The sequence below is a fragment of the Diadema setosum genome, chromosome 14 (assembly GCF_964275005.1).
Source record: "Diadema setosum chromosome 14, eeDiaSeto1, whole genome shotgun sequence".
NCBI classification, from domain to species: Eukaryota; Metazoa; Echinodermata; class Echinoidea; order Diadematoida; family Diadematidae; genus Diadema; species Diadema setosum.
This window is the reverse complement of record NC_092698.1, coordinates 23,392,818-23,627,589: the sequence shown is the minus strand read 5'-3', so window position 1 is coordinate 23,627,589 and position 234,772 is coordinate 23,392,818. Positions and strand designations below refer to the sequence as shown.

Genomic DNA, 234,772 nt, shown 5'->3' with positions numbered 1-234,772 from the left:
ACGAGACCGACACCCACGAGTCATAAAGCCCACGAGTCATACAGCCCATGAGTCATGCAGTTCACGAGTTATACAGCCCGCGAGTCATACAGCCCATGAGTTCGGCACTAAGCATACAAGGCCCACGAGATCGACACAGTTAAAGCTCCGTGTGGTATCTGTCGAACTCGTGGGTTGTTTTTACCTAGTGTCGAACTCATGGGCTGTATGACTCGTGGGCTGTATGACTCATGGACCTTTTTTTCGATGTCGAACTCATCGGCTGTATAACTCGTTGGTGTCGGTCTCTTCGGATGACCCCAGTGAATCCACTGGTTCGGAAGTAATCTTAACGTTACGTTTATCGTACAATTCCACATCTCGTAGTATTTGATATCGCTATCCTGGAATAGAGTTCCCGGATAAAGTTAGTTATATGAGTTATTTTAAGTAACCATAATTTCATATTATGCATGTGTGGTCAGCCATTGGCATTCCTCATAGTCCTTCGATGAAACGTATCCGCCTTCTACTTCTCTGATCTGATCAAGGATGTCAAAAGGACGTAAACCTTCATTAACTCGGTCTGCTTCCTTCTTACCCAACGAAAGTCTACCTGAATGCAAATGTATATTCAACTCACCAGGGATAACAGGAATTTATTCAAATTTTGTCTTTTGAAAGGAAAATTACTCACCGAGATATTGGCCTATGAAAATTACTAGCACAAACAAACTGAAAAGAACGTTATGGTTCGGGCGTTGCGTTTTCAACCAAAATTATGGAAGTGACATACTCTTTGTAGATCAGCGAATTGTCGATCAATAGATGTGACTTATGAGCGGTGAATGAAATCATTGATGACGAAGCTGCTAAAGGGGAATTCCGGTGCAGATGAAAGTTAGTGTAAAAAAAAAAGAGTACGCCCTTCTGGCACAACATTGATAAAAATCGGATGAAAATTAAGGAATTTATGAAATTGTGAAGTTTCGCTAATTTCTTCATTAAACAATTCTTGAATAGTCAATAATCGTCTCTCTCTCTCTCTCTCTCTCTCTCTCTCTCTATATATATATATATATATATATATATATATATGTATGACGGAGGAATGACTCGCAGATGTTGCAGTAATGTTCACTATGGCCTTTTATTCTCCCAAGCTTTCGACTGTGTTACCAGCCTTTTTCAAGGGCTTGATGAGACATAAACATAAAAGCAGAAAAGCAACCAATTTGCATGCATTTGAACAGATATATATATATATATATATGTGTGTGTGTGTGTGTGTGTATGTATAAAGACATCATTGGCATTCATCGGCAGCAACAAGATGGCCAGATATCTTCTATGCAGTTCAAGATCAGAGAGGAAAATGTGACGATATAAAGCGCTTCGTTCTGAACCTTGCACGTCACCTCTTCCAGCGGGTAAACATTTTCTTAATATTCAGAGATGTAGGTCAAAATCATATCTTCAAACACCAAGGCGGCCTTGGAGACAGGAATGACCTTTAGGCGTGGAAACCGCACAGGAAAAGAAAGGAGCCGTTTCGTGCCTTCTGCCCCATGAGCGAAACTTGCGAAATCTCGATTCTGCGAATGATCGCGGCTTACCCAGCATGGAGTATCCCATATCAGGATGTCCGAGTTCATGGCGGACGTGAGCGACTAGCCCGGGGACACCGCTTAGAATATGACAAGATGACTGGCTCTGTCGGCATCTGATGGATTTTGGATCAAAATTGTCTAGCACCACCGCCAGAGAATTTGTTCACATAACACTAGCGAGAAAGGACCTTCAGCCCTTCCTTTGATTTTGTAGTTTGTTGTTTCATTAATTCACTATTCATTTTTAACTATTTTCTGATAGCCCCATATTGTACAAGCTTTCCTTTTTAGTGGGACCCTCGATTTCCATTTCCATCCTTATTTAATTTGTACTATGCATATGTATATCCAAAAAATACAATTATGTTTTCTTAATTTCACATGTATTTTTGTTAATTTACGTTTTTAGCAATCATTACAAATATGTTCTGCTTATACATTGTATATGATTCTCTCTGTTTATTTGATGGAAATGAAAATAAATTCGAATTGAATTGAATTGAATCTGAAGAAAATAAAAACAGGATTGTCAATGTTCATTTTTCATATCAAGTCGACCGTCATTAATCATAACTCATTATAATATAACAACATCGAAGCTTCCTTAAGAATGGTTTATTTACAAATCAAACAATTCTTGTACTTGTATTCAGGTGTGCTTCTGATTCGTGTTAAAGTCCTACTTCACAATTCTGTATTAACGCTCCGTAATTGCAGCACTGTCTTGAATAGGACACTCCTCGAATATGGCTATATGAAAGATTATGCTGTGGAAAAGAAAATGACTCATTAATAAATGAAAACAAAAGGGATCATTAATATTCTCTTTCATATAACCGTTTTGTCCAGTTGGGAGGGATGACATTGCCATTCTATTTCTATAATTGGATTAATGAAAACGGTAGGGGCAGGGTTGACAATGAAATGGACGCGTCAATCTGTAGCTTCGAATTCATATTCATTTTTTTTTCTTTTTTACTTCTCTCCCTCTCCTTTAGCACCTTATCTTTTTTAGAAAATTTTGCACCTTGTCATGGGCTCTAGGCAAGTGAATTGGTAAGAATAAGTGTGCTGTCATGCTATTTTATACGTTCTGAAGTCCTGCCTGGTTCCGTGGACATGCATGATGAGCATCCACATGCTAGCTGGAACGTCATTACACATAATAAATCACCACCCCTCCCCTTCCTGGAAATTTCCATGGCAGTATTTCCCCTTAATCAGTCTTTGAGTGAACCATGATTTTCCAGATCTAACTACATTACAGATATAGGTAAAATATGTCTACATTCTTGATTCCTTCTCCTAATCGAATATGTCTTAGATCCTTCTTTTGAAGGCTGACAAAAAACAAAACAAAACAAAAACAAGACTGATACCAAGTTGCGTGCCAGAGTGACTAACATGACTAGAAGTCTGACGCGTGGAAATCCTTATGAAATTCAAAGAGGAAGGCATTAAATTGGCAAGGCATGGTGGAGTTGCGTCGCTTGACTAGAAGAGGAGATGCCTGTGGTCGACGACGCATGTATTACGTAATCAACATAATCCATATGTCTTTCCTTTGACATACTAGTAACTAAGTCTCTGCGTGACAAGGTGAGAAACCTGAACACAGACTCCACTGCAGGTGATCGATGCTTAGTTCATCAGGCTTCACAGCAAAGCGTACTATTTATTATTTAAGTGATGTCATGTATGTGAAACACGATTATAATTATCATTAGCGCCTAAGGTTCTATGTTCATATTCAATATACATTATCATTATGTATGTATGTATATATATATATATATATATATATATATATATATATATATATATATATCAGGGCTTTTTAGCATGACCCGTAGCCACTAAATATTGATGTCGGGTCACCGAATCGGGTGGCCCTATATGAATTGAAAATGAATGTTAATATTTCCTTTTCCACTAAACTTTCAAATTCAAAGATTTCAGTGGCCCAAATAGGCCATCAGAAAAAAAAAGTTAATGTCAAGCCCTGATATAAATGTAAATACGCGCGCACACACACACACGCACACACACACACACACACACACACACACATATCCACAGAACGAATCAAAACAGAAGCGTAATTACTCTCATTTCTTAACAATTTATTATTCCAGATTTGTACAAATCCTCATAGAAAACACAAATAAATGGTACTCTAAACACGACAGTGACACCAAATTTACTGACAGCAACCACAAAAACAACTATCAAAAACGTACCTCAGGCTACACAAAGCTATAATGTATTTTGTAAAACGCCAAACGAAGGAAGCCTAGAAATTTCTACGCTCCTGTATTGATGGAACTGGATTCCTTACATATGCTTGTAAGAATTCATACTACTCATTGCATTAGCTGTAGCATATGAAAGGAAAGACGAAGAACTATTTTCCTAGTCATTCAATTTCTCGCAGATTTCTGTCAGGAAGTATGAAGCAGGCCTGTCTTTAAGATCTCATTGCAGTGAATTACCAGTTAAGCTATCGTGAAACAGAATCGATCTGCAAGGGTAGACAACAGAAAAAAAAAATGCAATTCTGATTATGATCACTTATGCAAATGTGGTTTCATATCCCATACTCAAACAGAATTCTTTTCAGCTTACGCCATTTAGAAACGACAGTCTCGTAGAAAGATTGATTCGGCTAAAGATTATAACAGCTTTTGATAACATTATGAAAACCAGAAATAAAGAAAGACGATAAAATATTCAATTTTCCAATGAACACCGTCTCTTGGAAACACGGGTATAATTGGTTTCTGTAAAAAAATCTATTCTGACTAAAAGATAATTCTTTAACACTCCCATAAAAACTAAAATACTAATTTGCGATATTGGCCATAAGCTTGACATAATTTTATTCATAACTTTTACAGTAACCTCAGCAGTGTAATCATATCTTCAGCTATGGAATAAATATGAGTCAATACACTCCAATTTATTTTGTACAAAATATATCATATATTTACACAAAATACAAAGGTATATACAATTCTTTTTACATCAATAGAATCTTTTTTTTTAAATATTCACAAGAAGAGACATACTAATTCGTCAAATGTTGACTTTCTGTAAATAACCTCAATTTTTTGAAAGAGTACCTTTCAATCGTAAACGACACTAGATCACCCATTTTCCAGTGACAGTGATGTAATTATAATAGTGTCAAATACGAATATATCAAACTGTATTCTAAAGACAACCAAGGAGTGACGACTTTATAAAGTTTGAATGGTGATAAAAGTAAGACACTTCGTGAGAATCGGAACTACCAGTGTGTTTTCCCCCTTCTTCATCCCTAATTTTCTCTTTTCTGTGGGAATTAAGACCACCGACTTCGTTGGGATTTTACAGGCGATGAACATTATTTTCATTTGTCATCGTCAAAATTGACAAACGATAAATCGATGCCGGAATGGCCTATGAATAAGCAAGTGTTCATGTTCATTTTGGATATGAACTTTCATCAATATCTTGGCAATCTTTGTATATCTATTCCACAAGCTTTATATTTTAACCATAAAGGGTACTTTCGAAAAAAAAAAAAATCGGTCTGCATTGAAAAAAAAAACCACCACAAACAAACAACACATCATTGTCCGACGCCTTACATGAGTTATCACCACCGCATGTTCACGATTGTCACCTACTTACTGCCTTTAGGTGGCGCACATATAAAAAAGCTAAGCTTGAAGTTCATGTTAGGAAGTGTCTCCGAGTTTCACGTCTCTCAACTGAGGGTTACAGGCGGGAGCTTGAATTTTCTATTATAGCGGATGACTTTAAACTTGTTTAAACTTTGTTTCCTTATATTTCTGGACTCCATTTACAAGTGTCAGCCTCTGTATCATGCACAATTTGAACAGTTTTGTGAAGATTCCACCACGAAGCGGTGAAATTATCTTGTCTACTCCTGATTTATAATTCTTCTCTAGGACTCTCTCTTTTCAATTTGCTATAATGCAGAAGTAAAGGGAGTATTTTTTGTTATTATCAAACGCAACAATTCGTTAGTTGACTAACATCCGCCAATTCGGAAGTATAAATCAGCACTTGGTATTAATCATGTTAGTATTATTATGTCTTTAAGAAAAGACATGTAAACACTACTTCAAATCTTAAGCAAAAACAGCATAGTGAATTCGTGCTAAATTGTATTTCTGCTATGGTTGACTGCGGCCTCTTCAGTGTAAAAGATACCCAATCATGCACATCTGATGGTCGAATTCAAGATGTATTCAAAGGCAGATATCACAGCGCTCTTATGCCTCTAAAATCTGAATAAATACTACAATTCCTATTGTTTGGTCCATACTTGTGAAGCAAACCAAGGGTAGTGGGTCTACTGCACAGGTTGTTTCTTCAGGTTGCTGGAATATCATACAGAGAGACGGCAAGTAATAGGTGGTTACAAATGGCGTCTGTAAAACGCTTAAAATTTGGTCGTGCTTCGATTCCTCGGGCAAACAGGCACTGGCATGCCAAGATTCCGACTCGTGCTACATACGCACACCACACACATACAAACACTCACGCACGCAAGCACGCGCGCACACACGCGCACACACAAACAAACAAGAAACGCACACTCGGACACACACAAACATGCATACACACATAATTCATACTCACACGGATGATGCTGATGATAAGCATGCAACACGATTGTTTTGTTCATGCTGTCGTATTGATAGATAGTTATTTTGATGAACAAAATAGATCTGCTATTCTCTTTCTTAATTTCTGCTCCATTTTTATGAAAAATGCAAACAATGGAAGGCATAAAGATGGAATAGAAAAAAAAAAAGTTCAAAATATCAAATGAAGGCATAATGCGTGCATGGTGTCAGACAGGAAAGGGAAGGGCAGTGCACTTTCTTTTCTTTCATTCCTCTTAATTGAAAATGCATGCATAGTTGTGTTTTGGCACAAACGTATGGCCCGTCATGCACGTGAAAAGATTCCCAAAGCATGCAGAATTAGATGCTGACCGATCGGGCGTATGGAGGTCAGTCATGGTAGTTTGAGGGGTGTCGGTGAATTATAAAGGGTGATACTTTTTCACACTCTCGTGCCATGCATTTCACTACGTGCAGCAAGCTCTGTGTTTCGGCTGTACCTTACTACAACAGCGATGATGAAGATGATAAACAAGATAAGGATTATCATCAACAAGAGAAAGATGTACCAGCGCTGTAACGGCCAAGGCTACAATATAGATTGCAAAAAGCACATGGAACAAAACGGAAAGGGTGATTAGGCAGGATAAGGTCCAACATTGATGGATACATTAATATGTATATAGAAAGATAACAAAAATGCCTAATCGTCTGCGGATTGTCACTGTGTTATCTGCTCGCTACGTATCCAATGGCAACGAGTAACCCGACAATGATGAGGAGCAAGATGACCAGAACGATCCAATTTAATAATGGCCAGCCGGGCTAAAGACAAACGGAAAGAAAAAACATCAGAGTACTTAATGTCGGCACGCATCAGTAGACATAATCAGAATATGGAGAAACTTATCAATTAACCCGTCGAGGACTAGTCCAGAGTATATACACGGGCAGGTGTCTATGGAAAATGCGTCTTATAGCAAAATCAGCTATACAGTAGTCCTTTAACGGGTTAAGATTTCAACAGCAAAGGACATAATATGAAGAATATATGCGTAAAGAGGTTGGGGAAATTAAGGGAAACAAAAAGGGCATAGCAAAATTAGAATTCGGAAATTATAGCGGATGTTTTACAAGAATCTATTTGATAATTTGAGAAAACCGTGGTCTGAACCATTGATACGCAAACAATTGCAAAATTCAAAATCTTTTGAAAGAAAAGCGTATACCTTTAACAAATAAAAACCAAAAACAAACAAACAACAATACGAAGAAGAAATATAACTGATTAAAATGTCTTGATTTCAAGATAAAAGCTTGAGCTCTGACCACAAAATGTAAGTTGAACATGATTATTTTTGGAGCTCTGTGACTAGAGGGCGCTACTGCTCGACAAATGACGGTGCATCATTGGCTCGTTTAGGTTTCTCCAATACTACTTTCAGGCAGGCCTTGCGTGACTCATGCCATCTAATAGTTTTAACCACATTACACTTACAGCTATCATGAAATCAAGATCAAAATCTTGATTAGTAAAATGTGTTTCTATTATTAAGATTAAGAGTTTTATGTGTAGATGTATAATTGGTGTTGTATTATATTTGTATACATATACATATATAAAGTATAGATAGGGCCTCATCCACATCAAGCTCTGCTTATGATAACGGTCCCCTGTATTGATTTCTCCTTTGTTCATATATAAATACAGTATGCGTTAATATGTTGATTTGATTCATATATCATTGCAGACTGGTGCTGTTATGAAATTAATATTTCTTATATTGATTTGTATGTTAAACTCTCTCTCTCTCTTTTTTTTTTTGCATACTCTGTATTACATTGTTTTCATTTGTTATTGTATTTGGAGAAAGAAAATGCAGAAATAAACCAAACCAAACCAACCAACTGTGCTTGCATTCTTCACTCAACTTATAATTTTCTTCTCGATTTAAAAAGGATAAGGAATATTTTGCCACACGTAATTACAAGGTCATTCTGTACGCGCCATAATCATGTCTTGCTTTATCTGTTTGCACTGATTATGTGGAACGGAGCGGAATGATGTTCCGCGTTGAATGTGGAAAAACGTCGGGGGAAAAACACAAAAAGATGATTTCCCGCACTTGATCAAAAGAACAGTACCATGAGGCATTAACACGACAACAGACTCGGCAGATGATAGAAATTTTGATGATTATTTTTTTATGACGCTCATTTATTATGACATGTAATGAAATGCTAGTCACATTACGGTAAGTGCGAGTTATCCCAACAGAAACATTTGATTATTTGAGTTCCAGGAAGCTTTAATTGATTTTATACATTCATTAAAAAAACATCCTTGACAAACGCAATTTTACTTTTTAATTGATTTATTGATTGACTACCATGTTCTATGTTTTCAACATTTTTTTCTTCATCCTATCCGGATAATAAGTATCAGTTCACTTTGCTATATTTGATGTATTTTTTTTTTCATTGAGAAATAAAAAAAAAAGTAATTGAAATTGAAACTGAAATTGAATTTTCACAAATGCCACTCTATATGGACGCGTTTCATAAGGATGTCTTACCTTGCGACCCGTTTCTTCTGGTTGGATGGGAGCCTCGTCATATATCTCATACGGATCCATGATGGCGTCCTTCTCCTCGTTTGGTATAGAGTCGAATAATTTTTCCTGCTCTTCTTGGCTCAATACCTCGTCGTTCACCATGGTGTAAAAAGTCGTATTTGTGTATTTACTCCTGGAGGGCAAAATACGAAGAGATATAAGGGTCAATACTTGTGAAACTCACAATGCTTAAACTATCTCTTACCAGTCAGCAAAAGACAATTAGAAATTGTTTGCTTTATAGGTCATCATTGAATCTTGTAGCAATGAAATAAAAACCAAACAAACGACGATAGGCAGATAGTTGTCAACCACTTCTATCCAAATAGGGTTAAGAGCAAACAATGGCTGTTATGTATCAGGGCTCGATAAAAGCGATGGCCCAGTGGCCAATAAAATCTATGTCGGACCACCAGATTTCCAAAAAGGCTACATGTATCTTTTGATGACCCGATCGGGCACTTACAGTTCAAAATGAATTGTCACACTTCCTTTTATTTCGGGCAATCAAAATGCCAGTTTCAAAGATTTCGGTGGCCCAAACGGGCCACCAGATAATAAAGTTAGTGTCGAGAACTGCATATAGATACATTCTACCTCTATTTTCATTTGGCTGTTTTGAAAAATTGGAACCAGTGTTATGAAGAAAAGTGTAACAGGGCTACATTGTATATACACTACAACTTTTTGCAGACACATTGCTTTTGGATTACTAGTACCTTAGTTTGTAAGAAAGCTCATTGACAAAATCCAATTGTCTTCCCACAAAGTGAGTCTCAAAGTTAATTTTGCAATAACTATGAACATTGATATAATATAGACTTTAATGACAATAATAGGTCAAATGACTGTTTTTAATAACAGATGAGATCAGGCCTTACCCGCTGATTTGCGAACTTTCGTTGCTCGCCGAGACAATGATGACTTTGATATTCTTGGGCTCCTTGAGGTTGGCACCTAGGGACATCTTGAAGACCTTGCTCAGCTTCGCAGCTATCGTTTCCATGTCGGTCTTGGGTTGATGGTTGTTCAAGAGGACATTAGCCGAAACAGAGTTGATATCTGTCAAAGGGCACATTATTACAAGGCGAAATTTAGACAGAGTTTCTCTGCAAGTAATGGTATAAACGTATAAACCATACAACATTCACAAAGTGATGATTACTAGAGTAAGATTATTAGAATAGAATGAATTACTTGAATGCTGGAGACACCAAAACGATCATTGAACTGATATGTTTACGTACAGCGGCATGCCCTGTTAATAATATCACTAAAGTTTTATCGCGATGTAAATACTTCAAACTCCAAGTCCAAACTATTTTCCCGCTGGCTGAATTAAATTGAGCAGAAGAACGCTGACAGACTTGTAGCTTTGTTATCAAAATTTAAATGAAATAATTAGAGTTGAAGGATCTATGATAGTTTAAGGTGGTTTTACAAGTCATGTACTCCTGGTCAAACAGTTCATATATTCACTAACCAGTATCGCATGCACTCCCAACAAAGCCGGTGTTACAAATGCACGAATAGATGATGTTTTCATCGGGCGAGCGAGACACAGCACACTTTCCCGAGATGCAGGAATCGCCACAAACGCCGAAGTCGTACTCCTCACAGAACTCTCCCGCGTAGCCGAATGCACAATCACACCTGCAAACATTGATATGATTGTCTTCTTGTTACTGGGAATGGTAATACAAGAAAAATTACTTAACTTAACACATAAGTCAGAACACACATTCAGCAAGTAGCATTCACGTTATTCCCTACTGATGCGACAAACCAAAAGACGGCTTTGAAAATATGGCAAGAAAATAGCAATTATGCCAGAAATATTTATTTCAACAGTGCGAAGTAAAAAAAAAAATAAATGAAAACCATACCTTGTTCCATTTATTGTATTCTGGCACGTTGCGTTGTTTGCACACGGCTGGCTGATGCAATAATCAGCGATAGTCTCGCATCTCTTTCCAGACATTCCTGTAGGACAAGTGCATTCGAACCCATCCACAAGATCTATACACGTTCCGCCCTGCCCACAAGGACTCGATGTACACTCGTCCGTCTCCGTTTCGCAAGTTTTTCCTTCGAATCCTGGAAGGCACATACAGTGATATCCATTAATATCGTCGAAACATGTGCCATTCCCGCCGCATGGTGACGAATTGCATTCGTTAATATCCACTCCACAGTTAGCACCTTCAAAACCAGGGAGGCAGCTACACGTGTACATTGCGACGCCGTCCGCGCAAGCGCCACCATTATGGCATGGGTTCGATTGGCATTCATTGATGTCAATCTCACACACGGTACCATCAAATCCCTCCGAACAGTTACACTGATAGGCATTTATGAGATCATCGCATGTCCCGTTATGAAGGCAGGGAGAGCTCGCGCACTCGTCAACGTTAATTTCACAGTGAATTCCTTCGAATCCCGGCTGACAATCACACGAGTATCCGTTAACTTCATCTGCGCATGCTCCTCCATTCAAGCACGGTTGACTTTCACACTCGTCAACGTTATGTTCACAAGTCCTCCCTTCGAAACCTTCACGACACTCGCACATGTAATCATTGACCAGGTCGACGCAAGTCGCGTTGTTGAGACATGGCATTTTGAGGCAATCATCGATGTCGACTTCGCAGTCTGTTCCTTCGTAACCAGTTGTGCATACACAAACATAGTGACCGACAAGATCGACACAAGTAGCATTGTTCCTGCAAGGCCTGTTCGCGCAGTCGTCTATGTTCTCCTCACATCTGGTGCCAGTAAATCCTGGATGACATTGACAGAGGTATCCATTCACCTTGTCTTCGCAGGTACCATTGTTCAGACACGGTTCTAGAGCACAGTCATTCGTATCGGTCTCGCAGTTGTCACCTTCATAACCTGGAGCACAGGAGCATAGATATCCATTGATGTAGTCCCTGCAAGTGCCACCATTTAGACAGGGGTTACTCGAGCACTCGTCAGTATTGGTTTCACAGTATATTCCTTCGTAGCCAGGTAAGCATGTACACTTGTACCCATTTATGAGATCCACACAAGCAGCCCCATTTAGACAAGGCGTGCTGATGCACTCATTCTCTTCTATTTCACAGTGTGTTCCTACATACCCGTCCATACAGGCACATGTGTATCCGTTTACCTCATCCCTACATGTTGAGTTATGTTGGCATGGTGTGCTGAAACATTCGTCCACGTCAATCTCGCAGTGACTTCCATTGTAACCAGGAGGACACACGCACGCATAATGGTTGATGCCATCACGGCATGTAGCATTATTCAAACATGGGTTGCTGGCACATTCATTTATATTATTGCTACACGTAGGACCATCGAAACCATCAGCACACGTGCACGTAAATCCGTTCACACCATCCTCACAAACCCCATTGTTTTCACAAGGGTTACTGGAGCATTCATTGACGTTTTCTGTGCAATGAGTGCCTGTAAAGCCATCAGCACACTTGCACTCATATCCATTCACCATGTCGCTGCAGCTTGCCTCGTTTGAGCACGGCATGCTGACACATTCGTCGATTTCTATTTCACAGTAGAAGCCGCTGTATCCCGGTGTGCAGACACACTCGATAGAATTAATGCGGTCAAGACATGTTGACTGGTGTCGGCAAAGATTGACGGCACAATCATCGGTGTTACTCTCACAGAGTGCTCCGTGGAATCCAGGTTGGCAATGACAAGCAAAACTGTTGACACCGTCTTCACAAGTGCCATTGTTCATGCATGGTTCGCTGGCGCACTCGTCCACATTAACTTCACAGGACAGTCCGGTAAAACCTCGGGCACATACGCATGAGAAACCATTGTCCTCGTCTACGCAGGTTCCTGCGTTTTCACACGGACTACTCATGCATTCATCAATGTTAATACCACATGTCTCTCCTTCAAACCCATTGACACAGCTGCAGATGAAGCCGTTGATCATATCCTCACAAGTTCCTCCGTTTTCGCAGGACTGGCTGACGCATTCATTGATATCAATCTCGCACCGGTCTCCTTCAAAACCCTCTGCGCAGCTACATTTGAAGGAATTCACACCATCATGGCACGTTGCAGAGTTTTGACAGGGATTACTCTCGCATTCATCACGATTAACCTCACACAGAGGTCCTTCGTAGCCTTGGACACAGTCACAAGCAAAACTGTCGACAAGGTCTCGACATGTTGCTCCATTTTTACACGGATATCCGATGCATTCATCAACTTCTGTCTCACAAAGGCTACCTTCGTAGCCTCCTAGGCAAATGCAAGCAAAGGAGTCTACCCCTTCTGAGCAAGTAGCGTTATTTTGACACGGGCTACTGGCACACTCGTCAATGTCAGTCTCGCAGTGCAGTCCTTCAAAGCCAGAAAGACAGTGGCAAGAGTATCTTGCTATGCTATCATTGCAGGTAGCGTTGTTCCTACAAGGTGACGACAGGCATTCGTCAATGTTTTGTTCACAGTGAGTGCCATCAAAACCTGGAAAGCACTGACAGGTAAATCCCCCAACAAGATCATTACAGGTCGCCCCATTCATGCAGGGGTTCTCCGCACAATCATCAATGTTAATCTCGCAGAGGGCGCCCTCAAAACCCTCTGAGCAATTGCATTGGAAGGCATTCACACCGTCGAGGCACGTTGCATTGTTTTGGCAAGGATTGCTCGCACATTCGTCGATATTAGTTTCACAATGCACACCCACGAAGCCTACTGCGCATTGGCAGATGTATCTGTCGATTAAGTCATTGCAGATGCCTCCATTCAGACAAGGATCCCCAACACATTCGTCTACATCATTTTCGCAAAGTGTTCCGTGATACCCTCCCGGGCAGATGCACATGAAAGAAGCAACTCCGTCCAAGCATGTGGCGTTGTTTCTGCAAGGACTACTCCCGCATTCATCAATGTCTATTTCACACAATGCTCCTGTATACCCTACAGCACATTTGCACTCAAAACTATTGATATGGTCTTGACAGGTCCCCCCATTCTGACATGGATCTTCAACACATTCATCAATGTTATTCTCGCAGAGCGCTCCATCAAACCCATCAAGGCACGAGCATGTGAATGAATTTAGTCTATCCAAACATGTGGCGTTGTTTCGACATGGACTGCTAGCGCACTCGTTGATGTCCGTTTCACAAATGACACCCTCATACCCTTTTGCACATTCGCAGACGTAGCCATTGATTCTATCTTGACATGTTCCCTGATTTAGACACGGCTTCCCGGCGCAGTCGTCAATATCCATTTCGCAAAGAACGCCTTCAAAGCCAGTAAGACACCGGCATTCAAATGCATTGACCATATCTGAGCACGTTGCATTGTTTTGGCATGGACTGCTGGCACATTCGTCAGTGTCAATTTCACAATGCACACCCTCGAATCCAGAGACGCACCGACATGTGTATTCCGCTACGGAATCGATGCAAGTTCCGTTGTTCTGGCAAGGAGAAGAAGAACATTCATCCACGTTCTCCTCACAGTCTGTTCCCGCAAAACCTTCCGGGCAAACACAGTCGTATCCGTTGATTTGATCGGTGCATGTACCACCATTGGTGCATGGATCACTGGCGCACTCGTTGATGTTTACGTCACAAAGAAACCCATTAAAACCTGGGGCACACTGACATGTGAAGCTATCGATGGCATCTTGACACGTACCATCGTTTTGACAAGGGAAACTTTCGCATTCATCAATTTCCACTTCGCAGTTCTCTCCTTGATACCCTGGAGAACAAAGGCACGTGTAGGTATCTGCCCCATTGACGCATGTTGCTCCATTCCTACATGGTTCACCCAAACATCTATTGGTATTAATCTCGCAATAGCTCCCGGTGTAATCTTCGGGACAGTCACAGCGGAAGGCGTTGAGAAGGTCAACACAGGTGCCGTTGTTCTGACACGTGACGTCGGCGCAGTCATCGACGTTGTGTTCACAGTGCACCCCTAATAATCAGTAACAAATGGAAATGAAAAAAAAAAAAAAACAAACGTTAGTTTGCGTCAGAAATGCCAGAATAATTCTCATCTCATGTTAATTCAACTGTCGTTTCATTCTATCTTATTTTCTTTATGCCACGAAATGGAAGGAAGAACTACTCGTATCGCGGAAGGAATGGAAGTGTAAAGTGGTAGGCGTCACCCTACCCCCATCAGTATAACAGAATATACAATGACAGAGATACTGTATAAGATTACCATAGGTTCCTCGCTTGCACTTGCAGATGTAGCCGTTCACCCTGTCCCTACATCGGGCACGTTGTTGACACGGAGATGAAGCACACTCATCTATATTCTTGAATGAAAAATACAAACGAAAATTCATAGAAACTGGTGAACAACCATATTGTGAAAAAAAAATCAAAGTTCGATGATAACAGAACACCGTGTTTCGTCATTTTTTGACAAGTTTGGACGAACGCCAACAAGGATTTTTTTTTTACATCGTACCCTTCATGCCACATCACTCAAATTGTACGTGAGTCGGGTGCATGAAATGATTGTAGTGGAAAGACAATTACACATCACTCTTGTCAAGATAACGTTGCATCTATAGCGATGAAAACAAAGCCCTTTCACTAGATCGTATAGGTAAGCATGTCGATGCATTTCCGATGTTTAGAATACCATTTATACACACTACTCTGGGGAGGTCTTCCCTACCTCTCTGAAGATTGAAGAATGTGCAATAACATAAACCAGCGTGAACGTGTGTGATCAATTCGTAACGCTGCCCCTATCTGCTCGGATTTTTTTCTTTTCCTAGTCTTTTCCCTCCTATATTTTCCCTTTTATAGCTTCTTTCTTTCATCCTTCGTCATCACTTTCTTTTCCTTCTCATTCTTTATCTAAGTATATCCATTATGTGGGATGTGGCACGACAGCATTTAATTTGTGTTATCGGAAAACATGTGCGGACACATACCGATTCCTTTCACATTCGACTACATATCTAAACTACAAAGTGATGCTTTATGTCTGAAACGAATCCTAATGTAAGATTAATCTATATCCCCGGAAAAAAAAAGTTATAGTTACACAGTGGTGGAAATCAAGAGTTTGATATCTCTTTTTGGAATTATCCACTAACAATCTCACACAGCAGCGTCCGTCTAAACCATCAGATCATACGCTTGATTTATTCGTAGGAGTTTCGGGGGAAATGGGAAATACGAGTATTTAGCGAAAAATATGTATATATGTTAAATTACCACTTCACATTCGTCGCCGGTAAATCCTGGTTTGCAGATCTTATTGCCTGTGTACTCTTCGCAGGTATAGGCTTTGGATTTGGGCTTGCAGAATACGTAACAGCTCGGCCCGAAGAAGTTCGGTGCGCAGTAAACACGAATTTCCGTCTTCACCCTGGGCAGGGAGAAAGGGATAGGGAAAAAACACAAGCTGACTCAGCAAGACTATGCGTACCTGTTTACTGAAATCATAAATGTGACAACCACTCCCCCTTTAGCTGGAAATGTTCTTAATGTTCTTAAGTACTTAAACAGTGTACGTGGTAGATTTTTCTGTTGCCTTCAAAGTGTAGTAATCATAAGGAAAAAGTAAGATGAGGGATATGAGAGTTCAACATATCTATTAAAACGACAACAACGAAACAAATATGCAGAGTCAGAAAGACAGACAGACAAACGTTCCGACGTTTGGGGTGGCTATTAAGATTCCATTATTTGCAACTCTGGTGTACACAGTCATTGAAAAAGTTCTTACCTCACATTGCAGAAGGACGTACAATAAGCATTAAAGGACAGACTGTGAAGGGTATGCTTTTCAAATAGAACATTAACGTAAATTCTTTATAGACCACGATGTCTGAAATGATAACTGTCATGCCCTTTTACCATTTATTAAAAAAGTGTGAGACTGCGGATGCATAATTATATTTTGCTCTATCTTTTGCAGTACGTAAAGTTCGTGCTGAACATATATCCCATCATCTAGATTTGCCATCATCCTTACGATTGGTAAAGTACTTTTAAATCTGCTGGGGGGGGGGGGGGAGGGGGTTATGACAACGTGATTATTGATGAAATACTAAAAATGGTAATTTTCACTGGTTTTCAGAATCCATTCACACCTTGCTTCTCCCGAACCCTCGAGAGTCGCTTTCCACTGCACAGTGGATTGCAGATTGGCATCCGGGTAGTAGCTTGCATCTCTTACAAGGATGTCGACCTCGTCTTCACCGTCGGGGTCGACGTCGAGTACGCGTAGTTTGATTCGAATACCTCTCTGCACAAGAGAAGTCATGTCAGGAGAAAATGAAAAAAAAAGAAAAGAAAAGAGAACGTCAATTTTACCTTCCGTTTTAAAATGATTCCTATATACCCCATGTACACTATGTTTGGGTGGGGGTATAACAAGATTAATAGTATCTACCATAATTTTCATTTATGCCGGTTTGCTTTAGAGAGGTGCATCATGTCATATGGACAAGTTAAATGATTCTATGTCATTAGGTAACGCGTGTCTCTTGCTCTTTTAGAATACTAGTAGCTCATTAATGCATTATTAGGTAGCGGCTCACATTACATTTCGTCATATTATTTTACATGGATATGTGTGATGGATTTGAGTGTGCATTACTGATATCTTTGACATCAGTGGAGAGTTGCTTTGATTTGAGTACTGTTTTGTTGTGATTTTCTATTTGTATTTGTGCTTTAATTGCTTTTATGTTTGTTTCTTTCTGTCTTGTCTGTCCTGTAATGTCTGTCCTGCGTAGAATGGCTTAATATTTTTCTTTTGTAAGTTCTTGAGTCGATTATACGAGTTGTCCACATTATACAAGCTTTACTTTTTAGTCGACTCCTCGATTCTACATTAATTTTCCTCAAAGCATGGATGATGTAACATTATACATAACTGGTTGAAAGCTATGCATTATATGCTTTTAATTTGTTGATTACTCTAGTTTCATCGTACAGTCAACTGTTATGTATTAAAGGTCAATTTGTAATTTTTGCATGTTATGTTTTGTTCTGTGGAAAAAGAAAAACGTAATAGATTAAAATTGAAATGACGCGTGCGCATCTTAAATGGATTGTATAGTATTGGTGGAGATGAGAATTGGGCTTGTAACCTTTTGTGAGATACTAAGAAACTACTTATGAAATAGTAAAGAGCATACCAGTTTAAGAGGAATTCAAAGTTTGTTAGATGAAAATCGTTTTGGAATCACTGAGACATCCCCCCCAAAAAAAAATAAAACAAGGCGATCCTAATAAAAGGTGGGTCCCACTTTTTATTTGGAATGCTCGTGTTTGATATCTCAGCCATTTTAAAACCAATTTTCATCAAATAAACGCTGAATCCCTCTTGAAATTACATGCTCTTTCATATTTCATGAGAGGTTTCTCATTATCTCACAAAAAAAAAATAGAAACCTGAAGTTAGGTCTCGACCAAAACTATACGCTCCCCTTCAGCAATACATGTATGAAATACTTAAAGCAACTCAACAAATAAGTGTATCAGAAACGCCCACGTCTTTCATGTCTTTCCACAGCAATGTGGTCTGTTTGTTTGTTTGTTTGTTTTTCTTGTCCGTCACCAACATTATTATATCTGGATCTCTATTCCATCTACTCCTGATATATTAGGCTCGAAATCAGCATGGCGACTCGATCCGCTTCATAGTCTGTTTCATGTGAAGTGGTGGATGACAAAACCACAAAAATAAGTTAAGACAGGAAGAAAAATGAAATAAAAAGGCAATTATGGTTTGTCAAGTATTACGCAACGACGACGTATTATACTTTGGTAAAAGGAGAAAAAGGACAAATATTAACCCAATTTTAGAGCCATTAGCATTGTTGCACTAGACGTAGCGTATCCCATATTTGGATACCGTGTTTTGAGCTAAAGCATGCATCGTACTGAGTGATACCGTGAGTGGTGATGCATATATCTAAGTTAAGACGTCACAACATCGTTATGTTTTCGATGTAAGTGATGGTTCTATTTTCCAGAGAAATGGCAATTGTGCCACTTGCTTCTTTTTGCTAGGATAAGCCAGAAGTTATTTTTCCTGAGAAATGAAACTGTTGTAGCTTGCTACTATAGAATAAGCCAGAAGTATCATATCATCTGCTTTCCAAGTACTGAAGCCTAATTACACAATCTGCAAAAACAATTGTCTCGCCTTTGCATTGACATTTGATGAGGGGAGGGGAAGCTAAATATTATGGCGGGAATGGATATCGCGGTAAAAATCGACATCCCACGCACCGATGTGGTGTTGATGGTTATCGTGCTGCCAGCTTTTAATTTCTGGACGAGAGAACGAGTCGATCTTGCCTATCGACTGGAAATGATATACGAAATGAAATAAGGGACAAGACTGGAACCACATAAGTTCCTTGTGGTTCTGCTATTAAAGTCGAATGTTGAATGTCGTATCATTCGAAGATCCATGATTGCCAGAACTACATGTATGTGCGTCTTTCCGGTGTATGCAAATGACGTCATGGACATACACTTGTATTATGTGACACAAATCTGCATCCATTCATATTATATGTGACCTTGCTTCAGTTTTCATATATCTCTGTGACGCATTGTGTGTCGAGCTTAGTAAATTTCTCGTTGGAACTGAAAAAATATCTATGTACTCGGTTTGCCAAAATAATGGCGATGATGATGATATTGTAATAATGATATACAGTTATTGTATTTTTATTATCATCATTTTCATTACCACTTTTATTATTATCATTATCATCATCATTATTACTATCATCATCATTATTATTATTATTACTACTACTACTACTACTACTACGACTACTACTACTACTACTACTTATACTACTAGTAGTAGTAATAGTAGTAGTAGTAGGAATAGTTAATACATTATATCACATAATTACACTATCTTCTTTCTCTACCTGTCTGTCTCTTACTCTCTATCTATGTATATTATTGATACATATGAAGAGCTTGCTTCCAAAAGGCGCTAAATCCATTGAAAATTATGGATTTAGCACCTCTTGGAAGCAAGCTCTTCATATACACTCATGTGTGTGTGTGTGTTCTCCTGACACTCATATGATGATGTGGGTGTATGTTTTCTTCGCATGGTCACGAAACAGATAAGTTATTTCCCAGATCTCAATCTGAACTCTCTGTAACATGGAATTAAGTCACGAGTACACAATGCTCCCGTGTTTCGATAGAGTGTCCATAATATTCCATTTGGGGGAGTATGATGTTTAACTTGAATGAAAGTCGTTCTCATTGTCGAGTTACACTGCCTCTTTTCTATCACATTCACCCTCTCAGAAACTTCATGTGAACCTTCCCCCCCCCCCCAAAAAAAAAGTCAGTTTCTGAGACTTTATTTTTTTATTTATTTATTTATTTTTTTTTTACAAACAGCTGTGTTTTGTTTCCTCCACATTGGCCGTGATGAATAATCCTCTTTCTGAAATATGGCGAACTCATGTGCCTCGAAGGTCTTTGACATCGATTGTCCCTTCAAATGCAATTTCCTTAAATCTCCTCTGACTAATGAGGATGAGAAGTCCTTTGTGACGTCATCCTCTCTTGTCTTTTTTTCCCTGATATATTGCCAGGGGAGCAAGCGCTCGGAAGGACTTGCCACCGTGTGAGATGGTGATTATTCCAACACCAGGTCTCCTCTTTGACGGAACGTCAATGGTAAATTGATCAGTCGCCAATTCATCAAAACGAGCGCTGCATGAAGCTGCTTGATTTACGCTGCACAGTCAAGTTTATGCAGGGAATTTTCATTTGATGCCAACTCTCTTGTCTGCTTGTGAACCGGATAACATCTTTCTTTACGCAGATTAAGAAAAGAAAGAAATAAAAACAGGAAAAAACAAGGAAGAAGTAACGGCACACTTATTGAATCAAACTGTAGCTCCTTTAGTTCATGCGTGAGAATTCTGCATAGCCACTGAATCTGTTTCATCTTTTATCCACAAAAAGCTGCAGTTTACATTATACTTGAATTATCTGATTTCCCTAAGAAATAGGTTAATATGATGTGTGTGTGTGTGTGTGTGTGTGTGTGTGCGTGTGTGTGTGTGTGCGCGTGTGTGTGTGGTGTATGTGATTAGTTTTTGTTCTTTGAATTGTATTGTATTGCATGTCTTTTTTTTTCATGTTATAGGCAGAATGGGAAAATCTATGACTGATTTATTGAATAAAGGAAAAACAACAAAGAGTGTATTATATTCTTAGTCATTTCCTCTTTATCAATATCAACACATACATTTATTTTATGTTGGTACATTATTATCATGTGCTCTTGTGATTGTTTTTGTCCTCAATCTTTGAATAAAATATCTACTGTGACGCTACCATTCTCGACGTTTGAACAGATACCCCTATCGGTAAATCCTGACATTTTATACCACCATTATGGTTTCAGAGTAAGACAATTTCTTATTATTGCCTTTGAGAATGATGTGAAAAAAATCAATGTTGATTGATTTAAACAAACATGCAAACAAACAAGCAAGAATCCAAAACAATATATTACATTTATTAACAAGAACGCTACACTATTATGTGTAAAGTTCAGGGAACGAAAACTTCAAAATGCAAAATGTAACAAAGGCGAATGTCAATGCGAGATGAGAGAATTCGCCGAAACAAGATCGGAACATTTTGATTAAACAATCGAGGTGCGTTAAAATGCCTTTGACGTATTGCACTGCAACGTGCAAATAAAAATGGCACCAGGGCCCTGTTTCATAAAGCTGTTCGTAAAGTTACGAACAACGTACGAGCGACTGGTGATCAATTCTGATGTGCTATATACTTATCAGAATTTCCATAATTCAGCACAAGAACTGATCACCAGTCGCTCGTAAGTCGTTCGTAACTTTACGAACAGCTTTATGAAACACCCCCAGGACTGTCGCGTAAACATGGCCATATAAACAGAAGGACAAACTTCTGTCATACGAGACGTTATGCTGCGGGGAAACCCGCGAGGATCGTACCCAGGATATCATAATCCGCTAGATTTTTCATTCGTGACTTTGAAAATAAAAATCATACTCATAACGATATATGCCCCGATAAGGAAAAAGGATGTACCAGCAACAACGCGGTCGAGCCAAGGTCGGTGGGATTTGGTTCGAGAATGTGTTAAAACTATACAGCCTTTTGATTCTTTCCTCTTTGTTACATCTTGCAACATGTCATGTTCCCTGCGATAGCCTGTAAACTTGAATACATAATATGGTTTCATAGGCCTATAGACCCATATTGTGAGTGGTTTCTTCGCGATGATTATTACGGCATCGAAACAAAAGTCCTCACTGGTTATGAGAAGTCATAGTACAGTTATATTTTTAATCAGAATCACCGCGAAAAATGTTGACACATTATATTTTGAAGGATTCTAAAGAACCTATAATTGATAGCTTTTATGATATTCAACTAGAATAGTACAAAACAGTATAGTATACATACTATAGTATAGTCTGTTGTAGTATAGTATGTGGAGTTTACACATTATTTCATTCATACAATTTATCACCATTTAATGTGACGCACACTAGTACTATCAACAGATGACTCTTGTGAATCAATATCTAGTGGGTAGGTGTTATGGTTCTACGGCAAGCAACCTTGAACGCAGTCATGCAAAGTTTTGCCCCGGTCTTTAAAAGAAGACGTGTACCGAGATCGACATGATATGATTCAAAGTTCTTGACTACAATGTGAAATTATTCATCTAAAATGTATAAATGTATCACAGAGTAACTACGTCACGTTTATCAACTGGAGAGGTTTGTGTAGTACTTCATAGATTATCATCAAAGGTTTCAGAAGCATTTTCAATGTATTATTTTTCAAAGTCTGCATTTTCGTTGTTAACAAAAGGGAATTTACTTCAATTATTATATGAACATTCTACGTATTATGAGTACAGGACATCTTCTCACCACTGTCTACTTACCCAGGGTCCTGGAATGAAGAAAGTGAAAGGATTTTCCAGTGCACCGCCCTCTACGGTCGGCAATGTTGCTGGAAAGGTCACGCTGTCACTGTCGTCCACCAGTTTGGAAATGTTCGCTGTGAAGAACTCACAGGGAGACATGTCGACGTTACTGCATGAGGAAGAGGGTAAAAAAAAAAAATATATGACATTGAGGGTTTTCATGTTCCAATGGGGCTCTAGCCTAGATTGTATGGGAAGACTTGACGAAAATTAGATGCACTCGTAGCTGAAATTCGGGAAATTCAATTCCGTTCAGTTCAGTTCAGTTTTATTTCTGTATTCCGTTTTCAATAGCACAGTCAGGATAGCAAGATTTATCAGTGTCGGCATAATTTGATACATTGTATCATTATCATAAATCGCGTCCCAAAATCATAATCATATGCATTTAATCCGAACTAATAAGATGTTTTTGTTTGGGGTATTTCTGCACGAAACAGAAATGAATGATTAAAACAAGAAGTACAATAAATGATGACAGTCGAACATTATTTTGGTTTTGTCTTTTAAGATCTGTCAGATTTAACGCAAATTTCAAGGACAACCTTTGTGCCCTAGTACTTCGTTGCATACCGACCTTCTTTCTGAGGTAAACCATTCAAGGGAACAGAGTCACGAAAACAAGATGCATATAGACACAGGAGCAAATCTCGCAGTATTTTCTTCTTTTTTTTGTCCACCAAAAATAACCGTGTGACCGATTTTCCGCAGTGCCGTTTGCATTACTTACTGTTGATTTCGTCACATGTATGAGCCCCTTTTATTTCCTTTATTATATAATAACTTCTGTGGTTTTATTCCCTTAAAACATAATCACATGGATGCTCGAAAGAGAATAATCACTGTTTAATGATACCTTACTTTTGTTCGAGATTTAGGCAAACATGATAGTGCTATGCTCACGTTCATGCTAAATCAGGGCTATAGAGTGTAAACGATGGAACGATGAGTGATGTTCAATCATGTCAATGGAGAGGTGGAATCAATGCGATAATACACGCCACTTTGCCAAGTTGAAACATTCCAACTGTCCTGGCAATTTCCGTTCAAGAGATTTCCTGTGCAAATCTATACGGGAATGTGACAGTTAGCATTATGGAAATCTTGAATTATGGAATGATTGGCACGCATTAATAGACACAACAACTGTCTCCTGGCGAAAAACAGAAATGACGAGACATTTCTTTATTCTATATCATTATTCTCAACATTCTTAACACGATCTCTAGCCTCATGATCAACTTTGTTTGATCTTTTTTTCTCTTTTATAGGAAATTGCACATTGAGTACGGTCACTTCAGTTTTGCCGTATTTCTACGTTTATAGATATACCCAGATACACAGGGCACTGTGACGTACTGGATAAGACTCTTGATTTTCAAGCGGAAGTCCGTAGTTCGAATCCCGGCAAGTGTCTACGTCCTTGGACAAGATGTTTCACTCAAACATGTCCTATTGACCAAGGTATATTAATGGGTACGTGGTTATGACGGGGTCCTCTGGTATAGAGCAGCGCAACACCGAGAAGGCTACTTTAGATGAAGAAGACAGTAATATCATAAAGATCATCCTCGTGTTTATCTCTTTTTTTTGCCTCCATCTGTCAAAGGAAAACAAAAACAAAACAAACCAACCCGCCAGTCTATGAAGTGTGTTACTGAAGGTATCTCAGATCATTATTCACGTGCCCGGACCAGCTGCATGCTGACAAACATTCGAAAACAAACCAACAAATAAACAAACAAACAAAGAAACAAACAGATGCACAAACAAACAAACAAATTAACAAAGACACACCCTGGATACTTACGAATTCATTTGGTCGACGCAGAGCTGGTATCGGTTGTCGCATCTGTCTCGGCATGTTTCCCCTCCTTGGCTTTGGTCACAGCACCCACCGGACTGAAGGCGACTGGACGGGTTGGTGTAAGTCAACAGCGTAACCTGGACCACAGTGTCCCCACTCGCCAGTGGAACAACCTGTGAATTGCAGCAGAAATTCCAGAACTGTCACGTTATCAAACAATCACCGAGAATGGATGCTATGATGTGACATTCAACAGGATCATGTGGAATATTTGACGTAAGGCTGCAACCACATAATCATAAGCTCCACACAATTATTACTTGAATTGGAACTAGGCGAAGAATTAACCTCTGAATCAATCAGTCATATCACTGTCTCGTAAGCTTTGCATGCTGTAGAGAGCTATTTTCAAACATACACAAAACACCAATTCCAAGTCCTTGAACTGCATTTGAAAAGTTTGGAAACTTCAATCATGAACAAGTATGCACAGGCACAATCGTTAAGTCTGCAAAATCATCGGTAGTTCGGTATAATTTATTATGAGATGATAAGTTCAGGGAAAACTTTTGGTCAATTATTGATAGCGTCCATAACTGTAAAACCTTATCTGAGGGATCGATGCCGGATATTGCAGAGGAATTCTGGTGAGCAGGAAAAGTCAATATGTGTGACGTCCGTATACGAGATATATTATTTAGCTATGTTGTTTGATCACTAACATTCAAAATAATACTTGCTTTATCTAATCTAAAGATACAATCCACATTCGAGTACCTTTATTATGTTTTTGGTGCATACAGAAAAAAAAAGGACTAGACCGTGCATTTTTTCCGTTTCTCGTGCCACTTCCGGGTTTCATCGGCTGACAAGGAAAAAAAGGGGGCTTCAGCGCCCTGACAAAGATGGTTTCCTCAAAAAATATTAAAGGGTAATGGGAAGGGGTGGGGGGTCACGGGCCCTTTTCAATTTTTTCTTTTATCTTTTTATTTTCCAAAAATTAAACGGTGCGCCCCCCCCCCATCGATCCGCCACTGCAACCCATTTTCTTCGCGATTCTCAACTATTGGAGGATTTAGTCACGACTGACGGTGAACCACGTTGGATGATTGGACTCTACATTTGACACGACTGCAGCCAGAGTAATGCCAGTGGTTTTTGAGGTATGTGTCGAAATGGGAAGCATCATAATGTGAGGGCAAGTGCCGCGGGCAATATAGCAAGCACATCTTTAAAGCTCCTTGAAGCCATCCGTGAACAAAGATGGGGAAGCAGGGGGCGACGCTTGTGACATGATTCACACACTGTTGGAAATGTTTATCTCCATGGTAACGCGTAAGTCATGCTCTGAATCAAGAACCCTGAGCTCCATAACAGCGATTTGATGTTTGTGAGAGCCATCTAAATATAATACTAATGCAGATATAACCCGATATGAATTAAGGTTTTGCATTTTTTGAAAATTCTCTGTTCTTCTTTGATTTTCTCTCCACAGTCATTAAGGCAAGAAGGCCTAATGCTACGAATAACATAAGTCATAAGATTTAGATACTATAGTGATTATGTTAACGACTCTGGCAAGGGACAATGTGCAGGCATTTATGTTGATCTAATAAAATTTTGATATGATTTTTAGGCTTGCTTTTGTCGGCGAGCTTTACTGACGTTATTTAAGTCAAAATGATTTTAACAAATGCTGACAGCAACCATTCATATGCCATGCACCTTATGAGAATAACAGCGAGTTCATTCCTCTTAATCTCACACGAAGAATACACACATCGTAACGAGATTCAATGGCATGTAATTATGTTTCCTAAAAGCCGCTGAATGCCCCGAAAGTTGGAGAGAGAAAGTGAACTGAATGTGAAGGTTATGTTGACCTGTGCATCAGCAACTTTTTTTTTTTTTTTGGGGGGGGGGGGGGCAGGTTTCAAATTGGTGCACCTGTGAGATTTTGGCTGAACCGGTATCACGTATACAATAGTCACAATTATTGTGACGACAGATTTAGCTATCTATGTAAGCGGTCAGTAGATTATTGTATATCTGCCAGAACAGTATACGTTAATGCGTTTACAGTTGTGCAAGAGATTTTCGCTTCCTCGTAATTTGATACTTCCTCATTGTTCATGTATCAATTGGTATGGTTCCCTTAGAGACAAAAGCCTGGGTATCCACGTGCTTTCGAGTTGCTATGGTGATATAATACCACGCTTTAGCCTTACATTTGTTGGAAATTTACAGTTCAGGGTATAAAACCCTTTTATACACACAACAAAATATGATGCAAATAGTCGGACGCTCAAACAATTACAAACTTGTATACGTTGCTCTTTAGAATTATTTCGCTCTACTTTCCCCTGTGTGTTATCATTCCCTCCGTATAATCTATATTATTGTTCATCCAACTGATACACTGAAACATCGACATATGGGAGTTCCCCTTGATCAGAAAATGCACATAAGGTCAAAAACCATTGCAACCTATTATGATATAATCCCGAATATACACTGTGGTTACTAAACAAAATGTTTGCATAACCTTATAACTGAATACATCAAAAGAAATTTAATTTGCATGAGAGTGGTAGGCGTCTTTATTTTTTGATTGCGTGATTTTAACCATGAATTGTTTCAAGGCAACATATGAACTTCAATATTCTACATTATTTTGTGCCTTTAAGTGACAACGAAAGTTTAGAATTCATTATCTTTTATTAATTTTGTCTGATTGTAATAAAGTTTACTGAGTTATTTTTGTTGTAACCGTACTCCAGCTATTACAGTTCAACAACTAAACGTGGAGAAAAGTTCCGGGGGAAACATGCCGGAAACAGAGATAGTAGCCATGCAGAGAGGAAGAAACTTTCGATGTTTTGTCGCTTTTTTGAAAGAAGAAGGCTACCGGATCTATAGCGTGTTTTTATGAGTGTTTTGCCCCGGGGTTGGGTCTTTACACGTACAATGTTGTCTCCTTGTAAATTGTCTGTATACTTTCCGCTTCCAAAATCATCTTGAAATAGCTTTCAAGTGCAACTCCAAATCATGTTTCAGATGATCATAGTTAAGAGAGTAAAAGTAGACAAACATCAGAATGCTAGATGTGTCATCATAATCTTACTTGGGAATAAGAAGGTTATTAAATCTAAACTTTCCCCTTGGTTTTGGCGTACATTCACATTGTCCAAGTTGTCAGGAATGATATCATCAATTCATAAGTTTATCATTTTGTTTGCAAGCATAACCATATATATATATATATATATATATATATATATATATATATATATATATATATATATATATATATATATATATATATATATATATATATATATATATATATATATATATATATATATATGTATGTATCGTTAAAATCATGCCGATGGTCGATGATGTAGTAAATCCAATCTGTTTACCCATAAAATAATCGTTGTTAAGTTATCACAAGGTTGCAGTTATATGACTCCATTGAAATAACATTAAATTCTTGATTTTACTGCACGAAAGGAAAACCTGTTGGAGAGTTGCTTGACACTTCAACTGCCTATATATTTGAGCAGGTGGTTGCGACTGATATCATCGAATCGTGAATTTGTGCGAACATTTTAAAGTTCACATTAATTCTTGGGACCGATTTTGATCACATTGAAATCAATCTGTTTCTCTGATTTTACTGTATTTTATTCAAGACAATTTTAACAGTGCGTGGAATTGCACCTATGTGAAGGTATCGGGGAAAAGACGACATGAGAAAACAAAAATCATATAGACGCATATAGATGTACGAGAACTTAGATTTCAAATGCAATGCCATTCCATTTTCGTCCCAACCACCTGTGTGCTATATACACCGTGTATGATTAAAATGAGGTGATGATTTCGTCGCCTCATTGCTAATCCATTGTTTACACCATGTTTACACACAGACTTATCATAATTGTTTTTTTAAGAGTATATAACCGAAACTTCTTTCCCCTGAAAGCCATCATTTCTGTCAACTATCAATACGCATATGCAGTTTTTAACTGTGCTATTTATCTTACAAATTCCAGCTTGTCAAAACATTTTTCATCCGTCTTCTGGTCTCATCTACATCCGAACCAGAATGTCTTTAACTCAACAAAGAATAGGCGTATACGGACCATGTTGCCTGAAGACATTATCTATCATTCCAGTAATCATGTTCTTGAGCTGGTCCTTGGGGACAGCCAAACCATTTCCTTGAACTCTCTAAGGCCCTGGGGTGATAAGACAAGAGTTCTTTGACATCGTTTCCTTTCAATAGATGTATTTCCTTTCACTCTCCATTCTAACACCAATCTACAAACATGCATGTGCTATTGTTTCTTTCTCCTATACTCTGCATTTGATCAGGTTTATGTAGCATTGAGGCTTGTCCAGTAAGTTTTTTAATAATGTCATTATTCCGTTTGATTTTCAGCATTCGTCTTCATCACGCCATACTTTTCCAGCCTTCATGATGTCGATCTTCTATACGACCAAGAAATGCATGCATACAAAAGTCAAATTCGATCGTGTATTTCATTGACGTCTTCGTCAGTACTCCTTCCTTTCCACTATTCTTCGCGATATCATTTTTTTTTTTTGCATGATTGTATCTCTTTCAAGCTTTTTCCATCTTTTTGCTCGAAAAACACGATTTCCAGGTCCTGAATTAGTTGACATGTTCTCTCTCCTCTCTCCTTTCTTTCAAAACCATATAAAGTAATGCAGCTTACTTACATTGTGCTATATGACACGGAGCTATCACTTCAGCCAATATTCGCTAGCATCGAAAAGGACACTTACACACATGCACACGCACACACATACATTACCCTTGTAATAAACTACCCAAGTGCCTGCCTGCGAAAGAAAGTGCAGCATACACATGCAGCATCCCACGATGATCATACCCTTGTCGGGGTGATCCCGGTCTAAATATGCCTAGCAAGATGACTCCTTCATCCGCCGTCTGTGCCTTAATGACTCTGGCATATGTAGGCTACATACGATCTTGATCTTCCCTATTGGAAACATTCAGCTCTTTACCATATACTAGAGTATTTGAACCAAATTTCCCGACGGGTTCATGTGTTTTGTTAAATTAACTTAATTTTTGACGTTTTTAAAGTTTCTTTTCGTGGCTGTTAATTCTGTGTTTAAGTGAGTTACTGATTATGCACACGTATTTGTCTACGTTTATAATAAACACACATATCGAGGGTTCCTGTTCCTTGTCTAGAAATCTTACACCTTTACCCAGCACTTCGCAAAGGTAGGAGATGTGAGGAAGAAACCGCCAGACTATACTTGTAATTGACCCATGTTTGTCTATCCAAATACACTGAGTGTCGCCGTTACATGGCTTATACCAGGCACGCCAGGACTGATAGATCTACTATATGTTTTGAACCAATATCAGTTACCACTTAACCGGGTTGTCAATGGCTCGCACTCTGCCAGCAAAACGGAGAGAGGGAAATACCATCTTCACAATGCCTGGGGAATGTTACTTTACTGTCACTTTACTTGGAGATTTTATGAGTCATGAGGGTGAAAATTAATCCTATAGCCTGAGCTCCTTTGTCTGCGAGAAGTAGTAATTATTGTCCACATAGTACCGCTTTGAGTGGAACAGCATGCACTATAGCAAAAGATCTGAAGTGTATTCTATACTCTGCGCCACGCTCGAGTTGACTTGGCTGAAATGAGTTGACTGAAAAGAACAGATTGGTACACTGTTCATGAAAATCGCACCTCGAAATACGAAAGTTATGGAACTGAAAGTGTATTTTCCCATGTCTTTCTGAAACTCAGAACTGTATTAGTATATCACCGTTCCTACATTTTCATTAGCGAAGTGCAGGTACTTCTGAAGAAGAAGCTTAGTTTTTAGCTACTTGATCATGATTTATATCTCATTTTCCTTCTTTTCCGCACATTTTTCAGAATAAAAACAGATAGAAAGGGAAGAGGATATGTCTGTCTTACTATTAGACAAAGTCATATGTGTGAGCGCTAGCGAGCGAATCGGTGATTCTCAATCCAATGAAACGAGAACAATCATGCTCTGAGGTTTACTGCTTCTCTGGCGTTTATTCGAAGACGTTTCAGTCTGATAAGGCGCATCAGACAAAAAAGACCGAAATTAGAAAAACAATTCTTTTGTCAGTGATAATGCATCATTATGTAATCATCATTTTCGAGACACCTGTATATACTCATTGAGATGCGCATAGTCAGGTGGCGGCGGATCTCGTACTTCAAAGTGGTAGGTTTAAGTCCATTCGTAGGTCCGTGCCTCGCTGTTGGAAAAGAAACATCCATGAATTATAATACATTACAGAAACACTCTATTCAGAAGAGGTGATCGATGAGGCCATGGCCTTATAAGGTCATCCTCCTGTAACACTTGAGCTGAACAATAGACACAGTTATGTGCCTTTCCATTCATGGCTATTTACCACCTGCACTTACTCACAACAGCGTCACGTGTTCTTTTTTATGCAAATATTTCTGACAATTTTTTGACATAGCAAGAATGGTAAGGCACGTAGCTGTGTCTATTGTTCAGCTCAAGGTGTTACAGGATATCCCAGCTGGAATATGAACAAAAATGTTCTGGGGATATTTAGACCGGGGGCCCAGAAGATTTATTCAGCTGAAAAGGGTCACACTTTTTAGTGGTCTCATCATATAGGGATGTGTCCAAGGGTCAATAAAATGCATTGCTGGCAAGTCACATCCTGTACCGTAAGCCTAGGGACCACAAAAAGGGACCCCGAAAAATGGATTTATTCAGCCGAAGGGGGTCACGGACAAAAGTTGGTGGATATTGTTCCTTTGGGTGTACTTATCATGAAAACAGCAATGCCAGCTATTTTATCCTGTACGGGGCCCCAGACAGTAGCCCCAAAGGGCCCCAGAAATATGGTGTTATTCAGCTGAAAAGGGTCACGGCTAATTTCTTTTGCAATGGAAGTAGTTCCCATCAGAGACATCCAAAACACCAATGCCAGCTATTTTATCCTGTACGGGGCCCTAGACAGTAGCCCCAAAGGGCCCCACCCCCCATAGGCCTACGTACAAACACACACAAACATTGATTTTATTCAGTTGAAAAGAGTCATGGCTAATTTCTTTTGCAATTGAAGTAGTTCCCATCAGAGATATTCAAAACACCAATACCAGCTATTTTATCCTGTACGGGGCCCTAGACAGTAGCCCCAAATTGCCCCACCCCCCATAGGCCATACGTACAAACACACACAAACATTGATTTCATTCGTGCAGCTGAGAAGTGTCACGGCTAATTTCATTTGCAATGGAAGGAGTACCCATCAGAGATATCAAAAACACCAAAGTCAGCTATGTTATCCAGTACGGGGCCCCGGACAGTAGCCCCAAAGGAGCTCCCCCCCCCCCCCCCCCGACACACCCACCCACACTAGTTTCATTCAGCTGAAAAAAGTCACGGCTAATTTCTTTTGCAATGGAAGTATACCCATCAAAGATATCCAAAGCACCAAAGCCAGTTATTTTATCCTGAACGGGGCCCCAGACAGTAGCCCCAAAGTGCCCCCCCCCCTCCACACACACACACATACACACACACACACACACTAGTTTCATTCAGCTGAAAAGGGTCACGGCTAATTTCTTTTGCAATGGAAGTAGTACCCATCACAGATATTCAAAATACCAAAGCCAGTTATTTTATCCTGTATGGGGCCCTAGACAGTAGCTCCACAGTGTCCCATCTGGTACTGTGAATCAGCTGAAAATGGTCTTACAAATTCTTTTGTAACGTTGATATCAGGGCCTACTGAACAGAGATATCACAAACACTGAAGCAAGTCATCTTATCCTGTATACGGGGTCCCATAGGTTACAGTAGCAAAACACTCAACAAATTTGCAAAGGAAGCATACTTCTGTATAGTGCACAACCAAGATGACCATATTACGAAAACCAGTCATTTCATCTTGTACTGGGCCCAGGTTACAGTAGCCATAAATTGCCCCTCCCCCACATAATTATTATGACATCATTTAGCTGAAAAGAGTCATAGTTGTTTTTCTTTTACAATCGAAGTATAGGCCTTAGTTTACATCATAGATACCCAAAACATCAAAGCCAGTTAGGTTTTCCCAGCCAATTTCGCACTTTTGTTGGTTCATTAATTTTGATAGAAGGTTCGAATTCGTAAAATGGGTATTCAAATTGGCTGGTACCCTTCGTTCATTCAAATTCGCCTTGACTTGCCGAAAAGTGTATTTCAGTCATTAAATTTCGGGATAGACAGTCAAATTCCAAACGTGTTCATTCAAATTCAAATCATGCTATTTCTTTGTTTCAGATCTTTTTAAGATGTCTTTCTATGTGTGTTTTCGTTTCATCTATAAATTACTGTTATAAAGCAGTAAAAGTGTCATATTTCTTATCTAGTATAACTGGATTTGGTTGTTCTGTAACCAGACTGGTAACGCTCCTTCTCTTTCATATACATGTCATTATAGGCCTATACGTGTACCAGTAATGCAGCTTAACTTCATTTTTTATAGTCATGACAGCACAATATATACAGACGTATATCTCTAGAAGACATAGAAAGAATTATAAAAAAAAAAAAAAAAAAAAAAAACATTTGAGGATCATAACCTTGACTTCTTGGAACTGGCCGACCGCTCATAATTAAGCGCTCGTAACGGCCAGATAATTTGTGGCTTCTTACTTCTTTGGATTCAAAAAGCACGTTAAAAAATGGTGTCAAAGTCTCTTAAACGAATACGAAAACATGAAATGCTATGATGCTTACAAAACAATAACTACGACGAAAGAAAATAAGGAAAGAGGCCAAGCATGAACATATCTGTTTAATTGACTGCAGAACATGTTAAATTAGATGGCCAGAAATCAATTTGAATGAACGAGCGCGGCATGTAATCACGTGACTATATCATTATGAATTTATGAATGAACGGATAGTGGAATGTTACTTGTCTTATATATGGATTTCAGTTGAAAAAGTGTTATTTAGAATAAGGTTAGAGGTAATGTGAATGTTTCAAAATAAATTTGAATGAAGTGATTAATATGACATTGAACTACCATGTCAATTAGGCGAAATTTTTGCTAAATTTAATTCAACATTAAAGAATTCGATTAAAAGAGGTGCGATATTGGCCCGGATGCAGGGCCATTGACAGGTAGAGCCCCAAGGTATTCCCACCCCATATGAATTAATTGTTTTTAGGTGAAAACAGTCATGTATGCCTATTTTCCTTGGCAGTGGAATTAACAGCTGAGATACGTAAAACACAAATCCATCCAGTTAAGGGGCCCCCAGCCAGTAGCTGGAAAGTGCTCCCGTATTATTTTATTCTAAGTGAAAAGAATCATTGCTATAATTTCTTTTGCAATGGAAGTAGTACTCAAGGAGGTATCAAAAACACCGAAACCAGTTATATAGCTGTACGGGGCCCCACGGAGTGTTCCTAAAGTGTCCCCACATGTAATTCCACTATCAAGATCTGCATCCCGATCTATTCAATCAGTCAGATCGGGAGAGAGCGGCAAAAGTGTACGGGGACCGGGAGCATCGTAGCAGCAGCGTTTGGGTGATGGGGTTGGATCTGGCAATTTTACAGATCGGGAAGAAATTTTGAACTGGTTCAAAATTTCTTCCTCATCTCCCCATCAAGATTGACCTATTTTGAATCGTAGCTCAAACGGGGAGAGAGCAGTGACAGTGTAAATACCGCGGGATGAGCGTAACAATTCCAGGTTTTTCTGACCGTAGTAACAGCGGCACAAGAACGGGAATAGTCTAAACTAGACACCGACGACATGGTCCCGCTGCTGCGCCGCTTTCTTGATCAAAGCACGACCTTCCCCCTTTAACGACGCTCTAACTAAGTTCTCTACTCTCGTATAAAATCAAGGCCTGTTCCTACGACGCTTCATTCCTGCTTCGATAACGCTGTTGGCCGCTTTAGCTACGCTGTTCCTACGCTTTCCCAGACTTAATTATGCATGTCTTCCGCTCTCGCCGCTCTAAAATCGAACGTAGCCGATACGCTGGAAAATGTTTGTCAGAACAGCAAAACTGATGATGATGAGGAGGGCGCGTTGTCGTTGTCGCGAAAATGAAGACGAAGGAGCGCATATTTAAGAAGAAGAGATGCACACAATAAAGAGAATAAAGCAAAACACGAGCTACTGTACGGGACCCCGTGCAGGATAAGATATCTGACTTTGGTATTTTGATATCCGATGGATACTACTTCCATTGCAAAAGAAATTAGCCGTGACTCTTTTCGGCTGAATGAAACCAACATATATGTGTGTGTGTGTGTGTGTGTGTGTGTGTGTGTGTGTGTGTGTGTGTAGGGGGCACTTTGGGGCTACTGTCTGGGGCCCCGTACAGGATGAAATAACTGGCTTTAGTGCTTTGGATATCTCTGATGAGTACTACTTCCGATTGCAGAAGCAAGTAGCCGTGACCCTTTTCAGCTGAATAAAATCAATGTGTGTGTGTGTGTGGGGGGGGGGGGAAGGGGGAGGGGGTAAGGGGGCAATTTGGGGCCACTGTCTGGGGCTACTGTCTGGGGCCCCATGCAGGATAAAATAACTGGCTTTGGTATTTTGGATTTCTCTGATGGGTACTAATTCCATTGCAAAAGAAATTAGCCGTGACCCTTTTTCAAGTGAATGAAACTATTGTGTGAGTATGTGTGTTGGGGGGGGGGGGGCACTTTGGGGCTACTGTCTAGGGTCCCGTACAGGACAAAATAACTGGCTTTGGTGTTTTGTATGTCTCTGATGGGTACTACTTCCATTGCAAATGAAATTAGCCGTTACTCTTATCAGCTGAATAAAGTCAATGTGTGCGTGTGTGTGTTGGTACGTAGGGCTTATAGGGGGTGGGGCACTTTGGGGCTACTGTCTGGGGCCCCGTGCAGGATAAAATAGCTGGCTTTGGTGTTTTGGATATATCTGATTGGTACTCCTTCCATTGCAAAAGAAATTAGCCCTGAATCTTTTTAATTGATTAAAATCAATGTTTGTGTGTGTTTATACGTAGGCCTATGGGGGTGGGGCCCTTTGGGGCTACTGTCTAGGGCCCCGTACAGGATAAAATAGCTGGCATTGGTGTTTTGGATATCTCTGATGGGAACTACTTCCATTGCAAAAGAAATTAGCCGCGACCCTTTTCAGCTGAATAACACCATATTTCTGGGGGCCCTTTGGGGCTACTGTCTGGGGCCCCGTACAGGATAAAATAGCTGGCATTGCTGTTTTCATGATAAGTACACCCAAAGGAACAATATCCACCAACTTTTGTCCGTGACCCCCTTCGGCTGAATAAATCCATTTTTCGGGGTCCCTTTTTGTGGTCCCTAGGCTTACGGTACAGGATGTGACTTGCCAGCAATTCATTTTATTGACCCTTGGACACATCCCTATATGATGAGACCATCAAAAAGTGTGACCCTTTTCAGCTGAATAAATGCTCTGGGCCCCCGGTCTAATTTGAGAGGTGGGCCTGAACAGAGTGCAGGCAAAATAATTTTAAAAAGTGTTTAAGAATTCTATACTTTTTATGAAGTGTTTAGTGATTTCGTTATGAACAGACCAAAAAGGCATCAATAGAGTTCAACATACTTTTTTTTTTTGACTGCAGGGATCTTTAAAATCTCCCACACATAAAAAATGCACTAATTTTCCCTTGTGACAATGTTATTACATGAAAGTCTAGGAACTAAAATAGACACTATACTAGTTCAATTTTGTGTTGTAATTGCTTTTTATTTATTTATTTATTTTTTACGGGAAACGGGTCGTAGTTGCTAAAATCGTCGACCAAGAACATGATTACACAATATTTGCGCTTAAACAAGAGAGTGCTAAATTAATGACGTATTATGTGATTACAAAACATATCACCATTACTAGGAGGAAACGTAAACTACATGTAAATATACATAACTTTCTTGCTCCGTATCTGATTTTCATGAATCTTCCACAACTTTGTTCATCTTGGATTAACTCAAGCATTGTGTGGTGTTATTGACTTTAATAACTAAACGTAACACATCACTAGATTTAACGAAAAAAAAAAGAAGAAGAATGCCCACCTTATATTATCGTTCTAGTGTGATTAGTTGGGGTCTTTTTGTCATTACACAGGAAAGAGTGTAATGGGAAAGGATTTTTCTACCTAAAAGCTAAGAAGCAGTTACAGTTACATCCATTGGGGTAAACGTGACGTTGTACATCTTCGATATCATCCGTCGACAGCTGACAAATTAAATGTCACCAATCAGACCACTGTGAAAACTGCAATTACAAGCTGCTTGTTATTCAGCGTGACAAATTGCGCTTTCGTGTTCACCGTATCTGTACTGTTCGAGGGTGTTCATGCGATCTCGAGTTTTCGTCATCGTACACTAGAGAAACATCCGTTACCAGGCAAGTGGAAGTTATGACAAATCCCCGTCATATTTTGTCTAAATACTCTGGGGAGGATTTCACCTCAGAATCCTTTTTTTTTTTTCTGATGAGCGTTAAAAACGAAATCGCCATCGAAGGCTGAGACGGCCAACTGATTTGCAATTGAAAACGGATGATGGAATGTCTACTTCCGCATTTCGAAGCCTCCCAGAGGGACTGGTCCAAATCAAGACAAGACGGATTTACGCCATACCGTCTATGTGACGGTTAATCGTACCAAGATCAAGAGCATACAGTAATTCTTACTGACGTAGCATAATGTACATTCCGATCTTCGGCTACAACCTGCGGTATCTATAATATACCTGCATGAAGTGGTTCTTGAAACAGACAGACAGACAGACAGACAGATAGGCAGAGAGAGGAGGGGGAGAAGAAGGAGGAGGAGAGGTAGGTAAAAGGGGGAGAGGGAAGCTGCTGAATCATTGATGTGGGCGCATGGTGGCCTATGCGGGATATGACTCTGGATTGCACAGGGATTCCGATATCGAATCTTTCTAGGGTTCGCACGACCTTGAAGAAGATGCTGTAACCCACCGACAATTATCCCGCTCGGCTAACATCATGCAAACATGGCTACCTGGCTTTGATACTGCATATGGGGTCATGACGATGCATAATATCCATGGGAAAGCATTGATATCACTTCAGAAGTTGGTAATAATATGACAATACGACTCCTAATATATACTACTACTACTACTACTACAATAATAATGATAATAATAACAATCATCATCATCATCATCATCATGATTATGATAATAATAATGATAATGATAATGATAATAATAATAATAATAATACATTTATACCGCGCATTTGCCATAAACGTTGACAAGGGTGTAAGTATTCTCGTATAAATTTCTTTCTATCTTTTCTGTAAATGGATACGTACATCGTATACTGATGGGACCAACAATCTACAAGCTTCGCTTTTTACTGGGTCCCCATCTCCTTCCTCCAATCTATTTATCACCAACATGCTTATTTCCGCAATCCCCATTTTAAGTGTAGTGTACCCCCTTTTTTATTGACTACTTATGTTGATATTTCTTTACTTTCATGTATGATTGTATGTTAGTGATTTTGTTGAGATGGAGGAAAATAAAACAAACTTGAACTTGAACTTGATCTTGAACTATCATCATTATTTCCCCAACAACCTTTACACCAAGACAGACACTATATATTCCAGCGACCGTGAGTTTATATCGGCAGAAAGTATTCTGCGCTATATATAAATATATGAATATATATATATACATGCTGAGTATCACTTTAAACAAAGGAGCTTGCTTTAAAATTCTAATTTACATATGAATATAGTAATTTGAAAACCAGTAACGACACAGGTTGCAAACGTCACGCTAAAGTAACATAAATTAGTCTATAACAACTATAAAACTATCGAGCTGAAGGTTGCCTAGAAAACGCATTGTTCTCATTAATTTTATTGTAGTATCTTTTATCAATTCGCAAATAGGCCTAGAAAGGGACTGCGTAAAGTAAAAAAAAAAAAAGAAGTCAAATGTTTGCCTGTAATCATATCATTTTGCATTGACTCATTTTCTATATACCCAAATATTCGGTGTATAGTCTCTGTCAATAATATGGTACCAATCGCAAGGGATTTCCCCACAGGAAATCAACAGAGGAAAAGGCAGAAGAATCTAAAGTGTCAGTTTCGTTGTATTGGAATGACATTCGACCATATTTTGTTCTCTCTTCATTATTTCTTTTTCCGCCCAAGACAGTTCAAAATCCCGAAAGCACAACATACTCCACTCTAAGGCCAACATAGGAAGAAGGAAACTGGGCTATACCCACACAACAATACTGGCATGACTAGTGTATTCAGCAAGCATTGCCTGAACATTTTGACTAATGCTAGTAAACGCAGTATACACTCTTTAAAACATCCGAGTCAGAACTGACCCGGAACTGGGTCCGTTGGGGTTACACACCGTTCCGGGTCAAAATGACTTGGAATTTGGTCATGAAGACCCCGAATTGGGTCATCCTGACCTAATTCATGACTCTGAATTGGTCATATCTGACCCCGTTCCTTGTCATTTTTGACCCGGAACAGTTCCGGGTCAGTTCTGACTCGGATGTTTTAAGAGTGTAAGTAAAAGGAGCAAAGTATCAGGTTTTCTATGTAACACGTTTTCATGTAATTCATGTTGCATATTCAAAACAAATCGTCGCCTTTCGTCACATTCATTTTGTTGGAGTAGTAAAACTACAACAACAGGTACTATTCAAATGAAATAGACGTCAATTCCAACGGAACTATAATAGGCACATTATTTGATGGAATGATCGATTCCTATATACTCACGAGAAGGAAGGGGTATATTGTAATCCTTTATTTTTCAATGAGAAGGTGAACAAAATGTTAATAACTTTACAGCAAAATGAAACAATCTACAAATAATGACTACATTACATTCCCTTTCGAGAATTTCTACTTTGTTTTTATGTCTGCCTCTTTCTTCGATACTTTTCATATTTGTTTATTTATTGGCTTATATCTCAGCTGTAAGTTATATGTTACCGTATACAGAAAGTTGAATATCATTAAGCGAAAGCCTTATGAGAGCCGGGTTTAAGATGGATTAGACAGCATGAAGAAATAAGCACACTTTTTTTCAGCTGCAAGTTCGCCCGACGGATTACACGTTTACGCAAGACACTTTGAGCGTCTTCAAGAACATCACTTCTACTGATATTCCGTCCAAAAAAAAATATGCTGCGGTGATCATGTGATTACCGTATTTATCCTGGACTATGAGCCTTCAGCCAGGCTTCAGACTTTAAATCAATAAAAGTAAACAGGCAAGGGAGGTTCGGGCAGAGACGCTGGGGATTGAAGGGGTTAATTCTTCATATCCGCCTCGCGGAGTCAAGAGTTGAAACATTTTTCGACAGAGAACATGATGTTGACATACCCCCTGATGAGTGGACTGGCTGAAGCGCAGCCATCTAGCGCCATATCATCTTTCTTTTTATCCCTCCCTTCGCCCTGTATTTTCTCCCCTCTTCCCCCTCTCTTCCCCCTCTTCTGTCTCTCTAGCTTTTTCTTTCTCTCTCCTATCTTTCTCTCAGAGGGGAATTGTTCGGCTTTCATAAAGGGCAGCCAAGATACGAGGTAGACAAAGGTTCAACGCAGACCTGCTGACACTGTCCGCTGTTGTAGTTGCCATTTAAAGGGATTGTATAGTTTAAGTTGCGAAGGGGATTCAGGTTTTATCTTTTTGCGAGGTAATTTAAACCACTTGTATGAAATATTAGAGAACACACAATTCTAAGAGGAATTTAAAGTTTATTTGACTGAAATCGGTGATGAAATGGCTGAGATACAACAAAAAAAAAAAAACAAACAAAAAAAAAAACAACCCAGAGTAAAACAAAGTGGTCCTAATGAAAGGTTGGTCCCACCTTCTATCAGGACCACTTTGGTTTGGGAGATCCCAGCCATTTTATAACTGATTTGCATCAAATAAACTTGAAATTCCTCTTAGAATTATATGCTCTATAATATTTCATAATGTTTCTACTTATCTTGCAAAAAGCTAAAATCTTAATCCCCATCTAAGCGACTTAGGTCTACATTTATTTGTCGACATATTCAGACGACTATAAAAACATACACGATTAATAATGATTATTAAGCACTTTATAGATACGATATATTATTACTATTAACCATGGCACATCATTATTAGTCCCTATAGAGTAAGGCCTGTTCATGGTGTGGTGCAGTGTTACATCGAATGCATTCACAAAAACGGTGACGGAGCGTGGCGGGCGAAGAGTAAACTTCTTGGGCGTCATTGACAACGCAGGGAATTAGGTTGATGGAAATTGGGGTTCAACTAATGAAATCACTGATCCACGTCATCCACGTTTTCTTGCTTTTTCAACATGCAGAAGGTTAGCTCTTGACAGCAGATGGCACTGATATCTTAATAATGGGCGCAAACGTTGAGAAACTTAACTAAATTATGAACAGTGTATTAAAAATAGCAACTTTCTAGAACGTATAGTGAGTTCAGCTGAACTCCCGCCTTTCCACTTTAAAATTTTCCCCAACATCGTAAACTGCAGGGTTGAGAAAGAAAGACAAAGAAAGAAAGATAGATAGACAGAAAAATGACCCCTGCCTTAATAGCATTTAACGATCACAATGACTTATATAGTTCAAGTTGCCGGTAGAGGATGAAAGATGAGATTATTACAATAATTAGAAATGGTCATGTGTCATGTTTGTATTTTCCATTCCTCATTTGCTTTACCTTTCCTTGTTGCATATGGGACGGTTTAAAAACATTATAACGAAATGGAACTCAATTGTAAGCCTATCCTTCTAGTTTCATATTGACAGTTTATGGCATATTCTAGGTATATATCTTAAACTAGATGAAACGCGATATGATTTCTCAAATGTGGTTATATTTGCTCACTGTCAAGAAATGCGCATTTCTTTCGACTAGGTGTTTTTTGACGAGTAAAATTTTGTTAGCTGATACGATAATGAAACAAGATATGATTTCTCGAATATCATCATATTTGCTTCGAGACAGGAAATGTTCCTTTCTATTGAGAAAGTGGGTTTTTTTTATATAAACACATAAAATTCTGCAAAATTCAGCTGTCAAGAGTTTTTCCAAATAAGAGTTGGTATGAATGAACGAAGCCCCGCGATGAACTATAGTATATGAAAACGAAGTCTGGTTTTCCTATACACCACACTTAGTTCATCTTCTAGTTTGCTTTTCCTGTTCTTTTCTTCTTTCCAATCTACTTCTTTTTGACCCATCTATCTCTTCCCCCTTCCACGTCTTCGTCATTTGCATTATCATCATTATCACCACCGCCCACCACCACCACCATCATCATCATTATCAAAAGCATAATCTTTATCTCCTTTACTTACTTAATTTACCTTCCTAGCCCCCTGTCTTTCCAAATGGAAAGAACATTTCATCTTTTTTTTCTTTGTGATGAGATTTTTCGTAAAATAAACTGAAGACACAAGACTGAACCGGGGACCCTCTGAGTCTATATGACAGATAAGTTGTTGACCGAGCTATCCCAAAACGTTGCCTCATGCCCGTCTTTAATATTTCGATAAAAATTTATCCGGGCAAACCAAAGTCTTATATCAGAGTAAACAACGTTCGATATTAAATCACAAGTTTATCACTTGCCCATGAAATATTAGCTCAACGCATTTATACCGTCGTAAAATCTAGGTTTGTGAGATTTTCCTCGTATAAATAATGAAAATGCTTTCGTGCCGGTATGTATGCAATCCTGGTAAAAGGTATATCGTCTGGAAATACGTGTGACTTGCAGCAAAACTCTATGTCCTCGACCAAACACATAGTAACAGATCCCTTCACTGTTATGACAGTTTTATACAAGGCATGCCAACACGCGATGGATCTCAGTGACGTTTAGAGGGAGAAACATCGCAATCTTGAAAGTACAGTGAACTCCAGACTTGATGTTTTCGTGGTTTTGACATATGGTGTGCATCGATCGTATGATCCTCTTTTACAGAGTTACTTTCGGTGTGCATCTTTAAATGCCCTCATTGAATGCAATCTAGAAAAAAAAATCGCTATATTATGCCAAATGCAATTTAATGTATCCCTATTTGACAAGCTGTTACAAATAAAGCCATGCACCACCGATTAGAGGAATCAATGTCATAAAAAAACAAACAAGCGGAAGAGTCAGCTGTGGATTCACTCTTCTCGGGTTAAGTGATGGAAATGTAAACTATTCTTATGTTCCTTTATAACATGCTCAGAGTGCCTTTAGACTGCCACTGAAAAAAAGAGTCGACTTTTCAGGCTAGCCATTTATGATATCAAAAATTGAATGTGATGATAGCATATCGCATCGTCTATTACGCAATAATGACGATATCAATCGAAAAAAGGTTACGTCTGCAAAAAAAAAAATGATAATAATAATAATAATTTCATTTCATTAACACCCAACTGTTCTGCCACACACGTACCTCCCATACAGCTGTTTCGAAAAGATTGTGTTTTTGAAGTTAATGTTCTTCCGGAAAGTTGTGAAAAACTCCATTGATATAATAATAATAATAATAATAATAATAATAATAATAATAATAATAATAATAATAATAATAATAATAATAATAATAATAATAATAATAATAACAATAGTAATGAAATTAATAATAATAATAATGATGATGATAATAATAATAATAATAATAATAATAATAATAATAATAATAATAATAATAATAATAATAATAATAATAATAATAATGATAATAATAATAAGGTCTTATTTACCCAGGGTAGCCTCTTCAGTGTTGCCACTGCTCTACCAGAGGGCCCTGCTATTTATTATTACCCTAGCGTTGCCAGGTACCCATTTATACACCTGGGTCGAGAGGGACACAGTGCACTCTAAAAACACGAGTGTGGGTAAAAATATCTTGTCTAAGGACGTAAGCACTGGGCGGGATTCGAACTCGGGTCCTCCGATCGGGAGTCGGGAGTCTTATCCACTATGCCACAGCGCCCCCACAAGACATGCCTTGTATATAAGAGCAGTTCACACTAGTAGGATAGAAGTTAAAACAGAAGGTGTCACAATTACATGCAATTCTATTCGAGATTCTAATTACAATTACGGACCGGGGTTGACTGAGGACACTTGAAAGGAAGTACAATTTAATGTACCTTGAAAACTTTTAGCCTTGTTTGTGATTGAATGACAGATGCTCTTGCAGACAGTCAGATTTTAAGGAAATGGTCAGGCTCATACAGCAATTGTGTGGTTAATATTAAAGAGACTAATTTTGAACCGAATTTATCAGTTGTGGGGCTCCGGGTTCGCTCTCATATTCTTAGAGGCAGTACAACTTGGTGGTAGTAAGGACACAGCTGACACAGGTCTTGCTTGGTTGACATCTGCTGGCGAACTCGGAGCCCTACAACTGGTGAATTCGGTTCAAAATTAGTCTCTATACTACTACTGGGATTGAGATCAAACGACAAAGATAGCGAATTAAGCTAAAAGGAAAATGATATGTATTTTCATTTAGATATCGGTATGTTATTTCAATCAGACGGTATCCACTTGTCAATTCGCTCGAGGTAAGCCGCCTTTGATCCCCTCATGTTTTGCCCATGAAATGTTACAATGTCGAATGTCGAATACAAAGTTTAGGAAGCACCATTTTTTAAGATATTGCTAAAAGCCAGCTGCCCTCTTCCTGACCATTCAGAGAAACTCAGTGACGTCTGCATTTATAAATATGTCTCCTCCTGACCATTCAGAGAAACTCAGTGACTTCTGCATTTATAAATGTCTCTTCCTGACCATTCAGAGAAACTCAGTGACTTCTGCATTTATATATGTCAGCAGAGAAGCCAGAACAACACCATCGCGGTTGGTACAGTTAAAATGTTAATCTTGTTCTTGCACACAGTATAAGGTGACACTTGCATTATGGAATGTAACATACCATGTAAGAGTTCATGATTTTTCCCAAATCCCAATCTACACTGATCTATACGCACAAAGGCAGGACGAAATCAGATCTTACACTAAACTTTGTCTACCACATTTTTCCTTTCGGCTTTCCCGACCTTTCTTATTCCAAGTTTACAAATAGCACTCTTTTAACCTCCCAAACTCCTGCGCTCATCACTGTACTCGTTGAAGTTCATTGTTGCGGTTAAGAAATCCCAGGGTAAACTTCTCTCACCCCCTCTCTCTCTTAATAGCCGGATATTTTCATCTCTCCGTTTATTGTTGAGCTTTACGAGGATATTGATCGACCTTAAATGATAATCCTGGAAAGAATTATAGAAAACAACGTAAAGATTACTTCGCATGTTTGTAATTATCCTGGTAGGTCGAGTCGTACATAAGAATGCACTTCATGCGTAATCTTTACAGCTACAGTAAATCGCACTTCGAGGCTTTTGTTAACCACTAACACCGGCTATCTAATCCGGCTGGCTACATCAAAACTTGATAAGGGAACCAATGAGTTAATACATGGAGGAGATCATGTCGTGATCATGCCAGTCGCGAACAACCTTGGTGAGGATAATAAGTATGTCGTCCATGATGTCGCTCCAACCCAACCCTAATGGTGCAGAATGGGCACCTAAAATTAATGTTGGGGTCCTCTTGAATAGCACTGGCATTACGACTACTTATTCAATTCAATTCAATTCAATTCAATTCAATTCAATTCAATTCAATTCAATTCAATTCAGTTCAATTCAATTCAATTCAATTCAATTCAATCCAATTCAATTCAATTCAATTCAGTTCAATTCAATTCAATTCAAATTGTATTTCATTTTTTGACGAGAACATAGACATGTTACCTTCTTTGGAGACACTTTCTTTGGTAACTTATTGTACTTATAATTTTCCATTTTCGTGAATTAGAAATTGCTCTTGACGCTTGATGTCTTCTGTATACAGTCATAAAGGACAACAAATTGTGATGTCCACTTATGTTTCTTTCAACATGACCTTTTAGGCTGTATAGTTACAGTTGGTATTATGGTTCTGTAATTCTCATACTGTTTTGCGATTGAGACTGAGCGTAATTTTTTAGTATGGGAATGAGATATATCGTTTGGTAGTACACACCTGTACCACATAATGGATGATATTTGAAGAAGTTGGCCATCTAACGCATTAGCATAATATAATACAGTACGATGTTTATGTTACAATCTATATGGTCATATCCTTAAGACAATATCCTTAAGACAAGACAAGACGGTGGATCTTGGATTGAATTGCTAAACAATTAGGAACAAATGAACAAATGACATGTTAAGAACAATGCTTATTCACCATTGATCATAAAGACATCTACCCCTTTTAGTTACGGGTGCAAGTCACGAGACCGACACCCACGAGTCATACAGCCCACAAGTTATACAGCTCACAAGTCATACAGCCCACGAGTCATACAGCTCACAAGTCATACAGCCCACCAGTTATACAGCCCACGAGTTCGACACTGAGTAAATAAAGCCCACGAGTTCGACATCGAGTAAAATAAGCCCAGGAGTTATACGGCTCACGAGACCGACACTAAGCAAAGAAGGCCCACGAGACCGACAGGATGAACAGCGCCACCTATAGACCAATAAATTGTATAGGGTGTCCTGATAATAGCATAGGAAGCTATGAGAGATGGAAAAGAAGAGTTGCCCCCCCCCCCCCCCGAAATGATCAGGATCTTTAATTGTGTTTGCATGGGTGTTTGTTTGTGGGAAAAAAATGAACAAAGTACAGTAAAAGTGTGTAACAGATCTTTCCACAGTAAACCTGCGAGGGTGTTGAATTAGTATTAATTAGAAATAAAAAAATAACGTAATCGTCTATCAAAGTAGCGTAAGGGATTCGGAAAAAATTAGATGCATCCATGGAAACACCTATTGTATTTCACGAAAAAAGAAAATGTACTGTTTGGAGGAGAATAACGCAAGCCACAAATTAAGGTGAATCCCTGCGATATAAAACGTTTTAATCAGTAGCATTACATTATTGTTACAGAGAAAATTACAAATAGATCTCACTGCAAAACGTCCAAGCAGGAGGGTAGAATATCTAAAATAGAATAAGTAACTAGTGAATCGGGAAAGAGAAGAGGTAAAAATTATATCCTGTCCATCTTCTAGCTAAAAACTGGGAAAGCCTATTAAAATAGCACGATGGCATTATCAAAGCTCTAAAATTAATCCATACATCGTTCTTGCCCTCTTTTTAATTCATTTGTAGGGTTTTTTTTTTGTGTGTCTCTTTTTTTTTTTGGGGGGGGGGATGAAGAATACTAATTCTTCTATTTTTTTTTTTTGGGGGGGGGGCGGAGGCATGAAGAATACAATTCTATTTTCTACTTGATAACAATGTCGCTCCCTGACACACTTGCCCCCCTCCAAGTAAGTAGAAATAAATGTTTGATGTCGTTCATAATTATGTAGATGGTCACCATCTTTCAATTGATAACGTGACGAAATTACAACCGCCAGTATGTTATTTTTCCGTTTATGGAACACCCTGTACCATGTGTACCCTGTGTTGACATGTAGATGGCGCTGTTTATCCTGTCGGTCTTGTGGGCCTTCTTTGCCTACTGTCGGTCTCGTGGGCTTTCTTTGCTTAGTGTCGGTCTCGTGAGCCTTTTTAACTTAGTGTCGGTCTCGTGGGCCTTTTTTGCTTACTGTCGATCTCGTGGGCTTTCTTTGCTTGTATAGTGTCGGTCTCGTGAGCTTTTATTGCTTAGTGTCGGTCTCGTGGGCTATGTTTGCTTAGTGTCGGTCTCATGAGCCTTTTGTGCGTAGTGTCGAACTCATGGGTTGTATGACTCCTGAGCCGTATAACTCGTGGGCTGTATGGCTCATGGACCTAATATTGATGTCGGTCTCGTGGACCGTATGACTCGTGGGTGTCGGTCTCGTGGGATGCCCCCTTGAGTTACCTCCACCTGCATAGCGCTATGATGGATATGACAAATGGGTAATGATAATGATGTGGTGAGAACAAAATGATATAATACGCTGCGTCGAAAAGCTTCTTAAAAAATCAGGGGCAAACATTGTACACCCTTCAAGCCACTTAAACGGGGGATACTATTTACTGGGTGAGCAATATTAAGCCTGTTGATTAGAAATTATACTACATGATATAGATACATCACGGTCATTGCCAACGAGTTCATGATTAGCCAAACTCAGCGGTTTGGTGGTATAGGATATCATGTCACCATTGTCCTTGTCATATACTTGTTATGCAATTGTCGTAACATGTTTTGTTGATGACAGTTAGCAACGTAATTTTCAGGTACAGTGTATATCGCTATCAGTTGATTGTCTTTACATGCTTTAGCGACTCTCGGACCAACCCCTTAAAAGACTACTCAGGTATGACGGCACTGCATTATTGTCCGTGACCGGAAGTCTATAATAACTATAAGCATTCCCAATTAGCTATTAGTGATAACTAACGATAGCTTGTTGCTTCAAAGATTCTATCTTCCCTCTTTCGCTCTTTGTCCTTCCGTACGTGATACTATCTGACCTACTTATCTAGCCTCTTTCTTTTTTCTTTGTCTGCTGTCAATTTGCTTCACTGAACTACCCAATACCTAACCCACTGATTTCCTGTGGTTCCCATGTCTGTTTAGCTCATTTCCTTTATACTGCTCCGTGAAAGTCGAATTATAAAATTCAGCCTTTGACTTATTATTATCTTCTCTTTTTCTTTTCTTTTCTTTTCTTTCTTTTTTTTTTTTGCTGAAGATAACGTGACATAAACATACGAAATGTCATAGTATACTCTTATAGCAATCACTGATGAATGCTACGAAAGGGTAATGAGAGTATTTGATACATTCTCGAAGTAAAGTAAGATAATGCTCGTTGTATAAAGAGGAAAATAGCGACCCGGTACTGAAGTTCGGAAATGGGTAGATCAGTACAAACAAATCCAAATACACTAACGACACAAAAATAAACACTATATACACATAAGACACACATGCTTGCACACATAGATCGCTAAGTTGAATACCACGCGGAAATGATGTCTGTATACCAGCATTGACGTTTTATACACACAAAAAAAAAAATGTTGGGGAAGGAAAAAGGGAAGGAGCGGCAAGAATGAAATAGCGATACATTAGAAAAGTAAGTGGAGAGAAAGAATAGAACAAAATGAAATCTAAAAAGAAGTGCGTCATAAATGGGGCCAGATTTGTCATATCTGTAGTTATCTAATCCCCGACGACCAAAAAACAAACAAAAACAAAACAAATATGTAATTCGTTTCCATTACATGGTATTCCGTTCCTGCTCAACATATTTCAATACTTCGAAATCTGCTTGGATATGTATGTTAATTATTATTCTGTAGGAAAAGGCTATCGAAAGCTTACTGGTTGTCGGAAACAATGTATGTGATGAAGATATGCATCGTATCAAGATGCAACTGATTGGTAATTGGCCCATTAATTACGTCATCAATAATCATTGCATCGCACATGCATATCTTAGTGAATCTTTAAGAACCAGCATGCCTCTTATCACGAGTGACCCTTTTCTGCTCATGCGCAAAGTGGGACTATACGTACTGGTTTGTTTCCCGGGACTTGATGGGTTAAGCGTATATCCTGCCTACCCATAGGATAGCAAAAGTGGCAAAATATCCTGCTATCGGCCTGATCGCCAGGCAGGGAACACTCTGACCCATGGTTAATTTTCGTGTACATTTTGTTAGAAAAAATATTCTTATGTTAGGAGCGACAAAATCAATTCATATCTAACGTTGTCATTAATATTGATATATCATTGACTATGTCATGACCACGTGTGAACTCTTGACCCCGCACAAGGCACATATTATTGATGGGAATTCTATCAAGCCGCGAACGACACGTGGTATCGATAGAAATGGCGCGGGAGACTAAGTCTTCCCTTATCTTGAGAAAGCAAGCTCGCGTATGGATTTCTTAATAACCGAGCACCGAATTGTTAATCACTGAGCAAGGAGCACTTTCGTGCGCTCGCTTAGTCGACGATGCCGACGCGGACTGAAGGATTCGCCAGACCAGTTTTACTTAATCATGACTTAATGATTACACCATTCACATGGCTAGATTAAAGATTCTCGAGGAAAAAAAAAAAACACCACCACTGACTCATCTATAGATAACTTTGGCACATTTTGTTTTTCTATTGCTTTGAACCAATCCTTTGTTTCCATGACAGCAACGACGGAAGGTGAACGGTGTGCTCTACTCGCGAGGTTGCAGAGTGGAGTTTTTTTTTTTTTCCTTGAAACTTTACACATTCATGTGTACCCTGAATTCCTAATGTAACTTCAAAATGTTTCAAGTAATCATCGGACCGGCATGTAAAATACATCAGCTGATCCCACCACCATACAGTCTTAAGTCATGGAATTGTAATTTACTTATCATCGTCACATAACTTCATTTAGGCCTACTCCCAAGAGCCACACAACTCTGGCTCATTTTCCCACGTTTCAAATAACGACACTTCCAACTGTACATGGCAGTGTGCCGATGCTCTATTTTCCTATTAATGAAAATACTGACTATTTCTCAGTGGAATTTACAATGAAAGTGTCATGCTATATTACGGAATTCTCTTCGTGGATTCATGGTTTCATTGCCCTCTAAAAGCGGTAATACAGGTATTTATAAAGCGCTCAAAAAGTACAAGATGAGCTTTTATTCACCATTATTTGTCAACTCTTGTAATCATGATGATGGCGATCATTACCGGTCTAATTCACTCGACTATCGTAGGCTAAGACATATCGCAAAATATACCCGTAGGATATTCTTGCCTAGAAATTGCAATCAGGAATGCAAGTATTCATGTCTCTAGAGCAAATGATTGCATGCATTTTATAAACTTTTGTTAGATTAACCGAGGGTCATGGTCAGTGACGTACCAAGACAATGCACAAATCTTAATGCAATCAAGCGAAGCGAGGGAAAGAGTCACGCAGTTGATAGTATATACATATCGCAAGATTTATTTTTTCTTTCAACTGAACCAAGGCTTTATGGTGATATTCTTTTGTTGTAAGGAGGAAATTTTTGCTGAATCTGTCCTAGCTCTTATTCACCCGTAGGCCTACGGTTCGGTTCACTTTGTCCTTCAGCTATCATGCCACAGGGATAAAAATAAAGGGAAAAAGAGAGAAAGAGGGCGGAGTCACGCAGAGAAGAGAGAAACAGAAAAATGATGGAGAGAGATCTCGGACTATCACATCGTATGACACAAATTTTCCATGATATAAGCTACTTGGAATGGACTGTCTTTTGATACTATCCACCTTGTTACTTAATCTATCATTTTTTTTTTATGTACATGTGTGTATGAATATATATATATACACCGACACATACAAAAATACAAATTTATGTCAGTTTGTCTTCTCCTCCCACTCTTTCCCCTCCCGTAGGAATTAGGAATTAGGAAAGCCATGAAACATACGTACTAATGAACTAGCTCTCGCGTCGACATGGGAGCTTTTTTTCCCCTTCTAGATCTGGCGTATCATCACTGATTTGAGAAACATCTGTTGGCGCTGATGAGTTTCTGCTCCGGCGATATTTTGTTCGGGTGAAAAAAAGAAAAAAACAAAACAAAACAAAGCTCTCAAAAAAGGGAGGAAAAAAAAAACCTTAAGAAAATTGCATTTGAAGGTGATGAGTAATGAGTCGGAGCGTGATACAGGTAGGGCGATGATTACTGTTTATTTTACATGCTCATCGCCCCGTAATGATATATACGTCTGAGCGCACCATCACTTGTCCAACCCGGTAAACGGGGGAGGAAGAACTAACTTGGAATCCTGGCTGAAAAGGAAATATATATGATATATATATATATATATATATGTATATATATATATATATATATATATATATATATATATATATATATATCCCATCTACATCTGTAGTAATGTATGCATGTACCCATGCATCTGTGTAAGAAAGTCGGTCTGAATATATGTATGTATGTATGTATGTATGTATGTAAACATACTTTATTTTCTTTATCAGTGTATGTATTCATATATGTATATGTTTATATCTAAACTATTATTATCATTATTATTATTATTATTATTATTATTATTATTATTATTATTATTATTGTTATTATTATTATTATTATTGTTATTATTATTATTATTATTATTATTATTATTATTATTATTATTATTATTATTATTATTATTATTATTATTATTATCATTATTATTATTATTATTACTATTATTTATAGTGCGCTTTTCCCACAAGGCCCAAAGCGCTTACAATCAATTCAAAGCATGTACGACAGTAAGTGTAATTGGATAAATGTTACAGCTACGAACTAGTTGCTACTAAAAAGATGTGTTTTCAAGGCTTTTTTGAAATTTTTTTTAAAGGAAATATTGTTCCTTTTGTATGATTTTCATTTGCATTGTGTAGAAAGGAATTGTAAGCGGGCCTCGCGTGTTTACGACCTTTGTTTTATTTGTGCCCACGGAGATTTCTTCGAGTTTCCTTTCTAATGCTTGCCTAAAATAATATGGAAACCTTGAAAGGTAGTTTGGAGAAATATCAGGGGTGCTTGATGTGCATATCAAGTTTTACCGATAAAACCTGCCACCGTCGGCAAACAAATATAACGAGTACTCCTACGCAAACAATGTGTTCTTGCAGAGAGTGAATAATATATACACTATTTATCTAAGTTTCCATGTTATACATCTCGCTACGTTTTACTGACGTGTGTTATCTCTCCTTCGGAGGACGGGAAACATTTTGGCGTCGGCTTATATTTTCTTTTTGCGCAATTATGCAAAACATGAAAATGCATTCATGCAACTAGTTTAGTGGTTTAATATTAGAATTAGTCATGGCTAATGATTTGATAATGAAATTTTATGAATCAATGCGCCGCATGAAAAGAAAAGAAAAAATGGCACCTGTAAGAGACATGCAACGACGTCATCGAAAACGGCCGTGAAAATTCTTTCTAATTTTCTGTTGCTACAATCTTTTATCAAACATTTCCCTCCAATCATTAACAAAGTAATGTGAAACAATGCAATGGAAATTTGTATTGTTATCGACAACCCTCCTCTGAGATTCATACATATGATAAACTGGGAACAACATCCGTCAATGAAATAGCGGGGTAACGCACAGGTGGCGGTAGACGGCAAGTGGCTACCAGTGTGAGAGAGACATAGTGGTATTGATCTCTCGTTGTCATTATCGTCAGGCCACGAGGCCAGCTACACAATAGAGGTTTAAACAAATATTACTGACCACTACGATTTACGCCAATCTAGTCACACACACACACACACACACACACATATATATATATATATATATATATATATATGTACATGGGATGTGATGCACAATATTTACCACATCATAATACGAGTCCACAAAATGTTTAGGCAAATGTTTGTACCTATGCTATATACTGTACACAAATAAATCTAATTCTATTTTCAGATTTCTCATTATGAGACAAGTATTAAAAGCAACATACGATTTTGAAAATTCTGAAAAGAAAAACATAACCATGATGATAAAATTGGGATATGTCAACACAATGTGGTAAAAGAAATATCCTATAAGTCAACATATTTCGTTTAGGGATATTCAGATATGACAAAATTATCTTGTATACCGTAGTCAGTGCTGCGATATTCAAAAGTTGAAGAATATCCTACTCTGTACAACCAGGATCAGACGAAAGCTTGTAATAAAATACCTTCTTCTGTACGAAAAAAAAAAAAACGGTCACAGCGAAATCCTGTCTTGAGTGTTATGTTGTCCTCGTGTGATTCTTCCCCCCCCCCCGTCTATCTTCCCATGATCGAGTATCATCCATCATACCTAATGTGCTACAAGAGTAATGCATGTACCATGGCCCAGACAGGAGTGCTAGTGATTATATTCCAGCGTTTCTGATAATACGAGGAACTTTGATTTGCTTTCGACAGAGGAAAAAGAAATGAGGTTGAATTCGGAAACGAGTACGTAAAACTTGATCAGAATTGTATTTCCTCGTACGCTGGTAGAGAATGATGTTTCCATGTCTGTCCAATGTTGTTGTTCTTGTTCTGATAACTGACACTCTTAACATGACTTATGTCGAATTGTCTGTTTGTTTGTATGTTTGCTTTTTCTTCTCGGTAGGCTGGAAATGGTAACGTAATGTCATGATTGGTGATACATGGAATTGAAGATGTGCAGTACGTATACTTGCCGAAATAGTCGAATCGTGAAGTTGACTTCATTCTCATACAAGAAATTGCATTGATGAGATCGAGTTATGGTGTTCTTTTTGTTATAGCTTGTCACATGACAGTGTTCAAAATAGTGTCCTATATGGACTCTTTCCTACTCCATCTCACCCACTTACTCTCACACACACACTCAAATACACAAGAACATACACACACACACCGAACATACACATAAGGCACATAGTTAACACACAGTCACATACACAGAAACATAGCACACACAAACGCACACACACACACACACACTATCTAACTCAATTCTTGCATCGCTTTATCACACTGCAAACGTAAGTTCGTATGATGCAACACATGTGAGGAAATACAAGAAAATAACTTCTGAAGTTAGCAGTTACATTGCTCTGATAAAGAAGCCTCTCAGGTTTTTTTTTTTTTACATAATTTTGTTGTAATCTTATTGCTTTTTCTTAGTTTTAATGCCGTAATCAGCAAAATGGAACAGTCACTATACTCTTCACCGTCTGCCTCACTTTCGGATTTTGGTGGATAATGCTTCAGCTTGATGTGACACGCTTGACCCAAATTGTGTGAGAGAAAAACTAAAGCTCCAGTGTGGGCGAGGAAACGGTTGGGCAGAGGTGGATCTCGGAAACGAATCCACATCAATTTTTGGTTGTCCTAATGAGTTTCCATTTTTTTCCGGACATAACGTAGACAGCCACTACATCCCCTCCCCCCAAACAAACACACAAACACACCTTCACGACCGTCTCTCACCCCCAATCTCTCCCTCTCTCCCTCTCTCTCTCTATCATACTCCTTGGCGTGCATAACGCGCATGCGTGCACACACACACACACACACGCACACACACATACACATAGTGCACACACACATCCACATTTTTCTATTACTATTGCCAAATACTAGACTGTAATGAACACTTTGTTGATGTCATGTGGATGTGCTGGCAAGCACAATTTATATGAATTTCATTGAACATTCATTACATCACCGATGTTTATCTCAGTGAATTTCCAGAAACCAACACACCTTTTATCACTAAAAACCTCTTTGGACCTCTTTGTTATTGTCAATTACAGACTACTCAATAATAATAATATTATGGTTGTATTTCTTTCTCCAAGGTAGCCACTTCCGTGTTGACACTGTTTTACCAGACAGTCCTGCCATTATCATTACCATAACATAAGAACCATTTTTGTGAGTGTGTGTGATAAATATTTCTTAACCAAAGGCAAGCTGATATTTTACGAACATTTTGTGCAAGAGAGAAATCTATCAACTACATATTGTTTATTCTGGGGGGGGGGGGGTGAATAGCAGATTGCCAATGTGTTGCGAATTTAACAGACCTGTAGTTTTGAAAGGAGGGAGAAAATTATGATTGGTTGCTGGTTAACGTGACATCTTCCACTGATGATGAGTAAAATCTAATAGATTCTAACTTTTCAGAAAGGTTTAGAAAAAGGTTTTGTGACATTCCATCTAAAAAAAAAATGAACATTTTGTAATAGGTTGACATAAATCGTACTTTCTACAAGTGCGAGAGGTCCACTATAATTTTCAACTCAGCTGTAAGAGTACTCAAGAAATTTAGAGCTTAGAATTTACATATCGGAAGCTTTGTTTGAATCACTTCGTGGAACTGTATACACAAAGATAGTTATATTTCTTCGAGTTTGGCTTGTTTCAGATAATCATTGTTCTTTTTTAGGCAAGGAAGGAATTTTTTTCTTTATTTTGTGATTGTGTCAAGATGAAAGCATTACTGCAGCTAGTTATATTAGTTAGAGTTGATATTAAAGGATATAATTTGGGAAGATATTCATGTAGGCATGCCGGGAAACTCAGAGAAAAGAGAATCAAACACTGTTATTCAAATGTACTCATTGTTAAACGCGTTTCATCAACCAAGGCCAGGAGGAGTTATTCGGTCAGTCGTTTAAGTATATAAAGAGCATTTGGAATGTGGAGAAGAGGAAAACAAAATAGCTATCAAAGATGGTAAAATAAGATTGCATTGATGAAACGGAAGACTTTAAAGGTTATTTGATTTTTTAAACCAGTTTTTTTTTTTTGTTACAAAAAGCAGCGCCAATTAGCACTGAATTGTTCCTTGTATCTAATTTTACATTTAACACTATGAAAAGCTTGTAAAATAAGAATTCTAGCGGGAATATGTTTGGCTGTTTGTGTGTATGTGTGCCGTGGGTGGGTGCGAATGTAAATCTAGTCTGTGTATCATAGGAGTACTGTCCATATATCATTTGAACGGAAATGAATAAATACCATTGGAAAAAAAAATGTATTTGTGTGTGCGTGTGTGTGCTGGGATGCTTTTGTCCTACCGGCGTGTCGCGCACGCAGACGCAGCCGACCTTAGTGGGGGAGTTACAGTGTCGACACGAGGGGATCAATGAGCTCAGTCCCCGACAGATCCCTAGCGTTTTCTTGGCAAAATAGCGCGGGAGATCGCGTCACGTGCCTACTGACGGCATAAGTTGTCGAAATGCCAAAGTGACGAGCATGTAATTGCTATCGAAGGGCAAGTGCCAATACATGCATGTTCCTCTTTCCTTTTCACTATCTTTTTTTTTTTTTTTTTAGGGGGATGGGGAGGGGATGCTTTGGGACGAATGGCATTCTGATCGTGACTTTCCATGGAGAGAAGTTAAGTCCTACTGACAGAAAAGACACCTGCCACCGTGATCCGAGCAAGGCATGGAACAAAGGCGCAAACTCTTCCGTTCAGCCTCTAAACAGGTAAACGCCCATCTTTGCTGCATCATACAAGACGGGAATTAGAGAATGAATTTAAACACTCTCGATAATCACGAAGAAAAAAATACGATAAAATATTCACAATTTACATATGACAGGCGAAACAACGCCTTGTTACAGTAATAGCAACATTCCGCAATGTCGTATAAAAGGGCGCTAGATATCTATTGTCTAGTAGAGGTAATTAGTCGTTTGACTGTGAACGAGTTTGACCTTCGTAATTTACACATAGCTAAACAATGCATTGTTGCAAACATAACGATTTTGTCATTTTGGCTCTTGGCTCACCCACATGACAAATTCTTTTATTATTAGCAACATTTAAATCCTATGCATACCCGAGAGGTCGTTCCCTACAACCTTAAGAAATGCCCTAGCCTATTCAACATAGCAACAAGAATACAAGCATGCAAACTAATTCAGAGTATTAATATTCATACATTGAATAGAGAGATTGTTGTCTACAGGTGGATGAAATGAGTTTCGTAGGTCCACAAAAGAAGAAAATACCCACGAAGTATAGAAAACTTTAGTAAACTGGTCCAAAGGATATTTCGATGACCTTCCAATGCACTCAATAACGAATAACACACTTCCTACTTCTTATGAACCACAAAATGAGGGAAAGGAGGTGTATTATTAGTGTGTGTGTGTGTGTGTGTGTGTGTGTGTGTGTGTGTGTGTAAATGTGTGTTTAGAGGGTACGTGTATCTGCAATTCCAAAGGGTATAGAAATGTATTCATTCATGACAATGACGTTCAAGACTGCCACTCTGTACCTCCTCACCAATGAGCTAACCATGGTCTCACAAGAATAGCGAACAGCTGACTCAGGGGTTCAAAGGGATGGTATAGTTTTGGTTGAGAAGGAAATTCAGGTTTAAACTCTTTGTGAGATGATTAGAAACCAATTATATGAAATATTAAATAGCATGTACAATTCTAAGAGGAATTCAAAATTTATTTGATGAAAATCGGTTTTAAGGTGGCTGAGATGTCCAAAAACAAAAAGGTCCCAATAAAAGGTGGGACCCAACTTTTATTAGGAAAACTTTGTTTTGCTTTTTTTTTTAATATCTCAGCCATTTCATAACCGATTTTTATGAAATAATCTTTGAATTCCTCTTAGAATTGTATGCTCTTTAATATTTCATATAAGTGGGTTTCTAATCATCTCACAAAGAGTTTTCAACCTAAATCCCCATCTCAACCAAAACTATACCATCCCTTTAACTATAGATTATGATAGACCTTTCCGTTGACAATGGTCCAAGAGGTTGACCATGCCATCGCACCACCACAGAAGGAGCCCGACATATCGATTTCCTTTTCGCTATCATGACCGCGTCTATCCTCTCCGACCTTGAAAGGTGCGTCGGATTCGCGGTCGACTTGTAGTAGTGGGTGGTATCAGAAACAGTCTCAAAATCTTCTGCCAACCAATCCCGCCAAGTTCACTATGAACTCTCCAGGCACAATACTGGCCCGAAGTCCCATTGCTACTGTATTTCACTTGCAAATGTTCCCCTGTGAGGACTAAGGTATGAAGTATGACTTACTTGGAAGCGATTTAGCTGGTAGGTACACGGACGCGTATTATTGCCCACGATGCAAAACAACACCAAAACAAATAGGATGTGTCGCCATGGAAACAGCTCATTAACATTGTAGCTGATCTAACGGTTTGATTTCAGCAATGAAACAAGAATGATAACAACTATCTGTATATATTCACCAACACATAAACGAAAATAAGCAAAAATAAACATCGATAGAATGTAACGCTTCAGGGTTATGATGAATGGGACAAGCCTTGCAACTCGGACGTATCTTTTGCAACGGGCAGAAATTTGAACTTGACCACAGGTGCAGCTAGTATTCACGCACGCATTCATGTGAATGGGTCGTGTTGGTATTGATTTCTTCAGTCACGGCTGAGTGGCAGATGTTGTAACTGTACAAATGTTTTTGCTGCATCTTGCGATTGGAATGATGATGCATAATGTACTTGGTAACACTTTCTAACTGCATTGTCACCATGCTCGTATATAGCACTACATAAAAGTCTAATACAAGTGTATTTTAAAACGAGCCATTTTTGTTTTGTTTCATATATACGCATTGGTATCTGTATTTGTTTATCTATCATTACATTTTATCTTTACTTTCTCTTGTTTACTTCTCTTTCTCTTTTCATTTTCTTCTTCTTCTTACTGTTACCATTCTTAAAGTAACATCTATCATAATCACTGTTACTTTTACTGCAATCATTGATTGCAGTCAGTGACATTAGTGATCATTTTAATGGTCACAATGTCATCTTATATCGTTATCAATTTTCCTTCTCTTGCTCTGCTAATTCCTTTTCCATCTTTATCTCCACCCCGTGATCAGCATTCTTGTCCTCATTTAGGCATGAAATGTATGTTCCCCTTCCAGTGTTTTATGAAGTTACGACTTATGATTGAGCTGTAATGAGCTCAGGTCACACTCTACAAAGCAATAATGTCATTGCATGATTAAGAATCTCAACGCTAAACTACGCAGGGGAAAACTATGAGTGGCAAAAGTAAGTAGACCTATCAAGTCTATAGATCTGCGTTCTACATGTTCTATGTCGAACAATTACGATATTCAAATTCCCATTACAATGCAGACAAGACATAAATAACGCCCAAACCACACTCATGAACTTGCACTTTAGCAATTCTAGATATTTAACAAGCTCCTGGGGCTTGAAACCAGCCCAGTGATCTGAGTACACACTAGACATGGAAGACTAGACTAGACTAGAAAAGTTGATCTTTTCCAGTGTTTGGCACTACGCATCGTTTGTTTTTGCAAGATCATCATTAATATCAAAGACGTTCCATTACAAACCTTTTCAACATCCCTAAGATGTAAGTTTGAAAATTGACCTTCGGAACTTATTGTGGCTTGTGCTCTGATTTGGTTCAAACAATATTTTCCGAGCAAAATATAGCAATAGACTTAACTTGTAAGCAGAATCCTAACGTTAATTGTGATGTTGTTTTGAATTAACCATTTAGGCCATAGCTCTCGGTGTTTTTTTTTTTGTTTTGTTTTGTTTTTACCTGCTGTTAGGTGATTCAACATTTTTTCACATAACAAAATCATGCCATGTTCATGTTATGATTCGTAGATACAATAGAACTGCAAAAAATTTAAAAAGAAAGAAAAAACGCCCAGTGATACTTAGCTCATAACACTAACAGAGCCAACAACTGGTACATGCCGATTTGAGCAATTACCCTCGAGATGTATCGACATGGGCTGGCCTTACTTGAATAGTTCCAGCGGAAATGACACCTTCACATTCTCTTTGCTTACAAAGAATAACACAATCTCTGCAATAACTGATTTACATAACTTACCATGCAGCACAAAAGAATCCGTAAAATTAACTCTGGAACATCCATTTTCCCTTTCCAAATAAAGTGAGTGTGACGATTTAAAATCCAAACGTCAGTCAATAGCAACGCCGATTTGTTACCATCGCAGCATCGATACATCCAATGATATATAAATAGCGATGGTCAGGATCATCGATTATATTATAACTCCTACTGGAATATCTTCTCCTGTCCAGAGCCACACCATGTATACACGTCGATGTCTTGTCTTCCTTCTTAATTTATTCCGGGGAAGTGTTAGAGTTGAACATAGATATGAGAAGAAAGCGGGTTTCCGTCCCTCACAATGCCCTTCTGAATCGCGTCTGGGACAGTCAAGTTCAGACCTTCTCGTCTGCTCTGCTGGCACTGGTGGCAGCCAGTAGGGGAAAATTGCGCATGCGCATAATATCTAGTACAGCAGGAATGCATGTTCCCTGATGCGCAACATACTAGTAGATGAATTCCCCATCCAGTACGCACTCAGCGGAGTGCGGCTGCAGCTCATGTTACTGCAATAGTGAATGAAAGAGACACGAACTTATGAAATACTAAATCAATGGTGTATATATATATATATATAGGATATGACTCTTGAAAGTTGTAACCATAGAAATATGGAAACAATTCCCCATGTATCAAGGTTTTCACAAGACATTTTAGGAGAATGAATCTCCAAAGGAAAGGCACTCTGAAAGCAGGTTGACGTCACCGGCTGTTAAAGTGAGGTGGGATTGTCTGATAATGACTTCCTCTCTCCATTAAATCATTATCTCTAAACGCACTTGGGGGAAAATTAAACTCTTTGATATTAGCCAAGACTTTAGGAGGCTTTTCACGGCCTGGCCGATAATTTTGCTTGTCACTTAAACTTACATATTTGTTGTAGCCCGTCTGAAAAGACGCACACAATAATTTGCTTTGATTATCATGTCTGTCGAACAAGGCTGAATAAGTTAGGTAGTGCTAAGCCATGTTTTCCATTCACTTGGTCTTAAGCCATAATTTGTGAAGCATTAATTCCTCTATTTATGTTTTTTCTCTACCAAACAACACCGTATTTCCAAAGCATACGACTAGCAATTCCATATACATGTAGCTGTTTTTTTTTACGATGTAGTTAGATGTCTCGAGATTTTTCAAAGTCACATTGAATCACCACACAAAAGACACAGAATCCAAAAATTATGGATTCAAGGAGAGTGTACCCTTCCCTTGCAGAAAGATGTGATCTTACACCACTAAGTGAGTATATTGGTTGACAATTATCTAATCATACACATGGGGTCAGCAATGATGACAAGTAAAAAGGGGTATGAAGACAGACTATTTCGTGGTGGAGGTTGAGGGTTTGTGCACCGTTTTCATTTTTTGACGCCGGGCTTTCAAAGCGTAGCTGCTGCATTTTACCCATGGATGTAGGGAGTTTACAGGAGATCCTCTCAACTGGAAATGTGAAGCTGTGGAATGATTTCACAATCTGTCTTGTTGCCTGGCGGACGTTCATTTTGTTATATTAAAAGCCATACTTATTGCAATATTGCAAATCGATTCTCCTTCTCAAAACCGCACATGTCTTGCAAATACGGCATTTAAGTGACAATTTGTTGTCTAAATTCACTATGAGCTCTAATAATGACATTCTCTCGATTAGAAAGAGTATTTGATAGTAGCCCCTTCAATAATTATTGAGAGCATCGGACCTAATACATGCAATGCAATGGAAATGACTAGTACTCATGGGAGCAAGACACCTAATCAAATCAAATTTGTTTGCAATCGGTAAGACGTACTGTCAAGAGCTGATGATAATCAGTCATCGTATTTTTCAAATGTATCATATAGGGGAGAGATAGTTTCGAAAAGGATAAAAAAAGTGTTTTTTGTGGTGAAGAATCGCTGCTCATTCTTACAGCAAAACTCCATTGTGTGTAGGCTACATTGAGCGACAAGAGTTAAGAGTAAAGTCAAGCAAACATAACAGGTAAAGTAATCCTAATCAGAAGAAGAAAGTTATGAGAAAAGTGAAACTGAGTAATCAGATATAAATACCTGATGAACACAACTTTTGGACCCAGGGACCTGAATTCCATCACTCTTTTTCCTTCTGTCGTTTTTAAAGAGTGCTATTTCAAGCAAAACATTTTATTACGGAATGGAATAAGAATAAAAATGGATCTTATCCACATACAGATAGAAGACACTGACCGGTATACAGGATGTTATCGAGACGTTTTATTATGATAATATCCTTTCCGTCGTGATCTTTTCGTTTAATAGTAGGTCCTACTCTTCTCCGAACCATCGACATTTATAGCGCAGCCAAACTAAACAAAGGAATTTGATAGGTGGCTTTCCACATTCTCTTTTCTTTACCCATATTGATATGAGTAACATATCTTGTGCAGTAAGAAGCTATACCATACTATTGGAAAAAGAAGCAAGTCAGAGTTATTATTGGTCTTAATATGACCCTGTTCATTTGCGTCACAAATGACACATAGCGAGTTGTGTATCATTAGCGGATGATTATGTTCACACTGTGTGAATACACTGCCACACTTTTTTTTTTTTTGGGGGGGGGGATCTTTTTTACTTTTCTTAATGAATTCTTTCGTTTAAAATTCACATCACCATGCCAGAGCAAGAAAATACAAAATGTACAAAGGACCTTTACAACATTGCTAAGCTTTTCTCTATAGCCCCAAGGATATGTCATCAATCGTTACAGTGTTTGGTGAGCTGACGACTGTTAAGTAATGAACAAACAGCATGTAATCACCGCTGATTACATTTATTCTTTTCTATGCTTTAATCTCTCCTGTAACCACTGCTTCTCTTTAAAAACAATAATTTACTTTCGTAATTAATGTTTAGGGAGCTCTGCGTGGCCATGAGGGGTGTCGGTTTTCACGGCTTACACCTGATCATTACCGCATCCTAACAACGCACGTCCTCACACTATTTTTACACACTACACAGTACATGTAACCAGAAAGCGGGGATTTGGAAAATCGGTCGTTCTCTGCAGGGTCCAGATTTGGAAGTGATCTGTGGGTGCATACAACATGATAGCTATAATATGGCTTTATGGCATTGTCATTATTTGACCTCGTCTGGCTGCATGAGATCGTGTGGGAATCCGCGGCTTGGCAACGCGGGACTCGGAGGGGAATGGGTGCAGCGGTAACCAAGGGCTCGCCAGCTTGTTGTCATTATTTGCCAATATTATTATTTATTTTAGGTTTTTGCTTTTATCCAAGGAAACAAGCCTGGTGGATGGTGGGCTGGTACTGCTCGTTCGCAAGCAACTTACACCCCCGCACGCACACACACACACACACACACACACACACACACACACACACACACACACACACACTGTATCCATCCGCCAATGATGAGCAACAGACAGAGAGAAGGGGGGGGGGGAGTCTATAAAACAAGGCAGCCGATTTGAAAACCATTCCAAAACGAATGCGAACTTTGTGGATTTCCTTCCCCGTACGTTTCCGCGATTTTTCTGTTATTTTTTTCAAAGTTCCTCCTTGTGATGCACGCAATGTTTACATCACGATATTATGTTGCAAAGACTAATCGAGGAGGTTAGATGCATAACCTTTGTGCAGATATGGCAAAGGCTGCTGAATGTCTGGCTAGATGACGTAGTGCCCTGATATCATTCCTAAGACCGTAAAAGAACATGCTCTTAACGATTTAAAATAAAACGCAGGGGAAATGTACCCATGTGTTTGAATATTTTGTTTGTTTGTTTGGTGTATGTATGTATGTATGTATGTATGTATGTATGTATGTATGTGAGGGTGTGTGTGTGTATGTGTGTGTGTGTGCGTTTAATGTGTGCGTGTTGGTTGGGTCAGGTTACCTCCAAGCATGGAGCTAGCATACACAGACTCGCTCCATGCTCCAAGCTCCCTCGACCATCTTCATACATTTTCCAGTCTTTATACTAGATCTGATGGCAGTGAGAACAGTTGGCGAAGAGCCAAAGCTGCATTTTATTCTTTCTTTTTCTTCTTTTTTTTTGTGAACGATTATCGCATTCCCTGCGAGAAATGGGTGGAGCACAAGTCGGAAAATTTTGGTTCACGCCCAAGGTGTGTTTCTGGACAGAGATGAAGGCAACACTGAGTCTAAGTGTAATATAAGAGGTCTCCTTGAAATGAAACATGGTCTAAGTCATCCCTGACGGGACCCAACTGCACCATGTTTTGACCCCATGAAGACTACCAACATACAGCACGCAGCGGGTTAACTCGAGATCTCCGCTATCGTCTTCACCGGAGATTGCACGATAAGGCGCGTAATTCTTGTTTACCAATATATACTCATTTAGCGCCGTGTGTGCCTTGCGTATACATGAACCAGGAAGTTAGAATTTGCCTTCTAGACGCTGAACTGTTTAACACAATTACGACGAGGTCATTGTTTTATGTGGCATGTTTCGAAGGTCGTTGACCAGTCAAACAAGAATGATTTACTACTGCACTGCCTATATAACAAAAAACGGAGTTCAGGACATGAAAATTTGCTTGCCCCGAAGTTTGATTATAGTGGCCACGATGATGTTGATGTAGCACATCAAAATATTATATATGTACAACTACTACTATTGCTATAACTGTTACTACTTCTACTGCTGCTGCTGCTACTACTACATACCGTACCAGTAAGCTATTATTAACTCTCATTTCTTTTTACTTCTGCCTCTCCTGCTACTATTGATTTGACTTGATTTGATTTGATTTGATGTATTTCTCTGTATGGCATCATTCACAATTCCTTTTTCTAAGCAATATAATCAAACAGTGTATGTACATAATGTATTGCTGTTATTGCAACATGCCCTATTGCTCAGCCATGTGTAGGATCGCTGACTCAAGTAATCGCTTGTGTGAAAATGACATAAACAAAAACGTTTGTCTTTGAACATTTTTTGTGTGTGTGTGTGTGTGGAGAATATGGCTGTTTATGTTGCTCTATGCTGCCTCCCCCCCCCCTTGTAAAATAAAAGGGAAACTGATTTTTCTTGTATATATTTAGCAGTTTCAATACTCATCGTTAACGACACAGTGATCATGAATTTCATGTTGCGATGCATTACTATTTTAGCTGTCATCATGGATTCATGATAATTGGACCTGCATCTATTTTTACATTTCCTCTTCGGATGCCAGAGTGCAAACAAGGACATTTATTAAAGAGAAGTCATTTTTCACTACAAGTGACAACTTTCTCTCATATCAGTTATGCCAACTTCTCTCTACCCTATTCACATTCACATCCTGAAACCAAGTGGAAACCTTCGAGGAGTTTTACTGAATAGTGTTCTTTATTTTGTTTTATTTAGACCCTTTTCTCTTATTTTCTAAAGCGGTGAAACCGTATATTCGTTTTTGCTTGTACTATGTTCCCCTTGGCCTTGAGTTGTTCAAGTCTTCATGACAACACCAATCTTTCTCTCTTTCTCTCTTTCGATATATTATACCCTCTGTAATAGGAACCCAGCTATGTAACATAGTATCACCTGTTTATATGTTTTTTGTATTGTTTTCTCATGTTCTCTCTCATGTGTTTTATGCTCGATTGTTCGTTAAAGGGGCTGTACAGTACTGTTCGAGGTGCGGATTCATGCTTTGAACATTCCTGAGAACATTTCCATGAGAAACCTCCTATGAAATATGAAAGAGCATGCAATTTTAAGAAGGATTTAACGTTTATTTGATGAATATCGGCTTCCAAATGGCTGAGATATCCAAAAAAGTGATAATAATTAAAGACTACAGGCCACGCCTTTTTATTAGGATGTCTTTGTTTCACCTTGTTTTTGGATATCTCAGCTATTCCAAAACCGATTTTCATCAAATAAAATTTTGATACCCCTTAGAACCGCATGCTCTTTGACATCCCATAGAGTGGTTTCTGAATATCTCGCAAAAACGTTAAAAGCTAAAAGAACTGTAAACACCCTTTAACTGTACCATATTTATGTTCGTTTTGTTTTCGTTTTTGATTTTGCGCACATTGTAATGTATATTGATGCAGGGCTCCCTTGTAAAGCAGGCCTTTGTGGCTCTGAATGGGACTACCCTGCTTTTAAAGAAGACTTGATACATGAATGTAAATTGACAATACATATTCTTACAGTAGTCCTTTCTTTTAGTTTCCAATAAGGTATACATTTCTTTAGAAAGAAGAGAGAACGAAAACGGAACTGTCGAGCGTAGTCAGACTACGTGATAGTTACAGCTGTTCTTTCTTTTTGTTTATATGATTCCTTGATGAAATCTACTAGACCATTCACCATCACTAGAAGTACACGAACTTCAATTTGCAACATACATCGTTTGTATTCCAATCTCCATCAACATTTTTAGTCTAATCGATCGAATCAAGTAACACTGACTATTAAAACGCGAATGACCAGCCCTCCGAAGAGAGAAAAGCGGTTTGTTGGAAGTGATTCATTTATGTTATTTGATGGCTTAATTCGCCATGTCCCACCATATCGCTTTGTTTTTGTCATGCTTTTCTGTTTGTTTTGTTCCCGGTGAGGATGATTTCAGCGTGCCTTGCCTATACGGTCAATACCATCGAGGAAGTAGTGGATGGAGTCGTTGGCCGTAATCATAATCAACTACTTCCGATGGGATCAAGACCGTTCCCGGCATACATTGCGAGCGGAAGTCCTGATGCCCGCCAACAGATTTTAAGAATTTCCGTTTGCCGTTTAGAGTTAAATATTGTTCTCTGTTAAACACAGCTCTCAGCTCTCTGTGATTTGGGAACGATTACGTGCAGGTACAATGATTTGATTGATAGATTGATATTCTTTGTATGAATCATTAATAAAAGGCAATCACTTTAAATAGCGTTCTTCTCCTCTTGCGTTGCGATAATGATTGCAATGCAATTTTTAGGCAATGGTTTATTCAAACAAAAATATTGTTGTAGCAAATGTGTCTCGTGTTTTTTGTTTTTTAATGGCACTGGCGTAGGTTTGGGAGGACTCGATCCTCTGTCGACTAACGAGCCAGTTTTGCAGTGTGGTATATAAATCAATGGTTTACTCTGACAGTATGTTATCATAGCAAATGTGTATTGCCTCTTCCCTTAAAATGACACTGCCATACACATGATACAGCTTTTGGAGGACTCGTATAGTTACCCAGGGGCGTCTCCAGCTTTTTTCAGGGGGAGGGGGTGCGTTTAAATTTCTGGTTCCACTTCCGGGTTTCATAGCTAACAAGCAAAAAGAAAAAAAAAAAGAAAGAAAAAAGGGGCCTTCAGCGGAACTTTATGATTCCACTTCAGGGTTTCATCAGCTAACAAGCAAAAAGAAAGACAGAAAAAGGCCTCTTACCCGCGTGCATGCGAGGCTCCGAGACCATGGAGTAGGGTCTGAAGAGGGATGCGTTCGCACCAACGCACCCCCCCCCCCCCCCGTGACGCCCATAGTTACCTTGTTACCTATAGGATTCCCTCTTTGGAGGCGAAAGCTTTACACTGCTCTCTTAATGGGAGACATGAAACGCTGATACAGCTTTGATTATATATATATATATATATATATGTTCATCTTGGAATTTTCCACGTGTTGGACTTCGAATGTTGTAATTATTAGAAGAAAGAGTCTCAAGTACGCCATGGATCCAACGATTACACAAAAATTTTATTACAAAATTTTCGGTCTGCCTCAGACCTTCGTCAGTGCAAAGACAATGATGGACAATGATAAACATGAATCATAACAACAATGCTATGCGCGTCATGCGCGTAGTGCGTTGCCCTGGAGCTGCGTTGTCAAGGAGAGCGCTGATACGTATAGGGGTATGGTAGAAAGTGAAATCTCAATGAATACTGAACTCAGACTCAACAAAAGTTTCATTGTCTTTGCACTGACGAAGGTCTGAGGCAGACCGAAAATTTTGTAATAAAATTTTTGTGTAATCGTTGGATCCATGGCGTACTTGAGACTCTTTCTTCTTATATATATATATATATATATATATATATATATATATATATATATATATATATACACTGTTTATCAATTATATTTTCGAAATGGGGGAGAGGGAGAGCGAAGAGAGAGGAAGGGGAGATGGAGGGGTGGAGAGAGGGAAGGGAGAGAACGTAGGGTGGGGCATTCTAAGCTCCACACACAGTGAGTAGAAAAAAAAAAGGCTGCTATGTGACGGGTATAGGCCTACTAGCTATATGATTGATTGTAGGAGATATTGTTGGTCAAATGTGTGGTTGCTAACAATGAAAAAGCATGAAATATGATAAGGTGACGAAGAAAAATAAGGAAAACGTAAATTGGTATATCATCTACTTTCGAAAATCCTTTATGATTTAGCTATAGTATCAATTGCTGACATTCATTTGAGAAACTCAACAGAGGAGGCGAACAAGGTATATAAAGCAAGTATCACCGCTCTAAGAAAGGAAATCTTCATTTAAAGCTGTAGTTTGATTCAGCTAAATTTCCTCTCACCTAAACAAAGCCTACTAAGTGGATGAAATTCTGGTAGTCTCCCCATGATAATTGATAACAATTTAAAAAGCGGATTCCCCGTATATGTGCTTGCAAACCTCACGAAACGGAGTCAATAATCAAAAAGAGCACGGCTTCACGTTGCCTTGCAATCATTGCATGACCATAAACCGTCCTTAGTTAATTTTGCATCCTTCCACGGGTGGGCGTGTCCACTTGTATCACATTCATTGCAGGGAAATGAGATATCGACTCCTACATCAGTCATCCTAGCTGTCGGTAGCATACAATATTTTCATCTAATCGCTACGCATCTGTTGTTTTCTTCAAAAATTTTGCTCTCAAGTTCGATTTCCAAGGAAGAACGTGAACGAAGATCTTGGAATTTGACAGTGTTAAAAGATGTAATATCATTAAAAAAACAAGGTTTTGCCAAAAACAAAAAAAAAAAAGAAGAAAGAAAGAAAAGAAAGAAAAATCACTAAGCGTCATAGTTAAGAAGAATGATTATTCGAGAACATCAGGTTTGGGCACTCTGCAAGCCGCAACATAATAAAGCTATATCCACATATCTATATCCATGTAGGCAGTCTGAAACACAATCAGTGTTAAGAATTTTGTTTTTCTCAGTTTGTTTGTTTGTTGTTGTTGTTGTTGTTGTTTTTGCACAGTTTTGCCTTTTGGCGGAAAAATAGATACTCCAGAATACGCAAATAATAAAAGTTGATACCGCCACGTAGATTTCACTTATAGCAAAATCATGCACGGGTCCCTGTCTACGGTTAATTTGAATGATTTTAAGGCACCCTTTTCACATTCGTTTTTAAATATATCTTTCCCTTTTCTTACCATAGATGTTTCAAGTAATGTATCAAGCTTTAATCAACTGGATGGCTTTGAATCCTAATTACCTTCTGGTATAGGGTGACGTGACAAGACCAATGTACTTATATGGTAATCGTTACCGTTGTGACTTCTTGGAATGTTCTTTTAAGAGGACACAATCATACTCGTGTTGAGCTCTGTCAAACAGCGGAACTAGGAGGTAGCCATCTGTGTAAGTGGTACATAATGTATATAGGCCCTGTACTATGTCATGATTTGTTCTGCTTGTGCAAGACTATCGTAGAAGAAACAGTGCAAAGTCATCTGTTCATAGATGGTGTAGAATTTTGCTTTATTCCTCGCGGATGTTGGTAGAAACGTGTAAAGTTTTACTATGTGTGAAACAGGACAGTAAAGAGTCTCGCGTTTATGGTGTTGCAACAATGAGTGAAATAATATACATGCATCAGCTATGTACATGTATGCAGATAACTGTTGGAGTTGTTAAAATGAATTCTAGGGATTAATGTATGGGTATGGATACTAAAAAAAAAAAAAGTAAGAAGTCTTTTCTCTCACGCAAGACGTTTAAGACAATAAGTCAACATTTCCCCTGGAAAGACATACATCATTAGTCGCCCGTGGCAACCGGCGGATCGCATCGCCCCAGCGGCGTAGATGAGACGATCGTGGCCTTGGCATTGTGAACGTGGAGCTATTACAAGCATCTCATCCCTTGCCTTCTCCTTAATTAGGAATGAGAGAGAGATACTCTGCGAAAGTTAGCCCCGCTGATTTGATGACTTGATTGTAGTTCCAATCAAAGAGCAGAGGAGATTGGTAGCGGGGAAACAAACTTCACGATGGGACCGCCAAGTTTTTCGCCAGCAAACTGACTATATGAGCAGATAATGATAAACGTTTGCATGCCTCACGATTCTCCAACAGGATGGTAATTAGTGGTAAACGGAATAGTAGCCTGTAATTATTCTGGGAACAAACTTGCTTGCATGTTGAAGCACACACATGAACACTCAAACAGGGTATAATTTTGTATGGGTATATTATATGTGATTATGATACACATGTGTGTGTGTGTGTGTGTGTGTGTGTGCGTGTGTGTGTGTGTGTCTGTGTGTGTGTCCGTGTGTGTATGTGGGTGTGTGTGTGTGTGTATGTGCGCCTGTGTGCGTATATGGGATATAGCATAATGAGTATGTATTTTTGAGTGTATGCGAGAGAGAGAAAAAATGCTTGTTATTCTTCCTTTGTCTGACTTTATTGGTCTTGATCATCTGCGGAGATCAATAACAGTATACGACAGTAAACACACAGCAGCAAAACTATATATACACATAAAGACAACCATCATAAAATAAAATATAAAATATGAATTGGCACAGTGCTTTGCATCGGTTGGCAAGGTGACAATAAAAAAGAAAAGAAAACAAAGTCACATGAGTTGACACGTGACATGATATTTTCTGGGCAGTGTACAATTCACATCCTCTCAACTTTTTTTTTTTTTTTACTGTTTTGTTTTCATCATTTCCATAGTAGCAAATTGGTATCTTTCTTTTTTTTCGTCACCATAAACACTTAAAATGCATTTTCACCACATACTAGGCCAAGATGTAATTCCACAAATTTCTTCCATACAACATTTCTTGCATAATCCTCAGGACCACTTGAGGTTCTTCGAGTAGAACCGGCTGCTCTCGTTTTACTTTAAACCCTTTGAAGGTCTTCAGCGTACTATTCATATCACACGATATTATGCAGGCAGCCTACGCATTGAAGAAAGACGCTGATTACATAGCGCGCATATTATTATCATTACTTTGTAATTGCCTATTGGCGAGGACGCTCAACACTATACGCACTCTTTCGCGCCGTTTGGAGAGGTAATGCTTACAACAGGCGACCTAATTTGGAATGGGTAAAAACTTGCGTAGGATGGCTGAGAAATCGCCTAACTCTTCTTTGCTGACGAGACTGGGCTTGATCTGCGTCATCACCACCATGAATGGCTGCATGCAAGGGCAATACCCACGCGAAAAACAATGTTTGCGTGTGCGTGTTTGTTTGTTTGAGTGTTTTTAAAGCAAAACGGAGAACCGAAACAAATACACCAAAACAGTGAAAAAAAAATGAATTCACAGGAACATTATATTCTCATGTGGACCTATGATCATTCTATGCTAAAATATTTCGAAACTATACGCTCTCATGACAACTACAACCCCCTATGCACACACGGGCGCGCGCACGCATATACGGATTTTTCTCTTTTTTTGGCAACCATAACAACGATCAAAATGATCAAACAGCATACTTAACAAAAATGATGTTATCAAAACTTAATCCCTAGCCAGACTTTGAAGAAGACAAAATTAAATGGCTTTTTTCAGCTTCCTGTCGCCATCAAACATTTTATCAAACTATTTACACTTAATTTTAGCATTCTGCGAGCTAGTCACTTAAAAACGTGCCAAGTTCGTGCAGTTGGTAGTGATACTCGTCGACAACTGCGTCGATATAAAAAAAACAACAACAAAACAAATAGAACAGAATTTGAGTAATTTTTAAAATGATACCAAAGAACAGTATTATGATGATGTGTGTAGTGCCTAAGTACTGTCCTCCGCTATGTCAACCAAATTACATCCTTAATTCCCTCCGCCAAAGCACGTACGCGATGCGAGTATTCAAAGAACAAAAGAATAAGTCACAGAAACTCCTGCCAAGTTCGTACAGTTGGTACTGCTTCTCAAACTCTGTACTTTGCTGTGACATCTCTCAAAAAAGTACACCCATCTGCACACACACACACACACACACACACACACACACACACACACACGCACACACACACATTTTATGAATAACATATTCAGACTTGGGGAAAATGGGGTCAGATTCATGGAAGAGGGTGAAGGGTCGACCAGATTGACGTGAAAAAAACTGTTGTTGTTGTTGTTTTGTTTTTTTAAGAAAGGAAGCATGCACATACCTTCTACACGACGAAAACCACAATAAGAAACATTTCAAAGAGTGTTTGAGAGAAACATGCAACGCAAGTCATGTCGAAAGTGTATCGACTAGTTGAACATCAGTAAATAATCTAAAATGGCGTCGGGGGGGGGTGTTTCATCAACGTTTGTCAGCGCTAAAAGTTGTCATCGCTGACAATCACCATAGTAACAGTCAGTGACCAGAGCATCTCATCCAATCAAAATCGAGGATTTTGCTGAAATTGTCAGCGCTGACAAACGTTGATGAAACACCCCCCTGTTGTTTAGTAGAAACAAACACACATTGTCGAGATCGTGTTTCCCTATAGTTGGGTAGCTTACGACTCGAGCGTATCATCTCTTTTTTCCTTTTTTTCTTTTTTTTGAGTCAAGAGAACGATCTAAGCTATCATACCACAGTGACCTTAGGTGGACTCCCACCGAAGATCACTGTGGTATGATAGGAGATAGTTCCCCTGTCTCTAATAAAAAAAACCGAGATGATACGCTCGAGTCGTAAGCTACCATGGTGATGGGCACAAAGTTTTCTCGACAAGGTCCATCCAAGGAGGTACTGGGCCTCCTTGCTCCCTCCTGACGCAGGTGTGTAACTGGGAACAGAGCAATACCGACTGGCGGGGGTGATACTATAATACCAAAGCAAAGGGGGGGGGGGGGAGTTATATTCTGCTTCCATACATATACGGCTGGAAAACATTAAGAAAACCCTATAGTAATGTTTTAACCTTTCATGACAGGTGTTTAACCCATGCTGCAGCAGTTTATCAATGTCATAATATAAACGGATCTGAGAGCTGCAACACGTAAGATCTTCACTTCACCAGCTCATTCTCCAGGATATAGAGTCACAGGTGAATACACGTATACGTAGATGGCATTCCACGCCGACTGGGTGGTGTTTGTTTGTGCTCGCTTTGAGAATGTCGATAGACACCTGCGTTTAGTTTTTCATATGGAATGTTTGCTGACCACGCCTAGTTTGCCTCTCTTATCGTGTGGCCATCGAGTCATTTTTTATTACATATCTATTTTCATTGTTTATATGGTTGAAATAACGCAAAAGTATTATGACGTAAAAGTGAACCAGCAGCTAATTCTGTCACAAAGTACATTCAATCTAAGAAAGTCTAAAGCAATACAGGTGCATAATCGCTTATATCTACATAATCGGATCCTTTTAATCTGAATATGCTGAACTATTCTGTTGAAGCTAATGAAAGTTAAATCTCCGGATTTTAACATTTGATTTTACTTTTTTCTCTTCTAACTTTCAAGCGTTTCGCCAGCTCACCATACATGCAAGCACATCACTCACAACCACACTTGTGCGCATCCCATTATAGGCTCTTAGTTTAACTGCACTTGAGTGTGATCCGTATGAATGTAGCATGATTATTGGACTCTTGCGCAGAAGAAGAAGAAGAAGAAGAAGAAGAAGAAGAAGAAGGAACAAAAAAGAAGAAGAAGGAAAAGAAGGAGGAGAACGAGAAGAAAAGGATGATGATGAAGAAGATGAAGATGGAGCAGGAGACGCAGAAAAAGACAACCACAGTCGAAACAAAGTAACCCCGGGCGACCACGCCCGCAACCAGAGATGAGAGCAGTGTAGACATCAGACAGTTCTCTTTTAGAAGACAGAGGTAGAAGGGAGAGGGAGAGAAGGCGAGAGCGACGAGAGCAACAGAGAGAACAAAAGGAAGCCCAATATTGACAGAGAGTTTAAAGAGAAAACGAAAGAAAAGATGACGAGAGAGACAAGCAAGGAGTGAAATGAGAGCAAAGAGAAAAGAAAGGGAGTGTAGAACTGATAAAGAGGGGGGGGGGGGGGCAGGTAGAGGCAGGCTGCGTGAAACTGCGAGAGACATGATTCCTAGTACCCTCCCTGAAGACTTGACGATAGTGGCTCTTTATCGATACGGACGTCACGCCAAATCCATCGGACAGCATCGTGCTTCATACCGAGGCATCAGGCTCGTGATCGACTGAGAGGTCAGTCATGGGCCGGGGTGTCGCCTGCAGAAGGGGGCAGCCGGCACTGACCTCGGGCCGGCACTTGACATTGACTGGTATGGTCGCATTTTGCGGAGATTTAAAGACAAACAGGTGTATTAAGCCTCAAGATAGAAAGAGAAGTAACCCAATCTTGGCAGAAAATATTTTATTATTCATTTCCTCCCGTATCATATAGAGCTGTATTTCTTTAAGCATTCCGTGGACTATTTTTGCATGCATGAACTCTGTATTTCAACTTGTTTTCTGAGGATATGAGTATCTAAAGCTACAAAGGCTAGTTCTAGAGTAGTGCTAAATGAATGAAAATTACTGCTACAAGTGCCATCACAACCAGATAACAGATGAAAATATATCGGCAGCAGACATAAGGATGTTTCCGTTAGAAAAAAAAAACCCACTAAAAAGAACAAATAAAGAATAAAGAATAAAGAATAAACCGATGTGTCACATAACGACTGTTAAAGATTGTTTTACACAATTTGTTTCGTAGATTATGTGTGTGCGTGTCTTTGTCTGTGTGTTTGCGCGTGAAACTCTTTGTATGGATAACCTTTGCAGATTTTCGCACACAAGAGCTGCAGCAGTATCCCTCCAATGCAGTCATTGTTAAGTCAACCATGTTACAACCCTACCAACTCCTCTCTCTTCTAATATCGGACCAGTGGGTTGGTACGGTTATCGTCTGTTAACCATACGGTTCAAGCGGCTTTCATCATCAAACACACTTAATTACACTGTGACCATCAGCCAAATAAAACGTATTTCCCATACACAGACATTCGTTCAAAAATATTCATCAGCCTTTTAAAAAATCAATATCTGTAAGATGTATGCAATTTTTATTGAGTTTCTTAATAAATTGGTTCCTGCGTAAATTTCTATTGTTTTTTTTTACGTTTTCTTTTAAAGACGTAACCCCACACTGTGGCCCTTGCAGCCACAAGAAAATTTGATATCCGCTAAAAATGTGTGTGGATTGGTTGTCGTTGTTGTTTATTTGTTTTGTTTTGTTTTTTCGTCGAGGATGAGAACATTATGTACTCACAAAGTGAAAATGAAGAATAAACGGGCTATTCAATATTGGAGCGATTAACATTTTCCAGGCAAGCACATTTTATAGAAGAATCTACATTCAGTATTGGTTATCATTCTTGCATGCACAATTTTATGCATTTTCTTCCACTTAAAGCAATATATTTGGCACACTTTCATGTTTGGGGTGATTGAAATTCTGTTTGTAGCTACAGGTGCGAAACCCCAGGACTTCCTCTTTCTGGAAAGAGTTAACCCTGCATGAATGTGGCGTTACCATGTGTTTAAACATTGATTGATTTAAGATAGACAATCCCAACGAAGATATAATAGAATTCCGCACGTCGGATCACGTACATCACGCGTAAACACATGTCACCGGGGCAGACTCGACCGACCTCGTCGATGAAAAAGAAGACGAAACAATAATCGGCTTCCATCGAGGTTATGGCAAAGTTCGAGTCCAGACGAATGAAGCCTGTTGCGAACAAAGAAGGGTACGGGCGTGGCGTGACATTAATTTTTTTTTCCCCTCGAATGCTGATCCAGGTACAGATAGAGAGCTGGTCCATTGGACATAGACTAAATAGATGTATTCTGTGAGAGATCAGTTTATGGGCCTCGTCTTTAGGGGGAGAACTTTGTCATCACTTCTGTATATCATCAATCCAACCACCATCATGCCATATCATCATCATAGTGGGCCTCATGTTAATGTTAACAAACATTCCCGGGGCTTCACTATATAGCGAACACTCTGCTTGATGAGGTATTCTATTTTATCATTTTTTTTTTGTTCAGTAGGCTAAACATCTTTTCTGTAACAGATAAAATGAAGTTTCAGAAACAACAAACAAACAAACAAACAAACAAGCCAACAACAAAAACTCGGGGATCCTTATATTCCGGTAACTATTGCCAATCATATGGGTTTTTATGGTTTGCCAGACGACACCACTATCATGATTATCATCATAAGATTCTTAACATAAATGTCATTATCAGGAATATCATAACCATCGTCCTTGTCATCACCATTATCAGCAGCGGCATCAACAATGGATAGAATTCTACCACCATCATCTTAACATCATCATCATCATCATCATCATCACCATCTATCTATGTCGTCACTGGGATGACATCGTCCAAATAATCACCGCCCACCATCCTCGCTTCAGGTGATATAACCAATGACATCATCTTGTATCACACGTTTATTGTTATGGCAGTTACGATTTTTATTACCGGTCTTATTCATAACACAAAACAAAACTCACGTCTAAAGTCTCCTTTAAGGCCTGTATCACTGAATGATACACGCCTTAAAATTAAAATAATAATAACAACAACTAGATGCTGATAAGACTCTACAGCGCTGAATGACGACAAGAGAAGAATACTTGCGCCATCTGTACAAATCTACGATAGATCCCATTTTCTTTTCTTTGTGTGTTGAAGCTTGACATGCCTCCTTAATCATTACGGGTTTGTGTGTGTAGCCATTATGATGGCGTGTTTGACTGTTGTTTGTTTATCGAGTTATCTCGACTGTTCAATACTTGGTGTTAATTTCTGCGTACGATCACATCATTAAGTTGTAACTTTCATTACGTACATTTTGTCGAGAGAAATAATACGAGGAAAAAATGCCTGCGTCTGGTTTTGTGCTCTGTGTTCTGGAAGGCAGTAAGCGGGAACGGCATTGCCACTTGTAATAACGACAGAAATGCATGGCTTATATAAACTGTTTAACAATACAAACAAGGAAAATGATCTTACAGTTGCATTTGCTGGTACAAGTATTTATCATTCCACAGTTTACACGAATTTAGTAATGTGGACTCGAACTTCAGTTAATCTAAAACCTAAAATTGGCAGGCCACAAACTCCTCATTTCAAATTCCTAAGCAGGCCTATACTCAAGGAGCTGTGCAAGCAAGAATGTTTACTTTGTTACTATTTATCTGCATCAAACAAGTCATCACGGCATACAGTAGGCCTATATGCCTTTTGACTTAGAGAAATATGCATGTTTGATGATAATATCCTGACCTGAAACAAACTTTTCCTATACCTCTTTGATTCACACAGCCTAATCAAAAGAACTAGACAATCACCATCAAACTCTCGTTTATCTAACAAACACTAGAATCGAAGAGATGAACGAACGGAGAATGAGACGAACATATGCATTAACTTTGTACCTCGTGAGTGCGAACATACTTATGCTAGAGTCACACACGGCCGGATTTCGTACCGGGTCCATAAGGAATTAAAACCGTATCGACCCGGTTCGAGCCGTAGAGAGCCGCATTGACCCGCATAGTAACCCGTGTCAATTCCTGATGGATTTCGGGGGCTACGATACGGCGGTGAAAACAATTTTGGTCATGTTCAAAATTTTCTTACGGATTTCAATTCCGTATTGATATCCGAATTGACCCGGTTCGAACCGCATTGACTCGCATCGACCCGCTGCAACCCGCAGCGTAAAACTTTATGGACCCTTGCCGTATACTGCATTGCCTTCATGCAACGGATGATGACAAGGCTTACATCCGGGTCGGTACGGGTCGAAGCGGGTTGACACGGGTCGATAGGGGTCGAAAAGGATTCAGTTAAGGATTTAAAAGCGGATTTTTATACCGGTCGATAAGGGTCTCTACGGCTCGAACCGGGACGATACGGTTTTAATTCCTTATGGACCTGGTCCGAAATCCGGCCGTGTGTGACTGTAGCATAAATTGCCCTCCATTCCGGGACTAATCCGGCTCATTTTCACCCGGATCAAATCCGTTTTGTGACGCGGCCGTGTGTGAATCTAGCATAAAATTCCCACTTCATCATGTTCATTGGTCAGTTACAACTCGTCTCTTTCTTTGAACTGCTTTATCACGTTCGGTAACCACTTCACTGCTCCCCACCTGTTTGTCGCGGTTACATGGCTAATCCGGAGGGATTTTGCTTGGTGGGAGCAGCCGATAAAATACACACTCATCGCTCAAATCCCGACGCTCCAGAAAATGACAATACATACTAATGTCTTGATGAAGTGGCCTGTGGCGAGGCGCTTGTGCATATTATTCACTAGCCGCAAAGTCAAAATATCCTCTAAATCATCTGTGCTCTTTTCTGTCTACACGAATGCGAAGTTAGAGGTGTTAACACGAAAAAATGGCAAAAACACAACACATAATTGACTATTTTGACGAAGGCTCTTCACCTTCAGTGTATATTGCACTCAAATCACTTGCAATCAAAGTGCATTTGTAGACCTTGGCAGTGTTATCAAATAATACGAGTGGCAAGGATAAAACACTTGTCAAAAGTGAAACACAATATTATATATCTACATCTTAATTTGTTTCTATCTTGATATCTATCTACCTATCTATCTATCTATCTATCTTTCCATCTCTCTCTATCTATCTATCTATCTATCTATACACACACAAACATACAATATCATATTCTTTTCATTGCACGTAATGTCGGATGTTTAAAAAAACAAACAAACAAACACCCAACTATGCTGTATTGGATTTGTTAAAGGAAAGCACTTTATTCAGATGCAGTCGCGGTATTTTTTGGTCAAATTGAAGGGTCTTTCCATCTACGTCATTTATCTTTCAAAATGTCTACATTAAGGAATATAAGTAACTCCTCGATTCCATGTTCCACGTAAATAAAGACCATTGCGTTTAAGCGTTCAATAAAAAAAATGTAGGTGTAGATGGGTAATTTATAAGTCATTTTTCACCTCACGCGCACACGGCGCCTCGGGACAAATTATGACACATGGCGAACGGTCTTGGGCGTTATAGAATTCGTGATTGCTACGCTCAAATGCGCTAATGGCTGCTTGTACGGGCGCAAAGCCGATTACGCTTGCAACGGCAGAACGGTGGAACACAAACAACCGCCATCATAGACTACGCAGAAATCTTCTCTGCCCCCTCCTCATCCCCTTATCTTCTTCCCCCTCTCGCTTTCTTCTTCAAATAGATTGAGTATTTTATCCATCAGCTCTATATCTCTTTTCCATCTACACGGTATTGATTAAAATGAATGATTGAAAGACATTAAACAGCTAGACATCGGATGCTGCATTCCCAAACAATCCCAAAACGCATTTGCTTTTACATTATGCCTCGAATGTCAAAAAACATTTATTCCCAATCTGTAAAATGTTGTCATTGTGGTTCACAACGATGCAGTGTGAATCACTTGGCTTCATAGTCCCAGAAAAAAAAAGTTATAAAGAAAAAACATAACAAACGGGGGAAATATACCAAGAAATGTTGCCTCCCATATTGCATGTCATATGTCACGCAATCGGGGAAATCAACATAAATGTGATATGAAATAGTACCTGCATCTTTAAAGCGCGGTGCAAAAAAAGCTAAAAACAGATTTTATTTTATGGTACTCTGTTGGAACCTGTTATACCTCGGACAACTTGCGGTGCTCACGACGCGACGAACAAAATGACTCTGAAAACTCTTGAGCACAGACATGAGGATAACTTTTCTATCAGTTCGAGACAGCAAAACAAAAGTCAAGTTTACTAAGGAAGGCAAATACTCACTGACAAAATGAGATCATCGTAGTATCCATTGAACCAACATGACTACGGTGGCCAATGAGGTGTGCATAATTAGAGACGTTATCTATGACAATTGACAGTTACACGCTCACATTTGTGTCTTAACAAATAACACTTATTCGCTAATTTCTTGTTGTTGCTTCGGAACCCACAGTACAGATGGGTTTCTTGTTGAGGCAGGTTTGGTGTCTTTAAATCTTTAAATATCAAATGCCTAAAGTCATGAAAAGACCAGTCGTTACAATTAGCCTTCACTGATATTGCTATTAAATCGATAACACTGCAAAGTGAAGGCTTACAAAATCAAGTTCTAAAACGTAACCATAGTATACTAGTGTAGTATAAAGAATTTTCATGAGCTTGAAAGAAGTGTTACGATCTTGCCTCATGAAAGCGTAGACGAAAACCAATAAATTTGTCCGTGTCTTGGGCATGTAATTCTATGTTGCGGTACGTTTCTAAGGCAACAGTGTCGGGAGTTCAAAGTTACACGCGTGAGGATTATGGTGTCGGCACAAGAGGACGCGGGTCAGCTTGGCTCCGTCGTCACAGCGTTTCGTCAACGGTGATCAGATTTCTCGGAACCGTCGTCGAAGAAGCCTGGGAGAGCAGCCAATATGTAGTCTGTGCCCCCTTGCCCTGGTGACAGATTCGGAGACAATGATATGCCGTTAGCAAGCGATTTATATAAGACAAAAAGATCGCGGATTAAAAACTGTAAGTTATCGCTGATGTTCCTGTAGAAAAACTCAACCCTGGAAGATATTAGTCTTTCCACAAGATTTAAAGAACCACGGGATGTTGTGGAGGTAGATCTTCGTACAGAGGAGTGTTCTATTCAGCTGTGTTTTCTCACGAGCTTGACGAACAATGTGTCATTGCCTAGAAGTCTTACCAATATCCAGTGACTGAGTATGAAATCATGGTTTTTAAGACAATAAATACTTTCGTTGAAAAGAGAATGATTATTTCTCGAAGAACATTATTACATCATGTTCATCGTTGATGATGTAACTTTGGGTTTGTTTGTTTTTTTTTTTTCAAATACCACAGGATGCAACTTTTGAAATCAAGTGCGACTCAGACGCCAAGGGTCTAAACCTGTGAGACTGTAATGGTACATTCTACTATAGGGACTCATACATTCTGGGTCCAAACGACAGAAGGATGTATATCAGGTGAAAACGGTCGTATACGAAGCACAGTCGAGTTACTACTGACATTATTTCACGTTATACAAGATTTACAGGATACAAGCACTGATCATGCTACTGTACTCTTCGCTCATGAATTGCGGGAAAATCGCTCATTTCCCATTGGAGAGGAAAATGATGGCAAGTTATGTATCCTGTTTATCAGACCCCGATTTGATAAACATGACAATCAATCATTCAGTTTATAGAAAACTGTAGGCAAGTTATCAAGTCATGACTGAAAAAATAACCAAAATAAAACAAAGCAGAATAAAATAGAACAGAAGAAAACAGACACATAATAAGAATGGAAATGAGATGAATAATATAGATGAACTGAGATGAGATGAAACTATACATTAGATTTGATTACATAAGAATAAATTAGAACAGAACAGAAGAGAATATACTGACTGACTGTAACAGTTGTTCTTGGTTCTTCCTCACCATCTGTTTGTATGTCAAACCATCCCTGTCATTGCCTGTGGTTTTTACATAATTGTTCATTAATTGTTGTGTTGAATGATACATAATATGGTTGTATGCGCATTGTTCTTGTAATAGCTAGACTCATTATCATTTATTATCATTTCTTTCAAATCTGCCGCACCTTTAGCACAACTTCCCCTCGCTGTTCCACGTTGAAGTTCCCAAACGTCTCGAGGATTGACTTCGTGGCTTGACTTATATGGATCTTCATTGCTTGCAGTTATAAGGGGGAAATAGAAAATATTGATTTCAAAACACATTAAAATGACGAATCTCTGCCTTCACTTCGTTATAGTTGCTGGCTGTAAAGGTTAGATCAAGTAACATCACATGACAAACTTGAGCCGGAGGTTTTTATTGTTTGTTTTATTGATTGCTTCAGCTGATGACATATCTGACAAAGTATAGACGGGTCAGAATGCCAAAAAAGAACTTGTACATTGGCATTATTGGATTTCAATTTAGTTTTCGTACATGAATGAAAAATATGTAATTTTACTGATTATGAAGGTTTGGCCCTCAAAACCAATAAGCATTACTTTCAATCAGCATCTCTCATCTTTGTGGTGTCTTCTTCACTCTATCAAATGGGAAAAGCACAGTGTTCCGACTGAAGTGCTGTTCAGTGGAATAAAGTGTTTGTGTTGCATGGCAAGAAGTCCATGATTATGATAAAAGCGGGCATGATGATAAAGGGATGATGAAAAAGGGATTTGAGTACGGGTCTGGCTTCCTGCCACAAAATGATAGCAGGTGTGCAACCGTGACCCACTTACCATGGCCAGTTGACTCCATTCTCGAAGCAGTGTTTACTGTGTCACCAAAGAGACAATAACGCGGCATCTTCAGGCCAACCACTCCTGCCACAACAGACCCTGATTGGTTTCACCAGAGCAAAACAAAAACAAAAACAAAAACAAAAATCAGAAAGTGGTCATTGCTTTTCATATCTTTTTGACGAATTAAAAAGAGAACGATGATAATATGCTTCGTAGATGTACCAGTAACTTTAATTGATCCCAATAATCTATGATGGATCATAATGCTGAATATTATTTTCATGGAAAATAAAATTGTACACTTGTAATGATAGCTGTAATGCATCTTGTAATAGGTATAATCATTATAATAATGATAATAGCAGTAGTGCTCCTACCACTACAACAACAACAACTACTACAACAAATGATGATCAATGATGATGATAATGATGATAGTGATGACGATAATAGTAATGACAATAAAATAATGAAAATAATGATTATAATGAGAATGAAAATAATGATACTACTACTACTACTACTACTACTACTACTACTACTACTAATACAACTACTACTACTGATGAAAAATAGTAATGACAAGAAGAAGAAGAATTATTACTATCATTTTTTAAGAAGGCGACAAAGAAGAAGAGGAAGAAGAAGACTATTCTTCATTTCGTGCGATACGCTAATACACGTTATCACATACATATTACGACCTCAATATTCAACAACGTATACCACAGCGATTTTGGCCTGTTCCTTCGGGGAGCATTTATCACATAGTTGTATTACGGCCTCAAGATTTAACATCGCATACACCAACAGCGATCTCGGCCTGTTCCTCCGGGGAACGTTCACGTTGGACTGCCATTCTGTTCAGCACAATCTTTGTGCACACATGTTAAATGAAAGAACAACAAAGTTCAGCATTTTTGCGAATTGCTAATTTTATACGTTTTCGAAGAGAAAACTCTTGTGAATAATTGTCCTAACTCAAGGTTATGAGTTGAAAGGTAGAAATCAAATTATGTACTTTCTCATTCAGGGACGTGAAACGTATTATTATTATTATCATTATCATTATCATTATAATTATTATCCAAGATCCAAAAGTAAGTGTGGGGCTGGGTGAGGGTGGCTGCGCACCCCTCCCCGGTTCCGCGGCCCGTGTCATTCAAATGGTAGTGCGCATTTCACAATGGACCATGACGCTTTCCAATACTGTATTGAGACGAGCCTCACTAACCCGAGTGGATGCCGACTCGCAATAGGAGTTTCTCGTCTGGTTTGTGCTTGATCTTGAAATTCGCGACCTTTTCGACCAGCGCCAGGGCCATGGAGGAGATTTCCTTGGCGTGGACCTGGCCGTTCCGGATAGGAAGGCCCGATACCACCATGTAAGCATCTCCGATTGTCTCCACCTGTTGGGGGAAAAACAAATTAGTTCTGTTTAAAGAGCTCAGCAGTTGAGCCATCATATAGGGAGCTTTAGATTTGCGACGCGAACGTTTAAGACGTCGACTGCCTTGTCCATTCTGCTCTCTCTCTCTGCGTCGTGTTACAAAGTAACTTTAGGTTACGCGAGGACGCAGCCTCTAAACAGTAAAATGGCGTCCCCATAGGAAATGATTGAATCATTGCATCAAGTAGCTTTCGGCGGTGTGAATTCGAGCCGACTCAAGAGTAACCTAGATCCGACCGTGCAAACTCAGACGACGCGAGTTCGATTTCCATGAGCAAATTTGGGCATGCGCAGAACAGGTTTTTCCCCTCAGAAAGGCCGCGTCGTGAAAATCTAAAGCTCCCTTATCATGTTCATAGTGCTTCTAGGGTAGTCCATTACGCAGCGGGTCACGATCTCCTTCGAATACTTAACCTTGTAAATTCAAATCGGATCATTCTTTTAAAAGTTATGAATCTTTAAAGTTTTGGTGCTGCCATTGGATGGATAAGAAGACTACAACAGTCCATAACATGAGATGGCTGCAAAACAACGATATATAGAAAATATAAAGATGATACTAGCACCTCGGTATTTTTTTTTTATCTGACACAATGAAAGAGCAATTTTTGACATGGCCCTTTTAGAGAGTAGAGAAAATTAATCCCCCTTAACATAATTGTGTTCGGAACCAGTCAAAGGAATGTGTACTTTTCATAAAAATGACATTTTGTGGAATTCTCTATATCATTTCTATATGTCACTTTCTGCAGTGACGTCACAAACTATTGTAGTCTTCTCAGTCAGCAACGAGGGGGGGGGGGGTCCAAAACTTTAAATTTTCATAACTTTTGAACGGATTGTCCGACATTTCTCCAACGTTAACTCACTGATTGTGTTCTACTCTGTATGTGCATTCAGTCAGGGCACATAATTATTGTATATCAAGGGAAACTTTTCCTTAAACGATTGTTGTTGCAGGGTTTTCATTTCTCATAGGCTCTGACCGAGAGACACACCGAATACTCGTAGCCTCCTGCTCCTGTTCTGTTTATCCTCTTATAAAAATGGATAAGATCGCTATGAAAAGACAAGCCGTGCCAGAGGAGAAGAATGTGATTTTATCGCATCGGGATACACTTTCTTTGATGTCTTTGTCACAAGTGCGATTGTGCGAAAAGTCCGCACAGCACTATAATGGCAAGCAGAGATTCTCTTTTTTGACTGAAGACCTATAGAGTATACTCGGGCGAATCTTCCCTCTAATCATATTCTTGAGTGACAATTTCATGGGGAAGAGGATTAAGACTCATCAGGTGTAGTTCCTGGCTTACCTTGTAAACGTCGAAGTTGTCGATGACTCCATCAAAGCAAGTATAGAGGTCGTTGAGGAGAGTCACAACCTGCCAAGTAGCATAAACCACGCGAAGTTAAAGAGAGATTCCACCTCTCTCGATATTCAGTATTTTGGCTTAATATCTCTAAGATTTATTGTGTTTGTTTTATATTAGTGTTGTCTGGGGCAAATTATATGTTGCATAGGGCCCAATTTTTCTCTTTCTCTTCTTTCTTTAAAACACAACAACAACATATTCAGGGCAAAATATTCATGAATCTTGTCAGTCACTGACAGCTAAGCTTCTGAAATCCTGGCATCTGATTGGCTATCTTTCTTCTTTTTTTTTTTTTTTTGCCAGCGAAAAATCACTGACAAAGCACTTGATGAAATGCCCCTTTGGTTGACATCCACTAAGTCGAACGGAACTCGAGGAATGCCACTTAATTTGGTCCAAATAATTAAATCTTGTCAAGACACACTAATATTGGTTTATACTAACCTGTGAAGAACTGATGATCTGCTAACACCATCTCTTCACAGCTTCGTATAGTTTTCACAATAAGCATTTCCTTGGCATAAAAATATTTCAAACATCATAATAATGATTCAACAGTGGCTAAAATCAATGTAAATTTCTCTCCACGGAAGAATTTAACAGCGCTTGTTTTCCCTTTTTAACGTTAATGTGATAGAATATATGCGGTGACATCATAATTCTCATGTAATTTCAAATTCATTTTTAAGACCGTTGTTTCGGTTTTCTAAGACGTTGTGTTCTCTCGCATGTTCACTTTGTCCGATTTTGATTAAAAGAAAAAAAGTCAGTTTAATGTGGTTGTTTGCATCTACCGTATTTGTCAGAGTAAACTTGAGCATAAGGTAGACTTCGAGTTGAAATTTTCGTCAACTTTCCTATATCGCAGGAGACGTTGTCATTGACTACTCAACAAATTGTAGCAGTATTCAGTTGAACCACAGAACAGTTCTTTGAATGATGGAAAAAAGAGGAAATGCAAGCGAAGTTGCCATGGCAACAACCAGTTGCTGGGCAAACAAGTATGCGCCGAGTCACGGAAACAGCATGGACAAATAAACAAAATACTATGGCGTAGGCTCTAATAAATACACTCCTGCACCAAAAAACAAAGCACTTTAAAAAAGTTACTTTTGCGTTAAAAGAGGGGAAAGATACCTATAAGCCAAATCAGGCTTTTTGAAATAACAGGTGCCTTCTCACGACTACGAGAGAGGCATGTGACACTGTCAATCTTGGCAACTTTCCACAAATGTGTTTCGTTTTCATAACTATATAAAAGTGATTGATTATGAAGCGGTAGTTGCCATGGTAACCAGCAGCAAAACCGAAGCAAGCATTGTAGGCGTCTATGATACCTTTAGCAGAGACCTATTAATCGATGACTTGTTGTTATCATTACAAGGTCCTGTGAATACCATTGGGTCTGAAACACCTATTCCATCAACCGATCGGTTGTTGCCCTGGTATAGGCACCTCTGTATACGTTACGATGGTTATGCTCTGATCTTTTTGGACTTGCCTCTTACGGTTTTAGCTGTCTTTCTTATATTCATTGCTTCTAAAGCAATGAATGTAAGAAAGACAATTATATTTACTGGACCTAGATATTGGAATGATCTCCCTCTAGATATCACTTCTTCCTTATCTTTATTCACCTTCAAACGCAAATTAAAACAGTTATTACTTAGTGGATACACACTACCAAGCTTTTAGCAACCTTTTTATGCTCCCAGTCTTTTGTCCTTGTCCGCAGCACCAAGTTATTCAAGTTGTTTCATGGTACCGATACATCTTTTAAAAATATAGCATTTTTGTTTTTCAAACACTGCGAGATTTGTATGCAGTCTGGTTTGTGCGATATCTATGTGGTTCATTAGTTTATTACTCATCGATTTTTTGTACTGGTGTAATTTTAGTTGGTCAAGACAAACATATCCGTTCTCCGTGTAAAATTATATGCCTATGAACTCGGGAACCTACAGTTTTACAAGCTTTAAAGCTTTTAGTAGGCCCCATCATATTTCTTATACTTACTAGTGACATTTTCACACGATATGACCATGTTCATTTGTGTCAAGTATATTTTCTTTTGCTTTTTCTTCTACAATCAAAAGACATGATTGTATATATATTTTGTATTCTTGTTTTGTTGTCAATAATTTTGTAATCTCATCGTTGAGAAAATGGAAATATGAAATAGATTTGAACTTGAACTTGAACTTAAAGGGAGGGCGAGATTTAGTTAAATTTAGTCTAAACATGGAACTAGCTCCATTGTTTAAAGATATGGGTGGTTGTGGATGACGTCTGTCCTTTAAAGAGGTTTGTGCTTTAAACGCTGAGAGTGTACTGTGAAGGTGGCTCAGAGGCACTGAATACATGGAATACCTGCATCGGATTGCTGTCTGCTGAAATTGCGGTGAAGCCCACGATGTCGCTGAAGTAGATCGTGACGTTGTCGTATGATTCTGGGTTGACTGGTTTTCCCTGCTTCAGTTGCTCGGCCACGGATCTGGAGAATGCGCAAATTCTGCTAATTACAAGCACTCTTACGAAGTTAGTGCAGTACGTGAATATCGTAAAATATTGTAAGCATGGATTCTTAGTCTGCTTACACGTTTGAACGGCATGTGTGACTTTATAGGCTTTCTAAAGTACATCGAAAAATTCAAATGTATATAGATGCATCAGATGTCTCTAACAGTCACAATCCCCCCCCCCCCCCTCTCTCTCTCTCTCAACATCGACTAAACGCAAAAGACATTTCAGTCATTAGGATGTGACTAGACAAAATGTGTCAGTTGATGGGCCAGACGTACAGAGTCTGCTTGGAATATTACGATTCTTATTCTACGCACTAGAAAGATCAATTATGTCTATATGACATTTACAACGACATAGTGTACAGGAAATTAGGTTCTTTTACAAAACACCCAGTCAGCATTCTTGTTTGTCTAATCTATGTAAGATAGCTTTACTTATCTACTTATGAATAATTGCAAATCATAATGCTAAACCTACAAGTAAGTACATACAAAACAAAGTAGAATACGAGAATGATTTTTTCTTTCTATTTTGGAGGTTTGAAATCTGAACTGTGATGACGCTCTAGTCATATTTTATTACACATCGTGTCCACTCGAATTATCTTTCACACTCTGGATACCACGCAAGTTTACAAAGCGTATAGTTGTATCTGTTTTAGTCATTACGTGTACTCCTATTACAGATTAAAACACAAACAAACAAACAAACAAACAAACAAACAACCACACGTGCAGAGAAAAAAAAAATGGTGTGACTGAAGTATGAATCTTAAAAGTTGTGATATTGTGAGAATTTTATGATATGGTTCTGTGCCTTCCCCCCCCCCTCCTCTATTGTTAACCTGTTCCATACAGGAACCTGGTGGCTTGTGTTTTAACTCTATATGGGGATTTCAAAATTCAGTATGGAATGGGTTATTTTCACAATATCGTAACAATCTGTTCTCCTTTCATAAGGATAGTTTGAGTCTCCAGATGCTTTGCACGAATTAACCCTCTGTGTGCCACATCAATACCTGTCCATAGGTTTGTGTGTGAAATTTGCACGCATTTGACTCATCGTGACAGAAAGGGTGAAGATGGCTTCTACCTAGGCAGATGCAGTATCCTTGCAACGAGTAAACTACCTGGGCAGGACCTCATAGAGCAGGGTTTCCGATCGCTTCTTCTCCTCTAGGAAGGCCGCTGTCCTCTCTTCCACCAGCACCTCTAGGTTGGTGGCATACTGCTCCATCCGATTCAGGAGGTTATCGAGGATGTTACCCCCAGCAAGATTCCTGCCAGGGATGCGTATCGCAAGGAACATTGCATGGATACCATGTCTCTTTCAATCAAACTGCTCTCAGAAGGTTGGCGTTACAATGACCATGTAAAAAGATCAGCTCAATTTCACTTCATTTTTTTTTCTCCATCGCAACATAATCAATAACATATATTCACAGTGTACGTGAAAGTTAAGAATTTCAACATATTAAGTAATCAATAAACAGGGAGGTAAGTTATACTTTAGAAGGGGATCACACAAGTAATAAAGTGAGCAATTAATCACAGGATGGAGATGGGGAACCACTTTAAAGCGAAACTTGTAGATTGTGGGCCCCCAGTTGCAATATACAATGTACTTAAGAAAAAGAAAGATATTCGTGGTCACCGAATCCAATTCATATTACTCGAACAATTGACCCGATTAAACATGAACACATACATAAGTTTGTATTCATTCATAGGGCCGATACACTAAATGAAAAGCAAAAATCCAGCAGAGACGAGACTAATAGCACAAACAAGCAAGATACGAGACATTAGTACATGAATCCAGGACACACCGAAGTACGAACAAGAACACTACAAATGCAACAATACAACGAAAAACAAACGTGTATAAAAACACAGTTAATTAAACCTACCATGTATACACATTTTAGAGAAACGGATCTTAATCTTCAGTCATCCTTTGCCATGATTTTCTGTGTTAATTCCGAAATCAGAGTGTTTCATCGGAAGGTAGGGCTGTCTGTCTGGTTTTGCCCTTTGAACACATACAATCCATAATTCTTCACTTTGATACGTCAAATTTACAGGTGAATTAATTCCTTCTTTTTTGTTTTATATTTTAATACGAGCTTACAGACTGAACCGGAAATAACAAAATATTCACAGGTTAAATGCAATCATGTCATCTAATAAGTATACTAGTACTTGTTGATCTTCTTCATAGTTGCGAGGAGAGTGGACGTAGAGGGCCTATCGTCAGGTAGCTCCTTCCAGCACAATTGCATGATGGCGGCAATCTCAGGGCGGCACAGTTCCTCGGGCACCGTGGGTCTGAACGGGGGATTGCACGTCTCACGAAGCTTCTTCAAAATCTCTGCGGAGGGTGATTAAAAGCATTTTAGTGACTTTGAAATGAAACACGTGCAGCTCTCACATGGCCGACATTGTATTTCACATTTTGTACACAAGCTCACAGTATTCTTGTTGCTTCTCTTCCGTGAGTACTAAATATAAGCATGCTTATTCGAGAACAAGCAGAAGACAAGTAGAAAACACGTACAATGTAAGTGGTGTGTGTGTGAAAGTAATACATAAATCACTGTGAGTTGTCGACATTTGATCCGTGCTATGAAAGAGTTCTTCAGTTAGTAGTTTAGATCTAGAGCGGAAGTAGTGTAGATCTTGATGAAAGACCAGCAGCTACTACAATCCGATATCACTGCATTGTTTCTCATGACAGCGAATTGCACCCGTTTCCAATATCTTAGCATCATCGTAGCCGTACCATAATGCACTATTACCATTTTGATCTCATCCACTTACAACACAAGTTTCAAAGCAGTTTCCAAAATTTGTGGAAGATGTTATTTCATTTTATTGTCAGTACCATTTTTTTATACCGTGTTTTCTTTAACCCGTATTGAAATAAATAAAACAAACAAAACAAACCATTGTATGACTGATGGCCTTCTTACCGTCAAATTCCATGTTATTTCTTTCTCCTTCGAAAGGGCGCCCTCTGCTCAGTATCTCCTGCATAATGATACCGACACTGTAAATGTCTCCCTCTCGAGTCGGTGTCATTCCAGGGTGACGAAGTTGTTCCGGAGACTGCCACAACATTTCTGTTCATGATAAAATTAATAACATAGTTGGCAAAATGTTCTCTTTTTTTTTTTCGGATGGGTGGGGTTCGTATCTAGGTGTGCGCGTGCACACACATTAAAGGTTCAGTTTACCTTTGGGAGCAGTGATTTCAAAAATGTTCAAGATATCACATTTGATGCATATGTGTGGGTCTGTTGTATCATAAAACATCCTACCATATGAAATATTTGCAATAAAACCTAAAATATAAGGAGATATCGGGGTTTTTCTCAATAAACCGTAACTGTATACGGTTTAGTCTGGAAACATTTTTATTATAACTATTGTTCACATTTTGTGTATTTAACAACACTTAACATCGATTATACGAACTAAAATTTTGACAGTGGTTGTTTCTATCCCTAACTCACATTTTAGAACTATTTTAAAGCACTAATGCTGGGTTTTTGTTTCATCTGCAAATGGTAAATTATGCCTTTAAGGAGGAGGGGGAGGGAGCTTAAAGATAATTTGAAGTTTTGGTACCTCAAAAGTTTCCCTGAATTTCCTTGTCTTAGTTTGTGTTTCAGGTTAAAGTACGTTGTCTGTGAGACTTACTCGCCCCAAAGTGCTCTCATGTCTTAGTAATCATGCAATAATGGTTTCGTACCAGAGCCGCCGCCGTACGGCGGCGAGGCAGTATTGTACGAAACCATTATTGCATTGACAACTGCGACCAGCAGCGTGCAGCCCCATACGCATAGCTATAACTGCGACCAGCAGCCCCATACGCATTGCGTAATGGGGCTTCGCATTGGTAGCATTCAGGATCATGACAGATTTAGTATCGCGGGTAAATGTCAACTTAAAATCCAAAAATTTCTTCAATTTGAAGAATTACCAATTAGTTGATGTATTGAAAACAGGCTTCGGACAACGTTTGGTTCTGCCAGTAGTCCCTTTCTGTTCAAATTGATGACTGATTGAATGTGACTCGGTCGAGAGGACCTTGGGAGAGCTACATACACTGAATACTACGGCCTGCGCATGCGCACACAAACATCTTATCCGTTCATGGATTTGAAATTTGTGCGCATGTGATGTGTTCGCATGCACTGGCTGTAGTATTCAGTGTATGTAGCTCTCCCAAGGTCCTCTCGACCGAGTCACATTCAGTCATCAATTCGAACAGAAAAGGACTATTGGCAGAACCAAACGTTGCCCGAAGCCTGTTTTCAATACTTTCATGCGTATGGGGCTGCTGGTCGCAGTTAATTGCATGATTACTAAGACATCAGAGAACTTTGGAGCGAGTAAGTCTCACAGTGTTAGTTATATGAAAGGTATTTAACCTGAAACACAAACTAAGACAAGGAAATTCAGGGAAACTTTTGAGGTACCAAAACTTTTTATTATCTTTAACATCTAGGACTCCTGGCAAAAGTCTTAGATCCGTTTCGAAATTTTCCTTTCGTTTGTCTTACGATGGAAAAGATAATGGTGAATTCTGAGTTAATCGAACATGTCAGATCTGTATCAAAAATTACGTGTATTGTTTTCATCCTCGGCGAAGGACCATCCAAAGGGGCAGGTGTTTGTGAAAATGAAATCTTAACATTTTGAAGGACTGTTAACAGTTGAAAGCTAAATATACGAAGAGAAAATTATGACAACACTACCATTGTATTGGACGTTCTCACTTAGTCACTTCCAACTCATAATTGTATTTTAAGTTAAAAAAAACCCAGAGACAAATATGATATGTAAAGCACCATTCACATAGCGAGTATGTTACTATAGTTTTAAAGCCCAGGTTGGGTGAGGAAAACAGTCCCTCAAACTCTAGCAGAATCACATTCGGAGAATGATGTAAAACAACAACAACAACAAAATTGACTTCATAGTATTCTAATCAAAAACATTGTAGTTTTTTTTTCCAGAATATTGCCGTTTCAATCACACACCATCTCCCGCTGATCTTGTCAGAACACTATCAGTATAATTTCGTCACATCGATGACATTAGGACAGTGCAGTATAAAGAGAAATGAATGCATATCTGGCAGAACAGGATTTCCCAGAATGATACATCCGACACAGTCCGTTAACATTTCTACACCAGCAATGTCCGTTTTATTCAGGAAAGAAACTATCATACAAACGCAAGACACTATTCGCGCATGATGAACATGGCGCCATCAACATCAAATCTGAATGGACTTCTGTGGCGAAATAATCTACTAGGTATAGATCGTAGAACGATGCAAAAAGAAAACCTAAAAAGCCAAAACACACACAATCACACACACACACACACACAAGAAACCGTTTCATGTGCGATGAAGCATTTCGTTTGTCATGTTTACCCCTGTTTATCTTTTTTTTAAAAATTATATTGTGGTTGTCGTTGCTGTTCTTAAGCGACCCAGAATTATCTCTTCGTAATCTCACTTCGTCAGTGTCAATTTTGTGTTTATGTATGGGCTTCTGTTTCTTCATACTGACTGTTTCAGGCTCTGGACAAGTTTGTGTGGGAGCGGAGGGAAGACGTAACAATGTGGACTGAGGGCGGTCTTTACTTTGTAAGTGCTTTGAATCAGCTGGGTCGCGGTCACTTTTTTCCAGTTCCCTGAATTCCCGAAGGCCGAAGTCGGTGAGCTTCAGGACGAAGCGGCTGTCGACCACGCAGTTTGATGACGTCAGACGTCCGTGAACTCCGATATCACAATTGTGTAGAAAGTGTAGGCCCTTCGTGATAATAAGGATGAAAATAACGCACATCGTAATATATAGTAGCCAAGATATCCGACATTTTCGTTTTAAGTTGTGAAGTTCTTGTTTCCGAGTGAAAAAAAAAATCAAAGCCAAATGCCAGAAGCACAATGTTGATGCAATTGATTCAATTGTCTATTGATTTCCATAAAGATACATGATACAAATTTGTACGTATTTGTTGTACGTATTTGGGCCCAGAAAGAGTGCAATTCGTATTTATCAAGCATTTGTTATCATACAAAGCGCTTTATGCTACAGTATTACAAATGTCAACTCGTATAATCTTACCCTTATAACATCTGTAATCAACGAGTACTTGAACAAATTGTCTAGCTTCAATGCGTCGTTTTCGAGAATATCCTGTTGGTAATAAAGTGATGACACAAAACTTGATGTTAAAGTCGACTGATAATAGCTGAAGATATCATTCTAAATATCCATACATCTTTGACGTGGTGGTCAGCCAGATGTCTAAAAAAAATAAAATATTGTAATCTACCGTGTGTACCCCCCAAAAAAAATTACAACGGGACCCTCCGCAATGATATCTTTAAAAATATTGAATCAATCTAAATATAAATTCAGGGTATGAAGCTGTAACTCATTACCCACATCTTACAGAAAACCCCATTCGATTTGCTTCAATGGTCAAAGAGAAATGAAGAATTTTGTAGAGGATGTCGGGAATCTCTTCCCTCCAAGTTCTGTCTGTTGTATTCACACACATGATCATCGAAGTGCTAAACTTGGAAGAATCAGACTCATGACATGCTTTTCAACAATCCACATTTCTCTGTGACCGCTTAACCAAATCAAATGGGGATTTCTGCGAAATAGAGCTAAAATGTTATATTTTAAGACCCTGAAGTAGCATTTAGACAATTTAATCATATTGGATGTTATCAATACGAAAATGTGATTGTAATTTTTTGGGGGGACATACTGTACTTCGATAAAGAGACCTACTCTGCAAGGTACTAGTGTATCTCATGTTGTCCTGCAATGAAAAAGTTGATAAGACACATCGTGATAGGGGAAACTGACATATTTTAATCTGAGTTGTTGGTTTTTTTTTTTTTTTTTTTTTTTCAACGCCATGCCATGGGAGTGCATAATATTATCATGTTAAAATGGATTACATTATACCTTCCAATAGTGATCATGTAGGAAAACACTTGCATATAGATACGTAACCAATACATAAATTTGAACAATTAATGCATATTCTACATCAAACGTTATCATGTTTATCAGCGAGGGATATGATTGCCATTCTATGTAATTGTTCTTTCAAATGTACGTCATTTTTTTTTTATGTATCCACGCATTAATTCCCACACCGCTTCCTTGGAAAAAGAGACAGAGAGAGGAAAATATTTTGTAACCTTGTCTTTTTTCTTTTTCACTAGATTACTACATTGAACGTAGAGATGATTCGTTAGAAAGGATCTGTTGCCATGGAAACAGAATGAACTATACCTGAAGACTTCCTTTTGGACAATACTCGGACACGACGCAAACATTTGGAGGCGTGACGCAGGCGCCAACAAAGCGCACCAAATTACTGTGCTCCACCTGGCGCATCTGTGTAGTTATACAACAGAAAGAGATGAATAGACCATGTAGATAGATAGCGACAGATAGATAGATAGATAGATAGATAGATAGATAGATAGATAGATTATAGATAGATAGATAGATTTCTGTTGGAAGGTATAAAACATTTCACGTGCATGTATGTGGGGTTTTTTCCTATTTCACTATTATGCATGAATGTACTTTATGGTGTGACAGACTGCTCTCCAGAATACGTGGCAAATTTAAATTGCTCTACTTTTTACAGGAAGAAATCAATTGAAGAAATCAAATTGAAGAAATCAAATCAACAGGAAGAAATCAATCAAAAAAAAAATCTGACTGTCTGTGTGTGAAGAGCGATAGAGGGAGGAAATGTGTAGCTACGTCTAACTAAATCTATACTGTAATCTCCTTTTTTTTCCGAGGACGGGGGTTAACATCTAATAGCAGCTCAGTTTCTGGTTCACCATGAGTTACTCTATTTTAAAATTACATGGTAAAGGTAAAGGAATATTGCAGATGGATATTATTCTTACCGTGTTTAGCTCTTTGAGCAATTGACGCGTAAGCTCCACTCGTGACGTTTCGAATTTTCTCACAACAACCAACCTTCCCTATGGAAAAATTGACACCACATAAAGCGATAACCCCAGAAAAAAACCCAAACAAACAAACGAACAAACAAACAAACAAACCAATGAACAAATAGAATACTGTCGAAATAACAGAGGCACTCGAGAAGAGCATGTTCAATTCATGAAGGGACGACTTACAATGTGCGTAACTCATTTGTACGTCCTTCCCCTTCTTATCACGCGCCTTGTGTGTGTGTGTGTGTGTGTGTGTGTGTGTGCGAGTATGAAGACTTATTTAGCCTGTCCGTAGTACTCGTTGAGCACAAATAGACTTCCCGGCTTGTTCGTTCGTGTGTTTGTTGAATACCCTGCTAATTTCAGTTATGAGAAAAATGAAATATAAATGAATAAATAAGTATTTACACACACACACACACACACACACACACACATATATATATATATACATATATATCAATATATGCAGGTGTATATATATTGATATATAGTATATATTCATATATATATATATATATATATATATATATATGTATATATTATGTATATATATATATATGTATATATACATATAGAAACGACATGAATACACACAACACACAAAGAAGCACAAATTGAGCGAATAATATGAAGTATTCAAAGCTACATATTCGCAGTAATTCAGCATTGTTGGGTACTGGCGCATACCTTAAAATTTGCCACTGTTGCAAAAACTTGATGATGGTTGGTTGATCCATTTGCAATCGATGAAATCTGAGTTGGGGAAAAAGTTTTTAAGTTACCATTGCAATTAAATATGAATATATAGATTTGTATCTTTATTCTATACATACACAAATAGTACGTTAAGACTTATATTCCAAATCGACTTTATACATGTTATATGCATATCCCAACACCCTGTATCATGACAATACATTACATCAGTGAGCAGAAATAAAGTGTGCTTATATCCTAAAGTTTAAGAGCACATTTCAAATATTTGTCCTATATGTCTGACTGTGTGTAAAGAAAACTAAATCAGAAAGATGGGTGTCACGATACGGAAGGCGGTCTAAAGCTGCTACAAGAATAAACAGCACAAATAGTGCATACACTTCCGTTAACTACTATCTGCCAACAACCACATACCTTGACCATGATTCACGTGATCTATTTTTTTTTTTTTAATGGAAGTTAAGTGCTATATCCAACGGAAATGCAAAGTAAAATGTCTGTTAATCTCTATTATACAAATGCAAGACAAAGAGAGGGCGTGGAAAAAGAGAGGGAGAGAGAAAGAGAGAGAGAGAAGATGTAAATAGAGGCGATATAGAAGGAAACATAGTAGGGGAAAAACGTAAAGAATTTAACACAGGACTGATCATTATCAGAATGACGACATTGGTCATAGCAACAGCAGCGCCGGCAGCAAAACGCGCGAAGCTAATCAATTGCTTTTCCAATGCCGTGTCCACAGACATTGAAGAGCAAGACGCTTTCTCTCAATCCAATTTCAATACCAGCGCCCTCTGATAAAAAGTAGGACTTCATTACCACCCTTTTTTTTTCTTTCTGAAATGGCAAAAGGTGATATTGATTGCGAGGACATGACAAGATGTGGCAAGAATAAAAAACAACAACAAGAAAACAAAAAACGAAACGAGTCACTATCTCTGCACCAGGTGTGGTTTTTCTTTCATTATCATTATCATCATTTGTTGGCAACATCATACAAGGCAAAACATTGTAACTGATGTCAACAATTTCCAGGACTTGCACGAACCTTTAATGATTTTCATCATTTCCTGAGCAAAACAGAGATTGATTTTAAAAGAAAAGAAAAAAAATAGGCGTATACTCACAAATGACCCGGAGAATTTGGAGTGCCCTGATTTAGTTTCTTCGGGAAATAATAACTCCTCCCATGATATTTTCCACGACATTCGCATCATCTCGGAGTCAAGTCGCATTTTCCTTGTTGCAAGGAGCAAAATATTGAAAAATATATAATATATATTCGTAGATAGTGAATCACAAAGATATATCCATTCTCGCGTCTTTCGTAAAGTTTGTCCATGTTTATTTTGAAGTGTATCGTAAAAATATGAATGACAGAAAATTCTTTTTACCACAAATACATGTAATGGAAAAGGAGCATAATATTTAAAAATTCAGTCTTTCTCATGAATGAAATACATGGTTCTATATACATTATTGTAAAATGTCATGATTGTGTGTTTGTAAAATATCTATCTTTCCATATATATATATATATATATATATATATATATATATTTCAAAAAACATGCACTTTTATGCCATTTTAGGTAATTATCACATCTAATATTAGAGTGTACATATTTTGATTTGATCTCTAGCATATGTCTATAGAGACTGTAAACATATTGGCAGCTCACGAAATGTGGGTGTGTGTGTGTTTGTGGGTGTGTGCGCGCGCGCGCGTATGTTGGAGAGTTGATGGTGTCCCTTGAGTGTTTGATAGATCCAATTTCAATATTACGATGAGTTTCCTAAACCTTACCTGTAAACAAGAAAAGCGATCACCGTACCGAACATGACAATAAGCGCACAGGTGATTCCTGCTACAGCAAGAGTAGAGAGCTTACCTTGGAATTCAGAAATAACCGAAATACAAAAACTTTGATTTAATCCTTAGTGAAAATTTTCTGACAAATTCATCTTGAGCTTATTTTAAAACTATATATAAATATATATATATATATACACACAAATATATATATATATATATATATATATATATATATATATATATATATACATAATATATATATATATATATATATATATATATATATATATATATAAAGTTGTGACAGAGAATGCTGCTGGCAGACTTAACAGTGTGTTCACTTTGCCCTTCATTATCCCAAGCTTTCGACCTCGTGACAGGTCTTTCTAAGGGCTTGTTTAAGAACTTGCAGCACCCATCACGTACGAAGCCGAGCCCACTTCACCTTATATATATATATATATATATATATATATATATATATATATATATATATATATATATACAGTGGACTCCCGTTATAACGAAGTCCTCGGACCGGCAGTTTTCTTTCGTTATAACGAAATTTCGTTATAACCGAATGAATAAACAATAAAAATACATAGAGTTGATAATGTTGCGGCCCTAAATTTTATTTCGTTGTAACCGGAATTTCGTTATAACCGTGTTCGTTATAACGGGAGTGCACTGTATATACATATATATATATATATATATATCCATACATATACATATATTAAATATTATAATATAGCATATTGAAAGAAATTCAGCTATGATTTCATTTCATTTGATTATTTGTTTCCATATGCCAATAATACAAAAGTATTGCAAAACAGCAAAACGGTTTGTACAAGAAGGTGAAATGTCATGAAGTAAATACAAATACAAAGAGTAACATTACAAAAAATGTATAATACAATTACGTACAGCTGCACCTATAAAAACACATCTAAATACATTTGATTTACAAAACGTATTTTACATAATTCCACATAATTGCATGACGTAGCCTGAGATTGTATCGGCAGCTTTGAGGGAAACCACTAAAAGTGGATGACGGTGGGAAAGGAGCTGCTCCTAGAACCACTCGAATATCCCGGAGGACAGATATATCAAAGAGAAATCTATGGCCTTCTTGGGAACCGCCCAATGTTTGCCCTTCCGTTGTTTTCAGTTCATTGTAGTGACGTGGACAAACCGGTTATTGACGGGTATCTTTGTCATCGCTTGAATCAATTCAAGCGTGTCTTTGTTATGTCACAATCTTAAATAAAAAAAATAAAAAAAAATAAATAAATCGTAAATTGGACTTGTCCAACACGGCCATCGCAATCATTAATTTTGAACGAGGATGTGTCGTATGTGTTGCAGACACCAGGTGTAAACTTGAAAGGCCACTGGATATTCTCCGCCCTCTCTCTCTTTCTCTCCCTTTTTATTTTGAAAATGTGAAAAACAATATTTTCCATTTAAACAGATGATCACGATGTGGGGATGATTAACTCACCGTTTTCCAGTGTAAGAATTGTAATTGATTGTCTAGATAAAAAGCTAAGTCTACCTCGATTTTCATAGGTTGTTGCATGGCCCGAGCGCTATTTCACCAACACCAACGTACTATTACCAGATTTTTATTATAGGTGGAGTAAAAAGAACAGACTGAAAGACAATGATGCCAATCTTACCACTTGGAGATGCAGGATTTTCGTTGAAAAATCCACAAAACGGTCTATCAGGGGGCGGTCCCGTGGCTCCGGAAGGCCACTTGATCTCCTTCCCTGGCACAGGGGTGTAGCGTAGCCCCCCTGATGTCAGGTAGAAGTTGCCAACAACCTCGGTGATTTAAAGACACACACACATACACACAAACAAAATGATATTCATGAGACATATTTCTATGTACAGTAATAAGGAGAGTCTGCTGATAGTGATAACTGTATCTAAATTCAACAGAATGCCATTCAAACAAATAGGGAAAATGGTCCTGTCTTACTCAAGCGGAATTGCATTTTATTTTCTTTTTTTTTTTTAGAGAGAGAGAGAGAGAGAGAGTGGATGGTAAAATTCTCACTGTAAGTTGAGCACTAACGCCCCTGATACAATGAATATGTCAAATACATTAAAAACATACACATACACAAACTCATTATGTGTGTATGTCTGTGTGTCTTTATATGAGTTTAGGAAGATGGTTGTGCCGACAGGTTGTTAACTTTGTATAGAGTGAACTTATAATATTCCTTGAAATTTAACATTTAGGAATCTACATACAATGCGTCCGTTAATCTTTTAAGAAAGTTACTCATTTTGTAATATTTCCGGGCGGATCCATCGTAGCGTCACATGGCTATTGTTGTCATTTTTGCTATTATTCTATTTAAGAGTTAGTGTTAATGTTAGTGTGTGAGCACATGAGGGAGGTGACTACAACCCAGCCCACCGAAGTATTAGAAGGAAAGGATGCGTCATATATGGCTCACGTAGATGATAAATATCGATACAAATATACATTCTAAGCAAGGAATTGTATGTTTGTGTGTGCCTGTGCGTGGGTGTGTGAAGCTCCTTGGTGTAACGTAAGCTGCTTATCGCGTGAAAGAGGCGATGCCTACCTCAAAAGTACCATTCTCCGTATCAGTCATATCCCACAGAGAGAACTCTGAGTCGCGGTCTCCGTTCTCGTTGATGGTCACCTTCCCATACAATCCTGTGTGGTCGGAGGGTACAATAGATAGACACATACAAACACACACATACATACACACAGACACATCCAAAGTTATTTCGTGCATCTATCTATTGTGAGACAATGTGTGAGTGGGTTTCTTTTTTGTCAAAGTCTTAAAGGGGCATTCCAGACAATTTTCTTAATTTCACATCATGATGGACATAAATCAACAGCTCCCTGTATAGATCTGTGGCATTTATTGTGGTTCTTGAGCAGAGAAACAATACTTTGAAAAACCTTAATAAACAAATTACACTGAGCAAGGATGATGACATAGAGGCTCACACATTTCAGAAATGTAGCAGTGTAATTTCATTACAATACCACTTGCTTGCAAATTCACCTGTGTAAAATCTATGCATGCCTTCTTCTTTTGTTCTGCTTCTTTGAGCCCCAACTCATGCATTCTTATGGTAACCCTGCCATGTCATCATCCTTGTTCATTGCAATTTGTTATAAATTTCAAAATTTTCTTCATTCTTCATCCCAATGATCATAAATTCTGAAACTCTGTCCTCAGTATAACTAATTTATAGTTGTTCAAATGTAAAAATCTGAAAATCATCCGGAGGTCTCCCTTAATGTGTCTAGAATCTTCATGAGATTCCGCTTTACTATATGCCCACTGTGCTCTTTTTTTTTTTTTAAATATAAAGCGCTCGGAGCATCACAACGTGGTGCAGTGGGACTGCTATACCCATACAGCCATCACTGTTATACATATAGCTGCCATATATATAGTCAGGGTGAGCAAAGATGATTAGAAAAAAGAAAGGAAACCAGTATAACCTGCACTTAATTTCATTTCACAAATACGCACCCTTCGAGGACCGTTAGGGCACGAGGAAAACTTCACAATGTATACTTCTTCACCGAAGGTCACTGCTTGTCGAGAAGATAACAAGGAAGACGTACGCGCATAAATGAGTATTTCTAAAGACAGCGCCACTGACAAGAATAACACCACACTCATGTATGTATATAAAGCGAGAAGGAGTTTGTATAACACCACAGATGGATTTTATCGTATGTCCATCTGTGGATGGACGACTGAATAAGACACATTGACAAAATGCATTAGAAATAAAAAGCTTGCCGGCTGCATTGGACAGGTAGAAAGAGAAAATATAGAAAGAAGAGCTGAAAAGCTAGAGGCAGGGGGAAAAAAACATCCAGCTCTTTACTCATGGTGCATCTTTACCCAGTACTCCAATGCTAATAGGGAAAAGATGAATACATGTCATGCGTATGTGTTTGTGCATGCTAAGACGCGCCTATCAATAGGCAACAAAAAAAGAAGAAGAAAGTGTTGTTCTGCGCGTGTGCTTACTCTTAATAGCAGTGCTGTACATCTATTGAACGGTAAATCAAGCGGGCCAACCGTGCAATAGATCTAATAGTCCAGTCACCCTGTGGTATGACCTGGAAAAAATTGCAACAGAATTTTTCTTTCCAGATTCCAGCTCCCATACCTCTTGCAAGAAACATATAAAAAATCTAGAGAAATGGAGGTGGGGGAAAGCTTGCAAATCATAGGAATTATAAAATGGGTGTATTCGCCTATGTTTCAGCTCCTCCGCTGAATACAAGCATGTGCTAAAATGGGATTAGTGGTTTCTTTAATAGGTAACTTGAGGAAATTAGTGTCCCAAACACATTCAAACTATTAATTGATACCTTCTCCGAGAATCGTCGGTATCGCAGTCTATTCAGCACTTCATCAGGACTGCCGCCATACAGACAGACAAGTGCTGCCTCACCAGCGTGCTGTACTTCTTGTCTGGTAGCCTCACTGCTGCAGAGGATTTCTGCTTGCTTCTTGAAGTTGGAGTCTTTCAATTACTTCAGAGGAAGACCCTTTCCAATGCCAAAGATGTGTGAAGTAGTATCGCACCCTGCAATGGCATGCACAAATGGTAGCAAATGACAAATATCTGCAATGTTTTGAAGAGAGGAATCCTCTGAGCAAAAGGGATCTCTTGCCTGCAGATACTCCAAGAGACTTCTGGAATCTTTATCATCTCTTGACTGTCTGGCTGGAGATATATCTTTATGTTGGTCACTTGTCACATGGTCTGTGCCTTTGAATTCCTGCATAGCACCATTCACATTCTGAGCAAGCTGGCATTGACAGCAGCCACTGTGCACGCTGGGCCTCAGACATGCCTCTACCTCGTGTTAGTCCTCCAGTTGTCTTCATAGTTCTCATGAGTACCTGCTCTATCACCAAGTCTGATGATAGTCCAGCCCAGTATCGGCAACATTTCCTGGAGAGTATTTAGATGGAGCTTCCAATTTCCAGTTCTCTCTGCTCTGATGAAGCAGCGGAGAATATTGATCATCTCCATATATTGTATCCACAGACGTGCTGTACGTTGTTTCATTGATTCCATTTCTTCTTGTAGACGTTTGTGAACCTTTCAAGATGGCCATCACTGCACACTTCTTCTGCAGATAGTTCTCCTTCCATGAGCTTGTCATACATTTGTATGGCCTCATAAAGGTCTTCACTCATGCCTGCAACTTCTAATTCAGAATGGTTGTTGGGATCAACGTCATTGGTGACTTCCATCTCCTGAATACTCACTTCAACACCCTCATGCAAGAAAGCAGGCAAATCATCATCATCAGGATCTTCAGCCAGTGTGGCTCCATCTTTTCCAGTCTCTGTGGACTCTTCTGCTGCTTCAGGTTGTCCCACATGATCACTGGTACTTCTCTCCGGTAGGAGTACGTTGAATGTCTTGGCTACCACCATTGCATTGAGAGCAGAGTCTACAAGCATATGTCCTCTCACTGCCCTAGCAATGGCCTTTCCACTTAGCATGTGAGTAACTGCATTCGGTGCATACACAACTTCCAAAAGCTCTCGCAGACCCAATCATGACATGATGTGACCAATGCATCCCAGGAAGCTCATCTCTGCGTGAAGGCCACCAAGGCACAGTACAACTGAGTGCAGCTCACTGTCAGGAGGTTCATTGGTGATTATCATCTGTGCTTTCCACCATAAGGGCTGGTCAAAGGTGATAACTGGTGTTACATGTTGCCGCTTAGCTTCTTTGCAGACAAATTTCAGGGTTGAGTACACACAGCTCATGTCACTTGAACTCATGTCTATCATTGGCAAAAAGGTCACAGATGATTTACCAGGATAGCCTCCCTGACTGATAGTCTGCATCATGCCGGACCATCCAGGCCTTGGGGAGCGCAAAGGCCATGCCACTTTCCAAAGAAGGTCCAACTTGTATGCTTCATCAAAGCAGTCAATGCTTGTTCTCTTGAATACCAAGAGATTCGAAGGCATCTCCAGTGTTCTCACATTGTGGTCAACATTGCCTGCCACATACTGAACAAAATGGTCAGGAGTGAGACCTGGGATATCTGTGCCCTGTGTAGCTGCTGCACATCCTTCAAATTTCTTCACTTCCGAATATGAAGAGCAAAAGCCGTGCTTGTTCAGGGAGTCAATCAAGAACGTTGATGCAAAATGATGATGCAGTTGAACTGCAAGGCCAATCTGAAGGGGAGCAATGATAACTCTTGGTCTGGCTGCCTGCACAATCGCCTGCCCTACTGAGCTATCTTCACCTCTGCGTTCTTTTAGCTAAAAATCCTTCTGAGTAAGAGTCTGAGGGATTCAGGAATAATGGCATTGTTCTTTTCCATGGAGTAAATATCATCTGGTGTTGGGTAGACAGCTTTCGATGTCTCTGTGCGCTTTATGTCATTCTTGATCATTTCTGCTGCTGCTGCTACCATTCTCATCTTTTCAGCCTCAGGATCGGTCATCTCTGGAGTCTCGTAGAACTTGTTCAGTATGGCTGATGCTGTGCTAGTGAATGTCACCAAATTGGCTTTACCATTGATGGAAGTGATGATAATCTGGTCACCAAAATGCTCCTGCAATTTTTGCTTCATGTACTTCACACTGTAAGGCTCATCGCAAAACTCCTACATCTTGTCTGCTAGATCAGTCACGGTTATATGCTCATCATTCTCTATCAAGTATTCAGCAACTTTCAGAAAGGCATGCTCTCTGTGGGACATTACAGGTCGTCCTACTTGTTTCTGCATAGAATCATCAGCTGAACATTGGTACATTAATGGAATCTGCTTTCCAGTTCTGAAATTGATGCTGCCCACTAGACCGCATCTGCTGCATGGAGATCTTGTGCAAACTCAATCCTGCTGTGAACTTTTTCAGCCCAGCTGTCCTGCCGTTCTTTACATATACTTTCTACTGTAGCCTGGAAATCTTCCGTTCTCACAGGAAAGACAACTGTGTCATCGTGGCCTCTCTTTTTCCCGGTAGGCTGTACAGGTAGAGCGCAAAGTAGGCAGTGCTTACTAAATGTGAACACCGGCTCCTGTGAACGCAGAGTGGGACCACTAGTTGAGGTGTTACCCTCTAGCTTTGCTTTCAGATCACGACTGATTATGTTTTTGTTGGTGTAGTCCCTTCTACACTTTTGATGCACAGAATGTCCAGCGCATACATCAATGTTGTCCCCCCCCCGTAATTCAGCTGCTTTGTTGACACCACTGCTCCCCTTTTCTCCCAGTACAACAGTTGACTGTCCATTGGTCAAGGACTCATTGCACAACACACAAAGATCCATGTCTGAAGGTTGTTTAAGACTATGTACTGACAAGGCAATCAGAGAACTGCCAGCTTTCCAAGAAGACCATGCACAACTAGTGTACAGACAGGGAAGCCATCTCACTGGATGCTGATGTAATGATGTAAATGAAGGTTAGATGTTAGCTTAGATACAAAGAGCACCTTTGTGTAACACACACCAAGAAAACAACGCATGTGGTTGTGCTTACAACGTGGCAAAACACACATTCTCTTTGGATCCTATTCTAGACAGGTTCCCCCACCTATATTCCTCTAGATTTTTTGTATGTTGTTTAAGGATATCAGTGGAACATGTGTGTGAAAAAATAAATTCTGTTGCAATTTTTTCCGGGTTTGGCCATTTGGGGGCTAGATTGACTAGTCTATAAGGACACACTGAACTTGTGTATGTTTAAGCATTGATGCATACGCGCACGAGCCAGATCTAGGCCTGGGCCTAACTGTTAGTCCTCCTCCTATAGATAGGATTAACGTTAGATTATGTCGGTGTTGACCAGGCCTATATCGTATGTTATAAAACAAATATTCAATGTTTTATCATTCGTGCGACGGTTCGAATATTACATTCGGTGCACGCTCATGCAATATTCGCAACCATCGCACTCATAAACATTGAATATCTGTATGATAGTGTAGAGCTTACGTTTTCCAGCGCAGGAGGCGCGTCGTAGCGTCAGCGTCGCAGATCTAAAGCTGCCTATCGCCAACTGCGGCATGTGACCATGGTTACGGCAGAAAGTAAAGCTTTACCATCGAAAGTTCTGTTCCACATTCTTCTCGTCAGTGAATGGCCATCGTAGACGTCGCCACCGTCTGCTAGGGTTTCATTTATCGCCAGAGAGTACAGGATCATGACATCGTAGAAGGCCGATGCCAAGAATATATTCTGTTTGGTGAAGAAAAACGAAAGAAGGCTGAAAAAATGAGTCTACCGGTAAAGACACTGTTGAAAAAAAAAAGTTAACAGAAAATGAAATCGAAGCACTAACCAGATCGGTGAGACTTTGCGAGATATCAAGGAAATATTAGGAAGGTATTTTGACAGATTCGATATCGCTATAATTCAGAATCACAAACTGTTCTCTGCTGGATCCTCTGGAAATAGCACGCACGTCGACATGTTGCGAAAATTCAAAACAATTGAACAAATTGATGACGAAAGTTTCGAGAAAGAAAGAGACAGAACGGAACATTTTGTCTGCTTCGACAAAGTCAAAGATGTAATTTTCATCTTATCAGTTGCTCGCCACTTGCAGTTTAATATGAATAAGCTCCACGGTGTATTCTGAAGACTCATTCTTGCCTTCCTCGCCACTCTTTCCCTATTCCTCTTTATCATTATACATTTCTTTTCTCAACAAGACTGTGCACCAACGATGTCGGGCGCGACCCCTTGAGACCGCGGCTTATTGCTTAGTTCATTAGTGAATGATGGTCAATATAATAGTATAATGAACTGTGATGTGAATTGCCGCAAGGGAGGTTTTTCATCCAATAAGGGCAAGTTATTTGCACAACATGACACGCCTCACTGATTCATCATCTCCTGACAAGGGGGACATTAAGCGAGTTAAAGAGATGGTATACTTTCGGTTGAGATGGGGCTTCAGGTTCCTTACTTTTTTTTATAATTACACGTAGACATAATGATTAACATCCATGATATGTGAAATGGCATTTAATTCTAAGAGGAATTCAAAGTTTATTTGATGAAAATGAGTTCGGAAATGGCTGGGAAATTGAAAACAAAGTGATCTTAACAAAAGATGGTGCCAAATTTTTTATTAGTATTGAGTCGTTTTACTTTGCTTTTGGATATCTCAGCCATTCCAAAATCAATTTTTATCTGATAAATATTGGATTCCTCCTGGAATTGTATGCTCTTTAACATTTCATAAAGTGGTTTCTAAGTATCTCGCAAAATGTTAAAAGCTGAATATTCACCTCAACCAATGTTATACCATCCCTTTAAACAAAGGAAGTGCATCATCTTTAAAAAAAAAAAAAGAGTTTTAGGAACACAGACTATGATTATACATGTAATAGTTTTGACAGTAATATCTATTCGGAAGTACACAGCTCCATTGCCAGTACATAGGTACACGTCACAGTAGAAGAGAGATATAACAAATGAGAAAGAATTCCACTAATATTTTCATCTTTTAAGCATGATGCCAAAAAAACTTATGATTTATCGCCTTCAAAATTGACATGGGAGAAAACATTATCCTTGACGTGTGGGCCTTATGTCAGCAGCAGGTTGAGATTTTGTGGAATCGTGTTTGCAATTTCTCTGTACCGTTACCCCCCGTTTATGTGATATTTTGTACTGCCGAAGCCTTTGATCACCCCAGGCCATGGCGATGCATGGATTTAATCAATATGCTTTTAGAATCAATAATTTTTGAACCGATTGTCTGATTTTCCTCAAATTTCATTGAAGTGCATGTTAGCACTGTTCTTCACTGCCCATTGGACCTTGCTATCACTATCAACCCAGCATTGCCAGTTTGACATAATATACATATACACATGTACGTGTAGATGAAAACATACATCACGAATAAATCATTGTGGGGGTCGATGTGAACCCCAGTCACAGAGGCTATGATGACGATTTGACTATGTTACATACTCATCATTAATAAAGACGTCACATTGTCCCAAAATCGAGCAAAGATGAACAAACGATAAAGGGGATGTTCAAATTCGGCTCTGATCGTATAAACATCGGCATTCACGAGGGCATCTTAAGCCATCTTACATTATGATCGTGGAGTGTGTAAGTCTCCAGCAACTTCGTGAGCGGTGTGGCAAAATCATCGTGTAGCCATGGTAGCCATTGTGTTTCCTTCACATGTACTTCGGGTAAACTTCAAGATAAAAATTCAAACCCTCGTGTATCCTTCGTATGTGACCTTTAGCATGTTTAGTAAGCATCGTACTTGCTTCAGCGTTAACTTAGCACGAAAAAAAAAAATCCGTTTTCATATTGTCACATAAGTGTGTCAAATATGGGACAGTGCGACACTACATAATAACGTAAAACAATGTGCTTTATAATGTAAACAACATCTGCGACCAGAATGTCGTGAGATGCGAGATGTCCTTACAGAGCCCATATCTTGGCCTGATATGTTGAAGTCCCGCCTTTGTATCGCCGCGACCTCGCGCTCAAACTGACGATACACCTCCGAAGTTGGCTCGAAAACGCGTATCGTCATCAAGGCTTCGTACGCTCGTTTGGCATCTGCATCCCGTTCATCTCCCTATACGAGGTTAAGGACATAAAGTATAATGAGTAGATCATTAGCTACACTTGTTCACTCGTACAATCATACACAAAGAGAGTACATTATGCCAACATACGCGAAGGCGTGCGGTGGATACGCCCACATAGGTCTATAACGGGTCATTGAATCTAATAGAAAAAAAAAAGAGTACGAATCAACAGTTAATGCGTTAATGTGTCCACTTGTCTCGACGGTTCGTGCAGACATACCTACACAAACAAACAAGCAAGTGACAGAAGCACTGTCTTGAAGTTTCACTTGTATTTCAAATATTAAAGGGATGATTTTGTAATAAGATGTGTGATAAAATGAGCATTAAACTAACACTTTACCCCTGTAAAGAATTTCCCGGTATACCGTTCTATTTTTGCCGTTCATCTCTATAAGTCTACGGTCACTCATTGCCGGGAAATTATCTGCAAAAACATTATTGTGCACTCAAAATATTGTTCTCCATCATACCACCTTCTTCCACCATACATTGCGGGAGGGGAAAATGCGGGAATGCGAAGAAGGGCGTTGTCTCTAATATTAAAAAGAAACTTACATCCATCTGCACGCACGCAAGTTGGAGTTGCTTTGTGCAAAACAAAGGTGCTTTTTTGATATATGAAGCCACGGTGACAGAGGTTTCTGTCACTTACCCTTTCCCAAGAGTCATCGCCGAAGACCTGCTCGTCTCTGAATGGAATGATGTTGATGAAAGCGTAGTCTCCATTCAAGAGGCCCAAATCGAATGCGTGCAACATTATATCTCGCTGAGTGTCCCCGTCAACTGCCATGAAAATAACTGCAGAGAAAAAGATGAAAGCAGAGTGAAACTTTAAAAAAAAAAAGGTCACAGAATAGGTCTTATTCTCTGTATGTGCTAGATGAAACCGTAAAACGTTCTGAAGAAATATAATATTTAAACATATCTCAGTTGAAAAATAAAACTCGTATAATTCTAAACATTTGTATGTTACAGCACCAAGGGCCGTTACCGAAAATCCCAATACTCAACCTTAATACCAAATTTGTTGTATTTCTTATCTAGCAGGCCCTTCAACTTCCAACTGGTACAAAATCTACATAGGTCAAGATCGTCTCCACAGAACACCGGGCGAACTAATACATGGTTTCGAAGGAATGGCCAGAGTACCGTGTGGCGATTGGCACTGATTGGGTTGTTCTCGGCCTAACAATTTGCAATATTGCAGCATTTGATATCAAACAAATCAAGGAAAAAGGGTAAACAAGTGATAACATGTTCTTATAGCTATGTGGGAACTTTTAACTATGAGTGAATAGTAAGTGAGAAGTTTCCACGGCATTTGAAATTACAATTTGTAATGTAAATATTTTGATGTAATATGCTCTTGATCGGCATGTTATAGATGGCATCATTTTCTGCCTATCTGGCCTGTATCAGGTAGGTATATCGGTATGGATGGGAGTAATTTCTAAAAACGACAACAACAACAGCAACAAACAACAACAAAACGTGAGGTACAAAACAAATACAATCACTTCTAACAAAATCCACTTGGCACAATTCACCTTCGACATGAATACACAATCACAACGAAATCAAAGTTCAGAGTTTAACCGAATATAGGAGACAAAGGCTTATAAACGCAACAAATTAAAGACAGCAGCAAAGAAAAAATGAGGAAAAGGCAATCGACGAGGAGTGCCCTAGCGGCAATGCGACAATTAATGATGTGATAAACCTGAAAGAGCGGTAACTTATGCGTGTATAAACGTCGATGAGATACGACAGCATTAAGTCGCGCAGACACAAAAAATACATTGCAATGAAGTAAACATTGTGCCTGGTAACACGGTATCTATTTCATAAAAGACCCAAAAATCAGGAGAGGTTGAAACACAACTGTTTTATTTTCCTGACGTGTTCTGATATATCATAATAAATGGCGTTTCCAAGGAGTGATACATCGAGGTTTATCACGGAGAAACAGAGAATAGGTTTTCTGTTGACGGGAACACAGATGATTAATTGAAAAGATGAAGACAAAAGAAGACTGATGCGGAAAAGTGAAAGGAACATAAAATCAGAGCAACTTCGACTTCAAATAAAAAAAAAATACCAATGTCAATTTCCACTCACAACCGAGAGTCAATCACTGGGAGACCAGATTGCGCCAAGTTATCACGCGTCATATTTGTCATATCTTGTGTTTCTCTCGGAGCTAGCACAAAACTTCAATTTCCTGGCATCTCGGCCTACATAGGTAACAGGTTACTGCTATTCCGCTTGTTAATTAGATTTCTGCGCTTCCATTTGTGATGCACGTTCTTCACAAAGATGCTTCTGTCGTGTCTGTCTTTAAAAAAAAAAAAAAGTTGTGGACGGCATTTGTTTCATCTGAAAGTTTGCTTAACGAGACGAAAGTTCAAAAATAATCGGTGCCAAGTCCGCAGTTGTTGTAAATCAAGTACGATTGGTGAACGGAAGGCAAAGGACTGATGGTAGAGCTTCGGCCTAATAATGAATTCCATATTGGAATGCCGGCATAACAATGAATGAATGAAGAAAGCAATATACAGATAAAACAAAAAGGACATATATTGCACTGATTAATAAATTTGGTAGGCGATAACACTGTACTTACTATTCAATCATCATAATAACAGTTTTAGAAGGTATTGAAGATAGAATCATTGCTCATCGTGATATTCATTCACAGGCAATGCAATTATGTCTGTTGGTTTCAGAGAATATTGATTACAAAATAAACTGATGGTGCCTTTTCTGTGAATTTGTTTGTTTGTTTGTTGCTTTTGTTTTCACTTATTAAGACCCCGTCCCTGTCCGCATCAAAGAGACGCACTATATATATGAAATATGTGCAGACAAGGGCGTCGATATGTTTTCATGTTTGGGGCTGGGGAGGAGGGTGTTGGGCAAAACGAGGTGGGCAAGTGTGTGAGTGAATTAAGCGAATTAATAGGGGGCGCAGCGACCGAGCGGAGAGAGGGTGTGGGAAGGGGGATACCTCCTCCAACACGAGGGGGATTTTGCATTTTCGGGCCTTCAGTTGTCATATCAAAAAATACAAAATTGTCAATCAAAAAAGTGTATTAAATCTATGAAGAGGAACTAAATTAAGGAAGGGCTATAGAGCCGAGTATAAGGAAGAAGACCGATCCCCTCGAGGGAACTTAAGTGCATTTTAGAATTGGAGTGACAGGTCTGGGGCACACTTTTGCTGAAATATTTTAAACATATAGATTAAAAAGTATATAATATATCAAAAATGTATTAAGTCTATGCCAGGGGAGAGTGTGTGAGGGGGTATCCCCCTCCCATTCGAGGGTGATATTTCATTTCAGAATTGAAATTCAGCGATCTGGCGCACATTTTAGATGAAATAATGGGATAATCTCATACAAAAAAAAAAAAAGCAAGAAACTTTCCACATCTCGAAAAATGGGGGGGGGGGGGGCAAACTTACATATTTGCTCCCAACATTTTTTTTTTTTTTTTGGGGGGGGGGGGAGGGCAACTGCACCCTGCCTCTTCCTCCCACCCCCATTCATGTCCCTGTGTGCAGTCTTTCCCTTACGCAATCTAATAAAATTTGCAAATCATCTGTAAGAAGCTTCACATTTTAGCATATCCTTATATCAGATTTGATTTAGGATAAGGGATATTTGCAGACATTGCGAATGCACGAATTCTCGAAATGAAGTAATTGTATATAACTGTATATCGAATTTGGTCGTATTTGTTGACAGATTGATAGGTTCCAATAGGGAGAGGGGCAATTAGGTGTTTTGTGCGTTGTTAAGCGAGAATACTCTTCGTAATCTGTTAATACACGTCAGGTAACTTTCAGTAGATAGCAAGTCACACCACAATAAAAATGAAGTGATAAACAATCTAAGTATAAGTCAACTTATGAATCGCAAAATTGAGAAGAACGAAAGAGCAATTGCCAGTTTGTATTTGTCGTGGATGTCGTCTTTATCGTAGGTAGATATGAAAATGTTATATTTTCCCAATACGATTATGGGTGATAACGAACAAAACTCACCGTGGCACATTAAGTTCTGAAGTGCTAGAGAGAAAAAAAAATAAACGTGGAATATATTTTGTCGGCTTTATCCATGAAGTTGCTCTTGAACTGTGCCGAGCAGTGGTAGTCAAAATCTTAAAGGGATGGTACAGTATTGGTGAAGATGAAATTGGGCTATTATTATTATTTTTTTTTTTGCGAGATACCAAGAAAACACTTATGAAACAGTACAGAGCATACCATTTTAAGAGGAATTCAAAGTTTATTAATGAAAATCGGGTTTGGAATGGCTGAAACATCCAAAAACAAAGTAAAACAAAATGATCATAATACAAATTGGGCCCCACATTTTATTACAATCGCTCTGTTTTGGATATCTCAGCCATTTCAAAACCAATTTTCATAAAATAAACGTTTAATTCCTCATGGAATTACATACTTTTTCATATTTCAGTAGAGGTTTCTCATTGTCTCACCAAAAAATGTTAAAAATGTTCAGATAAGTCTCAACCAAAACTATACAATCCCTTTTAATGGATGCATTAGTGGTCCACGCAATTGTAGCTCTTTGATGAATAAGTGGATGAAAATTATTATTTTTTATTGGAATTTTAGATAATGAAGCTTGGAAATTGTTTTGAACTTTATGAAGACCAGAAAATTCCTCTAGCATTAACATTGGGCATTTGTTTTATTCCCTCGCTTCCTATACGAGGCAGTACAGTATATGCAACTGACCTACACAATTCATGGGCGCTAATATCACTTTGACTGTAACGGAACTACACTTCTCCCTTTGGTCTTTGACTGTATTGAACAATGATGACTAGACATTATTATCTATGAATGCATGTCCATAGGAACGGAGATCATCTTCTCTTTTTATTTTAGTAAAGCATCTGGGAGTGACTACAAAAAGCAGAAATTCAATGGAACACATTTATGTTTAGCAAGATGGTAACGTGTTAACAATTCATTTTCTCTTCGCCTGTTCCTTAAACCTCGAGCATCATTAACGCAGGAAAAAATCCAACATAAATCACAGTCAACGCGGCCAAACGACTGCTTACAGCTAAATGTATATACTTCAAATACCTCGAGCTTGGACAATGGCGTCTAATACAGCTTCCTCAGTAGACTGAAAATTCTCCAGGATAACCTCTCGATATGATATTCCCGCTTCTGCAAAACTCTTCATACCTGCAGTTGCATGAACTGACTGGTAACTCCTTGCTCTCCAAATCCAAGCACTCAGTTTCCAATCAAACAAGCGGGTTAGTGTCTCCGCCGCCAAACCGAAGCCTACGGACAGGAGCGTTGCGGTGCGTGTGAAAGTCGTGTAGTACGTCTTTTGGGATGCCTCGATAGAGTTGGTTAGGCCGGTGAGAACGGGGACACCCCAGTTAGCGCTGAGTTCTGCCACGCTGCTCATGAGTCCGCTGCACGGTGGGCCCACGAAAGCGGCCACCCGGCCGTCGGGTTCGGTGTAATAGAGCTCCGCTGCGAGGAAGCCAGCTTCGCGGAGCCCGTAGTAGCAACTTTTCACGTGGTTGTGAATTTTAAGTGAGAAATTATTGTAGTGTCTCTCCTCCACAAGCTGATGCACTCTCCGAACGGCGAGATCGATCACCGGCCCGATGTTGGCTTGACTCATTTGAGGTATGACGCCGTAAATAACATGGATATCAAGTTCTACGCTTAACGTGTACGACACGAAAAGAAGCTGTGCAAACTTGAGCATCTGACGAGGATTCATTTTGTATTGTAACTTTTAGGTATGTTTTGTTTTATTAAGCACCTACAGACGTTTAAACATCGTCAGCTGAGAATGAGAAGGCATAATGGTAGTTGTGTCGAAACATACAACTGCAAGAGCTTTATCAAGTGCAAAATGTATCAATCGGCGAGAGCCTTAGCAAGCTACCCACCCCTTGAACGCTGCTAATAGCAGGAAACTATGATTGGCTGAAACTCGGCAGGTGTAGCTGAGCGTACTTAGTATACCGCCGTCGCGCCGCACTCGCGCTCTTTTTACAAAAATCCTGAATTATGAATGAATAAAACATAGGTTTATATAGAAGGAGGGAAAGCATTAAAAGCTGTTATTCACAAAATGTGGAATGAAAGTTTTAAAGCATATTCGCCATCGTTTACGTTTCAGCAACTCCAAGGTAGTCTTCACAAAATGTAGTGAAAGCTTGATAAACACCGCTCTAAACGCCAATGGATACTATAAATAGACGCATAAGAAGCAAAAATTCAGAGTGTGGACACAGGACGGAAAGATCATTGTCAAAACAGACAAACAAATAAACAAACAAACAAACAAACAGCGAAAAAGTGACAGTTGCCAAGGAAAAAGGCTTTGGGAGATTGAATCTAAAAATCCAATCTAATTCTTTACTGTTTACAAACTATCCACTTTATTTTCATGGCGATAAGATTATCACATCTCAAAATCCCAAATGGGTTATGTTGATTCGTATCATTTCTTGCATCTTTATTTTGTGTTCGCCTTTATTGCAGATAATATTTAAGTCAGTAGGGTTGTTGAGTAACATGTAACAAATCAGTAAAAAAAAAAAAAGATAGCAACAAAGCCTGTTCATGCACAGACAGTGTGGATACATAGCGTGTGATGCATTATCACACGGTAGTTAACGATATTTTGGGGCGATAAAGAAATAGGTTTTAATTCCATGCAAACGATTGTCAAGATGTACGACTGTAGGCAGTGACTCTATTGTATAGTCAATAACACAAAAACGTTAATGAGCGACAGTTACAACTCGAATTAGCACGGTAGGGGATTGTTTACTGCGCATCGCAACGTCAGAAATTGGCACAGTAAATAAAAGAAAAGATGCTGAAAATTATATACAGTGTACTCTCGTTATAACGACCGGCGGTTTGCTTTTGTTATAAAGAAAGTTCGTTATAACCGAACAGCATAGTGAATAGAGATATACAGATGAAACCTTAAATGGGAAATCCAGTCCAAATGTACGTTAGTCTGATAAGAAAGAGTAAAATATTACGAGTTCAACAGTATAATTTTGATCGAAATCAGATGCAAAATAAGGAAGTTATGACATTTTGAAGTTTCGCTAGTTTGGGGGGAAACAGTTCTTGAACGGTCAATATGAATATGAAAATGGCAAAGTGAGCATGTCATCCCCTCACATCTTACCATATAGTTTGTACATAAAACTTTGAAATTTCCAGTTTTTTTCATTCAAACCCAATTATGCGCGAGGCTCAAATCCTCGAATATCTAACTGATCACTATTCTGAAGTTATTAAACCAGGAATAACATCATGTTTCAGACTTCAATGACAGAAACATTAAATTGTCGTCATTTTTTTTGTACACTCTCAATGGAAAATTGTGAGGTTATGACATATAGTTAGGTCACTCATTTGCATATTCATATTCACTGCACTAGAACTGTTTTGCAGAAATTAGCAAAACTTCAGTACTTCATTCTAATGAGAATTTGTTGATATCCTTGTTCGTTATGATGGGAGTGCACTGTATAATAGAGAAAATCCGTTTATTTGTTTACACTCTCACAAAAACATGGATCGATGAATCTGTTAATTTTAGATGATGTGATATAACGGGTTATGTATTTGCACGGAAAGATAGGGATAATCATGGTGGGGACGTTGGATGTAACATAAGAGAAATATATTATATACATGTATCTCGAAAGACAAGACCTGGCACGCGATTGAATAGATTCTGTTATTTATCAATCTATTATTTGTAATCAGTTTAACTCGATCAATATGAAATAAAAATGAAGGTGACATCTCCTGTAGCCATGTTTCACTGAAGCCGATGACACTTTGTGTGAATAAAGAAGTAGAAAAAATGATTTGGTTTAAACTTCATTTATTTTATATAAAAATGAGAAAAAAATATTTGGGCCAGAATGGGATAGTGAAATGAGATCTATTTCTTAGCCGTAACTTGCAGAAAACGTATATGAGCTGGATTATCATGTGGATTGAAATCAAGTTTTAATTCATTAGGTTCTGGGGTTGAAAAAAAAATTAAACCAGAATTTTCACCAATCCCCTTATTTAGGATAAATACAGAACTATCACCTTTAGAAGGTTTGTCATCTACAACGATTCGTTATGATGAAAGTCTGAGCAGATCATCCTCTTTTAAAGAATATTTTCGTTGACAGATATGAGAGCATATGCAGCAGTACTAGACAAAAAGGCTGCCATTGACCGGATACAAAATTGTAGGTAAATATCTTTGTTTTTGAGACACATAATTTGCACCTGAGCAGTTGTTGCCGATGTTGGAATAACATACTTCTGCAAAAACGAGGGAAAATACTTTAGCACCAATGCATGGATTTCACAAGTGCAAATAGCAGGAGAGCAAATAAAAGGTAATGGGTACTGCAAGTACGAATGGAATGTGAACATCGGTACGATAACGCATGACATAATTTTCCGTAGGTAAATTATTATGTGAGTAGAGATACATATGCTTATATAAATGTTATGACAAGAATGATACTATGGTGCGTTAAATAAGAATTGCAAACATATGGCTTTCCTTATAACAACATGCACACTTGGGGTGTCCAATAAACGCGAGAATTAGACATTCAGACATGAACGCCAAAAAAAAAAAAAGGTGAGAAAAAGTAAGCAAAATAAACAACAGTGGCTCTACTTTAGAGCACATCACTGATAACGAAGTAACAAAGAATTCCAAACTATACATTCCTTTACAGAGTCATGAGATATCGACGGCCAACCCAACCCTGCTCTCCCTCGTACGATTGCAATCGTGGAACTGGGTTTTTGTTCATGAAATAAGATAAATTACAAAATCAAATTGGCTCAGTTAATGTTAAATATTGTAAAATAATACACATCGGCTAAGAAAGAGAAATAGACCGACCCCCTCAAGAAGAGGGACTAATTGAAAGAGTCCCTATATGGAAGCAGGTCTAGATTAGATGTATTCTTTCACACTGTTATTTATCTGGGAGATTTGAAGTGAACCATGTTAAAAAACACACACCCTTTGTCGACTCTAGTGAATACCTTTGTGTTCCATTTTCGACTTCGCCAAGGTAATTCAGGTTACAACAAGAACAACCCCTTATTGCATCTCTTAAAGAGGTATCATCTGTGCATCAGGTTCACTTTCTTTGAACACAGAGAAATCCAAGACACACTAGATAGTGTTTCACTAGTCTATTCAATCCTAATTGGTATCGGAACGGGCATTGGGATCTAGCCCAAAAGTTACAGCCTAATTTGTTTTTCATTTAGATCGTACAGACTTTCTTGGTAGTGTTAACAGGTTAAGAAGATTATGTGAAAGACATATCAAAATGTCCAGTGAGATAGTGTTTTGTTTGTTTTTTTCCACAACGAGATGAGGTAGAACGGGTGTTGGGATAAATTCAAAGACAGTATCTATTATCGCTGCCAAACGTGCCCACGTTATTTCTGTATATACGTGAGAAGCTAAAAAGCTCCCCTTGGATAGAAAGCGAATAAGTTGATATTGCCAGAGATAGTGATTACCATAAGAAAAAGTTCAACGATCTGAAGAGAAAATCTAAGGACAAAGGTCAAACAGGTGGTGGTAAGCTCCATGAAAGTTTGGAGAAATGCAAATATCTCAGAAATCAGGCAAAACAAATTACAAGAAACTCAAGAAGAATATTATCAAAGGAAACTTCAGAATTGCGGGACTGATATGTAGAAATCATGGAAATGAAAGACGTACTGCCTGAGAATACTTGACAAGTTGATTTGAGTATCAAAATAGGCTCTGGTGTGATCTGACAAGCTTGAAGTTGCTAATCCTGTAACTCAAATGTTTGCGAATGCCGGAAATCAAGAAATTGATTAAGAAAGATATCAGATTTCAGTTTCCTACATACATGTACGTTATACTCCAAGCGAAAACAACGTTCAAATTGTTGTATTGCTTCTGTCTTCCTTGTAATATAAGGAAGACATAATTATAGTGTATATATATATATATATATATATATATATATATATATATATAATGTATATATCAAGATATACATTAAGATATTAAGATATACATTACCTTGTAACCCGCACTAACATGATGAAACATGATGTAATTGCTATTCTTTTTCAAAATCAACCAGTTAACTCAATTTAATCAGGAGATACGTACAAATTCCAATTAAGAAAATGTGGGCTGAGAGAGTCCTACCTGATGCTCTGGTATCCACCCTCAAAACCTATATAACATACATAACCTCTTATCATCTTCAATACCGACTCGAGCTGTGGGGCGAAAAATTCAATAGAGGAAGCGGGTAATACTTGGTCCTTGGTGGAGTTGCCTCGGAGCAAAGGATTGGTTCCATCTTTTTCGATAATCGAATCAAAATCTATCACCCATATTTTTGTTTAGGAATCATCCTAGGTTTGGGCGATAGACACCACACTTTTATCGCTTCTATTTGTACACTTTGACACAATTTATGGCGTTTACTCTCAGTGATTCTGACTTTGGTAAGATGTATCAATAGATGTATGTGATGATGAATTTTTTCCCCTTGCAAGGTAAGTGGTTATATATCTGTAAGTGTTGTTAAGACATTGAGAGAAGTATTCTCATTGATGGTGACAGTGACATAGATGAAGATCGAAATAGTATGAGTCTTCATGATTAAATTGGTGTGATGAGCTACATTGGTGTTACTTACTCCTTGCTTCTACCATAGCAGCCTCCAGAGCCATTTCAACTTGTTCGTAATCTGCCGTGAGGAAGAGATCAAAGCTGTAGTCTGAGGCGTCGATGCCTTGGGTAATGGCGCCATAATAGCCGTACACAGATTGAGAAAGCCAGGCGCAGGTTTTCCACTTAAAGTACATCATGATCTCTCTAGCGGCATGGGCGCACTGCTCTGCCAAGAGCGAGGTCCTCGTGAGGGTTGTAAAGCGGTACTTTTCGCCCAGTTCAAAGGCTGGAGAATGTCCACTGAGAACGGGGATGTTCCAGGCTGCACAGAGCTCGGCCACCGCTTCCATAGCCCCCGAGCAAGAAGGTCCGAAGAAGGCGGCCACTTTCCTCGTGCGGTACGCCTCCGCAGCCCATGCTGAGCTCATTCTCGGGTACACGCCCCAGCAGGCGTAGGACTCGTGTTTTTGAAAGATGATGGTGAAATTGCCAAGTAGACCCGCTCGGACATCTTCTTCTATCTTCAGCAAGGCAAGCTCGACGGCGGGCTTGGACTGGGTCTCGTAGAAAGAGCTCAGCAGTCCCACCACCAATATGTCAATACTTTCCACTCCGGAATACACCAAGCACATGGATAACAAAATTGTCATCAACAGCGAACCCCTCATGTTGTTCCGCCAGCACACCCTTCTATGAGCAAAACTGAATAATTTGTGAGTTCCCTTCTCTAGTCATCATCTTGTCCTCAGCAATTCGTGTCTCAAGGGGGGCTTGCATTAGAATTATTACGTATGTCTTATTATTGAAGTTTTGCTCTGCAATATAGTAGACACTGGTCTCTCCGATGCAGTTCGCTATTGGCTGGATTATTTTTTTTTTCCGAGGAAACTACACCAAAGTTAGTCATTGAATTGATGCGTACGAGACCTGCTGTAAGCCGATTGCAATCTATACATAAAGAACAGCTCTATTCTCCAATGCATTAATGCTCTTGACCGTTGAATAATGTCAATCACCGCGCGGACAATTATACGTCTACCCGCGATCAATGCTGAAAATTGAAGAAGTACCCAAGTAAGAAACTGAACAAAACCTGCAACACAGGGCGTAAACATCTTTCCTGTCAGAGAGAAACAGAGAAAACCAAGGTAGATTTCAAGTTTGAAAAAAAACCACCAAACAATCATACTGTCAATGCATTTTTTTTGTTTTATGAAATACTGATGAATGTCAGAAAATGCGGAGCATGAAAATATCATCTTGCAATCCTTGACAAAATGCAAAGGTTGCTGCAGAACATCTTTTTTTTTTTGCCCAAAATCCTTATATTATGCTCCTTGTCTAAAGTTTCCTTTGTTGGCCAACTGAATGTAAGTTTCCGGCAGGATTACATCTTCGGCAATACAGTGTACCTAACAACCGTTGTACTCCTGATGATTCGGTGCAGTGGTCGCAGTATATAAGTGACATCGAACTTATAAACTACACAATTTGAAGAAAAAAAAAGCACCACCCGTCTCAATGAGAAAGACGCGAAACAATTGGCATATTATGACGATTCCTTTATGGCGTTAGCAGCTGGGTGTCCATACTTATTGTCTCGGGTAAGTTTCTTCACATCGCACATTGGAACATGATAAAAGCAAGATACGAAAGCGCGTTTTAATGAGATCTTATCTAGAAAAAAAAATCGAGGCCAGCCAGGTTTACCAGCCTTGTGAAGCAGAAGATGAAAGGCCAAAGTGGCTCTTTACGTAAACCCATCTCCGATCAGCCAATATCTGGTCCCTTATCACTCTCGACGTGCTTATACGCAACAACTGCGGTGCGAATTCTTCATTTGGTCCATTATGATTAATTGTCTTGCAAGTTCTACCTTCTAGTTATGTGTAGTTGCAATAAGACTTGAAAGATGTATCCGGAGAACATGCAGGACAGACACAGAAGAAGAGGAGGGAAAGTAGGAGGGCAAGTGAGTGACCGGTGGTGAAATAAACTCAACTCAACTCAACTCAGCTCAACTCTACTCTACTCAACTTAACTCACTCAACTCAAGTCTACTCTACTCTGTTCAACTTAACTTAACTCCACTCCACTCAACTCTACTCTACTCTACTCTACTCAACTCAATTCTACTCAACTCACCTCTACTCTACTCAACTCTACTCTACTCTATCCAACTTAACTCAACTCAACTCAACTCTACTCTACTCTACTCAACTTAACTCCACTCCACTCCACTCAACTCTACCCTACTCTACTCAACTCAATTCTACTCAACTCACCTCTACTCTACTCAACTCAACTCAACCCAACTCAACTCAACTCAACTCAACTCAAATTCAACTCAAGATGAAGTTTGGAAGGTTAAAGGCATTGTTTACCATTGGGAACAGTGATTTGAAAATGTGTTTAGTTATCACAGTTAATGCATATGTGTAGGTCAGGTGTTTTGTGATACACCTGACCTACACATATTTATACCTTACAAAAGTTTTGCCAGAAAGCCTAAAATATAAAGAGAAATCTCGATTTTTCTGAGTAAACCATAACTGTAGACAGTTAAGTCTAGAAACAATTCTATAATAGCCATTGTTAACATTTTGTATATTTAACAACACTTAACATTAATTATACTGATTAACATTTTTACATTTGTTGTTTCTATTCCTAACTCACATTTTGAATTATTTTGAAGCAGTAAAGCTGGGTTTTTGTTTTATCTGCAAATGGTGAATAATGCCTTTCATGTCACGTGACAGAACCAAAAAAAAAAAAGAAAAAAAGAATGCTTCACTTCACCAGACTCCACATACACTTTAATTCCTTCTTTTTGAGACTTACTATCTCAAGATGATATAACAAAATGAAACCATTCTTCGGCTCAAAGGAAGCCCCATATTCTCATCAAAGTTGAATTCCCTGTCAACATCTCAATTATGGGAAATCAAAGAAAGTTTAAAGACGGTCAGGCATGGAATAAGCCAGTTTGGAGTTCCATTTTGCGCATGAGCAGATAAAAGGGCATTCGTGCCAACAAGCATGTTGGTTTGTAAATTCACTGGGATATACGCATCTGTGATGTAATGACATTTCATGTTATCCTTATAAATGTTGCTTGCTAGCACATCCACCTGACAGCAAAAGTGTTATTTGTCAATATCAGTAGAAAGAGATTGTTAAACATCCAATGTAAAATAATGAAATGGATGCTTTCCCAAGTGTTCATTGACGGATCATTCTGGTCATCTGGTCTACACAAGTTCATTCTTTGTTTGAACAGGAATGACGAGTCCCATAAATTGTGACGTATATTTGACGCTTATGTGTTATGTCGCTCTGAAAACGAGTGAAGTGTCCCTAACCGACTGAGAAAGAAAAATGTCATTCGTACCAGTGTGCCCATGAGCTAACTCCGAACTGTCGTACAGGGAGAGTGCAGCATTCAAAACAGAATTGACATCACTAGAAAGCACTAATCAAATTTATGAAAATTGCGTTCAACTGGCCTGGTGCTCTTTACGTGTATTTGTTTTGTTTTGATTGTTTATTCACTGCTCTTGTTATCAAAATTATCTTTTGTGTGAAGTCGATCTTGAGCGTATGTTCTAAAAATATATATAAAGTTGACCATGGAACCACTTGACTACAGAAAATGGATGTGCTAAATAAAAGAAAAGTTATATCATATACACGACTCTGCAGTAATGGCTATTTAAATCCTTATTCCTTATACGATTTCGCTCAGACTTCCATTCTCTTGATTCACTTTAACCTTTAGAATGAAGGGAACTCGTGATGAAAGGTTTGGTTTCCCCTCAGACATCAATATCGACACATGCTCGATGCCTGGTGGAATATAAGCATGTGGCATATATGGTAAATTTATATCATCATTCAATGTCAAGTTTGGACCCCCCCTCCACTAGTTGTCTTTGAAAGTTTAGATATCTATTAATCATGCGCAAATAGCGGCTGAACATTTGGACGTGTGTTTGTACTCACGAGGCCGTATCGTGATGGACACGAAAAAAAAAAGAGCTAAGGTGTTTAAAGTCGTATCGATTGCGTAGGATGGACCTGTGTGAATTGCGATATTTCGTAATTCTCTGCTGAATTAGACTTGTCATGACAATTTTCAATGTATTTTTTTTCTTACTCGCATTTTGTATTTGACTTCATCAACTCCGTTAATAGACCGATTCTACAATAAAGTGTACGGTACTTTCTGTCACTTACAAGCCGTAAACGTTACTTAGCAACCAAGTGCGTGATCGATGGGGCCATTCTGTCTCTGACAGCGAAGGTAATTTTGTTGTCCCAGTGTATATACACTTATATACACGATAAGTGTATATACACTTATCGATTCAAAGGCGGGTAGCATTAGAAGGCGCAAGAAAGTTCAACTCTTCACCATGTTCATATCGACTGCTGTAGAGGGGTAAATTCCATCATAACAGTGAAGATTCTCGTTTGTTTGTTTGTTTGTTTTGTGTTTTTTGTGTTTTTGTGTTTTTGTGTTTTGTTTTGTTTTGTTTTGTTGTTGTTGTTGTTGTTGTTGTTTTTTTTTTTGGGGGGGGAGGGGGGGGGGAGTTGCCCCGAGGAATATGAGAAGAGGGGATCTTATATGTTCGCCTTCTCGGATCCGAAAAGTCGAGAAGACGAGATTTCACAACTTGCTTTCTCGTCTTCGGCGCACCCGAGGAACAGAGAAGCGGGGCCGAAAAGACGAGGTCTTACATCTCGCTTCCTCGCCTTTTCGGGTCCGAGAAATCGAGAAGACGGGATTTCACAACTTGCTTTCTCGTCTTCGGCGCACCAGAGGAACCGAGAACACTGTGTTTCCATCTGTCCGTCACATAAAAAAGATAATACATGATATACATTATTCATCCATCTATGTTGCAAGAAGTGTCAGTCATAAGGTATACCATGCATGATACGAATAATATACGCACGGATTATCATATAATAATTACAATAAGTGTACACTTTGCAAAGTCAAGAGCACATTCTCATCAAACCCCTCTGTTTAAAAAAGTAAATCTGCCATACATTTCACATGATATCAACAAAAACTCAAGCTGCTTGTTGTTATACGTTACAAGTAATATGATACCATGCTTTCTTAAAATGTAGAATAGAATCCCAACTATTATCAAGCAATGTGCTTCTTTATTTACATACAACATGTACAACAACCAAGAAAAAAAGAAACTCACTTAAAATTTGGGCTATATTCATTTGTTATTCTTGCCTTCCTGTCATAGATCCTTATTATCATTAGTGCGAGTATGATATCAACGGGGCTTTTTGTGTGTTGTTGTTTTGTATTCTTTTATTTTTGCTTCACTTCAGACATATAAAATTACTTTTTCAATCATCATGGAGCATCCTTTTTTTCGTATTTTTTAAGCGCCATGGCCAACGATGACCATCAAAAGTTAGCGCATAAACAATATATGTACCGTGTACTCCCGTTAAAACTAACACGGTTATAACGACATTTCGTCTCAACGAAGCAAAAATCAGGCTCTAAAATAATTGTCTCTATATCTTTAAACACTGTATTCAAATTCATGAAATCCTTCCGTCGAGGTGTTTTTCATTGCAACTGATTGACAAATTGCCCTACATCGACGTAAATAAGCACTGAATTGATTAGTGTTTTAGTAGTAGCCATGATAAAAAAAAAAAAAAATCATAGGCGTACATACTCGAGCACGATTCGAACCTACGACCTCCTGAACACCGGACAGGCGTCATCTCCACTAGACCACCGAGCTTTCGCCCGACAGCAAGTGCTGGTTCTAATCCTTATAGCATGCAGCGGGTACTGCGTAATTATTCAAATTCATGAAATTCTTCCGTCGAGGTGTTTTTCATTGCAACTGATTGACAATCTTTTTTTATCATGGCTACTACTAAAACACTGATCAATTCAGTGCTTATTTACGTCGATGTAGGATAATTTGTCAATCAGTCCCAAAGAAACACTGTATTTGTTTGATTACAACGAAATTTCGATAGTATAACAAAAGAAAACTGCCGGTCCCGCGGACTTTGTTGTGACGGGAGTTGCTTTACTGCTTTGTTTACTACATGCTTTTCATGTTGTTTTGAATGTTATCCTATTTGATATAAACAAATGAAATGGAATGAAATGATATGAAATAAAACCATGTAAATACAGCTGGTAAATAAGAAGAAAAAATTGTTGAAAACATGATTGTCAAGGATCAAAATTATTGTTAGAATAGATTTTTTTCACGCAATTTGAAGATATCTCTTGTGCTATCAGTCACGTCAGTGGCGTAGGGGGGCACGTGCCCCCCCCCCCCCCCATCCGCTGGTGAAAAAAGAAAAAAAAAAAGAAAAAAAAACCTACCAAAATGGTAATTCAAGGGTTAGTAAACTGATTTTGAAATCGACATGAAAGGATGATCAAGAAAAAAGATATTTTTCTAAGATTTCTTTTAACCATATAACTAAAGACGTATTATAGTTAGACTGATGTAAATTCTTCTCATTCATCCAGTCGAAGTACAAGATCACAGATTAGTTGAATCAAGTAACTGGAAATAAACTCACTGTTTGCGACGTTTCGCCAATTATCAATTGGCTTCGAATCCAGGTGGTTTGAGAGGGGCGTCAAGGAAGCCATCTGGGAACGTGTGGAGAGACCTACACTTAACAAGAGAGGAGGTCTCCGCTTCAATTTATCGCACACGTGGGACCGGGCCGTTCGCAAAATCCCAAGCCGTCTTTCGCGCGCTGGACAAGGTCCAGTGCGCTCTGCACAATCTCGCACTATTTAAGGGCCATTCCATCATCGGGAGCTTCATTCGCCCGAAGAAGCCAATTGATAATTGGCGAAACGTCGCAAACAGTGAGTTTATTTCCAGTTACTTGATTCAACTAATCTGTGATCAGGTATTATAGTTATACTGAAACATTGTTCAAAAAGCCCGGAGACGACAAAAGATTGTGATTCAGCGTGATTCCTGGTTGGCATTTTGAATATAAGCAGGATGTGCGCAGTATACTCAGAACATCGGAATGGCAAAAAGAGTCGCTGCAATGTTACGCAATGTGATGTTTGATAGGTTGTGCGCATTTGCTATCAAAGCTTGATCATTGATTTTGCCATGTTGCTTTACATACTAGTCTATATTAAAAATGCCTTGCATTGCCAATAATAAGACTTGACCATGGCTATTTCCTAACTTTTACATCTATATGAAACACACACACTCACAAACGCAAACAAATTAGGGGATGCTCTATATAAAATGCAGATTTTGGACATCCTTTTCCCGCTTGGTCACTTCGACGCCCCCTCGCTGGTCATACTCCCCCAATCATGAACATAAACCAACACCCTTGACTACCAGTGGCTGATCTAGGGGGCGCTACGGGCGCCCCCTCCCTCCAAAGCGAAAAAAAATACATGTAGCTACAAACGACAGTTTTTGGACTGTAAAATGTCAACATTTTTAAGCTCGCTCGCTTCGCTCGCTCGCATTTAACCGTTATATGCCATTCTCCTAATGTTACTGCCAATAATTGCCAGCAGTTGCGCCCGGTGCGCCCCCCCCCCCCCTCCTGAGTTTCCAAAGCGAAAAATATAGCTACAAACGGCAGTTTTGGGACTGTAAATGTCAAAATTTTCAAGCTCGCTCGCTTCGCTCGCTCGCATTTAATCGTTATGTCATTCTCCTGATGTTACTGCCAGCAATTGCCAGCAGTTGCGCCCGGTGCGCCCCTTCTCCTTAATTTCCAAAGCGAAAAATTATAGCTACAAATGGCAGTTTGGGGACTGTAAAATGTCAAAATCTTCAAGCTCGCTCGCTTCGCTCGCTCGCATTTAATCGTTATGCAATTCTCCTGATGTTGCTGTCAGTAATTGCCAGCAGTTGCTCCCGGTGCACGCCCTCCCCTTAATTTCCAAAGCGAAAAGATATAGCTACAAACGGCATTTTGGGGACTGTAAAATGTCAAAAATTTCAAGCTCGCTCGCTTCGCTCGCTCGCATTCAACCGTTATATGTCATTCTCCTGATGTTAAGCCCCAGTCACATATAAACACGGATGCTCAAGGATCTACACGGCAATCCCCGGATCATGCGTGCTATTATCCGGGGAAGTTCACCTTCATAAACATAAGGATTGAGAGAATGCAGCAATATTAGGAGAACACATCAGTGAAAGTTTGAGGAAAATTGGACAATCGATGCAGAAATTATTAATTTCTAAAATTTTTGTGTTGGAACCGCTGGATGAGGAGACTGCTAAGGCTCATGATGTCATATGAGTACAACAGTATAAAGAAAATGTAAGGAAAATTCAACATATTTTCACTTTTTTCGCATAATACAAGAGCACCTGACTTGCCTCTTTCTAAAGGCAATGGGAATAATATTACCCATAACATATGTCAGTAACGAGTCAAGGGAATGTGTACTTTTTTTCAAGAGATGAAATTTTGTGAAATTCTCTTTATATTTTCCTTATATTGTTGTACGCATGTGACATCATACACTGCAGTAGTCTTCTCATCCAGCGGTGACTGCACAAAAACTTCAAAAATTCATAATTTTTGAACGGATTGTCTGATTTTCCTCAAATTTTCACTGATGTGTTCTACTAATTTTGCTACATTCTCTCAACCCTTATCTTAATGAAGGTGAACTTGTCCTTTAATGACTGTACACACGGCATCAACACGGCAGCTACACGGATGAGGCCGGACTAACACGGCATCTACACGGCATCTACACGGCGCTAACACAGACCATGCCGGACAAAGCCGGCATCTACACGGTCCATGCAGGCAGAGCACGGCGTCTACACGGACCAACACGGCAGCAACACGGACCAACACGGCAGTTACACACATGCCACACCTGCAGACGAAAAAGCGAGCAAATGTTGAATTTTCATCCGTCTTCTCGTTCTCGACACGTCAACATCGCCTTTGCTTTTTTAGTAAATCATCAAAAAAAAAAATCACATATTAAACTGATTATGTTTCATCTTTAAAGGAGACGTATGGACCATTCTCCGAAAAAGTGTGTAATTACAGTTGTAGGGCCTACATGTGACCAAAAAAAAATAAACATCACAGATTTCATTCATTTTTAACCAATTCAGAAAATTTAATCCTGTAGGAACACAAAACAATCAATGGGTGATTTTTGAACACTCATTTTTTTTTTCTAGAAACATTTCCAAACGCAGAGTCCTTTTTTTACTAAGTCATGTTAAAACCACATGTCAGATACGTTACCAGAGGTAGCATCTTAGAAAATTGGATCAGAAGACGACCAGTGTGGTAACGTATCTTACGTATTAGAAGTTCCGTTAGCGTGTACGTTTCAGAGCCAACGCCAATCATGCCAATAAATTGATTTGAACTTGTAAGAACATCACAATGTGACTATTTCAGTTAAAACACCGCACTTCTAATCGTAAAGAATGGTCTCGTCATAGATAGAAGATTAGATAAATCTTCAATCATATCAATAAAACTTTGAGATATACATGAAATACGAGAACCAAACAAACATAAATTAACAATAATTTAATATGGTTATAATTTTTTGATATAGTTCAGAAAGTTTGTAATTACACGAAAGACAGTAAAAATGAAATCGGAAAAGATTTCTATGCAAATAATACACATGAATTCAATTTTCCCTTGTACCTGTCTGTAATAAATTAAGCCTCAAGAAACGATAAACGATGGTAACGTATCTGACAAAGCATTTATGTTCACGGACACATTTAAATACCGATTTACATCAAACCCCGATCACTGAAACATGCGATTCAAAAACCTGATTTTTTTTTTTTACCTTTATGGAGATAAAATGCAAAATTATAATGAACACAGATAGACCGTTCATGTAGTCGCGTTTGCTGTGAAGTTGACAACATAAGGCGAGTACCAGACTTTAGCCCTTAAAATATCGGTAAGTTGATTTTTACAGACAAAAAGTTATTGTAATTACAAAACACACAAACACACACACACACACACACACAAACACCACAACAAAGCAGAAATATAATGGATTTGGAACGTATATCTGACTGCAATTTCTGTTTATGCCATAATTCTACGGGATAGTACAGTTCTGGTTTAGATGAGGATTCAGGTTTTAACTTTTTGCAAGATAATCGAAATCCATTTATACGACATACTTCCAAGAGCATACAATTTTAAGAGGAATTAAAAGTTTATTTCATGAAATTCGGTTCAGAAATGGCTGAGATGTACCAGATAAAGTGAAAGAAAGAAGTCCAAATAAAAGTAGATGGGCCATCATATTTTGTTAGGACCGCTTTCTTTTACTTTATTTTGGATATCTCGACCACTTCAAAACCGATATTCATAAAACTTTGAATTCCTCTTAATAGAACTGCATGTTCTCTTGGCAATTCTCAATTTGATTCTTTCGCAATTCAAGTTGTCAGCTCAGCAACTTCGATCTCATCTCGTCATCCATGGATACAGCTCCTGTGGCAGCAGAGAGAAGTGAGATGAAGTTGAAATCTCCCCCAATTTATAGGGAAGTCGAGTGGGTCCGTGTGATCTTGATGTGGAAAAAAAAAAGAGAGATGGACTGGGTAAAGGATACTCCCGGCACCTACACGGTCGTTCCAGGCATCAACACGGACCTTCCCGGCATTTACACGGCAGCCACACGGACCACCCCGGATTGCTCTGCCAACACGGCAATCCCCGGATGACGCCGGATGTTTTTGACATCCAAAAGTTGCCGTGTTGGCATCCCGGACGTCCCCGGATGTCCCCGGACATACACGGATGTCCCCGGCGTCAACACGGATCTCTCCCCGGATCACCCCGGATCAGATCCGGGGTGGTCCGGGGTGGTCCGGGATGTCTATGTGACTGGGGCATTACTGCCAGTAATTGCCAGCAGTTGCGCCCGGTGCGCCCCCTCCCAATAATTTCCAAAGCGAAAATATATAGCTACAAACGGCAGTTTTGGGACTGTAAAATGACAAAATTTTCAAGCTCGCTCGCTTCGCTCGCTCGCATTTAATCGTTATGCCATTCATGTTACTGCCAGCAACTGCCAGCAGTTGCGCCCGGTGCAACGCCCTTAATTTCCAAAGCAAATATATTATTATATATAGCTACAAACAGCAGTTTGGGGACTGTAAAATGTCGAAAATTTCAAGCTCGCTCGCTCTGCTCGCTAGCATTTAATTATACCGTTATGCAATTCTGATGTTGCTGCCATGAGGTGCCCCCCCCCCCCCAATGTCTTGACCCACGGTACGCCACTGTGTGCTATACTACTATTTTGATGACAGACTATCATATAGATGAAGCCCTAGATTACAAGACCAAGGGCACGTAGTTCAATTGAATTCAAAATGAATCTTACAAACGGTGATGCAATTTGATCAAATGATTTGTTCAAAGGTATTTACACATGATTAGTCATTATTGTCGTTATGATTTGAGAATGAACGATAGTCAAGTTTCAATTTTTTCCCGAAGTCAACCTCTTCTATACAGCTAAACCGACACAATAATGCATAGGTGTTAAGAAAGAATCAATTGAAGAAAGTTGAAATAATTTTGCAAAAGAAATTGATATCAAAACGACCATAATAGTTCTGAATAAATGCCGTCAACGGGTTATATTGTGTCAGTGAAATTCTGCGCAATATCAGAGGATTAAATAATTACTAGTATTACTTTAAGACCATACTTACTATATCATGGTATTTTGGATAACACGACAATGACAATGATAATTATATTTGCTTGCTTTGTTTTTTAGTAAACCTAGCTTATTCACCTAAGCACTGGGAATTTGCCGTGCAGTAATAGTGAAGCCAAGCATCGCCTTGCACGGGGTTTTCCACCGCTTGGACAGTAAAGCCGCATTTCTTAAATAGCTTAACGGCTTCCTCCCTCCCCCAGCAGGTTCCCAGCCCCATGCTTCCAGGGAACTGGTATGAGACCGGCAGGCAGTGGAAAAGACTCATGGTGTACAGCGCTGTAGCATGCGGAACTTCGATGTTGTCCGCGTGCTTGGAATGCATGTTAGGGTCGAAGCAGGAGAACATGGCGCCAGGTTTCAGCACGCGTTGAATCTCCGCCAGCATGAGGTCGGGTCGCGGAACGTCGTGCACGACATCGTAGACGAACGCGTAGTCGAAGGTATTGGTCCAATCTTCGGGCATCGAGGAGGCATCGCCGTAGACGTAATCGAGGTTGGTTAAGTTTTTGGCACTGGCGGCTTCCTTCGCGTACTTGAGGGCTTCTTCGCTGATATCAAGTCCAGTCACCTTGCTTTGGGGGAAATTGAGGGCGATATTGCGACTGGCACCGCCTCGACCACAACCTATGTCGAGAACTCGAAAGCCATTTTCTGGGAACAAAAAAGATATGATAATTCGTTGTCGTTTCCATACCAATAATTACTAAAAATGATTGTTCCTATAAGATTTAAGAGAGATCGATCTGGTGAGCGTCATCAAATATCTAGCAGGGCATTGGAAGACCTCGATCCAATGAAAAGAAATGTTTAGATCATTTATATTATTTCTGATATCTGAAAAAACCCCAATGCTTCACATGTTGTCCACACAAGATGGAAAGTCATTCAAGATACACTGTTTATCGTCATAGATACTGTGTCTGCTGTAAAGGACATTTTACCGTCCATAGCACATGTTCCTGGGCCCTGTTTCATAAAGCTGTTCATAAAGTTACTCACGACTTTACGAACGACGTAAATATGGCAAGCCATGTGAGTTTCCGAATCATTGTTAATTTCAATAGCTAAAGTTGAAATCTGCAGATGGTTATGACTATTCTTACATGTTGACACTTGTTTTTTAAATAGTTGAAAGTGTATTTTTGCCCCAATGTAGACGAATATTGGCATACAGTCGTACTTTGTTGAAACGTAAGGGGGAAAAAATGGGCACACATATTGGCACACATATTTCAGTCGTTCGTAACCCTACGTAACTTTACGAACAGTTTTATGAAACAGGGCCCAGATTCGTCTTTTCTTGTCCACGCAAAGTGCACTTGTCTTATTATGAGTTTTGTTGTTTGTTTGGTCACAAGCAAGGCTTGCCCGGAAAGGTATGACACGTAGGGTCAAAATGAGGGGACTGCATACTACAAGCTCAGCTTTTTACCAGTCCCCTCAATTTCCAACAACTTTGTTTCTGAGTTTACAATAATGATATAGCATTTATTTGTATCCCTGTTAATAATTATTTACCTGTGTCTTATTACATGTTATTATGTTCATCTCATTGTTGGACTGATTTTGTGACATTATTTGTATACGCGAACATTTCATTGTTTCCCTAATTTGTTGGAGATGAAATAAAATCAACTTGAACTTGAACTTCAACCTGTTCATGTTGAGTCGCGGGGATTGCCCGCAGAGGTCCACGCAGAAAACTAGTAGGAGGCTAGTAGCGACCGCATCGCTCAGGCAACTCCCATGCAAATATCACGCAGTGCAGTGCCAGTATGTCATCCGTAGTTAGAACGCAAGTAGAATTTATAAGTACCACGCGTCCAGCAGGCAAGACGCACGAGAAACTCCCCCAAATCCTTGACCGCCCGCAGAAATGTCCTGCGTGTTGGGAAATATGTGCAGGCAACAAGGCCTGACCGGAAAGGACTGTGACAGGGCCTTAATGAACTCGAGCAATCTTCATCCAGTGTAGAAATACGTTCTTCGCGCTTACCAAAAGAATGAAAAACTTTGCATTATCTGAGCTGGCTGGCTTTTCTCTCCCTCTCATATGTGTATATATGTAATTTTATGTATGTGTGCGTAGCTTTTTATCTATCTATCTATCTTTAATTTTTCCCTCAATTCAACAGGAAAGAACACTTCCTTACATGATTATGTAGGAGAAGAGATTTTAGATCGTTTCTTACCAAGACCTTCCTTGAGGGTTGGATGAGACAACATGAAAGATTGACACAGGTGATTTGAAATCCAAATATTGCTGTAGTCGGCACTAGTTCTGTAGAAAGATTTGTACTTCGAGTATGGAACACCTGTATAATGTGAAAGAGAAGAAAAACGAAATCAAGTCTTGGTGTGCATGCCGATTCGACATTGGCAGTCTCGGCACTCCGAACAGGAAATGTACTCAAAGAAAGCGTTTTCAAACTGTACGCTTCCAGAAAAAGATTAAGTTTAAATACAGATGTAGTACGATTGCTGTCAGAGCGATAATTCTCAATAACTATCAGAGGATATACAGTAAGCATCAAAAAAGAAGAAGAAGAAAAAAAAAAAGGTAATCCAACTTTGGAGGGATCAATTTTATAATTACCAGCTATGGAGAGCGCAATGTTGGTTGCGGGGAAAGGGAAACTCTTCCCCTTTCTATAAATACCTAATTATGTTGACAAATGTCATGCATAACTGGGCACATGAAGACAACAATGACAAATTGCTCATTTTACAAGTTTGTGTGTTATTGTGAAGGAACAATGCATGTCTCACTGCATGGATGAGATCTGTCATTGAAAGTATTCAGCCACTATCAATGACAGATCTCGTCCATGCAGTGAGACATGTATGTGTTGTTCCTTCACAATGACACGCAAACTTGGAAAAAAGTGCAATTTGTCAGTGTTGTCTTTAAAGTTCATGTGCTCAGTCATGCATGTCAATTGTCAACATAATTAGGTATCTGTGGAAAGAAGAAGAGTTCCCCTTTCCTCACAACTAGATTGTGCTCTCCATAGCTGACAATTATAAAATTGTAGCCCTCCAAAGTTGGATTACCTTTTTTTCACCCTGTAGATCTTGCTGATGGAAAACCGAAAAAGAGAGAAGTATTAAAGGAACGCCAAACTACAGGATGGCATTGTGACAAGGTGTACCCTGTAAAAGATAATCGTGCATCCATTCTTCATCTTGAATTAAAATGGTTGTCACAGGGTGCTGTCATTTTGATGTACCACAGATATGTAAACAACTATTATATAGTGCGTTCTGTGGGCTACATTGTCTACACATACACAAGGCTCGGAGAGGAAAACCAGTTTCATAAGAACTATAATTAGCTGCAGAACATTAGTATTAATTCCACACAAAAAAAACCCCACTGTATCCGAGGCTCAACTTTATAGCTGTACTTCCCTTCTAAGTTTTAAGGAAGTGTACCTGTTTTTGGGTGGATTTATTTATCTATTTCTTTAAAGAAGGAAAAACCTGATAACAATCTAAAACAAGGTATAAGTGAAATTGGCTATGGTTGTGGCAGCCCCACCCCCTTGTTGATTTCATGGGCTTACTGCGAAGCAACAAGCTCTATTTTGGACATCAAATGTGGAACTCCCAGAACCTATGTGTGAGTGTGTGTGTGTGTGTGTGTGTGTGTGTGTGTGTGTGTGTAGCTCATAGATATTTTGTTCACTGACTGGGGATCAAAACTTTTACCGAGAGGGCCGTCCTTCTTGATCACCTCCAACATGACGTCGTACGCATCGCTAATCATTGGTAGGCCCCTACACAAAGTAGCCGTGAGGCTTTCAGTATCTTCCTCGCGGAAGGCGGGCACGCGGTGGGCCGGAAGATAGTACTTCTCCGTGTCCCGATCGACATCGACGATGCCACCACAGACCATTACGCCTAGCCATTCTCGAACGTATCTGTCATTCCAACAAACAATTCTTATAAAAGCAAACAAATTTGCAGTTCGCATCTCGAATCAATTCCCGATCAAACATCTATGAGAGAGAGAGTCGTAATGCATTCTGAATTATAGATACTTCTTTAAGTGATCAAGAACAATTTGTAGGGTAAATTTTGTCATGGTTGTTGTTGTTGTTGAAGCCTAAATCTAATTCTTTTTATTGTTTTGTATGCAGCATAGTAATTCCTCGGTAAGACAAGGTTAGACCAGAGACCAAGACAAGCTTTCTGTTGTCAGGAAAGTCTGCTGTTCATGGGGTGTAGGTGCCTACTTAAGATTTCTATGCATTGTGGCACTCGCTTCTTACAATAATTATGTACTGCACTCTCAAAAGTTTCGGTAAGCATCTTGTGTGGTTCGATCTTTGTGATTAAAACAATCAATGCCCTAAAATTAGACTGCTTTTTTAACCTGTTGATGGATTATAGATGCACCGTGAAAGAATGTTTCATTGTTCATAACACGTGTAAAGTATCACATTTCGACCATACATCTATTGTTTTTTCTTTAATAATAAATCACAATTGCACGTGCAAGTCTTCATTACGGGTAGCTACTCTTAATATTATTGATCAATGCAGGCATCAGTATTATTTGATTGGTTGGAATAAATTGTCTGCATTAATGAACCATTTTGTCATCAGGTATACAGCCTTTCTGAGTAATTGAGTTAATTCTTAGTGTAACTGCAACACTAAAAAATGCTGATCGACTGTTTACTGTACGTGAATTGTTTTCACTTTTCTACGCTGTTGGTCGTAAAGGTGGAATATTTTTTTCTTCTCAAATTTTAACGGCATATCTATTACAATGTGCTTGGAAAATGACATGTTTGATGAATGTCAATCACTTAACTTTGTTATCATGCCGCTTACACACTTTTACAGTGATTTTGAACAAGTACAGCTGTATGTCTAAATCATTATAAACTATGGGCATAAAACAACACTGATAGCATTACAAAGGAAACTATCGATAGAATATTTGTTTTGAATAAAATAATTCAATTTTCCAGATTACTTATTTGTTGGTGATTCTTGAAATTGACAAGTTCACATGAAATTTAAGTTATTGTTCGATTTCACTAACATCGGGTACGTCCACACCGGGTATGTCCACCCCTATAGCACTAATCAGAGCGCGTAGGCGTTGTAGCAGGCTGTTTATCAGGTTGTTGATGACGTCGACAGGTATGGCTTCCCACTCTTCCCTCAACGCAGCTGCCAACTCCTGCAGATTTTGAGGAATGACCTCTCTGCCCTTGATGACTCGGCCTTGGGCATCCCATGCATGTTCTATGGGGTTCATATCTGGCGAACAAGCTGGCCATGACATCTGCTTAACCCCTCTGCCTCTAGGAATTTTCTAACTACAGCTGCCCTGAGCGGTCTAGCGTTGTCATTTTGCAGTCGGAAATTATACCCATACACATGTCTAGTATATGGATGGCAGTGGAACTCCAATTTCTCCCTGTAGACAGCGGCGTTCACTAAATAAGTAAATGCCACTCGTGGTGCCATCCGGCACCACAAGTGGCGTTTCTCCACCGTAATGGACCATCACTGAGCCTCTTCCACCTTGGGTTGTCTCGTGGACACAGTCATCCAGAAGGCTTTCCCCAGCTAACGGACGAACTCGCTGTCTCCCATCTCTACGGTCAAGGATGAACCGGCTCTCGTCCATGAAGATAACGTGTTGCCAATGTCCCAGTTGAAGCGTCCCGTGCTGCCTGGCCTAAAGGAGACGAACTACCCTGTGGTAAACCGTCAGGCGTGGACATCTAACCAATCATCGCAATCGGTAGCCATGTTGTATCAATCTGAGATTGACTGTTGATCTTGAAACGTTGATTCCACGATGTCTCCTCTACAGGCGTTGAAGACGACTCGCGGGTAACTTCCGGTTTCTGCGGATAAGATTCAACAATTGACGATCGTCTCTACATGTTGTCAGTCTGGGACGTCCTGGTGATTTCCGTGGCTGCACATTTCCTCTCTCACGATGACGCTTTAGGATTTTAGTGACTGTGCCCTGTGAAATCCCTAGGATTTCTCCTATACGAGTCTGCATGTAGCCATCATGCCTAAGCGCCACCACTCTCTCGCGCATTGCCGTCAGCATTGGACCAGGCATAGTCTAGGGGGACTCTTTACCGATTTTTAATGAAAACAGTACAGGGAACTTGGAAAAAATAATCTTTCTCTACACGGTGCAAAATCAGCAAAAAAAAAGGGCAATATTTCAAGTGCACATGGCTTTATAGGCGGCACAAGGAAACTTTGTTACGTAATAACACATTCCTCATCTTCAAATATGACCTGAACAGTGGGGTAACATTACGTTATCAATAACATACCAGCTCGTCTACAGACAGTCTTTTAAATGCAAACAAAACGGTCGACTTTTATTCAATACAAAATTATTCCACCTTTTTGACCAACAGTGTATATCCTTTGTCATATGACTGATTTACTCTCTCAATTTTGCTTATGAAAATCAGCATGTATACCATGTGATTGCTCCTTTTTTCTTAGCTAAAAAAAGTGTCATAACGTGTGTTTAGGTAGAAGGTACATAGATTATTCGGTTACAGTTCGTTATTCCGAAGGTTCGTTAATCCGAAAATGAAATAAGGTTCGTTATTCCGAAGGTTCGCTAATCCGAAAATAAAATAAGATTCGTGATTCCGAAGGCTCGTTGTACTCACCGTCTGTTCGTTTTCGGATTTAATGACCCTTATATTCATCATCTGATAAACGAACCTTCGGAATAACGAACATCGCCAGAATATTCTCAGATGTTGTAGGTATCAATTATTCTCGAGTACAGGGAAAGGATTATTGCCACTGGTCACCTCCATTGTTGAAATCAACAACTCTGGAAAGGGTATCCGTGGCCAGAGGAGATGTCGTAAAAGCGACAGTAAAATATGTGTGTGAAAAGCATGTATTTAATGCTAATATTTACTTTTGCGTCGTTGAGACCAGAAAAAAAAAGACAAATAGAATATACCGCCTAACAAAGTGTGAATGGACTACGCTGGCTAAACAGGTATATGTTAAGCAAAATTAGAGAAATATGATATACATTTCAATTGATAACGACGCCGTACCGTTCTTTAAAATTGCCAGCATCTGCTATTTCCTGCGACGTCTTCGGAGTCGGAGAAAGTTCAATCATTGTCTTATAGAGCCCCGTCTCTAAGCCGAATGCAACCGCCAACGCCTTGTAGCCTTCGTTCAGAGTGGTTGCCATGCGACCGAGAAAGTCGTCCGATGTTTCGTCCACATATTTTGACGCCATTTTCACGATGATGCCTTCGAATGTCTACGACGCAAAGTAAAAGAACGTAAGTGATACAAACTCAAATACGAAATAATTTTCATAATGCTGAATCCGTTTCTAAAACATTACATTGATTACATTGGCTGCCTGTAAGGTGATGTGTGCAAGATTTTGTCAATAGCATACAACAATGTTTTGTGTATTTACAGCAACTTCTTCAAAAGTATTAGTCACTGACATGACTGAGGTAACTTCACCTTTAAATAGGCATTTGTCTGCCCCACATGCCCTCATTATTGTGTTGACACAAGATTAAGTGGGGTCGGCGAGCCTATTACTTATGCTAGAGTCACACACGGCCGGATTTCGTACCGGGTCCATAAGGTTCGAAATCCGGCCGTGTGTGACTGTAGCATAAATTACCCTCTATTCCGGGACTATACCGGTTCATTTTCAACCGGATCAAATCCGTTTTGTGACCCGGCCGTGTGTGACTCTAGCAGAGGTTGTATGCGGAATCCGCATCATAAGAGATAACTCCCCGATAGCACGAGACGAAATTCTTATCTTGATCTATCCCAAGGTCTCATTTTAACACATGCTCTATAATTTTTAATCTTAGTACTTTCTGAAAATCTTCGCTTTCATAATTATGTAATGTCCACCCTGCTTTAGAGACTTTATTGTACTTTGCATCTTAATAGCATGATTAAAGTATGTATCTCTCTGGGCTGTGGACTAGTTGGTGACCTGGTGGCAACTCGAATCTCCCTGGTAGCGGAGTGATCGCGCAGACGTCTCTGCGATGTCTCCTGGAACGTAGCCGAGTCTCGATCCGCGGAGTCGCGAGAGAATCGAACACATTCGATTATTTCGGCTCTTTTCAGTCTCCAGCTGGTCGCGAAGACGTCTCCAAGTCACGGTCAAGTCGCGGAGACTAATTTTATCGTGAGGTCTCCGAAACGTCCCCGCGACTTTGCGGAGACCCTTTGGCGACCTACCTGAGACTTCTCCGCGACTTCCGGGCGAATGAATTATCACCTTAATTGGAGACATCTCTGAAACCGCCGCGGAGTCGCCTTCTTGATGAAAGCGTGAGCCATTCTTTTTTTTTTTTTTTAATTGTTTGTTTTGGTCTTTCGAGTCGCGGCAGTCGCAGCGGCGAAGTCTCCTTCGCAGTGAGATACACCCTTAAGTTTTGACAGCCTTGCTTTGTTAAAATATGAAAATATCCGAAATTGCAAATAAAATCCCAAAAGACTGTTTGTTCGCTCTAAAAACACAGTTCAACTATAATCCATTAATTTGATCGTCTAGAGCGATCATACACAGAAGAAGTGCAAAAACTTTTTTTTTTTTCAGCGAGCATTATGTAAACGTTCTTAGATAGCAAGAAATTTATTTGCAGTTGATTTCCTTTTTTTTTTCTCAGACAAGACACGTGACTTCCAAACCACGTCTTCTACTTTGCGCTCTGTGTTGTGACATTGAATTGACTTCACACTGAATTTCTTTCGGAAGGTATCTCTTCTCCTAAAAGACCATCTCAGAACTTATACCATTGATACATTATAAAAGATAGAGGAAAATACATCCTAAAACAACCATAGATTTAATGTATTTTCAGCCCATACATCAATGAAACATGAAACAAGCTTATGGATAGGGATGAGCCCGAAAATTTCTGCTAAGCATGACAAAAGTGATGATGATATCAATGACGATGACATCTATGCTTATGACGACAGTAATAATGATACATGTTTTCTAAGTAGAAGAAAAGGGAAAGAAAGGAAGAAAGAAGCAACTCATGACAAAATAACGACAACTTCAACGATATTAGGGTTTTATTCATTCATAGCGCTTCACAACAGTCCAAGTGGATTCAGATATAATCAGTAGCCTATCTTGAAATACAACCGTTCATACACCAAGGTCAACGGGAGCAAAACATGTTCCCAAAGGGTACATATTATGTGGTACAGGATTCTCACCCTGCGTTCTCAAAGGGGTATTCTTACCTATACTACAAACCAAAATAATCCCACTGCGTCATAATCGATTTTAATTCGTTATTCCGAGGGACCATTATTTTGAAGGTTCATTAATCCAAAAATGAAATAAGGTTCGTTTTTCCGAAGGCTCCTTATTCCAAAGATTCGTTTTCCCGAATGGTCGGTCATCCGAAAACGAAAAAACAAAACAAAAAAAAACAACCAACAAAACAAAACAAAAAACAAAAACAAAAAAACGTTCCGAGGGTTCGTAAGTACGCACCGTTTTGATATTTTCAGATTAACGGATATTATTCTATATTATCGGATTAGCGAAGTTTCATAATAACGAACCTTATTTCATTTTCAGATTGACGAATCTTCGAAACAACCAACTTTCGGAATAACGCCGTAATAGGTATACGTAATTTGTGTGTTTCGGATAAACGAACCATCGGAATAATGAACCTTATATCATTTCCGGATAACGAACCTTCGGAAAAATATACGACACATTGTAGAATCTTTTGTCAGGGGCACACATGCATCTCATTTCATTCGGAGACACGCTAAATCCCGCTGAACGTTTTCGTTCATGTATCCATAATGTGAAAGCAGTATCCCGATTCCTATTTATGTTTTCAGATTTCTGACAACTTCTTACACCCCTTTTACATCTATTTAACTCGGCAAACAACACTCAGGCACTCTTGAACTTTGTTTTCAACTACAAACACGCAAAGTGCATATTTGCATTGTAAGTTCAAATGTCTCAATTTATGTTTATGTTAGGCAAATTGAGAATAAGTGTGTGTTGCATGCATGTTCGTCATTCAGCTTAACACAGTGGATAGGTTTAAATTCAAAATGTCTCTAGTCACGAAAATGAATATCCTGTACAATATATCCTGTTTGGAACTATTTGTGAGCTCGGAGGAGGCGTAATTTAAAACAAAAGGAATGTGAATTTTTGATAATGTTTATATGTCGAGCATTGCCTCATTTTAAGCTATACTGTCAAAGCAATTCCGTAATGGACATTACTGTTTTGCATTGGACATTTTGTGCAAGATTCTTGGGTTTTCTGCGCCAATTGGCAATAATAGTAGTTTGATGCCACTTGTTTCTGAACCAGACTATCCTGCGTGTTTTAAAGAAGTGTGAATCAACAAATGAATATATAGATAATTAAATAATCAAGATGTTTTAAACAACAATTCTATTTTTATAACATAATTTCCAATACCGGTCAGGGCTCTTTTTTTTCTAGTCTCCAAGTAAGATCTATATAATAATCTCCTTACTTTTTTTTTTCACTGCCAGTCATGCATTTGTAAGCTGGGTTATCTGGTTATGGCAAGCTGATATCATTAGAAAGTGCCGTAATTCTATCGTCTAAAGTTATTGTTGTTGGGGTACATCACGAAAGGCAAGAACATTTTATATAATTAAACAGCTGATACATAATCATATCGATCAAACAGTCTGAATATGTGACATTATAAACACAGAAGACCATAACTAGATATAACGAGACCTGTAATGTGATGAGTATATTATATTTCGATTTCAAATCAAAATTTTAGATTTACAACATATAGTGAAGAATTTTCTCATAGAAGCTTCATACAAACCTCTAGTTTTCAGTTCTGTTTTTGAAAAAAGAAACTATTTGAACAAAGCGAGGAAAAAAAATTAATCATTAAGACAGTTTTAAATGCATTCGAGCTACAGCAGGTTAATAATGGAAAAAACAAACATTGATTTTTCGTAGTAATTTTGCAAAAGTGAGATTGTCATTAACCAGGGCTTAATGTAATCTTTGATAGGATGCTGTGAGACACCAGAGCAATTTACGTGGCAAACAACTGATTGGAAACATTATCAGATTCATCCTTGCCCCTCCCCCCCCCCCCCACATGGTGAATACATTGGTTTCATACGCCTGACTTACTAGGACCAGGGAGGTCCACCTCCCTGCTAGGACTACGAAAAGGGAAGTGACAGTGTCGGCCTATGTTACGGTAAACGTTACCTTTTATTTTTCTGCTTTCTTCCTGTGGTATATATTGCTCGCTGCACTGCTCCCTCGACGTGAGAAGTCACTACAGTATCAAAATGCACTGATGGCGCAAACGTTCATCCGTGGGAATCAGAAATTTTGTCTGCATGACGGACGTGATATACGGCCAAAGGGCATATGATTTTGAAAACACATATATCATGATTATAGGCAAGTGAGGTTGAAAGTTGACTCTTTGTTTATTTAGTTTGTGATTGCATGAAGTTGTTTAGTTTATGATTGCATGAAGTTGTCACGGACAGGAAAGAACATTCAGTAATATAACAGGTTGAGATCCCTCAAAACAAAGAATAAGAAAAAAATCCATATTAATTTTTGTTTTGAGAATTAAAGAGCTCCAGGACACCTGATGATGCTATGAAATATACAACCTTTTGTCATACAAAGTATATCCAAGGGGTGAAAAGGGGTATAGGCCCTATATCTAGTCATGTCATACGCGTGCTGCAGGCAGTGCCTATCTCGATGATACTGTGATAAGACATGAGGGTGTAACTCTGTATAGACGTACGTCTTCTCATAAAAGTGAAGCTGCAGCTGTGATACGACAAAATGATGTATTTTTACATAAAACCACCAGACCATACAGTGCCCTGATCGACGATCTGCAGTTCTGGGCCTCGTTTCATAAAAAGTTGATATGAGAGCATCTCCTGCTGAAATGGCAATTGTCATGGTAACGACAAGAATCCAGTTTCCTGATTAGCTGTTAGTGTGGGAAGTTGCCATTCCAGTAAGAGTTGCTATCCTAACATCTTTAATGAAATGGGGCCCTGATATGACAAAAGGGTGTATCTTGACTTGAAAGAACGTACAATGTACTGTATACTGTATTTTACTTCCCTGTGTACGTTGAGCTACTAGACACCTAAAATGCACCGTGAGATAATCGGCACACGAAGTTTCCATTATGGCGTTAACAGCAAGATGTTGTCCTTCCCTACTGTCTCGAGCGAGTTTCTTCCTACCGCACACCGGAGCATAATAAAAAGGAAGAAATCATGTGAGTTTTAACGAGATCTTATCCCATCAAAGCCCCGAGGCCAGCCAGCTTGATCAGCCTTGTGAAGAAGCAGCAGAATGTCTAGAAGTGGCTCTTCACGTCACCCCATCTCCGATCAGCCGATATCTGGTATCTAATCATTCTTGACTTACTTAATACCGAACAACACATTCTCCCCTTTTATTATTCTTTTCATTTTTTTCTTTCTTCTTATTTTTCTTTTCATCTACGTCTCTATGATGAGCTTGGTTCTACCTTATAACTAATCAGGAGTTTTTGAAATAGGGTGTGAAGGATTTCTCCGAAGCTAGGATACGAGGAAGAGAGGAAAAAATACAAAATGGCAAAGAGTGGTTTGGTAAAAAAAAAAAAATAAAAAAAATAAAAATAAAGTGTTACGTGACACAAGACAAATCCAATGGGATATACGTCAAGCATCCGTCTATATTGTTTCTTTACGATTTAAGATCTTAAGATTAACGTTACAATAACAACAACAACGCTTCAATTTTACGGAAACTCCGAGTCATCAGCCCAAGTTGAACATCTCAATTATGAAAAAACAAAACAAAACAAGAATTACGAAAAAAAAAAGTCAGGCAGTAGTCATAGGAAGGTTGCAGCCTTTTATTTTATGAGTACAGTGTACAATACTACATGTTATAGCAGTCATAGTAACATTGACAACAGAAGAGGGCAGCAGTCAAACTTATGAACAGTTGTGATCAATTTGTTTTGTTTTGTTTTGTTCATTCACTGCTCTTGTATTCGAGATTATCTCCCTGTTTGGAGTCCAGCTACAGCGTGCAGAAATGTACTGTTCTTAACAAATTATAGACCATGAAATCACGCGACTAAACATTGGTGCGCTAAATAAAAGACAAGATGTGTGTACGACTATGTAGTGAGCGCTATATCAACAGAACTACACAACTCCTTACTCCTACGATTTCGTCCAGACTTTCATTCTCTTTATCAATATCTTAAATTATAAACTTAACGATGAAGGAAACTCGTAATGAAAGGTTTGATTTGCTTTTGAACATCAATATCGACACATACTCGATGCTTGATGTTGAATGATAGCATGGTAAATGGATTAAATCATTCGACGCTTTCAAGGTTGGGGTTTTCCCCTGCGAAGGTTGTCGTTGAAAGTTTAAATGTCAATAAAAGTAAAAAGCGGCCGAGCACCATGCATGGTTGTGCTTGTGTTATACGTATGAGGCCACATGATGCACAATGTATACGTAACAATAGGCAATATACAGTGCATATATATTATATATATATCTATATATATATAAAGGTAATCCAACTTTGGAGGGCTACCATTTCAAAATTGTCAGCTCTGGAGAGTGTAATGTTGATTGTGAGGAAAGAGGAATTCTTCCTCTTTCCATTGATACCTAATTACTAATATGTTGACAAATGTCATGCATGATTGAGCACATGAACTTTACAGACAATAACAAATTACACTTTTCCAAGTTTGAGTGTTATCCTGCAGGAACAATGCATGTCTCACTCAGTGGTTGGGATCTCTCAGTGAGAGTGGTACATTGTAACATCAGCAGGCCAGCCTGCATGACTGTAGGTTTGTGTTTAGGGCTCCTTCTAACTTTCTGCGGTCAGGAGTCTTCAATATGGCCACATTGTCGCTAACTTGATCACTCCCACAAAGGCTAAACCATTATCCATTTTTCTCTCTTCACATTCAAGACTTGGTTTGGCGCTGCGAGCTATGTGTTGAATATGGACAGGGAAAATGGAATGTGTGGGTTTGCCTTAGCAGGAGTGACCATGTCATCGGACAGGTGGCCATGTAAAAGGTTATGAACCATAAAATGTAAGAAGAAACCCTTAACACTAACCCTAAACACACACTTGCAGTTATGCAGGCTGGCCTGTTAATATTACCACTGTCATTGAGAGATACCATCCATTCAGTGAGACATGCATTGTTCCTTCACAATAACATGCAAACTCTGAAAAAGTACAATTTGTCATTGTTGTCTGTAAAGTTCATAAGCTCAGTCATGTGTGACATTTATCAGCATAATTAGGTACCAATGGAAAGAGGAAGAGTTTCCTCACAACCAACATTGTGCTTTTCATAGCTGACAATTATGAAATGGTAGCCCTCCAAAGTTGGATTACCTTTTTTTTTTTTTTTTTTGATACGCTCTGTATAGGTATTGCTAAGGTGTGTAAAGTGGCATCTATTACAATATAATACCATACAGTATATCATTATTATCGTATTACAGTTCATTGCTATTACTACCAGCCCTTACTCACAACAGCATTGCATGTTCTTGTTTTTTAATGAAAATGCTTCTGACAATATTTGTTGACGTACATGATAAGGAACGAGACTGTATATTGTTCAGCTCAAGTGTTACAGGAGGATGAGTCACGGCTGGAATGTGAACAAAAATGATCTGGGATTTTCCCCCTTTTTTAAGGGGGTAGGGTTAGACAGGGTGCATAATAAATTAGGAAAATTGTTTAAAAACGTCTGAGGCATTTTGTAGTAGTGTTGGACCCATTCTTTCCACGTTTATTTTTTATTCTTTTATATCAAACACAACAACTACAACGTTCACTGATATTGATTACAAAAGAGACTTCTCAATTGATTGTTTATACACGTAACAACTTCATTAACAAAATAACCCACACAACGTGTCTTATCCACACACAATTTATACTTAGCTTCTGAAAGCCAGTTAGCTTCACAAAGTTAATTATTGAAAGTTGAACGAAGAAAATTTGTGTCGTAAGTTACTAAACCTACATGACCTAAATCAAGCGGTATCATCCGCAAAGACAATGGTATGAAGTAACTTCATAATCGCAAACAGTAAAACATTCAAATATGTGAATGAAATAGTAGTAAAGGCCCTAATAACTGATTACCTAGGGGTACCAACACAGCAATAGAAAGACGATAATATTATACTATTAATGAACACATATAGCATTCTATTACATGAATAACTATGAAACAATAGTTTAGGGTCTTGTCTCTACTAGAAACACATACATCTTCTTTGTGAGAATACTGCGTTCAATTCTGATTAATGCTTTAGATAAGTCTTTAAGCAATCCAATCAGAAACTTGTTTATTTTCAAAAGACTCTCTTATTATATTCCGACTTCCAACATAGTCATGTAGGAAGAATATCCCTTCCTCCATAAAACCAACAACACGTACAACAGGCGGATATGACTCTGTGATTTGTTAATGTGTCATTACTACCTCCTTGGTAAATAGGTTTAGCCAATACAGTTCGGAAACACAGTTCGGAAACATCTTTTAGAGATGAGTTAAACATTGAACAAAACATTGCGATATTATAATCTTTAAGATGCGAATTCAACATGGTAATGTCAAGGATTTTTTCTTATTAAGGATTTCAAGAACTGTATCACATACCTGAACAGGCTTTAGAAAAATAGAGTTAGCATGATTATTTTTGGGGTAAGGATTTCGTGAAGTGTGAAGAGATTTCATAGAACATTATTTACAATTTCTGAACTTACGATGCTAAAAATGAATCTGTATAATTTATGAGCAATGGCATATTGGTCTCACAAAATAATATGATTGCTCACTTTATTGTAAATTACAATAGTGCACTACTTCCCTTACCTTCTGAAGAATCTCGTTAATTAATCTTTGGGTTTGAGTAGCTTTGATGTTACGTTCTTTCTCATTGTTATGCTCTTCATTCTTAAATTGAGTACAGTAATAATTTTGTACAAATTAAACATGCATGAATCAGCCCTTCGGGATAAGTTTGGGTCTTTGTGTCAATTAGACACGTTTTGCATCCCACGCGGATTATGCGATGTGTATTTCAATAAACTTGTAGTTCAACAATAGCAGTGACATGTCCCCAATTAGAACTTGACGCGTCAAGTTAAATAATCGGATTGTTACTTCCAGTTCTTTGAATTATGATACTTGCTTGTCAGTTATAAGAGCTATGACCGTGATACTTCTACAGCGTATAACATAGAGAATATCGCATTTTATGCTTAGCGAAATAAAAAATAATCAAAAGCGTGTTATCACAGAGGACGTAGAACTATATATATCAAATCAGAGACGCTCAAAGATCGCCTGTACGAAGGAGATAAGAGTAAGAGAAAAAGAAAGCTACAAGATTTGAAGCTCAAAGTCTATTCAGCGTCGCTCGATTAACTGATTAAGTAAAGGTCCATGCAATCCAAATGTATGTTGACCTCTATTGATGCCTTATGGTCTGTAATAGCAATATCATACATACTTCAGTTAAACATACATAGTACAAATGGCATGAGTGAGACAATGTGATGAAACAATTCGCTAGAAGACAAACCCTCGAAAAGTAATTTTTTGACGTTTCGATTCGAGAATGAAAGGTAGCTAAATTTCATGTTTGATTTTGACTGTTTGCTTGTATGTTTGCCGGTTTTTGGTGGGTTTTTTTTTCGAAAGTCAGCCTCTTTTACACAGCTAAACCGATACTGTAATGTTTGTATATGCTTTTACAAAGAATCAAAGAAGAAAGTTGAAAATGATTTCGGAAGAGAAATAGGTCTTAAAGATACCAGGGATTTGAATAAATGCTGTCAACGGATGTTACACTGCATTGGTGAGAATTCTGCGCAATATCAAGGAAATTAGTACTTAACGAAGTTACGTACTGCCATGAATATTATTCTACGAGTCGCATTAAGTAGAACTTTTCATTTACGCGATAACGACAAAGATGATTTTGTTATTAACCAAGGTCTAAATTACCGACACACTAGGGATTTGCGGTGCAGTGATAGTGAAGCATATCTTCGCTTTGCACGGGGTTTTCCACCGCTTGAACAGTGAAGCCGCATTTCTCAAATAGTTTAACCGCTTCTTCTCTACCGAAGCAAGTTCCCAGCCCCATGCTTCCAGGGAACTGGTATGAGACCGGCAGGCAGTGGAAAAGACTTATGGTGTACAGCGTGACAGCGTGCGGCACTTCGATGTTGTCCGCATGCTTGGAATGCATGTTAGGGTCAAAGCAAGAGAACATGGCGCCAGGTTTCAGCACGCGTCGAATCTCCGCCAGGATGAGGTCGGGTCGCGGAACGTCGTGTACGACATCGTAGATGAACGCGTAGTCGAAGGTATTGGTCCAATCTTCGGGCATCGAGGAGGCGTCGCCGTGGACGTAATTGAGGTTGGTTAAATTTTTGGCACTTGCAGCTTCCTTTGCGTACTTGAGGGCTTCTTCGCTGATGTCAAGTCCAGTCACCTTGCTTTGGGGGAAATGGACGGCGATATTACGACTGGCACCGCCTCGACCGCAACCTACGTCGAGAACTCTGAAGCCATTTTCTGAAAATAAAAGGATGTGATTAGTTGTCGCTGTTTGTCTAACATACAAAAATATATCGGATACAAAATTAATGTTTTCATGAGTCTCAACTTATCTCTGCTGATCAAAATAATCTTGATTTGTAAATGGAAGAGAATATCAAGTATAGATGGGTGAAGGTTGAAGTTTTGAATTCTCTTCCTTTCGTCTCCCTGGTGGTGGTAGAGTCGCTGCCCGGAAAGCCGGAAAGTAGTAGATAACAGGTTCGATTCCGTCGTTCCTTTCCCCCCCCCCCCCACATGTTTGTTAAAGTACAGATCAGCAGTTGCGATCTCACAAATTTAATTTGTTAGAGGGAGACAAACTTGAGGAAAATTTAAACCTCAATCTTGATTTGTATACAAGTTTCTTGATATCAGATTAGGAGTACCTTAGGGTAATAGTTTAGGGCCATAAATTCTTGTTTGTCATAAATAATATAATAATTATGTCTCAATGTCTTCTCACAATGAAATATGTAATGTGGACGATGTAGGTATATGAAGCATTTATGAACAACTAGCAGTCATGCTTACGAACATCTTCAGGTTTATTTTTGCTATCGACCTTAATATTTTGTGTTTTAATACAGGAATAAGCTAAGGAGCAACATAGAAAAAAAAACAAAGAAAATGTCTTTGAGATCGTTGAAATAAAATTTGACTTATTGAAAAATAACAAATAATGCGTCTAGGTACTGAAATCGATGGTAAATTGTTTGTGAATTATCACATGCTACACTTTATGAGGTCACCAAGTTGTAAAGAATATTCACAAGGCCCAAGCTATTTGTTCCAGAGAAGTCATTTTTGTTTAATTGTTTTTAATTGCCGAATGATTTGGCTTTGCTACTGCAAATAAACGCGAGGAAGCTAAAATGTTATATATGAGCAATTAAAACAAAACCAAACCATAAAGTATTTTCAAACAGTGATTCACGAATACATTTTCATGATAACGATATATGGGACTAAAGAAATACATTACATTTTTATGTAATTCCATGTTTTAGTGTAAACGCCTGAACTGGTCTTGTGAAAAGTAGTCTAATGAAGATGTCTCTCACATCATTGTGATTTCCAGTTTGTTAGCCGATGAAATATTCAAATGAGAGATTTGTCAAAATTTGCATATCCCAACGTTATAATTCTTCTTTCTTGTTTATATGATTTATTTTCAAAAACTTTCAAGAGTTCGAATTTACGTTGAAGTTAATCAAAACTGTTGCAACAAGAATTTATCGAATGTGTCAAATTAACAGAATTAATTAATTACATTTGGTAACACTTGGATTTGTGTACACAGCTTTTCATGTCATACATTTTATACCTAAAGTGAGTTTTGCAAACGTTGATATTGTCCTTGTAGTTTTCAGTAAAATTCTTGGTCCACAGAGATTCCTGACATTTTTTTTTTTGTAAGCGTAAAAACTAAAAAGGAAAGTGCACTCTCTTATGCAATGAGACTTCCATCCGTCAATCTTTATGCTGGCCCTAATTTTTTACTATTTTTTTTTTTATGTAAAGCAAAGTTTGATTTCATGATTGCATGATCTGATACTGTATTGGTGAAGTGACTCTGTTATATTAATAAATATTTCGAATATGAAAATAAGTAATTCCTAGCTGCTGCCATTTGCTGCTGTGATTTGACAGGTTTTCAGATTTTTATTGTGACCATTTCATTGTTCCTTTAATTCAAATGGGAAGAAAGTTTTCATCATCAGTGAAGGAAGAATAATACTTTCTTACCAAGTCCTCGCTTGAGAGCCGGATGGGACGAGATGAAAGATTGGCACAGGTGGTTCGAAAACCAGAGAATGCTGCAGTCGGCTTCAAATGCGTGGAAAGATTTGTATTTCGAGTACGGAACGCCTGCATAAATGCCACAGAAAAGAAACGAAATAAGATCTCGTTGTGTCTACACTCATTTACAGTCTCGGTACAATAATAAGAATAGCACTCGGATTAGCCTTTTTTTTTTCAAACTCAGTGCGCCTAGTAAGGATTTGATTAGGTTGATCATTATTAAAGCAACAACACATCAGAGGAGAGTAAGCCTGAAGCCTTGTTTTAACAGATTTTACCACGTCAACGTTGCGATAACGTCCAGAAAACAAAAACTCCTCGCCTAGTACAATAAAACAGCTGGAGATACAAAAGCAACAAGTAAAAGTTACCCCTGCAATGTCCGAGCAACAACCGAACAACAAGCCTGTGGGATTACCAGTCTTGGGGATTAACGAACCTTGATTTTCATTCCGATTCACGAACGTTCAGAATATATAACGAACATAATTTCATTTTCGGATCAACGAACCTTCATAGGACAACGAGCCTTCAAAAAACAATAACAACAACAAAACAATGAACTGTAACCAAAAAAAGAAAAGCATTATACTTCTGCAGGTTCGATATACATATTTAAAGGAGTACTGTGTCACCGTCTGTAAGTTGGGAGTGTTCATGCTGCGGGGATAAAGATTCGAAGAGATTGTTAAGTTTTATGGGGTTAACAACTGATACACTGGACCCCCCCCCCCCCCACCCTCCTTGCCATTTTCAGGACGGCTGTGAAACTTTCTCGAATTGGGATACCAAAGACAGAACCACTAAAACTTTTGTGTATTTCATATTCATTTTGTTAATTTATTTCGTTCTCCATTTAGGGCAAGTTATCTAAAAAAAAAAAAGAAGAAAAAAAGTGGAAACTTTACCTCGTGGACCGTCCTTCTTGATTGCCTCCAACATGACGTCGTACGCCTCACTCATCATCGGCACGCCCTTGCACCAAGCAGCCGTGAGGCTCTCCATGTCGCCCTCGCGGAAGGCGGACACGCGGTGGGCCGGAAGGTGGTACTTCTCCGTGTCCCGATCGATGTCCACGATGCCACCACAGACCATTACTCCTAGCCATTCTCGAACGTATCTGTCATTCAAACATACAACAATCTTTTCTCTTACATGATTTTCATCATTTTTCAGCGTCAGTATCTTAAACATCACGTGCATCACGAAATTAGAAATTGTAATGCCATCCTCGGTAATTTTTTAACTCGTTACAATTCAGATAGCAAGAAGGTAGTGTCACAATGTGTTCTGAATTATATATAGGGCATACTTCTTTCAGGTGACCCGAGAACGATAACTTTCTTTCTTTAATATGGACAGTAAATGATTTTGCTGTTGTTATTGAACTCTGAACCTATTCAAATTGTATTCATTATAGTTGTTGCTGAATTCAGGAAGAGGGCATGCAAGTTTTGTGTTGCCGAGGAAAATTTATGAAGTTCTCCTGGTGTTCATAAAAATTAAATGCATACTGTAATTAATGGCTTGTTGGCTAAGAGATTGTATCGCACTCTGTCCGGATTTTTTGATGAGCAAGATATGTGTTTAAATCTCTCCAGATGGTTACAGTTCGTTTGCTACTCGACAAAAACGGATTAATGACCTTCGGAATAGCGAACCTTCAAAACAACTTCACAGACTACAGACGTCTGGATTAGCGACCATCTTGGTACAGGGAATTGTTTGCTTGAGCAGTATAATCATATATGTTTATTTTTTTTTATTTATTTATTTATTTATCTATTTATCTATTTATTTATTTATTTATTTATTTTACTTCTAACTCAAACGTATGAAGTACTTTATCATATGAATGCCGATTTTCATATGATTATCTCAGTTGATTGCATTATCTTAATGATTAAAAAAAAAATTGGTTTGGAGCCTACGTGGCTCAGGAGAACTAGCTTAAATACCATGACATGTAATTGCTGTTTCTCCGGGGAAAAAATAAAATTAGGATTATTGCATCAAATGGATAATGTTTAATCAATATAAAATATATGATCCAAGGTATATAACAAAACACTCTTAGTTATTGTCCATATCAATAATAAGTATTGCATGGTTTATTGCCATGGGTTACCTCCGTTGCTCAAATCATGGACCTACTACACACCGACGTTAATCGCTCGTTAATTATTGATTCATGCACCTGTTTCTGTAAAAATCGTTACAATAGTATTCGATACATGCTTTCCTGCCATGATCTCATCAGTGTATATATAAAAACAAGCGGCGCTTTGAGAATTCAAAAAACTCGATGCGCAGCAGATAATAACTCTTTAAATCGAGAAAAATGCATGTGCTGTTGTGATGTTTATTGTTAAATCATCTCTCAAACTATTTCATCTGCAAAATACACATACTTTACCGAGAAAGCAAATATTTTGGCAGGTTGATTGTGATATGTGATCTAATTTTTCCCACTTTTCGCACACTTCAGTGTTTGAGAGTAAATATGGACAGTAATGGTAGACGACATAAATTGAGCGACGTTACATGGCATTGCATGTCCATAAGTCCACTTCAGTAATTACCAATTTTGAGACACAATTCGATTTGTCGCGTTTTAAGGTTTGCTGCTCCCGTCATTGGCGTTTATTCAAAGATAGTTGGGCCTGAAAAGACCCCTCAGCCATATAAGACCAAAATGAGGGAAACGGTTCTTTTTGTCAGTGTCGATGCACGATTACACAATCGTCATTATCCAAACATCTGAATATACTCATTAAAATGCATTAAATCAGGTGGCGGTGATGGTGATGATGGGATAAAAAAGACATTCGTTCACAGTTCATGTGTGTAGTAGGTCCATGCTCAAATTAATGAGTCTGTGTGTAGGTACGCGTGGCGGGGTCATCCCACAAGACCGACACCCATGAGTCATACAGCCCACGAGTCATACAGCCAACAAGTTCGACACTAGGCAAATAAAGCTAATATGAGACCGACACTACGTAAAAACAGCCCACGAGTTCGTCGGATACAACACGGGCTTTAATGTGTCGGTCTCGTGGGCCTTGTTTGCTCAGTGTCGAACTCATGGGCTGTATAACAGTTACTTGTGGGCTGAATAACTCGTAAGGCTGTATGACTCGCGGGTGTTGGTCCCGTGACGTGCATCCTGCGTGGCATGAGGAATAGCTATTGCAGTGACCATAACAACAAAACAAAACAAAATAAAGAAAATCTTGCACGCGCCAGGCAAAAAAAGGTTTTGGGGGTTATGAACTTAAACAGACACATAACTCCAAATTTGTGAGAGAAAACTATAGCAAGAAAAGCAAAAAAAAAAAAAAAAACTCTCTGCATTTAGAATTGGTCTTGATGCTAGGAAATCAGTCACTCAATGGAGAGAGAAAAAAGAGCAATTGTGATTTTTATTAGGCAAAAATGATGAACGCACGCACATTTTGACATGGTGATGAAATAAATGTTCTTGGAATTTTATATTCAATGTGACGGAGTGCATAATCCTACCTTCTGTTAATGCGTCGATCGCAAGCGCAAATGCGAAATGCTCCCGGGCGCGCTTGGGCGGTGTTGATCTTTTTGTTTTTTTCACTCCGTTTAGCTCACAAGAAGAAGACCAAGCGAAAAGTTTGATTGGACCACGCTACACAGATACCGAGAAAAGTCAAGCAAAATTAGAGAAAATTGACATACATTTACATTCATTTCATAAAGATATATTGTAAAATAGAGAATTTATTTATGGAGCATTGCTAGACAGATATTCATTGACGTACGACAACATGGATATGGTGACTAAAAAGAATGTCGTTTGAACGTAGAAGCCAGGCAAGATTTCATTTCGTTTCATTTCATTTCATTTCATTTCATTTTATTTCATACAGAATATATTGTAAAATTATATGTATGCAATAGTTCCTTCCTGCAATAGATCCCTTATCATGGATGCTAGTATTGTATACATGCTGTATATAATTATATATATATATATATATATATATATATATATATATATATATATATATATATATATACTGTATATATAATTTCTGTTCTGTTCTGTTTTGTATTTCTTTGTCTTGGTGTTAATTTTATTATAGTTGTTACCTTTTACTTGGGAGAAGTCTTGACAGGTCAATGGCCTTTGCTTCTTCCTCCACACCCTGTATTGCATATGATTACCATGTTGTTTTGTATTGTTCATTCTGTTTTTACTAGTTGTGCAAGTTGTGGAAATGAAATGAATTGAAATGAATGAAAAAAAAAATTATGACAATGTATACCGTTCTTTGAAATTGCCTGCATCTGCTATTTCCTGTGATGTTTTCGGGGTCGGAGAAAGTTCAATCATGGTCTTGAAGAGCCCTGTCTGAAGCCCGAAAGCAACCGCCAACGCCTTGTAGCCTTCGTTCAGAGTGGTTGCCATGCGACCGAGAAAGTCGTCCGAAGTTTCGTTCGCGTATTTTGCCGCCATTCTCTCGATGATGCCCTCGAATGTCTACAACGCAAACTAAAAAGAATATATAAGCGTTAGTCAGTGCTATACAAACACAAAAGAAACCCCTTACACTCCTGAATCAATTTCTCAAAACATTAAGCCTGCGTATGGTACTTATATTGGTTGGGGCGATAACAATACCCTCATTTCTAATTCGCTGAACTACAACCAACACCAACCGGATACGTCTGGTTCTGCACACTTGAACTTCGTTTCGTACGACAAACATCATGCAAATACAAGGTACCATTATCGTCTTCTCATGTGTTGAACGATCTTCTTATCAAAGTAGGAAGGAATCTTTGCATTGTGTGAGGTTGAATATCTCCAAATTCGTATTTGCCTTACGGCACCGTGCTAAATCTACTTAGTTTGCTCCGCACATACATGCATGTGCCTGATCAAGTTGACACGGGGATCAGTTTCATCAAGGAGGTTGGTTTTATGAATTGGTTGGAGTACAGTCTGAGTCACAACATGATGTGCTGTTTCGAATTGTTTGCGCATTTGGCATCTGCTTGGTGGGGTGGATGAACTTGTGGTGCATGTGTTATGTTTCCCATGTCGAGCTCTGCTTTAAACAACGCCCTTGATTGATTGATTGATTGATTGATTGATTGATTGATTGATTGATTGATTGATTGATTGATTGATTGATTGATTGATTGATTGATTGATTGATTGATTGATTGATTGATTGATTGATTGATTGATTGATTGATTGATTGATTGATTGATTGATTGATTGATTGATTCATTCATTCACTGATACATGAATTCAATCATTCATTCCTTTATTTTTCCAAATGGATGAACGCGAGTTTATTTTCCAAGGCTTAAAAAGCCCATGTATATAGCTCATCGCAATAATCTAACTGAAATTGTATTGGGGTTTTATAATGATAAGCGATGCATCATTTTGGAGGATATGTAAGAGTGACACGAAGACCTCATTTTCTTTTAAAGATGTGTATTGTATACACATACTAAACAATCTTAGATTCAATATGTCTGATACACCGTAACCTAAATACATATTTATCGTATTTATCTGTCACAACATGGAAGTTATAATCATTGTGTTGCTTGCTCTTTTAAAATTCACGGGTAAAGTGATTTGCCTATTTGTTAGATGCGGTTTCGAGAGCTAGGACAAATTCACAATCAGCTTATATCAGCTATAACAGCCAGTTGGATATTCATTGGAGTTCATCTTCCTGTATCTAGACTGATTTAATATCAGAAGATTTTTATCAATTGTAATTATGCATGTGTCGTCGGCATCTAAAGATGATCTTAATTCTTATCACGTCTCCAAAGTCATTTAGATAAATTTTGTCTTTTTATAGGGGTAATATAACACTTGACATATCCACTGGAGTTATATTTTCCCCGAGACTTTAAAGGGAACCCAAACTCAAAGAGCAATGTGGATTGAAGGAAAGCCGGAACATTTTTAGAACACATCAGTGAAAGTTTGAGGAAAATCGGACAATCGACGCAAAAGTTATTAATTCTTTAAGTTTTGGTGTTGTAATGAATGGATAAGGAGATTACTGGAGTTTATGACATCATGTGTGGGCAACAATATAAAGAAAATATAAAGAGAATTGCACACACACACAAAAATCATTTTTCACGAAAATTACACATTCCATCATCTGTACTGACATAAATTATGTCAAGGGTAGCAATTATTCCCCCTGCTTTCTGAAAGCGGTTAGTTAAGTGCTCTTTCATAATGCTAGAAAAGTTATCTTTGTGGAATTTTCTTTATATATTTTTTCTTTACATTGCTGTCCACACATACGTCATAACCTCAAGTAGTCTCCTCATACAGCAGGTCCAACACCAAAATTTTTAAACTTCACAACTTTTGCATCGATTGTCCGATTTTCCTCAAAATTTCACTGATGTGTTCTAATAATGTTGCTGCTTTCACCCAATCAACATTGCTCTTTGGGATTGGGTTCCCTTTAATTTGGCCGGAGCGTGATTAATGACACTACTATAGTAGTCCATTTATGATATATTTCTGATAAGTAATCTAGAGGAGACTTTTCTCGATGCTCTTCTTCAATATTTTCTTACATCAACAAAATCATTATTAAAGGAGACTTCCAGATGATTTTCAGACTTTCGTCTTTTACATAATATTATGAAAAACTATTGGTTACACTGGGTGCAGAGTTTCAAAATTTGGAGTGATTGGGATGAGGAATGGGAGTGTTTTAAAAATTTATAGCAAACCACAATGAACAAGGATTATGACATGGCAGCCTCACAACAAGAATGCAGGAGTAGGGGCTCGAGAAAGCAGAACAAAAGAAGGCGGCATGCATAAATTCTACACAGGTGAACTTGTTAAGCATGCGATATTGTAATGGAATTACATTGCTACATTTCTGAAATATGTGAGGCTCTATGTCATCATCTTTGTTCAGTGTAAATGTTATTTGTTTTGGGTTTTCAGAGTATTGATCTCTCTACTCAAGGACCACATTAAATTCAGCAATGCTATACATTTAGCTGTTGATATAATATGTACTACAGGATGTGAAATTAAGAAAATCGTCTAGAATGCTCCCTTTAAGTGGGTATGAAAAATGCTTGGGATTTATAACATTGTGATATTAATTTTAACTGAATTGACGTGATCAAGGTGTGTGTTCTATTATTCAAGTCTAACAAATTACAGTTCTGTCACAGAGTTCGTCACATTCAATGATAACCTTTCAATGTTTATGGTTATAAGTGAAAATCTCAATTTTCGAGTTCAGTATATAATTATAAGCAGTCTTATCACATCTAAAATGTCTGGTGAGTGATCTAATGTTCAGATGTGAGATTTCAGTTCCTTTAGCTGCTCTAATTGGTGTATTTTTTCCACTTGTGGGATTACTGAACATTAATAATATATAATCATCGGGTATTGCTCTCTTAATTTTCATCTATGAGAAAGATAAACATACAGCATAACAATTACTCATTTAGCAAATAGCTGGGCTATAGTAAATATATACAAGTCGACACCCTTACTTTCGAAGCAAAGCAGGTTTTATCACCATCTCTGTTGTCATGAAACGTCAGTTCATCGGGAATTAACTGTCAAGATGTGTGCAGAACTCATTGTTCCTTTGGTCGACAAGAGTGTTTATCTCTCTTCATGGCTCTGTCATGTCATTATACCCAAACTTTGCAGTGAAATAATCATAATAACAATCATTTACATCGTGACAAAAGCCGAGTTGTAATACGCCTATCAAACAGTTATCATTTCATTCAGATGTTATCATTAGCCTTGTAATTTATGAACTTTTTTTTTTTCTGGTGAGGTAAAACAGGAAGATTGTTCCATTGGTTCCACTTAGGTGAAAGGCAGTCAGTCTTTCGTAGGCCCCTAAACAGCATACTTTCAAAACAACCATCTCATTTTGATCGACGAGGAGGTTGTCTGCGGACCAAGATAAAATTACTCTCCCAGGTGAAGATGGTTCTCCTGAATCAGTTACCTACAGGTACAGGTCTGATTACACACGAATAGTCTGGGTTTTTATCCAGTGATTGTTTCATTCCATAAGTTGGCATCAAAACCTCACCTTTGTGTCAGAATGGCCAGACAGTGCATTACACAATCCACGAATCCTCTGGACATCTTTTGTATTGACATCAAACAGCTTGTGTGTGGAAAGCAAGAGTTTGAATACAGTGGTGCCACTCTATTGTGCAGTGCAGTCATACTCTTTCAACACTCTCTCGAGCACTACTGTTCGTCTCGGCACATCTACATATTGAGGTCACCTCCAACTGGTCTTTGTCGAGGTATGTGCATAACATTTCAGGCAACATGCACATGAACGTATACCATGCAGCTCGCGTATGTCATACTGTGCAATCGTCAAACCATCGTATCATTATCCCATCTACCCTACGAGTACTCACTCGTGCTGATTTCGTAGCCCTACAAATTATACCGCTAAATCTTCGTGTTGTGAACAGAGGACATGTATGAGCTATTATAGGCCTATATACATTAGATCTGAGTCCGGTTTTAACTTACGTAGGCCCCTACTTATTGGGCATGCATGTTGATGCTGTCTTGATGCAGTTTTGGCGTTTGTAGACTGGATCGAGTTGCAACATGGCTCTGACCAAGGAGGTACTAGGCAAAGCTTTGCCTAATACCTCCTTGCTCTGACTGAGTTGAGAACATTATTAACAACCTACGCGAAACAGGAATGAGAGAATCTCGAAATTATGAAGGGCGAAACAGCGCTCTCCCCACCTTCCCCCCCCCCCCATCATTAGGTTTTTGGAAGGAAAGCTGTAGAATCTAGCATGCTTTGCCACAAAACATGCACTAGCTGTATAAATTACGTTTAGTCAGGAGGGGTGGGGGGGGGGGAGGCAAAGCCGTACTATATACTACTACCCCTATTTTGGAATTTATCGGGGCTTTGAAACTATAAACCCGTATACTACCGACCGTATTCCTGACCCTATTTCAGGATTGTTAAAAGATTTGAAAACTACCCCTAATATAATCAAAGATATTATTTCGGGAAAAGATACAAAAAGAACCCATTTTCCCAAACTGAGTCCCAAAAATATACCCTTTTCCCGGAATCGGGAACGCACATGGCTATGTATTGCTACCTATAGCCCCAGAGTGTGTGTGTGTGTGGGGGGGGGGGGGGTAAAATCCTTACTCTTATCATCATTTGCACGACTATTGACCGGAAGTGACCACTTCTCATACCATAGCAGAGTTTGACTAAGATCACATGGTATTTACGCCTCAGTCTGGACAATGTTCATTGCAATTTAAAGTAATTTAACATGTTTAAGCATGTCTGTGAGGTACTACAGTGTATTTGCTGCTGTTTTGTTCTGCCCCGTCAAGGGACAAGATATCGACAAAAATATTGGCCCTGTATCTCACCCTCCTATCGCTCTAGCTGCTATAGCTAACGTTAGACTAGATCTATATGATAATGTGGTAATATATACGATTTACGAGCACTGTAACGTTAGGTCCTAGAGGGCATATGTTACAGAAAAGGTGGGAATTTATATGACGGTGACCACTCTAAACGATTACGATAAACGAAACATAGCAATACGTTATAAGCCTACCTTTTCTACTGCTTTCTTGACTTCTTGAGTACTTGTATTGCGCTTTAGACAACACACGCTACTCTCTTAAAGTGAATATATACGCCGATACACATTTATTGTACCAAATGCATTGATGGCGCAAACACACCTCCGCACCAGGTACCTGGGTATTTGTCCACAGTACGGACGGAGCCCGGCCGGTGAGGGAGTATTTAATATGCATTATTATGTTACATAACCTCTTGTGCGGCGCGCCCGGGTTATGCGTCGTACACGTAGTCGAAAATACCATGGAGCTATTGTTAGTAGCTCCATGAAAATACATTGCATTCTTGCGTAATAATATGCAACCAGGGAGGTGTGAGACCTCCCTGATGCAACCAAAACAGGGGCGTCACCAGCTTCTTTTTTTTTTTTCCAAGGGGGGTGCGTTTTGACACTAAATGTAACCTACGAGATTTTTTTTTAATTGGTTCCTGTATCATCATGTACATCTACATGTACACTGTATACATATCATACATATACATACATTGTTAGTGGCACATATTCATAAGCATAATATCTTGTTTTCAAAGTATTTTTCTACATTACCTTTAAAAAGAAAACATATTACGGGGGTGTGAATTTGTGCGATCTGGTGCACAATTGTTATTATATAGTATCATTTTAAACATTAAAAGACATTATTTTTGTATTCAGTTTTGGATACGACTTATCACGAGAAGTTAACATGTACTTTACGTATGGAATTGAAATTTAGCCGTGGTTTAATCAAACACACAAAGTGACACACACAACCACCCACAAACGCGCCGGAACACTCCTGATTTTGTCTTTTGTTTGTTTGTTTGTTTGTTGTTTTTTGTTTTTTGGTGGGGGGGGGCAAAATCTCGACGGGGGCACATTTTATGTGACGGTAAGATCCTCAGGGAGGGACGGTGTGGGAGGGGGATACCCCCTTCCATGGTAAGGACTTTTTGTAAAAACAGAGTATAAAATAAAAATTTGCGTTTATAGAGCATTTTAAATCAAATTTGTAGGTTAAACATTGTAACAAATTCACTGTGAAGGACTATGATTATAACGTACGGGGGCTACACTATGTGACGGTGTGAGATCCTTGGCGGAGGAGGATGTGGAAGGGGGATACCCCCTTCCACGGTAGGGACTTTTTCTAAAAGCAGAGTACAAAAGTCGCGTTTATAGAGCATCTAAAAGCAAATTTCTTTGAATTAAACGCAGTGGAAAATTCACTGTAAAGGGCTATGATCATAACAGACGGGGGTAGGCCTATACATTATGTGACGGTGTGAGATCCTCGGCGAGGGAGCGAAGCGACCGGGGGGGGGGGGGGGTGGGGTCGGGAGGGTGGATACCCCCTCCCACGGTAGGGACTTTTTGTAAAAACAAAGTATAAAAGTCGCGTTTAAAGGGTGTGTACAGTTCTGGTCGAGGTGTAGATTTAGCTTTTAACATTTTGCGAGATATTCAGAAACCACTCTATGAGATGTCAAAGAGCATGCAGTTCTAAGGGGTATCAAAAGATTATTCGACGAAAATCGGTTTTGAAATGGCTGAGATATCCAAAAACAAGGTGAAACAAAGAGATCCTAATAAAGTTGGGGCATGTCGCTTTTTATCATTAGCACTTTTTTGGATATGTCAGCCATTTGAAAACCAATTTTCATCAAATAAACGTTGAATCCTTCTTAAAATTACATGCTCTTTCATATTTCATAAGAGGCTTTTCATTATCTCACTTAGGAATGTTCAAAACATGAATCCCTACCTCAACCAGTACTGTACAGTCCCTTTAAGAATCGGCCGGTGGCCGGTGGGATATCGTCAGGTTGCTGGTGGGTTATCATTTTGGTCTGGGATTCCGCGCTGAGAAGATCCCCAATTTCGCCTCGTGTTGACCTAGAATCGACTGGTGATTGGTGGGAAATCGACAGGGCATCGCTCGGGCATCGCTCGGGCCCTACAGCCCCCTCAACTTTTCTAACATCGTTGGGCGATGCCTAAATTCCACCCCCCCCCCCCGTAGGAAGGTCAGCTATATGCTCTTTTCAGATTACTTAGAGAGACCCCACTTAAGGATGGAATAGGGTTTGACATCCTATCACGGCCATTTGGAAGGAATCCCATCAAAATCCCCCCCCCCTTAACCACCACGGGCTTTTGGAAGGGAAGCCAGCAAAATAACTATTTATCATATGACAGGTTTTGGGAAGGGAGCTATAGCAAAGCAGTGTGGCGTACATGCAGTGCATGTGGTGAAATATCCTGTGAAAAGAAGACCAACTTGGCATGCTTTATGCAGCAAACATGCACTGTCCATAAGTACATTCGGGAGAATCGGGGCAAACACCAAAAGACCGCGCAATATCTAATTTCTGATTTTTTTTTTCTCGCGAGTTTGAAACTGACTTATTCGGGAGCATACTGCATGACAGGATTGTTCGAAAAAAAAAAAAAGACTCGAAAACTAGGGCCTACCCCCAATATAAGGTATTTCGGGAAATATACAAAAAGAACACGTATTTCAGCGACTTTTTTAGCGGTCACCTGCCATATACAGCCACTAAAAATTCTTCCCGAGAGGAAAGTCGTGTTAAAGACCATGTCATTATCTTTTATTTGTCTTTAATAAACATTTTCCGTGTCCTTTGATTGACCGCTATCTAGACAGGTTTGACTGTATATGCATCTTGAATAGCATCAATTCTTATAATAAATTGATATCATAAACTCTCCTCATTTTTTTTTATCAATCATTCCTCTATCTATTGGATTCTACCAAACTGAAATTCATACACAGCGGACTATCGCATTCATTTGTGCTGCTCTTTCTTTTCCTTTGTTTTTTTTTTTTTTTTAATCTTCGTGAAATATTTTACTACGGGTGGAAGTCGGCCTTCGCGAGGACGAATGTGATTTGAGAATTGACTTTTCAAATAAGATCGCACAACGGACGTGGAACCAAATTTATTGTGTCTGGATGTGGAAGTGCAAAGTTAACGGCAGACGTGGGCAACATCTGAAAAATGGGGCCCAACAGACAGAAGATTCATTGTGTGGAACTCATATGAGGTATACAGCCGCGAGCTGCCACCACAACTGGCAGTATATCTCTATGATTGCTAATTTTCAAATAGCGCCACCTTTTGGACAATCTTACGCACTCGCGCCCTTATGGGCTCACGCGGGTAAATAATTCCCCATAGAGACGTGTGTTAAAATTCAAAAATCAAAAAATTCTGTAAAATAGTTCGGAGAAATGAGGTGTTTCATCTTCACTAATCTGGATAAGTGAGATATACCCTTTCATCCATCAAATTTTCAAGGCTGGTTCTTCAGCTCAAACTCTGTCCATGGGTCGCAAAGCCAGACTACAAGTTCTTTTCACTCAAAAAATCACATATTTTCTGTACATGCACCCAATGAAATATAGTCCCTTCAAATCCCATGAGAAAAGCTTTCATCTTCAAACCAAAATGCAGTTTGTAGAGGAATTCTCATACTCAACATCGCAATTATTCAGTTTCATGCAAAACTGTATCATTGATTTTTAATTATTTTTTTCTTCTTAAGGGGTCTGGGACATATTTCATTTCATTTACAGGTGTGAGCCCTAATTAGCCAGTTCGGAGTTCCACTTTGTGCATGAGCAGAAAAATAGTCGTTCGTACCAACTTGTTGGTATTCAAATTCACTGGGATAAGCATCTGTGATGTAATAATAATTCCTGTAATTCTTATAAATGTTGCTTGTAAGCACATCCACCTGACAGCAAAAGCGGTAGGCCTATTTGGAAATATCTGTAGAAAGTAAATAGTAGAATGGATACTTTCCCCAAGTGTTAACTGACGAATCATTCTGGTCATCCGGGTTTACGCAAGTTCATTCTTTCTTTGAACAGGATTGATGAATCCCATAAATTGGTACGTAAAGCTTATGCATTACGTCGTTCTGAAAACGAGTGAAGTGCCCCTCGTCAACTGAGAAAAAAAAGAAAAGAAAAAGAAAGGCCATTCATACCAATATGCATATGAGCTAAGGAACTCCGAACTGGCTTATTGAAAGGCCATCTCTTGGCAATGAATGTAATGAAAACAGAACACTCACTCAAACCATGGACCTAATATACGAACATGGACTGTTCACGGCAGTCTTTCTTTGATGTAATGATCGTCACCGACACCCGATTATGTGCATCTTCATGAGTACAGTCAGGTGTCTGGACAATAACGATTGTGTGATCATGTATCGTCACTAACAAAAGGATTGTTTCCCTCATTTCAGTCTTGTTTCGCTGATCTGCCTTTTTCAGAAGGAAATGTCTGAATAAATACAGATGATGAGGAGCAGCAAACCTGAGATCATGACAAATTTTGTGCCAAAAGATGGGTAATTGCTGATTCGCACATTTTCGCACAAGCATGAGACCTTGCCTAATGGCAAGATATATAATTATGTTCTCTACCATTACTGTCCATTTTTGCTCTGGAGTGAGCTGGAGAAAAGTGAAATATTGAGATCACAAATGACAATCATTCTGCCAAAATGTTAGCTTTCTCTTAAAAACTGTCTGCTTCTCCAAAGCGAAATTGTTTGAGGTATAATTTCCTAACATACACCACAACTGCACATTCAGTTTACTTGATTTTTGTGAGTTATTTATTTCTTCTGCGCATATAGTTTTAGATTTCTCGAATCTCAGTCTTGTTCTTCTCCCGGCTTGCTGGCGGTGACGATCATGGGATCAAAGCAGTGAAACATGCTAAAAATGTCTTTGTGGCGCTTTTGAGATGTACGGGTGCATAAATTAATTAACGATACCATGCACACGCTCTCGTGTGTGCGTGTATGACACACACAAACACATTTGCACGTCATGCACACACATACGCACAGAGACATAAAACGATTGTAAAATTGATGACTGATGGTTCATTACAATTATTGATACAATGTGTAATACGCGAACTAAACTCCTCTCAAAACTTAATCATCCCGAGTTCAAAGAAATAATAATTCATATGGATCGAGACACTTGGGTTGAAATATTATAAAAAAAAAAAAAAAGTATGTGCAATTTGTACTAGCAGTTAGTGTCCTAATGCATATGTATAATGTACCAGTAATTGTAGTGTCCTGGTGTATAATGTACCAGTAATTACTGTCCCAAGTTGTATTCAAAATGAAGGCCAAAACCATGTTAAAGAGAACTTTAAATACACTGTAGTACCTAAATTGAACAAGAATTAAAAAAAAAAAAAGTTGCATCACGTTTACTTAATTTGCAGCCCCCTGGGTCAATTCTGTGTCGTATCTGTGACGGTTTCTACTTGTCATAAGAATTGGTCTCCCTTTCCACAAAATCAGTAATGATTTGATACACGCTGTAATACAACAGGCATATAAAATGTTTTCAATCATTCAATTTTAACGATACGATTTTAAAAGATACAGCCAGATGAGAACACACACAAACACACACACGCGCGAAAAAAAAAAGCAATACAAAACAAGCATTGTGTCCATTCTGGTAGTGTAACATTTATATAGTTATGTTAAGAAAGCATTTTTTTTTTCCACAGCTTTTATAGCAACAGGAGGAATGGAAGAAGACAATATATGTATGAGTCATGAATAATCAGATTTAAAGACAAATTTGAAAGATTAATGAGGTTAATTTGAGTCCAATATCTTTCTTGGAAATTGAGCTTTGAATGCAGGCAAAATCTCTGGCTCTCACATGTTACTCCTGAATAATTATCATTTGTATTACATCAAATTGTAACATTAAAACAAAGTTGTATGGAGGACAAAAATAAACTGGCTAATATAAGATATAAGCCACTTTTGTTTAGATTACAAAATACATTAATAACAATATCCAATTAAACTGTTAGCATTCAACATCCATAGTTTCATCAACAACACTGAGTTGATGAGAATGGTACAACAGCAAACAGCTACATGAATAAATTAGAAATGATTTCATTTGAGAACAATAGTAGCCTCTTGCACATTGCAGAAAAAAAAATAAGAATGTGTACATACAATAAAAGTAAAAATATCAATATAAATATCATGGTCTTTACGCAGTAGGCCTCTGCATAATTCTAACACACTTGATTAAGTAATTTGTGACAGCCACAAATATATCACATGCTAATAAACGCAATCAACAACACCTCTGTCAAATCGCATGTGACATCTGCAATACTGTATGCATGATCTTGATAAATATCCATAATCTAAACTCATATATCTCTTTGCACACAAAATTATTAGATACTTTTGATATATTTGGTAGGTTTTATGTGTAGATTATCACATTGCACATTGAAAATTGACATATACCTAAAGCTATAAAAATAAAATGTATTTGATCTGCTTTCTCATCTAATACTGTAGCATACATGTACACTGTACCACATGCGTAAACTAAGAACACTTAAAAAAAAAAAGAATATGGAAAGGAGTGGACAGAGGTACATGAACAGTACAAAAAGGCTTGCATTAGAACAACTGCTACATACAACACTTATGTATACTGTACATCTGGAAGCAATGGGTTCTGGCATTTCATCACATGAATGTATAGAGTGTGAGAAGGGGTCCCGACCGTGTACGGAACCAGTGTAGCTCCTTCTTTATTTATTCAGTGCGAGAAGATGCTTTATATATATATATATATATATATATATATATGTGTGTGTATATATATATATACACTCTAAAAACACAAATGTTGAATTAGCATTTAAAAGGGCCGAGGAGTGACAACATTTTCAAAGTGTTGGTTTTCCTGCTAGATTCAACATTTAAAATGTTATTTTAAAAGTTGGATGCAACACTTCAAAAAATGCTGTCACTCCTCGGCCCTTTCAAATGTTGATTCAACATTTGCGTTTTTAGAGTGTATATATATATATATATATATATATATATATACATATTTACATTTTACACATATATATCTGGAAAAGCAACAAGCTGATTGGGTCCATTTCTTCTTTTTTTAACAGAAAGACAGTCTCAAAGCATGAATTATGCAAACAGTCAACTTAATGTTAGTTAAAAACTACCCAGCTTGTGATTTTTTTTTTTTTTTTGGCAATTTAACCAGCTTGTTTTTACACAGTACAAACAATATCATGTATTTAAGTCCAAGCAGCCCAGATTTTCAAACAAGTAAAACTTTTTAAAAATGCACAAAAATAACACATTTGTACAAACATCCATTGATAAATGTAACCAACATCAACAACAACAAAAACAACCCAATATAAGTATCTGTCACACGAACACTCACATTACTTTTGCATCTACCAACAGTCAGGAGCAACACTTCCATGAAAATGTGGCCTTGACAATTGCCTGAATAAACAAATGCCTTGGTACAGTCGTAGAAGTCAATGAATATAATTTCTGTTTATAGTTTTTTCCTTTATCACAATATTGTATTGATTTTGCATAACTATAAGCCTACATAAATTCTTTACTTGAATTGCATTTTTGCCGGGGGTGGAAATTATATGTAATAAAATGATTTAAAGATAAACAATACTATATTAAGGCATAAAGCATTTAGGCTGTGCTGCTGTCGACAACAGTGCCTCTGTGTATAGAGTCAACATTGCTCCCATGACCCTGGTGATAATATCACTGTTTTATTTCATTGCATTGATTCAATCTATATGCCGACATGAACCACATAATTTCACGGAACACATTCTAGTAAAAAACTAGGCAAGTGCCAAAATGTGTCTCGCCCATTCGCGTACAAGAAATTGATGTTTTTCTAAATCCCAGAAGTTCATTGACCCCGCTTATGACCTTTGACCTTGTGGTGACCTTCAATTCCACAAGGGACATTTACCAGCCAAGTTTGGTCACAAGTGGACTTACGGAAACACGCTGTAAAAACTTAACATTGGGCCCTAAAATTTGTTGACCCCGTCCATGTGACCTTTGACCTTGTGATGACCTTCAACTCCCCAAGGGACATCTACCATCCAAGTTTGGTAACAAACGGACATATAAATCAAAAGTTATGAGCCATAATCGAAACACGCCCTAAAGTTCATTGACCCCTGCCTGTGACCTTTGACCTTGAGGTGACCTTCACGTTTGGTAAATGTGTAACTTTGTATAACCACTTTTCCCTCCAAGTTTGAAATTAAAGTCCTCAGTAGAGAGTTATTCAAGTTTCTGTAGCATTACGATGGACGATGGACGGACGGACGACGGACAGATGCCGCAGGCGAGCCCTTAGTCTTCCCGCACATCTAGTGGGCTCGACAAAAACTACACACAATAATAAAAAAGAATAAAAATAAGCCTAATATTGCAGTATCCAGTGCATGAAAAGCTGAATAAACTGACAAAATCATCATACACATATTAACCCCCTGTATGTGGATGAAAGGCTATTGAATGTGATTTTGAACCAATAAGCTGATGCATCATAAGAAATGCCTACTTGGATTAACCCTATATTAACTGGGGGGTCAAATTGACCCCCCTTGACATTTCGCGCCACGATTCTGCAACGCAAAAAGATGGTGCCGTGTCATTTCATGACTTTTTCATTGAGGTCTCCCACATATTTTGAGACCAAATTTGCGACGTCCGGGTACACCATTCTGAAGTTACGTAATAATTTGCATATGCCTGTCAACCCAAAAACAGCTCAAATTCACAATATCGTGTGCAAATCCAATGCAAATTGTGCTTTTTTGTTAAATTGATATAAATTAGATTATTTCCACTTTTAATCATTGAAATTAATCAGTTCTAATGTAGATAAGCTTGAAAAAATGCAAAAAAAAAAAATTTGGCCAAAAAACAATAAAATACATAAGAAAAATTAAAAAACAATAAAAACAAAAGAAATTGATTTTGACTGTGCTATTTTTTGCAAGAAAATTGTTTGATGTGTCTTAAGGAATTCTCAAAGAAAAATTTAGGAATCCTTCAGTTTTTTTTTAATGGAGTTACAGGTGAAAATACAAATTCCATGCATAAATTTACATAATCACTATACTAAAATTGTATGACTATGTAATCTTGCAGATGACATCTGGCTCTATGTTCAGGCAAAATTTTGCGGCGATTGCGCCATCAGCGGCCGAGACCTGGGGGAAGGGGGGGTCAAATTGACCCCCCAGTAAAAACTTGGGTCTCATATAGCCCAGTTAAAATAGGGTTACATGTAATTTGTAAAAAAAAACATTTGAATGTTCTTTACATGTCTTGAATATGAATCAGCTTGACATAGACCAGTTGATAATTCCACTTTGCACATCCATGAGCAGAAAAAGGTCATTTGTACCAACAGCCATGTTGGTTTGTAACTTCACTTTATAGACAAGCATCTGTAGTGTAATGATACTTCATTAAATCTTTATAAATGATGCTTGCCAGCACATCAACCTGATAGTAAGCCTGATGTTTGACAATACCAACAGAAAACATTTCTTCATACATTAAATGCAAAACAATGAAATTTATGCTTCCCCAAGTGTTTACTTGACAGACCATTCTTGTCACCTGCTCTGCACGAGTTCATATTTTGTTTGAACACCATAAACTGTTACATGTCAGGCAAGCTTAGGCATTCTGTCTCTTGGAAAACAAGCAAAGTGCCTAAATGAGAAAAGACAAAGCTCATTTGCACCCATCTGCATTTGAGGTAATTCAAACTGGCTTATCAAAATGCCTATTCTGGCCCATATCTGAAATCTGAGTTCATCACCCCATCAAGCACCAGGATGGATTTTGCAGCATATCTTATCATCTTGTTTATCATTAAATTGGCAAATCTGAATTCCACCGTACTCAAGAAATCAAGAAAACTTTGCCCATTTGAGCAAGAAACAGGAATACTGATCTTTTCAGAGTCAGAAATTAATATAAGAATCATGACGATCTTGAAAATCCTGGCATAAAATGAATAATATAAAAACAAATCAGAGTTCAAAAGAAAGAATATATTATTTCTTTTATTGTCAAGCAGTCCAATGTGGCTCAGTATTCAAAAGATAGGTTCCAAAATTCAAACTTTAACTTGCACCTTGCCCTTATTACTAGGTCTCTCCTTTCATATGCAAATATTTTTTTCCCCGAGTGGTATATAGCAGAGACATTTGTAGTGCACTCTCATATAATGTACTGTTCTTCCAACCCATTTGGCACACTCCGAAGTTTATGATAATTGTTTTGTTGATAGTCTTTTGCGTTGTACCTTTTTTCGAAACCATAACTAGAAAGTAAAACTCTGACAGCAGGAATCATCTTGCATTTCTTGGCAAACTGCATGCAAGGCAGCTACATCTCCCCCCCCCCCCCCCCCCTCTCTCTCTCTCTCTCTCTCTCTCTCTCTCTCCAATATACCATACAAAGACTTTAAAGGTATTAGCCCACATTTGTAAACCTGCAGCAATTGGTCTCATAGTTAGCATGGAGTTTGGGTATGATTGCAGTAACACCTGTGCAAAATTTCGTTCCAATTAGTCCATTACTTTCATAAAAATAAATGAAAATACACCGCAATCTGTATGCATGCGTATAACGCTCGCTAGCTCCGGTCCACGTACGTGTTACATGTACAATGTACGTAGCTATAGCCCGCACTCATAATTCGATTTTGGGTCGGGTTGACCCGGTTTGAAAATTGATTTTAAAACGATGATTTTTCTCTCTTTTATCGAATGGTATAGACAAAGAGCGACAGGTGAGGTATGTTACTGTTATAACTTGTACTTGAAGTCATATTGGACCTGTTTTATGCAGTTTTGATTTTCGTGAGTTTGCAAATGTGGGCTAGTACCTTTAACCCATTGAACACTAGCCCCTAGTATTACAATACCCAGGTTGATGTCTGAGGGAAATGATGTTCTGGCAAAATCAGTTTGTCCTCAGCAGGTTAAATTTCCATCAGAGAGTGATACTGGCCAAATGACAATCTATCATTTTCATTGTGTGCTATTATCACATGATTACAAATAATAAAACTTTTAAGTAGTTGAGATCCTCATACCTGGCAAGCTGACAAGGAAATAGAAACTCCCTGAATCCATTTAAAATTACATTACCACATGATCATTGCAAACACATTGGAAACAGACCAACCTATCCTACCACAGCATCTGTGAACATTACCACTCACTTATTTTCACTGTACAACTACATCACTGCGGTTCTCCTCTTTTTAGTCTTCCTTACACTAACTCCCCTCTCCACCTTCAAGGATCTTCTAGCCGTATCATAACGCTGATTGCATAAGGACATATCTTTCAGGAATAGAATGTACAAATAAAGACAAAATTGGGTGGAGTGGTATTGTCTCAATGTCTGAGTATATGTTTCAATACAAAGCTGGACAATATACCTGACCCTGTATCACAAAACCACTAAAATGTTGCCAGACACACCGGGTAGATTCTTAGTCAAGGGCAGATTCTGAAAGAGCACTCTAAGCTTTAAAAGTCAATACAAATAGACATTTCTAACTTCTCTAAATAGTGGAAAGAAAGTACACACTCTGAAAAAGTGTTAACTCAAAATAGAAGCTTTGATGTTCAGGGTATATTGAAGCACTTAATCTTATACAAAAAGCTGTGCTCTGTGCAATAAATGGGACAAAAAAAACAGAAAGAAGAACTCTATAGCAACCACAGTGAAGTAATTATCAGCATATGCTGAACTTAAGCACACTCATTAAAAGTATATTCTATTCATGAATAACACCAACTTTCAAAGTATTGGTATTAGTCTTTCAAAAATTTATTAGAGTTGAATGAGAAGACTGTGTAAAGGTTGTCGTTCAGAAATGAATAGGGGCCACCGAGAGATACATGTACCTACACATTATTCAAAAACACAGTGTTCTACAAAAACAGCAAAAACACAATTTGCCATTAATTTTATGATCCCAAATTTCGGAATTATGTTGAAGAAAAATTACTCTGTCAGAAAATATGAAAAATGATAGATTGACTAGGTTGACCCATTCTACCCATTGTGACTTCTCAAGGAAAATCAGGACGTGTGACTTTTTGTTAGTTTTGCGATGCAGGGTCATATTATGACATGATGGAACCCACTTTTCCTCCAGCCTTGACTTTGAATTCACTGCACCAATAAAAAACAACAAAACAAATACATGATGCAACATTGGACTGGCACCGCTCGCTAATAATTATTGTTTGTTCTCACTGTATTGGCAAACATTCAAGCCTCATTAGTGCTGTGAAATGATAAGTAGAGTTGTTAGCTCTCTCACACTATCTCTTAATCTCCCTCCATACCCCCCCCCCCACCCCAATAAAACACAGACATTTACATTCCCACGGCAGCTTGAAAATAATAGCCCTACAGACAACACAATATCTTCTCTAAGGACTGTGCATAAACAGGATTTACACACATGTACACCACAGAAAATCCATTTTTAAGGCTTATGATAAACATCTAAATCATGATCAACATATCAGTGTCATTTTCCAAAATTATAATACTGTAATATTCAAGTATAATTGAAGTATTTCCTTTCTTCTCCAACAATGCAGCATGTGTTAATACAAATACATGTAAGTTGTTTATACTGTGCTACACAATTGAGTTGCTTATACTGTGGTACACAATTGAGTTGTTTGGGCCCTTCACACATGAAGCAAAGAAACATACCATATATATTTCAGTCACGGAAGAACACTACATCAATGTCAATCTATTGTGACAACACTGTTTGTCCCCGACATGCTTGGCAGTCAGCAAACCATTACAGTATACTATACAGGGAAATCCTATCGACATCATGGTCACTTGCAATAACATACTGCTTGTAACTAGGTGAAATCAGCGGTCCCAATTTTCTATACCCATCTATCATTCATTCTATGGCAAAGCACCCCACTAAAAGCAAGTTTGATCATAACCAGATCCAGCCCATAGCGAGGGCGATTTGAATGACAAATAACAAACAAAGGCATACTCTTCTGTTTCAGGTACAAGTTAATACTTCCATATTTCATCAGGTCACTCCTGTTCAGAATTGTCGATAAACGGCATACCATTAAATAAAATCCTTTCAACAAGAACCAGATTCAACTTCCTGAATGGCTTATTCTGTGCTACCAAAGTGTTTTACTTCAGGTCATATATGGCTGGCTCTGAACGATAATGTTGGCAATACGTCTGTGCCAATTGGCAATGACGTTTTCCCACCACCAATCTGACAAGCTGCTGAAGTGTCCAGGATCGATGTGAAACCGTTCTCTAAATGAAAACATTGAGTCCAGATGCAAAATTGCAATGATTTAATTTTGTAAACTTATTCAGGCCATACTCACTATAGGTCATATGTATAATATATAGCGGTTACCCTGTAGTGAACACATACAAGATGTATGCACTTCCTCTTCATATGGCTGCTGAACCACATTCTGAAATTGCCGAAAATAAAATTTGTTAAAAGGACTAGGATCTGTTACCTAGGACGTTAACCCTGGATTTCTCCACTAATCCTGATAGTTTGATACTTCGGTGAGGTATACAATAGTCAAAAGTCAATCCAAAGTCACTGTCCATTAAATGAACGCGGCTGTCAAAATAAATTCCCAAAGAAACAAGCCATGTAAAATATCTACAGTTACTCTCTCTTGGCAACAGCTATGAATTCTTTGAAGTTTGTAAATTCCATTACCACTATAGCCTTTTTTGTATTTGATAAGGTCTTCTTTACCCAGGGTAGCCTCTTCAGTGTTGCCACTGCTCTACCACAGGGCCCTGCCAAACTGCTAAACTGCTAAAGAGCAGCATCTTCATGCACCAAGCACAAGAATTATTTAAAGATCATTATATATACTTCAAAACAATCTTTTATTCACCAAAAACCCCAAAACAGACGATATGTCAAAGCCAATGTGAAACGCGTAGCTACAAACTCCCCCACTTGGGTTTGGTTCTTTAAATCAACTGCCAGAATGCAATAACTCATATACCAGTAGAGCAAGATATTGGCAGAAAATAGAGTGTGCCATCAGAGCCTTCTGGGATTATCGCATATGGCAATTATTGCTACTTTACTCTACAGACGGCTTCATACTTTTATTTCTAAAGCATATTCAAGTCTTGATACAAATTGTATCCCACTGTCACTGGCAGAGCTGTTAATGAGATGTAAGAAACATAATTATGTTGGCACCATTACTGTTTTTGGCTGGTCTTTTTTGAAATATATTTACGAGATACTGATTATAACAAGTAACATTGATGGTCCTGGTGGCCTCGTCATAGCAGGGTTTCCCTCCATAAAGAAGAAGACTTATCAAGAACACTGGTTACTGTTATAACAAAACCTTGTCACAATGAAGTAGATTAGTAGTCCAATTTCAAGATTCTTTCATAATTCAATGACATTTTTGCCACCATAATATTACATAATTTAGATATGATAGATAAATTTCTCCAAGCAAAAGCACTGGCAATATTGAGTCTCCAGCATAGACAGGACACAGAGAGGCTAAGTTTTTATTTCAGAAATGGAAGAATGCAATCCGCTGCAATATGTCAGCCGCAGCTCTTCGTAAGATAGAGTTGTCAATGCAGCACCATTGCAAATCATGAGCATATGTGTAGGTGGGGCTTTCAAAGGCATATTTCACCGTGCTTGGAGGTTAACATTAAACGTGCATGCAGCAGATGTGAGAAAGGTTTGTTAACATTTCATCAAATACAATTTTACTTTTAACAGATGCCTATTGGTACATCCCTCTATCTAGATGGACTTATCATAAGTGAGGAACAGAGTAACAAAGCAAGATATATATAACGCGCAGAATGACTGAAAATGCGTAGTAGACATATGACTTCCCACATATGGATAGAGTTTGAATTAAAACTAAACCCTGCCTTCTCATTCTATGCTGCCTTTGAACGTTTCTCTCTCTAAACATTACTTGCATATGTATCCATATAATGATATAATATTATTTAAAAAAATAATAATTACAATTTGTGGGTTGTTTGAGGGGAAGAACCTGCACTGAGAAGAAAGAAACCTCAAGATTATCAACTTTGTTTCCATGTAATTTTGTCATTTCAATATGAAAAGTCTTCACAGTGTATCATCATCTGTTGATCGACTCGCAAACAGTTTTTAACTGCAGCAGCTCCATGCAGGTCCAGTCCAGGAAGACTGCATAATTAATGCTTAGTTTTTACCTTGTAACTTTGCTACGGTGCATTAGCCACTCTCTGCACAAGTACACATCGTGCAAGGACAGTGGAAGTTTGGCTACACACTCTACACACATTTTCAGCTGGGTGTCCAACCTTCTGATGCAATAGGAATTCACAGGGATTTGAGATGTACAAGGCATCCTGATGATAGAGTATGAGCTTCAATGTAGTACAAAAATAAATCAAAATCTTGTCCATTAGATGGCAAGAGTGACATTAACCACTACTGGTACACACTCTACTAGCAAGGCTGCATGCACCTGACACAATTCCGCATGACAGCATGCTGGTACAGCTCCACTTGTATTGTTGTGAAATGGATGTCATATTTTTTGCGGACCAATTTGGATGCTATCTTCAGCACTGTCTCGTTGTTCGTCTCTTCATCTGTATTGGAGGGGGGAAAGGTGAGAGAGAAATGGATGACAGCCAGGCCATGAACAATCAAGAGCTACTCTAGACGAAACTGTACGAAAGCAGTTGGGAATCCCAACCTGTCACGGAAAACACAATCAATACCCACTCCTTTTGTAATGAAACTCTTGAATACTGTTTACAGCTTGAATTCAAGAGTGAACGTTTGTGTACAATTCTCAAAGAAAAACTCAATTGGTAGTCCCTGACAGAAAGCAAATATTCAAAATGATGATTATCAATCCACTTCATACAAACTATGTAAGCTTGTCCCCCCCCCCCCCCCCTTCAAAGATAGCACTCTGTGGCAATAAAAAAAGTTCTGGTACAGAGCAACTGCCATGTCTTGGCATTTAAACTTCAGAAGTGTCCATATCTGGGCAGAGTAAAGTCCACTGGGAAGTGTTTTGATAATGCACTCAGTACACACTGCCCACAAAGCACTACTTTTGTGTGTAAAGGCTACTGGTTACTGCATCCGTGCAAATGACGGTATACATGCAGTGAAACATATGACGTACATCCAAACACTGGATCAGATACGGAATCTATTTATGGTATATTACAGCACATCCAATTTGCATATACAATGTAGGTCTAAAAACAGACCCCCTTTTTTGGACACAGGTGTGTAGCAAGTCATATGGAGATTGCTGGGAGTGAAAAAGGATTTTTTTTTTTCTTTTCCCAGCCATGACATACAGAAACCCACAGAATATGAAACAAAAAGACATTTTTTTTTTCTTTGTCAGCACCAATCAGTGAAATAAAGGAGTGTGACCAATGGAATGCAAAATGTTGATGCTGATGATAAATCGGAAGTGAATAGACAATAGATTCAGAGAGCCAGGCAACACCAGTTTCTTATGGAGAGGGGCCACCACTGCGCATCGTTTCGACTTACCCACAGCTAGGTGCACTGCCATGGCAGCTCTGCTTGTTGTCAGACTCCACACATGAAGACTGTGTGCCATTCTCACCCCGGGCAGCTTGTCCAGGTCTTCTCTCAGCTGTGCATACTTTATGTGCCGCGGTACCCCTATGATTTCACAACACAACAAATACATCAGGGCCCCGTTTTACCAAAAGATAAAGTCAATTTTAAATGTCCTTACCACAAAGACTGCCATAGACTTACAGTTGAAATCAACTATATGATCAATTTTAACTCTTCATAAAACAGGGCCCAGATCTGGATATGTGGTTAAAGATCAATACGCATGGTAAACCGGTACCATATGCTGTCAATAATACTTGTATGTTCAATAGTATGTGAGCACGCATGGATGTATCTGAATATAATTAAGCACATCATGTCTCGATAAACATATTGTTGAAAAGCAGAATGTTACCTACATACAATGTATACTCTCAAACTGTCAGCTGATGGTTTGTCTTATCATCCAGAACAAAAGGAGAAGGAAAAGGAAAATGACATAATTTAAAATGATGGATACATAATACATTGCCTGTGATACATTTCACAAACATCTGCCTTGGTTCCGAAGCTCATTTCATCTTCCTTTTCATGTCTAGTCATCAACTAATCACACTTCAATAAGAACCACAAACATCCCAGATCATACGTCCACTCATTCAGCACTATAAGCCGATGATTTAAGGTCTCAAAATGACCTCTGGACTTGAAGAGTCACAAGGCTTTTTGCTGTTACTGATCTCTCAAAAAGTTGAAACTACACAAGAAGATATCATTTGCATTCTGGTCACTAGTCAGACAAGTCACAAATTGTTCTATTCTGTACTCTAGTCCTTGCACAAGTACCCTCTTGCTCCTCTACAGGTAGGGCCTGTATAACAGAAAAAAAAAACTGCATAATATTTCAAACGTTTGTAGTTTGCAAAGGTTCGGAAAATGAGAACTCACCTTCCATTAAAACGTTCATGGCATCACGTAAGACGGTCATGGTTGTGATCAGCACCAGGATGGAAAAGAGGAATGTGCATATTGGATCGGCTATCTTGTACTCAGGCTGTTTATAAAAAAATTAAGAGAAAGTCAAGAGCAATTTAATGTGTGATGTAGACATCTTCAAGTCATCACACTCACTTTCACATCAGTATGAAATAATACTCCTTGAACACAGCCCAAGCCTTCACAAATCACACTTTTGCTGATCATATCATTACCTAAAGAAATGAGCAATTATAGATCTATCATTCACCGGGTGCATAATTTTGTTTTTCATTTCACACTGAGATATCAATAAGGCTGCTGTTCAAACATCATAACATCTATTAAAAGCCCTATTGACACTGTCAGCTGGTGTGAGTTCAGCTCAGAATGAGCCAGGCTCTTCCACAAATATGAATGACCCATTTTTAGTCAGTTGTCAAACTTTATAAGCTCGGCTTGGCCCGGCCACTCATGCCAGTGGCCATGTCAACAGCACTATATCCAGATCAGTGATAACAAATATAAACGTAACAGGGTGTCAAAGCTCTGTAGAAGGCTACTAGATGAACATTTCAGATCTAGAGAACTTATGCCAGCATCATAATGCTGAAACACCAAGTAGATTAAATGCTAACCAGCTATATTTTTTTTTCTTTTTGAGAAAAAGATATGAAGCTAAATTGTGGGTAATAATTCATTTTGTATAAAAGGAACTTTGTATACAGTGCAGTAGACACTAGTCTTGTGACAGCCCGCATTAAGAACATTCAAGACCATGTACACAAAGGTGGCATTTGTGTCCATGCATCACAAAACCAACAAAAAGCTGCACAATTCGATTTCAAGTGAAGCCTCAAAATAGGTGAAATGGATCAACCAACTCAACCTTGAGATTTCTAAATAATTTTCTGAAAGAGCACTTCTTCTTTGGGATCATAACATGAATGCGAAACTGTGTTTTTGCAGCTTTTCTTGAATTTTTTTTTTTTTTTTTTTTGGTAGAATAGTGTGATTAGGTAATGATATACTGTATGTCTTAGATACCCCTTTTTGTTTCTTAAAAAGAAAAACAAAACCCTCCACACTCTTCGATTTCAACTGCTATACCCTTTAAAAGGATGACACTACTGCTCTGAAAGTTCGCTGTACATATTGTATATACAAGTGTAGAATCTGCAATTAGACTGCAAAAATTTTAATCTGATTATCCCTTCAGTGAGGTTACTATGGAGATTTACATCCTGTGTTTGTCCCAGTCATCACACAGATCTATAGCTTAGTGAGATAAATACTTGAATAAACCCTTAATTTCAAAGTCTCTTTCTCAGTAAACATACTGCCATAGTGTGTGCTTTCTTTCCATTATTTAGATAGGTTAGGAAAATCCCATTTGAAAACTTACACTCTGCTCTTTCAAAATTCATGCCTGGTAACTTTTTGGTGGTTTTGTGATGCAGGGTTATATTAAGACTGCTTTGATGCACGTGTATGTATTTCACCTTTCCTGGACTAATTCCACTATATAATGTACACTTACAATTGTATATATACATATACACACATTGTTGTGTGAACATCAACATTACTTCTGGTTGACCTTTCATCCTTCAGTGAACAAGAACTCATTTCTTATCTCACTATTAAACAGGTATCATCCCTCATAAAATGTATTGCTTTGCTCAGAGTTCTTTTCAGACAATTAGCACCACCCAAGGAATCATTTATCTCAAAAGTAAATTTGGCCCAAAGCACCAGCCAAACATATAACAGACAATAAAGAGCCTGCGGAAGGGTTTTATCAGATCGTAAGGATTTAAGTGTTTTCACACGTACTACCGAGAGTGCGTAATTTGAAGCACGACTATAACGATGCATCATTACAATCATGATTCAAATGATGCCAACTGTCATTCAAATGAAGGTTAGTAGGGGCTCGTTCATTTCAGACAATTAGCACCACTCAAAGTATCACTTATCACCAAAGTAAATTTGGACCAAAGTACCAGCCAAACATATAACAGAGGATATGAGCCTGTGTAAAAGGTTTTATCAGATTGTAAGGCCTCAAGTGTTTTCACACGTACCAAGAGTACTACATAATTTGAAGCACGACTGTAATAATGCATCATGATTCAAATGATGCATGAAATTCACACTGGAATCGTGCAGAGTGATTTGAATATAAATTCCAGCCGTCATTCAGATGATGGTCAGTAGGTGCTTTCTAATCACTATTCTCCAGAATCATGCGACAAAACAGTCGTGTATACAGATTGACCCCAAAATCATGTTGTTGCTGTTTTTTGTTTTTTGTTTTTTTGGGGGGTGGGGGCTTACAGAGAACTTTCAACCATTTCCACAGAAAAACCCTGCTCGCCACATGCTCACATTGCAGTCAAAGGCTGCACTACTCACTCCTCAAGAATGACTGATTGGAACTCAGTAAGAAGCCACACCTCCTCTTCTCGCCCTGAAATTAAAAACCGCCGAACTCTCGAAGCCTTCCTTGGTCATTTGTATGAATGATAATTCATATTGTAATGGTAATCGTAACTGTAATTCAGCACTGCAAGTACATTCCTTGATAAGTGTGAAAAGGACTCGATGGTATGTCTTTAAAGAATCAGCAGCCTCCATGCGTTGGTCCCACTGAACCTTTGACCTGTTGGACTCAAATATTCGTCTTTACTGACAAATACCAGCACAGCACAACATTGTAATTTGTCTGATACCTCACGCAAACCTTCCCATAAATCTTGTTCAAGTCTTTAATTCTATGGGGCGATACATTTGTAGATGGTGGAAGGGTTATTGGCCTGCACACAACCCCCTTCAACCCTAAGGTGTAGCATTCAAGTCCCATTACAACACTTCTGTGAATGAGCAAGTCAAATATATCTACCATGCTCCTCTTTCCATTGAGGTACACATTGTACTTCCCTGTACCAGTGGATGGGTACTCCACTGGTTAAGAACATCATGCCAATATGGATGGACTGTGTGAGCTCCGTAGGTGCAAATTAAAGGCATGATTTACCATTTGCAGATGAAATAAAAACCCAACATTAGTGCTTCAAAATAATTCTAAAATTGAGTTAGGGGTAGAAACAACCAATGTAAAAATTTGAATCAGAATAATCAATGTTAAATATTGTTGATTATACAAAATGTGAACAATAGTTATAATAAAAATGTTTCCAGACTAAACCATCTACAGTTACAGTTTATTGAAAAAAATAGTGATATCTCCTTATATTTTGGGTTTTATTGTGAAATCTTTATATGGTAGGATGTTTTGTGATAAAACTGACCAACACATATGCATCAAATATGATATGTTGAACATTTTCAAAATCATTCCTCCCAAAGGTAAACAGGACCTTTAAGATTAAGATATTCTACAAAATGATTTGGGCATCCTGTATTACAGATAAAAACCTTGAAAACAACCCCAAACAGACTTCTACTTTGTACAATATATTAGAGTCATCCATGCAATTTTGAACATGAATGCATATATTTTTCAGAGTCACAAACATACCCAAGAAAGAATACATGTATGTGGTGCACTGTGAAGCCTTCTACTACTGAGCATTCCACATCCATGGAAACCTTTAAAGATTTTTAAAAATGCCTATAGATGATTAAGATTAAGAATTAGCCTTTGTTTTATGGCTGGTATGTAGAAAATGTCATATGCTTTAAATAAATTCTCTCATGACAAATTCATGATAAAAAATTATCGGTTCATCCCACGGTAGTGCCCCAGCTCTACAGAACTCTCTGAAAATAAGATGACATAATGCATCTCATTCACAAATTATACAACATATACATGGACTTTAGAGCGCTCAAGGATAACTCTACATTGTGTATTTACATAATCCGATACTTATGACTAGTATGTACAGGCAACTGGGCCCTGATGTGTTCAAGAGCTACGCCCCTCTCAAAGCCAAGGAGTGCTCTTAATTTTGTGTACTAGTAAATGGTCACCAATGTTTATTGCAGTCCAGAAGTGGAATGCTGTGGGCACTGTGCATATATTTTATATTACATGTTAGAAATTTTCCAGCTCACGAAGATCACCATGACAGTAACAAGTCAGCGTATGTCCCTCTCTTGTGTGTGGTCTCGGCGAGCACTTATTGTCTATATGAACACAGTTGGGGGGGGGGGGGTCAAAGCACTGCAGGAGCATGCCTGTGCCCAAATTTGTGTATAAATTGGGTTATGGAACCCCATGAACTTTTAGCAAGAGCTCTTAACTTTGCTCTACAAGTAGCCAAGGACACCACCAACAACAAAATGTAACTGTTCAAAGTCAGACTGGAATTATACTGTATACATGCCAAGCCTTCAAAAGATTTGCAAGTGATTTGTGCCCATGACACACTCACGTTTGCTTTGATGATGCCGGCCGCTATCAAGACGCCGATGCTCTGAATCAGATCGCCGATGACATGGATGAATGCTGCCCTCACATTGAGATTCTTCTGCTTATCCTTCTTTGCATGCTGTTCTCCCTCTGGTGCACCGTCCTCCTCATCTGGTAGGCGCTGATGTCCCCTCCCGCCCCCGTGACTGTGCAGATGGCCACCACCGGCATGAAGTACAATTGCTAATCTGTGACGCATATGGCAGGCAAATGAAAGAAAAACAAATAATGAATACAATACAATATCATATTCACTGTCTGTACATAGCTCTAATTCACCATCATTTTGGAAACACCATTTAGGAAACACAATTTAAGTTGCTTACTGGGATGTTTTTAAAGATGAAAAGCTTGCTAGCTTGAATGGCTGCAATACAGCACTGTACTTCTTCGAGAAAAGCAGTCCATGTCACAAAAATTAGTAATCATGTTGCCAGGCTCCATGGGGTCAAGTGTATGTATAGAACCTTCACCTTCTTTGTATACTATATAAAATTTCTAGAGCATGCATGACCTTTTTCGCAATTGGAACAAATAACAAAACTTGTTGCAGCATGTTTGCTCAAATTGGCATTTATGGATGTAATCTCACTGTACATGCCTTTTTTTCACAAAAACAGTCTTTTGTTGAGATTAGAAAGTTGAAATTGGGCCAAGCTTCGAATCAATTTTATGCCCTGCTGATCTTCCTTTAACATAGAAACACACATTGTACTTTGTCCAGGTTTGTAGGGATTTCACTGATTTCTATTTACATCACCGTCTTTGTTTGAAATACAACTGTATGTAATACAAATAAATTATTTTCCTTGTTGAAAGTACATTGCACATTATACCCCACAAAGTGCAGTGCAACTGATCAAAGGTTATGACCTGAAATGTTATTCCACGCACTAGCATCTTAAGTCCTAAGTCAACTAGGCCGAAGAACCCATTTCCACTGAACTTACTCTTTCAACAACTCTCTGTTGTTCTGTATTACAAAACTTACAATCTAGGACATAACAAAGAAACATGAGAATAACATATGGTTTGGGGAATTTGGGTGTTATGATTTTAAATTTAACACTACAAAAATTTAGACCAACTTTAATACAAGATGTTTATACTAAACCATGGAGAGATTAAGTTACAAAAAAGGTCAGCTCATGATACTCGTTATATTTTTTTTAAATCAAGCTAACATTCCTCTTTTTTGTGGGGGGGGGGTCCTCATTCTTCAAATTATGCGGAACATACGTCGTATGCAAATGACCCTTGAAAGCATACTTGTACAAGTGCATTCTGTTTGGGGAAAAAAAAAAATTAATTAAATCTTCTGGCTTTCAACAATACAAAGTTAATATGTGTTTGCAACAAAAGGTATTAAGGGATCATGTATATACAATGTACTGTATACATTACAGGCACAATGTATAATGCCTGTTAAATACAAGTCAACATACAATACACAGTATAAATGATATTGCTCAAAACATACAAATTCACAACATTAATATATGCATTAAATCATTACATTTAATGTCTGAGAAAAGAAATGAACAATGATGTGTTTCAAATCAACTTGTTATGAAAATATCAACACATTCAAAGCAAACCCTTGTGATTAGCAACCACCAAATTTGTATAAATTACTAAAGATTTGCAGAAATAATACAGGGAAAACAACAGTGTGAACATCTCTCATGCAAGAAATACTGACAATTAAGCAAAATTTTGAACTTGGGTCATATTAAAAACATTCTGTTATTTACTCACGAATCTAATGTAGTGTAAATTTAACAAGATACAATTTTCTAATGACATTTTTACTACAAGCTTTGACTCAGCATGACGAGGTACAGATGGCTGTTTTTAGAATATTTCCAATTAACGTCAGCACAGATTGAGGACCTTTCCTGTGCCAGATTTAATAGCAGCAAGTCATTTTGGCAAAGAAAGTGAATCATGAAAATGTTAATCATGGGCAGTGACGTACATTGGTTGTCTTGTAGCTTACTGTGTTCTCTACGTACATGTACCTTAAATTTGTATGATTTAAAAAAAAGAATAGAATCTAATTTTGCTGAGCTATTTACTTACACTTAAAACATGAATGCATGTGTTTGTTATTTTTTCCTTGCCTCCATTATATTAAAAAATCACTTGATGTTCACTTTGTCTTGCGTACCTCACGACAAAATGCATGATATACATGTACGTACAAACTGTACATCTGCAAACAACGAAAGCAAAAGTTGAGTACTCAAATCCAAAATGTACTCAATCCTATGTCTTGCAAAGGCAAATCTGTTTCTGCTGCAGTGCTTCTGGAGTTCAAGGGACTTATACAATGCACATTATATATGCAAATTATATGCAAATTGTATGCAAATTGTATGCAAAGTGCACACATTCATACTGTTTCCACAGGGTGAAGAGGTCATTCACATGTCATATTACAGCACAGCACCTGTGACCGATGATTGACATTAAAACAATAGGATGGCCTCCTCATTCCCAGCCTTGACTGTGCATGTTATTTTAGTGCTATTGTCTTCCTAGTCTTCAATACTGAAACAGTGACTTCCAACTACATTGTATATACCGGTAGTGTAATAACGTCATGCCACAGCCATATGATCGCAACACTACTACGCACCTTATCACTTCCTACACATGTGTGTAGCATGTTTGACTGATGGTACGTACTTGCATCTGCATCAAGGGTTAAATAGATATCAGCAGAAACCTACTGACATCTCATACACATTATAGCCACAAATTACCTGGCAAATAGGCCTACATTTAGAGATAACATAGCATGGCGTTGCAAAGCATTGTGATGAATAATTTTGAAACTTGTTAGACCGTCAGTCGTCTTCATTGGTCTCATTCAAATGTTCTTATTATAAGATTTATTCATTTGTGAATTGATATTTTTTGTATTTGTGTGTGTATTGAAAGTAAATTGTTACTTACAGTATGTTTTGTGATGAGATTGTAAAGCGCATAGGGAACATTCATTTGTTATATGCGCTATAAAAATTTATTATTATTATTATTGTTTCATTCTTGTCTCCTTTTGTTTTGTCCCCTGTTTAAAGGAAACCAAAACCCAAATATAAATGTGGATTAGTATAACACGTCAGTGAAACTTTGAGGAAAATCAGACAATCCATTCAAAAGTTAACTTGGGAATTTTTGGCGCTATCATCCTGTTGCACAGAAGACTACTAGAGTTCATTAAGTCATGTATGGACAAAAGTATTAAGAAAATATAAGAATTCCATAAAATTCAGTTTTCACCAAAATTACACATTCTGACATATGTTAAAGGCAATATCATTCCCACTGCTTTCTGAAAGAGGTAAGTAGAACTACCTGAAGTAGTCTCCTCATCCAGTGATTACAACACCAAAACTTTAAAAATGCATAAGTATATGTTTTGCATGGATTGTCTCATTTTCCTAAAACTTTCAATGATATGTTCTACTGATGTTGCTGCCTTTACTCAATCCACATTTCTTTTTGGGTGTTTGGTTTCCTCAAAGTACAGTGTTCATGTAGCCCCTGTTATTGGATGCTGTGCTTGTTGCTAATCATTCTGCAATACCTTTTACTAAAATCGATATTTTCAATGATTCATTGTTCTTATTTTGTCTATGAGGTTTGGCCTTGAAAGGACAATGGCCTATTGCTGTTTCCTTCCATACTCTCACTCTCTTCCCGAATCACACAAGAAATGGTTTGTTTCGAAATATCTCTTTCCATATGTTGTAGTAAATGTTGACTTGTTGTGCAGTTTCTCATGAAAGTGCTGCTTACCTTTTTTTTTCCAATCACTGTGGTCACTTGAAATCTTTCACTCTGCTGACAAATCTATGTAATCTCTACAACTACTGTTAACCACAAGAGACAGTATGCACTAACATCAAACTTTTATTACAATCTTACGCTGAATTTGGGTGGTTTTTTTTTTGTTGCTGTCGTTCATGTCTCGTACCCCCCCCCCCCACAAAAAAAAAGGTATGCAAATGTAATACAGCTTGCTCAATTTGATGATGTTTCTTTCATAGTATTTGCTCATTGGACAGATATTTTTTCTTTTGTTTCTTAAAGTGCCCTGTATGGGTTCGCAAAGTCCACTCCCGTCATAACAAACAAGGTTACAATGAAATTCTTTTAACCATGGAGTAAAAATTCTGGTCACAAAATTATCAGCTATGGATACATACATGTATCTTCATACTCTAGGCTCCCTACTGTTTGGGTTAATGAAGCTTTGACATAATGAAAGAAAACTGTTGGTGTGGAGGACTATTTATACAATAAGGGGAAATGCCTGTATCATTTTAAAGAACAAGTTCACCATCATAGACATGTGGGTTGAGTGAATGCAGCAATATAAGTAGAACACATCAGTGAGGGTTTAACAAAATTGGACAACCCATAAAAAATTATGAAATTTTTGAAGTTTCTGCTCAGTCATGGCTGGATGAAAAGACTACTATAGCTTGTGATGTCACATGTGTACAACGATATAAAGAAAGAATACAGAAAAATCAACATATTTCTATTTTTTCGCAAAACAAATGAACACTCAACTTCTCTCTTTCAGAAGGCAGGGGGAATAATATTACACTTAACATACATCAGTAACAAGTGGAAGAAATGTGCACTTTATTACAAAAGTAAAGTTTTGTGAAATTTTGTTAAATTTTCATTATGTGACATCATACACTGTAGTAGTCTTCTCATCCTGCAGAGACTGCGCAGATACTTAAAAAATTCATAACTTTTGAATGGATTATCCGATTTTCCTCAAACTTTCACTGATGTGTTCTACTTAATATTGCTGCATTCTCTCAATCCTTCGATGAAGGTGGACTTGTCCACTAACTGATATTTACAACCTTCCTTTCACAGCATTCCCTCATTTATTCAGTTTTGTTTTATTTTGTTTTGTTTTGTTTTGTTTTTTTAATGTCCAGTTCCTGGGCATGTATATGCCTCCCTATTTTTTTTTTTTTTTTTTTTTTTGAATTCCTTACTACTGGACAATATTTTGCTGGTGGTTGAACTTGTGCAACAAATGTTTGTGCAACAAAGTATCAATCTTTCCAGACCCCCCTTTATACTCTTGAGATACAATGAAACTGCGCGTAGAGTTGATGAGTATCCTTTTCTGACCAGCCCATGGGGGTGGGGGAGGAAAAAAAAAAGGTAATGAGCACAAACTCATTGTTCTGTGTATGATGAGTTTCCTGTGGTGACAGACAGTACAGACTCTTGTGTCTATAGTGCCAATAGCCCTTCCTCATAGCTAATGAACAGCTACAAAGTGTCTCCTTATCTGGACAGAAAACAAATCATGTACAGTGGTGTACTCTTGTTCATGCATACAAGTGTGCATCAAAATATTCTTGCATTACAAGTAACCTTAGAAAGCTACAAGAAAAGGTGGCTGAATTCGTTCTAGACAATTCACAAGAAGCCACATGCACAAAATACACTTGTACCACTGATCCATGAAATCATTTGACAGATTAGTAACTGTAACCGACTCTTCTCAATCATGCAACATGATGTCACCACTGTATCTCACTAATGAATTATGGACTCTCTAGCTTAGAAATGACATAGTTTACATACATGAAAGATATTAAAGTCAGACTTTCCTTTAAAAATGCATCATGAAAAATATGTGAATTTGGAATGAATGTTTCCACAAAGACAATTGATGCTAAACACAAACAGAAGAAAATACAGTCTTCTGCACTGTAGAAAGCATGTAGTAAAAAAAAAAAAATGCTGTAGTGCCTGTACCTAATCCTTAAAGGGGCATTCCGGACGATTTTCATAATTTGACATCATGTAGTACATAAATCAACAGCTCCATGTATATATTCGTGGAATTTATTGTGGTCCTTGAGCAGAGAAACCAATAAATTGAAAATCTTAAACAAATTACACTGAACAGTGTTGATGACATCAGAGCCTCATATATTTCAGAAATGTAGCAGTGTAATTCCATTACAATACCGCTTGCTCAACAAGTTCACCTGTGAAAAATCTATGCATGCCTTTTTCTTTTGTTCTGCTTCCTCGAGCCGAACTCATGCATTCTTATGGTGAGGCTGTCATGTCATCATCCTTGTTCATTGCAATTTGTTGTAAATTTTGAAAACATTCTCATTCCTTATCCCAATCACTATAGATTCTGAAACTCTGTACTCAGTTTGACTAATTTATAGTTGTTCAAATGTAAAAGTCTGAAAATCATCCGGAGGTCCCCTTTAACCCATTTTCAGCAATGGCAACCCCATATCATGATAACATTTAATACCATTACTCATTACTCCATACATCTGATCTGTACTATCTGAGATTTGCACATATGTGTGAACCTGCACATGCCAAGGGAGTTTAAAACCAGTTCAACAAAAACTACCGGTATGCAAGGAGGTGGTGCTCACATAATGTTGATGCCCACTCCTGTGCCAGCAGTAATGAGCATGACGTCGGCATGGATGACGTAGTCTGGATTCAAGATTCTCTGGACGGCCAGGTAGCACAGAACCCCCGTCAAGATCCATATCACCAGGACGCTTATTACAGCTCCTATCACCTCTGCATGCACATTGAACACAACAAAAGAAAATGAACACAGATACAATGTATTATAAGTGAGAGAATGGTATATATGATATACAGATACTACACATAATTGTATGATCATCTTTTCTTTTCTTAAAACTACCATTTTGGCATATATTCCACGTATGCTGCCTCAAGGTACATACACATGTATGTGTGTAGGAAGACACAGTAGACATCGGGGATGATCCAAACAAACAATAGTATGCTTACAAATTAGTTTTGTGTTGTGTATTTCTTGGAAGTCGTCACACAAATAATAACTGTTATCAGGATCCCGTATACTTCTAGATAAATTAATCATTTACAATGCATCACATGGTGAGAATTGAAGACAATTTGCTCCTGCAATGTTATGCAGAGCTTGTTATGTGCCATGTCAGTCTGTACACTTCATTTTAAATCCTCTTGACTGATTATTTTCCTACTTGCATTTCCCAACAATGGTAAGATTTTGCACGTACAAAGTCTGACTTATTTCTCCATCTGTGGCTTTATTAATGCAAAAGGCAACCTTAGTACTGATCTGACTTCTGAAACAGAAGCACCATTGTATCTATTTGGACAAAATCTCATCCTACATTTAATGCTTTGGGAAAGAAATCATGTTGCAATGAGACTCGTGACTTTCAAATGGAGTCCCACAATTTTACCACATGAAAAGAAAACTCAAAATACTCTTGATAAATGAGAGGATGATTACAGAGAAGGAAAGATGAAGTAATCAAAAGTAACCCAGACGGATGTCAAGTAGATTAAGCTGATGGATGCTCTGTTTACACAGCAAACAATTGTACTGTATTAGTGGTGACTGACAAATGAGCAGTACCAGACTAATAAAACTAGTCTCAACGAATTCACAAAAGCTGAATGTGATTTAATACTTGAATCACAGATTGCTTCTTTCCTTCCCCTCTCCCGTGATATTGTATTAAATTTACATTGTATGTCACACAATGAATCATTAAAGGGAAAGTTCAGCTTCGTATGTGAATATTGATAGAACACATATCTGTGAAAGTTTAAGGGTTTAAGGAAAATTAGACAATCTGTTCAAAACATATGAAATTTTGAAGTTTCAGTACCGCCATTGCTGGATAAGAAGACTACTACATGTACATTGTAGACCCACAGCTTGTGATGTCACAAAAGATATACATGTGTAGAACGATACAAATAAAGGAAGTTCAACAAGTTTTCACATTTCTTGCATAAAAAAAGCACTTGCATGTTTCAGAAGGCAGTGGGGAGTAATATTACCCTTAAATAACGCTGTATGTCAGTGACAAATCAAAAGAATGTGTACTTCTTTCGAAAACTACAATTTTGCACACAAAAAATTCTCTTTATATTTTCCTCATCTTTTTAAGCATGTGACATCATAGACTGTGAAGTAGTCTTCTCATCAAACAGTGACTGCGCAAAAACTTTAAAAATTCATAGCTTTTTTTCAAACTTTCTATTACTGCATTCACTCGATCCACATGTCTATGAATGTGAATTTGTCCCTTATTTAGGGGGGTGTTGAGGAGGTGTTGAATTTAAAAGAAGGGGGAAGGAGAAGGTCAATACAGCACATCTAACTTTGTTTTGTTCAATGAATGGTGACTCTAGTGTTGTGCTCAATGTTTTCTGTTCCATAAACTGGCAATTCTTTTACTCCTCAATAGAAGGGGCATGGTACAATTAAATGTATAAGACCCCGTTTACAGCCCGGCCTCAATATTTTGTCGTAGTGGCGCTCTGCTTGTAAACAAACGCAATTTTGTATAGCCTGGTTTTCAGACCCTTTGCCAACTGGATTCCGTGGCGACGAAGTCGCCGTTCGGGCAAAGGCCTTTGCCGAAGGAAAAATCCTTTGCAGGACAAAAACCACCTTAAACTATACTAGTTTTCCACGTTGAGGGGGTTAATATCGTGAACAGCGAAGTAGTACAGGCAGAGGGTCTGGAAGCCAGACTAAAATTGGAGGCGCATTTGGCCCAGTTTGCGTTTACACCAAGAAGAGGCCGGGCTCGGCCGCGGCTCGACCGCGGCCGAGACCACCTCCAGAGCGAGGCCAAATGTGAGGCCAATTTTGGCCTTGCATTTGGCCTTTTGCGCATTTACACTGAAGCGGGGCTGGGCTCGGCCGGGGCTGGGCTCGGCCGCGGCTGAGCCGCGGCCTCGCCTCGCACTGTAAACGGGGTCTAAGTTATTCATGCCAGCAATAGTTCCTGTGAGAGTGCATGCACAATTTTATTAGATTTCAGCTTCACATGGGTATTGGAAAAAGAGTATATCACGTACGTACAGTGTATGATAATTAATCAATTTGAACCCTTTCAAAGTTTGATGCATTGTACAGTGTACATGTACACTGTACCTAGATAAAGAGTGCTGTCATCCACAGACTATTAAAGGGCCATTAAAAAAAATTATATGTGACACACATGGCACAAGGTACTTCAAGCAACTGAAAAAAAAAAATGTTTTTGTACGCATCATTTCTCTTGCCACGTCAGTGATTTTGTGCTTCAATGTCTGATGGCAAGTACACTTGAATATACAGTACATATGTATACATTTTGATATCAATCTGTTACCCAGGTAAACGCCACTTCTCACAAAATAGCAGCTGCATCAACAACACATAATTAGCATACAGTGGAATTGATACTGTATTATATGCCAAAGCTATTAGTACAATGGCAAATGCAAATAATAAAAGTTGATGGAAAGCATACACTTGTTGCACTTGTATGGTTAGAATCATAGTTTCATGTGCAAAATGACATTTGGGCTGTATTGGGAACACGAATGTTTACTTTTTTCATCCATGCTAAAGTGTTTTTATCAACGTACAAATTCAGAAGAAAAAAAAATATTAAGAGATGAGAGGCCATTGAAGCTGCAAGATATAAACATGGAGCGAGAATCAATGCATTTTATAAGAGGTTAGACAAAAGCACACTGGAATCATTCATGAGATATGGCCATTTTTACAATCAGTGGTGTAAAACACGGTTTTGGCACTAATTGGTGTATAACTTTCTTATACACTGACAGATAAGCATTATTTTTTCTCATAAACTTACCACCCACAGTGTCTACCTTGGGTACCTTAATGAACTTTCCTCTCTTTTTCTTTCAGATATGGCATGCACTTACATGCTTGAAATCCAACACTTTTGGTGTATGCACTCTGACATGTTTTTTTTGTCAGACCTAGCATATTGAATTGTTTATTCCTTTTCATTATTTTTGTTGTTGTGGTGATAGACAGGTATCCAAACTTAAGAACTATTATGTTTACCAGGTTCTGCTTTGTCTTTTTTAAAGACTGAAATTGTCCAAACTTTATGTTTCGGAGGTGACATTTTCCGTTAACAATTAACCCCTCTTTTGAGTTAGCTCTTGCTCACAATTATAAAATTCAACTTTGCTAATTTCCATCAAAACAGAATAGTAATCAATCTGACTTAACTTCGATCCAAAGATTATTTGATTCAAATAGCTTATCATTTTTTGGTGAGTGTTTATAAATTTATGCAATTTTTCTGTTAACTTTTCTGTCACCTCCGAGACAACAGATTTATGTATTTGATTTTTTTATTCTTGACATCAGTTATACATTACATTTACAAAAATGTAACATATCCCCTCACATTATCTCTGAAGGAAGGTAGTAGAAATATAGCCTGTCGTTTTCATTTCGGAGCAATTTACAATTTTCCGTTAACACTTGTCACCTCCGAAACAATCGTCACCTCCGAAACAACAAGCGTATTATATTTGATAATTTCTCGAAGTCAAAGCAATTTTGTTTGATTCTGTCCAATTGACAGGAATCTCTTTTGGATGAAAATAGTAATATGGCAACAGGAAGTGAGAATTTTTTAGAGATTAATAAAAGATCTAATAAAAACTAAGAATTACTGTTTCGGAGGTGACAAAACACTGTTAACAAGAGTTTTTGCTCATTTCTATTGAAGAGAAACCATATCATGTACACCAATGGTTTCATTTATTTTAGTAACATAAGTCTCAAAGTGGAGAAATCAACTAACACACTCTCACTCTTATTTTTATTACTATACTGTACGTTTTAGGGCAAATTTACATTTTTTCACTTTTTTAACAAAGAGAATGCACAAAATACACCCATCTGTTGTATATATAATATTGTAATCAAGATCAATTCTCCTGCTTTAATTCAGTAAACATATAGATGCTTTCATCTTAGAAGCTTGATTTCCAATTTAAGCAATTTAGTTGTGAAGATTTACCAATCACAGCTTTCCATGTAGGTTGCTTTTTCTTGTGTTTCGGAGGTGACATTGTTTGTTAACACCATATTGTTATGTGATAGTGAAAGGCAAGACTTCAGTTCCTTTTCACTATCTATTAACATTTTCAAATACATTTAATATCTACAAAATCATCACAATAGAAGTGACTTTTGTATACCTAGCTCACCAGAATTCCCTTGATACCAAAGTGATACATGTGGCAGTTCATGCATGCCCTAGTCCACAATCTTAAAAAAATCATAAAATAATCAAACTCCACAAAAAGTCCACATGCCTATAGCTGGTGCACAACTTGTTCTTGAATTCTTAGTTGTTGTTTTTCCATGTACAACGTGGTAATCATAAACAAAATTATGTGATTTTTTTTTTTTTTTATATGACAATAATTATTACATTTTCCAAGTTGAACCAACTGTTTATGACATTGTATTTTTTAAGATTATTGAAGTTATCTAACAACTAAAGTGAACAGAGGAACAAGTCCCCAGGACTGGAAAGGGAAAGATCCAAAAACAAGATTTGTAGTTCTATCTCAATATAATTTTGATGATGTGTTTACCTTGTTTTGTTATTATGTTTTATCTTAAAATTTGGCTTTAAGTACTGGAATTTCAAGGAAAAGAAATGGTTTCTTGAAGGACAAGTCCACCTTCATATATACATGTGGATTGAGTGAATGCAACAACATTAGTAGAACACATCATTGAAAGTTTGGGAAATTGGACAATCCATTCAAAAGTTATGTTTTTTTTTTAATATCTATGCAATCACTGCTGGATGAGACGACTACGACAATGTATGATGTCACATGCATACAACGATATAAAGAAAATATAAGTGAATTTCACAAAACTTTACTTTTTGAAAAAAGTGCACATTTCTTCAACTTGCTACTGGTGTATGTTAGGGCAATATTATTCACCCTGCCTTCCAAAAGAGAGAAGTCAAGTGTTCTTTTGTTATGCAAGAAAAGTGAAAACATGTTGAATTTTCTTGATACTTTCTCTATATCCTTGTACATGTGTGACACCACAAGCTATAGAAGTCTTCTCATTCAGCTTTGAGTGAGCAGAAACTTCAAAGATTCATAACTCTGGAACGGATTGCCTTATTTTCCTTAAACTCTCACTGATGTGTTTTACTAATATTGCTGTATTTACTCAACCCTCGTGTCTATTGAGGTGAACTTGTCCTTTTTTGGTCCCTTATAGGGTTATTTGAGACCAGTTTGTGTCCGGGACCTTCTGTGAAGTTGATGGGTAAAATTACTGAACTAAAAAAAAATTTCCCCATAAGTTCACACAAAAGCATTATGCTGCTCTCTTCAGCTGGGAAACACAAACTGTTGTCTTAACCAAACTGTAAAAACTTGCTAAAGATTAGTATGAATTACAATCCAAAACAAAATATGAGCTGGTATCCACTATCATGAAAGAGAATAACTAAACAAAATAACAAGTAAGAACTGAAAGAGCTTATATTTGAAAATTAAAGCCATGAGGAAAGACATGAATGTTCACAATTGTATTAGTTAACACCTGAGAAGTTGGGTTGTCTCTGTGTTGTGTCACCTCCAAAACAATAAAATGATTTTTTCTTATCTTTTACTTTTTACTCTCAAAAGTGACCAATATATATGATTTGCTGGTAATTTTCAAGCAATTCAGAAAGATACATAAAATATATTTTAGTAATGTCAACAGTTTAAATGAATCTGGTATATAGAAAATTTATCCCAGATGAACCAAACACCTTTCACCAGTATTATAACATTTGTATGGTGGCTATCAAGAATGATGAAGAATTCATGAACATCCTTGAATTAATCTATCTATAATACTATGTGCAAACAAAAACATAATACAAGTCAAATAAGAATTTTTGCTTTTGGCATTCATAACCTATGTCCCCACCAAAAAATTACAATGGTACCCTCCGCAACGATAACTTTAAAGATAGTGAATCAATCTAAAATACAATTTGAGGGATTGAAACTATAACTCATTGCCCACACCTTACAGAAAACCCCATTCAATTTGCTTCAGAGGTCAAAGACAAATGAGGATTTTTGTAGAGCATGTCAGGAATCCCTTCCCTCCAAGTTCTGTATATTGTGTTTACACATTAATATGCAGTTCCAAGAGCATCCAAGTGCTAAACTTGGAAGAATCAGACTCCTGACATCCTTTATAACAATCCACATTTCTTTGAGACCACTTAACCAAATTGACTGGGGCTTTCTGCAAAATAGAGCTAAGATGTTATAATTTAAGACCCCAAAGTAGATTTTAGCTGATTTAATCATATTGGGTGCTATCAATGCAAAAGTCTAATTGTAATTCTTTTTTTTTGGGGGGGGGGGGGACATACTATATGAATACTTGAACACAATGTTAACATTAAATGTCACCTCCGAAACACAGTTATTCTTCCCTGGTGTTGTGGAAAAAAATGTTCTGAGAGCAAAGAAACATTACTAAAATGATCTTACACACTCATTTCAATTTAAGGTAGAAAATGGAATGCCATGTTTCTTCAGATTACAATATCTAGCTTTAAATATGTCCGTCATATTCTTACTGTAAATGAATATTTCAACACAATGTTAACATTGAATGTCACCTCCGAAACGAAGTGATTCTTCCCTGGTGTTGTGGAATAAAATGTTCTGAGAGCAAAGAAACATTACTAAAATGATCTCACACCCTCATCTCAATTTAAGGTAGAAAATGGAATGCCACGTTTCTTCAGATTACAATATTTAGCTTACAACCTTCGTCCAAATGGAAGGCAAACTACCGGTGCCCATGCTAATTAATGAAGTGTAAAAAAACACTTGTTCTGTGTGGTTTATCTGCTTGAAACAGGAGTTAATTTCTTGTTCTCGAGTTATGATTATTAAAAACATTGATAAAAAGAAGAAGTTTTGTGTTATTGTCACTTATTCTCAAAAAAAACTGAGTGTTAATATTAATGTCACCTCCGAAACATTCTATTATGTTAACTGTCACCTCCGAAACATCCATGTGTGAAAAATCCAAGATTTAAAGAAATGATTGGAATTTCATTTAACCTACATAGGAAGATAGCCCTTCTTAAAGACTTGTTATAGTATAGAGTTTGACCTGGCTTGCCCTCCATTAAATAGTTAAAATCTTAAAAATTGCATGTCAGTTGGTATTTTTACCAAAAATTTATAAATCTCATGTATTTTTTTTTAAATTCACTTTATATTCAACCCCCAAATAGTTTTGATTCACAAACTATATATTGTTGTTAACCATATAAACTTTGCATGGTGAAGTTTGACTACAGAGTTTTGTCATTATGGTGCAATTCATGAAAACAAAATTTTGCTTAAATTTACTCCAGGTGCCAGGGTTTTCCTTAAATTACACCAATAACTCTTCAGCTTTAAGGTCTGAAATGTTATTTTTTCAAAAATTTGAATACTTTCCAACAGGAATCAAACAGAATAATGAAAAAATATTTTGTTTGAAATTTTGACCCTCTGAGTACAAAAGTTACACCACTGATCGTAAAAAAGGCCATATACAAACAGACTTATCACACCCTTATCAATATAGCGTTTGATTGAATTTCTTATGCATACCACAAAAGTGAACATTTGGTATGTGATTTATTTACCAGCAGTCTGTCCAACTGGACAAATAGAGCACATAATGTACTGTATGTACAGTATTCTCACTTTTGCTGACTGAGCCAAAGCACTATAACAAAAGGGATTGCCCTTCCTTTGACATGCCATGGTGCAGGGGTGGATCCAGGAATTCTGTTAAGAGGGAGCGCGTTTACAAAATTAAAGGGGGCGCACGCACCCCTCCCCCCTATTTTTTCTTTGTATTTCTTTTGTTTCAACATAAACTAAAGGCGGGGGGGGGGGGGGGGGGGCATGCGCCCGGTGCGGTCCTCTTTGGATCCGCCACTGTGGTGGCTTTATGTTGGAAGTACAATAGTACCAGTATTTAGACAGGATGTCAAGTAGGACCTATGTGACAACTGATTGTGGTTTTCACCAAAATTTGAGATACAAAAGGTTTTGGCACCAAAGCAACACTGCATGCATACATGTAAAGTAATACTAATTTTGTGTTTTGTGCGTCACATGAAATGAACAACAGTCACAAAATATTATACATTGGAAGTACCAGATTCAGTGTAAAAATGCTAAAAACAATTCAGGGTGTACTGGATAGAACCTACAGAGTAAATGTATTTGTATAGGATATACCAGGGAGGTGCTAGAGAAGGAGAGACAATTCCTGCTCTCCTTTGAAGTCATGCGCTTAACTACAGGTGGAAACCAGGTGCTTTGACAAAAGAGAGCATCAATAATCGGGACTAGCGTTCTCACATCTAGAAATACTTACCCCTACTGCTATTTGCTCTCTCTTTCAATGTGATGGCAACAATGAATTTGTGTACCTTGAATTGGAGCAGCTAATCAAAATGCAGTGTAAAACTGACAATTTTAACAGCAAATAGTTTAAAAGCACGCTGGAACACGCTTTAGCGGAGTACTTTATTTGAAAGATCAAAATATCCCAGATTAAAAGATAGAAAACTAACATGCGGAAACGTGCACATTATAGAAAAATATAAGGTTTATAAGAGGGCCTAATTTTCATTTCATTTCGTTTTGCACATTACGAAGAAACTAGAAATAAATGTTTATAATATTGAATTCTTTCCTAAACTATTCTAAATCAATTCGAGTATTTCATTTACAATTTTACGGTGAAATAAAGCTTGTAATTCAACGAAAGGTGTAATGCGTTCTTCGTCTCCGAACTTCGTCTCGCAACTAGAGCGGTGCCGAGCATGACTTCAAAGCGTAGTGGAATGCTAGACATCCCATTGTAACGCCTTGAACCCAAACATGCGTTTGCATGAATAAGCCAGTTCGGGGTTCCACTTTGAGCATGAGCAGAAAAAGGTAATCAGTACCGACAGAGCATGTTGGTTTTTTATTCACTGAGATAAGCATCTTTGATGTAATGATTATTCAAGTGATCATTATGAGTGGTGCTTGCTAGCACATCCACCTGACAGCAAATGCAGTATTTGACAATATCAATAGAAAAAGATTGTTAATACATTCAATGCGAAATAATGAAATGGATGCTTTCCAAAGTGCTAATTGATGGATCATTCTGGTCACCTGGTCTATGCAAGTTCATTCTTTCTTTGAACATGACTGATGAATTCCATAAATTGTTACGTCGGGTAAGCTGAAATACCTTCTCTCGCTTGAAAACTCGTGGAGTGCCTAATCAACTGAGAAAGAAGAAAGGTCATTTGTACCGATGTGCCCATGAGCTAACCCCGAACTGGCTTATTACGAAGAGTTGCCACTCCATCTCTGTAACACTTCCCTGGATATACAGTGTAGTAAATGTAATTAAATTCATAAGACATCCAAATATCACAGTGTATGAATTACTTGCTGTACAATGTCTGAAAATGCAATACCAACTACACAGTCATGTTCACTCTAGCAGCCTGTGTGACACCTGCACTAATGTTGTAATTAAAGTCTGAATATTTTTATCTTTTTACTCAGGTTTAGTGAAAATATGAATGCTATACAATATTCTGTTTTCCTAGAACAGTAAATTTAATGAGGGTCACAATCATCTTTCGTAACAAACTCATATTTTGGATGAATTGAACACGAAATGCCATCTCAGGCACACTGTTTCACTGCACACAAACTTTTACCAAATTTCATTTTGGGGACCTACAAACTGTACATGTAAATTCAAGCAGTAATCCTACATGTACCTTTAATATTGACTTGGGTATCGATATACAAACTAATGGAACAGTTGTGTGGCAGTTGCGTGATTATACAATAGTTACATTCAGACGACAAGCCCTAACCTTGAGGTTAGGAAACCTCAAGGTTAAGCTCTTGCCACATAACTTCGACGTGCGTCCACACAACGAATCTTAACCTCCAGGTTACGAAACCTCGAGGTTAAATTCCTGCCCCTTTGAGTGCGCTGATTTTTGTGTCCACACGGTGCTTAACTACGAGTGGGAACCCCCCGCGGTTCATGGTTAAAGCGCTAAACATAAGATTTCTCAGTGGCTCTTAACATCGAGCTAACCTCGAGGTTAGCTAACTACGAGTGCGTCTTCACGGTCCCTAACTACAGTACAAGCTTAACCTCGACGTTTCCTAACCTCGAGGTTAAGGCTTGTCGTCTGAACGTAACTTTTGTCGAATTTGTATTTAAGTGATTTCATCACTGGATCATTAGCTTGCAACAACATTTGTACAAAACAATCGCTAAATTTCTCTGAGTTCCTTCAGTATTTTCAACTGCTGATAAAATTTGAATTGTTTTGCTTCGTTTCAGTTGTCCATTTCATTTTGTATCTATACAAAAATCAATTTTTCAACAGAGTTGGCTTCCCTGGAAGTTTGAGTTTGCATGGCTCCATCCTCTATCACAGCTGGAATGCCAGCATTGCGTACCTGCACGGTAGTAGCCAAATGACATGCGCTTTGTAGCTGGTCTCCTAGCTACCCAGAGAGCAAAGATGCTGATGAGAAAGCTTGCAAAGTCACTGAGGAGGTGAGCTGCATCTGTCATGATGGCCAAACTGTGGGCAAGGTAGCCACCTGCACAAAGAAATCAGACACACAAGGGTATTCAGACACGAATGTATGACAGTTGAATTAACTGTAAAGTAAGATTTTCTGAAATTGCAATTGATTGATAAAATGCCCTGTATCTACATAAATAAGAACTAAATTTATCAGTGTTTCAGTAGTAGCTACGACAAAAGAAATCATGGGTATACATACTCAAGCAGGATTTGAACCTACGACCTGATATCCCGATAGGTGTCTTATCCACTAGACCACCAAGCTTCTGCCTGACAGCCTGTGCTGGTTCTAATCCTTTAGTGCTGGTTCTAATTCTAAATTTTCCCAGCCAAAAACTTTTTCAAATTGGAGCTGACTGCCTTTTTGCAGGGTCATTAAAATTTTGTGAATTGCCGCTGGAATTCAATGCTCATACAATGTAGTGTCGACAACAACTTTTAATGTGCATTTTAGTTTGGAAATCTTGGCTCTTGCAAAATTTGCAAAATCAAGATGCACACGAATATTTCTGTCTTTACAGAATCTGTCTAGACTCTGTACTTCATAAAGGAAACCAAGGCCCACATATAAATGTGGATTGAGTATTGAAAGCTATAATGTCAGTAGAACACATCAGTGAAAATTTGAGGGAAAGTGCGTAATCGATTCAAAAGTAAAATGAATCTTTAAAGTTTCACTGCCATTATCTCTGGTAAGGAGACCACTACACGTAATAATGTCATTATGGACAATACATTTATACAAACAAAGATAAGGAAAGTTCAACATGTCTTCACTTTTCTTGCAAAATGAAAAAGCACTTGACTTGCCTCTCTCAGAAAATTCTCAAATTGCTGTGCAAAATGACATCATGAACTGAACTAGTCTTCTTCTCCAGCAATGATGGTAACAAAACTAGAAAAAAAAAACTTTTGAAAAGACTGTCTGATTTTCCTCAAAAACTCACTGATGTATTCTACTTAAGGTATATCTGCTGAGCACTTTCACTCAATCCACATTGATATTTAGGCTTTGGTTTCCTTTAAATTCCTCTCAGTGTTTTAAAAGAGAGCTTTGGGTCGATCAGAAACAAAGCACAGTGTTTGAACAACACTGACTGTACCATATGCCCCCTCCCCCCCCCCCAAAAAAAAAAAAAAAAAATTACAACTGGAGCCTCCGCAATGATAACTTTAAAAACCGTGAGACAACCCAAATACAATTTCAGGGTATGAAACTATAACTTACGGTTATTGTATTACTCAAATCTTAAAGATAACCCTGTCCGATTTGCTTTTTATAGTGGTCAAAGAGAAATGAGGAGTATTGTATGAAGAGCATGTCAGGAATCCCTTCCCTCCAAGTTCTGTCCATTGTGCTCACACATTATGCAGTTCCAAGAGCATCCAAGTGCGAAACTTGAAGAATCAGACATACAATTGTATGACATGCTTTACAACAATCCATATTACTCTATGACTACTTAACCAAATCAAATGGGGTTTTCTGCAAAATGTAGCTACGATGTTATATTTTTAGTCCCTAAAATAACATTCAGATAGTTTGATCTTATTGGAAGTTATCAATGCAGAAGTCCAATTGTATTTTTTTTTTGGGGGGGGGCATTCTGAATGGTACTATAGATTCCATAAAACATTTTTTTTTTTTTTTTTTTTTTTTTTTTTTTGCATTCATGATCATTCAAGTGCTCTCTACAAGCAATCCCACCTGTCACTAAAGTCTCACATCTGGAGACTGCATTCACAATGAGGCCACAGCATGATCCCAAATTGACAAATGTAGCTGAAAAAAACCCCCCAACCTAACACATTCAGTTGTGACAATGACAATGGGCACTAACTATTTAACCTTGGCCCCCTGTGGTGTAATCCAAATAGAGGCTTCCATACTTGGGTTGCCAAGAAGACAGAGAAACATTAAGGGTGATAGAAGTCAGTGATGTCATGTTGTGAACAAGGTGAGGAGGTGCTAGTCAAATTTTGACAAAAACTGACAAAAAGCACAGAATATTACATGAATGCATCACTACAAGTGTATGAATCAATGATGCATTTAAATGCAATGCATCACTAGTAGCACATCAACAGACATCAATACAGCAAGTGGACAACTTTTATATACGTAATCACCACCTCCTCTGTTGCAAAAAAACAAAACAAAAACAGAACAGCTGAAGTTTAAAACTCAACATAAATCAAAGACTGAAAAACATCAGACAGCAATAGAGCAATCACATGTCTGAATGTCATGAAAACCACAAAAAGTGATTATGCTGTTGTCAACTCTTGTAGGTTTGTCTTTTTACATAATTAGTGCTACAGCTGTATACTAATTGTTTTTGTCCATGTATCAATAATGTAAATTCATCATCAATGACCCCCACCCCCTTGCCTTCACACAGTGAATTACTGCCGTAATCTTTGCTTTTGTGAAGAATTTGAGGAGAAGGATAAACATGTACCTGCATCTACTTCTTGGAGGCATGTTGTGAAGGAAAGGGAAAGATTGTGTGTGGAAGCAAATAGCGTTCTTTTGTGAGGCAATCATAAGCGCACGTCATCACCTTATTATTATTAATAGTGCATCTGTGACAGTTACTGACATGTTTACTTCATGGAAATGAGAAAATTTGAAGTTCCATTTCACTTTCTTCAGTCCAATTTCTATGAAACTGTACCTCTTTGATTTCTTACAAAACATTTCCCTGAATATGGAAAAAGCGTAGGCCTTTCAAAGGGTAATGTTTAGTACACTGATTAAATGTCTGTGGGGTTTCATATTACCAAGCAAGCGCAACATGTCACGACAGTCTTTGATCAAACTTCTAATATGGCATCATATCATCGTGGATACACTTCAACATCTGAACATGACGTATAACTTATGTATGCTCTTAAAAAAAAAGAAAGAAAGAAAACAAGTTTGTTTCTGTTGGTGAATGTGGCATTTACTTCATACTCTGTTCCAAAATCTCATTACAGCTTGGGTTTACCTTTCTCTCTCCTATCCTTGTCCTGCAATATTGCAGACCTTCCATATTACCAGCCACCACCAAATGATTGCTTTGAGAATTTTTCCTCTCATCCACAAGATGTGTACTTTAGAAGTCCATCAATCAATATTGCAAAATAGTTTCCAGGCAGCACTGCTATCTAAATGTCATTTTGCAGCCCGTTTTGATGTAATGAATTAATTAGCACTACATAATAGCACGGATGACTAAAGTTCTATAGAATATTCCTTCCTTCCTGCATCAATCAAAGCGGCCTTGTGTCATTCTTACAGTACCAGTTATTTGATGTACACGTACATACGTATTTCCAAACAATGTCTGCTCTGTATTGCCTATCCTCTCCCTCCCTCTTCATTTCCTTATTGTTATGATAGTGTTGTCCGCAGAACAGTTATTCCAGCTTTGAGAATTCGGGCCTTCGTGTACGGTATGCTGGGGTTTTATCAAGCCACACAAAAACAACAAAGTTCATATCTTCACATGCAATTTGTGAACCTGGCACACTTTCCTGAAAAAAAAAAAGTAAAATCCTTCTCTACTATATGTTTCAGTTTGCAGAAAAAAATCCAGTCCAATATAGGCTTTTCTTGCACTATGGAAACTTATACTAAGTACACAATTGTAGGTCACTAACACAATCAGACTGTGGCAGGTCAACTTCTTCAAAGAATCATACCATTGTTTCTAGAGTTTTGTATTTAAAAGTTATGTTGCGAAAGATTAGAAACTTATGGTATAAGATTACGTTCTATCAACTATGTTTCCATTCTTTGAATGGCTGTTATCCTCTTTTGTAGGTCATACATTGTATATTGGACTTTTGAGGGTGAAACCAATGCTACATACACAAGGATGTTTTTTTGATTGGCTCTAGTGTATTTCCGAGAAATGAAGGTTAATCCTATGAACTATGCTGGGGGCGATTGTGAGTTTCAAAGTTACTCATAAATTTGTACATGCATGCCAGACCAAAAATCATGGAGGTACAAACAAAAAAAGTGCTCAAAAACATGAATTCTCGTACAATTACAATGCAAATTATGCTAAGTCAAATTTCATAGAAGCATGATTATCAGATTAAAATCAATTAATGACATATTCTCATGCTTGGAACAAGGTCATAAATTTCATTAAAAAAACAATGAAAAACAAAAAGTAAAAAACAAAGAAATACATAAGAGATTCTTTAAAAAATACTTCAGAAATTATTTTGATGGCACAATTTTCCCCACTTACATTGTACAATACACTTATTTTAAGGACACAAGAAAGAATCATGGTATATTTAAACAAAAAATGTGCCTGTTTGGAGCTTTACGTAGTGATTTATAGCAAAGTCTGATTTCATGCTAATATACTGTAGGGTCCTACATTATGCATAAATTAGCATTATTTATCATAAATGACAATAAAAAAAAAATCAACTTCATGATTGTTTGTGATCATGAATGGACACAATGGGGTAGATTCATGAGTGTTGGTTGCTGTAATGTCTGATATCACGAAGTTCATTAATAGGGTGATGAACATACATTGTATACGTTGAAAAATAACACCTTCAGCACCACTTTTATAGCGTAGGGTACAGAAGGTGTACAGTTTACCTGATACTGTGAGAATTAAACACAACAACCATATTCAGAATTTTGTCAATAAATTACTGACTCCCTACATGTACATGCAGTTTTTGCACAAAAGTATTGAGGCAGTCCAAAATACATCATTTCTCTTTTGATGATCGACCTATAGAAGAAAATTTCTTGACTTAACATTATCATATGTACATATGTAGTCCATCTTGTCTAAATTCTAGTTCCCTCCCCTCAAAAAGGCCAGGGTCATTAGAGTCTGCTGCAACTCATACACGTACATGTACATGTTGCATTTTCAAAATAGCACCAGACAAATTCTACAGAGCTCTGTATATTGCAAAGATACAGTGTACATGTATCACAGTTGTAATGGGAAGTTCAGTAACCCTGAGAAGATCAAATATGAAAAATAAAAACACATTACATTTACATTGCACTCAATACAATGTTCCTACGCGCAAAGGGGAAAGACGAAAGGAAAAATGACCCCCAAACCCCCCCCCCAAAAAAAAAAAAAAAACGAGAGATAACAAACAAGTCAAAATACAAATAAAAACAATGGGGTATGACATCCATCAGTGTGTACCAGTAAATAAACACATACAATAATTGGGTTACACTAAGTACACTAAATTAGGGAAAGAATGGAAAAAGGTGAGTTTTAAGATGTGTCTTAAACGATTCTACTGATGGGGCTTGTCATACATACGAATGGGTAGATCATTATGATCTATGTAATATGAGCTGATGATATGGTATAAAATGCACTATAGGAAATTTCAGTTCAATGCCTTTTATTTTCCTTTGCATAACCCCAACACCTAATGCTAGGAGTGCATTTCCTATCTTGATCAAAGATCAGATTTACATGGTGTATACAGTGTGACAACTGTACACAGTACATCAGCCTTTAATACAGTGTACAGCGTACATGTTGTAGAAACAACTGCCAAGATTTTCTTGTACAATGTACCCATATTTAGGACATGTCCCAACCTTTGATATTTTCCATGATAAAAAAAAGAAAAGAGTCTGGACAACATAATGTATGTATTGAACTTTACAGAAAATGCAATCCTCAGTCAAATGAGGTGACACTAACTTTTATCATTATCATAGATGTCAAGTTCAAAAAATTCTTATGAGTGAGATTTTCATGATTCGGCATCTCGGCGCGTGTGCGTGTGCATGAGCGAGGGAGCGAAGCGACTGAGAGAGGGGAGGGTGTGGGAAAGGGGTGTCCACCCTAGCTCCCATGGTAGGGAGCTTTTTCAATTTTTAGCTTTAATGGTGTAAGCTGGTGCATACTTAAATGACTATTTTTGACTTATTTTGAAAGACAAAAGGGAAATATGCCCTCAATTGCAACTCTCACTTTAATCCTTTAAGCTGTGCTCCCGATGCGTGAGAAAAATGGGTGCCATGCGTGAGATCGTGAGACAGACCCTAAATGCTTGAGTCTCACTCACAATGTGTGAGACTCGGTAGCTCTGCATTATACAGCAGTCCTTTTATAGAAAATATTGCCATACAGTGTACATTCAACATGTCTTTGTGCAGTATTCAAATGTGCAGCGCAATGTACAGCTGTATATATCTCACACAATTGTACCACATGTATACAAATTGTACACGTTATACTTGGATACAATGTATTAACAGCTAATTGTCTATTATAACAAAATGGATATGATGAATTCAAAAGTTAAAAAGAGCAATGACCTGCAGTCATCCATGTGTTTGTTGGTCAATATTTTCAATTCAGTGACACATTTGCAGATCTACAAATTGTACAACACTGTATCAGGGCAATCACTCAATGATTAGTTCTCAGGCACAGTGGGCACGGCTGGCTGTCTTCAGGCCTTCTCATATTAGAAACTTCCTGCACCCACACAGGGTGTGACATGACCTCATGTACAAATGGTGTACATTTCTGATAGCATTCACCTCATGGAGAGGGGTATTTTGTATGAAAGCAATGAAACAATGCCATTGTAGGGTAAAAACACTAACAACAACAAAAGTGAAACTACCAGTATAAGCAGGCATTTAGAACTCTTATGATCAAGTGAGGTATTTTGGATGAAAGCAATGAAACAATGCCATTGTATGGTAAAAACACAACAACAAAAAAGTGAAACTACTAGGCAGGCATTTAGAACTCTTATAACCAATTGAATGTTGAGTCTGCACACGTCTACAATCTGGACAGTAATCTTTATACAGTGTTCAATGTATCTCCACTTTATACATGTTTACATGGTGTACATACAGGTGTGTATGATACATTCTGTACTTCAACAAATTGTGCCAGCAGAGCACTTTTAACATGCAAATGTACTTGAATATACTGTAAAAGTGGAAATTTTTGTGATGTGGAAAATTTTCTGCATTTTGCGCGACCAAGAGATAGCGTGAAAATAAAAGCAAATATTTTTGCATGCCATACACTGTATATTCCAGTAGTTAATGTCCTGATTCCGTGGAATCAAAGACACGCAAAATCCATCTTACCTGGCCGAGCGCAAAAAATTAATTGCACGAAAATATCCACTTTTACAGTACATGTATAGCCATCTTTGATAAAATAAGAATGTTATGACAGTTTGAATGAACAAACTAGATAATGTCACTATTGTGACTGGTACATTGTATGCCTCTACCATACTGTAAAAGTGGATATTTTTGCGCGACTAATTTTTCGCTCTCAGCCAGGTAAGAAGAGTTTTGCGTGTTTTTTAATCCGTGGGATCAAGATATCAACTACTGGAACATACAATGTATAGCAAGCAAAAATATTTAAATGCTTTTATTTTCATGCTACTTTCTGGTTGCGCAAAATGCGAGAAAATTTCAACACCGCGAAAATTTCCACTTTTAGAGTAATGCATTCTACGTACATTTGTATAATACAATGTAGGTCTATAGTACAATGTACATTATGTCTTGACAATGTGTGATGACAGTTTCACATAATTGGCAAAACATGTTTCTCACAAATATGTTGAATGTTCACTTTCCTTGAACTAGGTTTAACTGGATGAATGGCTTATATTTTCTAAGAGAGCATGTATTTGGGGATTTGAGGATTTTCATTTGACTTTGACCCTTTTACAAGTTTATGCACTGAGTAATTTTCAAGGTATGGAGAAAAAGTGTAATTTCAGAATACCGGGTAGTAAATTGTTATTGTATTTGGCAATATTGATAGAAATAGATCAGTTGGTACATTAAAATGCAAACTTTAGTGAATGGGAGGCTTTCCCAAATTGTAACTGCTGGAACACTCTGATGAATTCCACAAATTGTTACATCTGGCATGCTCTGTCAAATATTATCCAGTATGTCAAATGGAAAACAAGTGAAGTGCTTTACCAAGTGAGTCATTTGTACAGTACCAATGTGCACATTCATGAGCTACCGTTATTCTCTGAACTGGCTTATTATTAGTGTTTTGGTTTTACTGTGGAAATTACAGGAAACATCTGGAGAATAATTTCATCCTCCCTTTTAGACAATGGTTCTCTTGCATCAAGATGTAACATACAAATTGTGTGTGTACATTGTAAACATATGATAGGGGTAATGAAAAATGATTAATGGTGCTGTAAACAGACAGACACAGTTCTATTAAAACTCAGTGAGTGACAAAATTATAGTTAAGCAGAGATCAACACGTCGGATTTGTAGTATGAGTACACGTACATGCCACTACAACATTACATTTGCTTTGGAGATTGTTTTATGGTGTAATATACATGTACACTGTACAAATGTAGCTTGTGATGGTAGCTGAGATACGTAAAAGTACTTGTAGTACAACATAAACTACATGTTGTATAAACAGTAAATACTAATTAATGGAGAATGTACTGTCAGTGACACATGACGGGCAATCAAGCGACAGTCGCTGATGCCTATCAGAAGATTTATCAATGCACACTATGCAAAGTATGCAAGTTATTACTAGCAGCTAGGAGCTAGGAGTTACAGTTGGGACATGATCAAAGTAAACTTTGTACTCTTTAACACCAGATATCAACAAACTTATCTTTGGGGTATATTAGCTTCCTCTTAACTTGCAATTAAACTATACAGGTACAGTACACGTACGTAAACGAACCAGGCAGGTGTTAGAGAAAGAATGAAATCTCTTCGCAGTTTCTGTAAACTTTAATGCGTACCTATAGCATGACAATTGAATGCTTTGCATTTCACTGGCTTTGATGTCCCATGCTCCAAGCTGTTCTTCCACAGAGTTTGGATGCAGACCGAAGAAGAGGTTCTTGATTTTAATAATCATTTTTCCTCCATATTTCACAGGAAATGTTGAAATCCTGTAAACTTGCCAGTGGTAATCTTAGAAGTACAGAACAACTTTTTTGTTTCTCTTCAAATCTCCTGGTTAATACCCCCTGACTGAAGGAGCATCTCATAATCAAATTTACATGTACTATCACGTACACCTCTGCATTCTGCTTCACCAAGTATATTACTTCAATGTTAAATCTTTCAAATTAAGAAATTGGCTAATTCTGTATGTTTTTGCGTTGTTAAGTAGCATTTTACAGTTTAAAGGGTGTGTACAGTTCTGGTCGAGGTGAGGATTTAGCTTTTAACGTTTTGCGAGATATTCAGAAACCACTCTATGAGATGTCAAAGAGCATGCAGCTCTAAGGGGTATCAAAAGTTTATTCGATGAAAATCGTTTTTGAGATGGCTGAGATATCCAAAAACAAGGTGAAACAAAGAGATCCTATATAAAGTTGTGGCATGTCGCCTTTTATTAGTAACACTTTTTTGGATATCTCAGCCATTTGAAAACCAATTTTCATCAAATAAACGTTGAACCCTTCTTAAAATTACATGCTCTTTCATATTTCATAAAAGGCTTTTCATTATCTCACTTAGGAATGTTCAAAACATGAATCCCCACCTCAACCAGTACTGTACAGTCCCTTTAAAGAAGTACAATTTTTTTTTCTACTAATTTTCTTGTGTGTCCTACTTGTATTCTTTACACATTAACTATTGCTGTCGAGAACAATGAAGGGGACAGCGAATGGCTGCTGGCTAGGCATGTTGTATTTTAGGAATGACGCATACATATAAATGACAAACGTTCATCTGAGTTATATATTCAAACATACAAGAGCTGTCTTTTGTCAAAGCAATTTATATGACGCACATTACTTCTTGGCGGCACAAAGCATGGGTACAAAAGAGAGATTCTTGTTTCCTCTCCTCTCACACCTCCCTGCAAGAACAGCCACACATGTGGAGGTCTAATCAATACGTTCAGTTTTCTGTGGATAGTCTGAGGTGTTAAATACCAATTACCGGCACCGGATAACTAAAATTACATTGTTAATGTACCACATTAAATGGTAACATTGTTCTTCAGCATGCCATGCTTCATAACCTAAGTCTGTATTCTCTGACTGAACGTTTTTTAAACTGGTCAGCATAACATTTGCACTCACTCAAACTATGTATCAAAAAGTTGAAGCAAATGCATGTTCGAATATTATCTCATAAAGCATACAGTAGCACATCAGAATTTTTAACTATTGTCTTGTAGACCTACAAATTACAGACATGTCTGTATGCCAAAAGTTCATTCCCTTTAGAATTAGCGTGGTAAAGTTAGCAGGTTGTACAGTACCACATAAATGTGACTACATATAGAATAAATTCTTTGAAAAAAAAATGAATACTTGTAAGTACTTCACAGAGGTATCTTTTGATATTTAATTTTTTTTTCTTGTTCTTTACTTTATCATGATGGCATGCTGCTTCATGTCCGGATCTAGACATATCACTGATTGTATCAGTTTTAAAACAAGAGGCCACCGAGCAAGAGGCAGATTATCAGTCTGGTCCTGATCCAAACTGTGATTGACGGTCCCCTAGGCAAGCACATGTAGTGAAAAAACAGAAGAAGTTGCTTGAGCAGCAATAACTCAGAGAAGTTGTTGACTAATTTGGTAACACACTGACAAATTATGAAAGATATGCAGATCACATGACAGGCATGCTCTTTCCCCCTCCCGCCCACCCCCCCCCCCCCCCCCATTTTGAAGGCCGCTGCTGTATTGACAGAATAGAAGTGGTCAAGTACTGGTAAAGCTGCACTCTGAAGAGCTGTTAAATTTGAAGTACAAAGTACCGGTACTTACACATAGTGTCAAACAGACAACCTGTTGGTACATTGATCGAGTGACTGCAAATAACAACACTACAAGCAAATTTTTAATTTCAATCATGCACACAGACCTAAAACAAATGGAAATTCGTTTTAGTGCAGCAAGGCTAAAACAATTTAAAACAAATGACATTAAAAAAAAACATTGCCAGTACCACTTACCTTACAATTGCATGCAGAGTTCACACACCTATCACTTTTCATGGAATGTAAATCCAGTTTCTACAAAATGTGTATACGATGCAATGCTGCACACTGGCACTGGCACGATGGTCCCTGACCAGTAAAAATCACTGTAGGACCAGTGACTTTTTCAGGAATGGACTCGGTGAAAAATAGAAAAACTGGGTACCTACAAGGGTACTGGTCCAACAAATCAGGTTGGGCGAGTAAGAAAAAAAAAATGGGATAGTGTGCAGCCCTGTGATGTGTACAGCTGTATGCTACTGTTTACCCTTGAGAGCAGTGATTTAAAAAAAAAAATGCTCCTAAGATATTACATTTGATGCATATGCAGAGGTATGTTGTACCACAAAACATCCTACCAAATAAAATTTTAGCAATAAAGCCTAAAATATAAAGAGATATATCAGTATTTTTATCAATAAACTGTAACTGTAGACAGTTTAGTCTGGAAACAATTCTATTATAACTACCGTTCACGTTTTGTATACTTCACATTTATTTTACAGATTCACATTTTTACAGTGGTTGTTTTTATCCCCAACTCATATTCTAGAACTATTTTAAAACATTAATGCTGGGTTTTTGTTTCATCTGCAAATGGTAAATCATGCATCTATGTACATGCTAGTTACTGTATGTGTGTACATTAGCACTTGCCTGATTGCCTAGGGCAAGTAAAAATCAAAGTCAGGCAAGTATTTTGGAACAGTGAGAAAGCTTGCTAGAACTGAGCAGGCAAAAAGTTTTGAAGCTACGTTTTTTCACTTATTCTCCCCTACAAACCTGTACGAAGGCTACAGCTGTAATAGATCATGTTCGCTTTAATAGTGATGCAATGCACTTTAAATTCTTTTCAGCAACTTTCCAACACTTCCATTAAGAAGCCCCAGGCAATGCAATGTCAACACTCAATCAAAGTTTGTTGTACTCAATTGTAATGTAAGCATGCAAATCAAGGTGTGCTGTGTATTCAACTGATTGTGTATTATTATTTCCCCTTTAAGTAAGCCCTTGACATACACATGATTTTTTATGGTATGTAGGGACTACTAAATGCTTGTGTATCATTTTCTTTCTTCTTCGGCAAGTAAAATTTATGTTTGGCAAGTGTTCTGCAAAATATTGAAAACCTGCTTGCCTGACGGGGCAAGTGATAGAGAAAAGTTATGCTGCTGCCTGTTCATGGCAGGAATGGAGAAATATTGGAATATGTCAGCAATGATGGTGAAAATCACAGCAGTTTAGCAATCCTGCATCAACTACATGGTTCTGATTGCACTGAATCCAAATATTATGTGAATGTTCAATCTTTGTATGTGACAATATATTGTTGTGTATCCTGGCAGTCTATCAGAAGTATACATGTATAGGGGATCTAGGGTATACATCATATAGACACCAGTGACATTGGACTTCTACATCATAGCACAGCAGTATCATGGTTTTCAAGATTGTCCAGATATTCCCTTTCTATGTATCATGCATCATTATCCCATGCACATAGCAGATTTCTTCTTCTTCTTCTTCTTCCTCTTCTTCTTCTTCTGGGCCAGTCTGCCTCCTTCAAACTTGAAGATTCTTGCAAACTTTGGATGTGTGTGAGTATGTGTGTGAAACGCAATGGTTGAGGTGCATGGTGCAGAGTACTGTATACATATACACAGTGCAAGTAAAAACAGTCCAGGGACTTATCCACTACCTTTCGTCAGTCGATAGTGGAAGGCTTCCAGTGACGGTGTGGTTACAGTGCTTAGTTTACATGATTGTTTGGACTCTACAAAATGTAACATACCTTTATAGGCCTGCAGACGATGGCCAAAAAGTGGCTTAAAAAAGGCTCAACTGGCAACTATCATATAACAAGTAAATTTTAACTTTTTTAAAAAGTATACGTCCTCACAATATCCCACATGAAATTTACCCAGAAAATCTAATCGGGAACATGCTCAAATGACGTCATCAAAATGGCATCTTAAGGACTGCAATTTTGCTAGAGTAATTGTCGCTTCCCATTATCCAATTTTAAAGATTTAAATGTATGAACTTATATTTTGTAGGTCACTGAACACGATGGAAGCCTTTTCGAATTGGTCATACAAAAATAATTTACATAAAATGCAAATTAGTGGTAAATGTATTAGAGTACATTCATAACAACAGTACTCCTGTTGGCATAATGCACGTTTTGCAGATGGGGACGCGTGGTTGAGGGGGAAATTTTGGGCTCCTCCCAAGGGGTCGCTTTAAATGTACACCCCTTTTTACTATATAAGTATTGTAAAGCATCGTCTCCTGTATTGATCACATTGCATTTCTTGGAAACAAACGTGCCCTTGCTATAAGGCATGACAGCATATACGTTTGGAACATAGTATATATATTTGCGTTATATGATAATATATGTTTTCTATATTGGCAAGAGGACAAAGGGCATTTGGGGCACACGGCACAGGATCGCCCTTCAATAAGAACCCTCTTTATTATGATAGATCTTGTAAGGTAAATCTTCTATCATTTCCATGACTTTTCATTGATCGTGTATTTGCTACATCGGACCTACTTTTAAAATCATTCATGCTAGAACAACTGTATTTGCGTTGCTAATGGTTTGTAATAATGGCCGTGAGCATAGGTGTAAATTTAGACACCTCCCCAGAGATTACCTTTGAATGTTCACCTTTTTGACAATGTAGTTATTGTAGAGCAATACCTCCTCTAGTAATTGGTTGCATTTTTGGATACAAAAGTGCCTTTGCTATACGGCACACTGGAATTTCGAAAACATGTACGTTTGGAACATATATTCGCGTTATATATTATATGTTTTCTACATGTATATTGCCTTGAGGGTGGAGTATTTTTGGCACATCCCATAGGGTTGCCGTTTAATGCGCACCCTCTTCACTGTATAGATCTTGTAAAGTTAAGTCTCTTCTATCATTTCCATTACTTGTCATCGATGAAAATTGTATTTGCTGTATTGCCGGGACTACTTTTACAACCATTCACGCTAGAACAACGGTATTTGCGTTGCTAATATCTGTGTTTTGTAACAAGAGCTTAGGTGTGAATTTGGACACCTCCCAAGGGATTAATTTTGAATGTTCACCCTTTTGACAATATAGTTTTTGTAGAGTGAGCAATGTCTCCTCTATTAATAAGTTGTATTTCTTGGAAACAAAAGTGCCTTTACTATACGGCACGATGGCATTTTGAAGACATGTACGTTTGGAACATATATATTCACATTAATTATATGATTTTATATGTTTTATATATTGCTGTGAGGGTGGAATATTTTTTGGCACATCCCACAGAGTTGCCATTTAATGTGCACCCTCTTCACTGCATAGATCTTGTAAAGTTAAACCTCTTCTATCATTTTCATGACATTTCATTGTTAAACTAGAAATGTCGCTACGGCGACTGGTGTATGCCTCCGCCATAATACATGGTTCTCCTAATAGGTCTATAGTACAATGTCTTGACAATGTGTGATGACAGTTTCACACAATTGGCAAAATATTAAAATGACAGGTTTGCCACAAATGTGCTGAATGTTCACTTTCCTAGAACTAGGTTCAATTGGATGAATGATTAAAACGTCAGAGTGCAGGTATTTGGGGGAACTGATGATTTTCACTTGACTTTTGACCCTTTTACAAGTTTATGCATTGAGTAATTTTCAAGGTACAGTTAAACTCGCATAAGTCGATCTTCTAGGGACTGAGCAAAACACATTGACTTAGGCGATTTTCGACTTGTGCGTAAGTCGAAAAAAAATCGACTTACAGTTTCACCACACGTACATACATGTATGTATAATGTATATGTTGTCTACTCTGGAGCCGAGAGCTGGAGCGATGTGCCGCGGCACGGGTCGCCCGGCAGGGCCACGGCTAACTTTGCATGGACAGTGCATTAGTATTGGCACAGGTCCGATTACTTTACACCCTTGTTAAACCTTGGGGAAGTGAATATGAACGATATTTGAGCAGTGATTGATTCTAGTATACCATACCGTGGCTTGAAATGCGTGTAGAGGTGCAATTTGATTTACCCGTGCCCGTAACTTTCCCCCTACTTTCCGCTTTGAAAACTCAGCAGCTTCATCCATTATACCATTGACTGCACAGCGCTGCAAATGCCAAGCTACACTGCAAGCTCAATACTGTACATGTAAATGAACGCATGTGTACTGTACGAACGCTGTACGTACGTAGCGCGACAGCTGACAGGGCTGTATCAGCGGACCTCCAAACACGAAGAGAGTTCAACGATCCCATGCGATCGCTTTGAATTTTGATTTTAGATCGTTTTTTTTTTGTCACATCAAACTCATCTGACAAACAAAATAATGATGAGTAATAAATAATGAATAATGAATGACAGTGATTTATTACACAATAAAATCTTATTCGACTTAGGCACAGTGAATTCAATGGTTTTTCCGTGAAAGTGTTCTTGGAATTTCATCGACTTAGGCGAGTATTCGACTTACAAAATTCGACTTGTGAGTGAATTAATACACGTAAGTCAATGGGGAAAAATCGGGACTTTTTAAAATCATCGACTTACGCGATTATTCGACATATGCGACGTCGACTTAGGCGAGTTTAACTGTATTGAGAAAAAGTATAATTTCAGTATCAAATGGTAAAATAGTATTATCGAAACCTGGCCTTTGACCTTTGACCCCACAGTTCCAAAGAGAATCACTGTTAGGTAGAACATGCATAAATATGTAAGTTTCATGACAATACCTTGAGTTATTTTTGAGATACGGAAGAAAAATGCAATTTAGCACTTTCACTTGACCGTTGACCTTTGACCTTTTGGCAACAAACTTTCCACAGAATATTGGGTTATACATGCATACATCAAGTTTTAAAAAAAATCCTTCAGGCATTGCATAAATATAAGGAAAGTAGTTATATTTTGAGGAGTTGACCTTGACCTTTGACCCATGACCCCCAACTTCCCTAGATAATCACTGCCCATCCGTACAAGCATAACGTCCATGAAGATACCTTGAACCATTTGCGAGATATGGAGAAAAACATGAAATTTCAATTTTTTTTTCCACAAAATAACCTGTGACCTTTGACCTTTGACCCTGTGACCCTAAAATCCACACAAAGTATCAACCCCCAAGGATATACCCTCATACCAAGTTTGATGCAAAACCACCACACGGTTCTTGAGATATCGACAAAAACAAAACGGGACGGATGGACGTACACACGGACGGACGGACAGACGACCCGAAAACATAATGCCTCCGGCCACTTCGTTGGCGGAGGCATAAAAAGTATATTTGGTATATTGCTGGAACTACTTTTAAAACCATTCACGCTAGAACAACTGTGTTTGCGTTGCTAATATCTGTATTTTGTCTTAAAGATAATAAAAAGTTTTGGTACAAACTTAAAAGTTTCCCTGAATTTCCTTATGTTAGTTTGTGTTTCAGGTTAAAGTACCTACTGTGAGACTTACTCGCCCCAAAGTGCTCTCATGTCTTAGTAATCATGCAATTAACTGCGACCAGCAGCCCCATACGCACAGCGTAATGGGGCTTCGCATTGTAGCATTCAGGATCATGACAGATTTAGTATCGCGGGTAAATATCAACTTAAAATCCAGGAATTTCTTCAATTTGAAGACTTACCAATTAAGTTGAAGTATTGAAACAGGCTTCGGGCAACATTTGGTTCTGCCAATAGTCCCGGCCTTTCTGTTCGAATTGATGACTGAATGTGACTCGGTCGAGAGGACCTTGGGAGAGCTACATACACTGAATACTACAGCCAGTGCATGCGAACACATCACAAGCGCACAAATTTCAAATCCATGAACAGATAAGATGTTTGTGTGCGCATGCGCTGGCCGCTTTGGGGCGAGTAAGTCTCACAGACAACTTACTTTAACCTGAAACACAAACTAAGACAAGGAAATTCAGGGAAACTTTTGAGGTACCAAAACTTTTAACCCGTTGAGGACGGACTGATTTTGCTGCAACACGCATTTCTCATAGACACCTGCCCGAGTATACTCGGGACTCGTCCTCAACGGGTTAAGGGGGCTTGAGCGCAGGTGTACCTCTGGGCAATTCCCATGGGGTTGTCTTTTAATGTTCACCCTCTTGACGATATGGATATTGTAGAGCAATGTCTCCTCTATTAACTACAATGTATTTTTGAAAACAAAAGTGCCCTTGATGTATGGCATGATCGAAGTTTGAAAACATGTCCGTTTGGAACATATACTGATGTAGTATATTCGCATTAATGATATTCAATGTTTTCTATATTACCATGTGGGTGGTGTACTTTGGGGCACATCCCACAGGATTGGCATTTAATGTGCATCCTCCCAGTAAATAAATATTTTGAAGCAATGCTTCTCCTAAAATGTATCATTTCCACGACATTCATTGATATAAAAATATCTGTATTGTACTTCTAAAACCATGCACGAAAGAACGTCTGTATTTGCGTTCATAGTATCCGTGTGTTGTAATTACGGGGCTTGAGCGGCGGTGTAATTTTGGACACTTCCCAAGGGATTGCTCTTGAGTGTTCACACTTTTGACAATATAGTTAATGTAGAGCATTTTTTCTTTTTGTAATTATATTGCATTTCTTACAAACAAAAGGGCAATTGCTGCACAACTGTAACGACAATGTGAAGGCATGGAAAAGAAGAAGTCCAATCCACGGTAGTCAGTGGTCCGATCACAGTTCGGCTCACAATTTAGCTGAGGGGGATGACAGCTTTAGCAAATTTCTTTTGTGATGTCATACTAAGATTAAGAAGCACAGATTATGCACGCACCTTAGCCCCGGAGACCGCGCCGCTATGCGGCGGGGTCCTGGCGGCTACCTCGCAGTTTAGCTAAAGTGAGAACCACGAACAACTCCCTATTGCCACATACGGCGACTTCACGAGTAAATCATGGGTAAATTTCTATTATAAACACAGTGACAATAAAAAATGAAATACACATTACCCCATTGCCTTGGTTCTTTTCACGAATTTATCTGGAAACTGCAAAATTTTCCACATTTTTTAGGAGTAAGCGGCCTGCCCTAGTGGGAGAGCCGTGCTACCATTTTGAACGGGTATATCCATTAGTAAGCATCTGCGCATGTAGCGAGTAATACGTAGCCTTTTGTCAAGGCCCTCTCGCTGCGTGGTGTAGAGAGCCCAGCCGAGTAAGGTAGCGCGACTCGCTTTGCTCGTCCGTTCGCTCGTCCGTTACAGCGAGAGGGCCTTGCCAAAGGCTAGCATGCAACGTTAGTGAGCATCAGCGAGCTAAAGACAATTCGCCTTATAAGACAACATTTTCTGCATCATAAGCAACGAAATGCATCAAAAAGTCGCCGATTTGAATCATTTAGGTTTAATCGACCCATGTAAGTATTCCTAGTAGTTTTTGTTGAAAAATTAAGGAAATATAGCGCCGCAACGGCACCCGTTTTGTACAACATTAAGATCTGAATGCGAAAACGGCGCAGCCCCAACGCTGCATGTTGGGGCTGGTCGCAGTTACACGCACCTTGGCATTACTACAGACTGCGTGATGCACAGAGAAGACAACGAAGGCAACATTACCTAGCAACACCTACGCGCTTTGCTCTTGATGACAGCTCAACTTCAGCAATCTTATCAATGCTAACGGTGATCGGCAGTACATGTATCACCAACAGCGCTCCCACACCCACCGGGACTACAGTCTATGCGCCTTTATTCGTGATAGTCTTTTTTATCAATCTGAGTTTTTACTTTCAGCTTCAAGTCACACATACGACTACAAGACTGTGTGAATTTATAGATAAAAAACCCCTACATGCACATGTACACCTGTACGGGCTGTAGTGATACAAAATTAGACTAGCATTTAATAACGTTAGTAAGATAAGTCTTATTATCACTTACTATTTTTAGCAAAATTTACATGACTTTGTTTCTACAAAGGAAATGTTCTGTTACTAAGTTAGTTTTACTTATTCTTAAGTTGCAACCTAAGTTATGATTATGATTCCATGAATATGATGCTGATACCAATGCCAATGGTAGCTAGGTGGGGACAGTCTAGATAGTTTCTAACGTTAGTAGTAGTAGTAGTAGGCCCTAGTAGGGTTAGTAGGCCCCTACTAATAATTACGACCAGCACAGCATCGCTACTTATACACTATATTTACAGCGACTGGGCTGTGTAAATTTATAGTTACATGTAGTTTCTCACTGTTTCTACTTGGATTTGCTCAACGAAGTGGACAAGATCCTTTGAATGAAGAAGGTATTATTCATAAAACTGTTGGCTAAGTATTGACTTTTCTTACCGACAACCTCGCCTATCATGAACAAGACGCAAATACAACAAGCAATGAGGAGTTGTCTCTGAGCTCCCTTGTTCGATGTTGCAGGCAGAGGACCATGACAATGGTCGTAGTCACAGCACTCTTCTCGAGAAGAAGCTGCGGTAGAATCACTATCATCGCTCGCCGTCAGGTTCAGCGGTGATACATCTTCCTCCCGTGCTACATTGATTCTCAAGTCTCCGTTTTCCATTTTCCCGGTTCCTTGCCCTTGGGAAGCTCTGGTGGTTGCTACATCGAGAGAATCGTATCTGTTTCTAGAATTTGTGTTGCCTGCATGGAGACTGACAACGCCTAGCGTGCGGTTCGTGCATTGCATGTCGTCAGTGTATGCTTCATGGAGCACAAGCCGAGAATTTCTAAAATCCTGATCCCGATCTTCTGGGTCTGGCGTTGAATAATAATCGTTTACCAGCTGGGGCATAGAACCGTCACTGGCAAAATCGACGAGGGCAACCGTCAAGGTGTCTGCGCTACCCATGGCAATATTTGCTAGATCTGCAAGAGTTATCACTAAGATGGTGAAAAGATTGACGGTCACGGCAACAAGCTGATAAGATAGTATTACAAACTAAGAAATAAATCTCGTGATTTCTTGCGCAGACGAACTAACCCAACTGTCTCCTGTCTTTGCTTTGTCACCCACTGTGCATTTTGCACACGCTACTTCGATACCGTATGGTATATGGTTAGTTGAAGAGGAGGTGACCGGACGAGTTCTCGCTGCTGCGTGTAAACCATAGAGCTCTACGGTGTAAACAGACCCACGTTGGATTGAAGAACCAAGTGAATGAAGGCAGGCGTGAGGGCCAATCGAGTACATATGAAACGCCATGTGTTGCAAAAGAATTATAAGTACTGATCACGGGCACTGGCTTGTCTTCGGCGCAATTCAACTGCGCAAGCAACAGAGGAACTGCTGATCTGAGGTTTCCACCCAGCACGAGCAAAGCGACAGGCTTCTGATCAGTTTATATTTATTATTATTATTATTATCATTATTATTACTATTATTATTATTATTATTATTATTATTATTATTATTATTATTATTATTATTATCATTATTATTATTATCATTAATATTATCATTATCATGATTATTATTATTATTATTATCATTATCATGATTTTATTACTATGATTATTATTATCATTAGTATTATCAATATCATTTCTACTCTTGTAGTTTTTAGCTCTGCATGGGTAAAGAAAATTCCCCGATCCCAGATCTTTGTTCAGGTATAGACTTTTTACGCAACATTGCAGTTTAGTTATATGTAATTTGTACATGTTGATTCAAAGTTTAGTTTAAAGCTGAAAGTTTACTCAATACAAACAGTTACAGACAATTATTCATTTCTTAAAATATCTCAATGTTCTTGAAAACAATGGTGCTGACGAATGTGAATACAACTGACTGACATAAAGCATTTTTCATGTTGACCCCATTAATTCTATAAAGTGGCTTCTGCATCGTTAACCATTTCACATTCTTTAATAAAAACGTAGGTCTATAGAATGAAACTCGTAAATCTTTGTGTTATTAGAATTCTTGTTCTCACATTTTTGAGAGATCGAGGGATGGGGAGAGACGAACAGAATACCGCACACCCATTATGTACAAAGAGTAGAAAAGAAGACAAGTAGGAGCACGATATTATACTTCAAGAAAAATAACTGAAACCCTCACCGGCCCCCTTCCCCCATGTCCACTTAAAATCTTCCGCGGGCACTGACACGTGCCTTCTATGTTTGTCAGTAATTATTTTTTGTTACTTTTCACCTCAGACCGTTCGCCTCACATTTACGCGTCTGTCAGCAAATCTTCATAGAATAATCATAGTCAAGAATTAGCCTTGAAATTACTCACTCGTGCGCTCTATATTATATTTATACATTTTTGTTAACATCATAGTGCTCGTCGAAGTAAAAATGCACACTGGAAAAAAAATATAGCTGCACTGGATGCGTGCTATCCTGTGGCAGGATACCGATAGCTATGTCTGTTAGAACCAAAACTATTGCTTTGATTCACAAGGTCACCTGCACGGTCGGTCGAAGAACAGCCCCATTGTTTTGAGATACAATAGCTTACCAGCTGCATGCTATCATAGTTCACAGACCCATTTCATAGAACAGATAATGCACGTATTTAGGTTTAGGTGGAGATGCAACGGGCCCACTACGTCACGCATGCTGCATTATCATTGTAAATGCCCTTGACTGCACCGCATCTCCACTATGATTATAACGCACTCACTGAATTGGTACTAATAGGCCTACCTGTACGGGCTACCTGTTGAGCTTTTGGAACGTGTTTCTGTATTCTATTATTCCTACTGCAAGAAAAGAAGCTGATTCCTGTAACATTTCTGTAACATTTCTTGCAATGCTCCCAACTGGCTTTGCATCTCGCTCTCTGTCTGTCATTGTCTCTCTATGACCCCGTTTACAGTGCAGGGCGGGGCCGAGCCGCGGCCGAGCCCGGCCTCAATTGCGGTACTCGGCCCCGCAATTTTGGTTACAGCTAGTTATTCCGAAGGTTCGTTATTCCGAAGGCTCTTTATTCCTAAGATTCGTTATTCCGAAGGTTCATTGTTCCGAATTTCATTTTCGGATTAACCAATCTTCGGAGTATAGATCTTCGGAATAACGCCACAAATTGTTGGATTAACGAACCCTTTTTCATTTTCGGATTAACGAACCTCTAGGTATAGGGAATTTGCGTGTTTCGGATTAACGACCCTTCGGAATAACGAACCTTCGGAATAGCGAACCTTCGGAATAACGAACAGCACCCGCAATTTTATCCGTTTACAGTGCCGGGCTCGGCCCGGGCTTTTAATTCAAACCTTTCAATATTTTGTCGTAGTGGCGCTCTGCTTGTAAACAAACACTATCATTGGGAGGGCGCCGGTCGCAATGTGGTAGTCTGGTTTCCAGACCCTTTGCTAGCTGGACTCCGCGGCGACGAGGTCGCCGCCCCGAGGTCGCCGCCTAAGCCTCTGAAGGACAAAACCACCTTAAACTATACTAGTTTTCGACGTTGAGGGCGTTAATATCCTGAATAGCGAGTACGGGCAGAGGGTCTGGAAGCCAGACTAAATTTGGTACCGCATTTGGCCCAGTTTGCGTTTACAGTGAGAAAAGGCCGGGCTCGGCCGCGGCTCGGTCGCGGCCGAGACTACCTCCAGAGCTTGGCCAAATGCGCGGCCGATTTTGGTACCACATTTGGCCTTTTGCGCGTTTACAGTAAAATGAGGCCGGGCTCGTCCGTCTAGCGCTCACTGGCTCTCTCCCTCTTCTCTCTCTCTCTCTCTCTCTCTCTCTCTCTTTTTGAACAGAATTCTAATGTTGCCTGATGTATAGCGCATGACTTTGTGAGTCCCATCACTTATATATGAAAGAACTTCACAGGTAAACAGATGGAGTGTGCACTCTAAACTGATTGGGTAATAAAAAAAATATATACGATATGTCATTAATCAGTAATATTGAGCATCAGTCTGTATGATATCATACCTGTTTTCTCTAAAACGCTAAGATTTCAAAAATGTTTGTCATGCAAAACCCTAAAGACGTATGTTTGCGTATCTAGATTCAAACATAGGGTCTAGATGAGAGTGCAGCAGTGAAAGGTCGTATGACCAAAGACTACAACGTCTGCACAAAAACTGCAATGAGCACGCAGTTTGCAACGGGTCCAATGTAAAGGGTCAAGGGTCAGATTCTCCATTTTGGGAGATTATTCGACACTTGCCCTCATCAAACTTGTTGTATACATTATTGCAGAATATTCAAAATCCTGCCGAGAAAGTTTTTGGCCACGGGGGTCAACGGTTATGTCCGATTATGTCACAATTTTCCACATTTTAAAAGAGAGCTCGAAGTATTATTGTGGAAATGTTGTGGAAATTGGATAATGCCAGTGAGTCATTATTAACAATGTCGCATGGGGTCAAAGGACTAGGATCAAACTAAGGTCAGGTGAAGTGCCCAAATTCTGACTACTTGCCCTCTAAAACAATCTAGCAATAGTGAAAACTGATGCAAGGAATGCAACGTGAGCACTCAACACATTATGGCTGTGTCAAACTTCTAAATCAATCAAGTAAACTGTCGTCACATACTTTGAAGACATACTACAGTATAACCCTATTGGGATAACCATGCGATATGGCGAGGAATACTAGTCGCCATGGTGATATTTCTATTTATTTCTTTTGTGGGGGTTGGCGGTTTCTCCCCCCCCCCCCCCAAAAAAAAAAAAAAAAAAAATCATGTTAAAGGTTTGTCTATACCTCCATGAAAAACGACAACAACCTAACAGTCATGCAGAAATAAGCTCACGTATAAGAGTTTTGTTTTGTTTTTGTTTTGTTTTGTTTGTTTGTTTGTTTGTTTGTTTGTTTGTTTGTTTTTTGCTCGTGCAGAGAGAGACACACAAAAAAACAACAACACAAGTATACTGATAAGAGGTCTTACATGCCTGGCTTGTGCAGAGTTAAATTTGTTGTAGTGATGTTCAGGTTATGTGTTTTTTCTCGCTGTGTAGACGTAGAAACCTCTAATGAATAATTCTGGATTGTTCTTCAAGAGTCAAAATCTTTGATCAATGGTTTGTTTATTCGTTTGCTTGTTTGATATTTTGCTGTAGAGTTGCTTGCACAGAGTAAAAGCCCGTAATCAGGAATTTAATACATCTCTGATTACATTAGACTTTTGCAACGTATGGCGTTCCATAAGCTCGGCAGCAGCGTACCATCTTCAGCAGGGTTTATTGCGCAACCTCACGCACAGTACGTACAGTGTATTTACATTTCCTGCATGAGCGCGCAACGTACTGAACGATTGACAAGAGCAGGGAGGTGGGATGAGTCAGGCCTTGGCCCGGTAGGCTATCATTATTATTGTGATGTGTATCACTGAACATTTATTAATTAAATACCACTCTTGGAGACAAAGGTTACAAGTACAGAACTCATAAAAAATAGAGATGTTGGATGGCGAATCAGTTCCATTATATCCAGTTCATGTCAGGGCAGCGTTTCATGAAAGTTTTGTCATCCCTGACAAGTTGTCAGTGGACATGAAAATGGGATTCGAACCCGAGATCTCCGGATTGCTACCCCGTTGCTCTACCGACTGAGCTATAGAAAGCTCTATAGTTCAGTGTTCGTCCCAGAACAGAAGCTATAGCAGTGTGTTTGTGTGTGCATGAACTTAATATACATGGACTGTTCACGGCAGTCTTTCTTTGATGTAATCATCGTCGCCGACACATGATTATGTCCATCCTAATGAGTACATTCAGGTGTCTGGACAATAACGATTGTGTGATCATGACATTGTATCGTCACTAACAAAAGAAATTGTTTCCCTCATTTCAGTCTTAAATTGTTTCGCTGATATGCCTTTTTCAGACGGAAATGTCTTTGAATAAATACAGCTAGAAGATGAGGAGCAGCAAAACCTGAGAACATGACAAATTATGTGTCAAAAGATGGGTAATTGCTGATTTGCATATAAGACCTTTGCACATAAGACCTTGCGGCAAGATAAACCTATTCTCTACCATTATCGTACCTTTTTGCTTTGGAATAAGCTGCGGAAAAGTGAAATATCGAAACCACAAATGACACTCATTCTGCCGAAATGTTGGCTTTCTTTTACAAACTGCCTGCTTCTCCCAAGCGAAATTGTTTGGGGCATGATTTCCTAACATACACCACAACTGCACATTCACTTTACTTGATTTTTGTAAGTTATTTTCTTCTGCGCATATAGGGACCTAGTTTTAGATTTTTCGAATCTCCGTCTTGTTCTTCTCCCGGCTTACTGGCGGCGAAGACGATGGGATCAAACCAGTGAAGCATGTTAAAAATGACTTTGTGGCGCTTTTGAGATGTATAGGTGCATGAATTAACGATACGGTGAATGTCCTTGTATCTGGGTCCATGGTGTGCGACACACACGCACCGACACTTAACTTGTGACCTGGCATAAACCCGAAGGATATTCAACTTGTTGATAAAATTAATGCAAGGGATCACCGAATAAATGCAGCTTTCTGAGTATGTAACAAACGCAGGGGGGGGGGGGGGGGGTGCGCCCGGTGCGCACCCCCCCCCCCCCCACCCGACCCGTCATGCACTGTTACAGGCCTACTTGTATAGTTAGTCGCAGTACGTGGTACGAGAATTTGAAGCCTTCTATCACCCCTGGCGGTTTTTAAGTGTTATCAGTGGCGTATCTAGGGGGGGGCAAGGGGGGCACGTGCCCCGGGCGCCACTCCTTGGGGGCGCAAAAAAAACGGAAAAAAAAACGAAGAAGAAGAAGAAAAAAAAAAAGGAAGAAGAAGAAGAAAAAAAGAAAAGAAGAAGAAGAAGGAAAAAAAAAAAACTCGCCCGGAAAGGGGGGGGTGCAGAAAACCAAATCAAACAAGATAAAAACTAAACATGATGATGACGCGGACAAAATGACAATGTTTATTGTGTTCACACAAAAATTCCATGTTCTGTGAGCTGAAATACAAAAATTTTCTGCAAAATGTTTCACGGAGCAGCGGATGCAATTTCTTTCGTTCTGAATCGATCGCCAATTGGATCAAAAGAAGGCGCCAACGGTTTCGAACATACGGGGGGAGGGGCGCAAAAAACCCCGAATCAAACAAGATAATAACAAAACGTAATGATGACGCGGAAATATACAAATTTCGGCTCACTCGCTCGTACTAATTTAGATTATTTTTTCAAGTCCTCGGTTTGTTGGTATAAATCGTTATCTATAAGGCCGTCACTATTATCTTGATTAGAATTGTAAGATTTAATAAGCAGACAATGACAAGAGTTTCATGATTTGTAAGCTGAAATACAAAAATTTTCGGCTCGCTCGCTGCGCTCGCTCGCCAAAATTTGTATAAAAAAAGAGAAGAAGATAAGAATAAAACGTGACGATGACACGGACAAAATGACAATGTCTATTGTGTTCACTCATGTCATTTTATATTTAGCAGGAAAAATGTTACACGGAGCAGCGTCTGCAATTTCATTCGTTCTGAAGCGATCGCCGATTTCATCAAAAGAGGACGCCAACGGTTTCGAACATATATATACGGGGGAGGGGGGCGCAAAAAACAATCAAAAAAGATAAGAAAAAAAAAACGTAATGACGCAGAAATATAAAAGTTTCGGCTCACTCGCTCGTACTAATTTAGAGTATTTTTTCAAGTCCTCACTTTGTTGATATAAATCGTTATCTATAAGGTCGTCACTGTAATTGTGAGATTTAATAAGCAAAAAATGACAAGAATTCCATGTTTTGTAAGCTGAAATACAAAAATTTTCGGCTCGCTCGCTGCGCTCGCTCGCCAAAATTTATACTAAAAAAGATAAGAACAATACGTGATGATGACGGGGACATATACAAATTTCAGCTCACTCGCGCGTACTAATGTAGAGTATGGTCCTCAGTTTTTTGGTATAAATAGTTATCTATAAGGCCGTCACTATATCTTGTTTAGAATTGTAAGATTTAGTAAGCAAAAAATGACAAGAATTCCATGTTTTGTAAGCTGAAATACAAAAATTTTCGACTCGCTCGCTGCGCTCGCCCGCCAAAATCTATCAAAATTCATTACATTTAAATCACCCTCAAAAGATCCCTTTTCAGTGCTTGAAAAAGCATCATGTGGACCTTGTTTAAAAAAAACAAGAATTGTAAGATTTGGTAAGCAAAAAATGACAAGAATTCCATGTTTTGTAAGCTGAAATACAAAAATTTTCGGCTCGCTCGCTGCGCTCGCTCGCCAAAATCTATCAAAATTCATTACATTTAAATCACCCTCAAAAGATCCCTTTTAAGTGCTTGAAAAAGCATCATGTGGACCTTGTTTAAAGTCCCTACCGGGATGGGGTTGGGGTTGAACACTTTTTCAGGAATTAGGGGCGCAATTTTCGTGCTTGCCCCGGGCGCCGTTTTCCCTAGATACGCCACTGAGTGTTATATATCATACTTTAATTATTTCTTCACAAATCAAAGCATGTAATAAATAATTCTAGGTTTCTACCTGCCCACAGGCGGGATTGGAGTAGGGCCTATCAGTAGGCCTACAAGGAAAAAAATACAATGGACCATTACAACACTATATTGACAGGGACACAAACATAATTATATACATTTACAAACAAACATAATATAGGACTGGTTTTCCCATTCATTTTCAAACTTTTTTCATTCAATTTCACAAATTTTTACTTCAATTTCGTCGTGGAATGTCGGGAGTAGGCCAATCTTACTTCCAAATTCGTCTTTTGTCGTTCATTTTCGAATAAAGTCCATTCAATTTAGTCATTTGGCATACATTTTTGTCATTTACAGTTCAAATTCGTCAGTGTCACTCGCAGCACTCAAAACAGCAGGATCGATTTCGACTTTTGTCAATCATTTTCGTTAAATTTTCATTCATATTCGTCTTATATCTACCCGGTGTGATTTTCCAGTCATTCATGTATTGTTTTTTTTTTCTGTAACCGTTCACATTTTACATTCAGGAGTTAAACTACACACACAAGTGCCCCCCCCCCACACACACACAGAACCACAGATACAGACACACACACACAAGCAATCCGAGTACACACTGATACAAACAGACGTACCGTCTTGCAAACGAAAACACGGACAAACGATTTCTAGGCAAACATGATTAAAGATAAAATTTAAGTGTAGAATTGTCGCCTGTTTAATGTCAAAGAATTGATAACATGATTATGTTTGCTGTTTTCCAGGGTACAAAATTTAAAGTTTGCTCTATGCATTGTATATGATGCGAAAACCTGAACATTACGAGTTAAAGTTCAAAATGTGACACTGACATACTGTCCTGGGATATGACCTTGACTGTCGTTTATCCTTCAATCACATTTTGGTTGGCAGTCTTGTTTTTCGTGTGTATTGTTAAAGCAAATGGTTAGGGAATAATGTGTAACGATACAATTTGCGAGAGAAAGTAAGGTTCACCATCAAAATAAAGAATCGGCAACATCTGACTAATTTGAATGAAAAATCCGTGAAATTGTGTGAACAAAGACGAATTAATTTTGATCTTCACATTCTGCGATCCGTGAGCGGGAGGGACGAATTTGAATGAAAATTGACGATTCTGAATGCTATGTCCTCGAAAATGTTTGACGAAAAACGAATTACAATGACAATTGACGGAATTGAAGTTAGGATTTGAGTTCCACCTGCTTCTCGGGACGAAATTGAATAATACATTTTTGAAATTGAATGACAAAAGTGCGAAAATGGATGGGAAAACCTATGATCAGCTGTTTTTTTGTTTTTGTCAAAACTGAAAATAAAATCATTTCAGCATTCATTTAACCTGACACACACGCTGTCACACACACACACAAATTACTAACTCTAAACACTCACTCGATTATACAAAACTATACACCACCAAAATACTTGTCTATTGTATTCATAATGAATTTCATTAAATCCACCAAACATTCATGGTCTTGTTACACATCTAATATTAGATAATAGAGGGGAAATTTTCCGACCGGAAAAAAATACAATAAACATATGAATCCTACACTACTATTTAACAATACATTGGTAGGGAAAACTTAAAATCAACATGCACAGCCCGTAAATAGGTGCTGGGTACGAGCAAAATGTGCGTATTATTATACAAAACACACACACTCACGCACACACACTTATCACAATTTGACGTAATGATTATAAAACACTCATGAAATATGACTCCCGCTAAAACAAAGTCCCCAGGACCGACATCCTTGTCTCGCTTTATCGAAACGTCTCCTCGACCGAACGAAGAAAGAAACAAATATGCAAACAAACAGACAAACACACACGCAACGACAACAACCGAACAGCAACGCCGCGGCCCGATACTTCGTTATCAACGACCGAAAACTCGTTACAATCATTATCATTCATCACAAGGGGAGGCCACTGCACCCGAAATCACGGTTTGTGAATATTTTTAATTCATTTTTAGTGTTCCAAGATGTCCTACTCCAAGATGTCATCTTCGCTGATCACTAAGTCCTTATGCTGCATTACTTGATCATAAGTTGCATGAATTATTGAAAAAAAAATACCGGTAAGTTTATAAAATAACTTGTATTAAGGTCGCACATAAGATTTCAAAACATTGCAGTGTATTTCAACTCTTGCATTATGGATAGATCAAAATGTGTTTATTTTCTCTTGAATTCGAATTCCACAAAACTCAAATTCCTCCGGTCTATAGACACCACGCAGTGTATACGCCAGCAACACCCTCTGTTTAATTCAGTAGAATCTTAGTGGTGTTGTATCAATTTTCACAAGTACTTATAGGATAAAATACAATGTACAGTGTCGATCACATTTAACTTACGGTTTTGGACAGGAAGGTGACATAAAGAATTAAAACTAACTAACAAGCAAACAAACAAACAAACAAACAAACAAACAAACAAACAAACAAAACGCAGCGCTCCTCATTTGCGCCACACAAACTCGTACCGAGAGACGGTGTGTGGCGTTCCGGTGTGGCGTCCATGTCACCCTTGACGTTGATTGGAACCCTCCCGAAAGGGTACGTTTGGAGCATAATACGCTGACTTTCTCGCGTTTATAAGAATATAGAATATTGATATTATGCATATATAGGCCTACTAATCATACAAGATTTAAGAGTTTCTTTCTTCTTCATCGTGATCATAACCATTACTGAACTACATATACTTCTCCTTACCATTATTTTCTAATTACTTTTTTTTTTCATCTTCTACTTCCTCTCAACATCATTCTTTAGCCTTGTCCTGTTATGTTGTTGTTATACAATGTATACTAATACCACTCTCATTAACAAGAGAAAAAAAAAAGGTACTGGTAAATATACACTCCCGCAGCAGTGTCTTTCAAAGGCAATGGGGGGGGGGGGGTAATGATCAATGGAGAGAGGTTCATAATCGTTGGTAGTACGCGACGCGTCGTGACATTATTCCTGTCCTTTCGGTACATCATGCCACGTCGCCACGTCAATGATTTTGTTGTACATGTAGGCCTATATATAGGTCACTGTACTGTGATACCAAGTTAGGAGTCAGATAACAGTCCCCCATTAACATTAATTCTCAGAAAAGGTTGATCTATTTCACATATGGACAGAGTGAATAATTTGGCCCCAATGTAACCTCGATCCGTATCAAATACAGGTCAGGAAAATCCAATGAGAACGCACATAGTGACTTTGTATCGGATCCCTTCCCCATAAAAGATGTGAAAGGTGCACCAGACAATTAATTCGTGGACAAACGGCAATATCAGGGCAGACAAAGGATTATAGGACTCACCCTTCCATCCGGCAGCTAGCTGCCAGCCACCGTACGAACCTCATGTCTGTACATGTAGTGCAAGACAATGGTTCATTCATTGATGGTTCATCATTGTTGGCGGGCGTCGATCCTATCTTTGATAGACTTGCTCAGCTTAGCGAGGATGTCCTTATTGACCGAGTCATTGAACTCCTCCGCGTCGGGCAGCTGATGTCAGCTTCACGTCAATTCCGCGCCACAATTCCGGAAGGAAGCATTGTTGCTGGCTAATTGCTGCTGCGCCAATGGAATAGGCTTCACATTATGCAAGAATGATAGCTTAATATATATCAAACTGGTTGTACAATATGTGGTAATAGCAGAGGTGATCAGGAGTCACTCGTTCTCTGCTTAACAGACTTGACAGAAAATTGGCCCTGGTAAAGCGCACGTGTAAAAGGGGAATCGTCTTGCACTTGAGATTAAATCTGTACGTGTATATGCATGACAGAATTACCTATGTCACGAAGTTCGACAAACATCTATAGCAATCGGGTTTACATGTAAAGATGTGTCGAAAATGCAGGCCTACAGAAGCTAAGTCGAAGACCCGACAGCTGAACAAGGAATTAGGCTTCCACCTCCGGCTATACAACTCATGCAAGTCGATCAAGAACACGTTATAACCGCGGGTATGTAGATTTTCTATTCAAGCAAGAGAAAAAAAAAATACGCAGAGGGATGAAGAATGGATTGGTGGTCATTGACTGCTCACTATAACCGGAAGCGCTCTTGTAAAGCTTTCCGAGTAAGAGATTGGGGCGGACTCACGGGTTAGAGATAGCTGCATGATGTGGAGTTACTGAAGGAACTAGAAAGGGTCGAGGTACGTCCACTGTGTAGAACGTATCCACCAGTGACCACGAAGGTGTTTTATTTTAAAGCCGTGTGAAGTATTCATGAGCTAGGTCGTTTTGATTATACATTCTCAAATCTGGAAGACGGGGGAAGCCGAGTCGAACTTCAACCCAAGTTGAACACGACCAGGGCAAACTAACCTACACTTTCTAAGCATGGAAATTGATAATCATCCAATATAATACATGTACGTGCAGATCACATGTACAAAGACTGTCTGTAGTGGTCACTGACTTGATGCAAGCGCTCCAGCTTTTTCGACCAGATATCAATCAGCACTGTGGCTAGAAGTGCGGTGGAGTATAGCCTACACAGAGAATAAAGGTTTACCGGTAAATAGTCTACAATGAAAACGAGGTGTTTTTGAGGCAGCTCGAGGTAAACATGAGCTATGGGCACCCTACTATCCGGAAGACGGCACGCCGAAGCTAAATCGAAGGCCCCACTTCACCCAAAGTCGCTCGCGAACACTAGGCATCAGTGTTGCGAAAAATTGAAAAGAACAAGTGTGTAGTCCAAATACGATGTAGTATAGACATCACGTTGAGGTCAAATGTCGATTCTTGGTGGCCATTGATCATCTTACCCTTAATGCTTTTGTATGACGCTTTTCCGACCACAGATCTATCAACACTTACAGTGGCTAGAACTGTACGGAGTAATAAGTACTCCATCACACTGAGTCGATATCCACAGTTACCCGTGACGAAGGTGTGAGGCAGCTCGAAGTGCATGAGCCAAGGCCCAAGCCAGGGTCGAAAGCGAACTGTCCGGAAGACGGCAAAAGCTGAGTCGTAACCCCACCACCAAAGTCAGTCAAGCACTAACTTGGCCTCTGGCACCAGCATGTAGATTTTTCTGAACAGTATGGAAACATACTTGTCTCCTATAGACCTACGGAGAAGTATGTCTTGGTGGCCACTGATAACTGTACCCGAACCGCTCGAGCTTTCCGACCGAGAGATCAGTCAGCCCTTACAGTGGTGGAGTAGGTTTAGGCCACTGGTAGGTACATAGTTCACTGTGATGTAGAATATATCCACAGTGACCACAAAGGTGTGTTGAGGCAGTTCAGAGCTATATGCCTATGCACATGAGCTTTCAGCACTGCTTCGTGTACAGACAGGCAGGAACGTATATACCGATCATCAACAGGGGAATTGTATGACCAAACGGTTTAATGACACCCCATAAAATTTTCGTATGATAGCCTATACGTCGTACGTGTTGGGGAACACGGGGTCCATATCAAGTGGCTTCACCAAATTGGAAGAGGATGTAAAATCTCCAACACACGCTATTAAAGAGCATCAAACGCTCATAGACAAGCTATCCTCCCTTTCAATGTGTGTGGAAGTCTCATTTATACCTTCCTCGATTTGTTCGAACACGCCTACAGGACTACAAATCCATCTCAGACTATCATGAAAGGATTTCGCCAAGCACTTCAGGACACCTACAAAGTTAGAAAAAGAAAACCATAAAACTGCTCGAGACAAGCAGATAGACTACTTGTGACCAGATACTCCTTGGTCATGGAAGAATGTGTGAAGGTGCTTATCACAAATACGGCTTTACGAGATATCAAAAGACGTCGGAAGGTAAAAAAAAACTTGCATGTTATAATAATGTGACCCTTAATGACAATAAATTATAATGGGATGTCCCCTTACATTGTGGTCATGTAGATGGCCGTGCGCATCTCGGCGGCGAAGGTTGTTTCCCCCATCACCAAGGATTTTTGTTTTTAAAATTCCCACTTTCCCCTTGGTTTGCTCTGATTTGATTTGATCCGTAAATCACCCATTACAATGTATATCACGCAACAATTAAAGGATGTATCGTGTCCCTCTGCCTGCTTAGGTAACATTCATAGATTAAAAAAAAAAAGAAACAAAAATAGAACCTGCATGTCGTACCAGAAAGCTCCTAAACACTGTGCAAGCACAAATAAAACTTTGTGTGTAAACGTATTTTGTTTCTCAATGAGGGGAGGGTTAGGTCGAAGCTCAAATTGTTGTGGAGTATACTTCTCATTAACATGGGTAAGCTTCCTTCGAAAATGACTAAAATTTGGCCTATTGTAATACTGACGTTCTTCCGCTATGGTATCGGCCTCTGGGCTACATCAAAACTACGTGTACATTTTCATTAGTATTTGGCGCAAACTGAACATGAAAGCCGTCAGTAAGCTCGTCCGAAGAGGCCCAGCTTTCTTTACCTTTACTGATGTCCTCTCTGATCATGCATACATCATTGGGGCAAGAATGATGAGGCCTATATGATATGCCGGAGGATATGCATAGACAGGGACGGATCCAGGAATTCTGTGAAGGGGGGGGGGGGGGGCGCGCAACTAATATTTCTGGTGCCACTTCCGGGTTTCATTTCATTTTTTATTTTCATTTCTTTTGTTTTTAACGAAATATAAAGGGGGCGTGCGCCGGTAGCGCCCCCCCCCCCCCCCCTCTGGATCCGCCACTGCGTGGATACAAATTAATCCTCCCACATGAGGAAGCT

The 234,772-nt window shown here is 38.5% G+C and overlaps 4 protein-coding genes across 4 annotated transcripts; all 4 read right to left on the bottom strand.

Annotated features, from left to right (window-relative positions):
- Positions 1-6,943: 6,943 nt before the first annotated feature.
- On the bottom strand, positions 6,944-76,133 carry LOC140238225 (uncharacterized). The gene is made up of 12 exons (XM_072318161.1): positions 76,073-76,133; positions 74,608-74,711; positions 24,668-24,837; positions 22,816-22,966; positions 16,955-17,109; positions 16,074-16,227; positions 15,061-15,157; positions 10,731-14,808; positions 10,328-10,497; positions 9,726-9,906; positions 8,806-8,977; positions 6,944-7,054 (listed from the first exon to the last, which is right to left on the bottom strand). The coding sequence occupies exons 1-12, from the start codon at positions 76,131-76,133 to the stop codon at positions 6,959-6,961; spliced, it is 5,589 nt and encodes a 1,862-aa protein (XP_072174262.1). The 3' UTR covers positions 6,944-6,958.
- Positions 76,134-80,848: 4,715 nt separating this feature from the next.
- On the bottom strand, positions 80,849-120,519 carry LOC140238224 (atrial natriuretic peptide receptor 1-like). The gene is made up of 22 exons (XM_072318160.1): positions 120,102-120,519; positions 109,987-110,132; positions 109,163-109,318; positions 106,800-106,935; positions 101,289-101,383; positions 100,362-100,509; positions 98,665-98,749; positions 97,985-98,096; positions 96,828-96,893; positions 96,084-96,161; positions 95,449-95,553; positions 94,258-94,329; positions 93,774-93,942; positions 91,084-91,233; positions 90,314-90,482; positions 89,242-89,391; positions 87,957-88,080; positions 85,527-85,595; positions 83,998-84,172; positions 82,761-82,859; positions 82,106-82,197; positions 80,849-80,941 (listed from the first exon to the last, which is right to left on the bottom strand). Exons 1-22 carry the CDS (start codon positions 120,502-120,504, stop codon positions 80,849-80,851), a joined length of 2,892 nt encoding a protein of 963 aa, XP_072174261.1. The 5' UTR covers positions 120,505-120,519.
- Positions 120,520-131,910: 11,391 nt separating this feature from the next.
- On the bottom strand, positions 131,911-155,890 carry LOC140238223 (uncharacterized). Its single transcript, XM_072318159.1, has 9 exons — positions 155,675-155,890; positions 152,282-152,493; positions 151,317-151,439; positions 148,979-149,546; positions 139,846-140,113; positions 138,923-139,137; positions 135,555-135,766; positions 134,036-134,158; positions 131,911-132,494 (listed from the first exon to the last, which is right to left on the bottom strand). The coding sequence occupies exons 1-9, from the start codon at positions 155,863-155,865 to the stop codon at positions 131,911-131,913; spliced, it is 2,496 nt and encodes an 831-aa protein (XP_072174260.1). The 5' UTR covers positions 155,866-155,890.
- Positions 155,891-176,096: 20,206 nt separating this feature from the next.
- On the bottom strand, positions 176,097-220,594 carry LOC140237596 (proton-coupled zinc antiporter SLC30A2-like). Its single transcript, XM_072317528.1, has 7 exons — positions 219,954-220,594; positions 200,475-200,621; positions 189,497-189,650; positions 183,001-183,226; positions 178,571-178,676; positions 177,590-177,724; positions 176,097-176,658 (listed from the first exon to the last, which is right to left on the bottom strand). The coding sequence occupies exons 1-7, from the start codon at positions 220,468-220,470 to the stop codon at positions 176,513-176,515; spliced, it is 1,431 nt and encodes a 476-aa protein (XP_072173629.1). The 5' UTR covers positions 220,471-220,594; the 3' UTR covers positions 176,097-176,512.
- Positions 220,595-234,772: the final 14,178 nt, after the last annotated feature.

Coding starts and splice junctions, on each gene's coding strand:
- LOC140238223 (XM_072318159.1), bottom strand. CDS start 155,865: ATGGCGGCAAAATACGCGAACGAAACTTCGGACGACTTTCTCGGTCGC. Junction 151,440..152,281: donor CAAGAAGGACGGTCCACGAG/GTAAAGTTTCCA, acceptor GCATTTATGCAG/GCGTTCCGTACTCGAAATAC. Junction 135,767..138,922: donor GCTGGCAATTTTAAAGAACG/GTACGGCGTCGT, acceptor TTGGAATGACAG/ATACGTTCGAGAATGGCTAG.
- LOC140237596 (XM_072317528.1), bottom strand. CDS start 220,470: ATGGGTAGCGCAGACACCTTGACGGTTGCCCTCGTCGATTTTGCCAGT. Junction 177,725..178,570: donor CATGAACGTTTTAATGGAAG/GTGAGTTCTCAT, acceptor GTGAAATCATAG/GGGTACCGCGGCACATAAAG. Junction 176,659..177,589: donor GGCAGTGCACCTAGCTGTGG/GTAAGTCGAAAC, acceptor CCTCCAATACAG/ATGAAGAGACGAACAACGAG.
- LOC140238225 (XM_072318161.1), bottom strand. CDS start 76,133: ATGGAAGCCGATTATTGTTTCGTCTTCTTTTTCATCGACGAGGTCGGT. Junction 14,809..15,060: donor GTGCAAGCGAGGAACCTATG/GTAATCTTATAC, acceptor ACTGATTATTAG/GGGTGCACTGTGAACACAAC. Junction 7,055..8,805: donor CAGAAGAAACGGGTCGCAAG/GTAAGACATCCT, acceptor GTTTGTCTTTAG/CCCGGCTGGCCATTATTAAA.
- LOC140238224 (XM_072318160.1), bottom strand. CDS start 120,504: ATGAGCTCAGCATGGGCTGCGGAGGCGTACCGCACGAGGAAAGTGGCC. Junction 110,133..120,101: donor TGCTATGGTAGAAGCAAGGA/GTAAGTAACACC, acceptor TTTTCTCTGCAG/TTATTTTCATGGCAGTTGAC. Junction 94,330..95,448: donor GTCCAAAAGGAAGTCTTCAG/GTATAGTTCATT, acceptor TATTACCAACAG/GATATTCTCGAAAACGACGC.